Source organism: Pholcus phalangioides, unplaced genomic scaffold, assembly GCF_987345545.1.
Source record: "Pholcus phalangioides strain wild (caught in Gottingen) unplaced genomic scaffold, Ppha-v1.0 ptg000003l_1, whole genome shotgun sequence".
NCBI classification, from domain to species: domain Eukaryota; kingdom Metazoa; phylum Arthropoda; class Arachnida; order Araneae; family Pholcidae; genus Pholcus; species Pholcus phalangioides.
Window position 1 is genome coordinate 56958934 of NW_028301596.1, and position 230786 is coordinate 57189719.

General features: G+C 38.2%; 12 protein-coding genes and 38 non-coding genes across 52 annotated transcripts in view; 41 read left to right on the forward strand and 9 right to left on the reverse strand.

Moving 5' to 3' along the window:
• The first annotated feature begins 7730 nt into the window (after positions 1-7730).
• LOC149088941 (uncharacterized) lies at positions 7731-34878 on the forward strand. The gene is made up of 7 exons (XM_089251103.1): positions 7731-7924; positions 17106-17202; positions 17768-17889; positions 19059-19176; positions 23642-23826; positions 27129-27246; positions 32579-34878. The coding sequence occupies exons 1-7, from the start codon at positions 7876-7878 to the stop codon at positions 33006-33008; spliced, it is 1119 nt and encodes a 372-aa protein (XP_089107229.1). The 5' UTR covers positions 7731-7875; the 3' UTR covers positions 33009-34878.
• A 15188-nt stretch (positions 34879-50066) lies between these two features.
• Positions 50067-60304, forward strand: LOC149088942 (ADP-ribosylation factor-like protein 15). The gene is made up of 5 exons (XM_089251114.1): positions 50067-50252; positions 51627-51774; positions 54212-54271; positions 55813-56021; positions 58376-60304. Exons 1-5 carry the CDS (start codon positions 50190-50192, stop codon positions 58502-58504), a joined length of 609 nt encoding a protein of 202 aa, XP_089107240.1. The 5' UTR covers positions 50067-50189; the 3' UTR covers positions 58505-60304.
• A 5667-nt stretch (positions 60305-65971) lies between these two features.
• LOC149088943 (uncharacterized) lies at positions 65972-78579 on the reverse strand. The gene is made up of 5 exons (XM_089253247.1): positions 78429-78579; positions 73326-73458; positions 72868-73010; positions 68837-68954; positions 65972-66259 (listed from the first exon to the last, which is right to left on the reverse strand). Exons 1-5 carry the CDS (start codon positions 78457-78459, stop codon positions 66124-66126), a joined length of 561 nt encoding a protein of 186 aa, XP_089109373.1. The 5' UTR covers positions 78460-78579; the 3' UTR covers positions 65972-66123.
• Positions 78580-81567: 2988 nt separating this feature from the next.
• Positions 81568-108849, reverse strand: LOC149088944 (uncharacterized). Its single transcript, XM_089253253.1, has 5 exons — positions 108778-108849; positions 101631-101766; positions 88857-88999; positions 87212-87329; positions 81568-81728 (listed from the first exon to the last, which is right to left on the reverse strand). Exons 1-5 carry the CDS (start codon positions 108806-108808, stop codon positions 81596-81598), a joined length of 561 nt encoding a protein of 186 aa, XP_089109379.1. The 5' UTR covers positions 108809-108849; the 3' UTR covers positions 81568-81595.
• On the forward strand, positions 90134-90215 carry TRNAS-GCU (transfer RNA serine (anticodon GCU)). The gene has a single exon. It is a non-coding gene; the product is annotated as a tRNA-Ser (tRNA).
• TRNAS-GCU (transfer RNA serine (anticodon GCU)) lies at positions 90302-90383 on the forward strand. The gene has a single exon. It is a non-coding gene; the product is annotated as a tRNA-Ser (tRNA).
• Positions 90470-90551, forward strand: TRNAS-GCU (transfer RNA serine (anticodon GCU)). The gene has a single exon. It is a non-coding gene; the product is annotated as a tRNA-Ser (tRNA).
• TRNAS-GCU (transfer RNA serine (anticodon GCU)) lies at positions 90638-90719 on the forward strand. The gene has a single exon. It is a non-coding gene; the product is annotated as a tRNA-Ser (tRNA).
• On the forward strand, positions 90806-90887 carry TRNAS-GCU (transfer RNA serine (anticodon GCU)). The gene has a single exon. It is a non-coding gene; the product is annotated as a tRNA-Ser (tRNA).
• TRNAS-GCU (transfer RNA serine (anticodon GCU)) lies at positions 90974-91055 on the forward strand. Its single transcript has one exon. It is a non-coding gene; the product is annotated as a tRNA-Ser (tRNA).
• On the forward strand, positions 91142-91223 carry TRNAS-GCU (transfer RNA serine (anticodon GCU)). Its single transcript has one exon. It is a non-coding gene; the product is annotated as a tRNA-Ser (tRNA).
• TRNAS-GCU (transfer RNA serine (anticodon GCU)) lies at positions 91310-91391 on the forward strand. The gene has a single exon. It is a non-coding gene; the product is annotated as a tRNA-Ser (tRNA).
• On the forward strand, positions 91478-91559 carry TRNAS-GCU (transfer RNA serine (anticodon GCU)). The gene has a single exon. It is a non-coding gene; the product is annotated as a tRNA-Ser (tRNA).
• TRNAS-GCU (transfer RNA serine (anticodon GCU)) lies at positions 91646-91727 on the forward strand. The gene has a single exon. It is a non-coding gene; the product is annotated as a tRNA-Ser (tRNA).
• TRNAS-GCU (transfer RNA serine (anticodon GCU)) lies at positions 91814-91895 on the forward strand. The gene has a single exon. It is a non-coding gene; the product is annotated as a tRNA-Ser (tRNA).
• On the forward strand, positions 91982-92063 carry TRNAS-GCU (transfer RNA serine (anticodon GCU)). The gene has a single exon. It is a non-coding gene; the product is annotated as a tRNA-Ser (tRNA).
• Positions 92150-92231, forward strand: TRNAS-GCU (transfer RNA serine (anticodon GCU)). Its single transcript has one exon. It is a non-coding gene; the product is annotated as a tRNA-Ser (tRNA).
• TRNAS-GCU (transfer RNA serine (anticodon GCU)) lies at positions 92318-92399 on the forward strand. Its single transcript has one exon. It is a non-coding gene; the product is annotated as a tRNA-Ser (tRNA).
• Positions 92486-92567, forward strand: TRNAS-GCU (transfer RNA serine (anticodon GCU)). The gene has a single exon. It is a non-coding gene; the product is annotated as a tRNA-Ser (tRNA).
• Positions 92654-92735, forward strand: TRNAS-GCU (transfer RNA serine (anticodon GCU)). The gene has a single exon. It is a non-coding gene; the product is annotated as a tRNA-Ser (tRNA).
• On the forward strand, positions 92822-92903 carry TRNAS-GCU (transfer RNA serine (anticodon GCU)). The gene has a single exon. It is a non-coding gene; the product is annotated as a tRNA-Ser (tRNA).
• TRNAS-GCU (transfer RNA serine (anticodon GCU)) lies at positions 92990-93071 on the forward strand. Its single transcript has one exon. It is a non-coding gene; the product is annotated as a tRNA-Ser (tRNA).
• Positions 93158-93239, forward strand: TRNAS-GCU (transfer RNA serine (anticodon GCU)). The gene has a single exon. It is a non-coding gene; the product is annotated as a tRNA-Ser (tRNA).
• On the forward strand, positions 93326-93407 carry TRNAS-GCU (transfer RNA serine (anticodon GCU)). The gene has a single exon. It is a non-coding gene; the product is annotated as a tRNA-Ser (tRNA).
• Positions 93494-93575, forward strand: TRNAS-GCU (transfer RNA serine (anticodon GCU)). Its single transcript has one exon. It is a non-coding gene; the product is annotated as a tRNA-Ser (tRNA).
• TRNAS-GCU (transfer RNA serine (anticodon GCU)) lies at positions 93662-93743 on the forward strand. Its single transcript has one exon. It is a non-coding gene; the product is annotated as a tRNA-Ser (tRNA).
• TRNAS-GCU (transfer RNA serine (anticodon GCU)) lies at positions 93830-93911 on the forward strand. Its single transcript has one exon. It is a non-coding gene; the product is annotated as a tRNA-Ser (tRNA).
• On the forward strand, positions 93998-94079 carry TRNAS-GCU (transfer RNA serine (anticodon GCU)). The gene has a single exon. It is a non-coding gene; the product is annotated as a tRNA-Ser (tRNA).
• On the forward strand, positions 94166-94247 carry TRNAS-GCU (transfer RNA serine (anticodon GCU)). Its single transcript has one exon. It is a non-coding gene; the product is annotated as a tRNA-Ser (tRNA).
• TRNAS-GCU (transfer RNA serine (anticodon GCU)) lies at positions 94334-94415 on the forward strand. The gene has a single exon. It is a non-coding gene; the product is annotated as a tRNA-Ser (tRNA).
• TRNAS-GCU (transfer RNA serine (anticodon GCU)) lies at positions 94502-94583 on the forward strand. Its single transcript has one exon. It is a non-coding gene; the product is annotated as a tRNA-Ser (tRNA).
• TRNAS-GCU (transfer RNA serine (anticodon GCU)) lies at positions 94670-94751 on the forward strand. The gene has a single exon. It is a non-coding gene; the product is annotated as a tRNA-Ser (tRNA).
• TRNAS-GCU (transfer RNA serine (anticodon GCU)) lies at positions 94838-94919 on the forward strand. The gene has a single exon. It is a non-coding gene; the product is annotated as a tRNA-Ser (tRNA).
• TRNAS-GCU (transfer RNA serine (anticodon GCU)) lies at positions 95006-95087 on the forward strand. The gene has a single exon. It is a non-coding gene; the product is annotated as a tRNA-Ser (tRNA).
• Positions 95174-95255, forward strand: TRNAS-GCU (transfer RNA serine (anticodon GCU)). Its single transcript has one exon. It is a non-coding gene; the product is annotated as a tRNA-Ser (tRNA).
• TRNAS-GCU (transfer RNA serine (anticodon GCU)) lies at positions 95342-95423 on the forward strand. The gene has a single exon. It is a non-coding gene; the product is annotated as a tRNA-Ser (tRNA).
• TRNAS-GCU (transfer RNA serine (anticodon GCU)) lies at positions 95510-95591 on the forward strand. The gene has a single exon. It is a non-coding gene; the product is annotated as a tRNA-Ser (tRNA).
• TRNAS-GCU (transfer RNA serine (anticodon GCU)) lies at positions 95678-95759 on the forward strand. The gene has a single exon. It is a non-coding gene; the product is annotated as a tRNA-Ser (tRNA).
• TRNAS-GCU (transfer RNA serine (anticodon GCU)) lies at positions 95846-95927 on the forward strand. Its single transcript has one exon. It is a non-coding gene; the product is annotated as a tRNA-Ser (tRNA).
• TRNAS-GCU (transfer RNA serine (anticodon GCU)) lies at positions 96014-96095 on the forward strand. The gene has a single exon. It is a non-coding gene; the product is annotated as a tRNA-Ser (tRNA).
• Positions 96182-96263, forward strand: TRNAS-GCU (transfer RNA serine (anticodon GCU)). The gene has a single exon. It is a non-coding gene; the product is annotated as a tRNA-Ser (tRNA).
• On the forward strand, positions 96350-96431 carry TRNAS-GCU (transfer RNA serine (anticodon GCU)). Its single transcript has one exon. It is a non-coding gene; the product is annotated as a tRNA-Ser (tRNA).
• A 3488-nt stretch (positions 108850-112337) lies between the features above and the next one.
• LOC149088983 (uncharacterized) lies at positions 112338-130162 on the reverse strand. The gene is made up of 5 exons (XM_089251125.1): positions 130009-130162; positions 124475-124625; positions 121294-121436; positions 116858-116966; positions 112338-112598 (listed from the first exon to the last, which is right to left on the reverse strand). The coding sequence occupies exons 1-5, from the start codon at positions 130040-130042 to the stop codon at positions 112463-112465; spliced, it is 573 nt and encodes a 190-aa protein (XP_089107251.1). The 5' UTR covers positions 130043-130162; the 3' UTR covers positions 112338-112462.
• Positions 130163-132520: 2358 nt separating this feature from the next.
• LOC149088984 (ADP-ribosylation factor 1) lies at positions 132521-149184 on the reverse strand. 2 transcript variants are annotated; one of them, XM_089251137.1, is made up of 5 exons: positions 149054-149184; positions 143597-143767; positions 139059-139169; positions 136884-137008; positions 132521-133307 (listed from the first exon to the last, which is right to left on the reverse strand). In XM_089251137.1, exons 2-5 carry the CDS (start codon positions 143742-143744, stop codon positions 133146-133148), a joined length of 546 nt encoding a protein of 181 aa, XP_089107263.1. In that variant the 5' UTR covers positions 143745-143767; positions 149054-149184; the 3' UTR covers positions 132521-133145. The 2 variants fall into 2 exon arrangements, with proteins under 2 accessions (XP_089107263.1, XP_089107270.1); XM_089251144.1 differs by lacking the exon at positions 149054-149184 and adding an exon at positions 148660-149051.
• A 3621-nt stretch (positions 149185-152805) lies between these two features.
• On the reverse strand, positions 152806-161762 carry LOC149088985 (putative G protein-coupled receptor Mth-like 3). The gene is made up of 2 exons (XM_089251150.1): positions 160932-161762; positions 152806-156048 (listed from the first exon to the last, which is right to left on the reverse strand). Exons 1-2 carry the CDS (start codon positions 161669-161671, stop codon positions 155694-155696), a joined length of 1095 nt encoding a protein of 364 aa, XP_089107276.1. The 5' UTR covers positions 161672-161762; the 3' UTR covers positions 152806-155693.
• A 4061-nt stretch (positions 161763-165823) lies between these two features.
• On the reverse strand, positions 165824-166288 carry LOC149088986 (dipeptidyl peptidase 1-like). Its single transcript, XM_089253267.1, has one exon. The coding sequence runs from the start codon at positions 166262-166264 to the stop codon at positions 165956-165958; it is 309 nt and encodes a 102-aa protein (XP_089109393.1). The 5' UTR covers positions 166265-166288; the 3' UTR covers positions 165824-165955.
• Positions 166289-171793: 5505 nt separating this feature from the next.
• Positions 171794-199174, forward strand: LOC149088987 (E3 SUMO-protein ligase ZBED1-like). Of its 2 annotated transcripts, XM_089251157.1 has the most exons (4): positions 171794-171932; positions 176674-176908; positions 189025-189297; positions 191151-199174. In XM_089251157.1, exons 1-4 carry the CDS (start codon positions 171850-171852, stop codon positions 192969-192971), a joined length of 2412 nt encoding a protein of 803 aa, XP_089107283.1. In that variant the 5' UTR covers positions 171794-171849; the 3' UTR covers positions 192972-199174. The 2 variants fall into 2 exon arrangements, with proteins under 2 accessions (XP_089107283.1, XP_089107288.1); XM_089251162.1 differs by lacking the exons at positions 171794-171932; positions 176674-176908 and adding an exon at positions 184117-184410.
• A 4868-nt stretch (positions 199175-204042) lies between these two features.
• LOC149088988 (uncharacterized) lies at positions 204043-209579 on the reverse strand. Its single transcript, XM_089253269.1, has 5 exons — positions 209470-209579; positions 207399-207549; positions 205901-206043; positions 205615-205723; positions 204043-204324 (listed from the first exon to the last, which is right to left on the reverse strand). Exons 1-5 carry the CDS (start codon positions 209501-209503, stop codon positions 204201-204203), a joined length of 561 nt encoding a protein of 186 aa, XP_089109395.1. The 5' UTR covers positions 209504-209579; the 3' UTR covers positions 204043-204200.
• A 7008-nt stretch (positions 209580-216587) lies between these two features.
• LOC149088989 (uncharacterized) lies at positions 216588-225180 on the reverse strand. Its single transcript, XM_089251170.1, has 5 exons — positions 225050-225180; positions 222372-222522; positions 217201-217343; positions 216857-216974; positions 216588-216766 (listed from the first exon to the last, which is right to left on the reverse strand). Exons 1-5 carry the CDS (start codon positions 225078-225080, stop codon positions 216628-216630), a joined length of 582 nt encoding a protein of 193 aa, XP_089107296.1. The 5' UTR covers positions 225081-225180; the 3' UTR covers positions 216588-216627.
• A 4257-nt stretch (positions 225181-229437) lies between these two features.
• LOC149088990 (uncharacterized) overlaps positions 229438-230786 on the reverse strand; it is a 7475-nt gene continuing 6126 nt past the window's right edge. The window contains exon 5 of the mRNA XM_089253270.1: positions 229438-229610. Coding sequence (XP_089109396.1) covers positions 229475-229610 — 136 coding nt within the window. The 3' untranslated portion in view covers positions 229438-229474. The remainder of the gene's footprint in view (positions 229611-230786) is intronic.

A 230786-nucleotide genomic window follows, 5' to 3' on the forward strand; every position in this document is an offset into this window, starting at 1 on the left:
CGGAATTTTGTAACGATTAATTATCGTTAATTTTTTGTGTTATGACACAATAAAAGCGGAATCGCTAATTAATTATTAACGATTATACTAAATCCAATGAAGTTTTTGTGACGATTATTGTTTTTCTAGTCGTTAATTAATTATGGCAAAATGAAAGTGAAATCGATCAATTGTTGATGTCACGCGGGGCAGCGGGATCTTGTGTGAATCAGGATAAAGACAGCGTCGTCTTAACGCATGGACCCACCTGGGTACGGCCCGGGGGTTTCAAGAGAATGCGGGCCTCATAAAAATTAGACCCAATTTTAAATTTTCGAGAAATTGCCAGGTGGGATCTCAGAAAAATTACTTGGCCCGGGGGCCCATGACGTTCTAAAGACGGTCTTGGATAAAGATAAACACTACACGTACTGAGAGCTTACGGGGGGGGGCGTACCCCCGTTTTGCTACGTTCTTGGTTGGGACGACCTTATAAACTCCTCCGACTAGCATGGGCGGAGATACGGGGGGGGGAGGCATAGGGAGCATTGACTCCCAGACAGGACCGGATTAAAACATTTGAAGACCCTAAATACTAGTTTTGGTGGCACCCCCCCCCCCAAAATTATGTATTACTCGATATCGCATCTATAATGGAAAAAAAAACCATCAAATGAAATTTTATATTTTTCAGAAGAAACTAAAATCTGAAGGCAGAATTATGATTTGAATATTTTTAAGCCCGTACATAGAAAAAATACGGGGGGAGGAGAGAGATCTCTTCAACTTGAAAATCATTGATAATATCTCTTGTATAATTTTTGTTTATTTTTGGGACTTTTTTGAAGTTTTTGGAATTTTTCTTTCCCGTTTCCCGAAAAGACAGGCCTTAAATTTTTAGACTTTTTTTTAAAAATATTTTAAAAACATTAAAAGGTATTTTCTTCCATCGACTGCTTGTTAGGATTTCACAAAGTGGCTTCAAACGCTACCACTGAATCTTGGAATGTGGCCGATATTACATTATTTTAGGTGAACCATAATCATTGGTACCCGTTCTTTCAGATGCATTTTCGAGTTGCAATCGGTTAGCATTTCTTTTACTTCTACGGTATATCGAACTAAAGCAGTGTTTCTCAACCAACGGGCCGCGACCCGGTATCGGGCCCTGGAATAAGTCAAACCGGGCCGTGAGTGATTCATCGTTTAATTTTTTTCCCATTCATTTCCCATTAATCATGCTTATGACCGGGCCTTCCACTCGAAAAAAAAAACTCAACCGGGCCGCGAGCTTCCAAAGGTTGAGAACTACTAAACTAAAGCGTCTTAATACCTATATTCTAGGAGTTCTTGATCGAACAAAAAAACGGCGGCTCTAGGCTGAGTAGCCTATGCAGTAGCCAAAAAAAAAAAAAAAATATATATATATATAATATATATAAAACTTTATATATATATCTACTCTATAATATAAAACCACGAACTCGAAAAGGGCCTGTTTCTAAGCAACCGAAATTAGTGACGATTTTATGTTACAGAAATGGGTGACGGAAATCTGTTACGTTTTTGTGTTACGGAAGTCGGTTACGATTTTGGGTCAAGTATTCATTTAACTCTAGCATATATCGGAACCCATTTGCTCCATCGGGACCATGTTATGTGCATGTACCGAGAGGCTCCCACATCCTACAGCAGGGCCCCTAGGCTGAAATTTAGATCGCGAGCCCCCAAACCAGCTTTTCAGGGGCCCCTCTGTGGTTAATTTATAGTGTGAAAAATCAAAAAGTGATGGGAATCGTTCCTGCCTTTGTCATCCCTGCCCTTGTGGGCATGAATATGTATAATATACATATACATACCTCTCGGCATGAATATGTATAATATACACATAACACCAGGGCTCCCAACACACAGGGTCGGGGTACTCGGGGGGGGGATTGCACGTATACCTTCATGGGGAAGTTAAAAGTTTTCATTTCCAGGGGTCCTTGATATGGATCTCATTGTTTTTTTGCTGCTTTAACGTTGAAAAATTTGCGATAGTGGAAGCCCGAGATAAAGCCAGTCTGGGGCCCCACTAAAAGTATGCGAATTGGTGTCCCGGGTAATTGGTTGGGGGCCCTGGATTTTATTCGTTGGTAAAACGAAAACAAGTGAAAATTTTTTATGGCACTCTCAGCGGGGGATGATCGACAAGCTTTCAAGTCCAGGCCCCATATTTACAGGTTTCATTTTGGGGGGCCCTGGATGAATCTCACTTTTTTGTTTTTGTTTAACATAGTAGAATTTGCAACAGCGGAGGACAGAAAAATCCAGTCTGGATTCCCCACTACTGGATGTGGGGCCCTGGATTTCATTCGTTGTAAAATTGATAAAATGAAAAATTTTCTAAGGTTCTAATTTGGGCCCCTGGATTTATCTCATTGATTTTTGTTTAACATTGTAAAATTTGCAACACATCGGCAGCCCGAGATATATCCAGTCTGGCGAGATATATCCACTAAAATTCAGCGAATTGAATCTGTGGACCTCCATGGGGAAGTTTTCTGGGGGTACTTGATGGATCTCATTTGTTTTTGGTTGCTTTATTATTGTAAAATTCGCTTCTACAGTAATCTGGTGCTTTCACACGTCCCTTTCCATAGCATGCTGATGAAGTGGGACGAAATAAACAAGATATGTTGTGAAGAGAAGTGGAGGGGGGGGGGGTTGGCCACCACAAGCGGCAGGGGGGCAAAGCCCCCCTAGTATATATATATATATATATATAAAGTTTTTCTGCAAAAATTTCTCACACTATGAGCGTACTGGACTACATGGTGCACAGAGAAACCCGTGGTTCTTTTAAACGTGATCCTCACGCACTCCGAAGAGATCCGTAAGATCTGTCCAGGAAATTTGTTACTAGACATCGAAGAACCGGGATTCGAACCCAGACTTATACAACCAGAGGTTGGCTCCCTAACTACTGGACTAAAGGAAGGCAATTTTGACCCTAGAGTGGAGGTTATTCATCGATTCCTCTAAACCAGCTTGAAAGCGTTACTTTTGCACAATGGTAACGAAAACCCCTCCATTCCCATCGCTAACGGGGCCCAAATGAAGGAGACATATGAAAACATGAAAGTTTTATTACGGATGGTTCAGTATGAAAGACATGCCCGGCACCTTTGCGGAGATTTGAAAGGCATTGCCCTTGTACTCGGTCTTCAACTAGGATATACCAAATTTTGCCGTTTCTTGTGCTTGTGGGAGATATAGAGCAAAACTATTATGTAAAAAAACAATGGCCACCAAGAAGACAGCTCGTTCCGGGAATCAAAAATGTCGTCAGTTCCGAAGCCGTAGCGGGATGGGAGGACTTGGGGCTCTGGTCTCCCCCACAAAATGTGAGAAAATAACCGAAAAAAGGGCAAAAGATGGCCAAATTTATTGTTTAAAATATCACTGGTTCCCCCTCGAAATGAAAGTGCCCCCCGCCCCCCGAACGAAATTTCTGGCTACGGGCCTGTGTCAATCAGTCCCTGGTGGATCCCCAAAAAGTCTACCTGCCACTTCTACACATCAAACTGGGATTGATGAAAAAAGGAATGAATATATATATATATATATATAGAAATAGCGAAGGGGGGTTTAGCTTTCTAAAAAAACATTCCCACGAGTCAGTGGCTCTAAAATCAAAGAAGGCATATTCGTTTGACCCTCAAATTCGAGAATTAATGACAGTGCCGTCTTAAGGCATGGGTCCACCCGGGCACGGCCCGGGGGCCTCACAAAAATGGGATCTGGTTGAGATTTTCGAAAATTTGCCTGGTAGGGGCCTCAGAAAAATCATTTGGTCCGGAAGCCCATGATGCTGTTAAGACGGTCCTGATTAATGAACGATCCTGAGGTCGATGCCACCCTAAATGAGCAAGAAACGCCAGCATGGGAGTCATTCAAGAAAGTAGTCCAGAACTTTCTTGAATGAAACCTAGGTGACGTCAGCGACGAGCACGGTGAGCGATTCCACCAGGACATATATATCATGGAATCGCGTTATCAAGGCAAGTGGAGTCCAATCAGGCTGGCCGATTACTGTTGGACATTAAAAAGAGATATTCCTGCTGCAAAATACAGAAGAAAATCATGTAAAAATATTTTTTGAACTGCCATTAATCAAGACCGGATTAACCACTAAAGCAAAATAAGCACGTGCTTAGGACATAAGGAAAAAAAAAGCACCACAAAAATTTATGAAAATGTCTTTTTTTATGCGCAATTTTTTTTTCCAGCATCAATCATCCGGCAAAAAATCCTAGAATTTTCGATTGATTGTATAGTTGAAGACCTTCATCTAAAAAGGATGGCACGAATGTAGAAAAACTAAAAATATATTGCAAACTAGGGATAACGTTAATGCTGGGTTTTTTGGAACGAGATTCCGGGCAATTTACATAAAGTAAGCTTGGACCTTCTTCGGCGCCCCTCTAACGTATAAGTCACATCAGAAAACTCGCTGTGTTTCCAGCTTGATGAAATCTGTCAAAAATCACGGTTTTCTCTGCGAATCGTTCAGTTCAGCACGCTCATTGTTTCGAATTTTGCGTAAAACTTTTTTTAAAATTTTTGTAGTTATTTTTCTTCTTCAACCCTGATACAGTGCTCATAGGTTATACAATCTAGAGCAGTGGTTCTCAACCTTCGGAAGCCCACGGCCCGGTTGATTTAGTTTTTGTGAGTGCAAGCCCGGCCATACGCACAACTATGGAAAATAAATGGGTAAAAATGAAACGGTGAACCACTCACGGCCCAGTTTGACTGACGCCAGGGCCCGGTACTTGGCCGTGGCCGGCGGTTGAGAAACACTGGTCTAGAGCCATCCTTTTGTGGTTTTATCTAGAGCCCCCCTAGATATGCGTATAAAGATGCCTTAGTTCGATCCTTACAAGCAGTCGATGGGAAAAAAATATCTTAAAATATTTTCACAATATTTTGAAAAAAAAATCTAAAAATCTAGGATCTGTCTTTATGGAAAATGTGAAAGAAAAATTTTCCAAAAACTTTCCAATGATGTTCTAAAAGAAAAAAAAAATCCATCCGATATCAAAGACTTTGCAAGTAGAAAAAAGAGGGAGGGGAGACTTCCAAAATGTATTGCTTAGAAATATTCACAATATAATTCTGACTTAAACCGAGATTACACTGTAGAAATTTTACAATAATTCTTTCACAAAACTTGACAAATGCAACCAATAAATTTATCAATTACATTCAAACACACAAATGCAACCGATAAATTTTTTGATTCCATTTTTCAAGTTTCATAAAACCAGACCAGACCAGAATAGAATGTAGAGCCGATTCCCATCCAATTGAGTACAACTGCCGGCATACGAAATGGCCAGGGAGGCCTATGAAGAAGGAAAGAAAAAGAATGAGAATGGAGAATAAAATAAAAAAAGAATTGTCAAAATCAATAGTCAGGCTATCAAAATATATGCCAGGGGGATATTGCCACCACAACCAACACATTTCACAACCAGATCCAGGATGCAATCACTGAGCTATGAGGAAAGTTTACTATAATAAGTTTATGACATGAATGTCGCTCTCCACTTGTTAATACAAGATATACGGAAGACTGGATGTTGTGAAGATATTTATTATTTCAGATGTTTATTTTTTTTATTTTTTTTTTTTTTTTAAGGAAGGAAAAATAAACATCTGAAATAATAAATATCTTCACAACATCCAGTCTTCCGTATATCTTGTATTAACAAGTGGAGAGCGACATTCATGTCATATACATAGCCCTCTGGTGGCTCGTCGTCAATGAGCTATTAGCTGATCGGTTTCACCGTCCATTGCACGGTTCCGTTCGGCATATATACGCTCTAGCGAAGGAAAATCTCTATCTCCTCTGTAGTGGTCAGAGCACTCGTCCGGCAATCGAGGGACCCGGGTTCGACTCCCGGTGGAGGCAGAGATGAGTTTTTTCCTTCCTTAAAAAATAAACATCTGAAATAATAAATATCTTCACAACATCCAGTCTTCCGTATATCTTGTATAATAAGTTTACTTATAGCTCAGTGGATACAATACAATACTATCACCAAAATCACCGCTCATAACCATGGTCCCCGTAAAGCGGGGGGGCTGACAGGGCTCTACCCCCTGGGGCCCGGGACAGTTCTCATAATTTTCTGCTTTTTCACGCTATAAATTAAATACAGAAGGGGCCCGTTAAAAGTCTGACCGGGGGCTCGCAAAAGATCCCAGCTTAGGGGCCCCGCTCCAGGATGTGGGGGCCATGCTCATAACAGTTCCGTTCACAGATGAAAAAAAAAAGAGGAGAAAAAACACTGCACGGGGGTCGCAGCGCAAAAAAAGTTTCATGAAAGAACTTTCATGAAGCTTTTACAGTGTAATCCAGCCTTAGACCGGTATTACAATATAAAAGTTCGATAAAATCCCTTTTATAAAACTTAAAAAATCCAACCAATAAATTTTATAGGTTACATTCGAGCAAATGCAACCAATAATCTTATTGGTTGAATTGTTCAAGTTTTATAAAAATACTTTTAGAAAACTTTTATAGTATAATCCCGGCCTTAGATTAGTTACTTTTGAAATATAAAATTTCACTTTTTTTTAGTTAAGGGGCCGGTATTACACTATAAAAGTTTGATAAAACTTGAAAATTCAACCAATAAGCTTATCGGTCACATTTGCTGGAATGTAACGTATGATCTTCATTGGATGGAATTTTTTAAGTTTTATAAAAGAGATTTTATCAAACTTTTATAGTATAATACCGGTTGAAGATTCAATATCGAGTAAAATATACTTGTAGGTATCGGGGGCACCAAAACCATAAAAGTGCTTAGGGCCTTCAAACGTCTTGATCCGGCCCTGCCATTAATATTAGAATTTAAGCTATTTTAAGTTGTAAGCAAATCCGAAAAATATACGTTTTCAAAATTTTAGACGCGTGTTACTCAAAATCTATGTCTGACACAAATTCCGAAAGCAGATTCAGAATCAGTGGGGGAAAATATTATATAAGAATGACCCTATTTGATTAAAGAAACACGAGAAAAGTGAAATTTTGTTTACCAGTGTAACCAACAAAATCAATATATATATAGTCGAATCCCGTTTTAACAAATACCGTTATAGCGAAAATCTCGTTTTAACGAACACTTTTTTAATCCTCCAAATAAGTTCATATAGGAAAAATGCAAATAACTGGAATTCCTTTATAACGAAATTTCGTTAAAGAAATTCCAGTTATTTGCATTTTTCCCATGTGAACTTATTTGGAGGATTAGAAAAAGTGTTTGTTAAAACGAGATTTTCGCTATAACGGTATTCGTTAAAACGGGATTCGACTGTAGGCCCTATATATATAAAACAAACTCGATTTCTTTTCTTTCAAGTTTTCTTCTCATAGCATTTCTTTCCTTTTCTTTTAGTTTTTTTCCTCCTCTAAATCTTCTTTCCTTCATATCCTCTGGCTTATATAACTCAAGGGCGCGTAACCAGTGTCCATTGATAATTATAAGCCACGAAAAAAAACCGGTTCCGGTGATCTTCCCACGTTTCCAATGACGTCACGTCACAGAACTGGCCAATCAGATGCATCATTCCCACGAAGTTTTTCTCTACCGGGTAGGATTAGGGTTAGGCCAATCGCTTCCCAATCTCGGCATGGGGTCTTGTTATCACGTGGGAGATATGAATTCTATTTGTGTTTGGGAAGAGTAACGTACAGGTGGATGTAGAGCAGAAGAACGAAAGACTAGCTATCTGTCCGACAGAAATTTTGAAAAAGTTTGGTTCCGGTTTCGCACGTTGTTGTTTACATTGCGTCTTTGTGATAATACTTTGCTCGTGAAACTACGAAGGTTCAACATGCGTTACACTTTACCCTTGATGCTGTTGCTGCTAAACTACGCCTTAGGTAACTTTTAATTATAATTCATATCCTTTGATTTGCAATTCGATATGGCTTATGAATGCGGTTTTTGTTGTGTGTAGGGCCGGCATATGATCATTATGACCACGGAAGCCCTAGGCTAAGATATGCTGAGTCAGGCCGCAATTAAGCTGGCTCAACATAGAAAATATACTTATTTCTAAAAAAATATACTTATTTTTACGTAATAATTGCCTTTTTAAGCTTCTCCCCCTTTCCGACAAGCCCCTGTGCTGAGTCCCCTTTTGTACTAAATGTTGAGGTTATCAAATCACAAATTCAAAAGTCAATGAAAGTTGCGTGTGAAAACTTTATTGTTTTAACTCTCATTTTATTAATAACTTGTTTATTGGTAATTGTAACATGCACGTAACATTCTTGATGTGGTTACATCGCACTGCAGTCGCTTTGCCCAATGCAATGGCTCGACTCGATTCTAGGTTATTCGGTTGACTACCAATATGTGGTGTACTGCAATTTGGTGCTTTTTTATCGCCAAACCCGCTGTGGCGCTATGCATTAGGGTTGTCTCAATTATTTTGGGCAAGTTCACTAGTTATTTTCTGGCGAATAAAGTAGGTGGTGAGCAAACCGGTTTCAACTAGTGAAACATTTCAATTATATACATAGGACTAGTAAAATCACTCACTAGATAAGCGAGCAACTTTCGTTTCTTTCCCTTTCTTTTTGTATATCGTTCTCTTTCTCTTTTGTTACAAGCCAAAGAGAGGGTGGGGGGAAGTAGCCACTCCACATATTGGGAGATGACAAAAACGCAGGTGAGTAACTAGAAAAGTAGCCCACCTTTTAACCTTGTTTGAACTAGTAGAATGAGTGGTGAATTTAGTTAAGGTTATTTTACAAAACGACTTAAGTAGCAGCAAGTGAAACTGCAAGTGAGTAGCTAGTAATCATTCAATGTAATTGAGCCTTTACTGCTGGAACACTCAAAAACAAAGCATGGGAATAAAGAAAAAAACCTATCTGATGCTGGAAAGAAAAGTTTTACTAAATATCGTGAAAAATAGACACATGCCCGTGAATAAGTATTTCAATGAACATTTATCACATTCTCACGATCGTTAAGCTGTGGGTAATGAAAGTTTAAGAATCATTGGATCAAAGGATCATACAAAATGTTAAAGTACTCCATCAAAATTTTTTATGCAGTCCTTGTTTGCCAATGCAAGTTCTATTTCATCCACTCTTAGATTAGCAAAACCCATTTCCCTACTTGATGCTGTGATTTCAAAAAGTCATATGCGGTGGAGCAGTTGCTTTCTGAAACTGTGATGAAATTTTTCACGAAAGCAGGCTTTCCCACGGAAGAAGTCAGTGTAAGGGTTTGATTTCCAAATGATATACATGATTTATAAAATTGTGTGCAAGCTGCTTTCCATAATCTCAGGTGCTGATCAGGGTCATAATTAAAGGGAGGTGAAAGGGGCAATTGCTTGGGGCTGCAAATTTTAGGTGGGAACAAAAACACAGTTGTAATATCAGATTGCCGCAAAATCATGTTGCCCCCCCCCCCCAAAAAAAATTCTAGTTATGGCCCTGATGCTGAGGATTACATAAACATAGGCCACAATGTACAAACTGAAACTAACAAGACAGATGTTGACACCCCTCATCAAAAAGCTTAGAGAAAGTCAAACATAAATGCTGTCAATTCAGATAAACAGGGTGGGTTGAAGTTTTATGCAGAAATTCTGCGAGAGAGATAAATATATTTAGTAATAAGAGAAAATAATACACATTATTTTATTATATCTATATTTAAATTAGTAATAATTCATTTATTTTTATTTTATTTCAATTACATACAAGATCATTGCATAATTTCACATATTATGTCAACTGAAACTTTAGCAAGTGGAAAGCTGTGCAGGGCTCCTACTCGTCCTACTTTTCCAACTTTTCGGTAAAATGTCCTACTCTTTCGGGTTTTGTTACTTTTCCAACTTTTCGGTAAAATGTCCTACTTTCTGGGTTTTGTCCTACTTTTTTTATCAAAACCTATCAACAAAATTTGTATAATGGATTTTAATTCAGTAGGGAATAATCAATATAATGCCAAATAATACAAATGTAGTAGATTGTAATTAATGATTCTGCCAAAACAGAAATTGTATTTTCTATGAGTTTATTTGGGGAGCGGGATGTATATGTGGACCATTTGGTGGTTTATTAATTTTTCATTTGCTTACTTTGAGAGTTCAACACAAGTAGAGTAGTGATTAAAAACTCCTGCCTGGTTGAAAAAAAATAATTTTGTATTTAGTGTCTCATGGTCGTCTTGGACAGTAATTAACATTCATCATTTAAAATTATGGTGCACATTTTGTGTATAGGTAACACAACATACATAACAAAGCAGTTGGGTACATAGGCCTATTCTAGGTATAGTGAATTCTGATGCTACCCAATAACATTCAGTTGTCTTCTGTATTTTTAGGGCATGCAGAGGCATAAACAATATTTACAAAGGAATGAAAGTGCTTCATTTGTCAAAAACGATTACATTGGCATTGAGCCCTAAAATGTAAACAAATCCTTTTAAAAAAGGGATGGACGATATAGTAAAACTATCTGATCCACTTTGACTTATTTATATCAGACCTTGTGATATACACATTTTGCACGGTGCTTTTGAAAATGGTCTCGAAAGAGTGTCATTCTTAAAAAACCTACACGTCTTCATAATTTGCTGTATGCATTGTTGAGAGTTGACAGACTGGGCTGTGGAAGACTCTGAAAAAAGAATGCAATATATATTTTGAGGAGAGACAGAAAAGAATTAGCTGTTGCTAATAGCCCTTATTTTGCCAAAAATTGTTTTTGTAACCAAGTCATTTGTCATTTTGCTTTGGCTTGAGTCAATCTTATAGGATACAAAAATATTTAGGTATGAAAAAAAAAATTTGTTTTAAATTTTTCAAAAAAACATTTTTCAGGAATTTTTTCAATGCTATGATTATATATATATATATATATATATATATATATATATATATATATATATATATATATATATATATATGTTGCCTGGGGGGGGGGTATCTTCTCCCCACCTACTCTTTCTAATTTTTTGACTGGGATCCTTACCTGTGTTCAATATGGCAAACACTCAGTTCCTTACGATTCCGTTGAACAAAGTGTTACTGAATGAATGAACGCCAGAACTTTGCCACTGGACTTATCCTGTTGCTGAGATCTCTTCCAGCCCAGCTCCGTGGCAGAGTCTGGAACACTTTATTTTGTGTCAAAAAATAAAAAAACATACAAAATTTTTACATATTTTTCCCAGACAATTGGGTACTGTCGCGATTAACAAATTTTGTGGTGATTACAGACGAGATGAGACTGGGAGTTGGGGAAAAGTTTCGGTGTTTCGTTAAGATGGATGAATGTACACATTATTAGGATGGAGGAATGTTTTAAAAGCAATTGAGAGGCCCCCCCCCTCCCAATGCCATCTCATCTGTTATATTACACTTGCCATATTATATACACAAGATGCATAAAAAAAATGAAATGAGAATCTTATTGTGAAATATAAAATACCCATCAGGGGGGGGGGGGGTGAGTCATCTCGCTTAACACCTTATTGGTGAGCAAATCTGTTTGATAACTTGTGGACTAGAAGCCAGCATCAGTTTTATTGGGTTGAGTTCACTCACCCCTGTGGATTTAATGAAAATATACACTATAGAAATATTGTGTGGGGGAATATATGCAATTAGGGATCACCCGTGCCATCTTGCTTATCACCTTACTCGGTGAGCAACATGAATACGACAATATGAGTACGCACGTGTGTTGTGGACATGAAGAACTTGAATAGAGGAAAGGGAAATACACATATACACACATTTATATGCGTATATATAACTGCCAGGTTGAGTCGTCTCGCCCTAACCATATTTTGGTGAGTGTTACTGTATATTTGACAACCATATTTTTATGGGCATCTTTTTTCAGCCACCTTGTTGGGCATTTTGTCTGTTTTCGCCTTTGAATTTGTGTATAAAATCACATCATACATAAATGTAAAAAATGTTCAGTGTAAAAAAAATTGACATGTAGCAACTCTGCTCATTTATTTTTTTGTTCACATCACGTAAACAAAATAACAAAGCTGCTGCTTTTGAAAACTTTTTGCTGGGAAGAAAAATATACTCCAGTATGGTTGCCGGCAAAATTATCTTTGATTGTTGAAGCCGATGATACAGCAGAACAACCACAGAGGGTGCCATTTTCAACAACTTTCTCAAGGGGGCTGAAGCTCATACTACCCGAGGGAAAGGGGGGTGGGTGGCTTGTGTATCCTTTCATGATTTCCCTTCCCTATTATTATACATTGATTTCTTTATGAACCATTAATTCAAGCTTAAAAATACTCGAGGGCTAGGTTGAGAGGAGGGATAGTAATATTTCATTTAAATTAGCAAGAACCGCATTCTTGTGTGCCTTCTGGCAATCAAGGGATTCGTTGATTTCTTAAATCACTTTTCACTGAATATGAGGCATGCGCGTGTATGTGGGCTCTTCATAGAGAAGACACAACATCAGTTTTCTAAACATTTATTGCGCTCACAAACAGAAATGCAAGATGCTATATACACTCACAAACATAAAAAGTGGCTTCGTGCCATCTTTCCTGGCATAGCTCTGTTGCCACCATTACATATCTTAATGATGGCTGCTAACCAAGGTATGTAAATATCTTATTAAAGGTGTAGTGATTGACAATGGAATAATCTATTTAATTTACTTTAATTAACAAAAACAAACCACGAAATCACTACAAACACACATGGCACGGACATAACACACGCGAGCAACAACGTGCCAAAACCACAACAAAAAAACAAGCGTCTCATCACCACGGCTTTGACTTCTCCCCAACACAACGAGGAAAAAATATTACATCCAGACGGCTTTGACTTCTCTAAAATATTTACAGGATAGTCCCTACAGTAGCCCCACGCCAGCGCAGCGAGATGATTGCTACACAAAGTGTATCAAGTTTGATACTTCAAGTTAAATTTTACTTTGCGCCCAGATCTAGTCACCACCTGAGATTTCACATTGGAATCACTTGACAAGTCCTTGGCAGGAGTACAGTCAGCTGTTGGAGATGAGGTAGCGGTTGGCAGATCAGTGTCTTTCACCACATGTGCAGGCTTGACACGATCAATATTCACTGTCACCGTACGACCTCGTACAATAATTTTGAAAACTTTATCCCCCACAAGAGACAACTTGATGTGGATCAGTATATGGAGGCTGAAGGCTTTGACGAAGAGCATCAGTCCGCAAGAAGACATGTGAGCATGTCTTTAGGTCTTTGCTGACGAAGATTGTTGTTGATCCATGCGCCTGATTTGAAGTAGGACACAAGTTCTGCACAGCTTGTCGCAACCTGCCAATGAAAGTCGCTGGATCTGGACTGTCACTGAGAGGCATAAAAAATTCTCCAGGCAGGCGAATCGGAACCCCATATAGCATTTCTGCTGCTGTAGCCTGGATATCTTCTTTCCAAGCAGCACGGCAGCCTAGCAGAATGGAAGGGAGAATTTTACTCCAGCTGCTTGTAGCATGGGCCATGATTGCAGATTTTAGTTGCCTGTGAAATCTTTCCACCTGCCCATTAGCAGCCTGATGATAAGGAGACGTGCGATGACGGATAGTACCAAGCCAGGGGACCAGAGTAGAGAAGAGAGATGATTCGAACTGGACACCTTGGTCTGATGTCAACCGAAGAGGAGGGCCAAAACGAGCAACCCAGCTGGCGTAAAAAACTTCTGCCACTGTGCTGGCGGAACTGTCCACCAGAGGTACAGCTTCTGGCCATTTAGAAAAACGGTCTATCATAGTGAGACAGTACCGGAACACTTCTGAGGGAGGAAGCGGTCCTACCAGGTCAATATGAACATGCTCAAACCTGGAACTACATGGCTGAAAAATGCCTGGCTTGCTCTTGGTGTGTCTGGAGACTTTTGACCTCTGGTAATTGATGCATTTGCGAGCCGAAGAAGAAATATCACTTCTTAACGAGGGCCACACATATCGTTGTTGTACCAGCTTGATTGAGGCTTTAACACCAGGATGAGAGAGACCGTGCAGCTTTTCAAATATTGGTCGACGAAAGTTACGTGGGACGACTGGACGGATATGGCCGGTAGATGTGTCACAAAAAAGATCCAATGGAGGGTTGCCCACTGGGATGGCTTGAAATGTCAAAGAGGATGGAATGACGCCAGATATCAACTGTTGGAATTCCTCATCTTCTGCTTGCTGTTGTGCATTTCCTTGAAGTCGAACATTGATGGTGTATTAATCGATGATATGTGCACTCTTGATAGTGCATCAGCCACTACATTGCCTGTGCCCTTGAGATATCTGATGTCCGTAGTAAATTGGCTAATGTAGTCCAAGTGTCTCAGTTGGCGTGGAGAGCACTTGTCCTCTTTTTGTGTAAATGCATAGGAAAGTAGCCGGTGATCAGAAAAAAACACGAAACAGCTGCCTTCCACCATATGACGGAAATATTTGATTGCCATGTACGCTGCCAACAGCTCTCTATCATATGCACTGTACTTTCGCTGGGCTGGAGATAAAGTCTTGGAGTAAAATGCCAATGGTTGCCAATCTTTTCCCACCTGTTGCTGAAGCGCATCTCCCACAGCGGTGTCAGATGCATCAACCACAATAGCTAAAGCAGCTGTAGGTGATTGATGGTATAATGTGGTTGCTTCAGCTAGGTCATCGTTACACTTTTGGAATGCTTTGGTGGACTCGTCTGACCACTCGATAAGCCTTTTATCATTCTTTGTGGCACCCTTTAGGTAATTAGTCAGCACTGCTTGAGATTGTGCAGCATGAGGAATGAAACGCCTATAGAAATTATTGATGGCCAGAAATCGACGCAGTTCCTTCAAGGTATCTGGTTTAGGAAAGTTTATGATTGCTGAGACTTTGTCAGGAAGAGGTAAAATGCCTTTTGCATCTACAGTTTGACCCAGGAATTTCACAGAGGCTTGACCAAGAACGCACTTGGAAGCGTTGACGAGAACACCAAATTCTTGAAACCTCTGGAAAACTTGTTTCAGATGATCAACATGCTGACTTTCACTTTCTGAGGCCACTAAGACATCATCAAAATATGGTATACAAAAGTTCAATCCTCTGAGAACATAATGTATAAACCGTTGAAACGTTGCAGCCGCATTGGATGTATTCATGCCTTTCGGTCTAAACTCAAAAAGTCCAAATGGTGTTGTCACAGCAGTCTTTGGGATATCTTGCTCTTTTACTGGAATTTGGTGGAATGCCTTGGCTAAGTCAAGCGTGGAGAATATCTGTTTGCCTTCCAACATTTGTACACAGTCTTGAATGTGTGGGACTGGATACCTGTCCGGCACCGTTACACTATTGAGCTTTCGATAATCGCCACATGGGCGCCAGTCACCATTGCTTTTCTTCACCATGTCAAGTGGTGAGGCCCAACTGCTTTTTGATGGTCTGCATATTCCAAGCGCCACGAGATATTAAATTCTTGTTTAGCAGCCTTCAGCTTGTCTGCAGGTAATCGCCCTGGCTTCGCATAGACTGGTGGCCCCTTCGTCTTGATGAAGTGTTGCACATCATGTTGAACTTGTCGGCGACCCACGGAAGCTTCTGTTAGTGTTGGGAATTCTGCTAGCAGGCGGTGAAAGATAGAGTTTCCATCCATGGACTTCACTTGAATTTGTGGTGCAGTTGAGATTTGACCTTTTGATCGAAGTTGTGTTAAAGGATCAACCAGACATCCTTGTTGAACATCACCTAACAGGCCAATGATGGGTTGCGAAATTGTTGCAACAATAAATGGCCAGTGAAATGTCCTTCGTAGTCCTAGGCTCAACTTAAGCAGGCATTTGGCCATAGGTTCTAATGACAGTTCCATTTGCTGCAAAAAGCTGCAACTTTCCAGGTTGACGACTTGATTCTGCAGTTGTGGCAGGAATTACAGAGACATCCGCGCCTGTATCAATGAGGAACTTCATGGAGGATGATTGGTCGGACATATATAGATGAAAGCACTCGAGTTTGCCGTCACTCTGAGCATCGAGTGACGGCCCAGCTAGTTTCCCTGCAGGTTGAAACTACAAGGCTGAACACATTTGGTTGCTTTTTCTTTGAAACGCCAATGGTACCAACAGTGCTGGTAGTTTCTGTCGCAACTTCTGGAACGCTGACGAGATCCGCTGCGATTTCTCGATTGGAATCGAGCACGCGTTTCGAGATGCTCCAAATGGGAAGAAATATCCATTAGAATGGTCTGCATTTTTGAAGCTTCAGTCGACACGGCATGAACTGCAGTGGAGCTTTCCGCAGCGGCAAGTATGGCATCGGCCATTTCTGCCAATTTATCTAGGCTATCATTGGATATTGCTAATATTTGCTGAACATTTGTAGGCAGCCGCTGGAGGAAAAAAGACTTCAAAATATCATCACTCACCCGTTGCCCAGCTTTACTTCGCATTTCCAGGAGAAGGCGTGATGGTTTCCGATCACCCAGTTGCAATCCAGAAATTGGGTCGCGCAACCGCTGTTCCTCCGAGTCCGCATACTGCGTGCACAAACGGTGTTTTAGCGTAGCGTAAGATGTTGCAGTGGGCGGGCTGGTGATAAATGTCCCTGACAACAGAGAGCTCCTTGGGTTGCAAGGCAGATACGATGTGATGATACTTTGTCACCTCGGCTGTCACTTCTGCCAAGAGAAACTGACTTTCCATCTGCCTAAACCAGATCTCCGGATTGGCTCGTCAAAACAATGGAGCTTTTACGGAAACATGGACAATTTCTGCCAAACCAGTTGTGTTTTGATCTGTCATTTTTTACCTGCAGAAATTCTTTCGTTGCCTGTTCTCTTCACAATATAGGTCATCAGTTGTAGTGATTGACAATGTAATAATCTATTTAATTTACTTTAATTAACAAAAGCAAACCACGAAATCACTACAAAGGTTATAAGATTGCAGCACCATTGATATATTAGGCAAGAAACAAAGCTATAACTTTTTAAATATCGTACATATATATATATATTTCCCCCCCCCCCATAAAATTTAATAATACAATGTTGTAGCTTTTGCATATTTTACATCCATTTTAGGTGGAACATCAATAGTTTATGAAGAATGTAATCCTATGGCATGTTTGTATCACTACAACTCATTTTTCACCAGTGGAAAAGACTCTGATCCTTGCAAGTGAGCAACACTCTATTATGCAAGCCTACAGTGAAACCTCACTACAACAGTACTCAATATATAGGGGTGGGCAAATCCCAGGTGCCAGCTTGTTGTGCCGTTCAAAAAATCAACATTAGCGCCTAACTTTTTTTGTGTCCTATAACGGAATTGAAATTCCTGCAGCACAAAGTTATCGGAAAATATATTAAATGCATCAGCTAGCATGAAAAGGGGTCCCTAAGTCCTGGACAAATGTAAAAATACACTTTTGGACAAATTTTGGCTATAAAAAAATGCCTAGCACCTATCTAATTTTTCTGCAGCTTAAATTTTTTTCTGATTTGTGAATCCTTGTCAATGTAACGATAATCCCTCTATAACAATATTGGTTTTTTTGTCTACAGAGTATTGTTGTATTGAAGTTTTGCTGTACTATAATTTATTCTATATTCAACAAAACTTTTGTGACATCATGTATACAGTCATATCATGCCACGAGTGTAAATTAGATGAAAACGAAAAATCTTCTTTCATCCTTTTTTTTCTTTGCTGCATTTCGTTCAAACATTATTCATTTCCATAGGAAATTTGGTACCCTTAAGTCATGCATCAAACCCTGCCTAGAGCTCATGCCTGCAAATGCCACAGAACTTTTTGAGGCTTTGAATAATGTTGAAGATTACATTTGTTATGGAGATTCTAGTGGTAAGTTGTTTTTTTTTTTTCTTTTTTTTATGTATGCATCATGTGATATTTTATAAATGCTATTACCTGAAGGGTAGCTATCAAAAAATATATATATTCCAAAAAAAATACAATTAAGTTTGAGCTGCATTAAAACCTGGAAAAGTGTGGGAGGAATCGTGCTAATTTCGGCAGTTACTCTTGTAATCTGTGAAACGATGAAGATTCTTTTTACACCTGGGGCTAGAAATGTCTGTGATTATTGAGTTGAGACACAAAAATTTTTGGAATTCATGCCAGTGTGTCTATTAACATGTGAAATAGCATCAGTTTTGTAAAAATGATTAAAAAGTTTTCCGATTGTTTTCTGAGCAGAGTATCTATCATATCATGGGGAAGAAAAAGACTGTCACCAATTTTTTTATGAATTGATTTTTGCATTTTTCCTGGCAAGTTTCTTTGATCAAATTTCATTGTGGAAAATCGTGGCCCTTTATTGGATTTCCCATCAGGAAATTCAGATAAGTATCTGTGATTGTGCAGGAAAATAATTTTCCAGCTCTAAAGTGCGAATGCAAGTCAGCTTCCGTTTCAAAAAGGGAAAAAGTCGCCACAGTGAGCAGCAGGAAAAACCAGTGTTTCTATTGTCAATCTTGATGAAATGCTTCATTTTGTGCACAAAAAGTATATTCCACCAAATAATGTGTTAAACTGACAACGTCATAAAATAAGGAGCATTCACCCTCTACTGATGCCGCAGAATAATGAGCCTCAAATTCCGAAATAAGTCATGGAAAAGTCTGAGTTTTCCTTTGGATGTATGGTAGGTACTCTGCTCAGAAAAACTTTTTTGAATTTTAGTAAATTTAATTTGCGCCTGATTTTTTCCCCTATTTGTCACACACAAGCCCTGTATTAAACCATGTGGTGTTTTGTGTTAGGTGATGAGATTTCGATGATACAGAACTAGGACATCCAACCAATAGCTGCCAGATTAGTTGCATGCAATCCAATTTAACATTTAACAACTTCCAGTAATTGCAATGTAATCTTGAAAACAAAATGAACTTGTAAATTTATTAAATGGTTTTCAAAAATTTCAAACTACCAGTTGAAATACACATTCTTTTGACATTTTAAAGAGTTAATATATGGCCAAAACATGATATGTTGATTTCTATGGAATCAAGGTCCACAGGATGATAAGTGCCCTGCTAAAAGGAAATTTCAGCTTATGTTATGCTTATATGAAGCTTGGAATTTGGAAAGTGCAATAAAGCCTGGTGATAACAAGTTACTCGATTGTAGGTAAGTGTTTGTTGGAGAAGATGCGATTGTGCTTTGATAAATAGTGTTTTTGCTTCTTTCAATACTTATATTGATAGTACAGTAAAACCCCTCTCTACGGTCACCCTTCTTTTATGGCAAAATAATTTCCCTTGTATAATAAAAGTATGAATTCCAAAACTCCTGGTTAATGGTCCCCCCTCTTTTATAGAAATTTTTTTTTTTTGTCTCACTGGTATCTACAATACTAGACACCCCAGGATTGATTTTAAAAAAAAACATGATTAAAAAACACAATTTTTAAGTTCTAGTGTGACACTGTGTATCAATTCTTAATCATTATAAATCAGGGTTTAAGCTAGTTAAAAATTCCTTTCGCAAAAAAAAGCAAAAATGGGGAGAAAAGCTTTAGCAAAATGCCACAATGCTAATTATTGGCTGGATGTCTGCTCATTTCGTACCTCCTGTACACATTTTTGCAAAAGTGGCTACTACTACTTATGTGACCATAGCTTAAACTGTGTTATAAATTAGTTCATATTAGTCGTGCCTATTTCATTAATGTTTGACAAATGAAACCTGTAATCCACTCATTTAGATTTACAGTTGACACTTGTTTTTATGAACTCGTATGGATTTAATATATAGTTCGTTAAATCAAAAGTTCGTAAATGGGAGAAAAATAAAAAATGAGTTGGTCACTCGATTATTTGACGATTCGTTATAAAATCACTTATTTTTGGTTTGCTTCACCTTAATATTTGGCTGTGATTTCACTAATCAATGATTTTAGCTTCCCTTCTTTCCATTCGCTGGTGACAGTTGTATCCACAGCTGCACTTTCTCCGCGCAGTATCTGTAAAGTCATGCTGTGTGTTTTCTTGAATTTCTGCTGTCATCCATTTGATATTTTAAAATCCTTTAAGTTTAACTCTGAGACAGATAATTTCGCTTGTTTCAAAAGGCTACACATGGATTGGAATTTTTACTTCTTATTTCCCTCAGCCAAGTAATCTAGATCCAGAATTCTAGTTTTTCTGAAATAGTATTTTTTTTCTGGATGATAGCACTGTTGGATTCACTTGCCGCAGAAACTATTTTTTGTTGATCTTTGATTAGAGTACTCAAATTGAAATTCCCTATGTTTTGACAATTTCTTTCTTAGCAAGAGTTTGCACACATTGGTTTCTTTCAAAATCTCTTTTTTTCCATTTACTGTCAAGTACAGTCTTTTCCGTTTTGTCGAAATTGCGAAGAGGAAAATAGACGAACAGCAGTTAGTCAAAGCAGTCAGTTCAGCTCCAGGCTCAGAAATTACATTATCAATAAGCTAATGCAATGGTTCTCAAACTTTTGTCACTTGCGGCTCCTTTGCCAAAATCATGATTCATCTGCGGCTCCCCAGAATAGTTTGGTAGACATTCTTCTTCATAAAGAACCACTCCAAAACATAAATAGGTATGCAGATCAATATCCCCAACCCGTTGCAACACCCCTGACAAAGATTTGTGATGCTCCTAGGAGTCATGACGCACACTTTGAGAAACACCGAGCTAATGTATCGTACCATTTGTCAAACCACTAGTTTATCCAGTTATAATGCAAAAAGGAATGAAGACAAAGGAATGCATTGACAATGCATCTTCACTTAGGGTTGGCTAACTACTTCATTGCAGGGTTGGCAGGTTTTTGACACGTGGCAGTTTTTGACGGTTTAAACCGCCACGTCAAAAACCTCAAATATTGCTTTTTAATATAAAAAATCCCATTGTAAATACACATATTAATTGCATGTAATGTTTAAAGTGACTATGTTATACGAAGAATAAATATTTAATATGATTGTAAAATAATTTTCTACTCTCTACAGAATTATTTTGCACAAAAATATATATGGTTTTTTCCTTTATAAAATATACAATTTGAACAAAGCATATTGTAAACACTGAAGGGAAAACTATGGAAGGATTTGACATTCTCTGATTCAAGATGATTCTTGACCTTCCAAAATTTCTTCAACTGCTTATATATGTACTTTGATAGAAACCATCTGTTGTACTCTTTTTACAACAGATACGTGTTTAAAAAAGTTTATTACATCGTATATGTAATGTTGATTTCTGTTGTTATTAAAATTATCTAGATAATCACTGATACTTAAAATGATACTCTTATTGTGCAATAACATTGAAATATATCTAGAGATCAAAATACTAAATTGTAGGACTAAAATGTCATTTAATTTGACAATGCTAGCTTGTATATGATGCTTAAGAAACTCCTGTAACTTATCCTTAGTCAAACTTGGTTATTCTTTCTTTTGCACTATGATATGGTATATTTACTAGCATTTATAATGCAATGATTTTTCAATTGAAGCTGCATTCAAACATGCAAAAAAATGCTTTGGGTATCAAGTCCTATCAACTCTGCTTTGGTTGAAAATACTCTTTAAAACTCTGTGAATTTATACACACTGAGCTAAGAAATTTTTAGGGGAAAATAAATGAGTTTAATTAGTGTATTAGATGCTGTGTGAAATTTTTTTTATGGAATAAAATTTTGGGTGGATCAGAAAATTTAAAATATCAAAATAGGTATTTTTCCTCAGTAATTATAATTCTGAATATAAAACCCTTTAATCTACATAAAAGTAAGTGTTTTGTTATTTAACATATCTATCAGGTTAACAAAAACTATTTGACATCATAGACAGTAAGTTTTTACCAAGGTTTTTACAGGTTTAATACCAAGTTAGTTTCTGAGGTCAAAAACCTAACCCTGCTGCCCTATCATACATATTTGAATAAACAGCTCTATTCTGCTTAGAAAATTGAACACAAGTTAAGATTAGATAAATAAACCATAAAATTATATTTTATATGTTCTAGACTCTTATGTTGAAAAATTCAAAATTGCAAATTATAATTAACATATTTTAACATACATTTGCTTTAATTATTGTAATAAGTTAATGTTTTAAAATAAAACATTGTAATATGCAAAAAAGTAAATTTTTCATCATGTTATACACCTATTGTGTTGAAAACTATAAAAAGGCATTCATTTAGGTTTTTGATAGTTTTCAACAGTTTTTGATGATTTAAACCAGTTTTTGGCAGTTTAAACCAGTTTTTGATGCTTGTCATGTCAAAAACCCAACCCTGGGAACTATCGAATGTAGATTTTTGCGTTGGTGATGACAAATTGGCGAACCCCCTGCCCGCTTTCTGTTTTCTTATGACACATAGGATGTCCAAATTGAAGTTTACTTTTGGTTACAATGATCTTAGAAGCAGATGGAAAAATATAATAACAGAAAAAAAAAATTAGAAGGAAACGAGTGTTTAAAATATAGAGTTGATAAAAATGAGAGTCTGTGAAATAGAGGGCATTTTAACGTTATTTCTGGGCATGTTGTTTGGAAGAGAGGATCAGTTCGTAAAAAGGGCTTGTTCTTAAATTCGAGATTCATAAGATTGAGCGTCAACTGTACATTACAGGGATACCTTGGCTAACAAAGTTAATTCATTCTGCAATCATGTTTGTTAGCCGAAATCCAATTTCCCATAGGAAGAATTTCTTTTAGAAATTGGGAAAAAAAAATTCCTAGAAGATTTTCTGTAGAAAACCGTATAATTCGTTCCAGATAATGACAGAAAATTTAATACGTTTTTTTTAAAAACACCAAGGAGTGCTATAAGAAAGACAAACTGACTGAAGGCTAAAATGGAGCCTTCAGAATTGGATAAATGGGAATTACATAATGATGGGATGATGAAGAGAGACCTTTTTCTTTTACATGATGTTCGCAACTAACACCAGCCTTTAGCGGGCTAAAGCTGGTTTGTGACACGACCCAGTTGAGTTTGTGTATATAGGTGTCGCTCGTCCATTCGTGACTGTCAGCTCATTTCTGTGGCTCATACAGATAGAAAAGATAAGCTCATAAAATGTTCGGGCTGTTTAGTTTGATGTTAAGAATCTAGAATTAGCTTAAACTTTCATTTTACTACATGAAATGGTTCAAAATCTTTTAGAGAAGTGGGGGTACACCAGGAAAAAGATTCTGAGGTGGACATGACAGGACTCGAGTGACAATAATTCTTATTTTGATTGGTGTTAAAATTAAGCTCATGACACTGCTGTTTTATGTTAACACATGCATGCATCCATATCAGTGAAATTTTCATTTGTCGAGGCAAAAAAATCATGAGAAGAAAAAAAACAAACCTTCACTAGCTGAAAAATCTGTAAGTCGAGGCATTGGTTAGCTGAAGTATCATTGTATTTCTAATGTGTGTTGTTTGGCCAGAATCCTATTAATAATTTTATTCTACTTATAATTTGAAATAAATTCAAAAAAATTAATTTTTTTGACATTTATATTGTCATTTTTTACTGTAATCGGTAGGAATTATGGATGGTATATATTTTCTAATGTCTGTATTTTCACTCCCTCTTTCTGTTCGGGATGGAATTACAGAAAGATATTTGTAGCAGAGTACTGTGGTTCTAACACATTGAGCGTTTGTGAGGAGACCTCTATAGAATATATCGAAGGAATGGTGCTGAAGTTCACAGATACTTATAGAGAACAAAAATGCTATGGTTATTCCATCGCAGACACATCGGACTACGCCACCAAAAGTCGTCTTCATCATTTGAATGGTAATGGATGCCATGTATTATTGAACTATAGTTGAACTTTCGTGCACTGAACTTCTGTGATTCAGGTTTTGGATCATTTTAAATTAATAACATTAATTTCCAAAAGCAATTACAAGTATCAAAGTTAGCTACAATAATAATACAGAACCTCAATTTAACCATGGACCAACTCTATGGACCAAGAAAAAATATTGTTGTAGAGGGGTTATTGTTATATAGAGGTAGCATTGTCATCAGTCAGTCGCTGCCAAATTAATTTATGCTGTTGTTATAGCATCTCTTCTGAATTGGCGTTGTTAATACCACCTTAAAAGTCATTTTTAGTATTTATTTGCAACAAAAAATTAGAATTGATTACAGTCTGCCCCCCGTATTCACTGGGTTTACGTTCCAGGGGTGATCGCAAATACGGAAATCCGCGAATAACCGAAACTATAGGATTTTTTTTTGTATATCTCGTTTATTGAACAGCTTGAGACGAGCAGATTAACGCAGAGGTATAACGGAATTTAAAAAAGGGTGTAGTGATTTTTTCTGAAAGAACATTGTGTGTGTGATTTCTGTTTGCCGTTTCTTCTTTATATCATCAAGTACGTTGGAATATGATGACAAGGCTTCCTCTACCAATTTTTCTACATGTGAAGAGCGTACCATAGAGGGATCTATGCCATGAAAACAATCTATTGCTGATTTGAACGTGCGAAGCCCTTCTGCTATGTTACTCATGGTGAACTTGTCTTCTACTTTATCTTGATCTTCATCTGGTACCGCTTCAGTTTCAGGAACAGTCAACTGCATTAATTCTTCCTTGGCCAATACCTCTGAATTGCTATTAATTAGTTGTTTGACTTCTATATCCATATTATTGAACCCTTTTCCACCCACCTGTTGCGCTAATGTCACAATGTCCTTTATAGTCTCTTCAGTTGACGCTGTAGAAATGGTTGTGTCCTTAAGCGCACATTGTGGCCAAAGGTTAATCCGACCCGAGGTGATTATTTCTGTCTTGGGAACTGCCACGTCTTTAGTGATGACAGTAATGTCATTAGTGAGCCATCCTAAACATTCAAATTTTGTAAAAAAAACACGTATGAATGACGATTTTTGAGTGTTGCAAAAAATGAAAAAAATTGCAATAAAGGAAAAACAAACCGTGAATACAGGGGGCCGACTGTATAGTTGATTAATAAAATTCATAAATTAGTTGTTTTACACTGTAAAGTGGTTTACCACACAATACTGTCGTGTACTACACAGAAAGTAGGTTCACTTCAACTTCATTAATACTGTCTGAGGGTGCAAAATACTGATATTATTAAACACCCTCGAAAGAACAAAAATTGTTGTGGAATTTAAAATAAACTAAAGATGATTAGGAGTAAAATATGAAAGTAACATTGTAGTAAATGCTGAATCTCCTAAAAAATACTGTTATAGTGGGATTTGTCGTATTAAAGGACATTGTTGTATTGAGAGCAGTTCAACATTAGACTAAAGGCAATTCCAAATAAGATATAAAAAATATTTATACAAAAATTGCCACGTTTTTAAGACAAATAAATTTAATTGGTCGAATGGTCGACACGTTTCGGCTCTTCAATGGAGAGCCGTCATCAGGACTTCGTGGTGAGAATTCACACGAATGAGTCGTGGAAGAGTGATGTTTACGTCTGGTCGTCCGAAGAGTTCGCCTTTGTATTTGCTGCGTCCGAGTGGTCTTTGGATGCGAATTGGGGAGCCATCTGTTGTAAAGTGTTGAAAGTTTTTTCACGACTGAGGTTAATAAAGCCTGTCCAAGCTGACGAAATAGGTGGTGTGTTTCTTCCATCGTTAACGAGGAAATTCTGGCATGTTCTGATGAAGTATCCCTCGAGAAAATTCAATTCAGAATTGTGTGTTGCTTTTTTAAAAACAAACGCTTTATCAAAATCAAAATAATGTGAATGTTGCCAACAGTGTTGGGCAATAGCCGAATTATCCGTCCGTCCCTTCTCAACATGCTTTCTGTGAACTTTCAACATATTCGAGTTCTCGAACACAGAAAGCATGTTGAGAAGGGACGGACGGATAATTCGGCTATTGCCCAACACTGTTGGCAACATTCACATTATTTTGATTTTGATAAAGCGTTTGTTTTTAAAAAAGCAACACACAATTCTGAATTGAATTTTCTCGAGGGAGAGATCCACGACTCCGCGTGTAAATTCTCACCACGAAGTCCTGATGACGGCTCTCCATTGAAGAGCCGAAACGCGTCGACCATTCGACCAATTAAATTTATTTGTCTTAAAAACGTGGCAATTTTTGTATAAATTAAAACCAGGCAAAGTTACTCATTTTTTGTGATAAAAAATATTGTTGTTGGGAGAATTTATAGTTATATCGAGTATTGTTGTAGCAAGTGATATGTGTAATACACAACAAAAAAAGTTTTCATAAGAAAAACAAATTTTTTTTTTCAAAATTTTATTGTTAGTTTCATTCATTTGTGACGCATACATGCAACCTGATTCCAAGTTGTTTTTTTTTAAATTCAAGCGAGATTTGCTCCGTCTCTTTGTTTTTGCCACTGGACTTATTCCGTTACCGAGATATCTTCCAGCCTAGTATCAGATTTGCTACAAACAATGATTTCAAAAAAAATTAGATCCCATCTGAAACAAATCAAGAAATATCATATGACAGAGAAAGAAACGAAGAGCTAGAAAAAAAATTTAAGTTGCCATCAGAGTGCTCTGAAATTTGTGAAAAAATAATTATAACGTCTCGGAAACGGTTTATACACTTTTTTTTTTGGGAATGACCCATATATTAAAGAGTACCCTACTTCAATGATAGGCTACTTTAAAAGTTTCTCAGAGCTGGGCAAATGCTTGAAATGGGTGAAAAACCCTCGGGCAACAAATGATTCGTGGTCCTCAACAATGACTTTTAGAATGTTTACTTTGGTTGCCAGGGTTCCCAAACAATGTGTTTCAGACATGTTTATTCCTTTACAATGGTTTGTAGCTTCTTCAATGCTCCCAGTGTAGGGAGAAAACCCAAACAGTGCCAAGTATTTTTTCTAGTTATAAATAAAACCGAGAAAATAAATGGTGCTCATGTGATATCTGATTCCACTTCAATATTGAGGCAACTGCTTTATCAATGTTCACTCATCAGTAGTAAAATTAGAACTATGGTATTGAATTTGTCAAAAAAGAGTTTATTTCTCTTTATTTTAAACAAAAATCTTATATTGTTTAAATTTTATCAGAGTTGTATGAATATCAATGATCATTTAATGCGGCTTCATCTTCCAGTTTACCGCTCCATGTCCAAGTGCTTTGATATCCACCATGAAAAGATACTCTCCTGCATTTCGGATAGATGGATAACGAACTATGTCGAGAATCGGCATAACAGGAAAACTATGTGCCAGTCAGTATACATGTTTTAATAGCATAATATTAATACATGCTCGTTTTTGTTTTTGCATTCAGTTCATGAATTTGTGGTTTTTTCAAAACCATTTCCACCAAACAGAAAAATGCCTAATGTTTTTCATTGTAATAATCCTAAAATATTGTAATGTTTTTGTATATTTTTGAATATTAGTTCATTTTGTAAGTCCCACTTTTTTTCTTTATGCTGGTTTGGGAAAAATATTTCATCTGGTATTTAAATTGTGAGCTACTCTAAAGTTATAAGATTAGTACTCTGCATTGAACTGTTCACTGTGTATTTGTTGTGTTACAGTGACATGAAAATATGAACATATTGGTGTTTGTAGGACCATAATGCTGCATGCTATGCTCTGACAGGGGTCTTCAACGCATGGCCCTCTGAGCTATTTGCTGCGGCCCATCGAATATTTAGAGAAAATTTCTACTTAATATTGAAATAGGGTTTTTAAAAATATAAAAGAGTTAGATAAAATTCTTGGGCCACATGTTTAGAATTACAAGATGCTTTTTAGATTCATGTTGTGTGTTTGATAGATTGCAAGGGCTGTCTTGACTAGCTTCTTCAGCCCCCCCCCCCCCCCCAATTCCATATTCTTCCAGTAGGAGAAGAATCTATATCTAAAAAGGCACAAACAGTACATGATTTATGGAAATGCTGAAAAACACCTTAATTAAGAAAATAACTTCAGAATACTGTTGCCTGGACATTCAAGTGATTAGGGAGGTGGCCTCTCGCTGCAGGTTTGGGTTCGAATCCCAGTTCGGGCATGGATGTCTACTAACACTAACAAATTCCCTGGACAGATCATATGGATCTCTTGGGAATGCATGAGGGTTACATTTTATTTTAAATTAATTAGAAAAAAAATCATAATTATATCAAAAGATAATTTATTTTTTTATTAATTTTGAAATTATCATAAAAATTGAAAGAAATAATTTATCAGAATAAATGAAAGTCTTGAATAATTTGGGGCTTCTGCTTAACTCGGGGGCCCATCTATTGAGGTACCACTGTACAATTGTGTTTTATCGAACGCTTGTTATCTGAATACCACTTTATGATTTGGTGGCCCACAGGCTTCATGGTTAGCTTTTGTTTTACATGTAATGTCTAAAATGTGAAAGACCCCCTGCTTCAAGAGTTTCATCGAGGAGATTTGACAATCTAAGCAGCACAAAAAAATCAATGTTGTGTAGTGTATTGTTCTTCTGCCTTTTTAAAACTGCGAACCAGTGACAATAGTTAAAAATTTTCGCGGACTGAAGGAAATGGCAGAAATAGTTTGTGGACTGACATGCAGTTAAATTTTAACATAGTAAATTATGAAACTTTTTGGAGGAAATAATTTGAGAACCAGCAAGTAATGCATAAATAGAAACAAATATACACAAATATGAGAAATAATTTTTGGATCAGAAAAAATAATTTGAGTATATTTGCTAACAAAAAATTCATAAATAAGTGAAATAATTTGCGAAAGTGTAAAAAGTACATAAACAATATATACGGTGTATTTTATTTATTAAATGTGAAATTACATAGTGGCTACGAAATAAGGTGAAAGGTTTCGTGGATCGGTGCTAGTTGCAAACCAGCAGTTGAAAAACACATGTTGTGTTGTGGCATTCTGATGTGTATGATCATAATTGGAATCGGCAAGATAATTTCTTATTTCTGCAATTTTCTCATCACTGTTGGAAAAAAATTATAGCTTAAGATACTATTAATAACGAGTTCCAAACAAATAATTAACTTTAAATAATCAAATTTCTTCTTAAAGTGAGATTTTCTTGATTCTCTCTAGTGCTTCTGTCTCATTTATAAATCTTTTTCTTCTTTTCCTTGATCACTGGCGCATAAGTTGGTGATCGATATAATTATATTAAGATAACAATCCCTATATATATAAATATCCCTATAACACAGCATTACAAAAACAATTTTTGTTTCTTGGTGCCTGGAATTTTTTAACTGATTCTGACTATATTTGGTATGCTGATTTCAAATATGGAAACAGTTTTTCTCTATCAGCTCTAGTTTTTGAGATTCAGCATAACTCAATTATGCAATATTTTAACATTGAGTATTAGTTAAGTTTTTTTTATTTGGATTCGTTTTCCTCTGCTTTTTTCTTCCTGCTCAGTGCGTCCAAGTTAAATGTGTGTTGTCCGGCTTTAGTAACGCATGGTCGTGGAACAATCCAGATCTAAATAAAGTTCTAAGTGTTTTATAATCTGTTCCAGGAATTTTATTTTCGCAAATCATGAACAACTATATAAATTATAAAGTTCTTCGTTTTGAGGGCTGAATAAAAGAAAAAATGACATCCAGTTGAAGAAGTTGTAATGATCATCCTGATGTTTTTTGCTACAGACTTTGTGAGTACACCCTAAAAGAGAACGGTAAAGCCATTTTTCTGATTTTGTTAAAAGAGCTTACCTTGGGTATTTTAACATTAGGCTTGGTGACCAAGATAAAGTTTGAACTCCATACACAGTGTGTAAAACTCGTACATAACATTTATGACAGTGGACTAATGAGAAGAGAAGGGGTTTAAATGGGGTCAATACCCATTGCTCACTCAACCAAAATGAAAGAGGAATAGTATACTATCACTTTGGTCATAAGAGTTTCACAAACATCAATGAGTAATTTGTGTGGACTTGAAAATGATTAATTTTTTTCTTGGTCAGCAAGGGTCGGGGGCTACACGAAATATCATTGCTTCATGTGCCTATGGGATAGCACAGCCTAACAATATCACTAGGCAGGGGCAGCTTAAGCGAGGGTGCAAGGGGTGCGGAGCACCCTGGCGGCAGCGCAGACTTTAAGACCCCAAAATTTAACACAGTAAAAATGTATATGGCATCATGCTTTCAAGTCATATCTGGGCAATGGAAACATTGAGAAAATAGACAGGGCCTATAATACCAGAAACAAGAATGTGAGCTATCGGAGTGGCTCGAGACAAAATCTGTACCTGTGCGGGACCTATTTTGTGCGTGTCCTGCCTATTGCCCCAACCCCATAGAGCTCCTACATCATGCGTCATGGCCCTTAGGCTGGAATCTTCCGATGAACCCAAACCAGATTTTCCCATAGGGGGCCCCCTTCTACAGTTAATTTATAGTAAGGAAAAAAAAAAGCAAAATTATAAGGATTTAGTCTCGGGCTCCCAAGCTGGAGCCCTGTCAGCCCTACCCTTGGGGGTCATATTACCCCTCCCTCATGACTTATCTTTCGCCCTTTCATCTCAGATTTTGCGCTCCTCCAGAGCAGACAGAAAATTTTATTTAATTTTTTTTCAACCAGTGGAACTTTTTTTACCCATTCATCTCGGATTTAGCACCCCTTTTGAACAGCATCCTGTATAGCCACAATGGGTCGCATGGCCAAGTGCTGCCCCTGTATTCTTATCACAATGGGCAAGTGTGCATTTTGGTTCCATGGCCCCCACAAGGGCAGGACTGACAGAGCTCTATCCCTGAGGCCCGGGACAATTCTCATAATTTTTTGGCTTATTCGCGCTATAACTTAACTATAAAAAGTCCAGTGAAAAGTCTGACTGAGGGGCTCACAAAAGATCCCAGCCTAGGGGACCTGTTCTAGGATGGGGGGGGGGGGGTGCCATGCCCTTGCCAAGAATTTATTCCAGAATAGTCAAATGAAAGCAGAGGAAAAATTTGGCTTCTTACTTGGCCGGTCCCTGGAGTAGTAGAAACAGTTTTGAAAAAATTTCTTAGTAAAAATAATTTTGTTACATATCCTCCTTACAGGATAAGTGATGATGGCTCACAAAAATAAGTGCTGTTTCAAGGATTAAGTTATCTGGTATTATTAAGAATGGTAAGATAATTCTGGAATAAAAAAAAAACAACAAAATCTATTTCAAAAGCGGGACGTATGGTCACGCACATTTCACACAGTAAACAACATGATGTGTAACTTTCTTGAGGGAAAAAATCAGGTTTATCTCTAGGTTCCATTCGCTGAAGCCCTGCCAGGGTCGCCATTAGGGGCGGTGGGTAAGCTCGAGCTGTCCCTGTCACTAGGTAGGAAAAGAGTGGCCTGCGAGAGAGAACATGGTTGTTGGAGAAAGAAATGCCATTCGTGAACCCTTAGCCAGACGAAACAGAATCATCTCGCTTCCATTGTGTATAAAGCTAGGGTTAATTGAACAGTTCATGAAAGCTCTTGATCACAGGACAGCGCTTGCTTTGCATACATAGGAGAAAAAATGCACTGAACAAGTGCAAGTCCTCAAATCAGACAGCTCATAAATGATCCTCATTTCGTAGATTCCATGAATGAGACAGTGTGAATCTCATTTGTCCTTGTCAAGAAATTTCTTACCAACCACAAGGCTGAAAATTATGTCAAACTAGTTAGTAGCATTCTCAACAACTTTAGAGACCTTGGTTGTAATATGAGCATAAAGGTTCATTACTTGCACAGCCACTTAGACCATTTTCTTGAAAATCTAGGTGATACTAGTGAGGAACAAGATGAACGATTTCACCAGCACATGAAAGCAATGGAAGACCGATACCAGGGCAGATACTCATATGATGATAGATTACTGTTGGAATTTGTAAAGAGACTGTGTAAACAAAGTTCACTTAAGAATTCCAAACAGAAGAAGTTTTCAGAGTGGAAAAAAAACAAACTTTTCCTGTTGTTTTTTATCTGGTTTTTTTCATTTCTCATTTTTAATTAAGCTATTTAAATTTACTGGAGTTTTGCTGTCTTTTTCAATCAATTCAAATTAAAAAAAATTAATTAAGCAATTTTTTTCCTTCAATTTAATGCCTGTACCATAAGCTTAATTTAGTGTGTTAACGTGAATAATGCTATTTTCATATCTCAAACAAGAGCTAATGGGTGAAAACTAATGTCATATTCGTTTTCAGCACATGAAATGCATATAAAGTCAGTTTAAAAAAAACCGTGACACCAAAATCAGTGTTGTGCAGTGTAATATATGAGATATCTCCTATCTTTTAAGATATTTAATTTAGGTTCTGCCACATGATTTATCCAGGGCTTGGTAAATCCTTAGCTCCAAATGTCATCGTGGCAATTAAGATAGAATCCTATTTTGATTACTGAATTTCAAGACTGAAGAAAAAGCAATTCTAAAAATATATATTCTAGTCTCCTAAGGAATTCGGCTAGCGTTAAAATTTTTTTTAAATTATTTGTCAAGCCCTATATTCAATGGACATACACAAAAATATCGTACAAATACTACGTGTCAATAATTATTGTGTTAATTGATCACTGAATTGGAATTTGTTTTTAGGGCATATCGTGAGTTTCTTGTCTGCACAAAAGATGTCCTGGCTACCAATTGTGACAAAATGATTTCAAAACTTTTCATGGAAGTTGGTGAACAAATATTTGACAACTTTATGCCTGACTGCTCCAAAGAGCCAGTGGTTACAGATGCATCTGTTACTTCGCTCATTCCGCAAGAAATTACACATTCCATCACCAATCACGTCACAGACTTTCCTAATGACTCGGAGTCGTCAAAGATTGAAGATGACACCCGGGAAGTTGCTATGTCCCACTCGTTCAAAAAGAACGAGAGCGAACCTCCTGTTTCTGATGTCATAATTATCTACTTAGGTGGAACTAATGGGACTGCAGCTGATCGAAGTAATTTATTTATTCCCCAGTATGTCATTTGTTTTATCTGTTATTTATTGTACTTTTATTTCTGTTTATGAGTTGGATTTGCCTCATTTCTCATGTTTTTTTTTCATTGATTTTTGAAATTTCAAATTTGAAATGTGTAGTTTCACAGTAGACTTTTTTAGTTTGGTTGTGGATTTGCACATCATAATACTAAATAGAAACTTAATAGAGCTTAAATTTAAATTCAATTACAAAATTCAGTTTTGAAACAAAATTCAAAGGCAGAACAGTGTGTGTCAACAAAATTTGTGATTTTGAATGAAGTTTGTGTCCTTATTTATTAATAAATTTTCTCTATGAATGATTCATAAACTATGAATAATATCTTCTGGTGTGCCTAAAAAAATGTCAATTATGATTTCAAGTAAAAAGATTTATTGATTAATGTAGAAAAAATTCTATTAATCCCTCATGTCTAGACTGTTTTAATAAAAAATACTTCGGGTCTATGATAAAATCACAACACGTATGTCATACAACATGGAAGTGTATAATATTTATAAGTAAATATTGAAATTATAGTGGTTTTTATGATCAAAATTTGTTTCTGTATATATAGTTCATACAGCGTTTGTATCAAGTTGATTTTTTGTTTTTGAAACAATACCATTCCAAACAAGTGCAGTGCTTTTAAGTTTTAGCGCGTTTTGTTAATTATTTTTTTCACGAATTCTTCAACTCTAAACTGTTTATGTAATTGAGTAAAAATTTCTATACTTCTTGTGTGAATGTGACCCGTTTCGAATTGAAGACTTTTTGTCATGTCTTAAAATTATAATCATTTGTCTCTGAAGTAAGGGTAATGAAGCTCGACTGATTTTTTTTTAAGCAATTCCTTAATACAGTCAATCCAATCTATAACAAACGTGACTAGTACAAATGTGATCTAGAACAAATGTGATGTAGAAAACAAACTTACTGTATTCATTTGGCCTTTTTCTTGCATCAAAAACTGTGGAAACATAATTTTCACCATTTAATGGCTTTATTTTGTTTAACCTCAAAATTCTTTAAGGTCTTTTTTACCAAAAATAAGTCTAGTCCACATTATCTCGGATAATCTGGGTCCTACTGTAGTTAGAAAATATTGTTTTCCTCATCCAAACTGAGAGAAAAAGAAAAGCAACAATAAATCGAAAAAACAAAGTCTAACAAGATATTTGAAAGCTTAACTTTCAGTTTTATTCCACTTTTTATGTTATCCAATTGCAATATTTATGTTATGCATTGTAATTTCAAAATTAAGGCATCATGTAATGCAGGGCTTGACAAATTAACAAGTAGAAAATCTGTATTGGCATCAAAAGTTTTCTGAATGTGCTTGCTAAATTGTAGTCTATGGATGACATAAAATTTCCCAATGTCATGGCTATGATTCTTTCAAAAGCAGGAGTGGTCATTTAGGCATGGAAAAGCCAAAAAAGGAAATATTATTTAGGACTTGTTTCTTGAGGAGAAAAACTATGCTTGTCATCAAAAAAATTTGGCTGGCGCCTAAATCTTTTTGTATTTTATTTTGTCAAGCCCTTATATAAGGTACAATTTTACCGACACAAAACAAATTAAAATGACTCTTTCAAATCGGAACATATCTGCCCTATCTAGTTAAATTTAACGGAATTGTATGTCTGGGTAAATCGAGGAACATTTTTCCTGGGTTGATGACTTGATCACATGGAAAAAATAAGAAAGCTATATTCGGCAAAAGTTATTTTGATGTAGAATCGTAATTCCTGGTTTAGGATTGAAGCATATGGCATAGCTGCCAAGTCTCCCGAATTTTTCGGGAATCTCCCGAATTTTATCTTCATCGCTCGATCTCCCGAAATGTTCTTAAATCTCCCGAATTTTTACGAAAATCACAAAAATCCCTAATTGTCCCTAAAAATTCCCTACTTCATTAAAAAAATCCCCGCTTATGAAAACAATCCCTAAGGAATTTCTTGTGGGCATGAAGCCTCTTTTTTTTCCCTTTCGAAATGACGTCACACGTCGTAAATGGGGAAATTCCCTTTTTAAGGAAGTTTTACAAACCCTCTGATGGTAACAAGAAAGTTGTTTGTCTTATCGTGCAGGGAAATGGCTTAGCAGCCAATAGTCCTGGATAATAATTGAAGATTATGGTGATGCACATGTGGTCAAAATTTCTTTTGTTGAAGTTACGTACGTGCGATATAACAAAGCATGAATAATGATAAGCAAAAACATATTTAATCAATTTTAAAGATACTTATTCCGATGAATTTCCTTTCATCAAACGTTCCAGAAGAGGGCTGACTTTTCCTTTTTGTACAAGTTGTGTTACGGACATAAACATCGGTCATGGAAAGACTGCCATGATCAGTCGTGAAGTGAAAAAAAAACATCAAGCAAGTGTCACAAAAAGTCAGTGTTCTTGAAAAATTGACGGTGTTTTCCTTCATCTTCCGATGATTTTGGGGTCATTCGCGCAGAATGTTTGTCCACAGCGTTTCTGATTGAACACAATATTTATTTTTACATCATTGAAGTTTTGACCTCCAATTCCACTTGTTTTTTGCGTAGGAATTTTATTCCCAAGGGTTTAACTTCCATGTGTGTAAAATCCCTATTTTAATTTGACTTCAGTTTTTGAGTAGGGATTTTATTCCCTACGCTTTAACTTTTATGTTTGGAAAATCCCTATTTTATTTGGAAAAATCCCTATTGTATTTATTAGGGAGTGGTTTTAGCATAAAATACGGGTGTGCGTGAAAATCTCCCGAATTTTCATTTTCAAAAGTTGGCAGCTATGATATGGTGTCTTTCAATGTTTCAAGTGATTACAAGCTGTCAAAACCTGTCACTTGTTTGAAAACAATTGAAATAGATTTTTTTCCCCTCGCTTTATACTGAAATCTAATGTTTCTCGAGCAATTTATCTACTGGTAATTTCAGTTGCGTAGTGCATTTACTCCTTTTTTATTTGTATTTATGGGTATGGGTGTTGAGATACATGTCTTTTGTCTTCTTTTTTTTTATTTTACTATATTATGTTAGTCATATTTTATTTCAGAATTAACCAAAGTTTATTATTTTCATGTTCCAGTTAGTATGTATATATATCTTCTTTGCAATGGTGACCGAATCTCATCCAGGATTACCTGCCATTTGTTATATTTTGACAGAAGATTAGATGTGCAATAAAATGTTGAAATTTTATCGCATTACACTATAAAAGTTTTAGAAAAGTTATTGTATGAAACTTGAAAAATGCTGCCAATAAGCGTATCTGTTACATTTGAGCAAATGTAACAATGGGCTTATTGGTTGTTTTTTTCATGTTTTGTAAAAACCTTTTATCAAACTTTTATAGTGTAATCCCCGCCAAGGCAGAGATTTCCAAGGGTGTTTTTTTTTTTTTTTTTTTATATTTGTGATATCTCAGAAATAAGATTATGATTTCAGCTATCTTACGGCATCTCTATTTATTTGGAGATTATTTAGTTCGCTGTTTGCCAAATGGAATGGTCTGGGGGTGATAGAAGCTACTGGTATAACATAGGATCCTATGTGTTTGAATTAAGGGGTGATGAGAGTAAAAAAAAATCATTGGAGAAGGGGGAGATGGAACAAAAAGTTTGGGAACTATGCTTTTGTTGTACTCCCAGTTTGAGGCAGCTGTTCATGTCTCCCATCTCCTGAATGGAATCCAGAGACATTCCGTTGCCATATCTGCCAAGTCTTTAGGAAGCTTCTGAAAAATTCTCATGTCTCCTGAATTTCAGCTGTAATTGCAAAATATCTCTACTTTTGGGTTTTCCTGTCCCAAAATGATGTCACATGCGTAAAGTAAATTTGTGCTATCATACTGAATCAAGAAGTTGAACAAATCACAGAATGTTTCAGTTTGGTGAAGCTTGACAAACAGCCAGTGTCAGTTCAGCGTAAAGCTGATTTAACCCTTCAATGTCGAGCAATATAGTGAATATATCGGGCCTAGACTTCACATGCCGTCAAAGTCTTTGCCTTCACATGCAACTGCTGACTGCATATATTAATTTTTCAATCCATTGCATTATTTCATGATCTTTGCATATTAGGTATCATTCAAAAGAGGAGTAATGCGGCTTTGTACAATCATAACTATTATATTATTTTCATTTATTATATTTTATTGCGAGTGTTTTAATAATACGAAATTTTCAACATTTTCTTTCACACTCTCTGAACATTTGCTACTTGACATGTATTCCTAAGAAATGATTATATGGGCATTTCTTCCCATGGAGGAAGTGATGCTGTGCTAGAGCTTTTAGAGGACCATGCTAGCTCGTGAAGTCTTTCAATGGCTTGTTTCTCTTTTCCCCCATACATATCCTCTTCACCCTCCCTATGTGTTGAAAGAAGAGGGATCAGTCCCTGGTTCCCCCCCAATACCGGCCGTCGTATCTCGGGCCTTTGTCTGGTTTATATCTCTATCAACACTTCATCTTCCTTTCGTGCATTTGCACCTATACTATATTCAATGCCTAGTATTTGAAATTAAAATGTTTGCATTTCTGAAATTTGTATTACCTAAAAAAAGGTAATAATATACAAGAGCTTCTTTGCATTAAAAATAAATCCGATGACAGCGTTACAAGAGGGAAAAAAAACAAATTTACCAAAAAGAACTATCGTATATTTTAGGTAATACAAATGATACTACTTAACATTATATACAAGACGCTATTTTATAAACAAAAGGAATTTCAAATTAATTCAATGATTAGTTTAAAAGTTATAATTTATTTTACTAAACACATGCAGAAACTGTTGTTTTTATTTAAATCTCCTCTTCCTACGGGATGGGATTCATTTAATCTCCTCCAGGCTTGAAGGGTTGAGTACTTTCAACTAGCTTCAGTTCAGTCTCTGTACTGCCAAACAGTAAGATGATCAGTGTCCTGGATGGATATAAATCCTGTTCACTGTGTTCCACTTTTTGACCTGATGTTGATTTTTTTTTTTTTTTTTGGTATGATTTTTTGATTCAAGCATAGTAGTGATGTGATGACAGGTCACTTAACCTACTGAGTAGATCTCGTAAATACATTTATATTCTCTTGAATGTTTGAAGCTCATCACATATTAGAGCTTTGAAATTTCCTACGATTTTCGGTCACCATTGTCTGCTTTCTTCCCTGCCATTTTTCTAATAAGGGATTAGCATTTATTTTTTATTTGAAGCTTTATTCTTCCTTCCCCCCCCCCCAAGTGATGTTTTATTAACTAGTCTTCTATTATTCTATTGAAGTATTTTCGTTAATATTTTGTTGTTCAGTTCATGTGAGTTATATATGTTGAAAATATGAAGTATGTGTTATTTGTGTGACTTGAATGAGGATTTGCCATAACGGAATGGCCATTTCGATGATTGCTAAATTGTGTGTTTTCTGCATATATTCATGGAAAAAAATGTGATAAAAACGAGAATGCCCTTCAGTATTTCCTTTTAAACTGATGTTATTGTTTTATGCGCTAATTATTTGTCATTATATTTATGGTTTCATACCAGCTTTTCATTTGCTATAATTCTCAATTTGTTTCGAAATTTATCCTACAGCTATATCTTTATACGTGTCCAAAAATGGCAATATTGAATGTTTTCAAAGAAAGTGTATAAGAATTATTATGTATATACTGAATATCGGAAATTAATATATGTTCTTATTTTTTATGGTATGATTCAATTTATCTGCATTATCAATGTTACCTATATTAATTAATTTTTGTATTGCACTGCTTTCCAGAAGTTGAGCTTAAAGCAGTAAATATGCTGTTGCTCAAAAAAAATTTCTAACTCTTGCTCAGGGTTGCAGCTAGAAATTAAATTTTACTGTCGCCCTTTTTCAGTATCTATCTTGACACTCTTTTCCTCCTTGCAATTTTTTCGGAAAAAAGAGTAAATTCATCGTCGCTCCTCTTTTAGTTGCTGCCTCTGCTCCTGCTTTAAATTTTTTATTTGTAGTAAGTCGAGTTGTCCATTCTAGATTCTTACCCTTCATTTCCTATTTTGAGTATCTTTTAAAACAAAAAAAAACATGTATATAATATATCGTGCACAAAACAACCAATCAAGTCTCTGTATAGGATGTGGTCTCTTTTAACTTTGGCATTATCTTCACAGAGTGACATTTTGTCCTTTCAGAAAAGGTCATGGGCCTTGGCAGGGGATTGAATCACTCCCCCTCCTTCCCTTTTAGCCTGATTCCTTACAGGATCTTGTGACTTTTTCTTTTGAAATCTACCTCCATGTTATATCCGGTTGTTTACACTGCCTATGAAAGGTGGAGTGTGACATATATCATCTCTCTGCTTATCACTTTGAGCTGTAGCTGAGACTGGTCATATCCACTGCACTGTTTTGCTTATCGTATATGTAGCTCCAAGGAAGGAAATTATCAATGCTTCTGTGGTATTGTGCTAAGAGCATTTGCCTGGATTGGGAAGGGATGGTAGATCAATTCTCAGCAGAGGCCTATGACATACCCTTCTTGGATCCATCTACACATTATGTCCAGTTGTTTACACTTTGTATGAACGTTATTATCAAACACAGTCCCAACTAGTGTTTCATGGAACATTTAGGGTTCTGCATGCACCTTCCAGGGGCTCATTGGCCGCCAGAAAAATAAATTTATAAATTCGATTCGGGGGTAAATAAAAAGGACCAAAGGACTTTCCCCATAGAAATTGATTCCAACAAAAGTCAGTAACCATATAGCTCTACTAATATAATACTAACCTAAGTTAGTAGAATTAAATATTAACCCATTTTTCTCTGCGTTGCTAATTAACTTCAGAATTGATCCCTATTTTGGATAATCGCTCTTAATCCCTGACCCATTGCAGTAAACCCTTTCTCCATCAACATCGTCATGGAGTAATTTAGCATCCTACGGTAATCTAGCACAGTTTCCCAAAGATGGTGATGAAATAGTCCTGGAAGATGATAGAAGGTTTGGCATTGGATCCTATAGGTTGACCCCCTGAGCTGGGGGGGGGGGGAATAAGAACAACAAAAATTTCAAAGAAAGGAACGGTGGAACAAAAAATTTGGGAAACTATAATGCTTATTGTCCATCCACGTAACTGACCTTCATTGCATTATATTCAGGTTCTAGTAACATGTTTATCCCTTTAAGCCTGAGCTCTATCGATTGTGTGGGTGAAATACTTAAACATTCACGTTTCCAAAAATTTCCCAGTCTTGAAGGGTTATTACAGTAAAACCTCTCTTTTGTGGTCACCAGCAGGACAAAAAAAAAAATGGCCGTAAAAGAGGGGTGACCATTAAGAGACATTTTACTGTATATATATGTCTGTATAACAAACCAAGACTCTTAGCAACACTGTTTCCGGATTGTTGTTCCACCTGTCTGCAATTGTTTCCATGAGGGTATATGACGAAATGGTTCACTGGAAAGAAATTATTTACATCATGAATAAGCTCCCTCACCTGAAGCATTCAACAGCAGAACTGCATTGAGAATCTGTAACCTGTTCATATAAGCAGCTGCTAAGTCTCCCGAATTTTAGCTTCATCTCAACTTCCCAAAAAAGTTCTTAAATCCCCAAATTTTTACGAAAATCACAAAAAATCCCTAATTGTCCCTGAAAATTCCTTACTTCATTTAAAAAGAATTCTCGCTTCTGAAAACCCCTAAGGAATTTCTTGTGGAGCAAAAAGTCTTTTGCCTCTGTTTTTTCCCCTTTCAAAATGATGTCACGGGGGAATAGTGGGAGATATTCCTTTTTTAAGGAAGTTTTACAAACCCTCTGAGATGGTAACAAGAAAAGTTGTTTGTCTTATTGTGCAGGGAAATAGTTTAGTAGCCAAAAGTCCTGGATAATAATTGAAGATTACAGTGACACGCATGTGGTCAAAACTTCCTCTAAAGTTGCATACGTGTGATAACAAAACATGAATACTGTTCCTTTCATCTCTCAAATGTTCCAGAAAAGGGCCGACTTTTTCTTTTTGTACAAGTTGTGTTACGGACATAAACATCGGTCATTGTAGAAAGACTGACATCACCCATGTGAAATCAAAAAACATCAAGCAAGTATCACAAAAAGTCATTGTTCTTCAAAAATTGATGCTTTTTTCCTTCATCTTCCAATGATTTTGGGGTAATTCACGCAGAACGTTTGTTTACATTGTTTCTGATTGAACAAAACATATTTTTTTTAAGGAAAACAGTTATTTTCCGGATATTATGCTGAGGTGAGCTCGGAAAGAAAAGTCATCAAAGTTTTTTTTACCTCACCATTGAAGTTATGGCCTCCAATTTCACTGTTTTTTTGCATAGGGATTTTATTCCCAAGGGTTTAACTTCCATGTGTGTAAAATCCCTATTTTATTTGACTTCAATTTTTAAGTAGGGATTTTATTCCCTATATTTTAACTTTTATGAATGGAAAATCCCTATTTTATTGGGAAAAATCCCTTTTGTATTTATTAGGGAGTGGTTTTAGTATAAAATACGGGTCCGCACGAAAATCTCCCTAATTTTCATTTTCAAAAGTTGGCAGCTATGATATAACAAAACTAATCTTTTCTGGAATCACTTGCCTGTCCAAAATTAATTTAAACTGTAACTTCATCCTGAAATTTCACAAATGTCCTTGCTGTGCACAAGTTAGTTTTCAACGCTTAACTTTTGGGAGGCAGTGTATATTATGATGAGGATAAGTTCATCTCGCTCATAACTAAAAAATTTAACTTGAATTTCTTTGTAGCTTAAATGTGTCAGCACTTCAGCGATAAAGTAAATGTATAAAGCTATCGAGATCAGTCTATACATCAGAAAATAGTTTATTATTGGCAAGAAAATTATTAATGTTTCTTTAGTGTGTGATTTTAAACAATTGTTTTCAGAGTTTGAAGTATACATATCATCATACTTTTTCCAGTTTTGAAACTTAGACTGCATTTTGAAAGTCATTAAAAAGCGGTAAACACTAGGGGAAAAAAGTGTTTGAGTGAATGAAATACATTTATTCATTGTTGAAATCAATATGATGGAGAATTGGCATTGCAATGTTTTTGAATTACCATCCCCAAAGCAGAATATTCCAGAATTTGCAGCATATGTCGCAAAACAATCTGGAAGAATTTTAAGAAAAAGTGCAGAAAACACTATTATGGGGATTTTTATCGCAGAAAATTTCCAATCGGTCAAGGGCTCGTTGCAGAACATTGCAAAACATTCTGCTTTAGGGGATTGCCATCATGGTTCAAAATTGAGATAACTGATGTAGTGTCACATGTCTAAATAACATATAATGTCAATATCTAGCAACTAGGTAGAAGCTTAATAGGCTAAAAGCTTGGGTATGGGGAAAATTGTTCCAAGCATTTCTTTATCTATGGTGATCAGCAGCAATAGGAACGGAGATAAATTGATCTCAGCTACCTAGAGATAATTTTACCCATATATATTAGGCGAAATGTTTGGAACCATTTGCTCATGGCCACAGCTCTTTTGCCCAGTAGCGTTTATTGATAAACATTGGCTGCAAATGCTTATATTCCTTTGTTATCCAGATTTTATTTTTGCCTGCTACTGGAACAGATGTGTGGACAAAATTTTTAGTCATTTCACCTTTATACCAGGCTTGAAACCCCAAAGTTATGTTGTCACTGTCTCTAGCAGTGGAAATTTGCATTTGCCATGTACAATATATGAATCAATTACTTTGTCAGAGGTGTGTGCGAGGGAGAGGCTGGAGCATAGAGGGCTCATGCCCCGCCCCAAGCCGACCAAAAAGTTAATATTTCGTTTAAAAAATTATATCAAAAGAAAATACCTTTTTTATGTGTTATTTTAACCAATTTCTGTTAATTTAAATGTTTTTTTTAAGTGTGGGAATTTCTCAGGGGAAATTTTTTTTGTGCCCCCCCAAAGCTAGATCCTTCATACACCCCCATGTGTGTGATGATTTTTAAGGTGGCAGTTATTGTATTTCGGGTCATTTAAAATGACTTCAAATTTTGTCAACATATATCTGTATTTTTTTACTGTATATTGGGAGGAAATTTTCTCAGTTCGGTTTTGTAATCTCGAGAGAAATATTAAATGTGTGATAATGATGTTGTATGTGTCTCTTTTCAGGGCGATATTTAAATTACAAATATCTTTTTATCTTCCGTATCCCTGAATACTGGAAGTATGTTTTGAGAAAATTATTTCCTCATTGAGGGGGTCAAATGGTTACTCGAACTCCTCATTTGTGTATTTATCGCTGTTTTTGATTTTCAGTATGAGTGTTCTCAAATTATCTAAAGGTTGAATTTTGCAATTCATTCCCAGTTGTATAAAAGGTAAATTTGCCCACAAAATTTCATAAAGGCTTTTAAGAAAAATGTATCCAAGTAAATGTACATTGTGTATTTTGCTAATTTGGAACCTAAATAACCATGTTAGTACAGTACGTCTTTGCGACATTGTATGAGCTGCGTCACTACCATTGGTGGCCATTGCTCAGAATACGTTGAATCTGATAAATATATAACTGTGTATTTGTCTGAATAAAGTAGTATTTTTTTCGTAAAATCTTTTGCGTAACTTTTGTGTCAATCATACAATGCAGATTAACAGCAGATAGGGCTACTTACAAAGCTGTTTTTTTTAATATTACTGGTATTAGAGCTTTGATTGCGTATGAACGAGGCGATACAATTTTTTACCATTCAAAGGGTGTGAGTTGAGTTAAAATTTTTAGCAGTTAGAATTAGCTGTTTATTTTTTTTAACCAGACTAATGGGGGGGGGGGGGGCAGGATTCATTTTACATGTACAAAGTTTATTAGGCTGATACGACACTCCAAGCTGCAGGGGTGGGAACTCTGTGCCAATTGCGCCGCACTGCGCCAAAACTAATATCTTGCGCCACCCTGCTCCAACAGCGTATTTTCGTATTTTTCTGCGCCAAATAGCGAATTTTGCTTCAGTATGCCCGGAATTTCGGAAAGGTTGCCAAAAAATTTTTGTTCCTGCTAGCCACGAAACGATTCTTTCCGAGAAGAGCGTGTTTTATTCCACTATACTTTAACTATCGCCCCCTCATCGGGCTTTCCATCGCGAAACTCCGATATTGTCCGTGATCGTGGAACTGAAGATGGTTTGCTATGTCTTTCAGCTTTAAAGTGCAAATGCGAGTGTTTCCGTTTAAAAAACAAGTCGCCACTGGAAGCAGCAGAAATTACTGTAGTCGATCGTCATTGTGTTAAATCCCGATGTTTCGTGAAAAAAATTTTCATTCTGGAGTAAAAAGCGCATGCCCGCCAAATTACGAATGTTAGTTTAGAAACTTTGCCGAATAACGAGCGTTAATCGCCAATGTTGCCGGATAACGAGCGTTAAATCGTCAATATCGCCAAATAACGAGTATCAGATCGCTAATCTCGCCAAATAACTAGTGTCAGATCGCCAATCTCTCCAGATATTGAGTGCTGAATTGCCAGACATCGTGTTGATTCTTCCGAAATTCTCTCCCATTTTGCAACAATTTCTTTCCAAGTATAAAAAAATTAAAAACTTATAAATTTTTTTTAGCTCATTTGAAGTGCTGCTGTTCAAGGCAGCAATGTATCGGCTTCATTCACAGCTGAAGATATCTGTTCTGGCTCCATTGTCAGCTGAAGATATGCCTCTGCTCCATTCGCAACTGAAGACATGGCCCCTAGGCTGGTATCTTTGGCGGGTCCGCCAAGCCAGACTTTTCCGGAGCCCTTCTACAGTGAATTTATAGTATGAAAAAACAAAAAATGATGGTGATTGTCCCGGGCCTGTCAGCCCTCACCCTCGTGGGGGTCATGGCTGAAGATATGTCGGCCTCATTTGCAGCTAAAGATGCCTGCTTTCACTCCATTTGAAGCTGAAGATGCATCCTTCGCTCCATTCAAATATGAAGATATCTTCTTCAACTTCATTCGCAGCTGAAGATATCTGCCTTACTCGGGCTCGGATCTAGTGGGTGAGAAGAAACGATCGCTCCTCCCAAGAGCCGGATAATATAGAAAAATTTGTCTGTCCTGTAAAGTGCAGAATAATCCAATGCACCTACACAATAAGTCGCTTCCCAGACGTATCGCCCTGGATCCGCCTGCCTCCACTCCATTTGCAGCTCAAAATATCTGCCCTCGCTCCATTCACAGCTGAAAATGCCTGCTTTCTCTTCATTTGAACCTGAAGATATCTGGCTTCATTCCATTTACAGTTACAGATGAAGATGTCTGCCTTCGCGCGCTCAGGCGTGGATCCAGTGTATGGGGGGGGGGAAGAAACTATCGCCTGTCTCAAGAGCCGAATAATATGGGAAAAATTTGTCTGTCCAGTAAAATACTGAATGATTAAAATAATTTACCTAATCCACCCCTCCCGAAACGTCGTCCTGGATCCACGCCTGGACTAGTGTCGCGTTTATAGTACATCGACAAATGGCGACTTTGTCGACAAAAAGGGGTTTGGCTTGATCATTATGCTGCTTCTATACTGAGCACAATCCGTATATCGCAGTTGTAGGTGATTTGCTGCATGGGCTGAGATATAAGGTGGGGGGGGGGCATAGCCCTCAGCATCAAAGGTGGAGCGTACTAATCTAATGTACAGGGCGTCCATAATTAAAAGACCCTATTTTGAAGTAGCCTACAGGCGAAACCAGTCATCAGAAAATAGTGAAATTTTGTGGAAGACTTCTCAATGAAGTGATTGGAATTTGTTTAAGGGGGAAGGGAATTAGTTGCACATGTCGCCACCAGAAGGCGTTTTATTAAGAAATGACACATTTAGGCAAACGTTTACAATTCTAACAATTGTTAAACACTTATAGAATTTTTACTGGAACAAAACATGTTCCACATGATGGCCATCATTTTCAGATACCGTGTGAAATCGCAAGATGGCATGCTCCACAACTGATCGAAGTGTGTGCGGGGAGATGTTCAGCACGTGGCGTGAAATTGTGCCTGTAAGGTCAGGTAAAGTTCTTGGATTTTGACGACTTACCAGACGTTTCAAATGCCTCCAAAGCCAAAAACCGCATGGATTAAGGTCCGGGAATCGGGGAGGCCATAGATTAGGGGAAATGCCGGCTGATGACTCGTTCTTCTGTAAAATGTGTTTTAGGAACATTCTTAACACACTTCAACCTAGGCGGATATAGACTTGGAAGTCTGGGGATGCCCCCCCCCCCCCGTATTTGCATAAAGATTGTGTCTACAAGGCAGTGACGTGCTTGCCGAGCCGGAACAATTTCGTTCTGTAACAGCAATGCATATCGCTTCCTGGTGATCGAACATGTCACGATCTGACGAACGTAACTCCTCGTAGAAGAGGGACCGAAAATAAATGATTCAGTAAATCCATACCATACCGTCACTTTTGGTGAATAGCAGAGGATATTCCAAGGCCATTCTGAATCGACCTCAACGCGAATTAGAAACTGCGGTGAGAACCAGAGTAGAGTGTCGTAATCGTGGAAGCAACCGCTGCACAAGTGAAAGTTTGTACGGACAATATCGGAGGATATTCCGCATGATCTTATGGACAGTTGAACGTGGTCTATCCAACGCCTGTGCTGCACGCCTGATACTAGTGCTATCACGAGAACTTAAAGCTCTGTCCTCTTCCACCTGAAGCCAAAACTACTGTACTGCGTGTATAGAAACGGGTTTTCTTCCTCTTCCAGGACGAACAGCCAATGATCCTGAGGTTTCAAATTTCGTTATCATACTTCAAAGGTTTTTAAAATTCATTGAACCTTTTCGAATCCTCTTCCAAGTCCGATATTTAAGTAGAGCAGTTACTACGGAATTGCTGTTTTGGTAAAACAATTTAACCAAGGAAGCGCGATCTCGTAAACTTATCGTCATTGCGAGCAGCAAACACATAGTGAAACTGAAACAAGATCTCCGCGAATGTTTCTAGGGTTTACAACAGCTGCTGCGTGACATCACATAAGTTTACATGTTTACTACAGGTATTCTAAGTGAAACGCCCTCTGGTGGTGACATGTGTAGCTAACCCCCCCCCCCTCCCCGAAACATATTCCCATCACTTCATGTGTGAAGTCCTCCACAAAATTTCACACTTTTCTGATGACTGGTTTCGCCTGTAGGCTACTTTAAAATAGGGTCTTTTAATAATGGACGCCTTGTATATGCGTATATATGAATTGAAATCATCATCGTGGCCCCCCCCCCTCCGACTTCCACGTCTATCTCCGCCTATGATTTGCTACCAGTTTGCCCATATTCAAGAAAATGCCAGAAGTGCGTATTTGCAAAATGCGCACGTATATTCAATTTCAATTCAATTTTATTCATCATATTAACAAAACGTACATTACACAAAATAAAGAAAATCCATTGAAGGGATTGTTGTCGATCTGTACTGGTGGATACAATAATTGTTGAGTTAATTTAATTGTCAGTATTTCATGCTGTATGCAAAGTTCTGCCCTTAGGGGTGTGGGACGGGTCGATTGCATCGGCGTTTCGGAGGGGGAGGGGGGCGTGTATTTACGGTAACAATATCTTTCATCAATTCTGGAATTATTTCTTTCATTTATTCTGAAAATTTTCATCAATTCTGAAATAATTTTTCATTTATTCTGAATTTTTATCAATTCTGGAATTATTTCTTAGATTCTGGAATTTTTTTCATGATTTTTATCATTTTCTGAATTTTGGCGATTCAAATTTCTGAATTTTTCCTCAGAAAAATTTTCTGAAATTTTCTTCTGATTTTCTGAATTGTCCCCCTCTTACATAAGAAAATAATTATCGTGCTTAAGGGGCTATAATTTTCGCACTGTGGCCTTCGTCTGGTAAGGGTGGCTGTCCTGCTGTGTGAGAAGTTGGTGCTGTCATCCATGTTTCTAATTGAGAGTGAAGTATAGTACTTTCGAACGGACCTGGGTTCGAACCGCACCATTACTACAGTGGGTCGGCTGATGTTGGTTTTCTTTGGTTCCGAACTTCGAGGCACAAATGTGAGCTGATGTGCCCGTTAAAAAATCTCGCCCACAGACAGCGACAGGCCTATAACGGTACAATTATTCAATCACTACACTTCACTCATAGTTAGAAAAATTGATGGTTGATGGCAGCACTACACATAACAAGCATTACACAAATACACAAACTTCACATTAGATTCGTAACACGTAAGCGCGCATTCCAATATGTACCAATTCATTAGAAGTTCCGGAGAGGAATGTGGACGCGGTGTGGTTTAGTAGTATTGATTTTAAACGGGCAGATAAGCTCGTATTCACGCCCTGGAAACCGCAGAGAACAGACTTCAGCCGACCGTACGGATGTCGGAGTCCGACCCGAATAACCCGTGACACTGAGTAATTTTTGCAAGAAAATCATTTATTGATTCCACTTCAACCTATCATCATTCCAGACCCACCATGGACAATATCGAATATTAACTTTATAACAGACTCTCTCCCATTTCAAATGACATCTGACTCACATCTGATTCCACCTTTGTTCAAACGGTATGAACAACTCCATTGGTCTAATTGCACTATAATAGCTACAGACGCTTCGAAAAACAACAACTATACATCCATTAGCATTTTTTGTGTGAAAAATTCATGTTGTATTGAAGCTTTGGTTCATAATTGTTCATCTGTATTTTCTGCGGAGTGTTTGGCGATTGCCAAGGCTGCATCTAAATTTATTTCTGAAAAAACTGATTATGTGATCCTGTCGGATAGTAAATCTGCCATCTTAGCACTATCCACAATTAATCTTAAATCTCATTCTGTCATTTTAACCTCTTTTTGTGCATTGGCACATGCGTCTTATAAAGCCAATTCAATATCAGTTGTCTGGTCACCAGGACACAGAAACATCTTATACAATGAAATTGCTGATCGACTCGCACGTTCAGCAGCTAACAACCCTGTCACTCCACCTCCATAATATGCATATATGGAAGATGTTCTGAATTTGCTCCAAAATAAATGGAAACTTCATGTTTACCAATTCATTAGGGACCAATTAAATTACCCTCAGGCTGATGTTTTCTTCAAATCAATTGAAAAGTTTTCACATCATTTTTCAAGACGCAAATATGAGACATTGTTCTACCGATTGTTAGCCAACAGAGCCCCAACCAAAAGTTATCTTTTCCGAATAAATCAGGAACGTTCAGCTAATTGTGATTTTTGCAGTTCTGAAGATACAAATAATCACTTCATGTTTGCATGTTGTAAGTGGGACATTCAGAGAAAGCGATTATTTAAAAATATTGGTATCTCAAATATTCAAGATTATAACTGGATTTCTATCTCGAAAATTGCACCGAAGCTATTAGTTGATGAATTTGAATTATATCTGTCAGCTTGCAATAGATTTTGAATTCTTTCGTTTTTTTTCATTTGTTGATGTTTGTTCTTTATTTTTTTTATATTTTTTGCGAGCTATAATATCTGTTGCAGAAATTTTGTGAGAATTTATATATATATTTATATGGGTATATAAAAAGAAATATATATGTGTATGTATATTTTTTTCTTTTTCCTGTTCAAATTTTTACATGAATTTTGCTTTTTTATTTTTTGATACTAGTCGTATATATTTTTGTTTAATTTTGTTGAAACTGTTTTCTTGTTTTTTGTCTTTGTCTATTCATGATCAATTAGATCTTGTATCATATTTTTCTATTTTCATGTTGTTTTTATAATATCTATTGTTGTTATTCTTCCTTTTTTTTCTTTGCATAAGTCTGTATTGTTTTTTGTATTTTTTATTTATTCAAGTTCTTTGGATTGTTCTCTGTTATAAAATGCCTGTGTTTTATCAATTGTCCTAAAGCCCCCAGTAGGTATAGAGGACTCTAATTTTTCAAGTTCAAGTTCAAGACACTGAGTAATAAGAATGAAAGGAATAAATTTATCTAAATTAACTGTGAGCCACTGAGCTATAAGTAAACTTTACTTATAGCTCAGTGCTGTGAGCATCACTACTGTTCGTATTTATTATTAGGTTCCGCCCCCCCCCCGTTGAAAATCTGAACTTGGAATTTTTTGGAATAGATACACTTAATAGACTGTGCTCTCATCAGAAAAGTTTAATATCCAGGATCACACGCAAATGTAAACAATAACAACAATTTTTTTCGTCCGTGTGAGTATGTGCATTAGAAAAGAAGCTTGATGATGTCGAGGCTGTAATTGGGCTGCACGATGCCGAAGTTTTTAGAAAACATTCAGCTGGGCTTCGTTGCTTGCAGGATCGGCTTGAGAAGGGTGAGGTTGCAATTTGTTGTTTACTCCAAGGCCTAGGGGATGGGGGGGGGGAAATCGCATAGTAATAAGGAAATAATTTAGCTTGAATATGTATTTACTTGGCACAAATAAATACATAATCATATCGGAAGGGGTTGGGGTAAGGATAGGATTTTAAAAATACTGAGTTATATTGAAAAAAAATTACAGAAACGTATTTATATAAAAGGTACATAGAGCCTAGGCCGGAAATTTTAAAGGGGCAGCAAATGTGCGGAATTGAGTGGTTGAGAAATTTAGACTAGATCGCGAGAAGAACGGCAAAACCATAAATATGCCTCTGCCTAGAGAACGAAGGATCAGATGAGTGAGCCACCAAAATAGTGACCTAGAGAGTATGCGAGTGGCCAAAAGAGGTCATTGAGTAACTCAAAGCATGGGAGTGACCAAAACAGTGACCTAGAGCAGGGCCGTAACTAGAAAGGGATAACTGCCCGGGCGGCAAAATTTAGGGGGCAGCAGTTTTAGGTGGGAACAGAGAACACCATTAGAAAATTATCAAATTTTGAAGCTGTGGGGATGGCGAAAATCATAGTTACGGCCCTGCCTATAGAGTGTGTAAGCATGGTAATGACCTAGAGAGTACGTAAGCATGGGAGTAACCAAAGTATGATCTAGAAAATGTGCAAGCATGGGAGTGCCCAAAAAGGGAACAGGTCAGTTTACTCTATAGGCAGGCAGGAATGACCCAAAAGATTGTGCAAACATGTGAGTGACTGAATGAGTGGCCACTCGCACTAGAGAGCAAGGTATCAGTTTAGTGAGTGACTAAAACAGTAACGTAGAAAGTGTGTAACTGTGGTCGTGACTTAGTGTGTAAGCATGGGAATAACCAAGAAAGTGTGTACGAATGGAAGTGACCAAAAGAGTGATCTAATGAGAGCGAGGGATCAAGAGAATGACCTAGAGCAGTGATTCTCAAAGTGAGCACCACTGCTTCTTGGGGGTGGCATGGTGAGGTGTTCTTATTGTCTATTCAGTGTCATGAAGCAGTTCTTTGTTTGACTATTTTGAGAACGTGGGGGCTTAGATCCATGTTCACTAGGGTCTGCGGGAGTCAAAAGTTTTCATACCTATTTACCTAGAGGGTAGGAAACTATGATTGTGACCAAAAGAGTTATTTAGGGACAGAGGCGTATTTACAGGAGGGGTGGGGGGGGGGGGAAAGCAAAGTGGGCTGTAGTCCAGGGTGTAAAGTTTTGGGAATCAGTGGTCCAGAGAATTAGACTGGAATGGGTGAAGTGAGGCGAAACCATAAATCTCCGCTTGCCTCTGTGTTTAAAATGTAGATTGATTCAAATTTTGTAAAGTTTAATTTTTGTTTTTGAATTTCAGTGTTGGCAGTGGATGAAATGTTACCACCCAGTGGTGATTCTGCGTGAAGAATACAGAGTCCTTTGCTTGGGATTGAGCGGTGCTGGGAAGTCAACAATCCTTGCCACTTTGGTTGGTGAGAAAACCAACGGCATCAAACCGACCACTGGTATTGATTTTCTCATGCATACTTCATTTAAAATGAGTTGTTGACTTTGTCACCAATATACAGATCACCAAATTGTCAGCATTTTTATAACCCCGCAAATGCCAACTTGTTAAAAGAGGCAGTTGTTTTCATGTAAAAACAATGTTGACCTTTCTTTATTTCAGTTCATGCCTTGCTGCTATCTTTTGTTTCTTTATCTCAGCTTGTTCATTTCGTTTTTCTCTTGCTTTCCTGTTTTATTATTGCAATGGCATGTTGGTTTTTCAAAACAAAACTTCACTAAAAGACATCTGTGTGTTGGAAATTTCCAGAGTCATTTATCATTGTTCCTGGATTTAATTAAATGAACCATCAAAACTTTTATCATTATTAATCATTAAATAAACACTATCATCAGTTCCAGACATCATTTTCGTCAGAATATCTGGATTTAATGGCGAGCTACAAGTACTGAAAGATTGGTGCAGTGCAAAATCTGACTGTCGCCAAAATCTGTTACTGCCAATTTCACAAATACCCATCTAGCTATGATCAGTCAAATGTTCAAAAAACTTGACTATTGCACCAGCTTTTGAAAAAGCGTACTGCAAACCATATCAGTGTTCTAGTTCAGGAGAAATTTAGCCTTTTGTTTGCAATACATCACTGAAATCAGCATTTGTCAAAGTAGACATTTTAGTACATTTTGCACTTTGCCAATTTCTCAGTGCTTGTAGTTCGCCATTAAATCCAAATATCCTGATAGAGGTGATGTCATCTTATAGCATAGCTACCAAGTCTCCTGAAGGCTCCCAAATTTTTACCCTGTGATTGTAAAAAAAAACCTTACGTTTAGGAAAAAAATTATTCCCAAGAATTTATTTGGAAAAAAATGACAATTGCTGTCATTTTTATTCCCCAAAATGTAATGTAAATTGTTGCTCTCTTGTATCAAATCACAAAAATATATCTTTTTCGAGGGTGGAGGCAGACAAAATCCATCAAATAGTCAGCATCAATTCTATCTTCAGGCTTACAAAATTGGGAAGATGACATTTATCTGCTTTGACCCTATCCAGGGCCGCACCTAGAAAGTTTGTCAGCCAAGGTAAGCAAGTATTTTGGTGCCACCGAGTAATTTAGAAGGAGCAGTTAAAGGGTATATTTGGTACCCCCCTCCCTAGTCTAGAGCAGAGGGCTCCAGATCCACTTGCTCCTCCCTGGTTGTGGCCCTCACCCTCATGTGCTGTTGAGCCTGTATGTCTCCTTGGGGCAGATGGCAATTTTTTTGTTGGCGAGATTTGATCCGAGAGTAGTAATGACAGGTAATTTAACCTGTCACTGACTGGTGATGATTGCAACTTGTCGCTATTTGGCAATGGCTTGCACGATGTTAAGTTTTAGCAAAGGGAAAATTTTGTTACAATTTTATTTCTACTAATGAATAATTCCTACAATGTTTTTTTTTAAAATCCCTTTTATATTTCCTTTTTTTTTTTTTTTTTTTAAAATTGGGATTCGCTTAAAAACCTCCCTGATTCTCATTCTCCAAAATTGGCAGCCATGTTATAGGATTTTTTTTCTTCTGTAAAATCGAATTGTTGCCAAAATCTGTAACTGTCAATTCCAAATATATATTCTGTAACTGTCAATTCCAAATATATATTCTGTAACTGTCAATTCCAAATATATATTCTGTAACTGTCAATTCCAAATATATATTCTGTAACTGTCAATTCCAAATATATATTCTGTAACTGTCAATTCCAAATATATATTTTTAATGAACGTGGATTCCAGCGATGCATTGCAAACAAAAGGAAAATATTTCTCCCGAATGCGATACGTTTTATTGAAGGCACTTTTGAAAGCTGGTGGAATGGATAAGTTTTTATAAAATTTGACCAATTTTAGCTAGAAGGGTGTTTACGGATGCAATTACAGATTTTGGTGGCAGTTTGATTTTACACTTTTTCAATCATTCAGCACTTGTAGCTCGTCACTAAATCCAAATATTCTGATGAAAACGATGTCACCTTATAGGAATTTTCCTGCTCTTTTCATTCCATTTCATTTGGCAAATTATGTGCATTTCACCCTATCTATGCACAGACCTAGATGTAATTTTATAGCAGTCTCTGACCCCTACTGAGGCGTTAGACATATACAGTAATAAAAAAGTCTAATGCTGCTGTTGAGGTATGGCAATAAACTGTATGTCCAGGTATAATTAGACTTTTGTGTGACTAAAGCAGGAATAAAATAATCAAATCAAATGATTGCAATGGTCCCTGGAAATGTTATTAAAACAAGATATCTCTGGTATGAAACTTGATCAAAGAACTGTTTTCAAAGCCTGAATTGCTGGTGATTGTGATGCTCTGTAGTTAATTATTCTTTTAACTAATTTTCACCATTATTTAATATACAAATTTAACATGCAGTAATTAAATTTCAGGGTTCAATATAAAAACGCTACCTTTCAAGGACACTATATTAGACATCAAGGAAATTGGCGGTGAGTAACATTCCAAATGAATCCTGTTTCATTAGCATTATATCACATCATTTTATGTAGGATTTTTTCTAAATTATTCATGAAAAAGTTCAAAGTGGCAGGGCTGTAACTAGATACAGTCAAACCTAAATTTTTGAAAAACCCAGCAGGAGTTTTGTTTGTTTAACCAGTCAACTGTCCAATTAATTTCTCCGAGCGGTACCCACAGTGCCCACTTTTTTTTTAAAGATGTGTGCACTTTTTCCCCTTTTTTTGGAAGTTTGAAATATTAAAATATTTTTTTTATAGCATGTTTTTTTATAGCTCGAATGTGTCGAGACATAATATGACACCCCAAAAGTGGGGAGGGACAGTCATAATGTCCTCTGACTAAAAGAAATGCTGTTGATGGATTTACTGGCTTCCAGTCGCAAGTTATCAAACCCATTTGCTCACCAATAAGGTGTTAAGTGAGATGACTCACTCCGATGGATATATATATTATTTCACAATAAGATTCTCATTTCTTTTTCTTTTTGTATCCTGTGTATATAATATGGCAAGTTTAAGGTAACAGATGAGATGACATGGGGGGGGGGGCTCAATTTCTTTTAAAACATACCTCCATCCTAATATGTGTGTGTACATTCATCTTAACTAAACCCTGAAACTTCTCCAACTCCTAATCCCACCTCGTCTGTAATCACCACAAAATTTGTTAATCGCGACAGTACCCAGTTGTCCGGGGAAAATATGTTGTAAACGTTTGTATGGGTTTTTTTTTTTTTGACACAAAATAAAGTGTTCCAGACTCTGCCTTGAAGCTGGGCTGGAAGAGATCTCGGCAACGGGGTAAGTCCAGTGGCAAAGTTCTGGCGTTCATTCATTCATTGTTGATGGATTTATGTGGAACCATAGTAGTTGAACCTTTGCTAAAAGACATATGAGTAATAAAACAGATGCATCTTCGCAAGGGAGTTGGAAATTAAAACAAAAACGATGGGGATGCAGCTTTGCAAAACATGACAAAGATAATAGTAATAATAATCTCAGACCTTGAATTATAATTGTCAACTCCATCTAGTGATGAGATAATAAAGTAGAAGGATGGCTGTACAGAGATGGCAGCACATGTATGACAAATTATTTCTTCATATCTATGTGAAAAAGGCTGAAAAGTCTGCATGTCAGTAAATGCCATCGTAGGCAATACCATTACTTATATCAGCGACGGCAAATGCCGTCTTAACCACTTGATTGGTGAAAAAGACTGAAAAAAGTCTGCGCGTTTGCAAATGTCGTTGTAGGCACCAACATTACGTATGGCAGCGACGGCAAACAGCATCGTAACCACTTGACTGGTTAATTGATAAAATCATTGAATTAAGGGGTACCACCTCTGACTTGAATGATGGGAAGACGGTGAATTCACCATCAGACCTGTTTCCCGCCCACAAGTTGCGACTCTGCTACCAAGCATAATACGCAAATGTATCTATCATACTTGTAGTGATTGGTAATTAGTCTGTATTTTCACATGCATGGTGTCTCCCTGTTATCAGGAGGTGAGAATGTAGTCAAGTTTTGGAGCAAATATTTTGAAGACCAGCATGGCCTCATGTTTGTCATCAACTCCTCTTGCAGTGATGAGGAACTGAAACAGTCGGTTGAACAGCTGCAGTTAGCTTTATCGGATAAACTTCTGAAAGGGTTGCCATGCCTCATTCTAGCCACACATCAAGGCAGCTCACCTGAGAGGAGTAGAGAAGAGGTAAGTTTGGTGGTATCTGTAACCAGTGTTTTTTTTCGAAATCAGAAGAATAAATATCTGTTCTGTGGGAATGAACATTCACATTTAGTTTTAGGATACTTACTGTAACCTCTCACTTGTGTGTCGGTGCAATGAAACAAGAAAAAAAAAGATGTATAAGTGAGATAGGTGTATAAGTCGGGGCTTGACAATTCGCAAAAAAATCTAGGCACTAAAAAATTTGTACCTGAAGAAAAAGGTCCAAAATAATGCTTCTTTTGACTTTTTCAAGGCATAGTGACCCTCATTCATGTTGGCAGATATTCTGCTATAAATTCCAAACATTTTGTGCTGCTCTCAGCCTGCAAAATAAAATTTTAGTTGCCAATATTTTGTCTCTATTGAAAACAAAAATTTCTGAATAATTTGCCATTGATTGCAACTTTTTATCTTTATCGCCAATCTCTCATCACATCAATTTAATTAACCCCCTTCAGTTGAAATTCCTAGCATCCACGGAGTAGTATGTTTTGTCGATACTGATAAGTTTCACTTATAGATACCACAGAATCCCTCCTTGAGGTGTACAGAGTGCAAAAGAACTTCCAAAGGACTCCCCACTCTGACTGATATCCACTCAGCCATAAACAATGATTAAGTCGTACGAAAGGAAAGGATGAATGCGCTCTCGAGCACAAATATAACAAATGCAATTAGCTTTAATAGCTTGTTTATTGATGATATTTTTACTCTTTGTAAAAGATTTTCTGAAAAACAATCAAATTTTTTGTCCAAAATAACTGAGAGGTACATCACAAAATGAGTCACATAAATGAAAAGTCATATAAATGAATGATAAATATTATTATCCTCCTATATCTTTGGGCAGGAGTGCAGAAAATCATTTTATAACTGAGAGGATGCATATACAAGAGATTACTGTGTATTCACGTTTTCTCAATGAGATATGGTCACCTACTCGTGCTGAGAATTTTATTTTCGTAACATTAATTTTTATTTATTGTGATTTTCTTCCATTTTCACCAATACTTATCAATTAATTTGAAAAGTTGTCGAAACTTGATTTTTTTGGCTACATTTAGTGATATCTGGTATTTCGGATACTGCTTTCCCATATTTTTCCTGAAATATGGGTATAATTTCCTGTTTGAACAGATAAAGATATAGTTCTCCAAGCATGAGATGAGACAGCTACGTCCTGTGAAACAATTCTAGTTTTTCTACAATTAGAAGCCAAACAACAAAGCTTAATTGCTGGTGAGGAATTCTTGATGTGCAGTTCCCTTACCTAAAAGAAAAAAAATATGGAATCGTCATATACTTAACCAAGTCTTGTCTTGTGACTGTGGACTATTCCATGCTCGAGTGGCGTGGTGGTATGATGCTCATCTACCACCGCGAAGGTTGCTGTCACGGTCCTGGGTTTGAACCCGAGGAAGTATATAGATAAGATATTTTCCCTAACGAATTCGAGGCGACCACCGATAGATAGCGCCTTCATTTCCAACCCATCTCATTAATGGCAGTAAATCGCCATGCAGCGATATGGCCAGAGTTGGTGTTTGGTGAAGTGTGTGGACTATTCCAATATCAGCTGCAACATTTGAATAATTTTTTGTTCAATTAGAATTGAATTATCAAGTATGACTGCAGACTGCCTGTTCAGCTGTGCTCATCGTAGCTTCAGAAGCACTGATAACATAGCTGCCAAGTCTAATTTGGGAACTTTCCAGAAAATCCAGGCGATTCCCAAATTTCTACTCTATATCCCTGACTTCCGAAATATCACCTCTTTTTATATATCCCAAACTTTGACCATGGTAAAAAAACCTATCTCTAGGGGAAAAAGTTGAAAAAGTTATTCTAAAAGAGTTAATGGGGGAAAATGTCCATTGCCCCCCCCCATTTCATTTTAACGAGGAAGGGTATAGCAATGACTGGTAATTTACCCCATTGTTTTGTGATGATTGGTGATTTTTCACTTATTGACAATGGCTAACATGATGTCATATTTTTCCAAAGGTAAAAAATCCTTATAATTTTACTTACATTGATAAAAAATCCCTACTTTGATGTAAAAATATCCCTTTTATAGTAGTTTGTGTATGGCAGTGGTTCTCAAACTTTTCTCACCCTCTGCTCTTTTTTAAAATCATTCAATAGATGGCAATATGTGTGCAGCCACTGGTTTATGGCAGAGGAAGCAAGATGGAGGATTGTTAATAGAATTCTTGTCAAAAGGTGGGGGGGGGGGGGTTACTCTTAACAAAAAGGTTTGGGAACCACTCCTTATATAGCAATTTTCACATACGGAAATCTATAATTATTTCTAATATTGTTCAATTGCTTCACAGCTTGAGCCGATCTTTCGTAAGCTGATGCACAACAGGAAGTGGCAAGTCAGTACTTGTGGAATCCATGACAGAACTGCCATCGTGAAATGCATCGAAGATTTAGTAATCATGATGACAGGCTTAGAATGAGTGATGAACTACACTCATTTCCATGGCGATCGAGGAGAACTGCAGTGAAATTCGGTACTACTCTGTACATTCATTTCATATGCATGAGATGTGTCATCATCGTGGTTGTATACTTAGGTTATTCCTCCAGCCTATTGTTGAACATGCCTATATTGATGTTTCACATGAATTTATATATATATATGCATGTTGTTTTACATACCCCTGTTATTCGAGATCACCTATTGAATTTTAGCGGTGTTTGTTTAGCAGTGAAAGTTTTTATGGAGCAGTTGATGTTGATTAGCTCGAAGAAAAATATTATTAGATTGAATACTGATACAAAAAATCACAAGAATTGATGGAACACATTTTATAGTTTCTAGTAACGGGAATTCAGGCTTGGGTTTTGTCATTTTCGGTCTGATAAGAAAGCTTTCAAAAAAAGACATGCTTATAGCATGATATTGTGTTTTGAAGTTGTCCGTTATATCCAGTTAGATGTACTGGGATTTGTGTTTGTAATAAGTATGTTTTTTTACTTGATGTAATTTTGAGACCTGGTGTGAATCAGATTGGTGTTATTCGTGTTGCTGAATGCACTCTGGTAGTACAAATGAACCAAAACTGGAAACGATACAGGTAAGATATGCATGGACACCCTACCCTCCAGGCAAAGATGTTTAACTGTGAAATAACAGATGTTTTTGAGCTTAATGTCCATGCAGCGTTTTATGTTGACTATTGAAGACGTATAGTTCAGACCATTATATTGGTTGTTGTAAATGAGCATCTTCAAGATATTAAGTTATTGGAAAGGAATAGTTAGAACGTTTCATTCCACAAAATGTATTGGAAATTGTCATATCTGTGATCATTATAAATTAGTAATTGATAACACTATGTAATGATTTTTGTCTTTGGTTAGCAGACCACATTTCCCAATGGTTTATGACTAAAAAAGACTGAATACGACAATTTTTTGCTTTAAACTATGCTTTTGTGATGAGTAATTCACCATGGGATGATTGACTGAAATATTGAAAATGACAAAAAAAAAAAAATCTTTTCACATAGATAATAATTTTAAAAACTGTAGATAACTTCTTGCATATAAGTCAAGTATCTAAACATTTAATAGACAACAAAATTTTAAATTGGAAAAATAATGTGTGTAAATTTTTCCATCTTTGTTCCCATACACACGTCAGTATTCCCTTTTTTGTTCCCAAAAATAATTACCACGATATTTTCGATGTGTTCTCTTTTATATAGATTCTCGCTCCAAGTTGAGAACTCTGGTGGAGGTTCTCTTTTGGGTAAGCACCCATGCTTTCTCTGAATTTTCCGAGATGAGTGTGAAGAATGCAATGCATCATATGTACTGTAATGAAAGTATTTGAAATACAAAGAACTTTTTCCAAAGAGGTCAAAGACTGATGAAGAAGCTTGGGATATATCTGCCCTCATGCTTAATGGGTTATTAGGTAACCGTTGGACAAAAATCCATCTTGAGCTTGTGGAAAAACATAAAAATCCATACAAAAAATGGAATTTTCGATGTTCTCCAAATGGCACATCGAAAATTCAAAGAAAGCATTGGTGCTTACCCAAAAGAACACCTTCATCAAAGAATTTTCGACTTGGAGCATGTATATAAAAGGGAAAAATACATTGAAAACATATTGTTAATTATTTTTGGGAGCTAGAAACATGAAGATGAAGTATATAGGAATGAAAAATGTGTGCGAAAAAGTCCCATTATTTTTTAACTCTTTAAGTACCAACTAGAAACCACTGAACTCTCCAACATAATGAAAGTGCATTTGGTGGGAATTTGATATGGCGTTTTGATGCCAAAATGCCATATCTTTTTCAACGACGTAGGCTTTCTTTCGATTTTAAGCAGATGCAAACTAAGGGGTATAAAGAAAAAGTTTTGTTCCTGAGAAATCAAAATATCTGGCCTTGTCAATGCTAAAATAAGAAGCTTTTATGGAGGCGAGATACCTCGTCATTGCCGCATAAAGGGTTAAATTTAAAATTTTATTTACACTCAAATTTTATTTTCTGTTATACGTCTAGATACATGACTTGCATTTTAAAAGTTATTTACCAGTTTTAAAATTATCAGAACAAAAAAGGTTTTTTTTTTTCATTTTCAATATTCCAGCCACCCAATCAGCCAATGGTGAATGACCAATTCACAGATATCGATCTCCAGACTACAAAAGCAAAGTTTGAGGGAAATAATAATCATTTTCGGGCTCATCCAGGCTAAGCCAACACAGAAATCACCTCCTACCCTGGAAAAAATGTTGGTTTTTTTTGTATAAAGAACATAATAATTGTCTCGCTCTGGTGGTTTTTTTTTTTTTGTACGTGTTGCTGCTTATTGTAAATCAAAGTAAAATAAGGGTAGGTTGCTTTAAAATAGAGCAGAGTTCCCTCAAAATTTTTTCCCACAGTCAAACCCTGTTGAGAAGAAGTAGAAGAAATCACAATTGTATTGAATTTTGTATTATCTGAGAAAACAGGTGATTTTTGGTTGCAAAAAAAGACTTGTAATCAAATTATGACCATAGTGTGTGAGAATGTTTCAATGTTCTCAAGTTACTGAACACTCTTATCATAGCAAAAAAAAAGTGAGACTGAAATAAAATATAATCGAGTAAATACATATCCCACTGTTAACGTAACAATTTCCTGCATATAATTTGTGTATTATACCTCAACCACTTTCTATACAGGGTGAGATGTCTCGGCATAGAGTAGATGGAAGAAAATACATTCGAGCTCTCCATTTCCTAATATTGTCGAAATGCTTCATTGGTAACCTTATGAACAGGAATTCATTTTTTCCGCTTTACCTCAGCATTATTTTTCTCCTTTTACAGATTGTACGCCGCTGCGGATTATAAGCAGGTAATAACTCAGAGTCTAACTTGATGACGAATCATTATTGAGAAAAAAAGTTAATGTCAACATTTTGTAGATTATTTTTAAATTATAATACCGTATTCCCCCGCATTAGCCGACATGTCGGGAAACATTGAGCGAGACCAGCATGTCGAGAATACCCGTATTTGTCGGAATGCCAGGAAATTCGAATCATAGATTCTGGAAAATTCTTGAATATATTTATTTTAAAAATCCATTAAATCATTTAATTGACTGAATACATACTGTGATCCTTATTAAACCTCGCTTTTCCCGGCATGCCGGGAACGGACCTGGCCCCCCAATATGCAAAAATCTGTGTTGCTCGAGTTTGGCGGCATGCCGGCTAATGCGTTGTAATAGAGTAATTAAGAATCAACGGATAAAATGGAAGCAGTGTTACTAATTATTGCGAAGCTGGGTATCTTACAATCGCTTAAGGAGAGAGTAAAAGAAAAATGATTCTTCTATTTATAAAATTATAACTTCATCGTATAATCGGGAGCTAGTGGTTCACACGTGTGTATTAAGTGGTTATACAGTCGAACCCCCGATTTAACGCCACCATTTATTTTGCAGAATTCTGCCGCTATAACGAGTTTGTCGTAATATCGAATCACGGTTTTATACGGCCTGGATGTGTAAGATTTTTTTACTGAAAATTTCTGGCGCTGAGCGGGTTTGGCGCGACATGGGGGGAGGGGCGCAATAGCGGACTTCGGCTGTATAACTGTGTTACTGCCAAAGCCCGAAGTTGACCACCTTGTGATCTGGGCGGCCCAGTTGATTGGGCCCCTATTTGTCGATCCCTATACATGGATTACTAAATTATCGATATTCAGACTCCTTTGATCGTTAGCGTTGCCATAGATGACCAGTTATGGTTAGCTGTAAATAATTATAAATGACCATAATTATCAACAAAAAATTTGCCAACGCGGCGATGACCCCGAATCATAGGGAGCAATATATATATATGGGCCGGCGAAAGCCCGAATTACGGACATTGGCCGAGTCACCTGGGCTGGCCTGTTCGCTAAGTGGTCAACTTCGGACTTTGGCAGTAACAACTATAATTTTACAACATACATCGTACGGGACAATTATTTCGTATTAACAAATGCTCAACTGTACTCCCCTCCCTCTCATGAGCAAACACATATTGTACCTGTAGCCAATACCGTCCCTCTGTTCCATTCCAGCGTGTCTCCTGCTCCCTGTAGGAAACGCTATATCTCTCTTCGGGAACCACTGAAATAGAGCTTATCGTTCAGCTGCTCAAAGTCTAATACATAAATAAGTGATGCATAATATAAATATTTGCTTGCAGTGGCAGAAAAGAATTGGTGGATTTCATCCTACCTCGACTTACGCACCAATAGAAAGATGAATTTCTATATCGGGAATGCTGCATCATGCTTTATGGCTTCGATTGAAGTATTGTCAATTTTTTTTAAAGTTCCATGCGGGTATTTTGGTTTTTCCTCTTGTATTCAGCATTATGTAACCTTTCAGGGACTATATCTTTATTTTTGAACCTTAAGATTTGTGAGATGTCGAACATGCCAGTTTTGGCATGGAAAAATGTTAACGAATAAAAACGTTTTGTGAGTTGACCTATCAATACACTTAATCATTATCATATACATTAGCAAGGTATGAGCGAGACGTCCAATGGGTATGTCTAAAGGATCCTTTCTGTGGTGGATGAAAATTTATATATTAAAAAAAAAAATGAATACGTCGGAAAATTTCCTGTCTTTAAATTTTGTCTGAATCATTTGCTTTTAAAGTACTTTTTAAAATTGTGAAAATGTCTTCAGTCATTTCAGAACAGTTTGATTTCCTTTTTTCAAATATTTAATCAACTTCTATTTCATATCACAACATTCCCTGATGCATAAGTCCGACTATCGTGGTGCCTTGACTCTATAGATTAATTCGTTCCTTAAACATAGCTACAAATCTTAGGCTAGGATAGACTAACTTCTCGGGCTCAAATGTTAATCTTCCCACATCTAATAGCTTACGCGAGGGCTCCAGGATATCACTCTGATTGCTGGTGCAGAGTTACAGCCTTGTCCCCGAGAGTTACTTACACGTCATGAAAATTTTGGATCCAGTATCTATCAAACTTTCTCATCAAAAATAACAGATTTAAATGGTTTTCGCCACTCCTTCACAATGAGACAATAAACGAATTTTTGGCCTTTATCACAAACATATGGCAGAATAATTCGTCATATAGCTGCTACCACCTGCGCAGACATCCTTCTACTTTATTATCTGGTCATTAGATGGAGTTAAACAATTTAATTTCAAGGTCTGGGGTTATTATTGCTATTATTACCTTCGCTATGCTTTGCGAGGTTGCACCCTCAAGCGTTTATATATATATTCTATATCTTAATAGTTTTGATCACCAGGATGGAGATGAATCAAACACACAATACTGTTGGTTTCGATTTGATCGAGTGTCAAATTAGCTCTGTAGGTTTCATGCTTGTCAGTTGAGACTTCGAAGCATTTCTGCGAGTATTTAATAAAGACACATTCGTAGGTCAAGGTACCACTGTATCGTGCAATATCGCTTCTAGGCAGATTTTCTTTTTATCAGCTAAGCCAACTCTGTGTTTTTTTATATTGCATTTGTTTCTACTAGGTGTGTCTATAATTCAAGTTATATTTTGCTGCTCGTACATGTCTGGTTGTAGGTGGTTATGAGTAATATTATTAGTCTAGTCAAAGTATATAATTCCTGTAATATTTGTTATGCCCGCAACGCAAACTATAAGATGATGTTATTTGTGACATTTTTTGTACATTTATATGTACATTTGGATGTTCACACCACAAAAAAAAAGAGAAAACATAAATGCTGTTTATAAAACTGATCGTGTTTAGCTGTTTTTGTGATGTCCATGCTTTATTTATCACTAAGTGGTTATTCGACCGTGATTACACTATAAAAGGTTAATAAAAGATCTTTTATAAAACTCGAAAATGTTTTAAACAACAACCGTATTGGTTTAAGTTTACTAGTTTTTTGAAGCTTTTTAAAAGATATTTTATCAAACTTTTATAGTGTAATCCCGGCCTTACTCATATTTCATTGGGACACTATCATTGTCTTTTTTCAAGTAGGGGAGAAAAAATCTGAAGTTTGTATGCTGAGGATAGAGGCATCAAAATTGTTGAATGGTTCCATATTGTCCCCCTTACTCCGATGACATGGATGTGCAAATTTTCACTTTTTCTTTTATGAAGCTGGTTGGATCTCTTATTTTGCTTTCTAAGTTTCGCCAGAAACGCCAATGTCTATCCCCTGTTGAAACACATTTTACAAAACATTTTTGGGAAAACAACTTCTGTAGGTCAAAAATATCTTCCATAGAAAGATTTTGTAAAATATTAGCTCAAAATAAAAAAAATACAACGCCAGACACAGTTGTCTCAATGCTAGGCACTTCGTTAGTGAAAATAGCCTGTTATAGCGCAGATTACATGTTCTTTGGCCTGTATTCAGCTAATATCGTTGATCCTCATCTTTCTACACTGTAATCAAAAGGTATTGCCATTATACTCTATAGAGTAACCTTGGTTAGAGCAAACATTCAAACGTCGTTTTCTAAAATCTAAGTTCTTGAAATTTGTACATTCATGTTCCTGGCTAAGGGGGACGATGATATAATCAGTTGAGCAATTGTGTATCAGTAGAGGTATTTCATGAACAGAAATGCTACCCAGTAGAGGGGCCTGAAATATGGGCCTCACACTTCAGAAGAAACTTGCAGATGCACATTTGAAATTTAGGAACAAAAATACAAGTTTCGGTCTTAGCAAACGCGAGCCAAGGATCTCTCCTAAGATTGCGAGTAGCCAGCTCACAACACTTAAATTGCATCTACAAGAGCATTCATTGGCAGATTCGTTTTTAGAAGATAGATGACGGCACTTAAACAGATACGGGGCGATAAATCTGAGTTGAAAGGGAAAAAAATAGGGTTATCAGACGTCTTCCTTTTTGATGTCATTTCAAGCGTCCTCCTACGTTTCAGAAAATTCGCCCTTTTGTCCGCCATCTGTTGTAGAAATTGGGAAAGTGACGTTATTAAGGGTGCGCATGCAGGCGTTCTCCTTACTCAGTTTTCGAATCTGATAACCCCATTGAGGAGATATACGTAGAATATTCCATAAAGATAACCGGGTTGAAAATGGTCAAGGGCATGCTAGAGACTATGACTGTGTGGTTGGTGAAGTCATTTTAGGCGCCTCATTCTGAATAATTATAATTCATTCTATGGAATGGATAAATTCTTTGTGAGCTACCAAATGAGTGACTTCGAGGCAGGAGCTAAGCCGGCCGTAGCTCCGAATTCGAGGAATGAGTAGTTAAGAAAACAGTAGATTAGAATGAGAGAAGGGCGGATCAAAATCAAAAAGCAGTGTATATCATGTGACCAGACGTGCTGCCATCTATCTTATAATAGTATTTGAAGCAGGACCCTCTTGTGCGAAATCATTGACGTATTTCGAATTGAGAGATTTGTAGCTTTGTGTGAAGTGTATATTGTGTGATGCAAAAAAATCATTTTTCAAGTAACACAACATGTTTTTTTTTCGGTGTATAGACAGATCTGCTCTGTGCATTTCCGCACATGAGGAATTTGGTGACATTTAGCATAACCTTCTTACTGATCTCATTCGAGGTCTATACAAGGTGGGTACTTCAATAAGTTGGAATGGTCGAATAAAGTTTCCACAACCTTTTGAGAGTCATGACCGCATAGCGCTCCTATTTGCTTTCCGAAACAGCTTGTTATCTCGTCATTTTTCCTATTAAAAGAAAAATGGGCGTTAATTAATATTTGAGCCAATTGATCATGGGGAGTCATAGCGTGTCAGATACAGTCGAATCCCGTTTTAACGAATACCGTTATAGCGAAAATCTCGTTTTAACGAGCACTTTTCTAATTCCCAAAATAAGTTTACTTAGGAACAATGCAAACACCTGGAATTCCTTTATAACGAAATTTCGTTATAGGGAAGTGATTTCTCCAATCTCCTGGAGTTCGTTATAACGGGATTCGACTGTAGTAAACTATGCATAGTGGGCTGCTGTTAATTTGTTGCGAGACATTTCATTGTTCCGGATAATGCCTCTCACAAGCACTCGAGATGGCAAAGCACGAATCCCCAAGTTGAAGGACAAAACACAGATTTATTTTACAGAACAGCAAGTATGTACAAGTATGTATTCACAAGTAGAGATTTGACTAAACACGCTGAAGCAGAGAGCCGCCTAACACACGACTTCTCCCTAACGTACACAAGTCTGTCTGCCTTTTCGTAACTCAACTACTACGCTCTGGTGTAAACTAAGTTTCGCTCTGGTGACGCTTTTATGAAAGAAAAGCGAAGTTACAGAAAATTCTCCCATATTTTCCTTTCCTCGGTTGTCAGGACGTCGCCAAATTACCGGAGCTGTCGCCAAACTTGCCAGGTTTATTGTTAGTTTGGCAAGATTTTTTACAGGACTATTTTTTGACTATTTACAGGCGAAAAAATACATAATAAATGATAAGTAAGAACTATTTAAAAGACACAATTTTCGTAACATTATTGACAAGACAACGCCTATAGGTGTGCGTAAGCCCGACCTGAGATTATGGTGGATTTTCGCAGTAAAAAATGAAGATACCTCTCCTGGGAAGAAAACAATGTTGAAGGCCCCCCCCCCCCCCAAGATAATCGTGCGCATGCTACTCCTAACTGGTATAGTACTGGTACCTTTTAAGACTATGGATGTTTGAAACATTGGAAACAGGTGTGTCAGCTGCAACAGTAACAGAGAGGTAACACGTGATTTGTGTTCCTATGCCGGAAATCGAACCCGGGCCTTCTGGGTGAGAGCCAGATATATTAACCAAATGGCATGTCTTCGAATTGGGCTTAAGAAGACTTTATGGAAATTTGGAATATTGGAAATGGATGTGTTTGCTGTAGTATAGTATAGAACCGAGCACGCCCAGGCTCTGTCGCTTTTGCGATATAAGCTCATTGATCGTGAGATCGTGGGCGTGCCGGAAAAAAAACTCAAGCCGGCCGGGAAAGCATACCCGGTTCGGACCAACATCCCGCCAACCCCCCAAGCAGCACAACCGCACACCCAAACCCCCAATCCCAGGACACATCACTACTCGACAAAGCCAGGACAGCACCGCGGGCGCGACCCCCCCCCCTCAGCCCCGACAAGGCCCCACCGGCACGGTCTACAGCACCCCAACACGCCGCGCGAAGAGAGACCCCCGACCGTCCCCCCGAACCTCCACCGCGGACACGAGGGAGAACCCGCATCAAGAAAAACACGGAACGCCTCGTGACAAGGGCCCCCAACCGACGCGCCACCCCTGACCACGCACGAAGCCACCCGACCCGCCAACACCCCTTCCCGCCCTCTCTGCCACCCCCGAACGGTCCGCCCCCCCCACACACACACCCGAGGAGCCACATGTGGGCGCGACAGTCAAAGCCGCAATTTGCCAAAAGACATGTGCCACATCATCATAAAAAAAAAAAAAAAAAAAAATGCACTACAGGTATTTGCTGTAACTCTTACGGAAAGAAATCATATGACTTTGTGTTGCCATGACTCGATTTTCCTGAAGAATACCGTGAGCGGTAACAAGGTTCATAACGGAGTGATGATACTAGCTCTAGGAAAGACGCGAGAACATATATGAATCATGTAGTTCTAAAGTAACAACAAGATATTTGGCGGATATATAGATGGCGTGATGTATCATTACATATATTTTTTTATCCCAGTCCTTCCTTTTCCAGTCTCAACCATTAAAGAATCTAGTCATTCGGACCATGCAGATTTGCAGATCTGTCGATTTGTTGTTGTCAGGCCGATTTAATAGCCTGTTCCATCTCTTATAAACATTTCCATCATGCATTCACGACGAATTAGTAAAAATTAGGAGGATCAATACGTGAATGAAATCGCATTTTATGATGTTAAATCATGTGTTATTACACGTGGTGATATATTGTTTTTGAAAAATAAAGAATTCAGAAGATGCATCCATCCCAATGGAACTCCTTAAAATCTCCAAGCATATGGTCCCTATCTGTATATACGAGACGCACACACACACACTGTTGGCGTGATTTAAAAGAGCGCGCGTCTGTTGAGAGCAAGAGGTACCAGAAAATCCTGCGCAAGTGTAGAAGTATGAACTCGTACATTTTAGAAAGGTATTGCCAAACGATCCCTTATTGAAGAACAGACACGGGGGCGGTAATAAAAAGGGAATTCAGAGTATTTATGCAAACACGGATATGAACTGCAAAATAAGGGAAACACACGTTCTCAAAAAAGCGTTCTTAGAAAATAACAAAACGTACTTGCATAATTCCTTGATCTTTGATTTGCTTTCTTTTCCGGTCACATCCACGTATGAGCCACAACTACTTTGAAGATTATTATTATTCTCCAGCACACATTGAAATGTTTCTAGAGCCACTGAAATAAAACATATGAGGACACTTGAAATGGCATCATAAATGAGGACATCTTGTAAACCCTACATAAAATGACGTATAATATTTTAGGACGCCATTTTCCGATTACAAAATGGCATGAATACTTCAGAGCTATGAATCCATGAATGTGATGCGCCTTAACAACATTCATTAAAAACCTATCTTAAATCTATCCTACGATGTATGTTTTTTTAATTATGTCTTAAATCATCGGGCTTTTTCCACTGACTCCACTCCTTCTCAGTACTCCTTTTCCGATTCATTATTCAACACTATTCCTGTCGTCTTCACTAAAGCAGGCCTCTTCTGAACCTTTTAAAAAAACTGAAACCCCACTCCACTGGCCCCGATGGGATTCCAAATCATATTCTCAAATTTTGCGCCGATGAAATTTCGAATTACCTTTTAATTATCTTCAATGTCTCATTAAACTCATCTAACTTGCCCTCTGACTGGAAAATTAATAAGATTATCCCAATTCATAAATCAGGATCTCTTTCAAATCTCCTTAATTTCAGACCAGTCGTTATCACCATGCTACTTGCTGCAAGCTTTTTGGGCACACAGTTGCCAAGGAAATCCGCTCACACCTTGATTCAATAAACTTCTTTTTCTCAAATCAACACGGCTTTCGATCATCTTTATCAGTAACTACCCAATTAGCTCTTTTCATACACGATTTATCGAGCAGTATCGACAAAAACGTCCAAACTGATATAATTTTTTTGGATTTCTCTAAAGCTTTTGACAGGGTGCCCCACAATAAACTTCTACTCAAACTCCAAAACCTTAGCCTATATATGAAGAGATGGTATTTTTTCTGCCTGAAATATACTGAGAAATTGAATTTTATGGATGTCATACGTCCACAAAATTCAATTTCTCAGTATACTTGGACTATGTGTTCAATTGTTTAAATGGGTAGAAGCCTTCCTTACCAACCGCAGTCAGTTTGTCTCCTTCAAGAACCAGAACTGCCAATTTCTCCAAGTTAAGTCTGGCACGCCCCGGGGTTCAGTCCTCTCGCCCAGTGCCGTCTTAGCGCATGGGCTCACCCGGGCACCTCGAGAGAAGAGGGGCCTCAGAAAAATGAGAAGTAGTAGAATTTTTCGAGAATTTGCTTGTTAGGGCCCCAGAAAAATCACTTGGCCCGGGGGCCCATGATATTCTTAAGACGGCTCTGCTCTCGCCATTATTATTTTTGATTTATATAAACACGATCTGCCTAATTCCATCAATTCTACAGACTCTTTGCAGATGATTGCGTCATCTACCAAACAGTGCACAACGAATCCGACCAAGCATCTCTCCAAAATAACCTCAACATTGTATCGGAATGGTGCTCGTCCTGGCAATTACCACTTAACTCTTCAAAAACAGTTTTTATGGAAATTACTAGCAAAAGACTTCCCCCCTATTCTTCTTACACTATCAATAACTCCTTAATCACCGAAGTTTCTAACTACAAATATCTGGGTGTAATTATTTCTGCTGACCTCCGTTGGAATCTCCATGTTGATTACGTCTTTCATAAGTGTCGCCAAAAACATTTTTCTTCGTCGTAACCTCAAAAACTCCACCCGTCACCTCTGCTTCCACATCTCTGCTTCCAAACTTGCATCCTTCCTGTACTCTCATATGCCTGTGAAATCTGCGACCCCCCACTCCCCATACTCTTTCGAACATAGACAAATTAGAATCTATTCAAAATAAATCCGCCCGCTTCACTCTTAACTGTTGGTCATCATCTGCCTCCGTCACTGAACTGAAGCACCAACTCAATATTCAAACACTTTTCACCTGTAGATATATCTCGATTAACTTTCCTTTTCAAAATCCTTCATGGCCATTTTCATATCGACATTTCGAATTTTCTAACTCCAGCTTCATACTTTTCAAAAAGAATTAACCATTCACAAAAATTGAAACCCAGATTGCTTCAAATGTAGTTTCTTTCCTCGAACAATAACCGATTGGAACAACAACCCCGTCAAACATTATTGATTCCACATCAGTTTCTGATATCCTTTGTAACATCAATCGTCTCTGTCAAACTTCACCACCGCATTCCTTCGTATACGCCTCGGCCAAGGAATATTGTATTAGTATAAATAAATTAATGTTATGATTGTGACTTTGTAGTAGGATTACCAGGTCGAGAAAATTGAGAAAGGAGGACGTCTGCACACACACCCTTAGTTACGTCACTTTTCTCAATTTTCACAATAGATGACGCCACTATTATGACCAATTAAACTGCCCACAACAATCTTTCCCCCACTCTAAAACAAAACTGCTAAAAAAATAGCAAAAGTAGGAAACATTCTGGGAATTTCGACGGCTATTGATCAGTGGAAAAAACCCACAAAAACATGTCAATGAAGGAATATATATTTCAAAGCGGAAAAAAAAAATCCTATGAAAAAAAAGGAGAAAAGAATTCCGGAAAGCTGAGAAGGAGGACAAAAAGGTGAATTTTCCGAAACGTAGGAGGACGCTCGAAATGACATCAAAAGGAGGACGTCTGGTAACCCTAACTTTGTAGGGGGCAAAATCATAAATTTCAAATCATGCAGTGCTCTTATATCTGTTTCGGTCAATCCGTAAATACATTGAGTTGTTGTCAGCTTCGCTTATGTATGAGAATGAAGAAGTGGGGGAATCTAAGAAAATCGAATAGCTGGATGGGAAAATGGACACCGGCATGTCGTGGGTCGGAACACTGCAAACGACATTTCCAGGGGCGTAGCCAGAAATTTCGTTCGGGGGGGGGGGAGGAACCAAAGTGATAGAACAATAGATTTTTAATAATAAACGTGATCCTCACGTATTCCCAAGAGATCAGCATGATCCGTCCAGGGAATTTGTTAGAGTTAGTAAATATCCATGCCCGAACCGGGATTCGAACCCAGACCTGCACAGTGAGAAGCTAGTTCCCTAACCACTCGACTGCCAGGCGGAATATTTGGCCATCCTTTTCCCTTTTTTCGGCCATTTTCTCACATTTCGGGGGGGGGGGGGACCAGACCCCCAAGTCCCCTCCGCTACGCCCTTGACATTTCTTTGAAACATTTAAACCCTACAAAGAATGCTGTGTAGTTTCGAACCTCCCAGAGGTGGCCAACCGTTTCCAAGCCATGCCAGAATCAAGATGATTATTTTCGATGAAGACCATACAGCCCGTATTTACGGGAGACGAACATTTCTTCTGTTCTTGTAAAATATGGCCCGGCTGTCCTCTCATTTTCGCAAACATGTCCAATTTGTCACTCTTTTGAGTTCTAAATTGTTCCTATTTTTGTCATAAATTCCATTATCTCAATGCAGATCTTGTATGTACGTATTATTTAGGAAGAAGTTCATCTTACCTACAACACGGGCATAGACACCGGAATCTGAGGACTCAGGGCGTTTGGGCTCATCCCCAATAAACTTTGTGAGAGAGCTTAGCCTCCCTCCCACAAGAACTCATAGATATACAATGTAATTGTATTATACAATGCATGTCCTCCATGCGGACGATCCTAAATCTTGTACAACACATGGGACGTCCAGCAACTATGGCCAAAGATGAAAAACCATAGACATAAGATTAATTAGAATTATATTATATTTTTATGTGAAAAACCGAACAGAAACACAAACGAAAGTCATCGCATAGTTATTATTTTAAGAATGCCCCCCATACTAAATATAGGTTTAGCAGCCTACAAGGCTGCCAAATTAATTGTTTAAGAGTTGGGGGGGGGGAATTTCTTCGATTGAAAAATGGAATAGAATTTCCTTAACTTTTGAAAAGCATTCGCGTGACACTCCTGCTACCACAGCGTGCCACGGGTTGGCCACCCCTGCTCTAACCAAAGTATGTAATGTGAAAAAATAGCAAAAAGCACCTTCTTTGAATCTGTCATCGCTGGTGCATAACTTGAGGTAGAAATCGTAAAAGTCTTTCGTCACTTCCAGAGGAGTTCGCCTTCCGGCATCCGGGCATTTCAAGATGTAGTCGACACCGCATTTCATGAAAGGCGTGAATTTCCTGGGGGGGGGGGCAAAAAAAAAGTTTATTAATTCATTAGTAATTGAGACACTAGGGGGGAAGCTTTCACCTTTTTCTTGACAACGAGAACCGCTTTATCATAGTATTGGGAAATCAATTTTACAAAATATATGGGCTTGTCAATGCTAAAATAAGAGATCTTTAAGTAGGCGAGATATGTCGTCAATGCCGCTTAAAGAGTTAAACTCGTGAGTGAGAAATCGGGCACAAGCATTAAACGCACTTAGGTGCTCCATTTAGTACCAAGCTGGCGCTCGTGAGCACCAGACTTAAATAAGAAGATTAGTAACTTACTTGCACAAGCGCTTCAGATGGTCGAAATCGTCAGGGATGAAATCCTCTCCAGTGGGCACATTGCCGTGCACCTTGCAGTGGTCTACCATGTCATCGTGAGTACATGTCGAACCGCTTACGACCACGGCCGCCACTGAAAGTGAATTTGAAGATTATTGTGTGTGATGAAAATGAGTGATATATATTTTACTTGAGAACGACACAGCTTTTTTACTTTACCGCACATTAACTCCAGTCATACTCGCCATACAATTAATTCACTACCTATCGAGTTGGGTCGGAATTAAAGGCGCCATCTATCGGCGGTTGCCTCAGGCTCTCGGTGTAGGGAAATAACTTGTTATCTATGTTCTTCCCCAAGATCGAATCCGCTGACCTGACAGCAAACCTCACGGTGGAAGACGAGCATCTTAGCACTGCCCCACTCCGGCAGAACGACAACTAACAACTACATTACACGCCAACACGGGCATCCTGAGCCTTCCGCCAAAGGGATTTTTCTGAGGTCCTGTACGTGGCGAAACATGTATAATTTTGGAAATTATTACCAGATCTGATTTTCACGAGATTCTACTATTACTACTAAACCACACATGCGCCTCGCCCACATTTCTCTGCGGAATTTCTAACGAGTTGGCACATGTTGGAATGTGCGTGTATGTGTTGTGAACCTAACGTGAAATTAGTTACTGTGTAATGCTTGTTATGTGTAGTATGTATTATGTGTACCATCCATTTTTCTACCTATAAGTGAAGTGCAATGATCGAATAATTGTACCGTTGTGTGTGTGTAGGCTTGTTGCTCTCTGTGGCGAGACTTTTTAAAGGAGAGATCGGCTCGCATTCGTTTTAGCGCATCGATCAACCACCCCTCTTTTTGACCCCCTTAGGGATCGAATTCAGAAAAAACCCCTTCTTCATCTTCTAGCAAAGAAGATAAAGCTGGTTAAATGATGTAGTTGAAGTAGGTTCTCTCAACTATGGTTCGTAAGCGATTTATAACACGAAATATATGATGGACTATAGTTGGGACTTCATAACACAACTATGGTGCAAAATTTAATTAAAAAAAAATCCATATAGAGCTACATAAGGAATAAATAAATGTATAATATTAATGCTTGATCTTTCTACAGGCAATATCAGCAAAAAAAATTTTTTTTTGAACGGCTTGAATACAGAAGTTATGATGATTAATCTAGAGCAGTGTTTCTTAACCTTTTCTTGCCCGTGGCCCCCTTTGAACCATATTTTTTTCTTGTGGCTCCCCTGTCTTACCCAGAGTTTTCAACTCTCTTCTAGAAGCAAGACACCTTATACGTATTGAAATTATTTTTTTCAGTGAATTTATACTGAACAAAAATTTTGCAAAGAAAATTGGCCTCCAGACCACTAGCCTAGAATTTATTGATCTCCCCGCTAGTCCGAGTTCTATCAGGACCGTCTCAATATCATGCCCCCCCCACTCCCACCTAGGCAAAGTGATGCTATGGTAGTCCCATACTTTAGCTGGAAATAAACAGCCTACATATTTCCTATTTGTTTTCAAAATTAATTGTACTATACAAAATATCATAAGGTGGGGTTACTTATGGGCATGAGGCCCCTCACAAGAGTGGGACTGACAGAGCTACAGCCCGGGGCCTAATATGTTTTCATCATTTTTTTTTGTTTTTCGTACTATAAATTTCATATAGGGAAGGGGGTCTGAAAAATTTAACCGGGGACTTGAGAAAAACCCCATCTTAGGGAACTTGTTGCAAAATGTAGGCGGTGAGGCCTGGGTGAGTCCATGCCCTAAAGCAGGCCCTGGTTTTACGGGTGGTTTTCTTGGATTCTCTCTCTCACTGTAAGTGTTAGTCACTAATATAAAATCTTTATTTCTTCACACCTTAATTTTTCTTCTCAGCTCTCCAAACCACCTGTCATGGCCAATTTCTCCATTTTCTTCTGTGGCTCCCCTTGAAGTATCCCAGTACCACAAGGGAGCCATATGGCCCCCGGTTGAGTACCACTGATCTAGAGAATGGTGTTATTTTGGAGCGTAGTTGTGTGAAATTACGGTCCACAAAGGATTTAGCAATAGAAATTAGCATATTCATCTACCTGCTTGCAAAAAAGTGTATGACTTTCTCACAAAAGAAGAACAAAAAAGAAAGAGACGGTAAAAAAATCACTGCATTCTTTGACAGAAATAATCTTGTTTGCACTTTACTTTCGCATTTATACGAGTATCATGTAAGCCGTCCGTATCGATAATACATTGTACGTACGTCTAGTTTATTTCTAAATATTCTCATTCAATAATTATTAAATATGATTAAATTAGAATACATATAACTTCTGAATTTCTTCATCTACCGTAGCTTGACATGTTATTATTAATACGATATTCGTAAATATATACAAATACAAATACAAATACAAATACAACGCCACAACAGGCAAAATGCCCAACGAGGTGGCTGATAAAAAGATGCCCATAAAAATATGGTTGTCATATATTTCAAAAATACAGCAACCCAATCAAAAATGCAATTAACACAAATTATAAACAATATAGACACATGATAAAATATTATACAACGCCCATAAAGAATACTTATGGTTGTCTTATTCTAAGAATGGATAGCTTCTCGATTTACCCCAACATGTTTATCGCATTTCTTTTTTTAAACGTGTCAATTGTGTTACAATTTACTACCTCCGGGGGTAAGCTATTCCATTTATTAACAACCCTAGCACTGATATAGCACTGATATTTTAATAAATGTTTATTTTTCTAACTCTGAAATCGGAATTTCCGACAAGTCGAACTAACGATAACTCGAAGTTTTTTGTTGGCCGCTGCACATTCGACTTATCGAGATTTGACTGTACCGTATTTTAACGTGTATAAGGAACCCATTTTTGCCGAAAACTGGGTCCCAAAAATGGAGGGGGTTTCCATGGATAGTATTATATAAAAATAGATATTTTTACCCTTTTTTACTAAATTTTAAGCCCAAAAAATCAGGGGTGGGGGGGGGGGGGGTCCTTATACACATTAAAGTACGGTAATTTCTGATAGCAGTTCAGTAAAAGAATAATTGCGTGATTTGATAAAATAAATAATTTCAGAATAAATTTTTTAATTATTTTGAAAATTCTTAAATTATTTTTGTCTCTGTTTAATTCGGGGCCGCCATTCGCCCCTAATAATAAATGGAATGGGCACTAAATTACACGAGTTGGTGGGCCGCGGGCTTTGTGGAAGGTTTCAATTTGGCCCGCTTTCTGTCTGAAAGGTTGAAGATCCCTGCTTTAATCATTTATTGACGAATCGAAAATCAAAACCATGTGAATGATTTAAAGTTGATTAGATCACACATGCTCATACCATGTCCCGCAGGCCAAATGTGGCCCTCGGAGCCATCTGATGTGATCCGCGGCCTCACAACAGAATTTTGTGAAAGTGAACAAAGCGTCACATTTCTAGATCATTTACCGCACGTGACCCGCGGTATAGTTGAGTCATCACTTGCGTGGCCTGTGACATATTTTCAGATCGTTTACGTGGCTCACGGTACATTTACAAATCATTCAAGTAAACTTCAGCATATTTACAGATCACTTAAGTGGCCCGTGGCAAAAACAGGGCTCTAACTCGTACCCTCGGGAATATTTTCATCTTTTTCGTTTTTGTTTTTCACACTATGAATTTGCTATGGAGAGGCCAGTGAAAAATCTGACTTAAGGGCCCTGCTGCAGGATGCGGGAGGCCATGACAGTCTCACTAGTCCCCAGCACTCGACATTAAAGCATTATTTTTTGATGATAATGGGGGGGGGAAATAAACTGTTAATACATATTGATTCCCAGCCATTTTACTTTCGCGTAACAATTGAAGCTTAGATCGAGGTAATAAATAATACTTCGTAGCATGATATTCCAAAGTACCAACCCTGGGTCGGCCACCGTCGAGAAGTATCTCGATGCAGCAATATTAACCCTGGACAGATTGAACTGTACTACGAAAAGCTGCATGTTTAATTCAAACATGGTAATCTAATGGTGACTCTATGGTACGGTAATTGCAATACACAGTAAAACTCCGTTATAACGAGTCCGTTATAGCCAGAGGTGCATCTATGGTTTTGCCGCCCGTGGGCTGCACTAGTTTTGTTGCCCTTCTTTTAGGGGTCGTTCAAGTATTACGTAAGAAAATTTTTAGCCATTTTTGACCCCCTTCCCCCCCCACCCTTGTCAGCAAAATTTCGTCATCAGCTCTGCCCCTCTGAATCCTAACTCATATTTTCATAAAGGGTGGTTGATGACGTAAGCATTATCAAACCACCCCCCTTGTCATCAAAAGTCAGCAAATCGGAAACCCCCTCCCCCTCCATCGATGATGACGTAATACTTGAACGGCCCCTTATAGTCTAATTTTCTGGACTACTCTTTCCTCGAATTCGCCGCCCTTTGCTTACAACCCGCTTTGCCTCCACCCCCCCCCCCTTGCAGGTACACCGCGTCTCTATAAAGCCACTCTTTTAATCATTCACATGCATGCACACTATTTTGGTAACTCACATGTTCGCCCGCTGTTTTGGTCCCTTACATACATACGTGCACACGCTCTAAGGTCACTCACTGACCTGGTCCCTCGCTCTATATAAGTCATTCGTTTGTTCATTCACGTGCTTGCCCCCCACGCTCTTACTTTTTTTTTGCTTACTCGCGTGCTTGCTTACGCTCTAAAATCCTCTTTAGCTCGCTCACGTGCTTGTAAACTTACTAGGTCATTCTTCTAGTCACTCACTGACCTAGCCCGTTGCTGCCTGGGCAGAGGCGGAAAAATTGAGGGTTATGCAAATTTCGACGCCCTTTTCCCATTCCAATAATTTTCTTGGCCACTCATTCCTAAAATTTGCCGCCCCGCTGAACTCTCCGCCCTGAGTTATAGCTCGCCAAGCCCACCCCCTGTAAATACGCCACTTAATCTACCTCAGTGACACCGCTGGCTAACGTTACTGTTCCCGTAATTAATCTGAATTCTTCAGGCTCCACTCTGATTATAGGTCCGATAAAAAGTTATTCAAGGCATGACATAGAGTTACTTACGTAATAGCGAGATGAGAATTTTCAATAACATGGCCGATTGACTGGCAAAAACTTCTCAAAATGTCCGGTACCTCAATCTATACATATACGTAAATTATAATAATCCTTTGGTATTTATTTTGCAACTTTCCAGACGAATTCTTTCTCATGCTGATAACACGACTCGTGGACGTTATCGTCACGATAACACCTACGAATGGGAGTTGTTTTAATACCCAATCCATACACGCCAACCTTGGAACTAAGTCTGTCCGTAATGGCAATGCTCATTACCACGGGGAGGGCGCGGGGTGATGAGCCTCCCCCCCCCCCACAAAAGAAATTCCAAAAAAAAATTTCCGAAAATGATTTATCATGTTTTTTTTTTAAATTTAAATCAATTTTTGTCAACTTTAGAAAATTATTGTGAATATGATATTCTCTTTATCAAACTAGCAGTAGTACCTAGCACTGCTCGGATTTTCTTCTTGTACTGGGAGCTCTAAAAAAAGTGACAAACCATTGTTTGGGAACCAAGGTAACTAAAGTACACATTGCTGCTGGACGGTATTTTTTCCATATCGGAGATTTGCCCAACTCTGGCGAACTTTTAATGTAGTTTTCGTTTAAGTTGGGGCCTGTTTGGCACACACACACACGCAAAATTAGGCAAAGATTAGTATGAACATGCAGATTCGTATACAGAACATACACACAGAAAATCAAAACTTAAGAAAAAAAAATTCTAGGACATGATAAGTTATCTTAGATCAAACCACACGTTTTATGCCAATCGGTTGATTTGTTATTTATTTTTGGCTCGATATTTATTCATTGGAGATGCGGTCTTTGCGTGACGTCATTTTGCACTCAATAGGATAATGTAATTCAAAGGAATCGTTGAATAAAAGAAGTTTCGAAAATAAAAAAGCTTATTTTTCCGTAGTTTTTCACGATGCGACGTAGTTCCGTATTATATGGTAGAAATACGTAGAAACTACGGAAATTCCGTAGTATTTGGCGAATATGATCCAATCCCTCATATTTATAGTTATTGTATATATATATATATTTATAGTTATAATACAATTCACACAAACACAAAGGCCACAACAGGCAAATTGCTCATAGGGGTGGTTGAAAAAAGATGTCCCTAAAAATGTGGATCTCAAATACAACCAAAATACAGCAACCCAATATAAAAGCATATATCGCGAAAGAAAAAACTAATAATTAATACTTTATAATACACTAGCAACAAAAAGATTATGGTTGTCTCATTTAAGTATGGATAGCTTCTCGATTTATCCCACTACTGTATGTCTATTGCACTTCTTTTTAAACGTATCAATCATTCACGACCCCCGGAGATAAGCTATTCCATTTATTAACAAGTCTATTAGAGAAAAATTCCCTACGACACCACCTAACCTAGAATTGTCCCTTACCAATCGATACTAGTGTCTACTTGTCGAAGCGTTTGATTGACGGTGTATTAATAATTCATGGTTCATCCTATCTATCCCGTTTTAAAGTTTTATACTCTTCCAAACGAACTTTCCCCCCGACACCTGCGTGTTCCTCTAACGTAAACATTTAAGAACTCAAGTCTTTATTCATAACTCAACCCTTGTGTGCCAACAAGAGCATGCGTAGCTCTTCACTACCCCCCCCTCCCCCACCAAGACTATATCCCTCTTTACGTATGGTCTCCAAAATTTAATGGCATACTCCGATCCAGGACGAACTAAGCCTCGAAAAAGCGGAGGAATGATTTTAGGAGAACGCGAAGAGACCTTTTTTAAGAATGACACCGAACATTCTATTCGATTTTTTGAGCTTCGCTGAATAATGTTCAGAAAACCTAATCCTCTCGTCAATGATAATTCCCCAATCAGCGATTCTACAGCGATTCTTCATCAGGGATAGTATTACCATTCAAATCGTAAGTGAAACGTTGATTGTTCGAACCAAAATGAGCGACCATGCACTTATCAACATTAAAGATCATGCTCCATTCATTAGCCCATTGTTTTCACAATCATATTCAAGTTCGACTGGAGACTCTCCCCTTTCGCTTTGATTCACGACTACCCCTATTAGCTTCACGTCATCTGCGAATTCGGTAACAGTTCCATCGACACCCTGATCGAGTTTATCGTTAAAAGGTGAAAAACGTATGGGGCCAAGGACACTTCCTTGAGGAACTCCACTCTTCACCACACCTGTTCAATCGGAAAATTTCCCGTTCACCATAACCCGTTGTGACCTATCTCTTAATCACGATTCTATCCAATTAAATAAGTTGTCCGCAATCCTAATCTCGTGTAAACTCTTCAAGAGTTCACCATGTTGGAACCGATCGAATGCCTTCTGAAAATCTAGATAAACACAACTCCGGCATATTTTTTCTGTTCCCAAAGACTTAGTCACATGATCATAGAGCAAAGTAGGTTAGTTACACGTGACTTCCCCTTCCTGAACACGCGCCGGTTTTCAGACAGTACGTTATTTTCGTCTATCCGCTTCACTAATTGCCTTTTGATAACAATTTCCAAAGTTTTCGAGAGGGAGCTCGTCAAACTCACTGGACGATAATTGGACACAGTTGCTGTACTCCCATTTTTAAATATAAATTAATATAATAAATTAATAATGTAAATATTTATTAATTTCATAAATTATGAAAATTACCTTCATGATTTCAGTGAAAAATTCAATCAAGTTTGATAGAAAAAACGGAGCAAAACGGGACATTTTATGGAAAATAAAGTCGGAATGGCTAAAATTACAGGAAAATACTGAAATCTTCCGTTAAATACGAGTCATTACCTCACTATTGCGTATTGCGAGGATTTTTCCCGCTGTTGTAAGTAACCTTATAGCGGTTTTTTTACTATATCTATGCTATTTGCTTCCATAACGAAGATTTCCAATCTGTTATTATCTAGGGGTTTCACACTCCTCTAATATGAAAGAGAATCAAATATTTGAAGCATATTAATCACTGACATAACCTTATTTTGAATTTGAAGGATTTGTAACTTTCTGTGAATTGTGAATTTCGGAGAAAATAATCCGCAAGTAACAAACATATTTTTAATAGCTTGAATCATACACGTCTCTATCCAATAGTGCTCGTTGTGCTATGTGGATAGGGATAAATCAGAAATTTCACTACATTGATCTCAAACATTGATACAAGGTGGATACTTCAAGACGTTGGAGCTGCCCAGCATGCGTTTCACAACTTGTTGAGCCTCTTGACCGCAAAGCACTCCTATTTGGTCTACGTAACAACTTGTTATCTTATCGTTTTTCCTGTTATAGAGAAAAAAAAACAAAACAAGATAGCAACATGTAACAGCCGATAAAATCATAGTGTTTCGACCGTCGGCAATCTCAGTTATCTATCGTCATAGTGCATTTTAGTCTTATTAATCCATTGACAATGACGTCCGAGTCCAGTTCGGACAACAGAAAAATTAGTCCACGCCACTTTAAATGTGATCTCATCAGGACTTTGGGTTTCTGACAGCAATAAACGAATGATAACTATATCCGAAAAAGTCCCGTTTTGCCTGTACAGTGACCATACATCCCATTTGTTCAAAAGGGACGTATGTTAAACGGTATTGGTAAAACGTGATAACTCGTTGTTTTTCCACATAACTGGTGGCAAAATGTTCTCTTTTTTTTCCTCAAGTTGAAATCCTGCATTTTAGTTGTTCAGCCATTGTCAGGCGTTAGAATGGAATTGTCTCTAATGTATATCATGAATTTTTTTTTTAAATTAACTATACGTTTCATAGATTCCTCGAGAAACGAAATTTGAATATGTTCAACTGAATGAAACTGGATCACAAGAACTAAAGAAAAGGGTTTTATTTTTCCCATCACGCATTTTCCTGCACCATAGTAAGGCTATTGCGAAAGCAGCAGCACGCGTACATGGATCGCAGAGAATTCTACGGACTGATTACGGCATTACTAAGTACGGAAATGTCAACAAAGGAGGGAGGAGAAATCACCTTGCAGCCTCCTATGTGATCTTGCAACTTGATAACGATAACTTACAGGGTGAAAAAATAAGTTTGGATAAACCTTTAGCTTCAGAAGACGCAAAAAGGGTAACATTATCTAAAATACCGATAACTGTAAACGAATTTTCCCCATGTTATGATAATGGTCAGTTTCGTTCTTTGGAAAAGTGATAACAGTACCCAAACGGTAACATTATTCGTGATTTTAATAGGCGGTTTCGACTGTCGTTGTGATTTGATTATTATATTTGTGACAAAAGAAAAGTGTTTTCTCTTTTCCATAAAGGTCGAATTGAGTTCGTTCATCTTTTTTTATTGATATTTATATGCACACACAACAACAAACAAGGAAAAAAGATTTGCATTTCTCTGAAATAAATTATATTGTCAAGGGATTAGGGCCACACATGCTCAACCCATGTCCCGCGGGACCAAATGTGGCCCTCAGAGTCATCTGATATGGCCCACGACCCGAAACTAAATTAGTAAAAATGAACTGAGTTCCAAATTTCCAGATCGCTTTAGTGACTCGCGGTGCAGTTCCCCATCACCTAAGTGGATCGCGACATATCCCCAGATCACTTAAATGATCCGTGGCACATTTACATATCACTACGGCGCAATTCCAGAGAACTTTAGTGACTCGCTGCACATTTATATATCACTTGAGTGACTAACGGCATATTCACAAATCGCTTGAGTGACTAGCGGCATATTTACAAATCGCTTGAGTAACCAGCGGCGCAGTCCCAGATCACTCAAGTGACCACGGCACTTTCGCGGATAACTTAAGCCTACCCGTGACACATTTATACAGGTCACTTAGGTATCCTTCGGTGCTGTTCTAGTTTTCAAATCAATGAAGTGGCCCCGCACTTTCCTTACTGGACACCCTTGGGTTTAGGAGTGAGACTTGTGTTTTGGAATTTTCAGTAGGTGTGGGCATGTCCAGAGATTGAGTCGGCAGATGCTGCCATCTGTCTTTTAAATTAGACCAACATCCAACAATGATGTACGTATTTAATGCAAGGATTTTCACATTTACGTTCGCAGTACACTTTAGGAATGACATTATGATATCAAATATCACGTGACATCTTTGTCTTCCAGGTGCGGATCGATCGTTGTGTCAGGCCTTTGTCTGAGGCGTCAATGCCTCAAAATACTGTAACGCATTTTGCTAACCGTACACTTATAGAGGTGATTTTATTTTCGGGTTACCAGATTCAGAAACTCCAAAATGAAAACGTACGCTTGTGGCACCTTAAAACGGCTGTTTTATCTCTATTCACAGCAGATGGCGCCACTGTATTCGAAAAAAAAAATCTGATAGTTTTCCAATCGAAACAGAACTGCCATATTTTTTCTGCCTTTAACTTAGGGTTATCGGATTCCGAAACTGAATGCGTACACTCTTGGAAACGTCACTTATATATCTTCACAACAGATGGCATCAAGAGCAACAATTGTTTCTCAATAAAAATAGGGTTACCAACCGTTCCCCCTTTTTGGTGTTATTTGGAGTGTCCTCCTACGTTTCGGTAAATTCGTCCCTCTGTCCTCCTTTTCAGCTTTCCAGAATAATTTTCATTTTTTAATGGGGAAGTCTGTCTCTTCATTGGTAAGAGTGTTTGCGTGTGTCTTTTTCCCACACATTTTTACACGCTTTGACCAACGCCGTCGGAAGTCCCAGAGAAATCCAAATTGCCTTCAAGTGGGGGCAGATGCTATTGTGACTAGCGCTCAGCTTGCGCGAGGATAAAATGAAAGGGAAGGTTTACCAGAGATAAAGAAAATGGCATGCAAACAACACTCAATGTTCATTCCCTCTGACATGAAAAAAAAAGAACTTTTGAGGGTATAGAAAGAACCCCCCCCCCTTCTCTCTTGCTCTAGGCGCGAAGTAATAAAACTGACCAGACAGTGGGCACAATTCATTAAAAGCGAGGGGACAGGGATCGTTAGTTTATTTATTTATTTTTATTTTTTGCTCTGACTTTTAAGCTTGACAACTGTAGGAGCTACGTATTAAATTTGGAGATTATGGCGGTTCTATACTTCACAAACAGCTACTATACCATTAAAATTTGTTCCTCTCTTTGTTGAAAACTTATCTCGGTTGAGTTCTAATAACTTTTTTCCTAACTAGAGACCGGATTAAACGCAAATGCACACGTGCAGATGCATTTCCAAATTTTGACCTTTTTCAGTGTCAATGCACACAAATGTATAAAATTCCAGAATAAGTGCATATTTTTGAAGTTAAACGAAAACAGAAAGGGGAGTCGAATGCACACACACACACTGCTTCTTCTACATTACATTACCGTGACCGTGAACAAGTGATACAGAGCGCCAGATCAAATAATATTTAAATTTTAGATTTACATCTCCTTCATCATGGGTTTTCACTACTAACGTGAAAAATTTTAATAAGACCTTATGTTATATTCTTATTCAATTTTACCCATCTAAACCCCCCCCCCACCCTTTCTTCCCCCCCCCCCAGATAATTGCAGCCCTTATACTTTCAAAATCTCCTTCCAGCGAGCCCTTCATCCATTACGCAGGACCGGTCAATCATTATTGCGGCATCAATCCTAAACTACATTACATTAATGGATGCCGAGATGCGTTCTTGCCAGCATCTAGTTGCGGCCCTGGCAACTAGGGTAACTAATTCGCCCATTAGTAGAGACTAGAAATTTCTAAATAAAAAACGCGTGTAGAAATAATGTGTATGAGAATTTTTTTTTCCTAATAAGTATACACTGAGAAATTGAAAATACACATTTTAAAAGCACGTTTGCTTCTTTGAGGGTGTTTAATTTTCAATTTGCATATTTCTAATACATATTTTGGAGTTTTTAAACACTTTTTTTAGGGAGGGGGATGCATATTTTGTCATTTTTAATAAACTTACAAAAATGGTTGATAACTATGCATAATAGCCGATGATTATGCATCATCCCCGGATATTTATTAAATTCCGTAACATATAGCGGTTCCGTTTTAGTTCGGAAAAATTACTGTAGAGGTTGTGTTTTTTGCAGAAAAGTGGCGCCATTTATGGCGTAAATTGAGGAAAATGACGTCATCCAAGAGTTAGTGCGTAGGCGTCCCCCTTTCTCAGCTTACGAATATGGTAACCTCTAAATAAAAACAGAGATGAATTTAATATTGTATATAATATTTTTTTTGTCGGGGAGAGTGCTTTTTTCAATGGATTTTAAGTTCGTACAGCCCTGGGTTTCCTCAAAGACAAGAGTGTAAATGTTTGCGGAAAGAAGACCAAATAAACAAACACTTATAAACAAATTTTTGTTTCACGATGTATTCCAGAAGCTTGAAATGAGGAAAAAAGGGCGAAATTTTCTGAAACGTATGAGGTCGTTGAAAATGATTTCGAAAATAAAAATGTCTCGTAGCCCCTGTTTACCACCACTACTACTACTACTACTTAACCGTACATGCACCTCGTACACATTCCTCTACGGATATTCTAATGCATCGGCTCATGCCGGAATGTGTGCCTGGGTGTATGTGTGGCCCTAACGTATTTATGTTGTCAAATTGCGTTTGTTTCGTGTTCGTACTGTCATCTGTCTTCCATTTTCTGAAATAAAGATGGAAATGCTTGAATTTTCATGTTTTGTCGGTATCGTGGTGTAGTGGGCTTTTCTGCTCTCTGCGGAGAGACTTTGGGCTCAGAATTGGCGATTTCTATGCCCCACATCCAATCACTATGCGGTATTTGTGAGCCAATCAGGAAGATTCTACGCCAAAATAAGAAGAAACGAAATAAGATGCTGTGTTTCAAAACGTGGAAAACTTTCTAGATGATGTTTGAATGGCGTTTATGGCAAACAGTGCAGAGGCCTTCAATCTCTAGGAGGTGCTGGACCGGCTCACATGGTGAAACTTTTACTGCAGCTCAATGTCCGAAGTGATTTTTGTGATCCATGGCATGATCTTTTTAGATCACCTAGGGCAAGGGTGTTCAACCTTTTTTGATCTCCAAAGGTTGCGGGCCACATCATTCATTTGAAAACATATAGCGGGAGCACTTCGTTAAGTGCTCTGGAACTGTTCCGCGGGACACTCAAGTGATGTGGAAATGTGCACTTGGCTGCTTGAACGATCTGGAAATTAAAAAAGAGTGATCTGGAACTGTGCCACACACGGTTTACTTAACCCTCTAGCTACGGGCAACGCGATATCACGTTTTCTGTGAAATTTTTCGGGCAACGCTGTTACCGCGTTCTATGTGCATAGCGGATAAAAATAACCCGTGATTTCGTACGAAAAAATTCAAAAACCACCCATGACTGGAGGGTTAAGCAGTGGCGTCGGAGGCGGAGGTGGTGTGGTAATTTGCGGCGCGGGTCCGAGCACCCGAGAATTTACTCGGAAATCAAAACTTCCGACGTAAAGCTCAAGACGAGCACCCACAGATTTCGAAACATTTCTGACACCCATGCACTTAAGGGATTTGGAAATGTGCCGCTGCGTAGTTCATTTTTACAATACTAGGTTTGATGTAGTGGGCCACAGCAGATGACTCCGAGTGCCATATTTGGCCCACGGGCCATGGGTTGAGGATATACGGTGTAGTGATAGATCGGGGTGCAGTAGTTATGATCGCTATGATCCTGTGATCAGAGTATAGTTATGACTTAGCAATAATGCAACTAACACAACAAATAAATGCTGCGGTAATGCGGGACAATGGGAAAAAAGACTGAAATAAGGGTAACGTACTTGCATAGTTCCTTGATTTTTGATTTGCCTTCGTTTCCACTGACGTAAATGTACGAGCCACATCGACTTAGAAGGTCGCCACTGTTCTCTAACAAACAGTGGAGTATTTTCAAAGCCACTGAAGAAAAATAAAAACTCATTTATATAAGTGATTTCTTTAACAAAAAACTGTCATGACTAGGATGACCATACGTCCCGTATTTCCCGGGACAAGCAGGTATTTTCACGTAATTTTGGCCGTCCCAACTTTTTTGTAAGAATGTCCCGGTTTTTCACGTTTGTTCAACGAAGCCTAGAGGAGAGCGGGGAATTCCAAACACCGTTGTTCTCAGTCACTGTTTGAATCTAGAGAGGTCTCATTAGTGTTGTAGTCTTACGGCGTCCACTATGAACTCATTAAGCGGTCGAATGTCTTTCTAGCTGTGTTATTGTGAGTGGTGTGTAAAGAAACAGTTTTTCCGGAACTTTCGTTAGTAAATTGGTGCTAATTTGGGTAAGAGATAAGTAAAATACGTTCGCGTTTGGAGTAGTGAGCTTTGTATCATTAGATTCCACGTTTAGTAATGTAAGACATCCATAATTTTTGTTATGGGCATCTTTTTCTCAGCCACCTCGTTGGGCATTTTGCTTGTTGTGGCTTTGTGTTTGTATTTGTTTCTTTAGCTTTTTATATAGTAGGAAGAAAGTTAGGTTGCTGTGTACATTTTCAGGTTAGATTGAGAAATTGTCACGAGATGTCGTTTGAGGTGATTCCGAACACTTTGTTCGGTGGATGCAATCAATGCAGTGGTGCAGAGACTGCAGAAAATTTTAATTGTGATTTTTGTAGGCAGCGTTAGGTTCTAAGAACATAGATGTAAATGTTACTTAAATTTTTAGAACATGAAAAGTATTTATATCGATTGAAATAATTATTAGCTTTATGTTCGCCTTAGTTGTATATTTTCACAGGAACAATTAACTCTAGAGTTGATTATACCATTTAAGTAATTATATTAATTAATTTCATAAAAAACTACGTAACGGAAGCTATATTCCTTACTTAACTGACCCCGTTCGGTATTGAACAGCGTAATAAGCTCTTACAAAAAACAAAATTCTATGAAAACCTTTAAGTATAAAGTCAAATGTTTTGTGGTTTTTTAATAGGTAATGAAACAGGGTATCTACTCAAAGTTTATTTTTTCCATTAACAATTCAAATAATTGAATAATTAGAGGTTTCCTTAAGTGTTCGGCATTACCCCGCTCTCCCCTACTTGAAATTTTTTCTTCACTGAAATTATTTTTCAACTCATAAATTATATTACGATAATTACAACTGTAAATAAGAATATTCACCTCGCATATTTGTCATGTTAAATTTTATTTAACACGTATAGCATTTTATTCCATGGAATTCATTTTAATCCACTGCAGTTTGCAGTAATGCTTCGTTTCCCGCCATTGGTTTTTTTAATGATTTTGCTTACATTTGCCGTCATTTCTGACGGTAGTTGGCAATGTTCCGCGTTTTCCCGTATTAGGAATTCCAATTTCTCGTATTTTTCTCGTGGAAATATAGTCAGCCTAGTTATAACGATCTTTCACGTACTCCTGATCCAAATTCCAATCAAAGTACATGCACTGAAAACAACAATAAGTACCTTCTTTGAATTTGTCATCGCTGGAGCAAAGCTTGAGGTACAGCTCGTGCATGTCTTTCGTCGCTTCCAGTGAAGTTCCTTTTCCAGCACCTTCGCAATTAGATATGTAGTCGACGGCGCATTTCATAAAGGGCGTGAATTTCCTGCGGTGAAAACACACGACTTGTATAGCAGCATCCTTTTGTTAATTACAAAAACCCAGAATGTGGGTAAAACATTCGCCGCGATACCATTGATTCAAATTCTTGAATTTTTCCTACTATTTTTCATAAATATAAAATAAGATGTCTAAAATTATTTTCTCAAAAGAGATACTGAGATGGTTGTTAAAAAAGTAGAAAAATCGAGAATTTCAACTGCCGATATCTTGTCGAGTTTTTATGTAAATTTTGAGTGGGAAATTATTCTTATTAATTGCTTCTGCTTGTTGTATCGGATTGCGGGTATTTAATTTTTTTACTACATCTTCATGAAACTTGCATATACGCTTTATATTGCCAAAAGTTTTGTTTCCTTTTTGAAGTTCCGACATTTTCTCGAATTTCTCGCAAAATACTGGGCAAATTGCTCTAAAATTTCGTTCACGTGAACCATATGCTTTTACTCACAATTTCCAGTGAAAATTTAGTCACGAATGCTCTTAAGGACCCGACAAAAAATTAAAATAAATAAGAAGGTTTTTGATGAAACGTATATGATGAAAAACTGTAAACTCAAGGACAGGTTTCAGAATGAAATTTGCGCCTCCTATGATACAGCGCCTGGGGCACAAGACTCGCATGCTCCCCCCCAGCTGCGGTCCTGGGGACGTTGGGTGTGTTTTAGACCAGTGATTGCTCAACTCGAGCGTTATGTAGATCATCTACATTTCTGTATTAATCTGGGGAAGAAAGGCACTTTCTACAATATATCAAACCACTTTCAGCCCAAAAGACAGTGGTTATCGGATCATATACGTAAATCTAGTTTTAATTACCTATGAGGATTTCAATGGACTGCTAATCAATTGCGACCTGTCCACGTACGCTCCAATCCAGTGCCTGCTGTGTTACTTTTTTTTTTTTCGTTTCACAAAGTACGAAAACACGATTGGTTTTTAATTTTCTTATAATCACGGTTAACAGTGCGATCCGATAGCCCCATGCAGATGATGTGGCGAAGTGGTTAATGTGAAGGACTGCTAACCCATTGGGTTCTTTTTCCTTTAACGAAGTACGAAAGCTATTTTTAATTTTCATATAATCACGGTCGTCTGTGCGATCTGCCGGGGCGCTTCCGACGAGGTGGCCGAGTGGTTAAGGCGATGGACTGCTAATCCATTGGGCTCTGCCCGCGTGGGTTCGAATCCCATCCTCGTCGCGTTCTTTTTCCTTTCACATAGTACGAAAGCTATTTTTAATTTTCTTATAATCACGGCCGTCTGTGCGCTCTGCATGGGCGCTTACGACGAGGTGGCAGAGTGGTTAAGGCGATGGACTGCTACTCCATTGGGCTCTGCCCGCGTGGGTTCGAATCCCATCCTCGTCGCGTTCTTTTTCCTTTCACATAGTACGAAAGCTATTTTTAATTTTCTTATAATCACGGCCGTCTGTGCGCTCTGCCGGGGCGCTTCCGACGAGGTGGCCGAGTGGTTAAGGCGATGGACTGCTAATCCATTGGGCTCTGCCCGCGTGGGTTCGAATCACATCCTCGTCGCGTTCTTTTTCCTTTCACATTGTACGAAAGCTATTTTTAATTTTCTTATAATCACGGCCGTCTGTGCGCTCTGTCGGGGCGCTTCCGACGAGGTGGCCGAGTGGTTAAGGCGATGGACTGCTAATCCATTGGGCTCTGCCCGCGTGGGTTCGAATCACATCCTCGTCGCGTTCTTTTTCCTTTCACATTGTACGAAAGCTATTTTTAATTTTCTTATAATCACGGCCGTCTGTGCGCTCTGCCGGGGCGCTTCCGACGAGGTGGCCGAGTGGTTAAGGCGATGGACTGCTAATCCATTGGGCTCTGCCCGCGTGGGTTCGAATCACATCCTCGTCGCGTTCTTTTTCCTTTCACATAGTACGAAAGCTATTTTTAATTTTCTTATAATCACGGCCGTCTGTGCGCTCTGCCGGGGCGCTTCCGACGAGGTGGCCGAGTGGTTAAGGCGATGGACTGCTAATCCATTGGGCTCTGCCCGCGTGGGTTCGAATCACATCCTCGTCGCGTTCTTTTTCCTTTCACATAGTACGAAAGCTATTTTTAATTTTCTTATAATCACGGCCGTCTGTGCGCTCTGTCGGGGCGCTTCCGACGAGGTGGCCGAGTGGTTAAGGCGATGGACTGCTAATCCATTGGGCTCTGCCCGCGTGGGTTCGAATCACATCCTCGTCGCGTTCTTTTTCCTTTCACATAGTACGAAAGCTATTTTTAATTTTCTTATAATCACGGCCGTCTGTGCGCTCTGTCGGGGCGCTTCCGACGAGGTGGCCGAGTGGTTAAGGCGATGGACTGCTAATCCATTGGGCTCTGCCCGCGTGGGTTCGAATCACATCCTCGTCGCGTTCTTTTTCCTTTCACATTGTACGAAAGCTATTTTTAATTTTCTTATAATCACGGCCGTCTGTGCGCTCTGCCGGGGCGCTTCCGACGAGGTGGCCGAGTGGTTAAGGCGATGGACTGCTAATCCATTGGGCTCTGCCCGCGTGGGTTCGAATCACATCCTCGTCGCGTTCTTTTTCCTTTCACATAGTACGAAAGCTATTTTTAATTTTCTTATAATCACGGCCGTCTGTGCGCTCTGTCGGGGCGCTTCCGACGAGGTGGCCGAGTGGTTAAGGCGATGGACTGCTAATCCATTGGGCTCTGCCCGCGTGGGTTCGAATCACATCCTCGTCGCGTTCTTTTTCCTTTCACATAGTACGAAAGCTATTTTTAATTTTCTTATAATCACGGCCGTCTGTGCGCTCTGCCGGGGCGCTTCCGACGAGGTGGCCGAGTGGTTAAGGCGATGGACTGCTAATCCATTGGGCTCTGCCCGCGTGGGTTCGAATCACATCCTCGTCGCGTTCTTTTTCCTTTCACATAGTACGAAAGCTATTTTTAATTTTCTTATAATCACGGCCGTCTGTGCGCTCTGTCGGGGCGCTTCCGACGAGGTGGCCGAGTGGTTAAGGCGATGGACTGCTAATCCATTGGGCTCTGCCCGCGTGGGTTCGAATCACATCCTCGTCGCGTTCTTTTTCCTTTCACATAGTACGAAAGCTATTTTTAATTTTCTTATAATCACGGCCGTCTGTGCGCTCTGTCGGGGCGCTTCCGACGAGGTGGCCGAGTGGTTAAGGCGATGGACTGCTAATCCATTGGGCTCTGCCCGCGTGGGTTCGAATCACATCCTCGTCGCGTTCTTTTTCCTTTCACATTGTACGAAAGCTATTTTTAATTTTCTTATAATCACGGTCGTCTGTGCGATCTGCAGGGGCGCTTTCGACGAGGTGGCCGAGTGGTTAAGGCGATGGACTGCTAATCCATTGGGCTCTGCCCGCGTGGGTTCGAATCCCATCCTCGTCGCGTTTTTTTCCCTTTGACATAGTACGAAAGCTATTTTTAATTTTCTTATAATCACGCTCGTCTGTGCGATCTGCCGGGGCGCTTCCGACGCGGTGGCCGAGTGGTTAAGGCGATGGACTGCTAATCCATTGCGCTCTGCCCGCGTGGGTTCGAATCACATCCTCGTCGCGTTCTTTTTCCTTTCACATAGTACGAAAGCTATTTTTAATTTTCTTATAATCACGGCCGTCTGTGCGCTCTGCAAGGGCGCTTACGACGAGGTGGCAGAGTGGTTAAGGCGATGGACTGCTAATTCATTGGGCTCTGCCCGCGTGGGTTCGAATCCCATCCTCGTCGCGTTCTTTTTCCTTTCACATAGTACGAAAGCTATTTTTAATTTTCTTATAATCACGGCCGTCTGTGCGCTCTGCCGGGGCGCTTACGACGAGGTGGCCGAGTGGTTACGGCGATGGACTGCTAATCCATTGGGCTCTGCCCGCGTGGGTTCGAATCACCTCCTCGTCGCGTTCTTTTTCCTTTCACATAGTACGAAAGCTATTTTTAATTTTCTTATAATCACGGCCGTCTGTGCGCTCTGCCGGGGCGCTTCCGACGAGGTGGCCGAGTGGTTAAGGCGATGGACTGCTAATTCATTGGGCTCTGCCCGCGTGGGTTCGAATCCCATCCTCGTCGCGTTCTTTTTCCTTTCACATAGTACGAAAGCTATTTTTAATTTTCTTATAATCACGGCCGTCTGTGCGCTCTGCAAGGGCGCTTACGACGAGGTGGCCGAGTGGTTAAGGCGATGGACTGCTAATCCATTGGGCTCTGCCCGCGTGGGTTCGAATCACATCCTCGTCGCGTTCTTTTTCCTTTCACATAGTACGAAAGCTATTTTTAATTTTCTTATAATCACGGCCGTCTGTGCGCTCTGCAGGGGCGCTACCGACGAGGTGGCCGAGTGGTTAAGGCGATGGACTGCTAATCCATTGGGCTCTGCCCGCGTGGGTTCGAATCCCATCCTCGTCGCGTTCTTTTTCCTTTCACATAGTACGAAATCTATTTTTAATTTTCTTATAATCACGGCCGTCTGTGCGCTCTGCTGGGGCGCTTCCGACGAGGTGGCCGAGTGGTTAAGGCGATGGACTGCTAATCCATTGGGCTCTGCCCGCGTGGGTTCGAATCACATCCTCGTCGCGTTCTTTTTCCTTTCACATAGTACGAAAGCTATTTTTAATTTTCTTATAATCACGGCCGTCTGTGCGCTCTGCAAGGGCGCTTACGACGAGGTGGCAGAGTGGTTAAGGCGATGGACTGCTAATTCATTGGGCTCTGCCCGCGTGGGTTCGAATCCCATCCTCGTCGCGTTCTTTTTCCTTTCACATAGTACGAAAGCTATTTTTAATTTTCTTATAATCACGGCCGTCTGTGCGCTCTGCCGGGGCGCTTACGACGAGGTGGCCGAGTGGTTACGGCGATGGACTGCTAATCCATTGGGCTCTGCCCGCGTGGGTTCGAATCACCTCCTCGTCGCGTTCTTTTTCCTTTCACATAGTACGAAAGCTATTTTTAATTTTCTTATAATCACGGCCGTCTGTGCGCTCTGCCGGGGCGCTTCCGACGAGGTGGCCGAGTGGTTAAGGCGATGGACTGCTAATTCATTGGGCTCTGCCCGCGTGGGTTCGAATCCCATCCTCGTCGCGTTCTTTTTCCTTTCACATAGTACGAAAGCTATTTTTAATTTTCTTATAATCACGGCCGTCTGTGCGCTCTGCAAGGGCGCTTACGACGAGGTGGCCGAGTGGTTAAGGCGATGGACTGCTAATCCATTGGGCTCTGCCCGCGTGGGTTCGAATCCCATCCTCGTCGCGTTCTTTTTCCTTTCACATAGTACGAAAGCTATTTTTAATTTTCTTATAATCACGGCCGTCTGTGCGCTCTGCAAGGGCGCTTACGACGAGGTGGCCGAGTGGTTAAGGCGATGGACTGCTAATCCATTGGGCTCTGCCCGCGTGGGTTCGAATCCCATCCTCGTCGCGTTCTTTTTCCTTTCACATAGTACGAAATCTATTTTTAATTTTCTTATAATCACGGCCGTCTGTGCGCTCTGCTGGGGCGCTTCCGACGAGGTGGCCGAGTGGTTAAGGCGATGGACTGCTAATCCATTGGGCTCTGCCCGCGTGGGTTCGAATCCCATCCTCGTCGCGTTCTTTTTCCTTTCACATAGTACGAAAGCTATTTTTAATTTTCTTATAATCACGGCCGTCTGTGCGCTCTGCTGGGGCGCTTCCGACGAGGTGGCCGAGTGGTTAAGGCGATGGACTGCTAATCCATTGGGCTCTGCCCGCGTGGGTTCGAATCCCATCCTCGTCGCGTTCTTTTTCCTTTGACATAGTACGAAAGCTATTTTTAATTTTCTTATAATCACGGTCGTCTGTGCGATCTGCCGGGGCGCTTCCGACGAGGTGGCCGAGTGGTTAAGGCGATGGACTGCTAATCCATTGGGCTCTGCCCGCGTGGGTTCGAATCCCATCCTCGTCGCGTTCTTTTTCCTTTCACATAGTACGAAATCTATTTTTAATTTTCTTATAATCACGGTCGTCTGTGCGATCTGCCGGGGAGCTTCCGACGAGGTGGCCGAGTGGTTAAGGCGATGGACTGCTAATCCATTGGGCTCTGCCCGCGTGGGTTCGAATCCCATCCTCGTCGCGTTCTTTTTCCTTTCACATAGTAGGAAAGCTATTTTTAATTTTCTTATAATCACGGCCGTCTGTGCGCTCTGCAGGGGCGCTACCGACGAGGTGGCCGAGTGGTTAAGGCGATGGACTGCTAATCCATTGGGCTCTGCCCGCGTGGGTTCGAATCCCATCCTCGTCGCGTTCTTTTTCCTTTCACATAGTACGAAAGCTATTTTTAATTTTCTTATAATCACGGTCGTCTGTGCGATCTGCCGGGGCGCTTCCGACGAGGTGGCCGAGTGGTTAAGGCGATGGACTGCTAATCCATTGGGCTCTGCCCGCGTGGGTTCGAATCCCATCCTCGTCGCGTTCTTTTTCCTTTCACATACTACGAAAGCTATTTTTAATTTTCTTATAATCACGGTCGTCTGTGCGATCTGCCGGGGCGCTTCCGACGAGGTGGCCGAGTGGTTAAGGCGATGGGCTGCTAATCCATTGGGCTCTGCCCGCGTGGGTTCGAATCCCATCCTCGTCGCGTTCTTTTTCCTTTCACATAGTACGAAAGCTATTTTTAATTTTCTTATAATCACGGCCGTCTGTGCGATCTGCCGGGGCGCTTCCGACGAGGTGGCCGAGTGGTTAAGGCGATGGGCTGCTAATCCATTGGGCTCTGCCCGCGTGGGTTCGAATCCCATCCTCGTCGCGTTCTTTTTCCTTTCACATAGTACGAAAGCTATTTTTAATTTTCTTATAATCACGTTCGTCTGTGCGATCTGCCGGGGCGCTTCCGACGAGGTGGCCGAGTGGTTAAGGCGATGGGCTGCTAATCCATTGGGCTCTGCCCGCGTGGGTTCGAATCCCATCCTCGTCGCGTTCTTTTTCCTTTCACATAGTACGAAAGCTATTTTTAATTTTCTTATAATCACGGCCGTCTGTGCGATCTGCCGGGGCGCTTCCGACGAGGTGGCCGAGTGGTTAAGGCGATGGGCTGCTAATCCATTGGGCTCTGCCCGCGTGGGTTCGAATCCCATCCTCGTCGCGTTCTTTTTCCTTTCACATAGTACGAAAGCTATTTTTAATTTTCTTATAATCACGGTCGTCTGTGCGATCTGCCGGGGCGCTTCCGACGAGGTGGCCGAGTGGTTAAGGCGATGGACTGCTAATCCATTGGGCTCTGCCCGCGTGGGTTCGAATCCCATCCTCGTCGCGTTCTTTTTCCTTTCACATAGTACGAAAGCTATTTTTAATTTTCGTATAATCACGGCCGTCTGTGCGCTCTGCTGGGGCGCTTCCGACGAGGTGGCCGAGTGGTTAAGGCGATGGACTGCTAATCCATTGGGCTCTGCCCGCGTGGGTTCGAATCCCATCCTCGTCGCGTTCTTTTTCCTTTCACATAGTACGAAAGCTATTTTTAATTTTCTTATAATCACGGCCGTCTGTGCGCTCTGCTGGGGCGCTTCCGACGAGGTGGCCGAGTGGTTAAGGCGATGCACTGCTAATCTATTGGGCTCTGCCCGCGTGGGTATGAGAAAAAAACTAGCAATTATATATATATATATGTATAAGAATCTTGTTTCTTAGAAATTGACAGGCTTTTAACACGCTTTGAAGGCTTAATTATCAAGAACCAATAATTGCACATTTTGCCACGTGTAATATACTAGTGTAAAATACTAGAAGCAAAATACTTCCTCGGCACAAAAACACCCTGAGATGACCTGGTTTTCTGGAGAATGCAATAAATTTATTTTAAAGGTACTTCGAGGTATTTTGTCAAGTTCTCTGCAGCTTGTCTTTTGTTCATTTCACCAGATCTATAATATAATTGCTTGTAAAAAGTTTTGAAGGTGCGAAGTACAGGTGACTGGATACCAAGCGAAGATAATTGGAAAGGAAAGTCACATTCTTCTGTAGGGGGTATCGAACCACCAACCTCGCACTTTCCGGGCGCGTGCTCTACCTTTAAGCTACAGCGGACAGGCATTTGCTTTCCGCCGAACACCGTGATCCTTTCGGACTGAATGGGACTGCGCAATAGGAGAAATTCCACAGAGGAATGTGCTTTTTCTTTCCAGTTATCTTCGCTTGGTATACAGTCATCTGTACTTCATACAATTAGCGGAGAGGTTCATCATTTCGTTATAGTTTTGAAGGTGGTTTTTGCTGAAGGTGGTCATAGGGAGTTGCTCCAGAACAACTTGAACAGGATTGCAGAATGGGCAAATGAATGGAGCATGACGTTTAGCGTTGATAAGTGCATGGTCGCTCATTTTGGTTCGAACAACCCACGGTTCTCTTACGAGTTGAATGGTGTCACTATCCCGGATGCAACTAGGGTCACCGATTTGGGAATTCTCATTGACGAGCGGCTTAGGTTTTCTGAACATTGTTCAGCGGTGGTAAAAAAATCGAATAGAATGCTTGGTAGTCTCTTCGCGTTCTCCTAAAGTCATTCTTCCGCTTTTTCGAGGCTTAATTCGTCCTGGACTGGCGTATGTTGTAAGGTAAGAGACCATACCTACAGAGGGACATAGACTTGGTTGAAAGGGTGCAGAGAAGAGCTACGCGTGTCCTTATTGGCACACAGGGCTTGAGTTATGAAGAGAGACTTTATTTTTTGAATATGTTTACATTGGATGAACGCAGGTGTCGAGGAGATATGATCGAAGTGTTCAAAATTTTCAATGGGATGGATAGGATGGACCATGAACTTTTAGTACACCGCCAATTGACTGCTTTCACAAGGGGACACCAGTATCGATTGGTGAGGGACAATGCAAGGTTATGGTGTCACAGGGAATTTTTCTCTAATAGTGTTGTTAATAAAAGGAATAGCTTACCACCAGAGGTCATGAATTCTAACAAATTTTACACGTTTAAAAAGAAATACAATAAACATGTTGGAGTAAAAAATGTTTTCGGAAAAAATGAAAGATTAAATGAAATTTTAATCACATACTCAAAGGCGTATTTACGGTTTTGCGACCTGTGTTCTACCCGAATTCTGTCATCCTTCCCTCATTCCAGTTTAATTTTCTTGACCACTCATTCTTCGAATCCGCCACCTTGTGCTATAACCCGATTAGCCTCCCGCCTGTAAATATGCCCGTGTCTCTAAGTCCTTCTTTTGGTAACTCACACGCTTGCGTACTCTTTTGGTAACTCACACGCTTGCGTACTCTTTTGGTCACTCAAATGCTTGCATACTCTTTTGGTCACTCAAATGCTTGCGTACTCTTTTGGTCACTCAAATGCTTGCGTACTCTTTTGGTCACTCAAATGCTTGCGTACTCTTTTGGTCACTCAAATGCTTACACATTCTCTAAGTCACTTTCAAGCTCACACACTGTTTCAGTCACCCACATGCTTTCACACGCTCTAGGTCCCTCTTTCTGTCATTCACATGCTTGTGCACGCTGTAAGTCACTATTTTGCTCTCTCACTCACGTGAGTGCACACTGTTTTGTTTACCCACATACTTGCAAACTCTCTAGGTCATTCACTGACGTTCACGGGTCTAGGTCAATTCGTCGCGCTCAACTTGTTGCGGGACAATTTGTCGCAGTGTCAATTCGTCGTGCTACAAACTTGTCGCAGACTCATTTCGTCGCTGTACAAAGTTGTAGCGAAGTCATTTCGCCGCGATGTCAATTCATCGCGACAAATTTGAATTGCTTTAAACTTCATGTTTGTTGTGATCTTATAAATAGGGTAGTTGTTTTAAGCGTACAAAATGGAACTAATTTTTTTTCTCATTTATTGTGGAAAAAAATGTTCCCCCTTCCCATCTCCAGTTTAATTTTTAACAAATGAAGAAAAGTATTCATTGAGGGACATTGGAACGTGCACCAAGATAATAAATTGGGATCCAATAAATTTTTAAAATTTAATTTTCATCATATAACCCGCATTTCTGCCGGTATTTCCATTTCTCGCAGTGAGGGGCGTTGGGGAGCTCATCAAGAAATAAATTGGGATCAAATAAATTTTGAAAACTTTAAGGAATTTTTTATCGACAATGTATCTAAGTTTTATGAGTAAAAGCTGCGAAAAGTCTTATTTTCAAATTATTTTTTTTGCAATGCAATTTACATTTCAAATCACTTTGTATTATCACACCGAAATAATATTCAAACACTCCGGCCATAAGCGCCAGAAACTGGGGGCTGATGCCATTTGAGCCCCCCTCATTCCAATAACTCATGAATATACAATGTAATGTACCATTTCGCCTCCGGAGTACGGGTTTGAGTCCCCTATATACGGAAGGAATGGCAATTTTTACCCCCCCCCCCTCAATGTTTCCTTCATGTCGGCATTTTTGACTGACCAAGGGTGCACGTTGGTTCTTGTCTTGATCTTGAAGTAGGAAATTTTGATTTCTGGATCATTTCTCTGGCGCTCATACCCATTCCATAAAGTATCCTGGGCACCCACAGCATCCCTGTCTCTGACACCACTGCAAATGTCAATCGATTTTTAATTTTGTTTTCAACTCTAAAGTAACAACTCTCAAGTAAAAAGAATGAAATCAGACTTTTAATTAGCCCATTGTGTATGTAACTTCATGTACATGACACTCATACCTCTCCAGTCAAATATTAGTAAAAATTTCTACTTACAACACAAGTGAATTAACATTAACAGACAATATAAGATTATATTCAGAGGTATATTTCCTGGGTGGGGAGAGGGTTTGCGGGCTTTATCCCAAGATGACAAGTTCAAGTGAAAGGGCTTAACCAAAATTGAGTAATTGGTGATCAAGAATATGAATTAGAAAGGAAGAAGGGAGGCAAGGTTTGAATAGCCCACAGGTGGGAAAGCCATAAATCCGCCTCTGATTATAGCCTACATTTATCAGGATAATTGTAATTTTAAAAACCATTCGTATCGTACATATAAACACTCCACAATATCCAAACCTTTATTTATTTTCAGTGCCTTTGAGTAACACATTTTATTTAAACAATTATCTAACGTGAATATCGCAATAAAAAGCCTCTCTCTGATGAATGATTAATAGAATAACGAGTGATGCTAAATAAAGAAAATTAATAATAGGCTAATTCATTGAATTGCATTAAAAGTTTTTCTAATTTCGGAACATGAATTATGGGTGAAAAACTTTTAAACACGCACGCAAACCAACATATCATTTCCACGTTCGGTTTTGCAATATTCCATGTTTTTGCCAACAGAAATATGTAGACCGAGCACACCAACCTTGTTCCAAAAGTTTAGACGCTGATGAAAACTATGTGAAAATATTCAAACAAGCCAGCCAAAGATATGCGACTGATTATAAACATAAGATTAATGGTTATATTATATCTATGCGACTGACCCATAGTCGTCTTTTTCTTATTGGTGATTACATGGTCTTTTTGTCGGTGCTCATCCTGTGGGCAATATGAAAACTTCATCGAATCGTCATAAAGCACTGTACATTTCTGCCCTTGATCTGCGCCCAACTCCCTTCGCTGTGAGAAATAGAAATCCCAACAAAAGCGGGAAGTGTGGCTTATACGGTGAAAATTAAATATTAATTTAATTGAATTATTAATTAATTAAATATTTCAGGTTCTTAAGGAGTGTAATGGTAAATGTTGGTGATCTCGGAGCGGATGGGGACGAGAAACTCTCGAGCCCATGGAGCAGATAGAAATTTACCGTTAAAGATAGGCTCACTGTAATTTGGGGAATATCATACAAACCGAAATTTTTGAAAATATTGAAATTTTATCACAGGAAAAATCAATTATTTAACATTTCAAATTTTTATTACTGAATTTTCAAATATAATTAAATTTTTATATGTAATTGATATTGTAATTTTAATTTCCACGACCTTTCCGTTTAACTGCGTGTACACTTTTGCTCATGTTTTTTATTTCACGTGTAAGACAAAAACCTACATACAAGCTCGCGTGGAATATGTACAGTGAAGAATCGACGGTTCGATGAATTGATTCTGTGCTATAATATATAAATTGACGTCACGACGAATTGACACGGCAACAAACTTGTACAGCTATGAATTGGAGCTGCGACATACTTGTACCGCGACGAATTTGTACGACGACAAATTGAGGCGCGACGAGTTGAGCGCGACAAGTTGAGTGCGACAAATTGACCGGCTACGTTCACTGACCTAGTCTCTTGCTCTCTGGATAGAGATATAAAATTGGACACGTGGTTAAAATTTTGCCACCCTTCTCCAATTATGCACTAATTTTCTTGGACACTCATTCCTAAAATTTGCCTCCCTCGGCTATAGCCCGCTATATAAGCCCCCGTAAATACGCCACTTTCCCACCTAGTCGGCCATTCGTGAATTACCCGATACACTCAATTGCCTTGCTCAGCACCTCTACTTGGAAAAAACGACAAAAACTAATTCCGAAAATTTTTTCCACAGTAGTTAGAGTACGTTTCGTGGGCGAAGATACGAGGTGGAGGGAGGAAGCATGGGGGGCATTGCACCCCTCCCCCTGAATTGAAAAATAATTGTTTCATTTCAACACACTCACTTATTTCTGAACGTTTGGAAATAAGATTCGTAGGGACTTACTCGCAGGAGCGCTTCAGCTTGTCGATATCATCGGGAAGGAAATCTTCTCTGCCAGGCTCGACACCGTCTCCACGCTTGCAGCGTTTTACCAGGTTGTCGTGGGTGCATGACGAGTCACTAACAACCACAGTCGCCACTGAAATAGAATTTGAAGCTTATTGCAATGCAAATTCGAGATGATGCCCACTGCAGTGGGCAACACTCACTCCGAGTAACAAAGATACAAGTGTAGATGGCAGTACTGCCATCTACACTTGTATTACGTTGTGGTATCATCCACGCTTTACACGTAGAGTTCGGCAACCATCTGGTGATGAATCGAAAATAACAATCATGAAGATGAGTTACGACTGTGTAATCGTCAATAGTTGATATTAAAACATTATTGAATATTGTTGGACTTGTGTGAATATTATGAACCCCTTTCAGGGTCTTTTGTGTGTATGTATGTGTGAAACCGTCTTATTTGCGACCGGGACATTTGCGACTGAAACAAAAACCGTAGTTTTTGCGATCGAAGCCACGGGGGGCATCAAAGGGAGGATAAGTTGAAGGAAGATGTAGCAAGAGGGGTGATTTGCAGCACTCAACGTGTCAGAAATAACTCAGGGAAAGGATTGCTCACTCAGTTTAACGGACTAGCAGCGTATGGTTTCTCGTTGAATTCGATTTTTCTTCTGAGACTAGCTGCAATTTTTTATTGTAATTTCATGAATTTAATATATTTATTTAATTTAATATCGATAGTAGCGGAATAGAATATTTACACTATTTTTGATGAATAGATCTTTTGCATCGTGAATTTTTTGTTTATTTCTGGTGGAGTCTCCTAAATTACTATTTTTTGCAGTATCACGATCAGATAGTCAAAAATTGGAAAGTTTATTTATTCTGCATTATCCGGATACAACCCATTCAATCCGAAGTTGGGTCCGTTAAATCGGGGTGTGTTGTGTCTTATTGTGGGGGGGGGGGGGGAATGAATTCTCCACAGTGTAAAGTTAGTATTTCAGATAAACTTGAGGTAGATTACAACACACCTATCACTAAATTAAAAAGAAAATGTAATTTTCACGTTAAGTATAGGCCAAGAGAAAAGGTTATACTGGTTTAAAAATATCAAAACGATGTTTCATACTTGTTACGGACTGTTTCGTGTAAGCATTTCAAGAAGCTTGAATAAATTTTTGGAATGCAGTGTGGGAATTAAATTCAAGAGCTTTACAGGTGAATTAAAAAAAAAGACTGAAAATAGAAGAGGAAAGAAAAATATTGGCCATAACGAAAATGTTTAATATCATTGAGCATAGAATTAATTTGAGAAAAAATTATTAACAGATTAGTTTTAAAATTTCAAAAGTACCCATGATGTGTTCCTATTACGATGATAGACCGGTAACAGGTTCATGGAACATTAACCGACAGCAATTTATCAACTGTTAATAGTTTAAGCAGACAAATATTATTGTGATGCCAAATATACATTAATTATTGAATATTAATAATACTTATCGACTAAAACAGATGCTGTCGAACTCATACGCGCGATGAAAGTCAAGGAATTTTCTATCATATTTTTTTGTCGGTGAATTTACTAGATATATACCAGCAGCCGAATTATTTACTGGATTAATATTTTACCGGATTATGCACTGGATTTACTAGATATATACTGTTTATTTATTCGTGTTTTTGAATGCACCTATAAAATTCATCCAAAAATTTTTACCACATTTCCCAGGATCTCAGGGGAAAGGAAAAATATAATTTTTTTTTTTAAGTAATGGGCCTTATTTGACACGTCAAAGAGTTGTTTATTAATAGAAGAATGTGTCTTTTGTGGACCGGCTACAAATATTAATTTTTGAAGAAAATTGAAATGTTTGAGAACAAATATTAATTTCTCATTAATGCTTACGGATGACAGTAGCAAAGTTCGGCACAACTCTAACAACATAAATACGTCAGACTTACACTCTGGCCACGTGTTCCAGCATGTACCGATTCATTATAAATTCCGCAGAGGAATGTGTACGAGGTGCATGTACAGTTAAGTACTAGTTTTAACCAACTTCGTCAGAAAGATCCGTCACCTTCAACAATTCTTCAAATTATCATCAGGCTGTAGAGATTAGTGAATTCATGGCATCCCCAGCATCCTTGGGAATGAGATCAGAATTGTCGTATCTCAAAGCAGGGGCGTAGCCAGAAATTTCGTTCGGGGGGGACCACTTTCATTTCGGGGGGGGGGGGACCAAAGTGACAGAACAATAGATTTGGCCATCTTTTTCCCTTTTTTCGGTCATTTTCTCACATTTCGAGGGGGGGGACCAGACCCCCAAGTCCCCCCCCCCCTGGCTACGCCCTTGTCTCAAAGTGTTCCTATCAGATCTCGAGGGGTCGTGGAAGTACTCGAAAATGCCCGGGAACAATGGTTGAAAATCGCAGTATATTAATACAGTAGCACTCAATTATCCGAATCAATTGGGACCAGTTCCCATCGGGATGATTGGATAATTCATGAAATGAATGTTATTTCTTAGTGAAAAGCGAATTTTGCTTTAGTATGTAATGTAACTTGATGACTATTAAAACAATTTTGTTCACATTTTATACTTGCGTAGGCCTACTGTATTAAAATCTTTCATTGCCTGAACATATCGGTTCAGTCAGTTGTTTCGCTGCCTTCACCTGTTTCAGTGGAGTCGAAGCGATCCGGATAACTGCAATCACTGTACTTTCAATAAATGTAATTTTATCTCTGAAATATGTTTTTGCATTGCAAACACTATCGTGACATTCTACAGCATGGATTTCTAACTGGTGTTCCGCGCAACCCTGGGGTTCCATGAGAAATATTTTGGGGTTCCCCGAAATCAAACGTCGTGGATCCCTAAAACATTTTGGAACCCGGTGAGGTTGCAAATTAAAAAAGAAGTTCTTGTTACAGACCCTGTTCTTCATTTTGCACCGACAAAAAAGTGACACATATTTTAACAAATTTAGATGACTAATTCGGATGACCAAACAACAGTGAAAACGGTGATAGTAGTTTTATCTCCCCCGACCGGGGTAAATTTTCGAGTGTAAGTATGTAAATATGTAAGCTGTTACTTCCAGCTAAGTATGGGGCCACAGGACATCTCTTTTCCCAGGTGAACCCATGATGGGTCACCCTCAATGCTGAAATAGCATAAAACCCCCACAAAAAGTAAGCTCATTGAACTCTATTCCAGGGTAGGCATGGGCAGAGCCGCTACAAAGGGACGGCAGAGGAAGGGGCTCCCTAGAATAGTTTGTTAGATATTTTCCTATATAAAAGAACCACTTCAAATCATAAATAGGGACAGAAACCAATATCTCCAGCTTGCCGTAATGCCTCTGACAAAGTTTTGACGACACCCCTAGGAGCCGCGACGCACACTTTGCGAAACAGTACCATCAAGGGTTCCACGGAAATGTCTCATACCCATCAAAGGTTCAGCGAAAACTTTTACGTTGGAAAACCCTATTCTATGACATAAATGTCCAAAAGGGGTTCCGCAAGAGCTTTTTTGGTGTACCGCAAAATCAAACGTAACGGAAACCCTAAACATTCCGGAATTCCGGGATATAACAGCTTATAAATAAAATAATTTTTTTTTAGTTTACCGATGTTACAGCGGTTATTAAGTTTTGGTGGAATAGTGTCATGCTAACAAACCATTTGGATGACCTAATAACTAACTGAGGAAACAGTAATTCCAGTAGCTCGTCGGTCAAAAACTGTGAACATTTTAATCATGAGGTGAATTCAAGAATGACATTGCTTTGCAGTTTTTTTTCTTCAACCCCTTCTTTTGTTCAATGTTTAAATCTGTTGGGATTTTTTTAATATTGAATTTTAAAACCAGATGCTGGTTCCAACTCCATGAAACGGTAAGACGCCATAATAGGCGATATTCCGAGTTTATCTGAAAATCAACAGGGTGACCACATAGTTCGTCTTCATGGGCATTTTCAATGATTTGAATGTTTAATTTACCTTTTTTCTGTATGAATATGCGTATTTATGACGTAGATGAATGAACTTGAATAAGTCGTAAAAAGTATTTTTTTTGGAAAATTTTCTTTTGCGGCTAGGAGTGAGGATTCTTCAACGACAAAACTTGAGTCAACTTTACGGCACACCCGGCATGTTAGAGAAATATTAAAAGTAACTTTAATATTTTTTTTCTCTTTAATAGCTCTAATACATTAATTAGCTTTTACAACAAACTAATGTAGTAAAAGCGTCAAGATACTTAGAAACGCTGAATGAATTGAATAGCGCACGACAATGAGCTTCTTCAAAAGTGCACCTTCGAATGGTATGAAATGGGCACTGGAAAAACGCAAACACTGTGGTATAACATCTATTTTTTCAGCATTATTTCAATGTTCGCTTATCAAAAGGCACTTTAATTTAGATTTATTTTGTAATCATATTAGCACACAATCTCTATAGCGGTCATTTTCACCGTTACCGTTGTTATAGGTAGAGCTTCGTTCAATTAAGGAACACCGAACATTTGTATTCTAGGTATCCAAAAACCTCAAATAGATGACCAATTTCAGTGTATTCGCATGGTCGCATAGCTTTCCGGTCAAAACGACCACTTCCGTCGTTTTAGTGTTAAAGTGGCTCATAAATGTTCAGATAAGTATGTAAAAAAGACAATTGCGAATGTAAAAAGAACAATATATGACACTATATTACAAAGTTATTTTCTTGAGATGTTAAATTAACTTTTCTGTTGGGGAAAATAAGGCTCTTAAAAAATATTACGTTAGAATTACTATACATGCCTATCATACAAGCAAGTTATTCGAAAAGGACTTGAAAGTTACCTACTCAACAATATATTTGTGGTAAGATATCCAAAGGAATGATGGAAATCATAATTAACCAGAATATGACACCAATATTTGATCATTTAGGTGTTATCCATTATTTAACTTTCATTCTTGCCATATTTACCCCTTTTGTCACTAGCCGAAACCCAACCCTGAAACATTGAAACCCATCTAGAGTATATAGTATATAGGGTATATTCACTAGGGTAGAACATCACTCGTATTATTTCTTGTTAATTAGTTCAATAATTTGACCTTTTCGCTCCAGAGTTTTAAGAGCTCTATCTATTTTAATTGGTTTGTAATGATTCTTTTTTCAAGTGAAGACCTAAGGCACACATGTGTACCTAACTCCAATGATCCTAGTAAGAGGATATCGAACCCAATTAATTAATTAGGTTTTTAAAAAAGAAACTTTTTAAAGATTTATTTTGACATACAATAAACACAAATCAAATTTTTAAATTGATTTTAATTTATTTATTTTTTTATTTTAATTTGAAGAGGTTAACTTGACTGGCGTAGTTGCTGAATATGCTTCAATGGAAATTTAGTGCTACTCTTAAAAAGAAAAAAATTCTAAATAAATCAAGTCGCACATGAACTTGGATTTTTTTCTTTAGTTTACATGAATAAAAAATAAATAAATAAATAAAAGTTATGAAGAGAAGTGCTTCAGAGAAGAAATGGACTTTTCCTTGTGAGATAAATGTACCGTATTTTCCAGCGTATTATAATTCACAGATGCGAATTTCACTACTTTGTGAGAAAAGATTACAGTATTTCCTAATCCACATTTGTGAGTTTCATACACCAATAATGAAATATTAATTTTATGAAGTTGTTATGGGTCACATTCTTGTTAAAAAAAGCCGATTTTTCAACTTGAATTTGTGCGCCATCTATATAGGCCTACACACTTTATTTATGAATTTTTTAATTGATTTGAAATAACAAAATTTTGCACTTGGGCGCTGTTACACGTATCGTGATTCACCCTACCTCATTTCCTGTTCTTCCCTGAAAAGGGAAATTCGCAGATGGCCATAGGTCAAAGGTCAACCCGAAAATGCCTGAGAACGGAAAGAGATGAGAGGACCTAGATCCCCATCATCGTCCCTTAGCTGCCCCCTGTGGTTTCGGTCGCAAACACTACGTTTTTCTCCTCGGTCGCAAATGTCCCGGTCGCAAATAAGACGACACCGTATGTGTGCGTGCACGCGCTCGCGCAAGAGTTCAGTTTCGGTTCCGTTAGAGTTACAGTGTATTGTTTGGATAAGAAAATGTGAAATCATCGTTGAAATAAACATGCAGTGGTGCTTAAGCCACGGCTACACTCTTGTCAAGGCTGGCCCATTACATTCCATAGGCAAATACTGTGGCCGCTCCTCCATTGACAATGATCGTCAAATGTTGGAGGACGGAAGTTATTGGATGGCTGGTCGAGTACCTTTGCCAGCTTTCAACCCAAGTCAAGGGTGTGTCGCCTTCCTTCTTGATCTTCCAATCCGCCTGGCCACACATTGGTCAAGAACGCCAACAGTCACAACACGAAGAGTGTTATACAAATAAATACAAATACAAGGCCACAACAAGCGAAATGCCCAAAGAGATGGCTGAGAAAAAGATGTCAATAAATTGGTGTTCTGGGAAGACCGGTTCTGTTGTTCTTGGCAAATATTCGCCGAGGAATATTGGGCCAAGCTGGGCCAGTGCGTGCCGCTGCTGCTTCTGTGCATCAGGGAAAGGCAAATATTTGAAGCAAAATATTTGCGAATGACCATTAGGCCAGCCTTGACACGAGTGGCCACGGCTTCACAAAATACAATGCCTGTTTATACGCGTCAAGTAGTTTAGTAGTTAACTAAATTTTAAGTTGCAAATGCATGCAGACGTTGAGGGCCGTTTACACGCCGTTTAGTTAAGTTGTTTAGTTGTGAAGTAGACAAGTAGATGAACTGGATTCTATTTTTTTTTTTTTTTTGGTTAAGTAGGCCCTAGTGGACGCGGCCTTGTATTACCCAGTAAACAGACAATTTGATCACTTACGTTGGGGAAGTTTTTTGAGCACTTGACGACTTAAAATTTATTTAACTACTTGACGCGTGTAAACGACGTTCCTTCAGGTACCGTTCACAGGTTGATGGCGGCAAACCCTAAGCTCGGGAACAATTCAACGCTACTATCATTACAACATCGCCATGAATTTGGTGTTTGGTTGAATAAATGACCAGAACTTTTCGAGTCCGAATTTTCAAAGTAAGCTACTTACGCAACGACAGGAAAACAATTTTCAATAACATGGGCGATTATTTGACGGAAAATTTTTCGAAATGTGGCTCTTTTTTTCATTTTTCAATCATTTTTCTTCCCAGACGGACTCTTTCTCAGGGTGATAACATGAGTAGAGAATGTTTCATCTAGATGGGGTAATAAACGGTTAGCTTTTCTATGAACTTTCTGTTTCCCGTATAAAGCTGTATTAAAGATCAATCTTGAGCCGCTTTGTTCGTATCACTATTAATCTATGTTGCCATCGCTCATAGCGAATAACTAAATTCGAAGAAGTGCGCATGCAAAATGGAACGAAGAATGAGTTCTTGTCTTTCTAATGAATGATAACATCTATTCTAATGCCATCTGTTTCCAGGTGGCGTCGTAATTGGGATAATACTGCACTACTAAACGTACACGCGCCCCTAATAAACATTCCTCTGAAGAATTTCTAACGAATTGGTGCATTCTGGAAAGTTTTGTACGCCTCATGTGTGGACCTAATGTAGTTATTAATGTTGGTGTTATTCGTGGTGCGTGTTCTGGAATTGCTGCCACCTGATTTTCATATTGGGAGTGGAAGTGGTAGATGCTCGAATTTCTTGACGCAACTGTGATTTTTCTACGTACCAACCATTGAATATCTTAATGTTCAATCCAGGGACACAACTAGATGCTTGGTCACCCGGGGCAAGTGCGCATTTTGACGCCCCCTTGTAATGTTGAAGGTAAGGTTTGAGAATGAAATTTGCACCCCCTCTGGTCCAACGCCTGGGGCACGAGACCCCTTAGTTGCGGCCCTGGTTCAATCACCACATCTGAATACTTCGGCACCCTTGGGAATAAGGTTATAATTTATAATTTCGAATTTTCCTCGCGGTAACTGTGATATCTGAGGGAAATTTCGACAGCATGCTTGGGAATAGATGTCTTGATTTCTACTCTGACTATATGTAATCCCATTCCCAAAATTTTTCATGGCATAGCTGGCTCATTTCACGACACCCAAATGTGTCGTGGCGAACAACCTTTGGGAATTAAAATGCTAGACGTTTATTGGTGTTAATTAGCTGGATGTCCCCGTCTTTTCTCGACAGTACCCGTCCTGGTCTACCCAATGACTCTAACGAGTCGCCGTATACACTCTCCATTACAAAATGATACGAACACTTTTCCGCCACTATACTGACCTATTTGGCTACGAAAATAGTCGGAGACATACAGGGTGGCATTGTTAAATTCGGGAATAGTTTAAAAATTCATAAAAATTGAAGGAATTGTTATATTTGAACGCCGTTTCGAAAAGGTTATTCTCCCGAAGGGAGATTTTTTATGGTTTTTGTTACGGGGAGGGGGGATTTGTTTAAATTTCTTTTCAATAGAGGGTGCTGCACGAAAGTTCGACAGGATTGGTTGCACCTGAAGCTTTCTTCAATCTCCTCTGTGTCCGAAACGTTCGTAAAGCCTCAGCCGGCGATTCGTGGCTGAGGTAAAACAACTTCATCCACCCAATGTCAACATCACAATGAAAACCTTATGTAAGCACCAGTAACAGGAAAATTAAGAAATGAGGTGCTAATCGCATACACTAAATTTTATAGGACTTGACTCTGATTTGCATATCTCCAGTGATTTGCTTTCGTGCAGCGACCTCTATCGACGAAAACTTTAACTAATTGTTTTTCTGCAAGTGGTTGGTTTCAACAATTTAGGGGGACACCAATCTTCATCATCAATTTCTGGACGTTGACGCCACACGATTCTCCAACCGTATCTATGACACATTATCCAAATATATCATAGGGGCCATTCAAGTATTACGTCATCATCGATGGGAGGAAGGGGTTTCCGATTTGCTGACTTTAGATGACAAGGGGGGGGGGGGGTTTGGCTAATGCTTACGTCATCAACCACCCTTTATGAAAATATGAAATATTCTAAATGGCATCTTACTCGGTACACCAAAAACGAGAAAAAACAAATCTTTCGATAGTTTGTGGGCACTTGAACTAACATACCGCCCCCCCCCCACCATTGATAAGTGCCCTACAGAGCCACTTTAGTGTGATCTCTAAAGTTTCGAGCATCCAAGTGCTCCGGAACTGTGCCATGCATCACTCAAGTGATCCGTAATTGTACACCGCGGATCACTTAAATAATCTGAGAATGTGCCGCGGGTAACTTGCGGGGATGTAGAACCGCACTGGGGGCCACTTAAATGTTCTAAAACTACGTCACATGTCACTCAAGGGATCTCTAAATGTGTTACGGATCGCTTAAGTGTTCTGGAACTGTGTCCCGGGTCATTTAGGTGATCTCAAAATGTGCCACGGGCCGCTTAAATGCTCTGGAATTGTACCACGGGACACTTAACCGATCTGTAAAAGTGCCGCTTAGTTCATTTTTACAAAATTAGGTTTGAGGAGGGCAGGCCGCATCAAGTAACCCCCAGGGCCATATTTGATCCGCGGGCCAAGGGCCTTTATGCTATTTATCATTTTATGGCTTAGAGTGTGGGTCGCAATGAATTTATTAAAGATAAATTTTGAGTTCATAGCCTTCAAATAACACTGAAATTAACAGAAATTGATTATAACATATAAAGGTATTGCTTCCGAAATTTCAAATTAAAAAAAATATTTTTTTGCATTAAAAAAATACATTTTTTGATCGTGGGAGCCCCTTTGTCCCCCCCCCCCCTCGTGTACGTCTCTGATCCCACCAATATGCGTTAGGATTCAGTGGGGCAGAGCTGATGACGAAATTTTGCTGACAAGGGGGGGGGGGGCAAAAATGGCTAAAAATTTGCTTACGTAATACTTGAACGGCACCCATATGAGCTGGAAGGAAAAAAAGCTTATACAGGGTCTTTATAATTAAAGTTCCACTTTGAAATTTGCATAAAACGAAAGCTATTGCACAAAATGTTATCAAACTTGGTGTTTACATGAGGTCATGGGATTCAATTTTCCGAACAGAAAAAAAAGTTCAAAAACTCACCACCAGCAGGGAATGGCGCTGTATGCAATATTTTAAACGAAATAAAACACGAAGACATCGGTTTAAAATCGGTTAAAAAGCGCCAATTTTTCACCTGATAGTCAAAAAATGAACTTTTTTTATTGAATCTCTCTCCCCCCCCCCCCAGTCCATAGATCCTCTATACCAAGTTTTATGTAAATACTTCCACCAGAGTGGGCGCTACATAGGTATGAGTAGTGTCAGTTTATTTATAACCACCCTGTATATGTACGGTAAGTAGCAGTAGTAGTGTATATATATATATTATACCTATTATTATTACAGTACAACCTCTCGATAACGGACACCCTTTGGACTGAAATGTTTTTCCGCTGAGGGGGATTAACAGATGAGGTCCATTAACAGATAGTAAAATACATCGAGGGCCGTTGAAAAATTAAAAGAAGTGTGTTAACGGGATAGGGTCTGTTATGACAGGTTCAGATTTACTCAGTCACTATAAGACGATCAAGCCTCGTTCTTCATTCCCTGACCAAACACATGTAAAATATTCACTCCAAGGAAAGATTTAAAGCGTAGACGAGGAATCAATTTTTATTGATCGCAAATAAATTTGTTTTCCGGGAGATTTGTCTTCTGTTCCCTTGAAAATCGTGGTCGACGAAAGGACTTCGCAGAGGTTCTAACAGGAATCGTGGTTCTTATTGAGAATTTCCACATTTTCTGTCATACAGGTTCTGGTGTGGTTTGATCAATCGCCGGATCATGTCGACTGCATCGTTTCCGCATCCTTCGCGGATGGTTTTCTCGCAAGTGTCCACAGTCTTTTCGTAGTACCTTAAAAAACAATAACAAAAGCTTAATAATAAAGGTCAACGTCACGTCCATAATGAGTGGCCGATGTCCACATTTCCCACATTGTTGGGAAATTTACCTGTTGTGGCCTTCAAATTTGTTGTTTGTAAATTAGTAGTTTTGTTCGTCGGTTGTGCATGCTTATTATTTATTACTACTCATGAAATATCCGAGCCTCCGTTCATGATGGACTGCACTGGGTTGTTTATATTGTTCTGGGGGCAACCTTGGTTTCTTTACGTGTGACTAGGATTACCAGATTCGAAACGCAAGAAAAGAGGACGCTTGTATGCGCACAATTTGTAAGGTCAATTTTTCCAATTTCCCCAACAGATGGTGCCACTATACTAACAAAAAAAAAAAAAAAAAGAATCGCCACCACAATAATTTTTCCCAACTACAACAGAACCTCTAAGAAAAGCGAAAAAAGTTAAGAAAAAGAACAAATAACGATCCGTCTCACCTCGCTTTTAACGAATTGTTCACACAAATCTGGTCAGTTTTTTTTTACTTTGCCTGAAGCAAGGCGAGAGGTTTTCTTTGTCTACCCTCGGGTTTTTTTTTTCATTATTTTTTTCGAGAGAGTGTTGCTCTTTTTTGCCAGAGGCGATTTTGCCATAGGAATCAGTATTGAGTGTTGTTTGTGCATTCTATTTTCTTCATTTCCGAATAAAAGAGGCAACAGCTCTCTCTCCCTCCCCACTTCAGTATACGGTATTGCTGTTGGTGAGCAAACAATGGTATTTTTTAAAATTGATGTGCTGTGGTTTTGTTTTTGTGAACTGTCTTTTTCATATTATCCTGGAGCAAGTTGAGCCATATTTAGGGTTACCAGACATCCTCTTTTAGGAGGACATGCCCTCCTTTTTGATGTCATTTCAAGCGTCCTCCTACGTTTTAGAAAATTAGCAATTTTGTCCTCTTTTTAAGGTTTCCTCAATTATTTTTCTGTTTTTCTTGGGAAAAGTATACTTTCTCTCTGAAACCATATATCTATTGCCCCCCCCCGTCCCACACACACACACACATTTTTACACGTTTTGACCAATCCCCGTCGAAATTTCAAGAATAAAAGAACCCGTAATTTACCGCCAAGCAGGACAGATGTAATTTTAAATACAGCCCAACTTGTTCGAGGATAATGTGAAAAAACAGTCCGAGAAACAAAAAAAAAAAAAAAAAATAGGATGCAAACAACACTCATTGCTGATTCCTGTGACGAAATCGCCTCTGGCAAAGAAGCAACACTCCAGAAAGAAAAAACCTTCTGAAGGTAGGGAAAGAAAACCTCGCGCCTTGCTCCAGGCATAGTAATAAACCTGACCAGACTGTGTGAATAATTCATTATAAGTGAGGGGAGACGGATCGCTATTTGTCCTCTTTTTTTTCTTTGGTTTTTAAGCGGCTCAGTTGGGGGAAAAATATTGTGGGGGAAGAGAGCGGTTTTTTGTTAGTATAGTAGTGCAATCTGTTGAAGAAATCAGGAAAGTAACGTTATCAAAAGTAGAGGTATGCATAAGTGTCCTCCTTTCTGTTTCAGAGAGTCTGGTAACCCTATTCATGAGTATGTCATAGTTGACAGCATTGGGTGTTCGTGTTGTTCTTGTGCAACCTTGGTTCATTACCATATTTTATTATCATTTCACCTCACAGCAGATTGTGCTGCGTCTATCTTTTAAGCACTGCTTAAAAGTGGGTGCGCATAGGTATATGCGTGCTACTACATAGATGCTATCATCTGTCATTCAAATTACTTACGAGTGAATTTGAAACGTTAATGAACGGAAATCATATTGTTACGAAAGTTGGGCAAATAATGTCATCATTTATTACATTTTACTATTTATGTCAGTTTTCACCTGTAAATAATCGGTAACGCATTTTTATCAAAACCCATTGAAATACCGCCAAGTTGGAACGTTTGGTGACAGCTCCGATTCAACGACGTGATGATGCCAAACCAGAAATGTAAAGCTATCGCTCGAATCGTCAAGATCGTTCTGGAACATAGTTTCCCAACATTTTTTGTCCCATCGCCGCCGTCTTCAGAAATTTTTTTGTCCCATCGCCCCCCAACGCAATCTAATCCATAGGATCCTATGTTAAACCTGTAGCTTCTACCGTCCCCCTGGAACATTCCATCGCCCCCCAGGGGGCGTTAACGCCCACGTTGGGAATCATTGTTCTCGAAGGTCTCTTTGACCTTTATAAGGTGACGCCGTCAGAAAAGAACGATGCAGCTGTAAAATTTGAGTCGGAAGACAAGATCTGATCTGTAAATCTTTCTCGCTATTTTTAGGTCGCGTTCCGTCAAGATCTCTGTTGTAAATAGCTGTTCTGTGGATAAATCTGTGACGTCCTGCATTTTGTTTCATCCTCTGCTCATTTCAAGGGGTTGTGTGAGACATTACTATACAATACTTTATTAGTGGGAAATGTGGAATACAGAGAAAAACCACCAAGAAGCCAAATGGCCCTTACTGGCAATCACGAATTACAATTTGGTATGGACCATGTAAACATATAAACAAATAAATAGAAAGATTAAAAAAAAATTCTAACACAACATGTGTGAACAGTAAAGGAAAAAAAACTAACTAAACACAATATGAATTGTTAGGTCATGGTGGCCGCAGGCATGTGATGATAATATTCCGATTGTAGAAAAAAAAGGGGGAAGTTCCTTTATATAATGTAAAGGAGGTCCAAATGTAGTAAAGGAGAAAAAGGAAGTTATAGGAGGGAAATTTATTCTAAAAAAACTCTTCAATATATTATTTATTGCAAACAGGTAGCATTTTAAGGCTAATAATGAAGTATTATTCTTAAGGAGTTGATTAGGCGGAGAGTTTATAGAATTTAGGGACAAGATATGAAAAATGTTTCTTACCAATCGTTTTATAGATTCTAGGGAGTAAATAGGTGGAGTTGATTCTTGCAGGAGAACTAAAGGTGTTCGGAGGTAAAGAATGTTGCTTTTTTTAAATAAAATAACTACCGATTCAAAGACAGAGAAGTCGAAGTGGTAATATATTTCAAGGGCGTAGCGAGGGGGGGGGGACTTGGGGGTCCCCCCCCAAAATGAAAGTGGTCCCCCCCCCCCCGAACGAAATTTCTGGCTACGCCCCTGATATATTTATTTAGAGAATGGAAAAGTTGTAGTGAGGGAGTAATATATATGAGGCCGTTCAAGTATTACGTAAGCAAATTTTTAGCCCTTTTGACCCCCCCCCCTTGTTAGCAAAAGTCAGCAAAACGATGACCCCCCTTTCCCCCCCTCCATGTCAGCAAAATTTCGTCATCAGCTCTGCCCCTCTGAATCCTAACTCATATTGTCATAAAGGGTGGTTGATGACGTAAGCATTATACAACCCCCCCCCTTGTCATCAAAAGTCAGCAAATCGGAACCCCCCCCCCCCCATCGATGATGACGTAATACTTGAACGGCCAATATATATAGTCGTTAGCAATCAGTCTAATTATTCTTTTGTGCAAAGTGATCAAAGGATATAAGTTAATGATGTAGTTACTGCCCCAGGCGGTTAGACCATAGAGTAGTAGAGAGTGAAAAAATGAGTAGTACAAAAGGAAACAGGAATTGACATAAAACTTGAGGTAAAAAAAAAATATGTTCAAAAAATAACAGTTTGATGTGAAGTTTTGTGATATGAGAATGTATTTAAGGTTAGAGTCAACATAAGCACCAAGATATTTGATAGAATGCACTTGTTCAAGGGGATCACAATGACAATCGTTAAGGGAGCAGTTAGAATCATGGGAAACAATATTAATATTAGGAAGAGGGTTATTAAGTAATGAAAAATAGATCAATTTTGTTTTGGATACATTAATTTATTAGCCGAAAACCAGTTGCACACTTTAATAAAGTCTCGATTAATCGCGTTAGTCAAAGCTTATTATTAAGTAGAAGTTTAACATTATCCGAAACCTTTTAATCACCGCTTAAAAGTGATTGCTCATAGGTATATGCGTGCTAGTAGGTGCTGTCATTTGTTATTTAAATTACCAACGGGTGAATTTGAAACGTTAATGAATGGAAATCATATATTGTAAGACTAGGCGTTATTTTTTTGATCAGAAAACCGATTGATGTTTTCAACTTGAAGAGTTTGAATATTTAATATTGAATATTTTTCGTCTTCAAATAGCATGAGTTAATTTCTATTAATGAAGCTAATTTAAACAACATGAAATGAGAGAAACAATAAGATATAACTCACTGGCAAACTTGCTTTCCTTTACCATCGATTATTAGCGAAACTCCCTCGTAACATTCATAGGAAAGTTGATTTTTGATTCCGTTCAAGCAAATTCCTTGCTTCAAATAGTCTGATCGGAATTTAAGAAAAAAAAAATAACAATGTCATTATTAGGGCTAGGATGTTTATGCTCTATAAAATATGCATTTATGCTCTTAAAAAATTCCAAATATATGCCCTATAAAACGAAAAATATGTCCTAAAAATTTTTTCATTCCTATCTCAAATAACATTAGTTTTAGAAAATAATATGATAATGAGAAGTGTTGATGCAATTACTTTGAGCTATCACTTAATATATATATATGAACAAAAATTCTTCGTTTTACTATTTAATCTCATCCAGCCAAAATTTCCCTTTTCAGTAAGTTTTTCCCTACAAATTCAGAATTAATGTGCTGCCATCTATAGGTAAAAATACTTAGCCAAGTAGTGTATTTAGCTGTAGAAAAGCAGAAAATTAAATAAACAAATAAATGAATAATTCTTTTTATTTGACAAAAATTCTCAAAATTTCCCACAAACGATAACAAATTCCCCCATTCCCCAATTTTAGCCAATTTTTCCCACGAGTTACCATCACCGATTCAGATTATTAATCTATTTACAGCCACACACACCAGTGTCGTTGAAGGGCTAGTATTTTTATGCTCCAAAAATTCAATGTCATTGCTGATTGGTTGAAAAACCTGAATTTCAGGATTTTCTGCCAATCAGCAACGACGTTCCATTTTTAGTGCATTAAAATCCGGAACAGCTTTGGTATAAGGGACAGGTTGGCGATTTTCGGCGACTTTTTTTTCCCGGCGCCAAATATGTCAGACGGCCCGAGAAAAAGCCGCCAGACACTACGTGCTCCAGAAAAAAAAAGTCGCCAGCATAGAAAACAGTAAAAACAAATGGCATAAACAAAAATAAGCTGTGGAGTATTTAAAAAATAAAACTGGATAAAAAAAAATGAAATCAGGGTTTAAATAAAACCCGGACCGTTGTGAATAAATAACGGTCCTGCTGTATAAATAAAAATATTCTATGTATTATAAATTAAAACCCGGACTCTCTTTCCGAGAATCCGGGTTCTTATAAATAATCAACGGTATAAAATAAATAAATAAAATAAAAAGGATGCAGGGGCATCCTGCATGTAGAAAAGAATAAATATTGGAAAAAATTAAAGGTACAACCTGAGGGAAAAGATGTCCAAAATAATTCCAATTAATCCGACACACACACTACATCATATATACGGAAGCAAGAGAAAATATGAAGAACTATCCCAACGGTTTTTCAAAACGCCGCGGCTATTAAGTGACGTCATTTGGAAGAAAAAAAGAGAGAGGATAGAATGAGAAAAAGAGAAAACCAGTTTGAAAATGGCAGTAAAACCCGTTTGAAAGACGCGCTAGGACGCTAAGAACACGGAAAAACAACAGTCAGCGCCACCGACTGGCAGAATTCTACGAACATTCTGGAACAACGACAACCCAGCAGAACAACAACAAACCAGAGCACGCCAACGATGGCAACTTATCGCCGGAAAAAAAGTCGCCAATTTGGCGTGTCCCTTATACCAAAGCTGTTCCACATTGCCATAAAATATTTTCAATTTTTTTTTCAAAGTTTTTTTTTTTTTAATTTTCTTGCAAAAAATGTCTACTTTAAAATTGCTCTTTAAGTTTATTCGTGAACGTCAGAGATATTATATTCTGTAGAATTTGGATATTTTGAGCATGGAAAACTTCAAAAGACGATATTATAAAATTTCTAACTTCAAGTATTAATTACTATCAGAAAGCTCTATATAACGCGAAACTCCCCAACCCCTATTTAAACGCGAATAGGTGCAATTGTCAAGACATAGAAAATTTTGTTGTTGCCCTGCATTAACTTTGCCGGATGGTGTTAGATCATTACCTCCTAGAGTCCTAGAGGTTCTGTATCTAGGAGGTAATGGACAGGAATGTTTGTGTTTTAGATGAAAGCAACCCCTACGTATGAAAAAAGCTGAGGAAAAACTAAAAGTTTGTTTCTCCTTATAACATATCTTGCTCATGCATTCTACACTATGTACTAAAAATAGTGGACAATTTGTTCTGAAATTTCCCGTCACGGAAACCCCCATGCTCGTTTGATAATTTCCAGCGAAAATTTAAACACGAGTGCATTTAGGGAAACGACAGATAATTAAATAAGAAAGAAAAAAAGTTTTTGATCAACCCTGTATCAGAAAAAGCAGCACTCAAATGACTTATAACTTTCATAAAATGTTGTGCTAACTTTGCGCGTATTTTCGTGAGAATAGCGCGTATGTATACACGAAGATATAGAAATTCCAATTTTCATCGCATAGTTTTTGCTTATAACATGCGGAGTTTTCACAACCAATTTTTATGAAACTTACAGAAAAATTGGCACTACACACGAAACACCTTGTGTAGGAATTTAGAATGTAACAATTCAAAAATGATAATGAGCATTTTCAGTAAATTATTTTTAATCGCTCATGCGCAGAAAATATATATTTTGTTTTTTCATAATTAGGTTGCCAGATACATAATGAAACTTATATAAAAATTCCAGTCGGATATCGTGAAAATTCAGAAAGATGTACGCGATGTCGTGAGCTGTAATTTATGCTATTGGTTGAGAGTACCTGAATGAAAAAGGATTTTCCACAAATAGGTATTTCGATTATTTTATGTCATTTGATTATTTCGTTCAGTTTCTTCATTTTGGCATCATACACGTGTGCTATATTCAAACATTTCTCTTATTATAGCGTCAGATACATTTTTCACTCATTCACATAAAACTGTGGGCTTCTTTTTGAAATAATCAAGTAACATAAAATAATCGAAATACCAATTTGTGGAAAATCCTTTTTCATTCAGGTACTCTCAGCCAATAGCATAAATTACAGCTCACGATATCGCGTACATCTTTCTGAATTTTCACGATATCCGACTGCAATTTTTATGTTTCATTATATATCTGGCAACCAAATTATGAAAAACTAGCTGTTACTCCCACGGCCCCGCTCGCGTGGATTTTGTAATCTGCAAATTACTCGGTGATAATTCCTCTGATTTGAACCTGTCATGATTCCCTCCCCCCTTAAGGGTGGAATTTTCGGAAATCCTATCTTAGGGAGTATCTACATTGTAATACAGGGTGTCACTGAACTCACGGGCCAGGAACTTTAAGCTAAGGTAAAATACACACAAAGAAGCATTTTTTATATAGCAATGTGGAGTCGGAAATGAAAAGTGTTGGCGGAAAAACACTGATGAGCTTCTATAGCAGTTGCATGTACACATAAAGTGCATCATGGAGATTGTTCCGGACAAAATAAGCTTATGAATCACGCAAACAAATTTAATACGGAATATAATTTTGGTTGATATCTCTTGAGAAATTCAGAAAATTTATTAAAGTACAGTACATACAGTATGTATACTGTATGCCTGTACGCCTAATTATAATTACACATTCCCTGTGAAAAACTAACACGGAAAAGTGTTCTCGGTTTTTTTTGATTTGACCAATAATTATGGAATTATAACGCATTTAAAATTGATGACGTCACTTTCGAATCCTGCCAAATACACCGAACGTGCAACAATACACAAACGTATAACTTGGCGTTTTTAAGCTGATAGCAATGTGCTTGAAAGAAATCAAGAAAGCTAAAGCTGTGTGCAAACCATTTTTTTCCCTTGACCTTTCCCTCCGAAAATTTCACTTAACAGTGCAGAAATGAAAATGGAATTATATGGCAAAAAATTGTTGATTTTGAGAAAACAATATTTCTAATAGATCCCCTTTAGCTCACGTGTTACAAATGTGGTGATAAATTTGCCAATATAGTGAGACAAATTTATTCCTTAATAACATCACTTTACACGAAGAGGGAAAAAGAGCCAATTGTAGAAAACTTGTTAATTGAACTTGGCTTCTAACTGGGTTGAATATTTCAGTTCATTTTGAATTGGCGGCAACCCACTTTTGCATGGAGGGAGGGGGGGGGGGGAATCGTTTTTTCGTTGGGTGTTTTGGCGCGTAACTGACCGTTACAAACATCACGTCACAAAATTCAGTCAAATAAAAAACGCGGCAAGTAATTCAGTTTTTTGCTTCATTTTTCCAGGTTTTCGTTCGCAGTTTACTATGTTCATTTATGTCATTATGTTGTGAATCATTTTCTAGGTTAAAGGTTAACGTTGTTTTTGGTATGTTGTATCCACAGTGTATGTTTTAAGCGTGGTATGTAATAACGGAGATAAAAATATATAGAAGTGAATGGGCCAAAATCGGATATTACATAACCCCGTATGCTATATCCAGGGCATCCTTATAAGTGTAATCAACTTAACACGAATGTTCCTTTAAGGTAGTACCTTTTCTAAATTCATCGTCTTTGTTACAAAGTTCTTTCGTTACTTTGTGTGAGGCGACGTACAAATCCATGTAATCTTTCATTTCCTTGTTATCGCACCATCCGGCAACTCCTGCCACGCAATCGGCAAGGGGCATGAGCTTCCTGAAACACAAGCAATAACATCATTAATCAAAGTCAATCAGTAGAATATAATTACGTTGATGATATAATTTGCAAAACATGTGGGGAGACGGAAAGCGCTAAAGCTTTTTATTTTCCCTGCTGCTTTTTTTCGAAAAGACACAAAACTGATGAAACCAACAGGTTCTTCTATGTCTTCTGCCGAAATATCGCTAAGGCTCACGGAAAAAAAATCTCACCGACTCCGTAAATCTTTCCTCAAGGATGCCGTGTAGCCAACTGCTGCGGAGGATAGTCGCACGCACACACCAAGCATGAGCAAATAGATGCAACGTCCCCTCATCCAGAACAGAAAATTACGGCAAGCTTCCAACACACGACTCCACCCCAGTTTGGAAAGGGCGGGGGCGACAAGTTCTACTACTACTACTTGACTGTGCATGCTCCTCGTAAACATTCCTTTGAGAAATTTCTAACAATTCGGGACATGCCAGAACGTGTTGTGTTTATTTGTATATACAATATGTGGCCCTAATGTACAATATTAATGTTCTGAGAATTATGCGTGTCGCGTGCTCTAGTATTTTTTCACAACGGGTTACGGCGAACGGGGAATTACCTGATTACATAGGTGAGAAGAGTGGAGTCTCTCAAGTAAATGTCCTTGGGTCCACACTTTATATCGATAAACTCGATTAGGGTATCAACGGGATTGTTAGCAGATGACGTGAAGAAGCTAACGGGGGGTAGTTGGGAATCAAAGCGAAAGGGAGATGCTCCAGACGAACTTGAATATGATTGTAGCATGGGCTAATGCACGACCTTCAGTGTTGATAAGTGCATGGTCGCTCATTTTGGTTCGAACAACCCACGTTTCATTTGCGAGTTGAATGGCATTACTATCCCGAATGCAACTAGGGTCACCGATTTAGGAATTCTCATTGACAAGCGGCTTAGGTTTTCTAAACCTTGTCACCTCCACATCCTGGAGCAGGGCTCCTAGGCTGGGATCTTTAATGGGCCTTCAAGCTAGACTTTCCACGGACCCTTATATAGGGAATTTATATCATGAAAACAAAAAAAATAATGATAATCGTCTCGTGCTCCACGGGTACAGCCCTGTCAGCCCCACTCTTGTGGGGGCCATGTTATGAATATTGTTCAGTGGTGGTAAAAAAAATCGAATAGAATTCTCGGTTTCATTCTTAAAAAGGTCTCTTCGCGTTCTCTTAAAGTCATTCTTCCGCTTTTCTGATGCTTAGTTCGTCCTGGGCTGGAGTATGTCATTAAATTTTGGAGACCATACGTAAAGAATGATATAGACGTACTGGAAGGGGGTGTAGTGAAGAGCTACGCGTGCTCTTGATGGCACACGAGGCTTCAGATATGAAGAAAGACTCGATGTTCGAGTATGCTCACATTGGAGAAACGCCGGTGTCGGGGGGGGGATATGATCGAAGTGTTTAAAATTTTTAACGAGATTTATAGGATAGACCATGAGTTATTAATACGCCGTCAATCGACTGTTTCGACAAGAACCTAAGGGCACCTCCAGCCTACGGGGGTCGCGAATTCTAACACAATTGACACGTTTAAAAAAGAATTACGATAAACATATTTGGATGAATCGAGAAGCTATCCATACTTGGAATTAAGACAACCATAATCTTTTTTATAGGCAGTGTATTATATATTATTAATCATTGTTTTGTTTTTCCTTTAGCATATATGCTTTTATATTGGGTTGCTGTAGATTGGTTTTATTTGACATCCATATTTTCTCAGCCACCTCGTTGGGCAATTCGCCCGTTGTGGACCTTGTGTTTGCATTTGTATTTGTCATCTGCTTTCGTGATTAGAAGTGAGGACCAAAGTCCTGCAGGTCTATGTAAGTTAGACACGGTGAGCACAATTCAACTATCTAAAAAAACGTGACTCTCACTTGAAATAAACTCGTAACAAAGTGCAACCCGAACTCAAAAACGTTTGTGCAAAACTCATTACGACTTATTTCCATCGTTCGGAGGTTCTCAACATCTTGGCGGTGGACTTTTTATTGAAAGAACAAAAATTCCATCACTTGTAAAAAATGAAAAGTTTGCATCACGACAAAAAAAAAAATTTAAAGAACCAAATGCAAAATGGAGTTGAAAACTTCCAAGTAACACTAGAAAACCAATCTGCCTACAGCTGAGATCAGCAAGAACCAAGAACACAATATCACAGAAGAATATCAAGTAACAACAGAAATCCAAGCACAAAAACAAACATTTCAAAGTTATAAATCAAAAAAAAAAAGAGAGAAAGAAGAGATATAAAGGTATATCAAAAATAAAAGAAAACATGGCAAGTGTGAAAATCCCAAGAAAGATAATCATGATTTGATAACGCAATCAATTTCCAATGCAACAAATTTATCATAGTATGAAAATAAAACAAAGTTCAATCAAGAAAATAAAATCAGGTGACCGGAAAATGCAAATTCAAGCACCACAATAGGCATAATGTCCAACAAGGTAGCTGTTAAATAATGCAAAAAAAAAGTTCATAAAAATGAAGATATCAAATATAGACCTATCTAAAGATACAGGAACCCCAAAGTAAAAGCATTTTCCACGAAAAACTAAGAACTATAAGAAAAAAACATGGCACACTGCCCACAAAAACTAAGATTGTCTTCATCTAAGTATGGATAACTTCTCGATTTATCCCCAACATGCTATCGTATTTTTTTCAACGTGTGAATAACATTAGAATCCACAGCAACTGATAGTAAACTATTCCCTTCACTGACAACCATGTTAGAAAAAAAACACTTCCAGCCGACGAGAAAAACGATTAATATTTATCCATTTAACAGGACGTTTTACGGTAAATCATATAACCGCGAAAAATAACTGGTTAATCCACAATACATTGTCCAAAACTGTGAATCTACAAGTGAACGTCCCTAAGAGTACTTCTGCAATGTATCTCGTTTCTCGTAGAGGCGGTTCTTGATGTATTCTAAGAATGTTTTCCCTATATCTGGAATCAATGCAATACATTATGTACATTACCTGCACATCGTGTCCAATTTTTCTCCGTTCATGAAATGAGGATATCCCTGCGAATCATCCATGTTGAACCTGACTTTAGCAATGCAATTGAATATTTCCAAACCGAAATCGCATTTCCTCCGGAATGGTACGCATGAAGCTATTGACAGTGCTGTGACATGAAAAAAAAATAAATAATCAAACAATTTCAGGCTATTCAAATTATACTGGCAACAACTCTGACATAATATATAATCTTCAATTTTCATTTTTTTTCCAAAGAATTTTTTGGGTAAGGCCGGTATTACACTATAAAAGTTTGATAAAAGATCCTTTACACAACTTGAAAAAACAACCAAAAGACCTGTTGGTTACATTCGCTCTAATGTAACTCTTATTGGTTAAATTTTTACAGTTTTATGAAAGAACTTTTATCAAACTTTTATAGTGTAATCTCGGCCTAACACACAAATGATTCATTCGAGGTAAAAGGCGTCCTAATGCGTACGCGGTGCCCGTATTTCTGTCGATTTCAATAGAGATAATCGAGGCGAGCGTTTTTATAATATGGGACATGAGAGGATTTCTTAAAATATATCGTTAACACCGTGACGCTTTTTTTTTTCAGATATATCCCCCACTCCATATTATACATGAAAATGTTCATCTGGACTATCTCTAAATGAATCTGCAGAAATCTTCGTACCTATTGGGACACCCTGCATATTTTTGGTATATACGCCACCAGGGTTTCTCAACTTCTTTTGCTGTTGCGAAATCCTTCGAATTAATTTCCATGTTGGAGTAATGATAAATAAGTATGGCCTGGCCTTTTCTTTCTTTTCCACCCACCCACGCACAGAAAATAATGGTTTCGGCCGCATCCAACAACTTCCCGCTATACACGATTCCAAACGCATAACACCCGAGTCTATTTTAAGTACCGAAATAAAATGAATCTTTGCGAGCATCCACTTGTCATTCCGTCCACATTACGGGACAGCTCATTAGATCATTTGACACTCCTACTATCGGTTAACTTCAATATGTTCACATGTTTAAAGGAATCCTTGACGTAATATATATGTCCGCTTCTTACAAAACTTTTTAATTTATCCTCGTAGCTCTTCAATATTAACTTATTATAACTATTTGTGCACTACATTCGTTTGCGCACTCACTGATAATGACATTAACAGGGCCCCCACAGGGTGAGGCTAATAGGGCTCAGCCAGGACGATTCTCATCATTTTTCAATTTTTCACTCTACAAATTCACTATAGTGGAGCCTAAAAAGTATAAAAAATCTCAGCAAAGCCCCCCCCCCTCCCAAAAAAAAAACCTAGCTTGCAGAAAAGGTGGGCATTTGAACATAGCCTCTCTATAATAACTATGAAAATATGGGCCTCGGCCCCCATCTAATAATTTAAAGCCTTTATAATTTGAAATCGTTCAGGTGCGAATAAATAAGTACCTGGATTAAGCGTTATAAGTGGATCCCGCTTACAACGCTTTTCCAAAAACCGTAATAAAAGACGTTGTGAGCGGAAAAACGCTTTAAACGAGACATATTATTGAGTATTAGTTAAAGATGGGAGCACGAAAATGAATCGCACTAAGCGAGAAAAAGTTCTTAGAGCAGTTCCGCAAACAGATGCTTAGTCAGCATCTTGGTGTCCCTTGTAATGTTAAAGGGCAGGTAAAAGGGTGAAATTCACGCCATCCCCCCCCCCACCCGGTCCTGCGTCCGGGACACCAAACCCACCTCCTCCTTCCAAGTTTCGACTCTGAGGAAAAATCTCATTATAAGCGGAATCCACTATAAAATCGATTATGGGGTGTCGGATATTCTGCGGGAATTAAATTTCACCGCGAGGGGAATTTTTTCAGACAAAAAATCTGAAAATTAATATTGTGCACCTAATAATCATAATTAATTATAAGTGAAAAATCATTCCATTTTGCACGAAAGTAAGCTTTTGTTATTTAACATATCTGCGGCGGAAAAACGTGTTTTTGAATAGGTTTTTGACAACTCTAGTCTGCACAAATTGAAAAAGAAATTTATTATTTTAAATCGTGCAATTTTTAGAATTTCATTAGCAAGTTTTTTACTCTTGAATTTTTCTTAATAATGCAACCAATTACCTTAATTAAGCCACGTATTAACACACTTTAATTATGCCCACATATTATTTTATTGAAATATGTGCTAATTATTTATCCTTATATATACGGGGTGATTATAAAAAAACTATCCCGACATATGGGCCCGTAACTATCATACCATTCACAGAAACTGAATGAAATTTTGGCATAAGGTATTTTGATGTATGCGCTCAAGAATGATATGGAAAACAACAGTGTCACTCTAACAGTTACGGTTACAGTGAGAAAATTTCGAAAATATCAAATGGCAACACCAAGTTTTTTGTATTGGAATGCGATCTCCATACTGAAAAACATTAAATAGCGTTGGAATGGCACGCTATCCCTTTTAACTCAAACGAGGTTCCAGGTATCCGAGGTAGCTTAGAATTCATTTTCTCTGGTTGACCGAGATCCTCATTTTATTCATATTATTTTGCCTGATTGCTATCAAAGCGTCACAAAGAGAAACGTTTAATACTTTCACAGGGATCTAAAAACTAAATTTATACGGAATGTATCTACCTACTTTGACTTGAAAAACTGAAAAAAAAAAAACATTTATCGAATACATACGGATGAATTTTTATTTGTGCTCATTGTTTTGTCCGTTTAACTGTGAGCCTTACTTTTTATCAAGCGCAGGAGGAAGTAGGATTCTCTCTATAGGAATATTTTATTATAATAAAATTCTCATATGCTTTTCATATTCGGCCCTCTTTTCATCTGCAAAGTTTCAATTTATTTGTACAATTGCACATGATACTGTTGATAAAAAAACATTTTTAGCTGGTAATGCACTTCAAAATATTCCTTACAATGTTTATAAAATAGCACATATTATTCAGTCTGCCCCTCGAACTTTGTTTAGCGTACGGTATTTTTGCGAGGACTAAGATAAAAAGCCGGCATTAATGTCCAAATTTATTGTCAAAAACAGCTAATTCATTAAATTTAATATTAGTTATTGTAAGCAATTTTTTAAATCAGCGTGTTGCTTATTGAAAAAATATAAATTTTAATTTAGTTTTGATTTTTAACTACCTTCAATTTTAAATTAATTTTAGTTAATTCTAATGTTTAATTGATTTTAACTTTAAACTAATTTAAAGTTTTAAGTGATTTTAATTCTTAATTAATTTTTTTAATATTAATTTTTATATTTTAAGTACGTTTCGCGTCTGCGGACACTAGGTTGGGCTTCACCGATCGACACCTTCACTGTAAAAAAATCACCTCCCCCCCCCCGTCAAAACATCACCCTGGATCCGCGCCTGTTCACCAACTTATTCTTTTTGTGGTCTTTAAAAAAAGAACCTATCCAATGACACTTGCTTTTGCCTCCGTTTTATGATTTCTCAATCAAGAAATTGCATTGTCGTTAGACAGATCCATTGCTTGCACACTACTACAGTTTTACTTGGGTGGTGCTTTTCTACAAAATTTTGCACAGATTCCCACATTCTACGTATCTCTAATCTCATTTGAAAAGTGAGGGACTTTCTCTTCCTCGGACGAGATACCGTCCATAAACTCTTGCTGTTGCGCGCAAAGAAGATCCATCTACGGTCAACTGGCTATGTTCTACCACTAGTTCTCGAATGTCATCCTCATGGACCTCCAGTCCCATGGTCTTCACCAAGGACACAATCTCTTCGATAAATGTTGGCTCCTACAATCAGCCCACAGTTTTCTCCAAGCAGAATTTAAAAAATACTTCAAGGGCACACACGCACTGTTGCAATGTTACACCTAATTTCGTATCGTAAACAGTCACGCTCGCACGTTTGTTCATTTTTCGAGTGAGGCATGCTGACCGGAGACTGTAGAGTAAAATATTACTCACAATTCCACAGTACTTGTGCAGACGAAAGAAAGAATCCATATGATCATTTGTGATAACGTGAAAATAAATTTAAAAAGCGCGTTTTTGCTCGTAATGCGAATCATAACTCGTTAACCGAGTCAAAATTTGTTCAAAATTTTTGCTCGTTAACTGAAGTTTCAATATAACTGATATTATAAAGTAAAAATTCAAACCGTAATGCACAGGAAAATGTACGTCACTTGAGTGGTCTAGAACTGTGGATCACTCAAGTGCCCTGGAACTATGCCTCGAGGATCTGTAGATATGTCACGGGTCACTGAGATGAACTGGGAATGAGCCGAGGGCCACTTAAGTGATCTGGGAATACGCTGCTTTGCTCATTTTGACAAAATTAGGTTTGGGGTCGCGAGCCATGAGGTTGAGCATGTATGTGTCGAAGGGTAAATTCTGCTCCCCCTTCGGTCTGACGCCCGGGGCACCAGACCCGCCTGCTCCCTCCTAGTAGTGGCCTGTCTTTGACCTCTATTTTTTTTTTTTTTTTGGACTGCTAAATACTGACTTTCTTACGGCCTATATCGAAGATAGCCAGGTTTAGATCAGAGCCATTTGATCATTGTCATTTTTTTTGTCTCTCCGTTGTCATTTTCTGTATACCAGGCTGAAATACACCAGATTTCGAACGGCTTTTTTCCCCAAGCCCAAGCGCCATATATGTTCTAGAATACGGCAATAAAATTTATAGAGGGTAAAAATTTGATAAGGAGGGTTGCTACCAATAGAAAATATTTTCTATATATTGGAAAGACCACAGAAACTATAATTATCTGGAACATAAGTAGGGAAACCTACCCCCACCTCCTCGTGGTTTGGGCCGGATGGAACTTGTGCCAGCCAACGGGGGAGGTGGCGCATAGTCGGTAACGACTATTACAATGCTTTAAATGCTGGAAGTTTGGGCACCTAGCCAAAAATTGTAAATCCATGGGAAAGTGCAAAAATTGTGGGGCAAAAGACCATAAGAAGAGAGATTGTGAAAGTCAGATGCAATGTGCTAATTGCATAGAATTCAATAAGAACAGAAAAGAGAAGTTGAACACAAATCACTCATGTTCGGGAATGAATTGTAAACTGTATTTAAAAGAGATAAATTTACTTAAAGCAGGGATAAACTACCAAAATTAGGTAGTAGAAGGTAAAAATGTAAATATTTATATTTTGTAAGAGACTTACCCACAAGTAAGAGAAATATGTAAGTATGTTTTGATAAATAAAGTAATTTATCACCCCCGCGATGTAAAAACTGTAAAGTGGGGGAAATTACGGTTAACATTCTTTCCGTCACGAGGTAGAGTGGGGGCCAATGATGAGAATAGAAATAAAAAAAAGAAATAGAATTTGTGTACAGATTATACTGGAGCAAGTCGCCTCAGCCCAATTCCTCTCGTGCTGGGCTGGATTATGTTTGCGACGTCTGATCTACAGATATTACCGCATATCCTTTCGGACGGGACGGGGGAAATTTAGAGCTTCCCCAGGATTCGATTACTCATGGATAATTATAGAGCGTGTCGTCACTCACCACAAACGGCAACGAAGACTTGCAATGTTCTCATCGTGAAATCGGTATCACCAACTTTCGTCTTGCTTTGGCCCTCGTTATTACAACCGAATCCACCTTGAAACTTGTTAGGCACAACTTTATATTTTTCTGTGATATCACTTTCGAAACAGCTTTCATTTCGCACGCGATTTATTACGTATACATCGAATTATCAATGATATACGATAGGGAGAGAGCGCTATTTTTCAAACCACACAGATGTCATCGATGATTGTCGTGTCAAGTAGACATGAATTAGCATCACGATATCGTCTTGACGCAAGGGGTCGTAAAACTTTGGCATCGTGGGACACGTGACAGTGTCAAAATTTGTCTCGTAAAATACGCGACGATTCAACGAACCTAAAGCATAGGCGGAGATAGACTTGGAAGTCTGGGGGGGGGGGGGCGGCACGATGATGTCAATTCATATATACATTAGATCAGTCGATTCCACCTTTGACGCTGGGGGCCCCCCCCTCCCAGCACATTCCCGTCGATCCGCACCTGCTTCGGCTTCATATGATGGCCTCGGTTACATTCGTAGCTGAAGATGTCAGCCTCCGCTTTATTCGAAGCTGAATGTTTGGCTCAGCTCCATTCGGAGCTGGATACCCGTCTCGGCTTTATATTCGTTGGTGGTGTCTGCCTCGGTTACATTCGCACAACTGGATATATCTGCCTCAGCTTCATTTTCAACTGAACATGTATGTCCCCAGCTTTCTGCCTTACTCCATTCACCTCCACCACAACTAAATCAAGCGTGCACCCCTATTCCGATACGGATCTTCTAACGAATTGGTGCATTTTGCAATGTGCATGTAACGCTTGCAATGTGTAGTGCTGACAACTGCTATAAAGTTTTCCAACTATGAGTGAAAAGAACAAATGAGGAAAACAAATTTCATTAACATGGTTCAAGCCTGCCGCGTTCTCCGATGAGCGTCTGTTACATCCCTGAAAAAAAGCCTCATGAAGGTAGGCGTGTGTGTGAGAGAGAGAGAGAGACACACACAGACATGAGAATTTCAAAATGGGTTCTACTCTTATGTTGGAATTAAAACAGCAGACGGAAAATTAATTTTTTCAGTTAAAATCTGATCATTTTTGCTCCTGTTTAGCATAGGTTGGACGAATCTACTGTCCGACATGCTCGGGGCGTGTAAAAATTTCGACCGAGCATGAATATTTTCCGACCACATGGCCCGACGAGGGCATATAAAAATATTACATGAAAATTCTTTTTTAAAATCTTTTTCACACAAGTGTGCAGGAGGATGCAATTTTTCATAAAAGGGTAAAACCCATTTGCCATCGTAAAAGTCGTTACAATTTACCTTGCTTATAGAAGCATAGCCGATTACGGTACGGGACCAGCTTATTTACGGGGGGAACCCTAACGGGCTAGAGACCAGGGCGGCGGAAAATTTGAGTAATGGTCAACACAATCATTATAGAATGGAGAAGGGCGGCAAAATTTTAAGAGCCCACAGGCGAAATCCGCCTCTGCCTAAAGCGCTGACTAGGTAAGTGAATGACAAAAAAAAAAGCCAAAGAGCGAAGTAGCAGGTCAATGAGCGACCAAGTTTTCATTCCTGTAAGTGACCAAAACAGAGTGCAAGTATGAAAATGAGAAAAGGGATAACCTAGAGAATGAGGTAGCAAGTCGACGGACCTGGAGAGAGCGCTAGCACGTAACCAAAACAATGACTTGGACGTATTTAGAGGGGCGGGGATAAGAGCTATAGCTTGGGAGATAATTTGAGGAATGAGTGTTCAAGAAAATTAGACTAAATTGGGAGAAAGGTGGCAGCCATAAATCTGCCGCTGTACAAGACGCATAATTACAAAGCTTACATTCTTAGTTTTATTAGAGGAACTATTAGAGCACTTAGTGATTGGTAGTGAAGATAGCTAAACGTCACTGGGCGAGAAACTGCATTCCACCAAATAACTCGCTTAGATACTGTGAAACTGAAAAATCTTGCGTATAAATGAAACTTTTTTTTAATAATTCGGTAATCACTAATATTTTTATACGTCAGCAAAATCTTTGAATTTGTTGATGCAGATTAAATACAGCTTGCTCTTTTACAAGTTTTCTTTTTTGCCGAGAACATTGTAAAAATTAGGGAAAGTAATGTCATTCAAGAGTGCACGCGTTCTTTCTAAGTTTCTAAATTTGGTAGCCCTATATTTACATATCTGGATTTTATGATAAACAACTTTCTCTGAACTTTATGAAACCACAGATTATTCACAGTAAATTACAGTTTTTCTATTAAAATTCAAAGTTGTACATTACTTACTGTCAATGCTGACCACGAACTTAACAGCTGGGGGAAAAAAATTAGGTAGATTTGTTTCTCAAAAAGAAAATAGTTTTTTTAAATATCAAAATACTCTCAAAGAATTGCCTGATAAACTGATCTAAATCACACAAACAAATCAGAAATGAAAACTCATTTCGCTTCACAATAAATTTCAAATATCCATTAGAAATATTTCGTTTATTGAAAAGAAAAATTACAGAAAATAATAATCGACCACGTGGTCTACCCCCATTCTACGTTACCTGAGTACCAGCTCATTCAAACTCAGACACATTCCCACGGTCAAATATAACATACGACTCAAGATTCAGCCCTTCACACATACACGAGAACACTGAACTGTGAGGGAGGAGCAAAAGGAAGAAAAATACAAATAGCTCGCATGGGAGCCCGAAATAGAACAGAAAAAAAGTTTTTTTTTTCTCTTTAATATCGAACTGTATTTACACAAAGATATATATATCCCTTTTTTCTAGTTCAAAAAATTCTCTTGCTGACTGCGTTTACACAAAAAAGAAAGAAAATAATAATAAAAATCACGTTGCCCCCATTAAAAAGCCTTAAATGATGAAAAAAAATGGTGGTGTTTTTGTTTTCCGAGGTTACAAAGACATCATATAAATTATACCGAACGACGACAACATTCATTTAAGGCAAATAATGTTGGGTAACAATGCAGTGGAAACAAGTATTTTGATGCATGATTGTTCCAATTTAATGACAAAGTCCTTAGAAGTCCCACTAGTGTTCGGCGTGGAAAAAAATAATTATGTACGGATCAAACTATTTCTGATTCTTTAACTGGTTAGACAGCCAATCCAGACCCTCGTATAAGCCGTCACCACTCGTAGCACACGTGGCTTGAATATACCAGTTTCTATTCCGCAAGGAGTGTAGGCCAAGTTTGTCTGTTATCTCTGCAGCATTCATAGCATTTGGAAGATCCTAGATATAGGTGAAAGAAAAAAAAATTAGTGGAATCATATTTTGGTGCGATACAGAAAATCCCCCATGAAATTCCTGTGTGATCCGAGTGAACACAACATTATAAATCTGGTATAACCAGAATGGATAGTAATGAGAATTAGAAGTAATGCAAGATGAATTTTCCTCAAGGGTAATGTTGAAGATACGGTCGACACTTGATATAACGACCCCCTTCGTCTTCAAAAACAGACGTTATATTGGGAGGATCATTATATCTTAAGTAAACATATGATAGTTGTTCTATGAAAACATTTGAGACATCCTACGGTCGTTATAATGGAATGCTCACTATAGCATGGGGTCGTTATATTGAGTGTTGATTGCATATAAATTATGTGCTTATAACAAGTTATGGAATTGGAATCCTTCCCCATTATGTCAACAAAAATACTCACATATAAAAACACGACTGGTTTTTCCCATTTGAGAGTTACAATTATAATCACAGCATCAATTGACACTTGGGGAGACGGTAAGTAATCACAGCCACAGGTGAATAACTGTGTGGCCACATCAGGCCCCACAAGGAATAGAAATAATTAGAGATGTAAAATTCTCGAGAATCTTTCAGAGAATATTCTCTGGTAGGACTATTATAAATAACTTGAGAATATTCTTATAAGTTCTTGATGAGAATATTCTCCCGTTATTTATAATATAGTTACATATAATATCCTTAAGAATATTCTCTGGAAAAACTACTTTCATAAATTACTGGGGTATATCCTTATAGAAAATAAGAATTATTATGAAGTTATTAATAATAGTCCTTCCAGAGTATCATCAAGAATATATGTAATAACATGTATTATAATAAATAATCTCGATAAATAACTTGAGAATAATTATTTTTTATAAGAATATTCTCTAGTCTATATATATATAAAATTGATTGTCTGTGTGTGTATGCATGTTCTCTATAAAAATCTACAATTTAAGACCGATCGTCAACAAATTTTACATATATACCAAATGGGACCTGACTTGAACGATAGGCTACTTTAAAATTTTGTCAGAGCAGGGCAAGTGCCCCAAATGGGCAAAAAACTGTCGGCAACAATGGTTTTGGGGCCTCAACAATCACTTTCGGAACGTTTACTTCGGTTACCATTGTTCCCTAGCAATGTGTTTCAGACGTGTGTTCTGGATAATTTTCCACAAAACTTCGAGATTGCAAAACAAGAAGCGGTTCGACAGACAAACACAGATTTATGTACAGAACAGCAATTTACACGTATTTACAAGCTAATCAGAGAGCTAACAACTTTCTCGCAAAGTTTAAACGCAGCTGACTTCAGCAATAGAGTCTGTCTATTCGAGTCTCTTTTAGCCTGTCTATTCGAGTCTCTTTTAGCCTGTCTAGCCTCTCTGTCTGCCATCTTGTGAGCGCCACAGTATTTATAACCCGGATAGAAACTTCGAGAAAAAGAACGTTCCACAAAATTCTATTTCACAGTTTCCTAGTCGGCGGCGCTACCGTATGGAGGGGCGGGACTTCCTAGATTTTTCTCTACACGCCCTGCCAGTTCTCCGCCAATCGCATGTCTCTGCGCTTAGACCGAAACGGTATCATCTATATTTCTGAATCGATCAAATCGCGCCATCTATCGTCGAAAGTTCGTAACACGTGTATATGCCTTTACAATGGTTTGTCACTTCTTTAATGCTGTCAGTATATGTATAGTATTTATACCTTTATATAATGGTTTGCCACATTTTTAATGCTCTCAGTAATGAGGTTTTTTGAATGTCATAATCATCATCAGCATCACTTTGAGGGTCAGGAAAAGGGTGATCCTCATAGAAATCAGTGTTAAAATTGCCGATTTTAATGTACAAATTTAATTGGGTTTTCTGTTACAATAATTTTAAAAATTGTATTAAACACTCAATTTTGGAAATATTGAGTTCGCTCAGAGATATACGAAGCTCAGGAGATTAAATATGAAGTAATTAGCCGGATCTACTTTTTTGCGTTGGATATCCATGCAATAACATTCATTTCTACTTTTTATTTATATCTTCTCAAGCATGAAAATTAATGTCTCCATATTCTCTTTTGATATTCAACTGCATAAATTCATGTAGTTTAGGATGTTTTTGAAATTAATTATGGGCCTGAAAAAAGTACATTGAAGAAATTCCACAGCTTTAACTAGGCATTTTTGGAAGCTGAAACAGGCAGATGGATAACTTGAAGTTTAAGATGGGGGGGGGGGGAAATTGAAATATACTTAGCCCCCTTAAAAAAAGGAAAAATATATATTCATTCCTATGTTTCTTTAAATCTAGATTTGTTCATGAGTCGCGCAGGAAGCCGCCGTGTTGGTTAACTTAAACACGGTTTGCATGTCCCGCAAAGAAAGAGGGAGATGTTGCATGATCCAAAAAGCCTCATTGAAGAAAACCCGGGCAGCGCCGGGTATTATAGCTAGTAATTTATAATAATAGTCCTTTGAGAGAATATTCTGAAGAATATTTTTTGAAGAAATACATTTCTTCAATGCACATACACTTAAATTCTATATTACTCGCATTTCTGTATTACTCGGTCTACAAACTTCAATACTCTCATCTCTCTTCCCGTCAAGTTGGGAATATTGAACTTTGTAGACCACAATATTACAGTTTAAAAGCAAGAAAATTAAACCAACAGGGCTGAATTGCACAACGTTTAAAGAAATGCGAGTAATACAGAATTTAAGTGTATGTGCATTGAAAAAAACAGTTCTGTATCTTCTTATAATGAAGGTGATTATATAAGAATAGCTTCCTTTATAAAACAACTTCGTCGTGCAGGAAGTGTTCTCTATACAAACCTACTAATTTAGACTGATAGGTGCCAAATTTTGCAAATAGACTAAACAAGGCCCCAACCTCAACTTGAGCAATAGGCTACTTTAAAAATTCGACAGAGCAGAGTAATGCCCGAAATGGTAAAAAAAAAACTGTCCGGCAACAATGGTTTATGGGCCTCAACAATAACTTTTGGAATTTTTGCTTTGGTTACCACGGTTCCCAAACAGTGTTTCAGAATAAGTACGCCTTTATAATGGTTTGTCATTTTTAATGAAGAAAACCTGGGCAGTGCCAGGTATTATATAGTCAATGTTTGGTATAACAACCCCCCTCATTGTCCCAGAAAAAATGGACATTATATTGAAAGGGATAACATAGGTTATTTGTTATATGAAAACATTTGAGACTTATCATACTAGTCACTGTAATGGAATGGTCGCTATAACATCCTGTCGTTAAACCAAGTATCAACTGTAGCTAGTTTGATATATTAAATTTGAACAACAAATTTAACGCATGCTGCAAGATGTAAAAATTTTAAAATTGCCTATATATTATATAGTACAAAATTAATGCTTATGTGGCTTTAAACATAAGATATTTCGTTGAACTTCATCCACTTTATCCTGGGTTTTTAACACCTTTATTTCCAATGTGGCAGTTAAAAAAATGATCAAGTCAGGAAAATTTTAAAAACCGCTTGAAGGGTTCAAAGGAACTGATTTTTTTGATTACCTGTTTGTTGGCAAATATCAGGAGCACAGCATCTCTCAGTTCATCCTCAGCCAGCATTCGCATCAACTCTTCACGAGCTTCTCCGATACGTTCCCTGTCATTACTGTCAACCACAAAGATCAAACCTGAAATGATCCAAAAAAAAAAAAAAAAAAAAAATCCAGTAAGAATACAAGGATAAATTGGCTAATAAACACTTCAATCTACAGACTTTTCAGCTAACTGAAATTTTTTTTTCCTGCCATATTTTTATGCTAACTAACAAATATTTTAGTTAGCATGGATACATGCACTCATAACAAAGCAGCGCTGTGAGCTGAATTCTCACACAATTATTATCAGAATTATTGTCAACCGGTTAATTGATGTTTTCCTTAGAATCACCTTAAATGTATGTCTCTATCTTCCAGAAATCTTAAATTGCCTAATTAGAGTTATTTCTTATGAAAGAAATGATTAAGCAAAGTAAAAAATACATTTAAAAAATTCATTGCACATGCAAGAATAGAAGCTTCCGATACAAGAATCAAACTGGATGGGGACATTGAGAGATTATCTTTTGCATTTTTATGTAAGAGACAATAAGAATGAGCTGAGGACACCTACGACCCCAACTCGGCTGTGTACATGATTATATGAAATCTTTTTATATGGTCATGAAGATTCTAGCTAACGAACACAATTCCCGAATGAAGAGACAATTCTGTATATTCATAACATACAGAGGCAGGTTTATGGTTGTGCCCCCCCCCCATTCTTCATGTTTTAATAAGTCTCAATACAACAAAAGTTTCACAAAAACGCTCACACTTGTGTCAATTCACTTTACATCAGTGTTTTCTTAAAAGCAGTGATGGAATGCACCTACAGATAACAATATCGAATCCTTTAGAAATGGTGCAATGAGAAAAAGAAACTACTTTTAGATTGAAAATTATTTCTTTATAAACACGTTTTGTTGAAGTGGGAAAATCCGCATTTTATGAGAAGAGGAGAGTGCACTGCACATTGAATCACATAAGTTGCGCATGCAAGTCGAATCTACTTATATTCATCATATCATACAATCTTTACTTAGCAAGTTTCAGGTACAGACCTGCCAACCCCCCCCCCCCCCAGAGGTAAAAATCCTGTAATTTCCTCATGAAAATCCTCTGCAATTTACTTAAAAACCCAGCAAACATACTTTTGCATGCAATTTTTTTTTATGACCATATAAGAACCAACATAAGTATATAGCTGACAACTTGCAAACTTCACTTTGCAAAAACATGTTATAGTACAAGCCATAACCCACTAGCGCCAAGTCTCTTGATCCCACCAACCAGTAAGTTAAATTAACTGTCATTTCTTCTCTCAAAATCAATCTTCAAAAAAATACTTGTCATTCGGGAGTGAAACAGGTTATATAGTCAAAGCAGATAAAAGTCATCTCACTAATGTCGCCTGGCAGTCCAGTAGTTAGAGAGCTTCTGACTGTGCAGGTCTGGCCTCTAATCCCAGTTCGGAATGGATGTGTACTAACACACTAACAAATTCCCTGGACAGATCATAAAGATCTCTTGGGAATACTAAATGATCATATTAAAAAAATAAATTTCGGATGTAGAAAGGCTGAATTGATGCTGACTGAACATAGCAATACTTATAGCATCACATTTTTTAAAAGGTACTGTTCTGTTATAACATACCCTACAGTTTCAACACCAAATACACGTTTCGGCTTGTTACTTTCCACACACACACACACACTACATTAAAGAAAATACTTAACACTAAACAAGAGACCTAAATTTGAAGAAACTTTGTTGAAACAAAAGGTATCAGTTGGTAATATATACAGTCAAACCTCGTTAGTGCATCACCCCGGTTAACACGTCACTCAGCTTACCGGGTCACTGTCACTTTTTGGAAGTCCTAATTGTTCTCAGGCAGGAATTGACACAGCTATGACTTACTCCGTTTAACGAGTCACTCCGCCTACTAAGTCATATTTTTGCTCTCCCAAGAGTGACTCATTAACGAGGTTTGACTGTATATATATAAACTCAATGTGAATGGGTTATGTTTGTTTACGTTCATAGATTAGCAGCTCTGCACATATTAATCCAATTAATAAAATAACAGACTATTAGAACTTGATAATACAGAACTAAAAAGTATTGTATGACATACCTTGAGTATTCTGGAAGTAATGACGCCATAATGGTCGAATTTTGTCTTGGCCACCGACGTCCCAAACAGTGAAGCTAATGTTCTTGTACTCCACAGTTTCAACATTAAAACCTGTGCCGAAAATGGGAAAAAATATTGTTTTAACAAGTGATTTCATGGTTTGAAATCTTCAATGACTTTCACCAGATAAATTAAAAATTCTTTTCTATAGATATAACAGTATAAACATAGTCATTTTTAATTTTAGATGTGACATGAATTTTGATCTTTTGCGTAAGACAGAAACAATTATTCAAGTACAGTGAAACCTTGCTAACCCTTTAAGCGGCAATTAGAAATCACTAAACCTAAATTCAAATTGCCATATCTTTTTTTTAATGAAGTAGGTTTTCTTCTGATTTTCAACAGGTGCAAACTAAGAAGTACAGGAAAACGTGTGCCACTGAGAAATCAACTTTTACAAAATATCTATAGCTGTTAAGGCTAAAAATAAAAGGCTTTTATGAAGACAATATAGCCTACCTCGTCAATGGTGGTTAAAGAACTCTATACAATGCTAAACCTCACTATGATAATTTTTCAGATCTTGCCTGGAATCACTGTTCTAAATATACTTAGAAAAATGATTTTTTTATCAGTTTCTAAATATATTGTCGCTTAGAACAGTGATATACCACCATAAAGCCATAAAAAACAATTAGAACATTAGTCAAACCTTATGAAGGCACCACTGTTGATTCTGTGGCTTTACCGATAAACAAGCTTGCAGGTTTGAAGAGAGGTATTTCTTTTTTAAATTAAATTTTCCGAAATTATTTTGCAAAAGATATTTGCTACTATGAAAGTATAATATACTGAATTGTTTTTTTTTTTGCTATGATGCAAAAGGCAACAATGATTATGAAATAATTAAAACAAAATATGTTCACATGAATGCACGTTTTTTTAAGCAGATTCAGCAAAAATAAGACATTTTCAGCAGGGTTTAGGGTTTCGGACAGGACACGTGGGAAAACTGTCCAAAACCTTGAGTTTCAAAATGTCATGTGGAAACCTTTGTTTTTTCTGGTTTTTTTCCATGATACTAACATATTAAAAAAAATACTAGCAAAAAATACAACTAACTAAATCAAAAATATTTCAAAAAGGTGTCATGTGGTTTTTTCTAAGTTAATTGTTTCACCAAATTTATGGTTTTAGGATGGAAATCTGATAAATTAATATCACGCATATAACTGTTTAAATAAACACTGTTTTCAATTTTTTAGTTTGTTGTAAATGTTATTTCGACTTCACATCTTATTTTTCATGTATGATTATGAAGCAGGTACTGTATTTTGGACAGTACTTGTCCAAAACCCTGCCGAATCTGTGCAAACATTTATCTTTAAAAAATACATTATATTGAAGGTAACAAATACACAGTCACAGTTATAATCATTGCATTATTGTGAAACTGAACAAATATTTTTTATTAGATACCAATATAATGATGTGAATAAATATCAATGGTGTAGTGTTTAGTTTAATGCAGGGTTGGCAAGGTTTTGGACAGTACGGTAAAAACCACGGTAAATACAGTGGTTTTTACCGTACTGTCCAAAACCTCCTATTTATAACTATAAGTGATAAACTTTGCAATTTGATAAAGAGGTAACTTCTATAATCAAACTTTATATCATAAATTATATTATATTATTAATTACATTAAATATAATAAAATTTTGAAATTCAAAACAGTATATGCAAAGGGTTGGAAACGAAGAGGAAACATGAAGAGTAAATTATTTTTCATTTTATAAATTTTTTGTCACTTTCTGAATGTTTTTTTTTATTTGAAAACAATACAGGGTGTTTCAAAAGTTAGACCAAATATTAGAGAGGTAGTGAACAGAACATAATTTTACAAACACTGATTATGCCTACATGATAAAAACTTCAAGACCCAAAATTTGTTAAATTTAAATTGTTGCTCTTATGAAGCTAGAAACTAATATTTCACTGAATAAATTCAAGCTATATTCATAATTCTATCACATGGGGGACAACAGAAATAAGCAAAACACTAGAAGGCTTATCAAAAGACTGCCTTTAACACATTTTTTTTATTTTCATGTCCCCCAAGTTATGCATCAATTGAAAGAATATTTTCAAATTTTGTTATCTTAGAAATCATCCTGGCACAGATAGGGCAGCTGTGCTTGATTATTACGTAAGTTTAATTACATTCTGTAGTCATATCTATTGTTTTTTCTAATTTTCATGTGATAAATTTCTATCCCATTCTTGTATCTTTCACGTTTCCATAAATCAAATATTCAAACTCACGACAGTTCAGTTTTCAATTGTTTGATAACCTGATATCAGTCATATAACCTTTTACACACTGTTTTGAATTTCAGAATTTTATTGTATTTAATGTAATTTTAATAATATATATAATTTATGTAACATAAAGTTTATTATTTGATTATAGAAGTTACCTCTTCACATCAAATTGCAAATTTTTTCACTTATAGTTATAAATAGGAGGTTTTGGACAGTACTGTAAAAACCATGGTATTTACCGTACTGTCCAAAACCTTGTCAACCCTGATTTTCAGATGTCAAACTGACTGGCAACGAAAAACGTTGCCATTCCATTGTTCATTCCAAAATATGTTGCCATTCTAAACTTTGCCAAATAAAGGTGCTATCTATTATGAGTGGTCATCTCAAGCTCGTTAGAGAAAATATCTTACCTATAGCCTCCCTCGGGTTTGAACCTGGGACCTTCATGGTGGTAGACCGACATCTTACCACGTCACTCAGACCAGGGTTTTACTGGTCCAGTGGACTACCACAATTTTTTTCTCGATGGAGACTTTATATCACTGGTCTGACCAGAGGACCATCAATGATTTCGAACATTGATACCTCTATATTCCTTTAAAGAGATTCTAAAAGTTCTTCACAGGGTACACCAATTTAAATCACTTGATTTTTTGGAAAAAAAATCATGACTTTTACAAACCCTGGTTCCTTAAGTTTTTTGCATCTCACTCAAAATCACCTCAATGTGCAAATGAAGCTATTGTTGCTTTATTGTGTTCAACATAAAAACAGTAAAGCGGTTAACAAGGTATCAATATAGTGAAACACTAAACGGCATTTCCTCAAATTACACATTGATTAATAAATGCTCTCAAGTGCAGTACATATGCGTCCCACACAAGTTCAAGAATTGGTAGTGAAAGGGGGAGAGACTGCCAAATCTACTGCAACTTGACACACGACTGTGAGCGTCATAAGGAAAGTTGGCCGTCTCTTATGCTGTAATGGTAACACACTGGCTTAAATTACAAAGACCATGGCTTGATTCCTGCCAGAGACCAGTAATATTCAGAAAGTGTCTTCACTGATTTATGCATTGTGGAAATCTTCATCCTAGATTTCATTAAATAGTCGGAATTCAAGCATACTTTGTTGAAAGAGGACAGTTTCGTGAATGGGGGGATCTGAACAAGAAATATAAGAATGTTCCGTAAAATACATGTCCTATGCAGTCATCCCGGTATTATCTATTATTTGAAAATGAAAGATGACAACCCCCCCCCCCCATTTGCACCGCTAATACTTTAAAGAAGGAAACAATGGTCTGAAAAAAGTGAATAGATGAATTAATGCACAAGACGAAAAAAATCAGTCAATGGGAACAATTCTTTTGGGGGGGGGGGGATTAACCATTTATACGGAGGGGTACTCAGTGGCCAACTGAATTGTTTGGTACCCTTCTGTTTATAACCATATAAATTTTCAACACAAAATTTATGCATTTGGTGTTTCTTCCCACATGCCTTTGTTAAAAAATAGAAAAAAAATTATAGGCATGCATTTAACTAAAGAACATATTATATTCACTAAACAGGAGCCATAAATTCAAAGACAATTCGTCAAGACAAATAAAAATGTGTTGAGCGATATGGTTATAATAGAAGAGTACCTTTGACGACCGGACACGCTTCATTTCCCATCTCAAGCCAGTTTACATGTGCAAGATTAGGGGGTCGCTTTGGTGATTATTACCTGCATGGCAACCTTTTTTTCGGTAAGTTTCCGGGACATTTTATTGCACATGTAAACAGGACTTCACAGATATATCAAAGCATTCCTGAAGAATAGGTGTATAGTGGAAAAGCATGTTTTAATTTTTATTTACCTTTGGCAACAACACCCAGGGGACACCAAAACACATAAGGTATTACTCATTTTTGTCTTTAATAACACTGTACGTAAATTTTCCATGTTTCAAGGCAGTGTTATTTCTTTATAAGTAAATAGATCAATAGAGGGTGTTGTGGTCAGCAGGAAAAAGAAAATTCCTTTTTCTCTCATAATAAGGAGTGAACTGAAGAGTTTGAAAACCAATCCGAGCAAACATAAATCAACCAAACATATTCATAATAAGTCATAATAAGTAATCAAAGTGATTTACAAAAAAAGGGTTTAACTGCCATATAAAGCCTCAGTAAAATAGAAAATTTGTCAAAACGGCTTACCTATGGTAGGAATGGTTGTCACAATTTCACCCAACTTCAATTTATACAAGATAGTTGTTTTACCAGCTGCATCAAGACCGACCATCAATATTCGCATCTCCTTTTTGCCAAACAGGCCTTTGAACAGATTGGCGAAGATATTTCCCATGACGCAATCCTATATTATGGTTCCTAAAAAAATACAGAATTGGAAATTACACAGTCATATTTCAATGATAAGCTAACATACTACTTTCCCGCACACCAACTCTGGTTATATATCGCCATACGGCAATTTCCAACTAGTGGAGATGAGTGGGAGAGAAACGAAGAGGCTCCATCCATTGGCGATCGCCCCAGGTTCCATATATAGGCCTACTTATTCCGTACAGCCAGGTTCAGATAATATACTGACATCTATTGCATGAACATCATTTGCGCATTCATGCTCATCCAAAATTGCTAATTGTTCAACTTATGCACCACCTGACCTGCTCATAAGACAACCTTTCTTTCAAAGTGTAACAACCCGTTAATTCATTCAGACCTGCCAACCTTTAGGAGGTAATCCTATACCTTAATTATGAAAATCCTGCAACCTACTTAAAAATTCGACAAACATATGTGCATAGCATAAAATTGCGCCAAACGAAAAAATCATGTGCTAAATGAGACATCAGGCAAGCCATCGCCAATCAGTGCCAAATCACCAACAAGTGGGTTGAATTATCTGTCATCACTACTCTCAAATGAAATCATGCTAACAAAGAAATCAGTGCCAGAAATTGATATGCTCAAGTCAGATACAAGTCATCTTGATTTCAGATGTCGAAAGGTTAAATTGATGCAGGCTGTTTGGTGAGAATTTTGGCTTTTGCACCCCCCCCCCACTCCACTAAAATGCAATTCTTTGTGATTTGAAGCAATGGCGACAATTTACACTGTGAGAAACTGAATTTTCTGCATAACACCCAGAAAATTCAATTTCTCAATACAGTGAAATCTGCATGAAACTGAACATCAATAGACAAATAATATACCGTTTCAAAAAAGATTTTAATTTTACAAAGGTGCAAATAAGAGCACTGATTCACCCAACAGACAATATTTAACTTCAGTTTAAGACAGGTTTCCGTCTTAGATAGGTTTCACTGTATATTTCAGGCCGAAAAAACACCTTTTAATTTACATTGTATTTATGAAGTCATTTCGGGAATAAAAACAAAAATAAGTCTTTTTCCACAAATTCTTTTGGGAATATTTTCCCCAAAAAACAGGGATTTTTTTTTTTACAATCACTGTCGAAATTTGGGATAAATAAGAATTTTTCGGGAATCCGGGAAATGGAATAAAAATTCAGGACCCTCCCTGAAAATCTGGGAGACTTGGCAGCTATGCATGGGGTGACCATATTGCCTATATTTTCACGGGACACATTTCCTTATTGCTTTCAGATTTTAAAACAATAACCTTTTTTCTTTTCAAAAGATCTTTCCTTGAACTCCTAACATTTAAGTTATAAATTTACCGTTATGTTACTTTTTTTATTAAAGAAACCATTTTAACCAAGTGAGATTTATATATGGAAGCCCCCTCTTCTCAATTTTCCACTTATCTGTAATTTTTAACAAGAAATTCGGAATTTTGCCCGCAACTGGGGATGCCTCATTTTCTGGCAGTTATTGGTTTTACGTTAATTTAAGCTATGAAGTATGACAGGCATAGCGATATCTATTGAATCACCTACCAGCTGTCTAACGATCAAACACATATTAAAAATAACTTCAACATGAATGGGTCACCATGATTGTTTATGTTTAGATTTGGGAGGCTTTGATCACTGTTCATATAGGGTGCCGCACCTACAGTTCAGGTGATGTGATGTTGCAGGAGCTTTTAGCGGGGCACAGAGACAATGTCTCACTGGTCAAAATTTTAGCTTGCGAGCCACCTTATGACTCAAAGAATCTATTATTTTTATATCAGTTCAAGGAACAAAAAACTCCTTCATAGAAAACATTAAGGACCATTTTCCTTTATATGACAGTTTTTAACAAATGGCTGAAGCAAAGATGAATTTTAAAAAAGAAAATTCAACTGCCACTCCCAGAGAATCGATCCCACATCCTCTCACTTTGTAGGGAAGCCCTCTAAACCACTAGCAACACCAAAGGCAACAAACCCCCCAATGCTGAAAATGTTTTGCAGTAAAAAAATCCCTACAATAGTGTTTTTTAAACTTTTTCTTAAAATTCTTCCAGATTGTTCCACAACATATGTCGCAGATTTCTGCATATTCTGCTTGGGGGGTAAGAATATCCCAATCTTTCCTTAGAACTTGCATGACTGAACAGGACAGTACATTGACGGTCTGACACAACTTGGGCCAAAGCCAGAAGGACACTTGAATCTTTCCTAAAATTCATCTTCGCTTCAGCCACTTGTTAAGAACCTGGATATGAATGTCGGAGAGTGACATTATCCTTTATAATTTGCACAACCTATCCATCATTATCATGGTTAAGTGGTCATTATTTGTAAATTCTTCATGTAAGAAGAGGTTGACCTTAATTTTAATTCAATGGGATGTATTTTGCGAAAATGTGGCTGTTGTTCAGAGGTTAGTTATAGGAGATTTTTATGTAGAAATGTCCTCTCTATTTGTTAATACAAGATTCCTTGAAAGATTGGTTATATTTTTGGAGATGATTACAAGAAAATTCATCTCTGCCCCCCCCCCCTCCCCACAGGGACTCGAACCCCAGTCTCTGGTTTGCTTACAGCACTCGTTCAGCAAACAGGAGATCGAGGTTCGAGTCCTTGTGGGGGGACAGGCAAATTTTCTTCCTTGCAATCATCTCCACAAATATAACAAATCTTTCAAGGAATCTTGTATAGGAGATCTTACCGAAAATACAAGTGTTCTAGATACAAACATTGAATATATTCAGGGTGGCATAAGTGAATTGGAGAGCATGAGGAAGACAAACTTGAAATCATAGCTGACAACTTTGGAAAATGAGAAAGATTTAGGCACCGATCCAATTTCTGTATAAAAATTAAAATTTTCATTTATCCAATACTGCTTGGTTGAGAATTGCAGCCAATACCAATTTTTTAGTCGCAGTGGCAATCTGGGATTTGTCCAGTCCTGATCTAAAGCTATGTTGGTTACAGAAGAAAACATTTTAACCCAGACAAGTACAGATTTCCTTGGCAACTGTGTTGAAAAAGCGAGCAGCACAAGGTGATTGGGATTGGTCTGGAATTAAAGGGGATGAGATAATGGACCTGATTTCTAAATAGGTGAAAGTAATTCTCCCCCCCCCCCCGCTTCGCAAAAATAACATTTTACGAGCCATTGCTCTAATTAGCAAAAACTCAATCATAGCCAACCAGTAGGTAAAGCTACTCCCTCTGCAACATCTGTATGTTTATAAAAGTTTAAAAATGTTTTATAAAAGAAGTTTCCATCTGAATCTACAATTACATAAGTCTGGAATGCAATTTAGACGTCATACTATACAGGTACCAAGGCCAAATAAAACTCGTTTCCAAAAATTTTTCCTTTATTTAGCTCCCAAAATATTTAATTTACTTCCTCAGTTAATAAAAGGACAATCTTCATGTACATCTTTTTTTATCAATTTACAATCTCGTGGTTGTTAACTCAAGAAGATTTAAATTATCTGTTTGATATTGTAATGTAATTTTCTTTTATCTTGCATACGCTGCTAAATGCCAAAATTTTTTGTTTATCAATTCCATTCCTGTTGCCACTTATTTCTTGGTGTTATATGTATGTGTGTTTTTTTCTTTCTTTTTTTCTCTCGTTATTATTTATGCGGACAGATATGTATCCGATATTGTTTTGTGGGCTCACAAGCTTGCTTAGCCCCTAAATGTTCTGTAACTGGTTAAAAATCTTAAATAAAGGAAATTTGAATTTGAAAAAAAAATTACTTGTCATTGCTACTTTCAAATCAAATCACTGCAAACAAAAAGAATTGCTATCAAGCCCAAAATAAGACATTAAAAACAGAGACAAGTCATCTCGTCAATTTTGGATGCCAAAAGACAGAACAATCGCTGAATTTTATCTTGTCCCGAAAACTATTATTTTTTGGATTTCATACAGTGACGAAAATTTATTATGTTTTTGAAATTTCAGGGATTGAAAAGTGACTCACGGTGCATTTATAGATAATTTAAGTGACCAGTAGCATTTAAAAATCACTTAAATGACCTAGGAAACTAACTGGTTCAGATAACTTACGTGATCCACAACAGTCCCAGATCACTTAAATGACTCGCTGCGGATTTTCAGATCATCTAAGTGACCTGCAGCATATTTACACATTCACTCAGGTGGCCCGTATCACATTTCCAGATCACGTATGGATTAGATTTTGATTTTTATGGCGCAAGGACCAATTAGGCTAAAATGCGTCAAAACAAGTGATCAATTAAAAATAAGACTACATTTATTCTTGTCAGGAAAGTAACAGGTCGCTTAAGCAGCCCATGGTACATAGATCACGACTGATCCAACATACTGTTCCAGATCACTCAAATGACCCCTGGCACACAATCATGAAAGTGACCTGGCACTCTTGTTCCAGATCAGTTGTGACCCGCAGCACAATATCAGATCACTTCAGTGACCCGTATCACATTTACACATAACTTAAACAGCTTGCAGCACATTACCAGATCACTTATAAGTGGCCTGCAACACATTTCCAAAATCAATGAAGTGGCCCCTCCCCCCCTACTCTCCAAAAGGTTGGAGTTAGTCGAAATTGATCCTCTTTTCAAAATTCATATTCACCCCCACCCCCCAAAGAAGTTTAGTTCTCGTAGGGCTGGGAAAGAACATTTTCCAAGGCCCGCGATCCGAAAAGTTCGTGCACTCGTGACCTACCTACTGCAATCCCCATCCACTCTTGGGAGTCGATTCAACGAATCCGCAAAATTCGATTCACGCGATATTTTCTCTCGAGTTATTAGCAATTATTGCTTGGATATTAAATACAAATACGATTCTAGCCCAAGAACTAAAAAAAAGCACAGCTTGTAATTACCGAACCTATTCGAAGTCCACGTTATCGGCACAACCCCTGCGCCATGTTTTTCCTCTAGATCGAATCGAATAAAAATCACGCTAAATACTCGAAAAAGAATGGCAACATGTACCAACTTAAATCATGAAAAACAGCGTCCGATTCCGATCGCTAGTAGCCGAAATGGATGACAGACGACTCGGCAATAATGATGATAATAGTAAAAAAAATGTATAATAAAAAAAAAAACTTAGTCAATGTCGACGACTCGCAGAAGAAACCCACACCCAAAAAGAAGTTGAGCAAACGCTCGACGATACGCAAACACTGAGCAGATAATATTACAAACGACTGACAATATAATGGCTCGTAACACTGGGGAACTGAAATTCATAAAAGCAGACGATATACTCACCGGCAGTTGCTAAAATAACGAAGAAAAATGGCGAAAAACTTAAAGGACTGACACGTCAAAACAACATAAAACTCCGAAAGGATTGTTGCCAAATCGCAATGATCAAGATAGCGTGGCACGGAATCGAATCCGCAATTTTTTAGGACGTATCCTTCGGTGACGTATCCTCTATGACGTCATCACCCATTTCTTTGGTTTTCTGTGGTTTTAAAATTATAAAAAAAAATACCACATTTTTTTCAATCCTTTTATGAAATTACTAGAATGAATACCACGTGAACATGTAGGAAGGTTCACAGGATTCTAGCTATGATGACCATATTAAAAAAAAACGGGACATTTCATTGATGCACAGCTCGCGTTAAATAACGAATTCGCGATTGAAAAATTTTAAAGTGAATCTACTTATAGCACATTCGACAAACTGAGCATTTTTACTGAAACGATGAGTTGACCGAATACTACAAAATAAATAATTCTCTCCTGAAAAGTACAGCACGTGTGGTCCATCTGGTTTTATTTAGAACAACTATCATGGCTTCTCGTACAGTGGCGCTATCTCTTGTTGAAAGATGTGAATGAGTTGTTGCGTGTGGTAAGTAAGGGAGCCATGCATAAATGACCACTACATAGATCTTCATAGGTCTTCAACCTTTTTTCTAATCGCGAGCACTGCCTGTACCAGGCCCGTAGCCAGAAATTTCGTTCGGAGGGGGACCAAAGTGATAGAACAATAGATTTGACCCTCTTTTCCCCTCTTTTTAGGTTTTTAGGTAATTTCCCACATTTCTGGTGGGGGGCCAACGCCCCCCCCCCCGCGCCGCTACAGCCTTAGCCTGTACCAATCATCGAAAGAATAGCACCATTACAGCATTTTTATACGAATGAATGCTTTCGAGTGCAGTTTATGTAAGGTGTTTAATTGGTACGCGAGAGCATAAAATCGGACACGAGCATTGAGCACTCTAAGTGCTTCAGGGAGCACCGTGTCGAAGATGCTTGATATAGAGCAAGTTCTTGCGGGCAGCGCTGTCTGAGCGCATCGTCCCAGCAAGATGGGGAAAGTCTTGATGTTCTCGAGTATATGGGGAGGAGAGGGAGGAGAAAGAGACCTTTGTAATGAGAGTTAGTTGTATGCAGGGCAGAAACTAAAAGGGGGCATTTTGCCCACTCGGGCAACTTCCCCGGGTGGCAAAATTTAGGGCGCGGTAATTTTATGTGGAAAAGAACCTCCGTTATAAAATTATCAAATTTTGAAGTTGTGGGGGCGGCAAAAATCCTAGTTAATGCCCTAGTTGTGTGTACATGATTTTAGAGAGCAGGTTTGTGTAGAAATTGGTATTTGTATTTCGAGTTAGGTACAGGCACGGCCGGTCCTAGAAATTCTGCCACCTGAGGCGAATAATATTTTGCCCCCGTTAAGATACGACTTTCTGAAAAGAGTTTTCTTTCTTCACCTCTATTATCTTGATACAATGGTTCCCAAAGTGTTGGTCGCGACCCTTTTGGAGGGGGGGGGGCGTGTGTAACGTTGATGATTGAAGATGTCACGAGAGAATTTCCTAAATAAAAATGTTCTGATGGAGTAAATATGTTTATCAAATCAATATAATGATTTTTCTTTGAATGGGGGAGGGTCGTCCCATAGCGGGCGAACTTGTTTACATTTTTTACTGTGGGTTTTGGAAAAATATCTGCCTTCAAAGCATTAGTTGAGCTTTTAGCACACATACATCATATATCACATTAAAATTCTACGCAAAACTTACTGAAAATAATTTGAAGGAAAATTTTATTCAATTAAGTGTCAAAAATGTGATTTTTGCACACTTTTATGGGGAAAACATGAAAATTAATTAATTAATATTTATTTATTCTGAATCCACAAAGACAAAATGCATTTAGTGAAAATCCAAGAAACGCTCTCCTCATTCCTTAGTTTTTAAAATCGTGATTCTCAGCGTTATTTTGCTTACATGCTGTTGGATTGCGTAGCACATAAAGATAAATTTTTATTTATATGTTGCAGCGAAATATATTCTAGCGATGTAACAGACCTGAGTTCATACGTTTGTGACCAAAGGCGTAAGCAGGAGAGAACATGATATCTATCTATCTAACATGACAAGATTATCAAAAATTAAAAATATTTCCAAATATTTTTGTGGAAAATTAAAATATCTCGAAAGAAAATACCTTTATACCGTACGTTATCAATTTCTGGTAATTTAAAATGCTTTTTGAAGGTTAATAGCTAAAAGTTTCTCTGGGAGAGATTCCTTGTGCTCCCCAAACCCGATGTGCCCCCTCTAAAAATCGATCTTGCGTACGCCAAAATGCTCGTGACCAGAGTGCAGGGTATTGTAATGTGGTAGGTCTTCTCATGGTGCAACCCAGTAACGCGAATTCTACCACAAGTCATTATACCGTTTAATCATTGTTTGGCGAAGCTTGATGATATGGTCCTTGCACCTATAAAAAACAAACTACAATCCAGTCCACATATGCACTCTCGAATGAAAATGATAGCACATATCGCAGCAAATCCGTCGGAAAAAATCAGCAAATCGTTCTCCAAAAACACCCTCTACCGCCTTTGCTATGCTATTGCAATTCAACAGCACATTCTACGATAAAAAAATGCTTGTTTCGGTGTCTTACATCACCTCTTAAAGTTCGTCCCATGAATTTAGAATCATCCTGTATATTTGTACAATGAGAAAGACATCAATGAGCTAGAACTACTTACGCCACCTATCAAATAAAACTGTAACAATTTTTCGATTGAAATTAGTAACGCGATTTTGATTAATGTGCTATATAAAAAAAACAATATGGTATGACATCAGTAAATATTTTAGATGCGATGATATATATATTAATTAATGAAGTTTGCCTCGAAATTTTAGCAGTTGTTATTTGTGCGTGGTAAAATCAAAATCCGGTTACTAATTTCAATCGAAGAATTGTAGCAGTTTTATTTGATAGGTAGCGGAAGGTGTTCTACTTCATTCATGTCATTCTGACATGTAATATAATGCTGTGCTGTATAATTGTTTTCAATGTTTTCAAGAAGGCATAGTTTTGCTGATGAAATTTTATCTTTACCCATTTATTGGTTATGGACAAAAGTGCCTGAGAAAAGTGCCATTTTTTTCATGGTGAATAAATTTGCGAAATATGGCCGTCTAGAGTCTGAGAATGCTTCCATGTACACAGTTTTTTGCTGAGCAGAATAAAATTCAAAATATTGTATAACGCAGCATGTTATTATATCATTTCGCACAGATATCGAAATTATGTGAGCAAAGAAACAGGTCTGTTGTGCAGGTGAAATAAAAAGGGGGGGGGGGCAGGGAGAGGATACCTTCAAAAAATATCCGAGATAAAAAAAATAGTTCTTCCTTATTTCCGGCAGAGGCAGGGTCGTCTTAAGAGCATTATGGACCCCCCCCCCCACACGAGCGAAGTGATTTTTTTAGGCTCCTTTATGGCCAGAAATTATTGTTCGCCAACCCTCCCCTCCGTGATCTTGAAGCCGCCGTGCCCGGAAGAGCCCATGCGTTCAGACGGCACTGGCTACATTCGCTCTGTCTGTCTAAATATTTCCTTCACCAGCAGCATCATTGCCTAGCGGAAATGCTGTTGTTGAAGGTTGGTGGCGGATGAAACGTTTGGCAAATCAAAACGTTTGAAAAGAAACAACAAAAACACAACTCGTTGTATCAGAAAAAATAACTGTCCATCGAGTGAATATGAGATTTATTTTTTTGTGCGTGTGGTACAATCACAATCGTGGTTTTCAATCACAATTGAAAAAGAAAAACATCGATGAATTGGCATATTGGCAATAAACATTTAGCAATCGGCATTACTGTATACAAAAGGACATTATCTAATCGAAATCTTCAAAAAACGCAGGGAGAAAGAAGCACCAGGAGCCCCATATTAGGGGTAGGCCCTTAAGCCGAGATCTTCGGGTCCTCCCAGAATAGAATTGAATTTTTCATTTCCCCCCTTTTCTAGTCAATAACTACGAAATGATATACACACATTATTTTGATCTTGGGCTAGAGTCCTGTCACAATCTTCTGTTGGCCTAATATATCCCCCGACCCTCCCATATTGACACATCGCCTTGGATCAACAACCCCCTAAAGAAGAGCCTAACTCTTCTCTAGAAGGCGTTGTTTGGGTCCGTTCCTTGGTGACATGGACGGCGTTGCTCTGACCTCCGTGGCTGTATGAAAACTATACACTGGAGACCAGAGCTGGATAAATATATTGCCCAAGCATGTAACATTTCTACCGGGTATATATATATATATTTCAATCACATGCCCGACGCGGACATATAAAATGTTTTTCATCGATGATAATACAAGCGCTCCTCTACGCACATGCGTGAGAAATTCCACAGAAACACTAACTTTGGCAGCCAAGATATAAATGCGTAAACAATTTTGATCTATTTTTTGCGGTCCTAATATTTAGCAGCCCGGTGCGGGGTCAAGGCCCCTCATATACTGCAACTGGGCTCGTAGACTGGAATCTTTGGTGTGTCTCAAGGCCAGGATTTTTCACGGGTCGTTCTCTAATATTTCTCGGTTAATTTTAACTGTTTTGTAAATTTAACTCTTTCGGTAAAAATAATGGGATTGATCCTAGGCTAGGGTGGTCAGACGTCCCGGTTTCCAGGGAGAGATATTTTTCTTTTAGTTTTGAATCGAGAGGGCTACGTCATCAACACGACCCTCAAGTTCGGAAAACGCACATTTCGCTAAAGATTACTCCTAAACGTTTGTGTGTGTCAGCAGGATAAATTGTGTTGGCTTGGACGTTGATGAATGAGTTCGAATTCTATTAGCTTTACCGTACCGATAGCATTTTTTTTAAAGAGAAATGCGCAGAAAATATTGCTTGAAATGGAAGAGTTTTGCGTTAGGCGTTTTGCTGCCACCTATCGAATAAAACCGAACCATGTGTTATAATTCTCAGAATAAAATGATTGGTGGCTGTAAACTGATGTGCGGCATAAAAATACACAGCACAGGGCATAAAACTACGAATGTTGTATGTTTTATTTTTGTATTGCATACCGATGTGAATTTTATGTCTCAAAATATCAGTTACTATGTTTTTATATTTGTTGCATAATTTTTTTTTGTAAAAACGCAGTAACCGGTATTTTGGTGCATCGGTAGGCAGGATAAAAATAAAAAATATATGGTTTTATATCATATATTCTGCATTTTCATGCTGCTCATCGATTTAAAACCATCAACCTATTTTTTTTTTTTGAGGAATTATATCAGGTAGTTCTGTTTTTATTCAATAGGTGACAGCAGAAGTCCTAGTTTAAAGTGGTTTCTTGTATTTATAATAGCACAAAGTATGAACATATTAAATATAATAAGCCACAGAAAGTTAGGAAATTTTCCTCCAAATATTTTTTTCACCGGCTCGCAAATTATTTTTGCCATTTATGCTGGTTCGTGAAAATTTTTACTCAGTTTCAGCAATGAAGGAAAGGTTAAAGAACACTGACTTAAACCGAATAAGACCCAGGCTCTTAGTGCCAATACAGGTAATTTTACTCATATTGCCTTTTATTGGGGGGGGGGGTCTTTCTTTCTTTCAAACCGAGCACAACTCAGGTCTATCACCATCTATGGGCGATTTATTACCTAGTGAGTTGTGCTGGAAGTGTACATAACAGTCTGAGTCAGTATGTAGTGCCGTGTTTGATTTTTCAGTGCTGCCATCTATATTTCAGAAGTGAAGTGAGTGATGTGTTATGATTGAATTACATTTGTACTATTTGTAGGTTTGTTGCTCTCTGTGGCGAGACTTATTAAAAGGGGAGATCTCGGATCACATTCGCGCCTCGAGGTTGGGAACCACAGAAAACCAACTTCAGCCAAACACCACTGTGGCGACAGTGGGGTTCGTCACTATGACCACTCGATCACCACAGCGGACTTGGAGACCTGGCCCCCCCTGATATGTGAGAAATAACCGAAAAAGGGGAAAAAGATGGCCAAACCTATTGTTCTGTCACTTCGGTCCCCCCCCCTTCCGGTAATGAAAGTGGTCCCCCTATGAACGAAATTTCTTCTGGCTACGGGCCTGTCACCGAGACTCCATTTCCGTCAACAGTGAAGATAGCCTCCAACCCCTACAGATATGGACGAAACGGAAGTTCAAATTTCATTGAACCAGAAATTCTCTGCCCGGAACCAGGGGCTTTAGACCTGCTCGACATCGCTTGACTTGAGATTTGTTCAGATCAGGGGTCTGCAATGCGTGCCCACCTAGTCCTTTGGCAACATGTATGTAGTTTCCTTCGTGGCCAACGGGATTCATTAAAATGTCGATTATTACTCTCACTGTGTTTATACGGTTGAAGTGATCCTGGTGTAGATGATTTGTATTCATAAATGGATTAATTCGGGGGGGGGAGGGGGAGTGGTGGTAACGTTCGAACCCTTGCCACGAAAAACCGTGGGTTCTTGAGCACCGCGACTCTGACGACACTGACCAGAACTATAAGTGCGGCACGGTCGAAATCACTGTTCCATAGTGTGAAGTAGTCAATAAGGAGGAAGTGGGGGGGGGTTGCCAGAAATATATTATAACATCACTGAACATCTCTACACGGTGATTTTGGTTCAGGGTCATTGTCGTGCGTAGCCAAGTTGCTGACGCTACTGCCGTCTACCATGGACACCATCGTGGCTGCCGACGCGGAGGTGTGGAAGACGGCGACCGCGGGAGACGACATCTTCGTTTTACTCTTGGTGCATTCGAACGTGTCCTTGAATTTTTTCCAGATCCTCTGCTTGCACACGAATATGGCGAATATATAGACTCCGTGCAAGCAGTTGAGTACGCCGGCAACTCCGTACAGGAAGTACAACCCGGTTATCCATGGTATGAACTCGGCGATCCAAACCAAACCCATAACGATGACGAGTCTTATATACAGCCGGAACCTGGGGGGGAAAAAATCAAAAACACATCGCATGAGAAAATTCTCCTTCAGAAATATCAACACATTGAAATAAATTTCTATCACTGTTTTGGAATTTAAACCCATTGTGCGTTCATTTTCCTAGTTCTGCCATCTATCGACAAAAGACGCGAATGTTAGGTGCTTTCGAAGTTTTATATGTTTTTTTTAAACTAGGAAGTTCCTCAACCTAATTCTCGAGAGCATCGAATAACAGGGCCGCAACAAGGGAGTGGGGGAAGAGAAGCAAACGGGTCTGCTGGTGCCACAGGCACCGGGTAGCGCTCATTCCAAAAAGGCATAAATAAGGAAAAGGCAAAAAAAAAAAAAATTAAATACGTAAGAATTTATTTGAAAAATTCAAACTCTTTTAAGTAGAGCCAGGAGCGGTTGAAGGTTACCCCTGCCGCCCCTAGAGAAGACCCTTTCTTACATTTAAACCGAGCGCAACTCAGGTCTATCACCATCTATGGGTGATTTTTACTACCTAGCGAGTTGTGCCGGAAGTGTAACTGTGTGTGTATACCTAACAGTCTTGATGTATATTTCAGAAGTGAAGTGAGTGATGTGTTATGATTGAATTACATTTGCACTGTCTGTAGGTCTGTTGCTCTCTGTGGCGAGATTTTTTAAAAGGGGAGATCGGCTCGCATTCGTGCCTCGAGGTTAGGAATCACAGAAAACCAACTTCAACCGACCACCACTGTAGCGACGGTGGGGTTCAAACCCGGGACCTCGCGACTCGAGTCCGTCACTATAACCACTCGATCACCACAGCAGCTAGGGAAGACCCTGGCGGGTGGCTGACAGGGTATTTGCACAGGTGACCCCGGGATAAACCAGATTTTTTTTTAGTTCAAAGCCACACATCATTGTTTACTGAACTATGATTACACCCACCCCACTGTTAAAAAAACTGCCCCGTATTTTGGATCAGGATTTTTACCATTTTTAATTTCACCAGATAATTTGATACACAGCACAGCTCTTTGATGAGCCATCGTTACTAGCCCCGACAACTTGCAGCAGAGTCCCTAGCCTGAGACCTCTGGCGCGCCTCCCTATAGTGAATTTATAATGAGGAACAACAAAAAATAACCAGAATCGCCCCCACCCCGGAGACTTGTCAGCCCCGTCCTTGTGGGGATCATGATCATTACCTGCACCTGGTACTAGAAAAATTTGCTGACACTCATTCATTTTGGAGCCCGACCCATCCTCGTGATTTTTTACGGGGAAAAACAAACTCAGAACCCCCTTGTTAGCAGATCCTTGTACGGTAAAAGGATCTATGTGAAGGTTTGGTCGGGGTGATCACTCCCCCCCCCCCCAACCTAATTGCGATAATTCATGAAATTTTTGGAACTTCTATATGACAATATTGAAACAACAAATTCAAGACAACTTCGACCAAAAAACGAGTAAAACTGACATTTCTCAAAAAAAGTCGAGATGGGGGAAAAACCCAGAAAAACGGGACCGTCACTGAAAATACGGGGCAAAATGTGAAACATATGGTCACTCGATGTGGGGACTAATTTTTGCGAGCGATTTGTGAAATCGCCCCTTCCAACAGCGAGCTCTAGATCCACCCCTTCTTTTACCGTCCTCTTGTTGCGGCCCTTATCATTGCTCACTCTTACTGTGTGAAGAAGCACACAGTATATCTTTCATTAAGAAATTTATTTGAAATTCGTCTCTATATCATTCTTTTTCTGGGGTCACGGTCACAGGCCCTGTCTTTTCCCCCAAGTTTTCTCAACATCTTCGTCATCAAAGTATGGTTCAAGAGCGTTATGTCATGTGAGTATTTTACTATTGGGAAGTATTGGAAACTTCTAAACATTGGGGCTTTGGGTTTCATCTATCCACACACTGCTAAACCACACACGCACCTCGTCCACATTCCTCTGCGGAATTTATAACGAATATGTACACGTTGGAATGTGCGTGCACGTGTAGTGAACCAGACGTGAAGTTTTTTCTCTGTAATGCTTGTTATGTGCGGTGCCGCCATCTACCATCAGTTTTTCCAACTGCGAGTGACGTATACTTGTATCGTTGTAGACCTGCTGTTGCTCTCTGGCGAGACTTTTTAACGGGGAAATCGGCCCGCATATGGGGTCTCGAAGTTGGCATCTATCTACAGACTGGAAAACATAATCGGAAAAATGAAACCGATTATGGAACAACTGCTGCCATCTGATATTTATCGGGAAAAAATTAAACTTCTAGTACCACATTTGAAAAACAAGATGGCAGTAAATGCTCCTTCAAGAAAATTGAATGAAAAAATCGCCATGAAAAAATATACGTCAGAGCCGTACAGTTTTCGAAAGAAACTACAGTAGGTCAAGAGTAGAACCCCTTAATACAGGGGATATATGAAGTCGTCTTAGTCAGGACCAGCCATATTTACGTCAGTAACGAGTGTGAATCGAATGTATAGAGATAATTTTGTACTGATTAGTTATCTGGACACGCTCTTTTTTTCCAACTGGCACTTCTTAGAGAGAACTTGTTGCATCGATGGTAGCAATATTATCAGGGCTGCAAATTCAACACGCAAACCGCCATGTTTGTTGACGTACAAAATTTTGGTGGTTACTAGTTGACATCTTTTCGTTTGCTTTTTAAGTAATAGATGGCAGTATGGGTCCTATTTTCTTCTCTGACTCATTAATACAGTTCTCAATTTTCTGGATAAATGGCAGCAACAGCTGCAGTATTTCGACATGGTCGAATAGTCATAGTGACGGTCTCGTATCACGAGGACTCGGGTTCGAACCCCACCGTCGACACAGTGGTGGAGGCTGAAGTTGGTTTTCTGTGGTTCCCAACTTCACGGCGCGAATGAGAGCCGATTTCACCCTTTAAAAAGTCTCACCACAAAGAGCAACCGGACAACAACAGCACAATTATTCAATCATTGCAATTCACTAATTCACTCATAGTTCGAAAAATTGGTGGCAGATGGCAGCACTACACATAACAAGCATTACACAGAAACAAAATTCACGTGAGGTTCACAACACGTACACGCACATTCCAACATGTGCCAGTTCATTAGAAATTCTGCAGAGGAATATTTACGAGGTGTATGTACGGTTGAATAGTAAGTAGTATTTCTTATATGGACTTCAAATTGAATTAGTACTAGATCATATTTGCCCGGAAAACATACGGGAAATTGGAATCACAAATTGAAAAAACACGGGCAATTGCCAATCGTTGCCAAAAACGATGCCAAAGGTGAACACAATATTGAGTTGAGACAGACGGCCCTGCTTGACTCGTTGATAACAGTAAGCAGCAGGTTCTAAGACCATTCTGCGAGCATTTTACAGACACGGAAAATAGAGTCTGGGTCACGGCCGTCACCAGAAATTTCTTTAGGTAAGAGGGGATGACATATTTTAGGGAGGGGCACCGAAGTGACAGAACAAAAGACTTAACCCGTATTATTTTGTAGTCATATTCCCACACCTTGGGGACCGGACCCCCTCTCCCCACCACCACCTCTCACTGTAGTCGTCGCATCAACAAAGGTCAAACTTACGAGATGAATTTCTTGCAAATATTCCGGAACGAGTTTAATGAGAGCTTTCGAGAAAAGTCACCAGGTGGCGTGACGTCACTGTAGATAATAATGAAACATTATTGCCTCTATAATTCCACTTTCATTATTTATATACATTATTATAATTAAGCTGATTAATGGCATGATATTTTCTATCATTTCCCGAAACGCCATCATCGAATCACGTGATTTCGTCATTAAAAAGCATTTCAACCTTGATTACCATGTACTACGGATTTACAAATAAGTGGCGAATGAATACGGGCGGGAAGAACCCATTACGTGACTTCTTCCGGCTAACAATAGATCCGGGTAACAATGGTTCACCAAGTCGTGATCAATAGCTTTTTTCCAGAACAATGATGGACGTAGCATTTGTTGTCATGGTCTAGTGGTCACAATGACGGAGTCGTATCGCGAAGACCCGGGTTCGAACCCCACCGTTGCCACAGTGATGGTCGGTTGAAATTGGTTTTCTTTGTTGTTCCCAACTTCGATGCGCGCATGCGAGCCGATCTCCCCGTTGAAAGGACTCTCTACAGAGAGCAAAAAGCCTCGATACAATTATTCAATCACGACACTTAACTCATGGTTATAAAAATTGACGGCAGACGGCAGCACTACACATAATAAGCATTACACAAAAGCAGGCTTCACGTTAGGTTCACAACACATACATTCCCAGCATGGCCAAGGTCTTGATCACTCTTTTGATCGTACACATGCTTGCGCTCGCTCTAGGTCCCTCCTATGGTCATTCACATGCTCTATGTCACTCTTTTGCTCATTGATGTGCTTGCACACTCTTTTGTTCACTCACATGCTTGCGAACTCTCTAGTTCATACGTTTGGTCACTCACTGAACTAATCCCTCACACTCTCGACAGAAGCGGATCTAGGGTGAGCTATAAAAATTTTGTTGCCTTCCTCCCATATTCCAGTGATTTTCTTGATCACTCATTCCTTAAGTTGGCCTCCCCTCTGAACTTGCCGAAAGTGTGCATGTGCACCTAACAGTTCAAGTGCGTATCTGGTGTCCTGCGTGAGTTCCTGTTGCCATCTATTTTTCAAACTATGGTTGTATCGTTTTGTGGGTCTTTTGTTCTCTGTGGCGACACTTTTTAACGGGAGATACGGAACCAGCTTCAGCTGACGGGGGATTTGAATCCTGGTCCTCGTAATGAGAATCCGTCACCATGATAATATGACGACTGTGCTGGCATCTGCCTTTCTAAGTGGATGAAATCCGACTAATACTACGGTTATGGATACGACAGCGTACTCACCTCGTCCTGTGCGTCTTCACGTGGGCGGCGGCCGCGTCCTTTTTCACCCTGAGAATGGTCAGAGCCGTCAGGCCGAACATGCAGCAGTTGGCCAGCAATATGAGCCCGACGGGGCCCATGAAATACAAGAGGAACGCCTGGACGCCGCTGAGCCAGCAGCGCTTTTTGCCGAAGTTCGGCCTGTGCTCGTCCGGCACGTGCCTCAGGTTGTCCACGACGAAAGCCGGCAGCGCGCACACCAGGGTCATGGTCCAGGCGTACAGCGCGTACTTCCAGAAGCGTGCGCTCGGGGGACCAGACTTGACTGACGACATCGTCCTCATTATGTCGTAGGCCATGACGTTGGTCCAGAAGAACGCCGCCAGGAACAGCAAGTGCACCAGCAGCGAAACCATCAGGCAGGGCACGACGGCGATACTCGTCCTCAGCGAGAAGTCCACCACGAGCAGCACGTAGCACGCGATGAAGCACGCCGACAGCGAGATGACTATCTTGCCCGGCATGGACCGGTGCTCCCTGATCCTGTAGTAGATGAAGATCAGAAACACCAAGCACAGTATGCTCAGACACATCTCGGCTATCAGGAACGGGTAGTACTTCGCGAAGGACGGGTTCCTGACCGTTGTGCCGTTGCCGTCTTGGGTCGACGTCCCATTCGTGTCGTTCGAAGCGGACGTCAATATTCGACCGGCGTCGTCCTCCTTCCCGTTCGTGTCGTGGTAATGCTCGTACGTCGTCATGGATCGAAGACAGCAATAACGAGAGGATCGGTCGATCGATCGTCAACAATCACTGTAATGAAAATTACAATCGAAAATTATAGTCATAAAATCTCCGATAAAGATTCAGAGAATCTACATGTGGAGTGTCTGTGTCGCCGGAAAGACACGCCATTGGCCAAGGACGGGGAGTTTCCAGCGGAAGGATGCGATTCTTAATACATTATGCACGCTATGCAGAAGCTGTGTAGTTAGCGGTCCTTGCCTCTGACGTAATGCCAAAAAAAATAAAAAATGGGGGCGGGTGGGGGCGACGCTTCCGCGTATGGAATCTTCTCTCTCATTGGATATCGTTTCTCGTGAAACGCTTTGTAGTGGAAATGGGAAACTACTAAAAACATGGATGATGTAATCGAAGACTCATAAGTAGAACCCGGATTATGCGCAAATGCAATTGCATATTTTAGCGCTTTTTTGCAGTTAGCGCATATGAATACATAAAAATCACCGAAATTTCATAAATAAGTGCATATCTTTTAAGCATTTTTTCTATATTGATCGCAATGCTCTCTAACGTTTATTAACGTTATATTAACAAGATTATTTTTAACTTTTCGCGATGACGGAAAATATTCTACTATTGAGTATCATTCATTTTATATTTCGGACACTTTTAAATGCATATTTTTGCATTTCTAAATACAAGCGTTCGTTCTTCATTTTTAGCGCATATTTTACTTTTATATACAGTGTGCTTTTAATATGTATATATATAGTTTTTCCATTTTTGTGCATACTTTTTTAATGCGCATATTTTTCTTTTATGCGTAGTTTTTGTCGTTTTGAGGATCCGGGTTCGAACCCCACAGTGGTGGTCGGCTGAAGTTGGTTTTCTGTGGTTCCCAACTTCAAGGCGCAAATGCGAGCCGATCTCCCCGTTAAAAAGTCTCGCCACAGAGAGCAACAGTCCTACAACGATAAATCATTCAATCATAACACTTCACTCGTCGTTAGTAAAACTGGTGGCAGATGGCAGCACTACACATAACAAACATTACAGAGAAACCAAAAACTTCACGTCAGGTTTCACTACACGCACATTCCCGCATGTACCGATACGTTGGAGGTTGGGCGGGGTGCATGTGTGGTGTAGCAGTAGTAGGTAGGGCCTCCAAAAAATGGCTCGGGGATCCATGATGTTCTTAAGTCAGCCACGTCGTTGGGCAATTTGCCTGTTGTGGCGTTGTATTTGTATTTTTTTAATATGTAAATGCATTTTTTTTTCATTTCACGTATACGGTATATTTCAATATACGTATAATGTTGAAGAGGCATATATTTTTTTCTATTTCATGCATATTTTCACAGTTTTCATGATTTTTTAATTTTTTTGGCATTTTCAAACGCATTTTTTTTTCATTTTTGCGTACATTTTTCATTGTTTTGTGCTATACTTTTTCATTATATATTAGATGGATTTGTTTTCATTCTTCGCACATAGTTTTGATCTAATGGCGTATCTCAACGTATTTAAATGAAGAAAAGGATGAAAATTCAGAAAAAAAATATGTAGGAAATAGTTTCGGAATTGATGGAAATTCAGAATTTTTTAGAATTGATCAAAATTCAGAAGTTATTCAAAGAAAAAATGACAATAATCCCATATATGGTGAAAATTCAGAACTCATGGGGAAAAAACAATTTCATAATTATTTCTTTCTAGTTGAAAATGCAGAATTCCAGAAAAATAAGAATTTTTGAAAGAAATTGTTGCTACCGTGAGTTAAACTCCCCCTAAAACGCGGGTGTCCGGTGCGACCACAAGTATCGCACAGCTCAAAGGGCGGCTCTGGTCCTACTGCATTAAAATTAAAAACAGAAGAAAATGATGAGAAATTTACCTCTGAGATATCAGCATCGGATCCCAATATGCCTAGAATTATTTCCAAACGGACATGGAGAAGCGGAATGAGTGAGTCACTCATAAGCCAGCGAGTGCGCGACTCTCGATTGGTTACGTGAAAGAAGCGCAAAGACAAGAGGCGCATAAATTACACTGAAGGTCGCTTTTATATACAAAAAAGAGTATTTCCAAAATGAAAAAAAAAAGAAGAAGACATGTCCGCATGTTTTTTCATAATGAGGGATCTGAATGCACGGGCGTACGCGCGTATTTATTATTATTATTAGCAGTACGCTTCGTAGTCATTATGCGTTATGATCTGTAAAAACCCATTCCCCTTTACGTAAGAAATGGTAATGATTTTTTTTTTCTTACTTTCGAATCCATTTCACCTTCGGTAACAGATCATGAGCGTTGACCTCGACTTTCTATTACCTGCTGATAGCTTTACTAGAAGAGACGGACGTCTCCAGATGTCGCTCATTTATCAACTCGGATAAACGTCGTATTCAGAAGAGATCTCGTCCTTAAGCCTTTTTTTTCCTAGGAGTAGGTTTTTTCAGCACCGCGTTAATTGAATAAGATCCATTTCGCGTCGGCAGAAACGTGTAACATTAACACGCTACGCGTTTATATGGTGCGTCAGCTGTTCCGTTGTCGGCACATCTCCATTCAAGCAGGGCCACCCTTACCTTACTAATTTCGGTTCCTCTTAGCGCCGATTACATTATATATTTTACGGGAGAGGAGAATTGAAAATTCAGAAGGTATAAATTCAGAATAAATTAAATAATTTCAAAATTGATTAAAATTGGAAAATTGGATAAATGAAACAAATAATTTAGAATTTGCTGAAATTCAGAATAAATGAAAGAATTTAAGCAATTCAGAATTCCAATGTTGTCGAAAAAATGCATAATTCCAGAATTGATGAAATTTCAGAATTTATGAAAAAAAATTATTGTTACTTAAAAAAAATTATTGTTACTTGTAATTTGTGTTAATTGCATTTTTAATTGGGTTGCTGTATTTTTGAAACATGTGACAACCATATTTTTATGGGCATCTTTTTATCAGCCACCTCGTTGGGCATTTTGCCTGTTGTGGCGTTGTATTTGTATTTGTATTTGTATTTGTATTAAGTGCGCCCCTACCCAAAACATGGGGCTCGGTGCGTCCGCACCTGTTGCACACCCCCCCTAAGACATAGGCGGATATAGACACGAAAGGCTGGGGATGGGCACGATGATGGCAATTCATATATGCATACGCATATACATTAGATCAATCGCCTCTCGGACCATACGCAAGATACTTAATTTTGCATGCAAAACCAAATGAGAGGAAACACAATTTCGACATCATTTCCTTTTTTGAGAATGCGTTTCGTACACGTGATCACGCAACATCCCTTTTCTTGCCAACTTATATGCATGTGTGTGGTGGCTGGTCTTTTCGCTCTTCTTTTTTTAAAAAATACGAGATTCTTCTACATTGTGGAAAGCGGATGAGGATGTTTCCGATCCGCGTCCGCGCATATATTAGTCATTGCGATTCATGACGTCATCAACGAAATATATCTTCTTTTTTTTAATTAATAGAAGAAAGGACAAAGAGTGTCCAGACCGTTCACAATGGTGAAATCCGAACATATTTCAGCAAATGACCTTCCAGACGAAACAAACAGTTTTGCGCATTACATCTGGGAAGTCTCACGGATATGTAGATATAGGAAAAATGCAATCTGAAAAAGACGTTTACGTGGAGACGGGCAAGAGCGATTGTTCTTCACGCACACACAGGATGTTTCGGAAATGCATGTGCAAAATTCTATGAGAGGGCGGTACACACAAGGTACACATTTCATTTCATACCGTACAGCGCCCACGCTATATCGACAATTGTCAATTTTATCTATTGGCACAGATGAGGGGCTGGACGGTGTCGGGTGTTTTATTATACATGTACAGAGTGTCCCACAATCGACTGACAGTTCTCAAAATGGGATAGCAAGAAAACGATGACAGATATTAGAGTCATTCTTGCGGAACGTAGATGTGCAAAGTAACTACAAAAAGATTTATTTGATTAATTATTACTAGAGTTGTTGGAAATGGCGGCCGCTAACGTCATTGCACAGTCTACAACGACGTAAAAACGATTCCCGGACGCGAAACTGAAGTGCAATCAATTCCATCTTTCAAATAAGACTGTTTTGAGAACCAAACATTTTATTTGTACTCAAATAACACTGAAATAAAAAATAATAACATAAACAAGTCAAATAACGTACATTTATAAGTCAAAATCGATTCTAGTGAAACTCTAAAAAAGATTACGAATCATGTAGATGAGAATGTCATTTCTTCATATTTTCTTTTACGCATATAATTAAAGGGTCATCATGGTATCGGTGTTGATGCGACCCCGAGGCTTTCGATTCCGCATTCGTTGTTGCCTCTGCGGATGCGGAAAAATCCGTCTTCACCCCAAGACGTGCCCCAGCTGTTCTTTACGATCCAATACTTCTCTCCGGTTTCGGTGTCAGCTCCGTATCCGACGACCAACACGGCGTGGTTGGTGATGAAAAAGGGGTTGAACCCGTCCCTCAATCCCGTGTGATGGTATATGCCACCGCTGTACTGCTGGAAGTCCGGGTACACCTCGAAACCGACGGCGATCGGTCCGTTCCAAACCAATTCCAATCTCATCAACTCTTCGTTACACCTGCAATGGAAAATGATACGCAGTCGGTATGGGATTAGAGATACTTTAGAACGGAAAATAATAATAAAAAAAAAATGTCATTTTGAAGCAGGTTTCAGAGGTTTTACTCGTTATTTGTTACCGGATGTTAAACAACACGCAAGAGCAAGTTTGAAAATCCTGACGTGATTTGGCAGGATGGCGATTTGCAGGGTTAGACCTGCGAGCGGCTGAGAACCAAAATAGTCTCATTAGTGGTTAGAGTTGGATCGCTCCGAACATTCTTTTTTCACGTTCACATCATACGTCTTAATGGGATCATGGAACCATGGTTGCCAAATTACGCGCTTAATCACGAAAATCTTGATGGCGAAACGGTGGTCGACTGAAATTGCGTTTTCCAACTCCGACGCACAAATGCGAAATCTCAAATTCAAATTTATAAAATTATCTCCCACATAGAGCTGGCAGACCCCTCAACAAAGTTAAATGTACAAACATTTTCAGGCTGTCATTTGCATTTCGATTTGAATGATAGATGGTAGCACTTTTAACATGTGTCGAGTTTGGGCTCAGTCGTCGCAGCATTTTGAACACACAGCATGCACATCTCAGACTCATATACACTGTACGTTAGTCTATTGGGTTCAGTGGTTAGCACACTATCCTGGAGAACGAAATAGTTTATCGGTTGTCATGGGTTCGAATCCCGATAGGACATTGAAAAAGTTTTTGCCGCTGTGGTGGTCGAGTGGTTATAGTGCCGGACTCGTGATGCGAGGATCCGGGTTCGAACCCCACAGTGGTGGTCGGCTGAAGTTGGTTTTCTGTGGTTCCCAACTTCAAGGCGCAAATGCGAGCCGATCTCCCCGTTAAAAAGTCTCGCCACAGAGAGCAACAGTCCTACAACGGTAACTCATTCAACCATAACACTTCACTCATAGTTAATAAAACTGGGGGCAGATGACAGCACTACACATAACAAGCATTATACAGAAACAAACTTTACGTTAGGTTGCACTACACGTACATGCACATTACCGCATGTACCGATTCGTTGGGGGGTTCCGCGGGGGGGGGGTTGCATGTGTGGTGTAGCAGTAGTAGGTAGGGGCTCGGGGATCCATGATGTTCTTAAGTCAGCCACCTCGTTGGGCAATTTGCCTGTTGTGGCGTTGTATTTGTATTTGTATTTGTTAGGCACACATATACATGAAACACTTTCTCGCATGCACCTACTCTCTAGAAATTCCTGAGAAAAATGTGTATAAGGTGTATAGAAGGACCGCAACTAGATACTTTGTCAGCCGGGGCAAGCATGCATTTTGGCGACCCCGTGTAATGTAGAAAGAGCAGTTAAAGGGTGAATTCGGCACCTCCTCTAGTCCAGCTCTAGTCCTGGGGTCACCAGCCCCCCTCCCCCAGTTTCGTCCCAGGATATCTGTAACGTATAACGATTCTAACACTGATTACTACAGATGTAAACGTCGTATGGAATTGAAATTTAAGTTTTTGTGCGCAGTTTGGCTGTGGTCTGAACTGAAATGTCGACAATATCGGGGGGGGGGGGTGATATTAACTTGATGTTCTTCACTCGCAGTATAACGAGCTTCTTTTCTTTACTCATACACATTATTTTCTGGCAAAGGATTCCCACCTGCCCGTCAAGGTCACTATACTTTTACTTTTTGTGTTGTGTATGTGTGTGCGCGTGCGCGGGTGTTTATACTTTGTACTTAAGGAGGTAAAAAAACTAGTGGTGATGACATTACAGAGAAAAATTGTGGCAACCCTATGGACTGACTAACGGACCTATGGGGCCATTCAAGTATTACATCAGCATGGGGGGGGGGGGGGGTTCGGATTTGCCTGAAAATTTGCTTACGTAATACTTGAATGGCCCCTATTCACCGACAGAGATTCACTGCAATTACAGGTTGAAGGATTAGAAATCGAAACGGATTGGTGCAATTCCTCATATAAGGGGGTTGTTATATTTTTAAACTGGAGAAGAAAATTTTTTTTTCACTCTCAACTCGGCATAAGATTTAATTCAGTGACTTCAATTTAATTTAAAAATTCCATATACATCCAATCAATATCTATGGGGATATGATTAAAGAAAATAATATGAAGCTCCAATTGAAAGTGCAATTTTCAGTTTTTTCTTTTAACCGTTTATTTTGCCTTTTTGTGTCTTTGATCATTATGATGGACATTTTGGAAGTGTTTCAGATCTGTAGGTGCTCGTCTTAAGTTTTGCGTGGGAAATTCTGAGGTGCAGGAGCACCTTCAGTTCTGATATCACTCTGATAGACTACATAATATTACTCGGATGTCGTGGCCCCCACGATGGTGGGGCTGTGAAAGTCGGGTCTGGAAGGGGCGCAAAAGATCCCGGCTTAGGGGACTTTCTTCAGGATGAGGGGGGGGGGGACATGCCAGCAGTATTTCAAACGTGTGATTGCTCGGCTTGAGGGGGGTGGGGGATTGGATTCAGAGCTGGGTGTCAAGCACCATGGCCCCACATCCTGGAGCAGGACCCCAAGGCTGTGACTTTTGGTATTCCTTCTCCCCAGGTGAGATAGGTAACGGACCCCTCTTAACTTATAGCGTGAAAAAACAAACACGTGCTACTGAAATATGCCACCCAAAAAATATATATATATATATGAGAATCGTCCCGTGTGCCCAGGGTGGGAGACATGTCAACCTCATTCTGGGGATGGGGGTATGGAGCTGACAGGGCTCAAGCCAGGGGCGGATCTAGAGCTCACTGTTGGGAGGGGTGATTTTTTTTTAACCCCATTGCTGATAGAGTGACCATACATCCTACATTGTCCCGTATTTTCCAGGCTAGTCAGTTTTCTCTGTCCCGACTTTTTTCAAAAAAAATGGCCGGTTTTTTTCCTGCTTTCAGTCAAAGTTTTCTTGAATTTGTTAGTTAATCAAAAACATTGATACAAGTAATTTTCAACGCATGTATTAAATACAATATTACCATATTCGCATTTCACTTGCGATTACAGAGGGGCCCCGCCAAAAAGTCTGGCTTAGGGTCGGAGCCAGAGATCCCTGCCTAGAGTGCCTCCGGTGAGGGAGGGGGGGGGGGCATGTCGAGTACCCACACAGTGTTTTTAGCACCGAGCCGAGAATCCCAGTATGAATTCAGAAATAAAAATTTCGTACACAAAGTTCAACAGAGCACATATACAAAAGTCTAAGAAACTTTCATTGCCCCTTATATAGGAAATATTGCTATTTCAGAATCAATTCTAAGGGTCCTCGGCCCCGTGCTAAAAAATACTGCGTTCTCCGTCACCGTGCATTTATAAGGTTTTCCCGCCTGTAGGGTAGCCTGTGTGCGAATTTCGCCACCCTCCTTCTGTTCCAGTCTCTTGTAGTCTCCAGTATTCTTGAACACATGAAAAATAATTAAGGAAAAAAAGCTTGAAGTATTTTTAATTTTCTTTTTACCGAAATCAACAAATAACGTGAACTTCCCTTTACGATCTACAGTTTGTTTGGTCTTACTTGCCCCTTCAAAAACAGCGATCACTGGCTTCACCTGGTAACCCTGATTCCCCATGCTTTCTCAAAAGACGTGCTGGTCACGTGGCCTCCCGTGACTCACAGCTCCATGTTTTGTACTCGGCGGTTATCTGAACAACCATTCGGGAGTGTTTTTTTTAACTGGATTCTTTTAGGGAGAGTTTGTAACTGCCCAGCTAAATGCCTTTTTATTTCTCTTCATGCCTGCTTGAGCTTTCTTTTCCCCCAGATAAATAACCCAATATGGATAATATTAAACTCTCAGTAGTAGAAAAATATGAAAAATATACAGTCATATGGCGAAAATTGCACTACTAGTTAAGGATGGCTAAGAAATGATTCAAGGGGTATGCACAGTTTTCCAATTTCAGTCGGAACCCACAGGCCACTATATCTTATTTAGGTAGGGTGACCACGCGTCCCGTATTTCCCGGGACATTCCGGTTTTTCCCGTTTTTTACATGACACCTACTTGTACTTTTACTCTTTATTGAAGTCAGAGATTGAAATTATTTTTCGACTCATAAATTATATTATGATAATTTCAACTATAAATAAGAACATTAATCTCTCACATTTGTCTTGGTGGACATTTTATTCAGTGGAATTCATTTTAATCCAGTGCAATTTGCAGTAATGCTTCGTTTCCCGCCATTGCGATTTCTTTCGTAATTTCAGCAATATTTGGAAACTTTGTTCACTTTTAGAGTCGTTCTTAGCGATAATTGGCGATGTCCTGTATTTGGAATATTAATTTCTGTCGAGGAAATATGGTTAGCCTATATTAGGATTAGTTTGTTACATCGATAGTAACGTGTATCAGCAATATGTTTAAGATTATTCTATCACTACCTCGCCGTAAATTCAACATGCCGACCACCATATTTCATTATTCACCATATTTCATTATTCACCATATTCATTTTCATAGAAAATTCAAATATGTTACTAGGCTGACCATATTACCCAAGGAAACACTCGGAGAGGGTAGGGAAGGGAGTGGGGTTCGAGAACTCAAATATGTAAGCTGACCATATTTTCTCGAAAGCAATACGGAAATCGGAATTTTAAATACGGGAAAACATGGGACATCGCTAATTATCGTCAAAAATGATGCCAAAAGTAAACAAAGTTTCCAAATATTCGAGAAATTACGTAAAAATCAAAATGGCGAGAAATAAAGCATTACTGCAAATTGCAGTGGATTAAAATGAATTCCACGAAATAAACGTTCACCAACAAAAATATGAGAGATTTATATTCTTATTTATAATTGTAATTATCATAATATAATTTATAAGTGGGAAAATAATTTAATTTTTTGACTTCAATAAGGAATAAAACTTCGTGTATGATTCGTGTAAAAAACGGGAAAAACCGGGACTGTCCCGGGAAATGCGTGATGTATGGTCACCTTACAAATACGCAATATTGGCAATAGTGAACAAAATCACAAATTGCGGCAGCAATTATTTGAAAAATTGCCAAATGACGGGCAATGAAGTTCTTATGAGTGAAGAGGGAATTGAGGGTATTGACGAGGGGCATTGTCCCCTCCCTCGTGTCTATGATAATTTGTGCCTATAAGTTAAAGTTTTAATCCCACTTTGGTATGTTCAACACGTTCTTTTCGTAAAATGCATTTTTACTTACTGCAATTGATAGGAGAACATGTTTGTACCACTTTAGGTGAAAATCGGTGATGTCCCGTATTTTACTCAATCACATATGGTCATCATATATGCAAGACATACATTGTGTTTCCTGGTTTGGCATCGATGATGCACTAAATAATCGATGGCTTGCCATTTTGAAACTGGAGTGAAGAATAACAAGGATGTGCGCGAGCCGACGCGGAGGGATACAAAAGTGGGCGTGACGGAGCGAAATAGGTAAAGCATTGCATTCCCTATGCCTACTTCAGCATCTGAACTGGGGTAACTTCAGTATTTATTAGCGCAGTCTTTAATGTCCTTTAATGGTTTTCATATTATTTTATTAGTATAGTTGTCCTGGTGATATATAACACGTATACAAAATGGTGATATCGTGTTCTGCCTACAACTGCACCAACCGATGGGGAAAATTGAAGGAAAATGGAAATAGACTTCAGTTTCATCGGTAAGTGCACACGTGTTTTTATATTAAAAGATGGCTTGATTTTTTATACAAATTGTAAAATGAAACGCATATACTTTTCACATTCAGTTTTTGTATGATAAGCATAGTTCAAAATAAATTAATTTCACGTGAATTTTATTTTAAACTTCATTAATATTTTTTGAAATCGTGTAGGAATTGCGTATTATTAAGCTAACCATATTTTCTCGAGAGAAATGCGGGAAATTGGGATTTTTCAAATACGGGACGTCGCCAATTATCGCCAAAAATAATGCTAAAAGCTAATATAACGTTGCAAAATATTTCTTAAATCACGGAAAACATGGAGGAAAGAATAACAGGATGTGACGCGACCAGCGCGTCCGTTGAGAAAGCGTGGGTTGCCAGATGAAGCCAGTGATCGCTCTATTAAAGGGACCAAGTAAGCCCAAACAAACCGTGGCATCCCATGCTTTCCTATGAGAAACATCCCCGTTTTTAAAAATCATTTAAAAATTTACTATTCACTTTAGGAACTCGATTTTTTTCCCTCTAATTCTTTGGATATATTTATACAATTGAACGAGAGCTTTTACAATTTTAGTTGTTATTTGTTTTCGAATATTAACCATGCCACTGTGGTGGTCGAGTGGTTATAGTGACGGACTCGCGATGCGAGGATCCGGGTTCGAACCCCACAGTGGTGGTCGGCTGAAGTTGGTTTTCTGTGGTTTCCAACTTCAAGGCGCAAATGCGAGCCGATCTCCCCGTTAAAAAGTCTCGCCACAGAGAGCAACAGTCCTACAACGATAAATCATTCAATCATAACACTTCACTCATAGTTAGAAAAAAACTGGTGGCAGATGGCAGCACGACACATAACAAGCATTACACAGGAACAAACTTCACGTCAGGTTTCACTACACGTACACACACATTCCCGCATGTACCGATTCGTTGGGGGGTTCCGCGGGGGGTTGTGGGCGGGGTGCATGTGTGGTGTAGCAGTAGTAGGTAGGGCTCGTAGGTAGGGTAAAAAAAAAGGGCTCGGGGATCCATGGTGTTCTTAGGTCAGCCACCTCGTTGGGCAATTTGCCTGTTGTGGCGTTGTATTTGTATTTGTATTAACTTCAACAACATGGAACCTTTTGCAAAAATAACCAAAATTTACCCATATCTTGTGACCCAAAATTCCTTCTCGGCATTTTAATTTAAAAAAAAATTATGCCAAAGCATGTAATACCTCAGTGCTGAGAGAGACACAATGTTTAAAGACGCTTGAACAAGCGGTGTTTGAAAAAATCTGACTTTTTTTTGCAAAAAACGTTATAAATATAATTCATTTTAATCCAGTGCAATTTGCAGTAATGCTTCGTTTCCCGCCATTGCGATTTTTTCGTAATTTCAGCAATATTTGTTCACTTTTAGAGTCGTTCTTAGCGATAATTGGCGATGTCCCGTATTTGGAATATTAATTTCTGTCGAGGAAATATGGTTAGCCTATATTAGGATTAGTTTGTTACATCGATAGTAACGTGTATCAGCAATATGTTTAAGATTATTCTATCACTACCTCGCCGTAAATTCAACATGCCGACCACCATATTTCATTATTCACCATATTCATTTTCATAGAAAATTCAAATATGTTACTAGGCTGACCATATTACCCAAGAAAACACTCGGAGAGGGTAGCCGCCTGGCAGTCGAGTGGTTAGGGAACTAGCTTCTCACTGTGCAGGTCTGGGTTCGAATCCCAGTTTGGGCATGGATGTTTACTAACACTAACAAATTCCCTGGACGGATCATGCTGATCCCTTGGGAATACGTAAGGATCACGTTATTATTATGCAAAACATTAACATATATAATGCCTCTAAGCTGTTTATATTGAAATATTGTAGAAATACTTCTAGTCCAGCCAGGTAGAACAAAAACTCGAGCACAGACATTTTTAGATTTCAAATTCAATTCGAAACTGTTTTTTTTCTCAAATTTTCGTACACATACCACTTTAAAAGCAAAGTAATAGGTACAAAATGAAGAGGGGGGGGGGAACAGCCCAAGTGGTTATTTTCCTAAATACTATAGGCCAGAGAGATGACTTATCGCGGCTCGTAAAAAAAGTTTATTTCTAATATTTCTTTTCTCAATACTACATCCATGGCCCCCACAAGGGGTGGGCTGACAAGGCTCCAGCCCTGGGGCCCGGGACAATTTTCATAATTTTTTGCTTTTTTATGCTGTAAATTCATCGTAAAGGGGCCCGCGAAAGATCCCAGCCTAGGGGCCCTGCTCCAGGATGTGGGGACCCTGACTACATCTACATAGCGGAAGGTTCGGATGGGCGGCATATATTTCAGTCATACGTATTCAAGAATATATGGAATGGAAGAAGGGTGGCGAAATTTGTGCAACCTGCAGGCTGCAAAACCATAAATACACAGTGGCGGAGAACGCTCGAGCACTTCCAGTACTTTGAGGTACGGGGGCGGCAAAATGCTGTTTGCCCCTCATGTAAAGTTTAAGACGAGCGCCCACGGGCCTCAAACACTTTCGAAATGTCCCGGATCTATGATAATGATGAACGAAACAAAAAGGCAAAATAAACAGTTAAAAGAAAAAATTATGAAAATTTCATTTTATTGGAGCTTCATATTATTTTAATTAATCATATTTCCATAGACATTAATGTGATGCATCGAATTTTTAAAATAAATTGAAGGCACTGAACGTATGACGAGTTGAGAGTGAAAAATGATCTTCCCCTTTCAAAAATAAATTAAAAATATAAAAACTCCTTATACAAGGATAAACTTTTATCTTTCCCCTTATTGGATCATGTAGATTACTTGAAGACGCATTAAACAGTCATGGTGCTTAAATTTATTTAGTTATTAATATTTTAAAAGTATTCGATCTGGCAAAACACATGTTAAGTATAGAGAAAAGAGCGGTTTGTTTGGGCTTACTTGTCAGCTCATATGGTTGCCACAACGGCTTCAATTTTCGTGCCTGATGTCACCTCCTTGTATTCTTTCCTCCATGCTGAAAAATGACATTGGCGGCAAATGAAGCATTATTACAAAATTGCAGTGGATTAAAATGAATTCCACGAAATAAAACATTCACCAAGGCAAATATGTGAGATCAATATATTCTTATTTATAATTATCTTAATATAATTTATGAGTTGAAAAATGATTTCGATCTTTGACTTCCAAAAGAATAAAAATTCAAGTAGTCTTCGAGAAAAAACGGAAAGCAAAACCGGGATGTTTTAGCATAAAAGCGGGAAATCCAGAAAAAAACAAAAACCAGGATTTTGTCCCGGGAAAAGCGAGATGTATGGTCACCCTACTTATTACCTTATTACTAAGGTCAGAATTTTTATGACCGAAAAACCAGAATGAGGCTTTTCCTCAGAGGAGAAATGAAAAAAACATAAGAAAACTTATATTTCTTCTCAATGGGCTTTTCGAATAGACGTCATAATCAGCATCACTCCTGAGGGACATACACTGGATGATCCCCATAGAGATCAATGTTAAAATTGCCGATTTTAGCGTAGAAATGCGGAAATTTAGTGGGGTTTTCCGCCACATCAATAATTTTAAAAGTTTAATCTTTGGTTTCCGAAATATTGAGCTCGCTTAGAGATACGAAGTCTAGAAAATGAAATAAAAAATAAATGAGCCAGACCCACTTTTGAGGTGGATATTCATGCAATAACTTTGTTTTAAAATTTTTATTTATATCTTCTCAAGTGCGGGAAAATGAAAATTAATGTCTCCGTGTTGTCTTATATTATCCAATTGCATCAATCCATATAGTTTAGGATGTTTTAAAATTGATTACTGGCAGAGCCGCAACTAGGGGGGTGCAGGAGGGTTTGGTGCCCCGGGCGCCGTACTAGAGGGGGCGCAAATTTCACTCTTTAATCTGTCCTTCAACATTACGAGGGGGTGCCAAAATGCATGCTTGCCCCGGCTGACCAAGCATCTAGTTGCGGCCCTGATTATGGGCCCATATAAATTACATCGAAGAACCGCAGCTTTAATGAAGCATTTTTTTGTAGGAAAAACCGGCAGATCCAGGCCCGTCATTTAAGGGGGGCTTTTGAAAATATACTACAAATGGTAGTGCATATATATATGCGTACCTTTAGTACATGCTCTTTGTCCCCCCCCCCCCCCCCGGAAAAAGTTGAAATGACGGCCCTGGGCAGATCGATAGCTTGAAGTTTAAAGAAATTCAAAATTTCTAGCTCCCATTAAAAAGAAGAAAAAACGATTCATTTCTATGTTTCTTTAATTTATATTTATTTCTTTCGTGAATCACACAGGAAGTCGCCATATTGGTTATCTTGTATGCCCCTCAAAATATCACGTGATCCAAAAAGCCTCATATGCTCCATAGAAAACGCATTTGTCCTGAAAAATCTGAAAATGCCGCAAAGAAGTAAAATTAAGCCCTATAAATCAAATAAGCAAAGGACCTAAACATTTCTTCTCGTAAAATTAATCTCGGGAAAATAATGTGAGAATGAGGAGTAATAAAATGCTACAGATACTACTATTTGCATCATTAGTTTTTGCTTGAATATGAAAAACGAAATACATGTATGCAAAATCATAAAAAAAGCTAACAATGTATTAATATCAAACAATTATAGTTGTAAGTTTATGAATAATTTATTGATTCTATACTGCCTTCGTGAAGCCCGGTAATGAATACGCATATTTATTTTTTTTAAATAAAGGTTTCCTCTTCGAAACCCTGAAGTTCTTAAACAATGGGTGGAAGCTGTGGGTAGAAGGTCTTGGCATCCTACTAAAGCATCTGTTCTTTGTGCTGAGCATTTTACAGCTGACTGCTACAAGTCTTCTTCTCAGCGTTATTTGAAAGATGATGCTGTTCCTAGTATATTCAATTTTTCCCGTCGCCCACGACCCTCGCTGAAGCGGCGTCGATTACTTCTCAAACGTACTCTATCGGTAAGATATTGAATTAACATTATTTCTTTGGTTAAGTGATTTTCAAACTTTTAAGTACATTACCATCTATAACACGGCAATAACTGGAAACCATCATCCGAAAAATGAAATCATTCATGGAACAGCTGCTGCCATCTGATATTTATTAAAAAGAAAACTCATCTACTATCATCTTTAAAAACTAGATGGCAGTAACCCAAGTAGCACAAAGATATAGATCTATATCGAACGCCGATATCATTCTGGCTAAAAAAGGCATAGTCAGAGATAAATAGATCTATATCGTAAATGTGATATATTCAAATACTTCAAATTTTGGACGATAGATGGCGCCCTTTGAGGGGAAAAAAGGGTAACTATCTGTAGGTGGGTGGGTGGGTTTGAACCCATGTACACTGAACTCTTCCCATCTCTAATTCCGTATCTTACCAACCCATCACTACCGCACTGGCTACCCTCTTGTTATTATAAGATTAATTTACAAGTAATGGTTTTTTTTACTTTCAATCATTTATTCATTTCCATGTATGCACAAAAATTACAAAATAGAAATTGTGAGACACATTTATCATTTTGAGGCAGATAATTGAAAAAATTATATTATAATTAAGGAAGTTATATATAACACAAGAAACAAATTAATGTATTTCGTGTAGTATATTAATTATTTATTCAAAATTAATAATTTATGCTAATAAAACACAAAAAATTTAAAATTCTCAAAGTATGGTAAAAAATGAAAACATCAAAGGAAAAAAAATAATAATTTTAAAAAAAACGCACACAGAAGCAAATTTTTGTAAATTAAAAAATATGTGCAGTTATAAAAAGGCAATTAAAGTTACGGTGGATAAGTTCTTGCTCCTCCTAAAATACCAACATCTACGATGTAAAACATACACAGTAACGATTTAATTATAACTGACGAAATGATTTTGATATATCAACATAATTAATCCTATTAAAATCAAAATTTCATATGAAAAATTATTCATTCAAACGAAAAGTTGTACGCTCGACTTTAAATTTTCTCCAAATTTTTATTTGAAGGCACACGATATGTTGATATATCAGCATATTGTGTATCTGATATATATCTTTGTCAGGTTCACGATATAGATGTATGTCAGGTTCACGATATAGATCTATGTTTTTCAAACTGTATTAAAATAATTTATTGTCCCAAGTTGTTGCCCTTCAAAGTACCGACATCGCCCAGCCCCCTCATCCGGGCAATGGCTAAAACTGACAATGGTCGATAGAGCCTAGGCGGTGCACGGAATGAAATGAAATGTCCTTCAAAGTAGAGATTATTCACTTGGAATCAAATGCATATTCGACTGAAAAATTAAAGACTTGATCAATTAATATCATAAATAATTTGCACCATATAGGACAAGATCGTTCTATATCATAGTTATGACATCTGATATTCCTCTGACATTCGATATATAACAATATGGTCCAGATATTGTACTATATCGTTGTGCTACTGGGGAAACCCTTCTTATCCAGGGAATATTTTTCTCACTGTGAAGTTGCATTGGTCAAAGCCGTACAGCTTTTGGAGAAACCACAGTGAATCAAAACCGACCACATCAGTAACATACATAAATTTCGTGTTATAGATTTTACTCTTTTTTCTTTTTTTTTTTGTCTTTATATTTTGTACTTGTTGGTTATCTGAACAGTCGTTGGCGCATTTTTTCCCCCCAACTGGTGTTTTTTAGGGAGAGTATGTTACATCGATAGTAGCCTGTATCAGCAATATCTTCACAGGAACACTCTATCACTACCTGCCCGTAAATTCAACATGCGGGCCGCCATATTTGTTGACGTGGAAATTCAGACGGCTTTGACTAGTGGTAAAAAAATATCCAATACAGTCGAATACCGTTATAGTGAAAATCTCGTAACGGGCACTAGAATGGGATTACTGCTATTTAACTAGTAAACAAGCACAAAAAAAATAACCATAATATTATATACACACAAACCTCCAATTTTTTTTTTCTCATCTCAATCATTTTTCATGAATATTTTATGTACATTGAAATTAATTAGTTTATTTTCAAGTGATTTTATTTTTATTATACTGTACTTCAATTACATACGAGATCGTTACATAATTTCACACATTATGTCAATTGAACTTCTATTAAGCGGAAACCTGTGTTCAACGGAAAAATATTTCGTCCCTTGCGATTCCGTTGATGACAGGTTTTACTGTACATACATTTCTTCATTGATACGAGGGTTTTTGTGTTTCTCCCCCACACGCATTTACCAATAGCCACCGAAATTCCAGATTTGTTTCTGTTTCTGCTTTTTTTTAGCAGTTCTATTTTACAAATGAGAAAAATTATTGTTGTTGCAGTTTTTTTTCCGGTCTGAATAGTGGCGCCATCTATTGTGAATATTAGGATAAGTGACGTCACTAAGGGTGCGTGAGCAGGCGTCCTCCTTTCTCAGTTTTCGAAACTAGTAACCCTATGAGTATATAGTTATAACCAGATTTGTGACTATTATCAATTTACTGCCATCTATGGTTTAGAAATAGAACTAGTTTTTCGTTAAATTTGATCCTATAGAGCAGTGGTTCTCAACCTTTGGAAGCCCGCGGCTCGGTTTAATTTATTTTTGCTAGTGGAAGGCCCGTTCAGACACATGATTAACGGAGCATGAATGGAGGAAAAGGAAACAGCAGATCAGTCGTGGCCCGGTATGAATGATGTCGCGGCCCGGCGGTTGAGAAACACTGCTATAGAGGGCACTACGAGTTCTATTTTTTCTGTTTGTGATCCATTGATGAAGCTCTCGAGTTTCTGGATAGATGACAGCAAGAGCTTAGTACGAAGGTTTTTAACAGCTGACTGATGCGAAGACGAATTTGGGAAATAAAATTAAACTGCCTTTGCGGGGAATCGAACCCATGTCCTCGCACTTTCCGGGCGAACGCACTATACTACAAAAGCAACGCATCTCAATCTTTCCTTAGAGCTCGTATGCGATGAACTAAACCATAAAGGCTTGGACTTCGTACATGCGTGTCAAACATAGAGCACGCGTGTTTCCGATTCAGGTAGTGGGCGTGGTATACTCGTGCCAGGAGGGTGCCCATAGTGCAAGCCGGTTTTCGGCTGGTGTACTCTATACTATACATTTTTTTTTATCAACTCGCCAATCCGACGGGAGGGAAAAAAGCGAAAAAAAACCCCATTGGCTTAAAGAAATAAAAGCAGTTTCGATTCTCTCAGGGTTGCCAATAAAGTATCTGAAAAAAGGGTTACCATAGAGCAAGGGTGGCAAATTCTTTCTGTTCGAGGGCCAACATAACGGTCAGGTGCAGCATCATATATGAACCTCTTTACGATCAGGGACGTAATATTGCGTCCAAATGCCAGAAGAATGAATTATTCAAGCTGACTATTAATTAAACCTTTTCTTTTTCTCAATGCGAAACTTATTGCAACCTTACGAAACAAATGAAGAGATGGTATTTTTTCGGCCTGAAATTGAATTTTCTAGATTTTATGCCGAAACTGATATTTGAAAGAAAAGTGATTTGCCTCCTCCGGGAATCGAACCCGGGTCCGCTTGCCCGAAAATTCGAGAGATCCTGAAAACTCAACGAGAGAAATCCCTCGACGAAATCGTCGAAATTCATTTACGTGAAGAGGAGAAAGAAATCCAACGTCGGCAAACTCCCGGGACTAGTGAAGGTGCATTTGTGGCAAGAAAGGATCGTCAAAAGACTGAACGAGTGTGCTACATCTGCCGGAAACCTGGACATCTTGCAACAAGATGTTTCAAGCGGACTAGCCGGTATTTTTCCAAGCAAACTAGAGACTATTGTGAAAATCGAACGGGACAAAACTTCAAGGCAACTTCTCCTAAACGCGCCAGTTATGTGGATGGAGGTGAAAGTGGAAAACGGGATCATGCATTTCAAGTCGAATACAGTCATATTACAGGTAAAAATGTTTGGATTGTAGATAGTGGAGCCAGTGCTCATATGACTAATAATATTAGTTTGTTTGGTGAATTTTTGACGCATAATAATGTTATACATGAAGCTGGTAAAGAATCTGTTCTAAATCTAAAGGTTCTGGTACGGTTAGAGTTAAATACATAAATAATGGTAAAGAAACGCTTATCACAATGTATAATGCTTTGTATGTACCAAATCTTAGATATAATCTATTATCACTTCCAACTCTCATGAAGAAGGGTTACGGCATTCGTTCTGGATGCGATGCAATGCATATTTGTAAAAACGGTGAAACCATATTAACTGCTCAAATTAATCATAAACGTTTGCAAGCTGAGCTAATTCCAAATACTAAATTGTCAAATTTAGTGCAGATAAATGAAACTACGCCAGATTTAAATTTGAGCAAACTATGGCATAAAAGGCTATCGCATTTAAATTCTGAGTATGTGAATAAGATAATTGAAAATAATTTAGTTAAAGGTCTAAATATTAGTGTTAGCAATAATTTGCAATGTCATATTTGTAAAATAACTCGTAAACCTCACAAAAATGTGACAGTGAATCAAAGAATTATGTCATGCTGATGTATGTGGGCCTTTTCAAATTGATTCTCTAAAAGGTTCAAGATATTTATTGATTATTGTCAATGATTTTTCGGGTATGTATTTCACATATTTCATGAAACACAAAAGTGAAACTTTTGAAAAACTGCTGAAGTTCAAAAATTTATATGAAAACTTAATGAACACTCGAATTAAAAGATTCCGAACTGATAATGGAGGTGAATTCATGAATAAAGCCTTCGAACAACTTTTTGATAGATCCGGAGTAAAACATGAAAAAACTATTCCTTATTGTCCGGAGAGCAACGGAAAAAGTGAAAGAGCGATCAGAGTCCTCACAGATCGAGCTCGAACAATTCACGAAAGTAATTTACCCCATTGTTTTTGGGCAGAAGCTATTACGTGCAGCAATTATGTGACTAATTTTACACCGCGCAAAGGGAAAGCAAAAACGCCGTATGAAATTTTCTTCGGTGTAAAACCGGATGTTAGTCAACTTTGTGTCTTTGGATGCATCGCATATTTTCACTCTCCGAGAATGTTCCGCGCAAAGCTAGATCCATCAGGTAGACGTGGAATTATGTTAGGGTATTCCAGAGAAAGAAACGGATATCGTGTCTATGATATCGACAAGAAAATAGTTGTGGAATCACGATCTGTTAAGTTCAATGAATCGATCATGGGAAGTAAATTTTTGGATCACAAAATTGAACAGTCACTTGTGTGGAACATAGATAGTTTGATTTTTGAAAATGAATTGAGCCAAAATAATGAACACAATTGATTCCGATGTTGATCGAGAAAAATCTACACAAAAACCGAGTAGACCACTGGGTTCTACGAAAGAAAAATGTACAGAAGCAAACAGAGCGCGAATACTCAAGGACGAACAACGACTTTTAGAACTGGGTGAGAGACGATCGGAACGGCTAAAAAACTTAAACGCAAATTTGATCGAAAATGAAAATCCTAAAACGGTTGATGAAGCAAAGCTGAGGGACGATTGGCCCGAATGGAAACAAGCGATGATGGAGGAGATAAATTCCATGAATGTACACAATGTTTTCAAAATCGTGAATGAACCAGAGAATGAAAAAATAATTCCTAGCAAATGGGTTTCTTCATAAAACGAAATTAAAACGAGATTAAACATAAAGCTCGATTAGCAGCAGCGGCTTATGGACGAATGAAACAAAGGGATTACGATGAATCGTATTCTCCAGTAATAAATATAGAATCACTCCGATTACTACTTGCATTAGTTCCGAAATTAAACTTAAGAGTTAAGAATGAAATTTTTTGACGTGAAAACCGCATACTTATACGGAAATATAAGTGAAACTGTATATTTCATGATTCCTCCGGATTTGAAAATCATTACGGAAATAATAAAGTTTGTAAGTTACAACGAAGTATTTATGGTTTGCCACAGTCTGGCCGAAATTGGCATTTTAAACTTAGAAGTGTATTATTAGAAGTTGGATTCAAACAGTTGGCATCCGATAATTGCATATTTGTGTTTGATAATTCAAATGATTTTATTGTTCTGTGTATTTATGTAGATGACTTGGCACTTTTCAGTGGCAATCCCAGAGTTTCTGATGATATTATCAAGAAATTAAATGTACATTTTGATCTCAATGAAACAACTAATAAAAATAAGTTTTTAGGACTAGAAATAACTCAAAATGATTCAAACATAGAAATTAGTCAGAAGGATTATATTGAATCAATTTTACTGAAGCACGGAATGAATAATTGCAGTTCTGTGAAAACTCCCGTGTGCAAAGATGATGTATCATTAAAGTTGGCATTAAATGAGTCATTAGATTCGAAAAAATATCTAGAAATGATTGGTGAACTCTCCTACCTAGCCAATAGAACACGACCCGACTTGAGTTACGTTGTAAGTTAATTTGTCTCAATTTAATGAAAATCCAGAAAAGAAACATTTTACTATGATCAAGAGAGTGCATAGGGGTATCTAAATGGAACTAAAAATTATGTTTTACGTTATTACAATCGATTTGGATACCTTGAGGCATATGCTGATGCAAGTTGGGGTAATGCAGAAGGAGGGAAGTCCTTCTCAGGATCACTCATCAAAGTTGGATCTTCACTGATTATGTGGAAAGGTGTGAAGACAAATGTTGGTTGTTATGATGATACGATGTGATAATGATCTGTTACGCACGGATGTTTTTCATCGAATAAATGTTCCTAGAATTTTAATCATTGATGAATGTTTTCTTTAACCACGACCTCACTTTATACCTACAAGGGCTTTAGGACCGCTTTAAAACAAAAATTTTACACTATGTAATATACATGTAAATACATATGTGAGTACGTATACGTAATGTGAATACATGAATGCACAACTTACATTGAAGATGGTAGAATTTGCGCAAACCTTACATGATCGGGATGGGGGAAAATCACGCTTGGAAATTCTAACCAAAATACGCATAGAGAAAACAAAATATAAAATTTCAGAGAGATTGTAGAACGACATATTTGCAATACTTTGGGTGAAAATCGGCGCTGTCCCGTATTTTACACGATGATATATAGTCAGCTCATGCTCATTATATACATTGTGTTTCTCGGTTTGGCATCGATGATACACTCAATAATCGATGGCTCGCCATTTTCCTCATCATCGAAAGTAGATGCTCGATAAGCAAAAGGGAAGGAAGGAAAAATCGGTGTTGAATTGATAGTGAATTCATCAATTGATATAATATAGATTTCAAATTGTGATGGCGGCAGAAGGAACCGTGTTATGGAAATGCGGCGCTTGCGAGGACTGTTTTTATGACCTTCAGGCGCTCGCAAATCACAAATGCCTCGGTAATGCGGACGCGATAACTTTGTCCGAGCAGACGATCAAACAACTCGAAGAGAGCTCCTTCGCCACCGAAAATACATCTGACCAAGTTGAAGTAAGTTAATTTTCATCCAACGGTTGGTTTCGTTTCTCGTGGTTCGCAAAATATAAGAAACAACAAAAGAAGGATTATTATTGGTGGAAATCGTGACGGTTTTATATATTTCGCTCGGCAACAAAAAAAAAAAAACGAAGTAATAAAAAGAAACGATGACATTGTTTACAAATACAACGCCACAAACAGGCAAAATGCCCGTCCAGGTGGCTGAGGGAAAAGATGCCCATAACAAATATGGATGTCATATACTTCTAAATTACAGCAACACCATTAAAAATGCAATTATAAACAGTGTATAATATTTCATCAAGTATATATATAATGTCCATAAAGAATAATTATGGTTGCCTTATTTTAAGGATGGATTAGCTTCTCTCTGGGTTTACCTCAACATGTTTCTCATTTTTTAAAGGGGTCAATTGTGTTATAATTTACTATCCCTGGAGGTAAGCTATTCCATTTATTAACAACCCTATTAGAGAAAAATTCATTGCGACACCACAACCCGGCACCATCTCCCACCAAACGATGCTGGTGTCCCCTTGTAAAGGGAGTTGATTGATGGTCAATTAATCATGGTCCATCCCATCCATACTGTGCCTCTCGCATCTCCCCGACACCCGCTTTTGTCCAATGTAAACATATTCAAAAAATAAAGTATCTTCGTAACTCAAGCCACCCAATAAGGACACACGAAATGACTTTAGGCATAGACGGAGATAGACTTGGAAGTCTGGGGTGGAGGCACTGTCATTATTGCTGGGGGCATGATGATGTGAATTCATGTATACAGTAAAGCCTCGTTAAGTCGTCACTCTGGATTCTTCAGACCATTCCAGCTCTCATAGACCACAATGTTATTAAACCCTCGTTTACTCGTCGCTAATTTCAGGTAAGTCGTCACTATGAAAAAGTTTGAGAAAGAGGAACAGACTAATTTTATGGCTCCCATTAAAAAAAAGAGCTTGTTAACAGCATTGCCATATGCTTAAAAATGACCATAAAATACTATATACCCAAACGGAACAGTTTAAGTAACGAAAGTTACGCTGGGGAAGTTTATTTGCCGAGTAAGGTTTTTGGAACGTTGGGGGACTGTTCAAGCTAGATCTCATTTCTGCCTGGGCTCCATTGGAGAAACTGGACAAACCACGAGACACCCAAGCTCAGTCGCAAGAAAAAACGTAAGCACTTCGCCCCCACCCGGGGGAGGCAGGGCATCTCCGGCAAAACCAAAATTTATTGATATGTCAAAGATTACATATAGTGCAAGGATATCAAAAATTATGTAAATCGAAGAATCAAATTAATCGAGTTAAAGTCAAAGTGCAACGCGGGCACGGATAATAAATAATCATAGATAGCATGGACTCTATTAATTTAGGGCTTGAAATTTAAACAAAATATCTTTGTTGAAAAAATTAGACAATCTTTCCCTAGTAGAGGTCTTCTGTTTACTTTTAACTGAACAGGGCTCTCAAGTCAAAAGTGTTCGAGATTACTTTATAGTTGTATCATAAACTACTTATGAAGAATTAAAACACTAAAATTAAATTTGATGTACCGTATATGTAAAATTAATGTGAAATATAGAGTTCTGTTATGAAGAAAAGCTACTTATTCAAACAATTGCGCTGTTAGTCTAAATTAAAAATTACTAGAGTATAAATCGAAGTGTATAGTACATTTCACCACAATAATTTAAGTAATAAGAGATAAAAAATTACTATTATTTTTTCTTTCGCAATCTATAAATTTTATTAATATTGTTATTTTGATTCATACTTTGATAAATGTCATATTACTTTAAATTTATACTATTTTCATAACATTGCACATTAAAACTGACGGAACTCCTCTTAAGCCGTCATAATTTTTCGATAACTTGAGGTGACGACTTATCGAGGTTTTACTGTACATTAGATCAGTCGACTCCACCTTTGACGCTGGGGGCCAATGCCCCCGCCCCCCTCCCCGTATCTCCTCCCATGACTTTAGAAGAACGCAAAGAGACCTTTTTGAAAATGAAACCGAGCATTCTATTTGCTTGCTTGACCACCGTTGAACAATGTTCAGAAAACCTAAGCCACTCATCAATGATAATTTCCAAATTGGTGACCCTAGTTGCATCCGGGATGGGGACACCATTTAACTCGTAAGTAAAGCGTGGGTTGTTCGAACCAAAATGAATGACCATGCACTTTTCAATGTTAAATCTTGTGCTCCATTCATTTGCCCGTGCTCCAATCTTGTTTAAGTTGGTCTGGAGCAACTTTCCATCGCTTTTATTCCCAACTATCCCCATAAGCTTCACGTCATCTGCGAATTTTCTAGCAATCCCATGGATACCTTAATCCAGTCTATAGATAAAAAGTGAAAAAGTATGGGCCAAGGACACTTATTTGAGTAACTCCACTTGTGACTCCTGTCTAATCAGAGAATTCCCTGTTCACCATAACCCGTACTTACCCCCAATCTCATATAAACGCTTCAAGAGTTTACCATGTTGGACCCCATTGAATGTCTTCTGGAAATCAAGGTAAACAACATTTTTGTCCTTTCCCAAAGCCTTCATCACGTGATCATAGAAGCAAAGGAGGTTAGTTACACATGACTTCCCCTTCCTGAACCCTTGCTGATTATCAGATAATACATTATTCTTTTCTATCCGCTTCATCAACTGCCTTTTGATAATTTCTAAAGGTTTTGAGAGGGAAATTGTCAAATTCACTGAACGATAATTCGACACGGTTTCATTATTACCATTTTTAAATATCGAAACAACATTAGCAAGTTTCCAATCTTTTGGGACGATACCCTCAGCAACACTGCTCCTGTAAATCTTCGTGACTGGCCCTAACAATTTATGAGCACATTCCCTGAGGACCCTGGAATAGATATCGTATGGTCCTGGTGCTTTGCTTGCACATACATTTTTTAGAAAATTCAGGACCTCTACGTCTTCCACTTGAATATCGTTGAGGATTTTATTACCCCATGCAACACCCGTATATTGAATATCATTATCTCGATTAAAAATATTTGTTTTTAATTCCAGTTTACATCGTTACCCGGTAGGTTGCAGGTCCCTCAGGGTGGTCAGATCAACAAACGAGTCTCCAGTGTTAATACCTCTATTAAATTTTCTTATGTAGTTGGCCCGCCAAGCCAGACTTTTCAGGGCCCTTCTGCAGCGACCTAATATGGAAAAATAAAAATGTATGAGAAATATACTGGGCCCCCACCCTTGTGGAGGTTTGCTGTGACTATTTTTTTTTCCTCACTAAATTGATAAAAGCTATAGTATAATCCGCTGCCAGTTCTAGCGACTTTTTTTTCAGTGCCAAACATGTCCAGTGGCCCAAAGAAAAGTTTCCAAGGCCGTAACTGGCACTATGGATGCCAAAAAAAAAAAAAATTGCTCGCAAAGAAAACAACAGAAACCAACAAGCATAATAACAATGAAGAAAAAATATCACTTTCTGGACTACACATCAAAACAGAAGATATCGAGATTGGGTTTTTTAATTTGGTTTGTTTCATTTTCAGACTCTTTTAAATAAACAGTTGTCGAAACAGTTGTTCCTGCTTATTTATAAATAATAAATATTCTCTTTAAAAATAAAACCCGGACTCTCTTTAAAATAATAAATTGATCGAGGCATTATGAATTAGTGAGAAATGATGAAATAATAAATAAATCAGAATGATACAACTTGACTTAAAAGAATCTGAAAAATAATTGGTGGAATGCGTGCACACATACACAAAGGAAGAACAACGCAAAGCAACGGCAAAATCAAACTTAAAAAAGAACTTTGTTGAAAAAAACCAAGGGGGAAAAAAAAAAAAAAGATACCAGCTCAACAGTTTCAAAAGGAAGTCGTTTGAAAACCCCTCTGGACTAGCTTCACCTGATTCTGTAGAAGAATCAAGAACAAGCTGAAGAGGAAACAGCAATACAACTAGCACCATCATTATAGAACGATCTTGTAAAGGGAGTCATACGTCAACTGTTCAACCTATTGCTCAGGCTTGGCGATGAATCCTCTGTCTCCAAAATTGGCAGCGGATTATACTATAGCTGTTCCCTAAATTGGCTATAGAAGGGACACCCGCTCCTGGGACCCAGCCTAGGGGCCCTGCTGCCAGGGTTATTTTAAGAGCATCGTGTCCTCGAGGCAAAGTGAATTTTTTTAGGCCCCCAACTTAGCTAGAAATGTTGTCTATCAATTAGCATGCTCACTATTAAAAATTTAGATCTCAATATCTTGAGGCCCCCGGGTGGGCCAGATGGTGGGGGGGGGGGCATGTTTGATTCCTCATGGTTGTGTGCCCAGTGCGCGTAATTACATTACAATCCCTTCTTTCTTAGTAACACAAGAAGCATTAGTTTTTAAGCTAGATTTTGGACCCTTAATATCTTTGTTTTTAGTTAATTTTCTTCCTTCCAAAAATAGTGAATGTCTTTTTTTAGTGCCTTTTTGCCTGCTTATTTAGACCATTTTTTGTGCCTAAACTTCCGGGCCCTACTCATGACTTATGTTGTGCTATTAACAAAAAAATTCTATGCTGTTTAAGCTAGTTTTGTACTTCTCTTTCTTTTCAAAGCAAGCGATATCTGCGATAGCTGCACTTGAGCAAGACGATGATGACGACGATGGCAGCAATTACAGGAATGGTACAAATTCCACGGCCTCGGTGCCATATAATACGTCGATGCAAGTCACTACTCCAAAACGTAAAAAAGCAAAGCCTACGATCATCTCGATCAACAATTCAACAAACTCTGATAACAAGTCATTGAAGTCGCATCAAAAGAGTAAAAGGAGTTTTGTTTGGGCATATTTCAACGCTTTAGACCACAAGAAAGCCATGTGCTGTGTGAGTTATTTGTTACCAGTCTCGTATTATTCTCTTATATTTTTTTTTACGGGGACTAATGTGATTTCTTTGGTTTTTTTAAATCACAGCAGATTTGTATGAAACTGTTGAATTTGTTCTATTTCAGCATCTACTATTAGTGTGGTGCTTGGGTACAGTGAGTCTGTAATTGTGTGTTGCAGGACATTACCAAACTTTGTATGATAATGTCCTGGGACTTATAAGAGTTCCGTGGCTGTCGTCGATTGAGGGAGAGTTTTTCCTTGCAAAGGGTGATAGTTCATACGGGTGAATTTTCTTCTTAACTTAAAAAAAAGGCTTAAGGACTCTAGAGGACTATAAGGACTTCCACAATAGGAACCATTGTAGTTTAATAAGGTCCTGTGACATTCCTTCTTATAGGTGCTGCTCCATAAGACTAATTCAGTTCAGGAAATATCGGCAGAGTAATAGAATAATTAATCTCGACCAGCTCAAAGTCCCAGTAGAGGGCACTGCTATATTTGAAAAGAAAAACTATTTCTCTAGATTTTTTTCAGGTGGCATTAAACAATGGGAAATTGCTGCCCTTTAATTAATTAGGCTCAGTTGACATTTCTGCTGAATTACCTGATTAATAACTAATTTATTGCTCGGATCGAGAAACTCACGTTCACATTAATAGATGGGCACTGCATCCTTTTGTGCTTGAATTTTGCTATTCTGAGCGATAAATGGCGCTCCACTACCACTAGGGATAAAAACTTGATTTTCTTATTGGGAAACAAAGACCAGTTTCCTCTACAAGTCAGGTTTTTGATCGAGGGACTTACTAAGGTTTGAACGACCGCAACATGTGTTACAATAAACCTCAGTACATTGATACTCTGTGGACCAAGAAAAAAATATTGTTATAGGCAGTATCGTTATATTGAGAGGCAGCACAGAGTTAAATATTAGACTTTAAGCGTTTCCAAACAAGATTTGAAAAAAATGTTGTAGAGGAATTTATTGTTATACTGAGTTATTATTGTATACAGGTTGTGCTGTATATGGATTTTTAGAATTACCACAGGACGTAAATTTGTAATTTAGTTTCTTCTATAGAGCAGCAGCGCCATATCAAGTGGCAGTGTGTAGTGCATATACAGTGTTCAGTTTCGCTACAGCAATACACAAAGTAGGAGCACGTCACAACATTCAAAGAATAATATGAGTACAGTGAAAATTTTGCAGAAGCTGTGAGCAAATCAAGTGGTATATTCGGGTGTGAAAATTTTGAAAAGAATTTTTTTAATTTGATAGTACCAGTGCATTTTCTGTTAAATTTTGTGGATGCCTTTTTGGATTATTCTGATTTATAACGTTGATTATTACTGTGCTGGGGAGAAATGAGGGTGAAAAAAAAGCTTTTTTTGTTTCCCCTACATTATCTGTCTGGTTGCACGAGGGTTGCAGCCCAGAGTCTGGGCTCCCATAAGGCTAACTAAACTGTTTTTTCACCGATATCATTATCGAGAGATTTATTGTGGTAAAGGATATGTTATGAAGAGGCATTTAATATTAGACCGCATGTAATTCCAAACAAGATTTCAAAAACATTGTTTTGGAGGGATCTGTCATAATACTGAGTGTCGTCGTAGTGAGGTTTCAGATGTATCTATACTCTTATCAACTATTGTGTTGCAGTTTATCCAAAGAAGGAAAATGTAGCAGGATAGGAATCTGGCATAAACTTGTTGACACTTTGTATGTTGATTTGTGTTATGAATGGTTGTTAAATGCTTTTATAAAAATCAAGACATGATAATTTTATGCATTTTGAATAGATTATGACACATTTATTCATACAAGCCTTTTTTATTTTCCATCAGATATGCTCGAAAGTGCTGTCATACTGCGGCACTCCTACCAATCTGGTATATCATTTGAACCGATTTCATCCTGCCGAGTCAGAAGTCATAAAGAGCAAAAGTGCTGGCAAGCCCAAGTACCAGTACCTTGATAGCAAGGTGCCAAAAATGGTCCTCGAACAGACCAGAGCAGCCAAGCGAAGCATTCTGAAACAAGTTTCGTCTAGACCATTAGTTTCATCTGTGACCGTGCAGAAGAAGAGTCTCACAGACAGGATTGTTGAACTGATCACCGTTGACCTGCTGCCAGCTTCTATCGTAGAAGGAGAAGGTTTCAAGCAATTCTGTCAAGCATTTGATCCGAGTGGCGAGATTCCAGATTCCAAAAAGATCCTCAAAGATCTGATGCCGAAGAGGTATTACTCCGAACATAAAAAACTGAAGGAATTGCTGAGCTCCTGCGAGAAGGTTCATCTATCGGCTGAACTTTGGGAAGGCATGGACAAGAAACATTTCCTTACTATCACATCCCATTTCCTGACAGAAAAGTTCGAATCTAAGTGCTATACTCTCACAACGTCTTGCCTAGCTGATGATTGTGCTCCGGCTACTATTTCAACCGCTTTGCTTTCTTGTATCTCAGACTGGGACATAAATTCAAAGGTTATGTGCATTGTCTCTGATGGCAACAGCAATCTGGTCGATGCCATCAAGCTTCACGCAGATATTAAAGGAAGTACCCACCTTTTGTGTTTGGCTCATATTTTGGACAACATCATCAAAGACACGTTTGCATCTTCGTCCGAACACGTTAGATTGGTTCAACAATGTCGTCACTTGGTTGCTCATCTCAAGCATGATCCGATTGCGAAGCAAAAGCTTGTAGAGTTACAGACCAGGGACAAGAAGTTGCGGGGCATGATGCACGAACATCTGGACTTTGCGGACGCCAAAACGCCAAACTGTCCTCTCAAAGCTGTCAAAGACGTACCTGGACATTGGGTCAGCATGTTCCGTATGCTTCAGAGGATATTCACTCTGCGGATTGTTATAAACTCTGTACTTGAAAGTACTGGTGCCTGGAGCTTCATGTTGACTGATATTCAGTGGCTCGCAGTCGAGGAAACCATAAGTCTTCTCAAAGCATTTGAGGTTGTCACTCTTGAACTGTGCACAGAACATTACCCATCTCTGTCCAAAGTTATTCCTATCGTTCAAGGCCTGTTGTCCCTAGTGAGCAATTGCTCGAGTCTCACATTGTCTTATATAGAACGGATTAAAAATGATTTACTGGCTCGATTAAATAAACAGTTGGGTTCGGTGGAAGAGAACATCACCTTGGCTGTTGCAACTGTATTGGATCCGAGATTTAAGAACATAGCTTTCCAGTCTGAGGATGCCGTAGACGCTGCCGTGCAACGTATACAGTTTGAAGGTCGTAAACATGAGAAATACTTTGAGCCCAACGAGACCGATGCGAAGCACAATGCAAAAGCAACATCTTGCACGGACAGTCTATGGGCAAGTTTCGATATGAAGGCCACCCCTCGGAAAGAAAATAAATCTCGCTCTGACGACGTGATCCTAAAAGAGATAAAGAATTACTTTGAAGAACCGTTAATCGATCGCAAAAGAAAGCCCATAGTATGGTGGAAAGATGTGGGCTGCTCAAAGTTTCCAGCGCTCAGTGAAATAGCAAAGCACATGTTAAGCATCCCATCCACATCTGTTCCACCAGAAAGGATTTTTATCGAAACTGGAAAGATATATCTGGAGAGGAGACAAAGTATTAAACCGAAATATGTTCATCAGCTGCTTTTTCTAAGTGCAAACCTAAGTTAGGGTGCAAAACAAAATCTTCACTGTCTCGTCATCCATTTAAGAAGTGATTCATGGGATGCCTTCGAATTCATGGTCCGAACATTAGTAGACGCTGGTGCAAACGCTGTGTTCACTGCCGTTTTCATCGTAACAAATATTTGTACGTTCTGCATGTACACTAGCATCCCCGTCAGGTTCGCTTCATGAATTTAGGGACATCCTGCATAGCCTTATCATCAACTTATAAATCATTCATCGAAATTACCACTGTACATATGTATTTGTGTATTCTTATTTAATTGTTTAACAGAGTTATGCAATTAGCACATGTAAAATTGATGGCCAGCTGCTTGAATTAGACAATTCTTTGATTTGTTTCTTTGTGACAATCCTAATGATGCAGAATCGTGATGTTATTTATTTCGAATTTCTGCGAGTATGTTTTGAAAAAATGTGGGTTTTTCTTGTATTAACATCTAAATTGTGACTCGTTTGGATTTGTTATGGCAAGTTGTGTAGTTTAAAAAAAATTATTTGGCAAGATTTCCATAATCAGGGATGCGCGGCAAATTGAAGTTTTTTTCATCAACATGTAATATTAAGCTCTATACAGGGTGAACATGACCTGTTCTGCCAAAAAGGGGTGATAGACGAGCCCAAGTGGAGCATGAAACACCCTACCAACCCTGTGTTATCTCGAACCGTTTTCAAGTTATGGTTAACAGTGCCAAAAAAATTTTTGAATCTCTAATTCCGCAAAACCCTTCTAGTTAAAAACTTGTCCATTGCATCAGCTTTCAAAAAGTCTACAATAAACTAAATTTCTCTTCAACTGGAACACTGATATACTTTCATTTTGCGGGGGACCAAAGTGATAGAACAATAGATTTGGCCATCTTTTTCTCTTTTTTGGTTATTATCTCACATTTGGGGGGGGGACCAGACCCCCAAGCTCCCCTCCCCCCTTGCAACGCCCTTGTTATAGACTTTTTCAAAGCTAATGAAATGGACAAGTTTTTGATACATTTGACCGATTGTATAGCTAGAAGAGTGTTCATAGGCGTGCACAGAATTTTCTAGAATGGGAACTTCGCCAATCTTTCAGTGCTCGTAGCTCGTCAATAAATCCAGATATTGATTTGAATGAAAATGATGTTCACCCCTTATAGAATTTTTTCTGTTCTTTCCGAATATGTGCTTAGTTTGCGTATAGGTCTTTCAGAAACTTCACATTCTGATTTTTTCACACATTTTTTTTTTCCTATGATTAATTGTCTATCATAACTCAAAAACGGTTCGAGATAGGAGAGGGTTGGTAGGGTGTTCCTTTTTGGCAGAACAGATCAAGTTCACCCTGTATAGTAGCTGTATTGGAATAGCTCCATGTGATATCAATCAAAAGAATTATAAATTGTTTTTAATATATTTAATATTTAAAATTGTGCTATATTTAACCACCACTTGCGAGGCGCACAGGGTTTGTGGGTTGTTCCTGAATGTGGTGAGAGACTGAGGAGGTGGGTACATTGGGAAAGTCGGCTGTAGGGAGGTAGCCCATTTTTGGGTTATTGGTTCATCATAATAAAAAAAAATTGTATTGTTTAAGCCGCTGCATTTATTTCATGATAATATTGTTATTTACAATATAAATATTTTCACATAATAAATGAAGTGGCTTACTGCAATGCAAATTTTATATTCATTTTCTGTTATGAACCAATAACTAAGAAATAGGCCAGCTCTCTGTGGTCGCATTCCTCCCAATACTCTCGTCTCGCCACTGTATGCGAATAACCCCTGTATGCTTGCTACGTGATGTAGCGGATCAACCCATAAGTGCCAAAATATACCTTACAATAGCAAGGAGAAGGCGAAAAAAATATCTCTTATGGTCAAGGCTGTCCAGTTGTCAACACACAAGGTGTTTCCCCGTTTGCAGAATTTGTGGCCATTCATAGCCAAGTTCAATTACTGATATTGGCTTCAATTTTTAGTTTTATCACTCCAATAAATTATTTTTAACCATATAGATCAGCGTTTCTCGACCTATGGTTTGCAGATAATGGTGCAGGTGGTCTACGGGCAGACTTAATAATTTAATTCTAACTTAATGAAAAATTATTCAATTTTACTGATAATCGTAATATTTCTATGGTTTCAATTGAAAGCCCACATCTTCATACTTAGGGTTACTATTTTTCATCAAGGAAATTGTGGGAAATTGCGATCCTATATTAAGGATATCGCTCATTGCAGCCAGAAATGCAATTTACGAAAAATTTGCTAAAATTGATGGAGGGGGGGGGGAATAAAAGACTGATGCTTGTTCAAATAGCAATGAACAAAAATGTGTTACACAAAAAAAACTCGTAATGCTGACATATTTCAATTGAAAAAAAATATGGGAAACAGTTTTTTTTTTTAATTGCGGTAAAATACAGGACATTGTTAATTGTCACCAAGAAATGTTTCTATCAGTCGGCAAAATCTCCAATATGAGAGAAATGAAGGGCTACTGGAAATTGTAGTGAATTGAAATGAAGCGCAAGGAAGAAAGTGTTGAACATGACAAATATGTCGGATGCATATTGTAGCCTTAATTATTATAGTACAGTTTATAAATTATGAAAATTATATTTACGAGTGAGTAATTTATTTAGTGAAGATTATAAAATTTCTCAAATAAGTTTTTGTAGAAAAAAAATGGGATAACTGTTATGACAAAGTCAGAAAAAGCCAAAAATACAATAATGTTTTATAAAATACGGGGCATATGGTCACACTTCTCACATTTTATTGGTCCTTGGGTACAAAAAGGTTGAGAAACGCTGATATAGATTACAAATACAACGCCACAACAGGCAAAATGCCCAATGAGGTGGCTGAGAAACTGAATGTAATGATATATACCAACCGAAATTTATTTTGGTATGGTGGTGTCATAAGAAACTTTCAGTGCAGTCCAGGGCTTGGCAAATCCCAGACAGTACTTTGCCATTTCGACTAAAAAATTGGAATATTAAATATTTTTTATGTTTTAAATAATATTTTTTGCATATGATGACTTATGTGTTTGCCAGCATATAAAGGGGGTTCCTGAGTTATGGGGGTATGAAAAGTAGCCAAATTTGGCATGTACCCCAATTATGAAAATCTTGCCAAGACGTCATTTCCTTTAATTATTGTGTAAGTTACTTTGTGCCGATGGAAGTGTATTCTGGTGAAGGATAATCAAACCCAAGAGCTAGGCATCTAAAAGCTTATAATCTTTGTGTGACAAACTTATACATGCTGGTCAAACAAAAATAAAACGGCTCAAATGTTTGATGGTGATGAGAGTTGGCAACATGCTTATGTGATCAGTCTGAGACTCGCATCAGCTGAACAGGGGAGTATTCAGGCAGATGTGGTGTGGGTGACTGCAGCTGCCGAGTGTAGGGATTCCAACCCTACAGTTGCTTTAATGAGCGAAAGCTTTTACTGAATGCAAGCGGTATGTGAGGACACATGTTTGTGACTAGTGATGAAACTTGGTGCCAATGCTTTGACCTGATAACAGATGGATTTTGGAATTGTGACATCCTGCTCCACCGAGAAAAGTAGTCTCACCTGGTTTTGACTGGCAAGGCCATGTTAGTTATATTCATCATTGATAATGACCATTCACCCCGGAACTCAGTGACAGACCAGTGTTTTTTAAAACATACATCGTCAGCTTGCATTCGATGAGGAAAAATATTTTCTCTTGCTAAAGCAGCATCTTTTTGCTTGGGAATCAAGAAATTTGCATACCACTGTTGCTTGAGCGCTGATGTATCTTGCTCAGACCGACCATGCTCTATTTTCCTACAGAAATTAGACAATGGAGTGCTGCCACCTCTTGATTGTCCTGTCAAATATTTGAGCTGTCAATAATCAAACAGTTTTTCTTATGACTCGTCATTCTTAGGTCATAATTGTAAAACATGGAAAGGTTTTTTTTTGTTGTTTCAATCATACTGGTTATGATTGCTAGTTGTTGTTATTGGCTTTAAGGCAAGGATGCTCAACCTTTAGGAGAGTGAGCCTCTTTGTTGATTTGAAAACGTGCTGCAGGCCACTCAAGTGATCTGCAAATGTGTTGCAGGTCATTTATCTGATCTGGGAATGTGATGCAGGTAACTTGACTGATGTGGAAATGTGGTGTGGACACTTGGGTGTTCAAGAGCTGTGCTACGGGTATGTTGATTGATGTGGAACTGCGCGGCAGGCTTTTAAGTACTTTGGATCTGTGTGCTAAACGGCACTAAAGTAATCCGGAAGTATGCCGTAGATCATTTGAGTGATTTGTATGTGTTGTGAACCACTTGAGTGATGTGGAACTGCACCACAGGTCACTTAAGTCTGTGAATATGTTGCAGGTCTCTTGAGTGATGTTACACTGTGGCAGGGGCCATTCAAGTGCTTTGTAAATATCTCATGGGTCATTTAAGTGCTCTGTAAATGTGCCACTTGATCCTACTTGATTCTACCTCCAACTGATCTCTGAATGTGCCACGGGCCATTCAAGTTAATGCTCTGGAACTGTGCAATGGGTCACGTTTTAGTGATCTATAAATGTGCCACCTAGTTCATTTTTCTACAATTTAGTTCGAGATTGCGGGACCACATTTGTTTGTGTGGCCCGTGGGGTAATGTTTTGAGTATATATGCTTTTTAAGGCTTCTTTATTTATATCGAGACATTTAGTTTTTTTCGAGAAATTAGTTAATCAAGCACATATATATATCTTTAAAGCAGTGAAAATATTGAGTGGACATAATCAGCATCACTCATGGATAAATGTTAACTTCTAGAGCAGGGGTGTCTGACACGCTGTCCAGAGTAGCTGTCTAAATGGCTGAATAAGTGAGTTTTAAACTAACAAATATTTCAATACTTTTTTGGGCAGATTTCGAATATCTTTTCCCCATAGCTTGAAAGCTCGCACTTATTCATTTTGATTTGGAATGATAAACACGAAACCAAAGATGCTCTCATCGTCTATTATTTGCAGTTCGAGTATACCCTGTTATTTTTTCATCTTAATGCGGCTCAAATTAACATTATTTTTTCAATGAGTGACCCACATGATGCGAGAAGTTTGGGACTTCTGGTCTAGAGGGGTGTTTTTTTGTATGATGTACAGATTCTCAATTTTTTCGCCTTTGCACAATGGCGATGTGTGATCACTGTTATTTCCTATGTAAAATCTGCATTTGACTGATTAATTCCCTGATTAAGAAATCCCAATGAATGGAAGAGTGATTGTTGGTCAGAATAAAAAAAAGTAAATTTATCCACTCGTATTTACACGCCATCCAATGTTTGTTCCCCTGTTAATAAACTTTTTTTTTTTCAATATAAATTATGTGCTGGAAAATATGTATTATTACACTACTACGTCCAAAAAGTTCAGAGACTTAATACAGATAGAACCTGTTTATTTTGGTGGTGCCTTCGAAGTAACTACCCTGTGCATTTTTGGCGTTCATGCAAAGATGTAAATGTGGATTGCAAGCCTTTTTCCGTCACATCCTCCAGCATCTTTGTCGCTGCTTGCTGCACGTCTTTGGAACCTGAGAATTGTCGCTCCCTTAAGCTAAGTCTTTATCTGAGGAAAAAGTCACATGGGACAAGATCAGGGAAATGAGTTGGTTGTGAACGTATCGGAATGTGACTTTTTGGCAATGTAATCTGACACCAGGAGGGACCTGTGAGTTGGCACATTGTCACGATGGAGCACCCATGAGTTCGCCATCCAAAGATCTGGTCACTTTCATCTCACCAAATCATGCAGACGATTAAGGACTAACAGGTACCTCCTGATTTCAGATTACCTGTTAGAACATCACATTTTGATACCTTTACAACCAGCTTATTCCCCTGATCTTGCCCCATGTGACTTTTTGCACGGATAAAGAATTTTGCATCCTAAGCAAATTCTTTATCCAGTTGCAACAATTCAAAAGATCCAAAAAAAAGTCAGCAACGAAGGCACTGGTGGATGCGGCAGGAGGCGGCTTGCAATCCACATTTCCATCTTCGTGTGAATAATGGCAAAAATGCACAGGAGTAGTTAATTCGGATGAGACACCAAATATAAAGTTCTGTCTCTGAACTTTTTGAACGGAGTAGTAATATTAATTTTGTATGTATCAATCATTGAGTGTTTTGTTGAAAGATTAAATGTATAAATTCATGAATTTGTTTGTCTTTCTCAAAAGTTTGTTTCATTTCATATGTATCTTCTATTTTCGTGTAACTAAGCCCACATTTAGACTATATAAATTGTTCTGTCTTTTGAATTTTAGTAGATATACAAAGGCCACAACAGGCAAAATGCCCAACGAGAATTTTAAAAAAGAGCCCATAAAAAAATATGGATGTTGAGTATATATCTAAACTGTATCAAAATATACAGCAACCCAATAAGAGCAATAAAAATACAAATAATTATAAAATATAAATATACTGCTCATGAAAATTCTTGTCCGGAAAATTCACCGACAACAATTCACAGCCGGAAAATTCACTTATCAACAGTTCGATGCGAGTCAGTTTGCGAGGGAATGAGTGAATTAGTTTTAACTTAGTAGTGTCACAAATTATTAAAAAATCCGATTGTTCTATATTATAATATCGACCTAATGGCATATTTATGGCTTCAGCGGTTTCAGCTCGGCGTGATTCCAGCGTATGACCCTCTCTCCATTATTGAACCCCCCCCCCCCCCCCCCCAGGAGTCGAATATGGAAAAATCTTTCTTAGTCTTCACGTCGTGAAACAAAGCTATCGACAAAATTTGATATTTATAGCTTCAGCGGTTTTGGCTCGGCGATGATAAATCAGTCAGGGGACATGTTATTTTATATACAGTATATAGATATAGATAAGCACTAAGACACAGGATTTCTGAAAGTTCATCACCCATGAGGTGTTCAAGTGGTATGGGGGAATCATTTCTGAGTAAATTTGAGATTGCAGAATCCACACCAGTGAAGTCGCTGGTAACAGCTAGTTCATCATAAAAAAATAATCCATTGCTTACTGATGATCAACAATGTTTTTTATAATATCAAAGTGATAACAGGAGATGATTTCAAGCATTTTAGGGGGTTAATTCATTGCGTATCCACTTACTTTATTATCTTTTACTTCTGTTATTATTCCTTTTAACGTTTCATTAGAAGATTCTGAGTAAAATATAATTAACGTTAATGAGTAAAATAATTAGAGTGAATAAAATTATTGAATTCTCTTGTGCAACAGGGCAATATGTTTTTTCTGTATTTTAAATTTCTTCCGTATCATCTAAATTTCTTCTAATAAAGTCATTATTAAAACTTTCCGCTATATCTTTAGGATCACTCACTCACTAGATCATTCACTTACTCAATAGGTCACTCACTCACGGATTCAGTGGCTAGCTCAGTAACTCAACCGCTCACTCCCTCGCAAACTGAATCGCATCGAACTGTTGTCGGTGAATTTTCTGTAAACCATGAAAATTATGGTTGTCTCGTTTGTTTCCTCTGTGAGGCAGTGTCGTTTAAACAAAATCAGACCACTTGGATGACTGAAACGACTCAGGGAAACAGTAAAATTACATTTTTTTCACATTGAATTTTCAAACCAGTAGTACATAAATGCCATTTCCCATTTCATACCAGGAAATTATAAGTTGTAAAAACAATGTTTTCTTTTGTTTTTGGAAATTTTTTAGACACTAGAAGTGAGTAATCTTGAATATCAACATTCATCTGTACTTTACGGGACACCCAGAGCACGGCATGGAGACTTCATTTGCATAGAGCGGTGTTTCTCAAAGTGTCACAGTTCTTAGGAACATTGACGGTGAGCTGGAGATATGTGCCAATTTATGCTTTGAAGTGGTTCTTTTATAAATTAATATATACTAAACTTTTCTGGGTAGCTGCAGATGAACCACGAATTAGGCGAACGAGCTGCAGGTAGCAAAGGTTTGAGCACAACTAGCTTATAGGCTTCCACAATAAAATAAGATCTTACACAATGACTTATGACAATAAATATGTAAATTAAGAGGTGGTGCCTAAGCTCTTTCATTTTGCCCCGAGGGGACTATGATGTTGAGACGGCAGTAGACACACGTGGCCTTATAACTATCAAAGGTTCAAAAGTTTTACGTTTTGAAAACCCATGACTTGAGATTGTGGAAGCATGTGAGTGACCAAAAAAGTGACAGACACAGGCATATTTACGGTGTGGGGTGGGGCTCAGCCTAGAGAGTAGTATCTAGGAGGTTTTTTGGTGAAGGGCAGCAAAATTTGTGCGTGTAAAGCGCACAGACCAAAGAACTATAAATCCGCTTCAGGAGGGGGACCCCGGGCAAAACCCTCGTTGTGAGCCCTGAAATTATGTGGTCGTTGTCAATTGTTCGAATTTTAGTATGTAAAAGACATTTACTGAAGCAGCATTTCATCTTTGCAACCGATTCCATTATCGTAGAGCCCTTATGCATCCGAGAAAGCCTCCCCTTCCGGCTATGTTTGGGTGCCAATGCGTTGAGACGGCCCTGGGTTTTTTAATTTATTAAAGAATTTGAGAATCTTCAAACAAAGAAAATGGGTGAAAAATATTCAATGCCTGATAATAAATACCCTCTGTTGAAAAGCACCGTTGTAAAAATGTATACACATTAGAAGCGGTTCTGTTTTGGTTTGAAAACAATTGTTCATAGTTGGTGTAGTGGTGCCATTTGTTGTGAACATATGAAAGGAACGAGGTAGGAGATGCGAACACTTGTCCTAATGTCCAAGTTGAAAAAATTCCTGAAACCCTGCTTCTTTCTCAACGCTTTCTCTGACATTAAGTAAATGATATCGTTACACAAACTTCTGCTGCCATCTATGAAATATAAAAATACTAAAAACCAGCCTGCTTGAAATGTGTCGTATAGAAAAAAATGTCTTCAGTATAATATCAATGAACATTTTGCAAACAATAAATATTAGTTGAATTACTGAATGTTTTAAATTTTAACATGTTGCAAAATAACAAATAGAAATTGCAAAAAGGGGGCCCTCTTAGGCTCTTGGTAGTTGTGAAATCAAACCCTCTGTATAGAATTACGAAAAGCCAAAGAGGGCTTCACTTTGCAAATTTATTGATGTATTATTGCAACACACAAACAACTGTTGACATTCAGGGGCGAATTCAATAATTTAACTTATATATTATTGCTCACAAAATATTCAATAATATTACAACATATTTTTTGTTTCCATGCATTGCAGTAAATTAAAAACCAGTTATATATATAGGCCTACTAATTTCAATCAATCAATTATAATAGTTGTGTTTTTATTTGATAGGTGGCAGCAGGGAATTCCAGTTCAATGATATTTCTCATGTGATATAATAATAATGTACTGTATAGTTATTTTTAAGATTTTCTTGAAGACAATTGCTGATGAAATTGTATTTTTACCTGTTTATAGGTTATGGGCAACAGTTTCAAGAAAAGCACAATTTCTTCATGGCAAATAAGGTAAAAAAAAATCTTGAATAAAAGGACGTTTAGAGTCATTGCAGCTTCCCCCCCCCCCCCTCCTTCTGGGGCCATACGCAGACCTCAGTTGCAAAGAGGCTTTCACGATAAGATCTGGAACAATGATTTATGACAATAAATATGTATATTAAGTCCACTTTTGTTTTGCCCTGGGGCTGCGATGCTGTTAAGACAGCGGTGGGACACACTTTTTTTAGATACTCTAAAAAGTGCCACTCTTTTGGTCATTCGCATGCTTGAACATCGTGGTCCTTTTTTGGTCACTTTTAGTGATTCACTGACCTGGTTCCTCGTTGTCTAGGTCACTTATTGGTCTCTCCCATGCTCATATACTCTCTAGGTTGCTCACTTATCTGGTCGTACTTGAAGTCACTCTTTTGATTATTCACATGCTTGCACACTATTTTCGTCGTTCACCATTCCTCTTTCTATGTCACTCCTTCGCTTCCATACGCTTTTGGTCAATCACTGATCTGGCCTCTCTCCAGGTCACTCTTTTGGTGTCACATGACCACACAATTTTGGCCACTGATCGACCTGGTTCCTTGCTCACTAGGTCAATCTTTAGGTCATTTAACATGCTTGCACCCCTTTTTTTTTTGGCGCTCATGTGCTTGCGCACACTCTAGGTTATTCTCCTCATCACTCGCACGCTTGCACGCTTTCTTGATCACTCATTCCCTGGGCAGAGGCGGATTTATGGTTTTTCCCGAAATTTGCCGCCCTGGGCCGCTAAACCCCCTGTAAATACGCTCCTGATCAGAAATAATAAAAAGAGTAACAATTAATTAAACAGCAGTGTTAGAGTTTAAGGTATCCGACTACTTTTCTCGTCGCTTTTCTTTAAAATGGTAGTGGAGTGAACTTTAATTGCATTTTTTGATAGAAGTTTTCTCAAAATAGTGAAAGCGATGATAAATTTTGTACTACCTATGTCATTTTCTATGAAAAAGTCATTTTTATGTGAAATTATAAGCAAAATTCATGTGATATTCCCAACACGATTGCTAAAAATTCCACGAATGGAATGTCTTGTTGTTTTCGCAGTACATTCAACTGATAATGGTGCAGGTTATGAACCAAAATTTAAAAGATTGTACGATATGCTCATAAGTTACACTCAAATCTGTTAATTTACCTGTGAATTTTTAGAAATTTCATTCTGGATTTCGTCTATAAAACACTGTAATTAGACAAATGAATGTAGTACCTCTTAGATTTTGGTTCATAACCGCTGCAATATATAGCGGACTATCATATTAAAATTTCGTGATGATGCAGTGAATAGATTTTCAGAAATTGTGTTTCAAACTCAAGTAAAATGTCAAAAGTATAGCATTCTTCGTTTAAAGTTTTTATTCACGGATTACTTGTTCTTTCTGAGCGTTTTATAAACTAAACTAAAGACAAGAATCACTAGGAATAAAACGTATAAGTCGATATTTTCTTCTAAAATTACGTTTTCAACGTAGTCGGACACCTTAAAGGAAAATTGATGTACGTGATGAAACAAAGAAAGGATGAAGCGTGGATGGTTCAATTTTATTAATTCCAATTATTCTTAAAAAAATTGTTTTCCGGGATGTATTAGAATTCGTCTTCTGTTTCCTTGAGACCATGGTCGAAGAAGTTATTTCACGGGAATCCACAGAACTCGTGTTCTCTTAATGAAGAACTTTTCAACAATATTTCTCGTACATGTCTTGCTGTGCTTTGACCAATCGCCGAATCATGTTGACCGCATCGTTTCCGCATCCCTTACGGATAGTGTCCTCGCATTTGTCCACAGTGCTTTTGTAGTACCTAAAAACAATAACAAAAAATTGATCATTGGCTGGCGCATTTAATGTACAGTCCACGCTGCTTTATGTGATCTTATCGGGACTCTGGGTTTCTGATTAAAATAACCGAATGATAATTATAGCCGGAAAAAGTACCGTTTGCAAGCACGGTGACCATACGTCACGTTCAATCGAACGGAATGATGGGGGTTCGAGGAGAGTTATGTCTTTGAGCAATACGTGTGCCGAGTGTATCCCAGGCGAACTCAGTGAATTTAAGTCCGGCGAAAATGCAGGCCATCCATCTCATGCGGTCAATACCTTCACTTGCTAGTGTGCCAAACACTTCATATGTCCTATGCGGACGAGCATAGCCATCCATGAACAGAAAGTCTGGACCAACTGCACCTCGGAAAAGACGGACATGACCCAGAAGAATCTCGATGCAGTACAGCTGTGTTGTTACTGTGCCTCCATCAAAGGTATGAATTGAAGCTCTGCCATTGTGCATAGTACCCGCCCCACACCATTACTCCTGGGCCATCACAATCGATTTCCTGGGCATTCTGCTTATCGTAACGAGTGTAATAGGTTTTAGAGACCATACCTACAGAGAGACATATACAATAGACATGGATGCAGATGAGATCTACGCTTGTCCTTGTTGGCACACGGGGCTTAAGTTATGAAGAGAGACTTGAGTTATTGAATATGTTTACATTGGAGGAACGCAGGTGTCGGGGGGATATGATCTAAGTGTTCAAAATTTTCAACGAAATGGTTAGGATGGGCCATGAGTTATTAATACACCGTCAATCGACTGCTTCGACGAGGGGGACCCGGTATCGTTTAGTAATGGACAATTCCAGGTCGTGGTGTCGACCCCATTTCTTTTATGAAGACTCTTTTGGTTGATTTTTAAAATGCATTGATACTTGATGGGGTCATTTTGACCTCACGACCCCAGTTAATGGTTGATAAATGGAATAGCTTACCTCCGGAGGTCGTGAATTCTAACACAATTGTCGCGTTTAAAAAGAAGTACGGTAGATATAGTGGGATAAATCGAAAAGCTATCCATACTTCAGATGAGACAACTATAATCTTTTTGTGGCCAGTGTATTATAAAGTATTAATTATTCGTTTTTTTGTGATTTATGCTTTTGTATTGGGTTGCTGTATTTTGGTTGTATTTGTGAGATCCATATTTTTTTATGGGCATCTTTTTTTCAGCTAGCTAGTTGGACAATTTGCCTGTTGTGGCCTTTTTGTTGGTATTTGTATTTGAGAGAAACAACAAAGAATTAATTACCGGCAATCCTCCTTGTCTGCTGTACTATCCAATAAGAGTGTTCCTTCGTAGCAATCATATGAAAGTTGGCTTTTGATACCGTTCAAGCAAGTTCCTTGCTCCAAATAGTCTAATCGGAATTCAAAATTAACGTCATCATCAAATGATATAAATAACATTTAATGCCACATTGAGAAACTGCCCTCACATTTGATGTGAACAGGCCGTTAATTTCACTTCGTGATATGAACTACGAAAACGTATATTATAATGCAAGTATAAGCATATGGGCTTCCGTTTAAGGTACCTTTTCTTAAATCATCGTCCTCGTTACAAAGTTTCTTCATTATTTTGTATGAGGCAACGTACCAATCCATGTAATCTCTTTTTTTCTTGTCATCGCACCATCCGGCAACTCCTGCTACGCAATCGGCGAAGGGCATGAGCTTCCTGAAACACATGAACTACAATATCAACTGAAATCAGTTTTATGTAAAGGGTTCCCATAAATTCGTAAATAGTTTAAAAACTCATAAAAATTGAAGATGTTTGTATATTTGAATGCGGTTTGTGAAAAAGCTGTTCTCCCGGGGGGGGGGGGGGATTATTTGGTATAGAAAAAAAAATTGTTGAAATTTTGTTGATAGAGGACACTGCATGAAAGCAAATAATTTCAGATCCGAACCTATCTTCCATCTCTTTTGTGTCCGAAACGTTCGTAAAGCTACAGCTGGCGTTCGTGACTGAGATAAAACAACTTCATCAATACGTATGCTTTATACATCAACATCACAATGAAAACCTTATGCAAGTGCCAGTAACAGGAAAATTCAGAAATGAGCTATTAGTCTCTTAACACGACTCTGATTTGCACATTTCTCTCTATCGAAAAAAATCTGAACTAATTTTTTTTTCCTGTACAAAAAAAAGAAAAACAAATCCCCGTTCGAGGATAACTTTTCCAAGCAAAATGCATTTAAATATACAAATTCCTTCAATTTTTCATAAATTTTTAAACTATTTACGAATTTACGGGACATTCTCTATTTAATGTTAAACCAGTGGTAATCTAGTCACTATTCCATAGGAATCTCTAATAGATTTCTGCCTGGATCACTGGGGGTGAAATCAATTATTAGAATATAATTATGATCATGATATGACATGTATTTGATGAACCTATGCACCTACACAATAAGTCGCTTCTCCGACACATCTCCCTGGATCCCCCCCCCCCCTCGCCTGCTCTTACTGCATTCGCAACTGAAGATGACTGCCTTCGCTTCGTTTGAAGCTGAAGATGTCTGCCCCGGCTTCATTTGTAGCTGAAGATGTCTGCCCCGGCTTCATTTGTAGCTGAAGATATTTGTCTCGGCTCATCTGCAGCTGAAAATGTATGCCTTCACTCAATTCGCAGCTGAAGATGTCTACCTTCACTCAGGCGCAGATCCAGAGAGGCGATGGAAATGGTTATCCCTCCCAAGAGCCGAATAATGGCAAAATTTTCTGTCCCTTATAATACGGGACTCGAACGAACTCACACAATTCGCTCCTCCCACCACATCGTCCTGGTTCCGCACCCGAAGTGCTCCCTCTACTCTGAGAACAATAAACCCAGAACGTATGTCTTATAATGTCTTTTCTATGGGGCTAAATACAGTAATAAAGTACAAGGATCCGGAAGGAGGACCCTCGATTATTTCCTCACCGGTTCCCGTGCCTGTTAAAGGCGGTCCCGTACGCAAAGATATTCTTAGAAGAATTTTCTAAATCTGTGAAATATTAAAGTAATTTGACTACATTACCTGCACATGTTATTCAGTCCTTCCACGTTCATGAAATGAGGATTTCCTTCCGAATTATCCATGATCTTTGGAACCTTTGCCATGCAATTGAACACTTCCACACCGAAATCACATTTCTTACGCAGTGTTCCGCATGAAGCTAATGCCAGTACTGTGTCATAATAAAGAAATATCAAAGGGAATTTTAGGTCATTTAGACTCTCTCTAAACATTAATAAAACTATACTGCTCGACAATTCTAAGGAACAGTAACTGAAGTATCATTTTTACGCAAAATGGCAAAAAAAGGATGCTCCCTATAGCAATTGTAAACAGCTACAAAAACTGTTCGTTCTGCTGGAAAAAAGGACAGATACGAGTTCTTCGGTATAAAGTATGACCTCCTCGGACACTGATGCACATTTGGCGTCTGTTGTACACGCCGTCCACTAAACTGTTGAGGAGAGCTTTGAAGGATTTTGTCCAGTTCATCTTCCCAGCCGACTCTGAGTTCCTGTGTGGTTCGAAGAAGGAAAGTGAAAGTGCTGACAAAGCCTTGCTGGAGGCAGAGGGAGGATCACCACACTCAAGAGAATAGATATGTCAGCCTAGTAGCAAAAGAAACGGAAATGCTACTCCTGGCTGGAGATAGCCGCAGACCTTTCTAACACTGCGCTTATAGTGGAGCGAAGAGGTGCGAGATCCATTTCGCAGTGATTAAACAACGTTTGCTTATATGCGCGGAAACCTGTAAAATGCATTCCACTACGGGCACATCGTCGAGAAAAATTACGTTGGTGTTATGAATATATTTGTTGGGATCAACAACAGTGGTCCACAGTTATGTTCTCTGACGAATCGCGCTTCAGCATCAATAGTTGTTATTCTGGACATCAGCTACTGTGGAGAGAGCAGGGAACTCGTTACGATAAGCAGAATGCCCAGGAAATCGATTGTGATGGCCGAGGAGTAATGGTGTGGGGTGGGTACCATACACAATGGCAGAGCTTCAATTCATACCTTTGATAGAGGCACAGTAACATCGCAGCGGTATTGCATCGAGATTCTTCTGGGTCATGTCCGTCTTTTCCGAGGTGCAGTTGGTCCAGACTTTCTGTTCATGGATGGCTATGCTCGTCCGCATAGGACATATGAAGTGTTTGGCACACTAGCAAGTGAAGGTATTGACCGCATGAGATGGATGGCCTGCATAGTCGCCGGACCTAAATTCCTTTGAACTCGCCTGGGATGCACTCGGCACAGGTATTGTTCAAAGACATAACTCTCCTCGAACTCAAAACCCCCCTGAAGGACGAATGGGGCAAAACATTACTCAAGCTCACTTCAGCAGTTAAGTGGACAGCGTGTGTAACAGATGCGAAATGTGCATCAGTGTGCAAGGAGGCCACACTTCATACTGAAGAACTCATATCTGTCCCTATTTCCAGCAGAACGAGCACTTTTCGTAACTGTTTACAATTGTTGTAAAAAGATCCATTCTGCTCATCTTTTGTTTTCCATGCGGCGATATCTGTTCCATTTTGCATGATAAAGGTACTTCAGGATAATTGTTAAACATGTGCCAAGTTTCATTTCTTTAAAGGATGCCTGCCATTACGTATAACGAGAAATAACACTGTTCCTTAGCGAGTGTCACGCAGTGTATATTCAATTAATTTAGATTCAATCAATTTCATTAGATTTTATGAAATTCATATAATAAACAATTTTAATTGTTTTTCTCACAAGATGCATGGCGTTCCGACGGATAATCAGCATCAGATTCTAATAAAGATAATCGAGATGAACATTTTTTGGTGCATAGGAATGGGGTGAAGAAGTCGGGGAAAAAATACGTACACACGTCATACCGATAAGCAAGTCGGAGCAGCCTATGCTGTTTCTTTGCATCAGAGAAAGGCAAATAATGGAAGCAAAATATTTGCGAACCACTGACTATTGGACCAAGCGTGACACGCAAGTGTGACCATGGCTGTACCAGAGCGAGCCATATATACCATATTTCTAACAACTTTTTATTTTCCCGGATTCCAGCGCTAAATAGGCAATTAGAGAGTTTTTTGCCACTCACCACAAAAGGCAACGAAGACTTGCAATGTTTTCATCGTGAAATCGGTATCACCAACTTGCCTCCTGCTTTTTTTTTTTTTGTCAGAGTTATTACGACCCAATCCACCTTGAAACTAGTTTGAAACAACTTTATATAATTCTTTGATATCACTTTTGAAACAGCTTTCGTTTCTCATACGATTTCTTTATCGATTTGTCTGATGCCGGATAGAAAAGCGATATTTTTTCTTTCTCAAATCACGCAGATGTTTCTTGATGATTGCTATATCAAGAGAAAACGTGAAGGCTTCACAATATTAACTATAGACTAGGATTTCAAACTTAGACCCCATGCGACACGCGTTGGTGTCAAGACTCTGTGATGAAACGAACTGTCAATACTTGATGAGGACCATAGCATTGGCTTCAGGGTCCAAGGGGGTAGATTCACACTTGGGAGCCTTACAAGTTGATTTGATACAGTTATTGCGTATTTGCGCATAATAACAGCGCATTTACTTTGGCAAGAGTTATGTTCTTTCTGCTCAGTAGCGCCATTTTCCCCGGAAAAAATAAATTTCTCCATAAAATAGATTTTGCACTTCAGAAATCGCCACACAGGGGCACCACTCTAGGAGGGGTGTCAAATCCGAGTTGAAAGGGCAAAAAAAACTTTATCGACCAAAAAAGAACGTGGTCGAGGGCACCAAAAAGATGTCCCGTTCAGGTAGAGATTTTTTCTCGAGCCGCCTTTGCTCAAACACACGCAGAGAGAGAGAGAGAGAGAGAGAAGGCTCAAATGTGCAAACCAAAAAGCTCGAAGGTCATTCAAAAAGCCTTCATATGTTCACGATGAAAATGCTAATCTTATCATAGCCACAATTAAAGAATTCAAACAATCCGATGAGATAATTATCGATAGTTTCCGAGTTGACAATGACAAGACTAGACCGAGCTCGGTTCTAGTTAAAATCGCATAGAAAATTAGTTTGTGGCCCGCGATCGGCAGCCATCTCATATCTAGCCCGCAGACTGGAAAGGTTGTGTGGTCTACACCTACCCCAGTTTGTTGATGCTCATCGTATTTTGCGTTGTATCGTGTACCGTAATTTTTTTATGTTATGTACGGAAATTAAGAGGACCACCAAGTGCCACAAGTCCAGCACAACTTTCTCTGCAGAAAATCCCTTAGTTACTACTGCATATTAATTATAAGCCTTTCTCTGAGCTCCAAAAGTTAGACGAGCTGATATAAATTGCTATCCTCTCTCCACGGTAATAAAGGGCGAAAGATAAGCGCGAGAAATTGTGAAGATAAATCAGAAAAGGAACGTTTCGTATTGTAATTGAGGCAATGGCCAAACAATAATTACTTTGCTAAAATAAATACCTGAAATTCAGGTTTTTTTGACCAATCAACGTTTTCACGCTGCACACGCACTGTGGAAAACCTGCTCCTAGGGAAAACCTGGCTTAACGGTGTTATTAGATCAATGCTTTTATTTATTTATTTTGTTTTGTTTAGAGTCATCTAGGGAACCAAAGTTATCATGAGAAGAATACAAGAAGCCAGACTGGGGAATTGGAGACCAGTGGTTGAAGAACATTGGATTACATCGGCGTTTCTCAACCTTTCTGGACCCAAGGACCAGTAAAATGTCTGAAACAGTTGGACGGACCACTTTTGTCCCGTATTACGGGGCATTCCTTTATTTTTAGTTGTTTTGAATTTTTTTATACATTTTTCCCGTTTTTCCGACGATGCTTATTTGAATTTTGAATTTTTCTAAAATCGTAAACAAACAGCGCGTTTTCATAACTTACGACAATTATGGCAAAATATACAAATATTCATCTCACATATATTTGTCAGGTTCGACATTTTTTCCTCAAATTCTCAGTCATTTTAACCGCAATTGGGGGATTTTGTCGATATAGCAACGTTTTCAACGACAATTAGTGACGTCCCGTATTTTCGATCCCATTACACTTTATTTTTCTCAATTAAATATGGTCATCTTGTCATTTGAAGGGTTTTTTTTCGTCAAATACATTTTTCTTTACTGCGATTTGTATCCGCCACTTATTACACCAACCTAGAGGTAGTAAATTTACCAGTAATTAGCACATTGTCGGAAATGTAGTTTTTTTTGCTACAATTAGTGATATCCCGTATTTAGGGGATTAAAATTTCCTTCATTTTCCTTGACGAGGTATGGTAAACTTAAGTACGAATATAGAATTTTCATTTGAACCCATATGTATATTGCTAATATCAATATTACAACAGTTGAATAATTTTTCATTCGATTAGAATTGAATTATCAAGACTGCCTGCGCACCACCTACGCCATCGTCGCGAACCATAGTTTGAGAAACGCTGAATTATCATTTAGGCTAATTTATTGTGATATTATCATGATTTATGAAAAAAAACTGGTGGCAGATGGCAGCACTACGCATAACAAGCATTACAGAGAAACAAAAAACTTCACGTCAGGTTTCACTACACGTACACGCACATTCCCGCATGTACCGATTCGTTGGGGGTTCCGCGGGGAGGGGTGTGGGCGGGGTGCATGTGTGGTGTAGCAGTAGTAGGTAGGCCTCCAAAAAATGGCTCGGGGATCCATGATGTTCTTAAGTCAGCCACCTCGTTGGGCAATTTGCCTGTTGTGGCGTTGTATTTGTATTGTACATTTTTCCGCTACTGAAGCTACTAATACCGCTACTTTCCGCTATATATTTCCGCTCCCGTATTTCCTTTTCTAATCAATAGGAAATAGACGTATTAGTTTATTCATGGATTGCCGATTGGTGCAATAGGAATTCAGACCTAAAACATTGTTAATGTAATAATTAATTTAATAAGTTATTCCAACTAAATGTAGTAGTAATATTTACCTATTGATTATAATTATTAAACTAACATTATACACTCATTGCCATAAAAATTTGCGCACCCAGAAGAAGTCGTCAAAATGAAACGAAATTTTACACATGTAGGTACTACGTTGATATAAGTAAGTGATTAGAAAATCCAGGAAAAAGGATCATTTATTGCAGAAAAAAGTACAGATGAACAGAAGTTTTAGTCCTCTGTTGGACCCCCTCTCGCGCGAATGCACGATGCGATACGAGCGAGCATTGAGGCATACAAGTTCCGTATGATGTCCTGAGACATCTCGTTCCACAGTTGCTGTAAATGCGCCTCCTGTTCGACCAACCTCGTAGGGTGTCCAACTTGCCGTCCCAAATGATCCCAGATATGCTCAATTGGTGAAAAATCTGGGGATAGAGCAGGCCAGGGAAGGGTGGTAATGGGGCGGAGGCAGTCTTGTGACATCCTTGCTGTGTGTGGCCTAGCATTGTCTTGTGGAAAAATGGCTCCTGGGAGCCCTGCCATGAGTGGCAACACATGTGGCTGAAGGATGTTATGGACGTACCGCTGGGCTGTTATTGTGCCATGGATCAATATTAGGGGTGACCGTGTATCGTAAGCAATGGCACCCCATACCATGACACCAGCTGTGGGAGCGGTGTGTCGCTGTAAAGCGAAGGCAGGATTGAAGCGTTCACCACGGGGCCTCCACACACGAACACGATTGTCATCACTACTCAAGTTGAATCTCGATTCGTCGCTGAAGACGACCTGATTCCATTCCGTTGCAGTCCAATCCCGTCGTGCTCGACACCACTCTAAACGGAGGCGTTGGTGGGTGGGTGTCATTGGCAGCACACGTAATGGGCGCCGCGATACCAGATGTCGTCCTTCAGCCAGGCGCCTTGCGATGGTTCGGGAAGACACAGGGGCCCGTAGTGAAGCTGCTGCCTGTGTCTGGATAGCGGCCAATGAGGCAGTTGGCTCTACGCGTGCGTTTCGGATGATGTGACGGTCTTCTCGACGACTGGTCTGTCGAGAGCGTCCTGAACCTGGTCGCCGTGTAAATGACGTCTCTTCTGTCCACTGGTCCCAACACCTCCTCACAGTAAAATCAGAACGGCCTAGTTGACGAGCTACTCGCCGAGCTGACCACCCAGCTTCCATCATCCCGATGATTCTTCCCCTATCGAACTCTGACAACTGCTCATATGGTCTTCGACGGCGGCGTAACGGCATGTCTACCTCAGCATTTCCTTTGCAAACGATTAAATACACTCCAGCAAGCTCTCAACGCCCTCTAGTGGCATTACGCAATGCGCAATCACGCTGCATTTCTTATCATTTGCATATCTGCCCGACATGTACCTTCAGGCCTACTTTCGTTTCGATCCCACAATTATTTCTTGGTGCGCAAATTTTTATGGCAATGAGTGTATGATGCACTATTTTACTAGAGGTAGTATTAAAAAGAATTATTTTGAATTTTTCGGATGAATACAAACAGTTGAAAAGGACCAGTCGTGGCTCCATTTTGGGGCAGTGATTCCCAAGTAGTGGGCCTCTAGAGGCCTAGACTCTACCTTGGGTGGAACGAAAAATCTCAAAGACAAAAACTACACATGGTACTTAAAGCGTGACACTACAATGCCTCGAGATTGGGCAAAATTCAATAATCCAAAGGGATAAAAATTCTGCGATTGATTTTAAATATTGTAAGAAATATTTTTGCTTCATTTCTCCTCGACACAAAAATATCAAGGAAAAAAAATCGCAAAAATTTGGGGCTCCTGCTGCCGCCTATTAAATAAAAACTAAACTATATGTTATAATTTATGAAGTAAATTTAGTTGTTGGTTTCAAACCGATGCAACATAAAAACGAACAAAATGTGTTACGATACAAAATATTATTTGTTTTTATATTGCATACCGGTGTAAATTTTATGCGCCAAAATACCGGTTAATATGTTTTATGATTGACTCTAAATTATATTTTTAAACACAAGCCTTAGCCGGTATCTTGGCGCAGAAAATACACACCTCTATGCAGAATATAAATCTGCGCTCAGATGGCAAAAATATGTCACTTCTCCCGAAAAATTGAGCTGGTCGCATTCCGGAGTTTTGTTCTTTAAAATTTTGGAAGGTGGGAAAATTTAATCTTTCTTTTTTAGTTTATGGAGGAACAACGGGAGTAAATTGCAATAAGTCAAAAAGCCAAGTATCGCGTGTCGCCGCTGTGTTGGTCGAGTGGTCATTGTGACGGAATCGCGTCGCGAGGTCCCGGGTTCGAACTCCACCGTCGCCACAGTGGTGGTCGGCTGAAGTTGGTTTCCTGTGGTTCCCAACTTCAAGGCGCGAATGCGAGCCGATCTCTCAGTTAAAAAGTCTCGCCACAGAGAGCAACAGACCTACAAACAGTACAAATGTTATTCAATCTCATAACACATCCCTCACTTCACTTCTGACATATAGATGTCAGCACTGAAAAATCAAACACGACACTGCATACGCACTCAGACTGTTAGGTACACACACAGTTACACTTCCGGCACAACTCACTAGGTAGTAAATCCCCCATAGATGGTGATAGACACGAGTTGTGCTCGGTTTGAAACAAAGTATCGCATGTTGCCAAAATATTATTTACAAATTCGCCATCGTGATATTTAAAAAAAAAGTGACACATAACATTTTGTCATCTGAGCACAAATAAAGATATTATAGTTTCATAGCACATGCTGTTCATATTCATTCTGCTTAAAACCAAGAATCATCCTATTTTGAGAATTATAGCAGATAGTTTTGATTTTATTCAATAGGTTGCAGCAGTGGTGCTAGCTTAAAAATCAGTTTCTCATATTTATAATAGTGAAGTATGGAAATAGGAAATATAATAAGTCAGATGGTTAGGAAATTTTTTCCTTCTAATATATTTTTTTTCACCGGCTCGAAATTATTTCTACCAATTATGGTGGTTCGTGAAAATTTCGATTAATTTTAGCGATGCACAATGAGATAAAGTTGAAGAACACTAACCCAAACCGTTCGGGACCCAGACTTTTATTGCCAATAGGTAATTTTATCCGTTGCTTTACAATTCCACACTCTGTAATGCCTTGCGAATATTGTTTTTCAAGTTGTTCCGGTTTTTATCGGTGAATTTGCGTTATATCCCGGTTTTCATCAGGATTTGTCCCGATGTCTCAGTCGCATCATCTGGCCACTCTATCCTAAGAACGCGTCTGCAGAAGTCTGTCCCCCTGTATCGTAAATCGGATATGATTCTATAAGCGAGGTGAATTGCAACTTGATGCCTTTTTTATCAAACGCCAACAGTGCGGAAAATTATAATTAGTGGTTGTAATTTGTGTTAATTGCATTTTTAATTGGGTTGCTGTATTTTTGAAACATATGACAACCATATTTTTATGGGCATCTTTTTATCAGCCACCTCGTTGGGCATTTTGCCTGTTGTGGCGTTGTATTTGTATTTGTATTTGTATTTGACTAATTTTAGATTTTTAATTAGGGACGAAATTCCTCTTTTAATTTTTCTAATTTCTTTTAAAATTTCAATTTAAAAAAAATTATATATATATATATAAAATAATATTTTTTTTTTGTACAAAAAAATTTATTTGATTATAAAATTTTAAAACGAAATAAATCAAATAAAGTGACTAAAATGACTTTATCGGCAAAAAAGACCGCATATAATGAACAACGGCATTTAATTTGCATCAAGAAATTCAAATTTTTATATTATTATAGTAAAGAATTTATTAAGGAAACATTTTATTTTCTGGATATTATGCTGAGGTGAACTCGGAAAGAAAAGTCATCTTGTCTCCGCCGGGACTCGAACCAGGCCCTCTTGCATACCGGGCAAGCATGCTCTAAAGCATTTATTACCGTATTATTAAAAGAAAATCATGCGATTTATGCGCATTTGTCCATTTATACGTGCTTTATTAAGCAGCACCACCGTAGAATTAAAGCTTTGTATCAGTTAGCCAGACATCGTCCTCGAGGAAACGTCTGTAAATTTTGTGATTTTATGTGGGAGAATTTACCTTATTGATTTTTTTTATTTAAAATACCTCAATATTGAACATAAAATTAAGTTATGCTATATTTTAGGAAAAACGATTTAATTCAAACTCTGTATCAAGATTGAATGTGACCAATAGATTGAAAGCGTACTTGAATAAATGCGGCAAAACATACCAAAAGAAAGAAGAAGAAAGACGTAAATGCATTCCATTAAGTAAGTTTATTGCGATGAATCGAATTTTTAATCGATTTCTTTTCTACATGCCATCGGCTTGAGATACTCTTTGTTGAGGATGACTTTCTGGATTATACGCATCGCTTTGTCTCCGCAATATCCTTCTATCGAGCTCCAGTAACAGTTAAAGACTTTATCAAAGTGACTGCAAATGGAATTATATTGAATTGATATCAGAAATACTGATATTGATCAATACGAATCATATTATGATGAATTATGATGAGGTACTCACTCGCATGCGGCTTTCAATGCTTGCAGATCGGTTTCGAAGATGAAAGGGTTTGCTTCGCCACATTTTTGGCTCAGTTCATCCTTCTTTCCTCTCACGTGTTCCGCTATCTTCAATATCTCTGTAAAAGTAGAAAAAATCTGTCAGAATCGAGACAGCCAAAAATTTCAGAAAAGCTTAACTTCTCCACATCCAATATCTTTTCAAGCCAAATTTCCCAACAAGCAACAATCCCGTCAAAATAATAATAACGACGATTTATCTTCAAAATTACTTGATGAATTACTTATAAGAAAAAAAAGTGAATTTAGAGATAAAGTCAAAATTCTCAACTATGTCTTCTCAACCTGTCTTCTCTTCATCGGTGAGCGCACAAATTCTGTGGAACTGTTCGTAATTCTCCTTGAGTGGTCGCAACGAAGCTCCTCGTCCATTCCGGAAACATGATGATATGAAATCCAATGAACATTTAGCATGTTTCTCGCCCTCACTACATTGATCAAGAAAAACATGGCATTTAAACTGATGAAAGTACGGTAACTGATTATTTTCATGTTCATTATTTAATCAATCGATTAATTAAACCGTTCAGTGTTCCTGACGTTATATTAGGCCCCTTTCACACGGAGCGGACGCGGGTCCGCATACCCTTTCACACGAGCAGTAAAGATGCGGACGAATCGCCCGCATCTTTAGTTTGAAATTCGTGCATAAAAACTATTTTTCGCAATTTTCGTAATTATTTTTCTCCTTCAATCTTGATTCAGTGCCCATAGGCAGCCTAGAGGCATTCTTTGGTGGTTTAATCTAGAACCCCATAGAATATGGGAATAAAGATGCCTTCATTCCGATCCTCACAAGTAGTCAATGGGAGAAAACGTCTTCAAATATTTTCAAAAGATTTTGAAAAAAAAATCTGTCTTTTCTGAAAAATATGAAAGAAAAATTCCAAAAACACATCCAATGTTCGAAAAATCCAATCCAAAAACATTCAAAACATTCGATGTTCCAAAAAAAAAAAAATTCAGGAGACATCAAAGAATTTGTAAGTAGAAAAAAAGAGGAGAGGTGGAGACTTTCAAAATGTCTGTGTGCTTAGAAATATTCACATCACAATTATGTCTTAGGCCGGGATTACACTATAAAAGTTTTATAAAAGTTCGTTTATAAAACTTGAAAAATGCAACCAGTAGTCGGATCAGTTAAGTTCTTTCGAATGTAACAGATGTGTTTAATGGTTACATTTTTCAAGTTTAATAAAAGAATTTTTAATCAAAGTTTTATAGGGTAATACCAGCCCTAGGCCGGTATTACGCTATAAAAGTTTTCTAAAAGTCCTTTTATAAAACTTGAAAAATTTAACCAATAAGCTTACCAGTTGCATTTGCTCGAATGTAACCTATGATCTTTATTGATTGGATTTTTTAAGTTGTATAAAAGGGATTTATCAAACTTTTGTAAAAGTTTTGTAGAAGCTGTTTGATAAAACGTGAAAAATTCAACCAATAAGATGCTCCTATTGGTTGAATTTTCAACTTTTATAAAAGATATTTTATAAAACTTTATAGTGTGATCCCGGCCTTAAGCCCAGATTGCACTATAAAAATTTTATAATAATTCTCAAAAATGCAACCAATAAGCCGATCGGTTGCATTTGCTCGAATGCAACCGATAAATTAATTGGTTGCTTTTTTCCAGTTTTATAAAATAACTTTCATAAACCTTTTATAGTGAAATCCCATACTTGGGTTAGTCACTTCTGAAATATAAAATTTCACTTTTTTTTTTAGTTTATAGACTCAATATCGAGTAAAATATACTTGTAAGTATCAGGGGGCACCAAAACTATTCAAGTGCTTAGGGCCTGCAATCGTCTTAATCCGGCCCTGAGTGAACGCCGTACGTGGATAACGTTGTTTAATAAAAGAATAATTTTTTCAAAGTTTAAAAAATTAAAAGATTAAAAATTTAAAAAATAATAACTATTTAAAATAATTTTAAATATTTATATTTTTTAAATAATTTCAAATATTTAAAAAGAAAAAAAAATTAATTAAATTTAAAGGTTATTAAAGTATGTAGTCAATTAAATATTCGTAATGGCTTATAATTTTGGTCCCGTCAGTGGCCGTTGTTGACAGGTTTTATTGTATGAAATTGTAAAGTATGGACAAAAGGCAGTTATATCTCCATCTCAGAAGGAAACGGAGGGATAGACGTATGTGGGTACATAATATTTTTTTGATGAACAGGGACCCTCATATGGTGTTTTTAAGGGTATTTATGACAAAATAATTAAAAAAATTCCGTGCAAAATTCCGTTAAAAAGTAGCCAAAGATGCGGACGAATTCGCTCCGCATCCGCATCGTGTGAATAGCTCCGAATAAACCTATTGTCAAAACTTCTATGTGCGGATGCGGAGCCCGCACTTAGGTTTTGGCACATGCGGACGACGTCCGGATCCGCATGAACATTTCCTAGGTGCGGAGATATTTCGGCTCGTCTGAAAGGCTGAGTATATTCCAATTGTTAAAACTTCTTCCGGACCCGCATCCGCTCCGTGTGAAAGGCCTCTAACGTGGGAAGTTCTATGGAAGAAATACAGAACACGCACCATTCTTTCACTTGCCAAGTGTGTGCGTCGATTGAGATAAGAAAATAACCTTGAGTAGTTTCTGCGTGAGTAGATAAAAACATGTTTTTTGCTCGAAATCTTTTTTCTCCTCTACCTCGTTTCTTGAGGGGTCGTATATTAGAATAATTCCGCAGCGTGAGAGAATGTGAAACTGACTAGTGCGTTATCAAATTAGAAATAGCATGAAGTACAATATGCAAAGACTCGTGAAGTTATTGAAAATATTTGAAGGGCTCATAAATATTGTGGGGAGAGGGGGTTCAAACACAATATTTCTATAGGTATTATCCAGATGCAGGCAAATACTAAATGGGCTCAGGCTCATGATAATAGGTTCAGGATAAAAGATTACGCCTATGACACAATTTGACATTATATTGTTCACTAGCAGGTTATTTGTCCATTATATGAAACCCAATTGTTCTTTTTTTTCGGAAAAATATTAAGCTTTAGAATAAATTTCTCACTTTTAATTTTTCATTCGCTATATGTTTCATTCCACGTCACTGATTTATGCATGGCGCCAGAATCTAAAAGCCCAGTTTAAGTGGAGGGAATTAAATTCTGGGGCGTCGACAGTATTTCAGACACGTGGGCGGTATGTTCGAACGCATGCAAAAAATACTGAGGTTGTTCGAGCACCCATAGCTTCTACGTAACGTAACCCACGAAGTTAAATAAACAATTCTTAATAAAAACGAGGCTTGTTTTAATCAGAAACAACTGATAAGAATACAGGAGCTAGAAAAAAGTTTAAAGACAACCGAAAACCCGCTATATCTTGAGAACTTTTGCTTCTAGGTGCATGAAAATTTTAGAGTGACAACTCAAGTATAACTAATCATTTCCCACTAAAAATAATTTTATTGAGTGCTGCAGTTTTTCAGAAAAATTGTTGAAATTATAGTAAAGATGAAAAGTATAAGGACACGCGTGGTTTCTGATGTCGAAGAAAGAAATTTTCATAATTCTCATATTGACGTAACAGCCGAGACTGTTTCGATTAGTCATGCTCTGTGAAATCAATTTTTTTTTCTGAAATTGTGAAGATGCCAAAGACAACATATGTACTGAACTGAACTTTTAATGATTTGCACAATCGTGCCTATCAATACACCAGTGGATGGCAAGTACAAATATTAATTAGATTATAGGAGATACATATACAAAACAAACAAATGCATAAGGTTTAAACACAAAAAAAAAATATATATATATATATAGATGCATAATATATAGTCTCGGATCCAGATAGATTGAAAAATAAATAAATAAAATGTTTTTTTACCTGGGCAGAGAGGGGAGCAAACAAAAAGGGGGAGGGCGTCAAAACTACTGCCCCAAGAGAAATATAATTTTTGATATATCCTCGACAAATCGAAAAAAATGTAGACAAATAGAAGAAGAGGGGTTACTAAAAATTAGATGAAAGTTTGATCGGGTGTAAATATGGCGAAGGTATTTAGAGATATGAGTATGTCTTTGAAGGGCAAAGAATGTGCATTCCTTAAGAAGGTGAAAAAGATCATTTAGTTGATTTTTTTTTTTCAAACCGAGCACAACTCAGGTCTATCGCCATAGGCAATTTACTACCTACTGAGTTGTGCCGGAAGTGTAAGTGTGTGTGTACCTAACAGTCTGAGTGTGTATCTAGTGTTGTGTATAATTTTTCAGTGCTGCCATCTATATCTCAGAAGTGAAGTGAGTGATGTGTAGTGACTGTATATTTGTACTGTTTGTTGGCCTGTTGCTCTCTGTGGCGAGACTTTTTAACGGGGAAATCGACTCGCATTTGCGCCTCGAAGTTGGGAACCACAGAAAACCAACTTCAGCCGACCACCACTGTGGCGACGATGGGGCTCAAACCCGGGTCCCCGCGATGCGAGTCCGTCACTATGACCACTCGACCACCACAGCGGCCACCAATCGATACTGGTGTCCCGTTGTAAAAGCAGTCGATTGGCGGTGTACTAAAAGATCATGGTCCATCCTATCCATCACGTTGAAAATTTTGAACACTTCGATCATATCTCCCCGACACCTGCGCTCATCCAATGTAAACATATTAAAAAATTAAGTCTCTTCAATTCCCAAATCATTGACCCTAGTTGCATTCGGGATAGTGACACCATTCAACTCGTAAGAGAACCGTGGGTTGTTCGAACCAAAGTGAGCGACCATGCACTTGTCAACGCTAAACGTCATTCTCCATTCATTTGCCCATGCTGCAATCCTGTTTAAGTTGCTCTGGAGCAACTCCCTATCGCTTTGATTCCCGATTACCCCCATTAGCTTCACGTCAATCTGCGAATTTGCTAACAATCCCATCGATACCCTGATCGAGTTTATCGATAAAAAGTGAAAAAAGTATGAGGGCCATGGACACTTCCATTATTTTAATGTTTTCCATAATTTTAATATTTTTTTTTTCTGAAAAAGTGCAGCAGTCATCGAAATTATTTCTAGTGGAAAATGTTTAGTTCCACTCGCAATTGTCACTATAGAATTTTCATCCACTTACGAGCACAAGTTTTTAAAAGATATAGCGGTTTTTCCGTGTTTGTACTTTTTTCCAGTGCCTTACCGCCAGAAACTGCTGCTTAATGTAAAGACGAATATTCACTGATTTGACATCCCCTATGTATGTAATCTCCACATACTACATCCTCTATTGTTGTTGAATCTCTAAAACCTGTTTTTGCAAGTAAATCCTGAATCCTGTACTCGCAAGAGTCGAAAAAATAAATAAATAAACTGGAATAATCCCTTTTTAAACGTTTTCTCCTAAACTCACGTTTGCACTTGTGTGCATGCGGGGAAAGAAAAATGCATTTGATTGAAACAAGGAGCGGGAAAAAACATAGGAGAGGTTATTTAATTACCTGCACTCTTTATTCAAATGTTCGACTGTTCCGACCCTGTTGTCATCAAATGACACTCCTGGTGAGTACATCATCTGTCCGCATTTTTCACTGAGACCAATAAAATCACATTTTTCCTGAGGTGGTGGTGCTCCCAGCACGCATACAGCACCTACAAAATTATATATTCAGTTTAAATAAAGTCGCATGAGTTGAATTTTGCGTTAGTCCCCCCAATAGAGCACACACACACACACACACACACACAGGTGTTTTCAGTGTTTTCCTCTGTTGCTCACTTACGCACTGCAAGAGCTGGTTCTATGTTGACACGCACACACTCGGTTTTTGCACTTCCTATGTTGTCATCGACACTAGTGGAGTCTGAGGAAGTGGGTTAGCAGAACTGGTCCGAGAGTCTCAATTTATGGAGGACCTTCATTGATTATGGAATAACTTTTATAAATTACTATTTAAATTATTCTTGAATAAATTATTTCTTTTTCATCAATTCTGGAATTATTTTTTATTATAGTTCTGGGATTATATTTATTTTATTTTACTACTTTTAAAGGGCCGTATAAAAACTGAGTAACTTCTTCTCGGGCGGTTGCATAGAACGTCTTCGAGGGTCGAATACAAACGAATAACACTTGTTAAAATTAATTTAAATTGTTTCGGGGACCGGATTGGTCGTTGGATCAGAGATTTTGTATCCGTGAGAATGACTCAAGGATAGGCCAACCCAGGAAAAGCTAATGGGCTCCAGCTGCATGGTGGGCCTCTAGAATCTGGCGTTTTGTATAAAAAAATGTATGGCAGATTTTCTCCTAACTCCACTCACGCGAAAATTAACGAAGCAAAAAACCTCAAAAGGAATAACTTACCACGTGACAGAAGCATTACATTGAAAGTATTCGGGGGCTTAATTCACATTTTACAGTATACAGTACCGTCAGAAGGGGTTACTTTGCTACAAAAATATAAAAACTTCGATCATGACGTCACATCAGACGGTTTGTCTGACGTAGCCTCTCAACTTAGCTACCAATAGAAGGCATATAGACGTACTCTGTTGATCCTCACATAGTTGCAACGAGGTTATCTCGCTGTTGTCAGTGAACTTAGTTTCTGTCAGTTCTTACAGAAATTTTTGTCTCCAAACAGTTGTTTGTGCAGCCTCGATCGAACACAACCGCGAAAAGTGCCCATGCTATCTCGATAGAAATTTTTATAGCTGATTACAAACCAAATTGTGCTTTTCCATTTTGACCATTATTTGCTTGTCAGTGAGTGAAAATGTGTACCGGGGCAACATTGCTCCGCAAAAAGCGGGTACTTTGCTCCACTTTCTTAAATATGACCCCAATTGTTATATCGGTGTCATCTTGAGTTTTGACGGAAAAACTACGAGAGTGTCTATACAACGACGGGAGGAATTAAGTGTTGGAAGTGGCCCGAAAAAGGGAAGACCTCGTGGACTACAAATGGGACGACGTTATTTGCGGAATGGATGATTTGCGGAATGTATATTCTTAACCCAACTGATACCTGATTAAGTTTTGATCCACATTCTTAGGAATTCAAATTTCTTTTGATTTCTTTAGTATGTTAGGTTGTATTTTTTGATGGCCTTATCGTGTGAAGGCTCGTTACATTAGCCCAAAAGGGATCATTGATTCGATGAAATTTCTTCGCTCTTCCATATAATTTTTTACCCCTTTTATATTTTGTACTAGCTTGCATTGCTACAGGAGTAGAATACTACTACTACGTAACCGCACATGCACATCGTACACATTTCTCTTCGGAATTTCTAACGAATTGCCACATGCCGGAATGTGCGTGTACGTGTTGTGAATCTAACGTGGAGTTTGTTTCTGTGTACTGCTTGTTATGTGTGTAGTGCTGCCATCTGCCACCAGTTTTCCTAATTATGAGTGAAGTGCAATGATTGAATAATTCTACCGTTGTGTGTGGGCCTGTTGCTTCTCTGCGGCGAGACCTTTTAACGGGGAGATCGGCTCGCATTCTCACCTCGAAGTTGGAAACCGCAGAAAAACAACTTCAGCCGACCACCACTGTGTGCGCTACGTACACATTACTCATCGGCAATTCTAACGCATTGGTGGGGTTCTGACCCGGGTCCTCGCGATGCGAGTCCGTCGCTATGACCACTTGACCACCACAGAGGCAGCAGGTGTAGACTGCAGGGCTTCATGTATGAGTTCTTGAAAGTGGTGCAAAGTATTTATACTCCTCCCTCCCTGGAAAACTTTGCTGCACTTTTCAAGAAAAAAAAATTTATGCCCTTTACCTTATCAAGGGTGATTACGATCCTCATTACATTCCTTCATTATGATGTCTCGACAAAGCACACACACCAAAAATCACTTCGTTTGGAGCATAACCCCCCCCCCCCCCAATGTATGCCATTATTTGCTCCTTTTCTTTTGATTTTTATCGTGCTTTAAGTGAAACCAGATTTTTGTGAATATAAATAAATAAATAAATATCAGTTACCCCAAAACTAAAATTTATAATTAAAATATCAAAAATAAAGCGGAGATAAATAACGCCCTCTAACGGTATCACTGATTTTTAAATAGATGTCACAACTAACAATACAACCGAAAATTGAATCGGTGAACTTGCATGTACATATGGTTTATAATGTATAAAATAATTTTCATACTGACCTATCGCTAGGCCGAAAGCAAGCGCAAACATGTCAAATTCAAGGAGAGAGAGGAGTTGCAACTGTAAAAACTGGTCTTTTCGGGGATGTGTCTGTGAAAATAATTTTCTTATCCATATCTCTATTTTTCGGTATGGTATATTTCTCAAGCTGATAAGCGAATAAATTTTCTTTTGCAAGAAATTCTGCATTACAAAGAGGTAGGGCGAGATCTTGCACGTGTGTGATGACGAGCAATTCTTTTAACGTCCCTTCTCTCCATTATCCGGACCATATTTCAGATAATCAAATCGATTTTTGAGGTATATCCGTTACTGTAAATGTGATAAATTTCGCTAAATTTATCACTTTTACCAGTGATAATGCACAATACCCAAGCGTCGTTGGTAAATTTAATAAGTACTAAAGAATATCATTTTTATCAGTGATTATGCATAATACCCAATCGTCGCGTCATTGTTAACATGATAGATCATAATATGTGTTATACTATGCGTGATAATTCATACATGTATTGTATCATTACATGGGGGTGCGATCGTAAAATTTGTTACCATTATATCGGGCTCCTACTATATTCATTACACATACTAGACTTATTTGGAATTTTTTCATATTTATCCAATTCATCAATTACGCTAAGGTATTATTCATAATCACAGATAAAGGCGATAAATTTCAAGTACTTATAAAATGTACCGACGACACTTGGTTATTATTCACAATTGCTGGTAAACGTGTTTTCAGTATTCATCAAATTTATCAACGACGTTTGGGTATTATGCATAATCTCCGGTAATGATGATAATTTTTTTAGTATTTTTCAAATTTACTTACGACATTTGGTTATTATGCATAATCGCCGGCAAAAGTGTTTTCAGTATTTTTCAAATTTACCAACGATGCTTGGGCATTATGCATATTCACCGGTAAAAGTTTAATAAGTAAAAGTGAAGTTAAACTAACAGCTCCATCATCGGTAAAAGTTCACGGTTACAAGCTTTTTGGATCACATGATATTTCCTTCAGTGAAGAGTTTGAGGGACAAACAAACCGTTCCCAAGGTAACCAACATGGTTTCGAACGCTCATGAAGGTAACAATAATATAGATTAAAAAAAATATAGAATTCAATTGATTTCTTTTCTTCGTGAGAAACGCTAGGCATATCAAAAAAAATCCTAATATTTTTCTCATGGTAGGCAGGCCACATTTCCTCGAGAAAAATGCTGGAAATTGGAATACTAAATATTGGAAAATACCGGACATCGCCAATCACCGCGAAAAAAAAAAAAGTGCCAAAGGAAAATAAAGTTGCCAACAAATCACTAAAAAATCACCTAGTGGCGGGAAATGAAGCACTACTGCAAATTGCAGTGGATTAAAATGAATTCTACGAAATGAAACATTTATTTATTTACAATAACCCCAGAAGGCATCAAATGCACTTATACTGGAAGAAAATAATAATAATAATAATGTGCTCCCTCCTTAAGATGACTTTATTTATCGTCGTAAATATTTGATGAATGATAATGTGAGATGAATTTTTTCATATTCATAGTTGTAATTAGGATAATACAATTTAACAGTTAAAAAGTAATTTCACAATTCTTGATTTCGATAAAGAATAAAAATTCAAGTAGCCTTCGTTGAAAATACGTGGAAAAACGGGACATTTTCACAAAAAAAAGTCGGGATGGCCAAAATTACGAGTCGATACCAGAATGCTTTTTTTTTTTTTTTCAAATTTACCAAAGATGCACATATTGCCACCCCTTTCTCATGTTCGTGAGTCAAATGCAAGACCATATGACCAATATTTCACGGGACATTCCCTGTTTTTGACCATCCGGTTTTTTTAGCAAAAACTTCTCGTTTTAAATCTTATTTGAATTTTTATACTTTCATGAAATGAAGAAAAGAGATTATTCTTATACCTTATAAATTATGTTATGATAATTATGAATATAAATATAAATATGAGGCTGTTTGAATAGATGTCATAATTATCATCATCATCACTTTGAGGGAAAAGCACAGGATGATCTCCATAGAAATCAATCTTAAAACTGCTGATTTCAACGTAGGAATGCGGAAATTTGTAGTGGGGTTTTTCACTACATCATTAATTTTAAAAACTGAATTGAATTCTTGATTTTTTTTTAAGTATTGACTTCGTTTAGAGATGTGAAGCCCAGAAAATTAAATATGAAGTAATTAGCCGGACCTAATTTTGAGTTGGATATCCATGCAATAACATTGATTTCAACTTTTTATTTATACAGTAGAACCTCTCGATAACGGACACCCAAGGGACCAAAACTTTTGTCCGCTAACGGGGAGTGTCCGCTATTAGGGAGGTACGATATATAGTAGAACCTCCTTTATACGACTTTCACATATATACGACGTTTGGCTTCAATCGCAAGTGGTTCCTATATGTTACTGGGTGTAAAAATGACACAGCGGTGGTTATGCATAATCACATCAGTCGTCTTGATTAACACTAGGTTTACCAAGGGGTCATCTTAACCCGTCTGAGAAAACTTTTCGTTAATTTTCTTCAATTTGTAAAAAATGCTTTAGGTTAAAATAAAAAAAAAATAATAATAGCTAATTATTATAACTGATGTAATTTTATTGAGGTTCGTTTTTTCTGCTTTAACTTCACAATAGGTAGGTCACTTTGTATTTTTTCTAATTAAATAACGGAAGTTATTTAGGTAGAAATAGGTATATGTCAACTCATGGTAAACCTAATGTTAAGAAATTTTCATTAAATTTCACTACATTTATCACTTTTACCGGCGATTATGCATAGTTCTCAAATAAATTGGCAAGTCTGATGAAAATATAGAAACATCTGTAACCTTTCTTCTCTTCATTAAACCAATTAATTGTGTTTACCCATACATGATACGTGTGCTACACATATTTTGCAATGAAAATTAAATTAAAATAAGCGTGAAGAAGAGAAATAAACATTCATAACAATATTATCAGTTATGTTGGCTTTCTTCACGCGTATCAACATGTGCAAACAAAACCAATATTACCATTCGGAATCAACCATAAATATGTTCAGCTAATCAAGTAATTAATTGACGGATTATACATAATCTCCGTTGAATATGATAAATTCCCGATTTATGAATAAAAATTCACAAATTAGAATTTGGAAAAAAATAGTTTGCCTTAGGGCCGTAGTGTGTCGCCGGGGCAGATTTTTCCTTGGGGGTCCTTCTTGAAAGGATTGTTATTATGCAAAATATGTCTACCTTTTTTTGGGGCCCCTTATTCAGATCGGGGGCCCTGGGGCTGTGCCCCGGTTGCCCCAGCCTAGTTACGGCCCTGGTTTACTTGATTTTACTGTTCGCTATCGGGAGTGTCCGCTAACGGGGAGTGAAATACATTAAAGCCCTATTCTAAGGGACTGGGGATCAGAAAAGTGTCCGTTAAAGGAGGTTCCACTGTATCTTCTAAAGCACGAAAAATGAAAATTAATATCTCCGTATTTTCTTATATCCAACTGCATCAATCCATATAGTTTAGGATGTTTTGAAATTGATTAGGGGCCCATAAATTATATTGACGAAATTCCGCAGCTTTAATCAATCATTTTTTGAAACTAAAACAGGCAAATCAATAACTTCTTTCGAAATATCTAGTGAACAATCAAAAAGAAAAAAAACCCGATTCATTTCAACGTTCTTTAATTTAGATTCGTGTCTTTACGTGAGTCGCGCAGGAAGTCGCCGTAATGGTTACTTTGTCCACAGTTTCTATGTCCCTCATAGAAAGAGGGAGATATCACGTGATCCAAAAAGCCTCATTCATTTCACCAATTGGTCGAGTTGTTTTCAAAATTTTTTGCGCGGACTGCATTTCAATTCATTGCATATTTTATTTCCCGCCAATTTAATACTAATATTTGAGGACTTGATAATCTAGAAGCAAATAATTGAAAATCGAAATAATTGAAAATGTATCGAACATGTTTTTCTCACAAAAACACCATGTGTACTCATGTAATCGATATGACCAAACGTCCCGGTTTCAAGATCTTGTCCGGACGTCTGTCTATTTTGAGTTATCCCGAAAAAAAAGTTGTTCATAATTAAATACGGCATGTTCTAAGGACCCGATTTTTTCTCCATCCCTTCATTAAGACATTCCATAGCTTTTTAATGGGTAGTTAAGGCTCTAGACAGCTCAGAACACGCCAATCATAATTATAGATACCTTGACTAATATCATATGCTCAAGCGTAGGACAATATTTTGTCCACAATTAACAATATTAACTGTAAACTAGATTTATGTCGCAGTTTCATTTTATTAAAATTTGTTCACCCCGAAAGCATAAAAATATTTCACACAATTTTTGTTTTTCCAATTTTTTTTATTCAGTTTTCTTCATAAATTCTAAAACGAAAATTTTCTACAGGGAGATGGCCTCAAAATCTTCTGCAGATCGAACTTTTTCGCCAATTTTAGAGCGTCGTCACCACACAATTCTCCAATCGCATTCACGATACACGATCCAAACGTTTCATATTTTCTGAGGAAAAAAAAAAATAGATATACAGTAAAAGAAATACAGGGTGGGAGAAAAGACCATGACGCATTTTAAAAAGTTTATGAAAAATCAACCAATTGACAGTGGATCTGATCTCGATCCTCGTTGACGGTACAGTGGTGGGCGGTTGAAATTGGTTTTCCAGCTCCGAGGCGCGAATGCGAGCAGGGGTCCTCCGATTGAAAAATTTTCCGCAGAGAGCAGATCGGCTCACAACACGATACATGTTTCTTACTTTACTTCAGAAAAAGGAAGACAGATGGCAGCACGAAACAGGTGCAACTCGACAACATAAATAAGTTCGGTCCACACATACACTCAGAACACACATTACGGCATGTGCCGATTCGTTAGGAATTCGGTAGAGGAATGTGTACGAGGTGCATGTGCAGTTAAATAGTAGCAGTAAAATGCTCATCCTGGAGAAGAGTTTTTTTTGTTTCTTTTTTTGATAAATTAAAAAAAAGTTGTTAAAAATATCATTTTAGATGCCACTGTTATAAATATTTTAGCGTAAAAACACACTTTTTACAAGTCGATTGGCTGATTTTTCATTAAATTTTAAAATCTGTCATTTTACCTACCCTGTAAAATACGGCATGAAAAGCAAAATCGATTGATTCGGCCCATGATACACACATCTCATTGGTTTCATGTGCTCAAAAGCAGGCTTTCGTCCTACTTAGCAGCATGTGTATCACGGGCTTCTATTCCTTGTGAAAAACTAATGCAGGAAAGTGTTTTCTCCTTTTGGGATCGGGTGAATATTAAAGGAGTTACGTAACGTTGAAATTTTGTGGCGTACCAGTTTTCTAACGGTCAGTTGCACGCCAAACACCCAACGAAAACAAATTCTACATGCAGCGGGTTGCCACTAATTGAAAATAAACTGAAATATTCAATCCCGTTAGAAGCCAAGTTCTATTTTCTTTCACGGATTGGCGCTTTTTCCTCTTCGTGTAGAGTGATATTAACTTTGTTATTAATTGTTACCTTCGCCCCACTATATTGGCAAATTTATCGCCAGATATGTAAAGTTTTAGCCAAACGAGATTTATTGGCAAAATTGTTTTTCCCAAAATCAGCACTTTTCTTGCCAAAATGCGGTAATTTTCTTTCCTTCACTTAAGTCAAGTTTTTTCAGGGGAAAGGGTAAGG

Excerpts from the sequence above, each read along its gene's own strand:
- LOC149088988 (XM_089253269.1), bottom strand. The coding sequence starts at position 209,503 with ATGAAAACATTGCAAGTCTTCGTTGCCTTTTGTG. Across the intron at positions 207,550-209,469 it reads AGTCTTCGTTGCCTTTTGTG|TACTGGCATTAGCTTCATGC; the intron begins GTGAGTGGCAAA and ends ATTATGACACAG. Across the intron at positions 206,044-207,398 it reads GGACTGAATAACATGTGCAG|GAAGCTCATGCCCTTCGCCG; the intron begins GTAATGTAGTCA and ends CATGTGTTTCAG.
- LOC149088987 (XM_089251157.1), top strand. The coding sequence starts at position 171,850 with ATGGTGATATCGTGTTCTGCCTACAACTGCACCAACCGATGGGGAAAA. Across the intron at positions 171,933-176,673 it reads AATAGACTTCAGTTTCATCG|GTTTCCTCTTCGAAACCCTG; the intron begins GTAAGTGCACAC and ends TTTTAAATAAAG. Across the intron at positions 189,298-191,150 it reads ACAAGAAAGCCATGTGCTGT|ATATGCTCGAAAGTGCTGTC; the intron begins GTGAGTTATTTG and ends ATTTTCCATCAG.
- LOC149088989 (XM_089251170.1), bottom strand. The coding sequence starts at position 225,080 with ATGTTTGCGCTTGCTTTCGGCCTAGCGATAG. Across the intron at positions 217,344-222,371 it reads CATTTGAATAAAGAGTGCAG|TGAGGGCGAGAAACATGCTA; the intron begins GTAATTAAATAA and ends TGATCAATGTAG. Across the intron at positions 216,767-216,856 it reads GCATTGAAAGCCGCATGCGA|TCACTTTGATAAAGTCTTTA; the intron begins GTGAGTACCTCA and ends TTCCATTTGCAG.
- LOC149088985 (XM_089251150.1), bottom strand. The coding sequence starts at position 161,671 with ATGACGACGTACGAGCATTACCACGACACGAACGGGAAGGAGGACGAC. Across the intron at positions 156,049-160,931 it reads GTGAAGACGCACAGGACGAG|GTTCCGGCTGTATATAAGAC; the intron begins GTGAGTACGCTG and ends TTTCCCCCCCAG.
- LOC149088943 (XM_089253247.1), bottom strand. The coding sequence starts at position 78,459 with ATGTTATTGAAAATTCTCATCTCGCTATTAC. Across the intron at positions 73,459-78,428 it reads AATTCTCATCTCGCTATTAC|TGGCGGCCGTGGTCGTAAGC; the intron begins GTAAGTAACTCT and ends ATTCACTTTCAG. Across the intron at positions 66,260-68,836 it reads AAGATCAAGGAATTATGCAA|GAAAAATGACGAGATAACAA; the intron begins GTACGTTTTGTT and ends TTCTTTTAATAG.
- LOC149088944 (XM_089253253.1), bottom strand. The coding sequence starts at position 108,808 with ATGTTATTGAAAATTGTTTTCCTGTCGTTGC. Across the intron at positions 87,330-88,856 it reads CGATGACAAATTCAAAGAAG|TGGCTTTGAAAATACTCCAC; the intron begins GTACTTATTGTT and ends ATTTTTCTTCAG. Across the intron at positions 81,729-87,211 it reads AAAATCAAGGAACTATGCAA|GAAAAACGATAAGATAACAA; the intron begins GTACGTTACCCT and ends TCTCTATAACAG.
- LOC149088986 (XM_089253267.1), bottom strand. The coding sequence starts at position 166,264 with ATGAGATTGGAATTGGTTTGGAACGGACCGATCGCCGTCGGTTTCGAG.
- LOC149088942 (XM_089251114.1), top strand. The coding sequence starts at position 50,190 with ATGCCGAAGTTTTTAGAAAACATTCAGCTGGGCTTCGTTGCTTGCAGG. Across the intron at positions 50,253-51,626 it reads GCAGGATCGGCTTGAGAAGG|TGTTGGCAGTGGATGAAATG; the intron begins GTGAGGTTGCAA and ends TTTGAATTTCAG. Across the intron at positions 51,775-54,211 it reads CGGCATCAAACCGACCACTG|GGTTCAATATAAAAACGCTA; the intron begins GTATTGATTTTC and ends ATTAAATTTCAG.
- LOC149088984 (XM_089251137.1), bottom strand. The coding sequence starts at position 143,744 with ATGGGAAATATCTTCGCCAATCTGTTCAAAGGCCTGTTTGGCAAAAAG. Across the intron at positions 139,170-143,596 it reads GACAACCATTCCTACCATAG|GTTTTAATGTTGAAACTGTG; the intron begins GTAAGCCGTTTT and ends TTTTCGGCACAG. Across the intron at positions 133,308-136,883 it reads TGATATTTGCCAACAAACAG|GATCTTCCAAATGCTATGAA; the intron begins GTAATCAAAAAA and ends ACCTATATCTAG.
- LOC149088983 (XM_089251125.1), bottom strand. The coding sequence starts at position 130,042 with ATGAGAACATTGCAAGTCTTCGTTGCCGTTTGTG. Across the intron at positions 124,626-130,008 it reads AGTCTTCGTTGCCGTTTGTG|CACTGTCAATAGCTTCATGC; the intron begins GTGAGTGACGAC and ends TTCATGTCACAG. Across the intron at positions 121,437-124,474 it reads AAATTGGACACGATGTGCAG|GAAGCTCATGCCCCTTGCCG; the intron begins GTAATGTACATA and ends CTTGTGTTTCAG.
- LOC149088941 (XM_089251103.1), top strand. The coding sequence starts at position 7,876 with ATGCGTTACACTTTACCCTTGATGCTGTTGCTGCTAAACTACGCCTTA. Across the intron at positions 7,925-17,105 it reads GCTGCTAAACTACGCCTTAG|GTGGAACATCAATAGTTTAT; the intron begins GTAACTTTTAAT and ends CATCCATTTTAG. Across the intron at positions 23,827-27,128 it reads TCGTCTTCATCATTTGAATG|TTTACCGCTCCATGTCCAAG; the intron begins GTAATGGATGCC and ends TTCATCTTCCAG.